We start from the raw sequence: 272,403 nt of genomic DNA on the forward strand, positions 1-272,403 counted from the left end.
GGCTCGGTTCGATGCATGTTTTGCCGTACGGCAAAGCTAGGGTTTTTTGTTTGCACAAGTTTACATGCTGTATCGTGGATTGAAGGATTTGTTTCTTCCTTACTAGGTGATGGGTCAGATGAGTTCACAGTGAAGGTTCACCATGGGGGTTTTTTCGTTGGGCATGGTAATCTCCGTTCTTATTTGAATGGAAAAGTGAGTTGGTTTGATAATGTCGAGATAGACACTTGGTCTCCACTATGGCTGGACCAGTTCGTTGAGGATCTTGGATACCTTAGGACTCCCACCTTGAAGATTTATTGGCTGTTACCTGGTAAGGACATTTCAGATGGGTTAAGAGTGGTGGTTAGTGATACTTATACAAATGTGATGGCATCAATGGTTGAAAAGTTCAGGACCTTAGTTGTATATATTGACCATGATGACAAAGTTGCAGGGATTGACTGGGATGATATCATAGACAATCCAGGTACACCTTTACCAAAGGTAATCAGCCCCAATAAGGTGAATTGTGTAGAGAAGATAATAGGTGAGAGCAGCAAACAGCAAGAGGGTAATCTTAAGGAGCAGAGTAGCAGGCAACAACAAGGAAGCAGGCAGCAACAGAGCAATCTAAAAGAGCATAACAACAGGGAGCAACAAGAAGATGATTGTGATGAAGAAGACAGTGGGACAAAGAGTGATGACAGTGATGAGGAATTCTATGATAGTGACTATGAATTAGATGATGGTGATGATGACTTGTTTGTTGATTATGTTGATGAAAATGTGATAGATGAGGGGGTGGCCAAAGGAAAGAAAATATTGAAGGGAAAGAAAGCCAGAGGAAGCAGGTTGAAGGGAAATCTTGCAATTGTGCCTAGAGGAGATGAAAGTGAAGATACTGATGAGGAAGAGCTTAATGCAGCAGATTCTGATGATGAGGGTGTCAGGCTCAAGTTCAAGTCATTTGCAGAAGAGGACTTGAACAATCCTAATTTCAAGGTTGGTCTTGTTTTCCCATCTGTTAAGAAGTTGAGACAAGCAATTACTGAGTACAGTGTAAGGAATAGGGTTGAGATCAAGATGCCTAGAAATGATAGGAGGAGGATAAGAGCTCATTGTGAAGAAGGTTGCCCATGGAATCTTTATACTTCAGAAGACAGTAGAGCTAAAGCTTTTGTGGTGAAGACTTATGATGAGAGACATACCTGTCAAAAAGAGTGGATTCTCAAAAGGTGCACATCCAAATGGTTGGCTGGAAAGTATATAGAAGCATTTAGGGCTGATGAGAAAATGAGCCTAACTAGTTTTGCAAAGACAGTGCAGCTGCAGTGGAACTTGACACCATCTAGGAGCAAATTAGCTAGAGCTAGAAGGATTGCAATGAAGACCATACATGGAGATGAGGTTGAGCAGTACAAGCTTTTGTGGGATTATGGCAAAGAATTGAGGAGAAGCAATCCTGGGACTTCTTTCTTCCTGAAGCTTGATGGTAGCCTTTTCAGCCAATGTTACATGTCAATGGATGCTTGCAAGAGAGGGTTTCTGAATGGTTGCAGACCATTGATTTGTTTGGATGGTTGCCACATTAAGACAAAGTATGGTGGACAATTGCTAACTGCAGTTGGTATGGATCCAAATGACTGTATATATCCAATTGCCTTTGCTGTAGTGGAGGTTGAATCTCTGGCTACATGGAAATGGTTCTTGGAGACACTGAAAAATGATCTAGGCATCGAAAACACATATCCTTGGACTATAATGACTGATAAGCAGAAGGGGTTAATACCAGCTGTCCAACAGGTCTTCCCAGAGTCTGAACATAGGTTCTGTGTTAGGCATCTGTACTCAAACTTTCAGCTTCAGTTTAAGGGAGAAGTACCGAAGAATCAATTGTGGGCATGTGCTAGGTCATCTTCTGTCCAAGAATGGAACAAAAATATGGATGTGATGAGAAATTTGAACAAGAGTGCTTATGAATGGCTTGAAAAGTTGCCTCCAAACACATGGGTCAGAGCTTTCTTCTCAGAATTCCCTAAGTGTGATATATTACTAAATAATAATTGCGAGGTTTTTAACAAATACATTCTAGAAGCTAGAGAATTACCTATTTTGACTATGCTAGAGAAGATAAAAGGACAACTCATGACTAGGCATTTCAATAAACAAAAAGAGTTGGCTGATCAGTTCCAAGGCTTAATCTGCCCCAAAATTAGGAAGAAGGTGCTGAAAAATGCAGATGCAGCTAATACATGTTATGCATTACCAGCTGGGCAGGGAATATTTCAAGTGCATGAAAGGGAATATCAGTACATAGTGGATATCAATGCTATGCATTGTGATTGCAGGAGGTGGGACTTGACAGGGATTCCATGTAATCATGCCATATCCTGTCTTAGGCATGAGAGGATAAATGCTGAAAGTATTCTCCCTAATTGCTACACTACAGATGCATTCAGTAAAGCCTATGGTTTCAACATTTGGCCCTGCAATGACAAGAGCAAATGGGAAAATATCAATGGTCCTGAGATTAAGCCACCTGTGTATGAGAAGAAGGCTGGCAGGCCCAAAAAGTCTAGGAGAAAGGCACCATATGAAGTAATTGGCAAAAATGGTCCAAAGCTGACAAAACATGGAGTGATGATGCACTGCAAGTATTGTGGAGAAGAAAATCACAACTCAGGGGGTTGTAAACTAAAGAAGCAGGGCATCAGTTCTGAGGAGGCAAAGAGGATGGTTGCCACAGCAAAAGAATCACTTGCAATGGAGATTCAACAAAATATCACTGAACAAGAACCAAATGTTATCAACCAGGTAAAATATCACTGAACATAACTCCTCTGTTGCACATGTTTTTTTTGCATGTCTTATGAACTACATGACCTATGGTATATATAGGATGTCATAGATGAACATATTGCTGCTTCTCAGACTTCATCTCAACTACTATCACAGCTAGGAAGCACTGTTTTTAGTCAGATGGCTGATCAGGTAATGTTGTTTTCAATCATTTCAATCTCACATTGCAAACTACTTGTCATTGCAAACTATTTATCATGTATATATGTTCTGAATTTTGCAGCCAAATCAAAGTTCTGTGCTATCTCAACAACTAGGCCCATTGCCAGATCCTGCCTTTATCATGTCTAACATTCCATCAGCAAGGCCAGCTCCTCTTACAACCAACACCAAATTAGGGAAGTCAGTGGCACTGAAGAAAAGAAAGACCACAACTGGAAACAAGAAGTCTGCAAGTGCCGCATCAAAAAAGAAGCCTGCACCTGGGATTGGAACAAATTAATGCCTATTAGTTAGCTGGGAATATATTTTGTTTAGTGACAATCTGACAAAAAATGGTGTTTTGGTTGTCAACACACTGTGATGTATATAATGGATTAAAAATATGCTATATCAGCTGCATGCTGTAGTGCAAGTGCATGGCTACTTGCTGATTGCCAGAATTATAGTTGCATTTTGTGATACTTAAGTGCTGAAAGTATCTGAAATGGATGTTCTGCCTTTTTACTGAATGTGTGCCTCATTTTGCCTTTGCAATATTGTGCCTCAAATATTCTATGAATTGAACAAGCATTCCTTCAAAATTTGTATAGACCCAACATTCACAAAGATGCAGATTAAAGAAACTGGCTATTTTATTCATCACACACCATGCATTTTTAGTGCATTTCACACATTACACATTTCAACCACTCCTAAAGAAAGCATACATATTTGTCACCGCAACAACCACACAGGCAGCTACTACACATCTCAATAAGGCAACAATATCCCTACCAATGTCTATCAACAAGTTCATCCTCCTAACAAGCACTTTAATCTGCTCAGCAATTTGCTCTGCATCATTTTCAACATATGGTTGTGCACCCTGTTGAACCATTGCATTTGTCTGAACACGCACAGCAGAACATGGACTCTGAATATGCACAGCACGAGATGCAAGATGCCCAGTATTAATCAAGTACTCCTCATATTGTTCCTCCCAGTACCAAAAGCGACATCCAATTCCATCTCGCTGCGCAAAAAATGTACAAAATTAACCTCAGCAAACCGATGCGAATTGAAAATTTTCCACCACAACACAGATTATAGAAGAGAAGAACTAACCTGATGGCAAGGGCAAGTGTAAAATATGCGCCCTTTATTCTCAGGCGTATTAGCCGCACGCCTAATGATTGTCTCACAATCGCAACAAGGGCACTTAATCAGAGGGAAACGCCCCTTTCCCTTCCGCCGATTCGTCGACGATGAACTCGAGCCCCCTTCCATGGCGCCAATCAAATTGAAGGGCTTCACTCTAGATACGCCAAATGGAACCAATTGGATGCCCCGCATCCGAGCTTGAAGAAGAGGGCGACGAACTGAAGATGGAGGCGACGAATCGAGCCTCCCTAGGGTTTCACGGCTTAGCTCGATGGGGAAAAAAAAGCGAAACAGTGGGGGATTTATCGTCTGAGGGCTGGCGAAAAAATAAGGGGCTTAATGCATAATGCACCACCCTGGCTGTCTCCTCCCCTCCACGTTGGCAAGCCATGTCAGCGAGCAGACCGAGTCAAATGGGTTTGGACAGGCAATGTACGGCTAAGCAAGTTTAGGGACCTGTAAATGCGATTTGAGAGTTTGGGGATCTAGATGACACACCCTTATAAGTTTGAGGACCGCTGGTTCACTTTACTCTATTTTGAAACTAAACACGGCGATTGAATCGGAGTAAAAAGTAGGACCGTCACGTCACGTCGGATGTTAGCGCACGGACGGTTGGGGAAGTGATGTACTGTAGGAGTATCTAGCTAGCTGGCATTCATTCTTGCATTCATGGTACAGGCATGATCACCGTCCCCTTTCTCTCTGTGCTACTGTTACTGTGGCTCTGCTGCGTGCAGCTGTCACGGTTTCATTTTTCGGGTGTCTCTGGGTTGGTTAACCCAATACACAAGGCAACGAACATGTTTACCGGCTTGGTTTCATGTGGGAAAAGAAAGCAACGGAATTGTAGCCATCTCAGCTCAGCTCTCAGGTGTACAATGGCCACTCGACCGCTTGCTTGCCTGCCGGTCTCTTTCGTTTGCTCCGTTGAACATGACGGGTACAAAAACTTTGGGATGCCACCAAAATATTCGTTCGTCCAGGACTCCACATAGGCACATCGTAGCCGCCTGGATATATTGCTCCGACCGACACTAGAGATGGTAATGGGACTCCGATTTCCCTGGGTGTGAATATATGTTGCATTGCTTATATAATTTGACACGTATATATTATTTTAAATAGGGACAAAGACCCCATAGGAATTTATTCCCCGTGCGGACTGGGATGGGAGCAAAATTTCCCCTTCGTATTTCACGAGGACGGGAACGGAAAAGTTTTGTTTTGCGGGGATGGGGGTGGGGGTGGGGGTGGGGAATTCACCATCCGACACAAACTTAGATTCTGTTTAAGAGTAGAGAAAAGAAAACGTTTGAAAAGATAGGTAAACGAGATAAGTTATTAGTGTATAATTAATATTTAATTAATTATTAATTAATTATTTTAAATTTAAAAATGAATTAATATTGTATTTTGAAACAGTTTTTATATACTACCTCCATCCCATATTACTTGTCGGTTTGAGTTGTTGTTTGTACTCCCTCCGTTTCAAAATATAAGCATTTTTAGCTATGAATCTAGACAACTGTGTATCCAGATTCATAGCTAAAAGTGGCTATATTTTAGGACGGAGGTAGTAATATTTAATCATTCGTCTTATTCAAATTTTTTTTGAAATTATTATTTATTTTGTCTATGACTTGTTTTATTATCAAATTTATTTTAAGTATGTCTTGTTTTTTTATATTTGCACTAATTTTTTAAATAAAACGAATGATCAAACGTTGGAAGAAAAAGTCAAAGCGACAAGTAATATGGGACGGAGATAGTAGAATTTATTTTTAAAAAAACATACCTTTAATTTGGGAAATGTGCGCGAAAGTATTCGTCCAAATGTTTGTGCTGCCAATCACAGCCTTACGCCTCCTTTGAAATTTGATATGACCAAACGGATTTCATTGAGATCAAAACCCATTCCTGTAAAATTCTTATGTTCCAAGAAACCCTTACAGCCCACAGGAAATGATCGGTTTGCAATTTTCAGGCTGACGTTACAACGCGCTTACTTCAATATAAACATACGGAAAGCTACTGAAAAGGAATGAAGTGCCATCCAAGAAGAAAGGCAGCAGAATGCTGGCCAGGAAGGCAACGGGGGATAAACTGGTAAGGATATTGGGGGTGGCTGCACAGAACAGGATTACGTAACAATACGCTATGCCCAAGACAAGTCAATACTACAACATCTGTGGCGAGTACAGAGGTACAAAAGTCAGGCACCGTAAGCCTTTCGATTAAAAACCAAACTGAAACACGCACGATTTTTTAACACCCCACGAAAAACAATCTGATAGCTAGCTCCTTTGGTGGTGGAACCTAAAGAGCTTTATCTTCCCAAAACATCCACATCATTATCTGTCATGACTATATAGTTTCGATACGTAAAAAGGCAGCGTTCACTCAGGGATATCCGCCATGTCTTCCTTTCATTTAAGCCCGGCCAAGATGCTTCAAGCCTGTTTTTAGGATATAAAAGGCAGGTGGTTAGTTGCCTACAAACATTTTAGGTAAGATATGATAACGCGCGGTTAAAGCGCTACTGTGGATGTTCTATAGCAGCAAATATGCCATTGTCGTACCTTGTTGGCAATGTTGTTGGAAAGCCAGTCAAGCCCCTCATACAACCCCTCACCAGAGGTAGCACATGTGCTCTGGATGTACCTATGAGAACATAAGACGAATAATTCAGATTGCATAGAAAGTTTAACTTTAAAACACTAATATTGGGTATTGTCAACACAGTTGGATAATGCACACTGAATGCTATTACTTGGTTCACAATTTGCTAATGCATGAATGGTTTTACTTGGTTTAGGACAAGGATTTAGTACTTAAGTAGAATACAGGAGCACCATTATGCGAGCAGCACATAGTATGCTGAAAGCATATAAATACACACTATTGCTGATCAATCTAAAAAGCCCTGTGTGAGCAGGCCATAAACTTTTAAGAGGAAAGGAAACCATACCAGTGCCGCTGGCGCAAGGAGTGCAGACCAAGCTTGTCGGTGATCTCAGCAGCGTTCATGGCATTAGGAAGATCTTGTTTGTTTGCAAACACCAGCAGCACAGCATCACGTAGCTCATCCTGTAGCCACAACATGCCAACATTAAAACTATAGCTTCTAGAACATCACATGATAAGCATGATAGCATGTATAAGTTGTTTCATCCATGTTGGGCTCTTTAGAAATTTCAAATAGCTTTGGAACCACATCTTATGCGTATATTACCAATGGCAGATCTTCCTGATGGCTAGAGGAAAAAAGGGAAAGAGGGAATCATGGGCAAAGAATCTTACAAATCACACGTATTTATGAATTATGATTCTCAACAACAGAATATAGCAAACCACATGCAATTTATGAATTGTTTCCCAACAAGAGTCTAAAGGTAGACTAATACTTTGAACTCTGATATTGATAGTACCTCATTCAGCATACGGTGGAGCTCATCCCTGGCCTCAACAACACGCTCTCTGTCATTGCTGTCCACAACAAAAATGAGGCCCTGGGTGTTCTGGAAATAGTGCCTCCACAGGGGCCTGATCTGTATTAATAAAACACACAGAAAATATCAGATCACAAGAACATGCCAAGACAAAATAGATGAGAGAATGAAGCTATAAACAATTGAAATGATAAATTGATATGTTTGACAAAGGAAGTTAACCAAATCTAAATTCTTTTTTTTTTCATAAAATTCAATAAAACAGATCCATCAGAGCTTAGTGTAAGGTAATATATACTGCAGTTTGCATGCGTGGTTTCTGATTATGCAAGCATGTTAATAACAGGTAATTGACAATGTTAAACTATATAATATGCACCAAAAAAATAATTCAGAAATAATAGCTGATCGAAGGCAATTTCTTACCTTGTCCTGACCACCAACATCCCAAACGGTGAAGCTAATGTTCTTGTACTCAACAGTTTCGACATTAAAACCTGCAGTTATAGACAGCAAGTTTGGATCAATGTAAATGCTAGCAGATTGTTTTTCCAGTGTTTTAACTTCCTAAAACCATATAATTCTACCATCCTACAACATTGGCTGAACTCTGAAAGAGAGTATTCAGGTTTTAAATCCAGTAAGATGAAACACATTGAAGGAGACATCTCAGTAATTTATTTAAGTCCACCTAGCATATAGGAGTAAACATTATACGTGAAGTGGAGTGTAAACACACTTGAGCCAAATAATCAATTTGAGATCAGCTAAAACTAATCCCATTGCTAAACAGTTCTTATCATTAAGCCAGCCCAAAAAATTATTGTCTGACTAAAAAGGACCTAATTCTGACCTTTGATCTATTGCTGAGCAACGCAAGCTGGAATGTTAATTATGCGCACACAGCCTAACTTAATGCGATGGGACAAATGGAGACCGTGCATCTACCATACCACTATAAGCTGAATTACTGAACACATCGTAACAATACGTGCACAGCATAGGATGTGGATTGGAAACGCACCGATGGTGGGGATAGTGGTGACGATCTCGCCGAGCTTGAGCTTGTAGAGGATGGTGGTTTTACCGGCCGCATCGAGACCGACCATGAGGATCCTCATCTCCTTCTTGGCGAAGAGGCGGCTGAACAGCTTCGTGAACGTGAGCCCCATCTCCGCTCCCGCTCTGAAAACGAAATGAAGACAAAAAAAGTCAGTCCCGTAGATCCACAGGGTCTCGATAGAAAAACGAGCGGAATCAAAGCAACCGCAGCTAGATCCGCGAGATCTGAAGCCCGCAGCCCGCAGATCTGCGAGCAAGGGCACGCAGAAAGCGCGGCATCGGATCGGATTCGCGGCCAACCGAAGCGATTCCCCGCGCCCACCCAGATTCCTCCCAACACCAAGCGTGGGAACGAAGCTAGATCGAGCGGAGCCGGTCAAACCGGGTCAAACTTCCCCCCGAATCAATTCAAATCCCCCCCCCCCCCCAAACCTATCGAATCTAGCGAGAAAACCTAACCAATCAAATCTCCTTCAGATCACCCCAACCCATACAAACCCACCCCCAAAAATCGCACAAAACAAGCACACACACACACACACCCAAATCTACCGATCAAATCAAAATCAAACCAAACCAGCTGCTGCCGAACCGATCGGATCGGAAGCAGACGCAGAATTCCACTCAAAACCAGCGAGATCGAACACGACCAGCGGGGGAATTTCGCGGGGGCGGTGGTTACCGAGATCGGCGACGGCGACGGCGACGGCGACGGCGATCTCCTCCTCTCCTTCTCTCCCCTGCTCTCCCCGCGGCGGCGTCCGGCTCCCTCCTCCTCGCGGGCGCGGATGGATCGCAGGTGGAGAGGAGAAATGGGCGGAGAGGGAGAGGAGATAGATGGGGAGAGAGAGGTCGTTGAAATCGCGCAAGGGAGGAGGTTATATAGGAGGGGGAGGGGGAGGGGCTGGGTCACCGGCAGGTGGGGCCCACGTGGGTTTGTGGTGAGGGCGTGGAGGGGCAGGTTGGAGGGCCCTGCTGGTAGGTGGGCCCCGGAAATGTGCGGTACGCGTCGGTGGTCACTAGGAATTTTGCGATTATATATACCCTCCCGGAGTGCAGGGTTCGACCTGTGGGTTTACTGATTTGTATGGGGTCACCGAAATTCTAAAATTTCAGAAATTTTAGAAATATTGTGGAAATTTTGGACGAATTTTTTTGAAAAAATTTGAATACAAATTTGAAAATTGCGGGCGAAATTTCTGAAAAATGAAAAAAAAACAGATAGCAACAAAATCCGTTCGGCAAGCATACAAGTTGCAACTACTGCATCACAAATTCACAAAATACAGCCAAACAAAACCCACTCACAGATGATAAAATGTAGGTTCAAAGTCTGAACAGCAGCACATCAACACATCAGGCGAACAATATAGTGAGAACAAACAAATGTGAAAAGAGGGATAATAACGAACCTTGGTCATGCCTGAGTCCGTGCCTACCTTAGTTTGCCATTCTTCTTTGCACTCTAAGCCTGACCTTAAAAATGGACCTTTGAGCTCCACCTCTTCTCTTGTTCCTTGCCTTTCTGGGATTACCTCGAGGGCAACCTCAATAAGGGATTCAAATGGGATGAGACTGTCAATTTTGTTGCTCTATGCGAGCTCCAGAGCCGCCCATATTGCTGCCACCTCCCGCTTCTATCACCGTAGCAGCTCAGCCTCCTCCTCCTTTCGTGCTACAACGATAAGGTAGAGATGACGCATAACTAGGATGATGACAACTAGGTAACGTGGCATAAAGATGATGATGGTGAAGCTTCGAGGACAGCTGATGAGGTTACCGGTAGTGCACCGAGACATGGCGAAGGGGACATAAAAGAGTGGCTCTTCATGTAGCTCGGTGAGACTGAGATAGAGGCATGAAAGAAAACTGCAGTATATAACTCTATTTTATAATGCATGCTAAGCTATGGTATTTTTGTTCCCAACAATAATTTACATAAGGTAAGATTCGGGATCATGCACTATTTTACCACATAAAATTTATATATAGTATTAAATGGATTTCAATTATCAACTTATACTACGGGTAGTTATGAAAACAATTCAAATAACATAATTGCCCTTCATTTACGATGCATTGAAACATACAAACCATTTATCCATGAGAACAGTAGTAGCATTTATTTAGTTTCTTTATATATCTATTTAGTTTTTTTTTGACGCGTAGCATTCGTTCATTAAGGGAAATAGAAAAACAAACAGTTGCAAGAAGTTCTAACAGGAACTACATTTATAATAAGTGAGAGACTATTCAAATAAGAGATTTAATATTTCAAAAATGTACTCCATCCATTCCTAAATATAAGGCACAACTACTCTCAACCCAAAGACCAAGAAATAATTATTATCACCTTATAGATTGGGTTATCCTAATAAATAGAATGCATGCACCCAATAAAATTAGATTGGGCTATCCTAATAAATAGAATGCACGCGCCCAATAAAATTAGAGATCTTGATGGTGTAGGATTTAAATAATACTTCCTTCGTTTCACAATGTAAGTCATTCTAGCATTTTTCACGTTCATATTGATATTAATGAATCTAGATACATCAATATGAATGTGGGAAATGCTAGAATGACTTACATTGTAAAACGGAGGAAGTAATATTCCAGTGAAAAGAGTGCTAGTTAATAACATGCATGCATGTCTGCCTTATATTATGAAATAACTTTAAATAAAAGAACGTTGTGCCTTGTATTATTGAATGGAGTATTGAAGTTCTACGGTGACATGGAATTAAGGAAGAGACTATTCAATTATTGTTTTTCATATCCCAAACAGTTTTTTTCTCTATCATGATTTTGAACAGTGCCAAGATTTTTTTTAATTTCAAACAAAAACAAGCTGGAGTACTAGTAAAATAAATAAAATGGCCCAATGACCAAGTGACATGCCCCATTTCCACCCCTCCTATTTCCTCTCTTTCACGCATCTCGACTCCATCTCACTCTCCCCCCTCCCTCCTCTCTCGCTCGCTGCGATCTGCACTGCTACTCCGGTAGGTCTCCTCCCCCCCCCCCTTCCTCGCGCGGCCGCGGCCACCGCCGGCGAGAAGCCCGCCGCGGCGGCGCTGACCCCCTCCGCCTCTTCCCGCGCGCGGCCCCGCCAGCCGGCCACCGTCTCGGGTCAAATCGAATCGAATCGAATCCAAAGGTATTCTCTTCGCTCTTCTCCTCCGCGGGCCGCTTGGATTGATGGCTCGGGGTCGCGTAGGTAGGGGAATCTGTTCGCGGGTTGGATTGGGTTGGGTTGGATTTTCTTCTCCTTCCCAATTAGCCCCCCGTCCAGTTTGTTCTAGATTTCTGTGATGCGTCTGGTACTGATGGATGTTAGTTTTTGCAGAGGAAAATCTGGGGTTCAGTTGAACCCTAATGCCCCCAGGTTAGGTCAGCCTCGCTGGGTATCGCGGCTGCTGAGGTTACTTGGAGAGGGGTAGGGTGGAATCCTCGGGGGCTGATTTGGTGTAATTGAGAGCGCCGATTCATGATTCAGGCAATGGCTTCGCATGCTGGAGGTAGTGGCGGCGGCGGCGGTGGAAGTGGCCGGGATGCTGGCTCGGCGCAGCGCGGGCCGATGCAGGGGTTGGCGAGGCAAGGGTCGCTGTATGGGCTTACACTCAATGAGGTTCAGAGCCAGTTGGGGGAGCCGTTGCTTAGTATGAACCTTGATGAGCTGCTTAAAAGCGTGTTTCCTGATGGCGCGGACCTTGACGGTGGCGGTGGCGGTGGCGGCATCGCGGGCCAGTCTCAGCCGGCCCTGGGGCTGCAGCGCCAGGGGAGCATCACGATGCCTCCGGAGCTGAGCAAGAAGACGGTGGATGAGGTGTGGAAGGGCATCCAGGATGTGCCGAAGAGGGGTGCTGAGGAGGGTGGCCGGTGGAGGCGGGAGAGGCAGCCGACCCTGGGGGAGATGACGCTTGAGGATTTCCTGGTCAAAGCTGGGGTTGTCACGGATCCGAACGATTTGCCAGGAAACATGGATGTGGTAGGGGGCGCTGCTGCGGCTGCAGCTGGTACGTCTGATTTGAATGCCGGAGCACAGTGGCTACAGCAGTATCACCAGCAGGCTTTGGAGCCCCAGCATCCAAGCATAGGTGCTCCTTACATGGCAACTCACCTGGCACCTCAGCCATTAGCTGTTGCTACAGGTGCTGTTTTGGATCCAATTTACTCCGATGGCCAGATCACTTCGCCAATGCTCGGGGCTCTTTCTGATCCTCAGACACCTGGGCGCAAACGCTGTGCCACAGGGGAGATTGCAGATAAGCTAGTAGAAAGAAGGCAGAAGAGGATGATAAAAAACAGGGAATCAGCTGCCAGGTCAAGAGCGAGGAAGCAGGTATGATTAATCCTTCCTACTTAGAATTTTCTATATATTGTATGCTCTTACTTTGCTTATTATAATTTACTGCTTTCAAACATAAAGGCCTCATGGATTCTTTTTTTTTAATCTCTGGATGTATTAAGTTGGCATTTCTCTTACTCATACAGTATTTAGTCTAATATATCAATATATATGTTATATCTTTCCAAAGCTGTAAGAACATACCAGTTGCAGTAGCATTGGAATGCCATTTTCCCCTTCTTTTATGGATCATGTATATTTATTTCACCGCTGTGTGCATTCTAACTGGCAGGCTTACACTAATGAGCTTGAAAACAAAGTTCTTCGTCTAGAAGAGGAGAATGAGAGGCTAAAGAAGCAGAAGGTACTTTCTCTGCTGTTACCATTGTACTGTTTCTATTTTGTCATTCCTTTAGACAAATGATATTCCACTAAGGACTACTCCCTGTGTTATTATGTTGATATGGCTTTGAAATACTGTTGTTGCACAGTCGACAATTCCTGTTTTATTTTAGCTAGTTATTTTTTTCTCTCGCTATCCACTTGCCACAGTTGTTACACCAACAGGTCCAAAGTGGTAACAGATAACTAGATAAGTGCTATATACTTTTGTAATTGTGTTAGTAATTTCTATTTGATCTGTTTACTTAAGGATTATGCTATGTTCTCCTTATAAATGGCAAATGTACCAGATGTAGTTACTACTATATTTGAACTATGAAACAATCAAATGAGGCTTTGATTTTGACTTGCTATATATGCAAGTGCCTTTGACTTTCTAAGGAGACCTATATGAAGTTCTTGAGGATTTTAATCAACTTATCATGCTACATTATACTCCTATATATCAGCATTAAATATGTGAAACACTAGTATTGTCATCACCAATTTTGCGCATCATTGCAATCTTTTAAAGTGTAAATTTTAAATGTTGCAATGTTGCATACATTAAATCACTGAACACTTAGGTGGGCCTCCTTTTTTTGGTTGCCTTTTATTTATCAATCATGGTAATGATTTATCAACCAAACATGCCTTTTCTAAGATTTTTGCATATGAAACTACTCTGTATATCTGTAGAGCTTTACGGGTTATACATGTGCTGCAATTCCATAGTAATTCACCAAGATGCTTGATTCCCATGCCCTTAACTTTGGGCCTTTTCCCCTTGAACAGAGACTTGATGCTGAACAAAGTCACAAACATCTCTCTGTACTATTAGCATAATAGAATTGATGGCCCGTTGATATTTGACAAACGGTTTTATGACATTCCATTATAGTATTTCTTACAGTTTAGAAACGAAGTGAATCATGCTGCCCTTGTTCTTGAGATTGGGTAAGCAAGACCGGCAATGCCATTTAGCTTATAGCATCTTGTTACTGTTCATTCATGTTGATGTCCCTTATGAGATGATTTTGTCCCCCGCTGTTTCCAGGAGTTGGATGAGATACTGAACTCCGCGCCTCCCCCGGAACCCAAGTATCAACTCAGGCGAACAAGCTCGGCCGCCTTCTGATGGTGACGATGTCCATAGTAAATTTTGTAGATTATATGGGGTCTGCCCACATATTTCGCATCCTTTGGCGGTAGGAACAATCGATATAGCTTGAGATTCCATCTTCCCCCTCCAGCCGGTGGTGGTTTAGAGCTTGTAAACACCAGCACCAGCAGAGCCCTAGCCATGTCGCCCCAGCTGCTGATCTCTTCGGAGGCTTTGTCACTTGTCAGTATGTAAATTCTCCAAGGCACGTGTCGCTGTTAAGTTCTCAGAGCTCCTTGGTTATACATGATTGGGCCCTTTGCCTGTTTCTTGTGGTTGGTTGATACTTAGTACTTGGTTGTGATCAGTGTACTGTGGAGACTTTTGTTATGGCCTGATCAACATCAGTTCCCCTGTTTCGGCTAAGATAACGATGGGTGATAAGTTGACGGCTCACCCATGCAACACATATCGTATGCCTGTCTGGGGGAGCAGAGTTTTAGATTGTGAGAAGTAGCTGATGGGAATCTAGAGCTTTTTGGGTTTAATTTATTTTCTGAATTTTGTAACTACAGTTTCTTAGAATGGAAGTTGGATTGATCGAGAAAGCTGGAGACTTTATGAATAGCTGTAGTTGTTAGAAGCTCCTCCAAACAAACTCTCGCGTGGTAGTCTGTTTCTCGTAATCTGGATGGAAAGTTAGAATGTTTGAGAGTGTTGGAGATTCCAGAAATAGCTGCAGCAGACAGAAGCTCCTCCGATCATTGGAGCTCCAAATCTCGTGGTTTGTGTCGAATTTCGAATGAATTTCACGAGATAATTCCGTGTTTCTGGGGCTCGCATCTCATCATTTCCCCGTGCTTTCCTGCACGTGCAATCATTCGGACAGTTTGGCCCGGAATCATGCATCCATCCATGCGTCATGACTCATGAGTCCTATAGACTACTCGTGCTAGTACAAGGAGGAAGGAGAGCCGAAAGCAGCAGCAGGCTAGGCTGGGTTAGGCTGCTCTGCTTCGCGTCGCATGTGCCGTGCATGGCTCAGGGCACGCTCTGAATCTGATCTGACGAACGGAATGCAATTAGCCATGGCATGGCAAGCGCATGCAGGCTGGCTGTCAAATGGACTAATCCAACTCGCAGCCTCTCACCACATGCCCATCATCACGCCCATCCACTCCTAATCACCTCCACTTCATTACTCACATGGAAGCCGTGTGAGCTTAATTAAGCTCATATAAGCTGAACACTTCACTGCAACAGCCTACATTCATACTGTCCAGCAAAGTGAGCCGCAAGCAGGTCACCAAAGCCATGAGATCTGCCACCATTTGTGTCCTCTGCATTTGCATTCTCATGATCCTGCAATGCTTTGCCAGCATCAGTGCAGTGGATCTTGGCGATGCTGCAGCTTCAGCGTCAGGGGGAGAAGGCCTGATCCGGCCGAGGAAGCTGCTGCAGAATGCGCCGGCGGCGAGGTCACCGCCGTCGCGCTCCGCCGCCGCCGTGGAGGTCGAGGTCAATGCGAGCCTGGGGAAGCAGAAGCCGTCGAGCAAGTCGAATCCCAGGCAGAATTAGAAGCTAAGCTACTATCAGTAGACGACACACGCTCACATGGAGCTCTTCCGAGATGTGGCTGTAGAAATGTACATAGGAATTTTGATGTGGAATTTTAGTTTCTTCCTCGTTTTCCCTTTGCAAGTAGAGTGTTCACCATCAACATCATCAACAGTTCATCACCAGTGATAGTGTAGTTGCTTACAAAATCAGAGGATCTGAATAGGCGAGTTCCCTTCTTTTATGTTGCTGTCTTGATTGCTTCTGCCTCCTTTGGACACCCTTGAATTTTGATGATAGCTTCTAGTTCCTGATGATTAGTTTGGTTTTGCTCATTGTTCCTGTAATTTGGCTTCCGTGTAGATCCTGCCATTTTTTCCATCTTGCCACTTGTTTCCATCTAGATCCAGTAACTTTGTAACATTGTCTGAATAACAAATCATGAGTGCAATATATGGGGTTGGAGGAAATATTTCAAGGTCCTCTGCACTCAACAACTGCCTGTGTTCCTTGAGCACAGGGTTCTTGAAAACAGCTGTTCAAATATCTGATGGAAGAAGCAGGTGAGAGGAACCCATTATTGCAATCAACACAACAATTCCTGGTTCACATTTCACAATCGACTGTTTGATGAAATCCTGAATTCGACCAATCCAAATGGAGCAAAAGGTAAATACTAACATCAACTGAATTAGAATGGGAACGAAGGGTAAGTTGATCCCTATGTGAAGATACATCTACACTACTTTCTAAAATGTTAATCAACGACACATGTTGCTCCTTGTCCATCATGCTGCATGGCTCGCAAACAAATTTTCACCATGGCCTCCGCCCACCGATACGCCTGGCAAGTTGCATGTCCTTTTGCACTGCAGAACAAACGTTTATTTGTTAAACCACACAATGACAACGCTGATAAGCTTTACAGGGAATAGCAAGCAGCATATTTCACACCTCAAAACTCACAAACCAACTAATTCTCCCTATGTTTAATCAATAATCATGATAAATTTAAGAGTATGAAAACTAGATATGACATTAAATATAAACACATGTATTAAGAATCATCCTGCAATTAGAATGTTATTCCTATAAAAAAATAGAATGCTTTTGAAGTGGATGCGTATATGATATCATGTAGGCTGTGGCATATATGATATCCATTTAGCATAATAATATAAAGGGAGAAAAAGAAAGAGAAAAGTTCATTCAGAATGACAACTTACTGATGGTAACACGCTTAGCATGGATGGCGCAGAGATTTGACACTTCAAATATGTCCACTAAGTGGTATTCTGCTGCCTGCAGGAGAGGGAAAACCACTGGAAATTTGCAGGACAGCAAGTAAATAACATAATTTATTTTGTGAGAATTAAGTCAGCTCTTTGTTCCTTTTCCTGGTTATGCAGAAACAGACATGGCTGGAAAGAAGGAACTGAAATTGGTATACTCTATGATAGCAATCTTGAACAGACACAACAAAATAGGGAGGTTGCATATTTGTAGTATATAGGTGTTCTACTGAAAAAGGATAATAATTTAGCAATCTGACTCATAAATCAACACACAGAGATATTCATTTTATTGATCATGGAAGATTTGTACATTTTTCAGTTACACTCTTGAGCCGTGACTTGAGTCTTGAAGCAGAATGGAATTTAAACAGTATAATTCAGTCTGACCCTTCCCTAACTAAGCCATCAGTTGTAAACTTATAATAAACAGGTTTGACCACTGACCTCTTGCAATGCAAGGAGAGCTTCAAGGGTCCACCGTGACACATCCTTTGAATAGAAATCAGTGATCTCCCTGACCTGCAAATTTTATCGGCACAAAAAGCTTCCATCACACAAGTTTGCACTACGAAATATTTGATATAGAGAGAAGGCAGGTTCAGGATGTACCCACCAGCCGAGAAAATGGTGCAAACGGGATCAGCAGTTCGGTGGTTTTCTGAAATTTCCTGATCTCCCGCAGTGCCACTGTGCCTGGACGGAAGCGGTGTGGCTTCCTCTGCTTCGTTTGCTGCCTAGGCGTCCCTGCTTCACACACATGTTAAAGTTATTTAATCACAGGAGAACAAAAGGAGAGCAATTCCAAAGCCAAGACTTCCATATGGATACCTATCATCTAGGTAGAACAGACGCTATTTGAACCATGACACTAAAGAAAGTTTACTAAATCAGTTCCCACGATGCAAAGACTAATAATGGATGAGCATAAAAATCACCTATCAACATCGTGTCTAAAAACCACACATTTCTTGGCTAGCAATGCTTAATACCATGTTTTATGGTCATAATGTTTCAGATAACCCCTCCATGGACCAAACTGGATTTGCTATTATTTCAGAATGAAAACAAGAAAAGCTTTGACTGATGAGCAATTGAAGATCTTTCTGCAACTACTGTTCTTATAATATATTCAGAAAACAACGATGAGGAAAGTACAGCACACGGTAAAACAGAGCAAGAAAAGGGACACATTGAGCCCCTCAGGTCCCCCGGAATCCAAGAGACAGAAAGGAAAAGCTCCAACGAGCCCATGAATAACCCTAGAAACCCCCCCAAGAGAACGCACCTGAAGCCGATGTTCCAGCCGCGCTCCTCTGCATTCCATCAAACAGGTGGTGAGCAAGCCATCCATCCAGCCAAGATACAAAACAAAAACATATCCCCCCACAAAATCAAAAAATCACCAAACGAAAGACCCGCTCCCGCACGCACCGTGGTCGCCGAGGTACCCGTGCCGCCTGCAAAGGGGACAAGCAAGAGGCGGGAAGGGGGGGGGGGGGGCATAAGCTTCACCATCCACCGCCATTGAAAGAAAAAGGAAAAAAAAAAAGAAACGCAGAGGGGGAGAGAGCGCGCGCTCACCACCAGCGCGCTGCGCCTTCGACGGCCGAGGGGAGCGTTCGAACTGGAGCTTCTTCTTGGGCTCCGCCTTCGACTTCCTCACCGCCGGGTGCTTCGTGCGAGCCATCTCGGCGTCGGCGGCGGCGGCGGCGGCGGCGGCGACGTGGCGGTGGGTTTTCAAACTGAAGCGGCGTGGAGGCAAACGGGAGAGGGTTTCTTTTGGTTTTGGGTTGGGGATCCCTTTTTGCGGTTAGGCCCTTGGTTTTGTTGTTATTTATGGGTCAGTCTGTGTCAGTTGCGTTTTTCACATCCCACAAGGCCACAACGCCACGCGCGCGTATGTGTCCAACGGTCGAGTGATCGAGTTATGTTTCTTGTTTTTTTTTCCTTTTTTGCGAAATGGAGTTACGTTTCTTGAATTCTATCCCAGAATAGTCATTTCTTGACATTATTTGACACTGACAGGACTGAAACTAACACTATGCAAAATTTACCAAAAAGAAAAGGATGTCAATGCAACGGTCGAATGAAAGATTGAAGAGGAATGTTTTTTTTTCCTTCAAAACAGGCACTTTCCCCTTTGTTTTGCAGGAATAATTAAACATGAATGCATGGCAAGCTCGGTGTAGGGATGGACATGGCCTGACCCACATTTAATACCTGGACCACTCAAGTTCAATTAAATGAACAAAAATTCACACGACATGGTGGATCAAGGATTATCCACTGGTTAGTTCATGCCATCGAAATAATACTCGACCGACGGAGGAAAGACCGCCCACATGACTTTTTATTAAGAAGCAACCTCAACCAGATCGGCCAACGCGAACCTTGACCTCCACATACGGAACTCACCCCTATGGATCACTAAAGGTGAGTTTGACGATAAGGTGATTGAGGAGATTAGGAAGATACGCAAAAACGAGGTGAGCCATTGGCTCATGATTAATTGAGCATTAACTATTTTAAAGTTCAAAAATGAATTAATATGATTTTTTAAAGTTCACCGTTTAGTAGTTTGGGAAGCATGCATGTGAAAAACGAGATGTTTTTCTCTCTCAATCTCCCAGATCTCCCAGGAACGAACAAAGCCTAACTCCTTAACCGTGCTTCGAGATCCCTACCCCTACACAATTATCCAAAATCCATGCAACATATTTGGCAGTAGCTATCCATTTTTTCTCTTTTTTTGGAAATCAGGTAAATATGTTACCCGGCTTGCTATTCAATTTCACCCAGAATATAGTGAAAATGTGAAATCCGCACCGCTCATAATTTTTTCGGACGAGGTGACAACAGAACAGCTACAGTTTTGCTACCATTTCAGCAGCCGACACAGATGAAAATTTCAGATAAGGCAGCCAGCCATTCGCTGCAGAAGTATTAGCAGTACAGATACTAGTATTTTTCCTGAAGAAATCGATCAATCTGAGAAGCTTCTGCTGCTGCTGCTGCTGCTACTGTGGGCGGAGGGAGGAGAGGAGGACGTCCTGGAGGGCGCTGTCCTTGTTCATGGCGGCCTTGAACTCGTCGAAGGTGACCTTGCCGTCGCTGTCGGCGTCCATCTGGTCGAACACCTCGTCCAGCTTCCCCGGCTCCGTTATGTCGCCTGGCAGGCACTCCTCCGGCAACGCCTTGTGAGGATCACCAAAGTTCAGATGAACAGCAGCTCGTCAGATTTTCAACTCAAAACTTGAAAAGAGACATGAACAAGCCATCTCAAGAAGAGCAAAGATTTGGTTTTCCTTTTTTAGGAGTTCTTACTCGGAGCATTGATGCCAGCTCTTCCTTGCTGATGCAGCCTGACCGATCAGCGTCGTACATCTGAAAAGAAAAATGCAGTTTTTTTTTGTGTGCTCATGATCAGATGCTGAAATACCTCTCTTGTTATGAATTTTAATTGAATTTGAAGTTATGTATGATATGATATCATGCAATGTTTCTGATATTCCTGTACATAAATTGGAAGGGCTGCCACTTCAGTTTGAGTCGAGTGCATTTGGAAATTTTTACCTGGAAGCACAAGCGAAGAGCATCATCGCCTCGTGAGTTCCTGAGGCTGGAGAACCCACACAGGATCTCTCTCATGTCGACGGTTCCATCACGGTTGTTGTCGAACAGATCGAATACGCGGGGAGCTAGGGGAATCAGTGAGTCCATTTTCATTGCTCTCAGCACCTGCTCAAACTCTGACAGAGTGGCGTTTTCTCCATCTGCACATCTGCATAAAGAGCACTTGCTTAGTGTTATACTTTTCGATTGGAACATCATATGTGTCATGTTTAAATCCTAAAACTATGAAGGTTTTACGAGAAATCTGAACTTCTGAAGCTTCTCTGGCAAAGGAAAAAAAGGCTACCGCTTTCTGCTTATAAATCTTTTCGGTGTTAATTTCACAGTTCATCATAGCACATATCTTCTACTCCTAAAATCCTAATAAAATGGGCTGCACATGATATATGATATGTGCAAATATACTCCTGCAAAATTGGGACTTCTTCAGTGTTGGAAAAAAAAACATTTGTTTTCAGAGAAGACAAGGATATATGACTCCCCCTTAAAGCAACTGTAGTGTTCCTCAAATTACTAACTGAGAAATGCTAGTCCCAAAATTCTAGTAATTACACAAGAGGTTTTAGGCTGATCAAGTCATGATACTCACATTCGTCCAAAATGAAGCCGCAGATTATCCAGCTCCTCTGAGGTAAGGTCATGGGTTCCTAAAAGATTTCTCAGCCTTTTAGTCCTCAATGCCACTTTGCAGCTCAAAACGCTGGCTATCGCAGCTGCCCGCAATTTCCTTCTAGCATTGAACTTTTGCAGTTTTGAGACGACCTCTGCATCCATGAGATCTTGCTTGGCGCAGTCTCCAATCACCCAAGGATGCCTCAGAAGCTGGTTTCAAATGACACATGATATTCAAATTAAGAACAGTTATAGTATCTTAGCTAACATGGTAATATGCTGAAAAGGGAGCATATGAGACAGACATCACTTGCTGTTGGCCTTTTGTAAGGTTGAACAGAAAGAAGGCGCGAAATCAAATCTTTCGCGGATGAAGATATTGTTTTCCATGTGTGGTCCTGAAAACTGAATTCACCCTGAAGAAGCACACAAATTATATGCCATTAGAGCAAGTTCCTGATTAATACAGGCATTTTCGAATAATTGGTGCCTAACACAAGGACTACAAATCCTCCTCTTATAGTCATGTTATTCAAAGGCACTATTGATAATGGAACCCATAATTCTTCAGAAACAAACGGCACAGTTTATTTATTTTTTCAGTGGTTTACTGAACAACATTTGACTAGCCCAGTAGCCCCATATCCATACTGACTCAGTTCGTGTTTTTCATTGGAAAATGTACAATCCAATCCATGTGTCTTTTGTGGAAGAGAACATTCTTTTACACCTTTTCAGTAAAATGTAAGGTCTAGTTAGCTACTGGCCAACTGCTATTGATTTGACATCTCAGGGCAACTTTTTCTACTAGAACTGGACAAAATATAGGACAATGCAGGTATAAACTGAAGTGCTAACAACTACCAAAAGACGACATTTCAGCAATGATTGGCAGGCAGATCTCCAAACTATGCAATGTCATTTGCTGCAAACCCACTGATAAAAGGCTAACAACTTCACACTCATGCTGAAATTTTAGAGTGAATCAAATGCCCAACACATAATTTGGGACTGGAAAACCGTATGGCCGACTCACACTCGAGGTCAGCTACATGTAACTCTCACCAAAATTCCATTTTTTGCAAGAAAAACACCCTCACATTCACGGGCCAGAATTATAATAATTCTGCTTCATTAGAAAATGCAAAGATACTTATAAATCATCTTGATCAGAATACTTATAATGATTCTGCTTCCACTAAAATTGCCCGAAGTGTTTAATAGGTATCGTCAAATGCGAACCAGAATATTCCAAACCATTTTGAACACCATTGAAGCAACAATTTGACCAGAGTTAGCTCAGGAAACTTACTTGCAGGATCCTTTGCTGCTTTTCTCGATTGGTTGCAGCATGAAATGGTGGGCATCTGAAATACACAAACTACCAGGCTTAAAACTACGAAAATAATCCTAATCAAGGGAACTATAACAAGAAAATGGCCAACATACCCAGATAAAAGAATGTACAGAATTACCCCAACAGACCACATATCACTAGCAGCTGAAACCTCCTGCCTGGATAGAGCCTCCGGTGAAACATAATCTATTGACCCAAACAGCGCGACGATTGGGTCACTGAAATCTTCGACAGAACTCAAACCAAAATCCATGATCTTCAGTGTGGACTTCTCATCTTTGTCAGAGAACAGACAATTCTCCGGCTTCAGGTCCCTGTGTACAATGCTTGCCTTATGAAGAGCCTCCAGCCCGCTAGCAATCTGACGAATGACGCAGGCCGCATCGAACTCCGAGTACCGGTCACGCCCCACAATCCGATCAAAAAGCTCACCACCCGAGCACAGCTCAAGGACGAGGTGCACACCATGCACATCTTCATACACATCATGCAGGTTGATGACATTAGGATGTGGCGCAACGCTCTCCACTATCCTCCTCATGACGAGTATCTCGTTCGTCAGCAGCGCGTCGGAGATCGATACCTGTTTCCACATCGGCAGGCCGGAGCCGGGCACGGGCTTTGTCCCCTGCTTCATACCCGCCATCGCCGGGCCGAGCCTCCTCAGAGTCTTGATGGCAACCTGGGTCTTCTCTTCAGACTTGCTCACTCCCCTCCTTACTATTGAGAACCCGCCCCGGCCAAGAACATCCACAACTTCATAGTCATCGGACAACTTTCTGCTCTCAGTCTTGGACATTATGGACTTCGACTGCCTGCTCTGAAGAACTTGATAAATTGAGGAACCGAATAACAAGACTCAATTGGCAGTAATCCAGTAGCAAAGCTGTGTCCTGAAAGAAGTAATCAGTAGCGCAGGAAGAACAAATGAATCATATGGGTATCTGCAGGAAGTAGGAGAAAGAGAATTTGGGGAACAGCAGAGCACAAACTGGAAGGAGCAGTTAGGAGTACAAAGCAAGCTCCTTCTCCTGAAGACCTGATCAGTAAACAAAACAATATGAGAGAGCATTATATAGAGTAATGTGAGTACTGAAGGTTGTGACGATGGAAGAAAGGGACATGTGCAACAACCAACACAAGGGAATAAACCCTATCAAGGATTTCTTTTTGTGCAGAGAACAAGGTGACAAGAAGAGAGAAATGAGATGATTGGAAGAAGATGACAGGCCAAAATAGTTTTTGTTGACCTGGTTGCCACTGCTTGGAGCTGCTCTGAATTGGTCTTCACTCGGTGAGGCCTAACTGTAGTTTACTGCTTTGTCTTAGACAGTTGTAAGCACAATTCCACTGTAGCTGACAACATCATAAACATGGAAGGTAAGCTCTCCTCATGCAAATTAACACAAGATGTAAATTGGCCAGGTATGGTCTGGTCAAACGGCTGGAGAGGAACAAATGAATCATTTTGATAGACATTTGTGCCATACAAATTGACAAATCTTCACTCTGGCATGAGTTTCCTCTTTCCAACTTAACCATTCATCATAGAAATCGATAAGGAAACCAAAATTGCAGAGGCAAATGTAAAAACAAAAAGATTATATGGCTCATGAAATTACAATATGTAAGCAAAACTTCCATAGAACCATATGTTACCACTGTGACAATAACGGGTTCACAGCTCCAGATATATCATGAATGCCCTAAACAGATGCTTCCACAAGGACAACGCCCAGACAAAAATGCATCACATAAACAAAAAAATAATAATTTTCTAGATGAACTATGCCGAATCTCCAAAGCTCAATGGCTCTTGTGACGCTTAGGGTTTATCTTTCCATAGGCTGCTTGCCTTTCGGTGGTCATCTTCAACTCCCTCCTCCTACGCTTCCTTCGTTCACTTCTGGTTGATTTTGCCTTGCCATCTGCATCCCCCTGTTCATTCGGCAGCTCCTTCTCTGGTTCTGATGAAGCAGGGCCTTCCTCAGACTTAGACTTCTTCTTTTTGACCTTCTTGCCTTCTTTATCCTGTCCTCCAAGGATCGAATCCTTGATCAGTTTCTTATGATGCGTCACCTTCCATTCTGCCTCCCTGTAAGGAGCTATCTTCTTCATGGATACATACTGGTTCAAATCCTTGTCATCTGATGCCAATATCTCATAGGTGCTCAGGCCGAAACTGTTCGGCTTAACTTGCTTATACTTGAACCTAGTCTTCAGATCTCCAATAGTGTCCTCATAGTCTAACTTGTAGTACTCTTCCATCTCCTTCTCAAGCTCCACCTTGTCCTTCAAAGAAATTTTTCCTTTCATTTTCTGATTTGTCCCCTCACCATTTGCAATATCTTTTCCACCTTTCTTTTTCTGAGAAGCCCCCTCAGCTGCTGCAGACGATCCATCTTGCCCATCAAGAGCCCAGTCCTTGGGTAGCCCAAGCAGTTCATCTTCTTTGTCAAAGTCTGGTTTTTCCAAATCAATTTCCTCACCACTCCCAAATTCAGGATCAACATCATCTGCTTCATAGTAATTGTCATTGAATGTCTCCTTCATTTTCCTGTCATACTCCTCAGGATCAAAATCCTCCTCCAAGTCATCGGCTCCGAGCTTGCAAGCTGCATCGCTATCAATTCCGGCAATCATCCGGATCCTCTCAAGCTTCTCGGCGATCTCTTTCTTCTTCAAGTTCTTCAAATGCTTCAACTCCTCTGCCTGCTCCTGCTTGGCCCGTGCTATCCGCTCCTCCTTGTTCTTGCGCTGCTGCTTCCTGCTGCTCTCCTTCTTCCTCACAGACCCCTCGACAAACCGCGAATGCCCCATCACCCTGTCCATTACATCCGCACCAGTCGCGGCTGCTTCCTCATGCCGGAAGTTATACCTGGTCTCATAATCCTCCTGCTCTATGAGATGCTCCTCTTCGTCCGATACCTCCTGGATATCATCCGGAGAGTATTTCTTCTCGCTGCCCGTCTCGAGATACGGCCTCTCGAGGAAGAATTTCTTCAGGAACTTGCTGTTCTCGTCCAGCTCCTCGTCTTTGCCGAAAATATCAATCAGTATCTGCTCAGTCTCCTTCTTCTCCTCGTCATCATCCTCCTTGTTACCACCATCTCCACCCTTCGGCTTCACTTGGAACAAATCGTCATCATCCTCGCCGCCATCGCCATCGCCATTGCCTAATGCCGCCTTCTCCGCCGCAAGGAAAGCCTCCAGCCCCTTCCTCTGCTGCTCGTCGTAGGCGATCTTGTCGTACTTGCTGCTGCTGTGGCCGCCATGGCTAGCCTGCGCCGCGAACTCGGGGCCCTCCTCGAGCAGGTGGCGAGCGTTCACGTCCTTGAGGTACAGGGGCCGCTCCTTCTTCGTCTTCTTGGGCTTCTCCCCCTCCTCGTCGCCGGGTTCACTCTCCGACGAGGAGGAATACATCTTGGCCTTCGCGTCGAGGATGGCGGCGTCGCCGCGCCGGATGCGGCGGATGACCTCGAACATCTGGCGGTCGACGCGGCGGGACGCGATGGCGGCGTCATCGTCGTCCGACAAGGACTCGTCGTCGTCGTCGTCCTCCTCCTCCTCCTCCTCCGGCGGGACGAGGCCCTTCTTCTTGCGCTCCTCCAGGCGCTGCAGCGCCTCCCGCCGCTTGTTGTGCTCGAAGCGGCGGGCGTACTCCTCGTTGATCTGGATCTTGGAGAGATCCTCCTCGCCGCCGCCTCCATCGGACTCATTGTCGGAGCCCGCGAGGATGTCCTTCTTCTTCTTCTCCTCCTCCCTCCTCTGCTTCATGGCTGCCGCTGCAGTGGCGACGGCGACGACGGCGGCGGCGAAGCTGGGGGTAATTAGGGTTTTCGCGAATCGAGAGGAGCAAACCAATATTAAAGGAGGCAAATGACATATGGGTCCCACCTTTACTGAAGGCCCATCTGTGAATTTTACGGCCCAAGAGGACGGAGGCCCAGGGGCAAACGCGTAATTTCGGCAGCGAGGCGGCACCTATATACACCGCGTCGAGCTAAACCCTAACCAGCCGCCCATTCGCGCCGCCGCCGCAGAAGCCACCGCGCCCCGCAGCTCTCGTCGTCGTCGCCGCGGCCGCTCGATCACGATGGCTCCCACCAAGAAGGCGGTAAGGTTCCTGATCGATTGCGCCTCCCTCCCCCTCCTCGTCGCGCTCTCCCGCTGCGCATCTCACCATTTCGTTGCGATGTTTTTGCTGGTTTCTGATTGGTGGGTTGTGGCGATGATGCAGAAGAAGAGCACGGACAACATCAACAACAAGCTGCAGCTGGTGATGAAGAGCGGCAAGTACACGCTCGGCTACAAGACCGTCCTCAAGACGCTGCGCAACTCCAAGGGTATCGATCCCGACCGATTTTTTGTTGTTTTGTTCGATCTGGTAGTGTTAGTGGATGTTGATTGATTAGTTTGCTCGCTTAATCCGAATTGTAGGGTAGGTGGGAGTGTTATGATTGATTGATGCGTTGCTAGCTAATCATAGTCTGCCTATAGATCTGCGTGTTAGTTTGTGCGATAATTTTCGGGTAGATTGGACTGTCTTATGTTTATTTATGGGTGGAATTGTTGTAAATCCTTTGGAAGTTGATCGGCTGTAAATTTAAGTTTAGATGGATTGTGGTTGCAATTATTTGGGATGCGTTGTGAATTGAGTTGCATTGCGGTTGTCTTGAATGAATGGGACTGAAGTTTACCTCTTTGGCTTGCTTTTGCGGTGTCTTAGAGATGAATACAGTACCCTATAACAATACCAACCTCTTAGTTAATAGTTCTCCATGATCTCCATTAGTCTGGGGACAACTGGAGGTTGAAACATTTGTTGTTTATGGAGCATAGATCATGTTATATAGTGTGATGTCTGAAATGGTTTTATCGATTTTATATGTTCTCAGTTACCTGCTTACACATGACATATTCTTTTTTTCTGTTGTACATATGTGCAAAATACGGTGCATTTAACTCAGGCTGTATTTGTATTTTGATGTGTGGTCCTTGTTATTGTGTTTGTTGCTTGTTGATATTAGTTAAGAAAGTTAAATGCAAACTTCCCTTGAACTTAAATTTCTCGAGTTGAATGAATTTGCAGTTATAACATGTAGGAAATTTCAGATAGGTTGTGTTGTGGTTTCTGATTGTGACATCAATCACATCTTTTTTATGTTTAGGGAAGCTGATTATCCTTGCAAACAACTGCCCTCCACTCAGGAAGTCTGAGATTGAGTATTACGCCATGTTGGGAAAAGTTAGCGTTCACCATTTCCATGGAAGTAAGTTTGTTTCATCCTTCCGAACCATTTATGTTTTGTGTGATAGCATCTGTATTCATCTACATGTCACGGTTTTTCCGTGATATAGTTTGGTACTGTATGTCTTACTGTGCCTTCGCTTTCAGACAATGTTGATCTTGGAACTGCCTGCGGCAAGTACTACCGGGTGTGCTGCCTCAGCATCATCGACCCTGGTTCGTCGCTACCGACATCACTTACATATATTTTCCTCTATGGCACCCTCAGAAGTACTGAATATATTTGCCTCTTTCCCTGTTTCAGGTGACTCGGACATCATCAACACAACCCCTGCCTCCCAGTGAAGAAGTTTTTACCTATTTAGTTGAGATGTAGGGTTCAGACGTGCTTACATGGCCAATGGCTGTTTCTTGGTTATCTTTAGTTGTGTAATTTTGCTATGCTGAGTTGGGATCTGCCATACAGATAATACTCCATATTGTTGTTAAGGCATTTCTATGGTTTTGTTTGATGAGATCTCTATTTATATATTGAGCAAGTTTATTCTCCTGCTGTTCTGTGAGCATCAGCAAAGAGAGCATCATCCAAGATGTTTGCTTCCTTGCTTATGTGGTTCAAAAGCTAGACTATGGTTGTTAACTATCTCGAAGCTTCGAATCACTTGCTTTGTTTTTTATCCATGGTGTGATTCGCTGATTGCCGTTTTGGTTTCTGCTCCTGGAGAATCTGGAAACGTAGTGTGGCTTCCACGTTTGCTTGTCGATTTGATTATCGCCGTTTAGCAGCTGCTGTTTTGTTTATGCTTTTCTATATTCCGTGACGTAATAATGCCTATCTCCCAGATTGTAAGGTTCATCCGTTTGTGATACGAGCGTACTTAATGCTAGGAGTACGTGTGTATTTATTAGGTTAATTTAAGTGAGTTTCTATATATTGTTGTAGTGTTAGAAGTGCATCTAACAAAACTAATTTTGTGAAACATTTTTTGTTTGAACAAGGCACGTGTTTACTGATAAGTTGATGTGAGCAGGTCAACACCATCTAATTGGGCACACAGATTAGCTATCACGGGATTAGTAATTTTGTACTACTAGTGTGCCGTAGTTGGTAGTATCATGGGCTCATAGTGGTCTTCCCTATTAACTAAGGGTCTATTCACTTTGCTACCATTTTCAACCTTACCAAATTATAGTATTGTCAAATTTTAGCAAGGTTGCCAAAATTTTGGCAAGGTTGTCAAATTTTGACAAGATTTTATATGTGCTTAGTAAAATTTAGGAACAAACTAAATGTAGCAACTTTTTTTTTAACTTTGCCAAAACTTGATAAGATTGAAAATGGTAGCAAACTGAACAAGCCATAATCGTGGACCAAAGAAAGGAAACAAATGTTGACCATCACGGAAGGTTCTAGGGGCCAGCAGAATCCACACCTGGCACAGTATTATGCCATTTCATTAACATGGTTTGGTTACCTACAAAATTCACATTCCCAAAACCAAAACATAAATATAGCACAAAAAATTGACAAATTTTATGGAATATATGAAGTAGAGCAACCATTATACGAGTTTAATTGCCATAATAATACGCAATACCCAAATATAGCGGCTCCCTAATCTCCTCTCATAATTGCCGGTGCGTGATGCGGGAGTTGGTTCGACCAGCCCAACCGCTTCCCACCCGAACCCGACCTGCCACGTCGGACCAAGTCCAACGCATTTCCGCCCCCTCCACCCAATCCCGCGCCGCCACGTGTCCCCGAGTGCGCGAGAAATTTGTCCTAAATCCCACCATTACCGCGGCCGCTTTCACATCTCCTCCTCCTCGTAATCATCTTCTCTTCTCTCTTCCCCGGCGGCGACGCGGCGGCGCCGGTCAAACCACTCCTCGCCGGCGAGGGGAGCGCGGATCGGGCTCGGGAGGAGGCTAGGGGTTTGGCTCGCTCGCTCGCTTTCGGCGTGCAGCTGAGGCGGTGGACTTGGCGGCTGTGGCGGAGGTGGGGAGGTGGAGGTGGAGGGGAGATGGAGGGGTTCCTGCAGAAGCTGAAGGGGCTGGACGCGTACCCCAAGGTGAACGAGGACTTCTACAAGCGGACGCTCTCCGGCGGCGTCGTCACGGTCGTCGCCTCCGTCGTCATGCTGCTGCTGTTCGTCTCCGAGACCCGTAAGTGTGTGTGCGCGAAGCAGCCGCCGCCGCGCGGATGTTGTGTGCTGTTCGCGTACTCTCCCATCCGTGGCCGTAATGGCTCGATGTGGTTTGGAATTCGAGGAGTTGGTTCTTGCCAACAAGATCAAAGTCGGATTTCGAGTTGTCGATGGGGATGGGGATTTAGAGTAAGATTTGAATTCAATGATGCGGTGGGCGTGTTCCTGCTGCTGCTGCATGCTTGAATGTTTGGAATATTTCCAGGGGCACCTGACCGCGCTCTTGGTAATTTCTAGAAGAAGGTGCCCTTTTAGGTAGACAGGTTTTGCGGTGTGTCAGGGTAACGAACTAAAGATGGGCATGTTGCGATGGGCATTGACGCTAATGGTGATGTATGCTGCGCGCGATTTTTCTTTTCTTTTTCTTTTTCCTTTTCGGGTGTGAGATTCCTGAAAAGTTCAGGAATGCTTTTGGCTGAGTTCCTGCGTCTCTGAGGAAGATAAATTAGTTTATTTTTTTCTGCTATTACTTGGATTTATGTGCTGCTATCACTGTTGGTTCGTGAAGGGTAAGTTTTTGTGTTGTTGGCTCTGCATGTTGGATCATGCGTGCAAAATTAGGTCGTCACAAGGATTATGCCGTTTTCAAGTTACCTTTTGAGTAAAGTCTGTTGTTGCAAAGGTTCTGTTTTATTTGGCCAGCATGGCCTTACATTACTTTGGAGTTTGGAGAACAAGAGGTTACAAGTTGTCGAATTTTTATGCTCTTTTTGTTTGGTGCAATTTGTTAGTGTTTATTTTTTTAAAAAAATTCTGGTAGTGAGAAGGTTCTTTCATAAAATGTTTTTGCAGGGTCATATTTTTATTCAGCAACAGAGACTAAGCTAGTGGTTGACACATCAAGAGGGGAAAGGCTACGAGTTAATGTTAGTATTTATTTGATTGTTAAACTAGATTCATGTCATATGTTGTACTTCTATTGTTTCTAGTATAAAATGCATACTCTTTTGTATGCTATTCACTTACAATCTGTTGGGAACTAGGTGTGAATATTTCCTGTTAACTTCTAATGCTAAAACTGTTTTGCAGTTTGACGTAACTTTTCCGAGTGTTCCCTGCACCCTTCTCAGTGTTGATACCATGGATATTAGTGGAGAGCAGCATCATGACATTGTACGCACTTATGCTATATCATCTTCTAATTCTTAGTATGTGTTGATTTGTCCATCTTATTATTCCATTGTTTGTTGTAGAGGCATGATATAGAAAAGAGGCGATTAGACGCACATGGTAATGTCATTGAGGCTAGAAAAGAAGGCATTGGTGGAGCAAAGGTTGGTGATCACTGCTTTAGTTACACTTTGAGGTTGAGCTCATTAATAAACTAAGTGATTCCCCGCGCTTTGCTGCGGGAATTACCAAACAATTCTCAATATATATTTTTCGACAATCAAGATAGCAGTAAAAAGGAAAAAAATAATGAAACATCAGGGTTTATCGGTACTTATCATGAAACAAACAAATGATATCCGCGCTTTAATGTGAAACATATAACATATTATAAAAATGATAGATAGATTTGTTAAACTATTGTGCAAATGATGTGAGGGGTGGTGATTAGATATGCTTGCATGTTGATTTGTAGAATTAAATAAATTGCAGATGATGTTGTATGCTTGCATGTCTTAAATATGTAATAATTGCTAGTGGGTGATGATGTGACATTGTTGCATGTTGAGCTTTAGACTTAGTGAGCTATAACTTTATAGAAAGTATAGATTTAAAATATCGAACTAGAGTCGTCTGTACAAATTATTCTTGGTGACCTAGTATATTTCCCTACGATGTACAGCATTGTAGTTGTTGGAAAACAAGTGGAAATTTAAGTACTTAAATATTTTTATTGTCAATACCTTATTTTTTACATGAGGACATAACGTGAGCATAGCATGTATAATATTACAGATTAGAATATAACCGTTTGTGGACTGTCCATATGCTGAAAACATACTCCAGTATCCACTTAAAACATTTCCTTCTTGCTGCCTTGTATAGATAGAGAGTCCATTGCAAAAACATGGAGGAAGACTCAGCAAAGGTGAAGAATACTGTGGCACGTGTTATGGTGCTGAGGAGGTATGCACAATCTTTTCTAATGGGAATGTATTTTGTTTATACCTCTTATTATTTCAGCTTTCTGAACTTACCTTGTTCTTTGTTACATTCTAACTCCGGATGGCTTTCTGGACTTCAGTCGGATGAACAATGCTGTAATTCTTGTGAAGAAGTTAGGGAAGCATATAAGAAGAAAGGATGGGCCCTTACAAATCCTGATCTGATTGACCAGGTATATTAGTTATTTTGGCATGGTTTACCTAGATATATCCATTGTTTAGATTTCCGTTGAGTTCTCTTGGGCTTAGTTTAAGTTTGGAAAATATATGTATGGCAAATAATGTTGAAGATTGCAAGATAATTAATATAGTCTATATAGAGGTAGTATCTCTTAAGAAGCCACTATTACTGGAAGTCCCTGAGAAATGATTTTATTCCTCAGTCCCATATCTGCCTTGTTTCTCTCCACTAACCAATTAGAACAACAAAAATGGCCTACTCCTGACGTAGTGGCATACCGTATAGTTAGATGCCTGTTGCGCGTATACTCTAGCCTTTCTATACTAGTATACTTGTGTCTAGTGACAAGCTAGTGTGGCACACCTCTCTTTCATGCTTTTGCTTTGCAAGGCAGGGCTCATTTATGAGTGAAAAGAGTGAGGCGACGTCATTTCTCCTACTATTTACTGGAACTTCCGCCCTACTGATTTGTTTTCCTTGGGCATGACAGTGCACCAGAGAAGATTTTGTGGAAAGAGTTAAAACTCAACAAGGTGAAGGTTGTAATGTACATGGCTTTTTAGATGTCAGCAAAGTTGCAGGGAACTTACACTTTGCTCCAGGCAAAGGATTTTATGAGTCAAATATAAATGTGCCTGAGCTGTCGGCACTTGAGCATGGTTTCAACGTAAGTAGGTCCAATAAATGTTCCTTTTCCTTAAAAGTGTTTTTATTCAGTGTTTCTGATATGTTTGTGTATAATTTTACCAGATCACACACAAAATAAATAAACTGTCTTTTGGGACAGAATTCCCTGGTGTTGTTAATCCACTTGATGGGTACGTCCATAGCTCTAGCTCATTGAGCATATAATTATAGCCTTGCACTTATTCTCCTAGTTATATATTTCTTTTTTCAATTTTTATCTTTGTACCCTCATGTCCTAACAAATTTCATGAACGTCAGTGCTCAGTGGACACAACCAGCATCAGATGGGACATACCAATACTTCATAAAAGTGAGCTCTTGTTATCCATGTTTACGTGCTTACATTTGTATCAGTTGTTTCTGCTACAAACCATCATTTGAAAAGAAACTTACTGGGTTTTGCTTAACCAGGTTGTTCCTACAATTTACACTGATCTAAGAGGGCGCAAGATTCATTCCAACCAAGTTAGTGAAGTTTATTGAATCATGTTTATACTTTATATTTTTTTTCCAAGCCTAGTGATCTTATTGTTACTTGCATTCACAGTTCTCAGTAACAGAGCATTTTAGAGATGGGAATATTCGCCCCAAACCCCAGCCTGGAGTATTTTTCTTCTATGATTTCTCACCCATAAAGGTAGTAACAATGGAGAGAAATTCGTATGTAGTCATGTTCATTTTTCTCTTTTTATGATTCTATCTTAGCTTGCTCTACTCATCTTCTCAACCTGTGGATATGTGTTGCCAAGCTCATCTGTTGAATGGCTGGCTGTGTTGGTGTGACCATTCTTGCTGCACATGCAGAATGCTCCAAATTCACCATCTGTTATTATTCAGTACTATTTAATTACTTTGGACACAAGAGAAGTCTACAATACCTTTGTTTCACCTTTATCTATTCTGACACTGCAGGACCAAACTGGAATTTGTAGGCTTTAGGTCATGGAGAGTTTCTAAAGTTAGTTATTATACTAGTCAGTAGCTAAAAGAATCAGTTCATTGATGAGATATATCTGTTAGGAGTATCCTAGCATAAAATTTGGTATTATCCTTTTATTATTTTTATTATTTGCTGAATGGCTCCAAAAATGTCTGCATATGCATCGTAACACTTTGAATACAAAATTGACAGTGCATGTCTATACTCATTCAAAAGCCTCTAGTGGTGGTGGCAGGGAATTTGCCACCCCACTATTGCTTTTTGCAGTTTTTACAAATTGTCCCCTGATATTTTTCTAATATTGTGGAATAGTTCAATATTTGGTTCAAACAAGTGAATAGCAGATAATGAAATAAACAAACAATTGATACTAAGATATTTGATAAAATATATATTTTTCTTACATATTATGATATTGTTTTTCTTCTGCCCATAGCAAAGCTTGGGCATTTTGCTAGTACTCAAAAGTCAAAACTTATACATGTGGATAACATACAGTTTCGTATCAATATAACGATTAACTAATTCTCATATTCTCTTATCAGATTGAAAGGTACTCCTTTTAAGTTTTAACTCTTTAGTTCTGTGACCCACTAAAATCTTAGTTCTCCACCTTATGTTTTTGCAGGTAATATTTACAGAAGAAAATAGTTCCCTGCTCCACTATCTGACGAACCTATGTGCTATAGTGGGAGGTATTAGCATTACCTCTATTTTATTCTCAAACTGATTAATCTTTTTTATTCTATTGTAGTGAATGAGTGTTATCTCTTCAGTCTTCACTAACAAATTCTTATAATTCTTATACATTTCACCGAAAACTCCAATGCTTATTTGACAAAGTTTATAATTAGTTTGTTACTATTTGCCTAAGTGATGAACCGTTGAAGGAATTGGCTCTGTTTATCTATGTGCCTGTGTATAAGTAATGTAGCAAACCTAGTATGGATGCAAGTCACTAAACTTTTGTCTGCCTTGTATCCTCAGGGGTTTTCACCGTCTCCGGCATCATTGACTCGTTCATATATCACGGGCAGAAGGCACTCAAGAAAAAAATGGAGCTAGGCAAGTACAGATGATTTACCTGAAACATGGACTGGCCCTCATGTTCCCCAAGTTCCCAAGTTCCGTGGCTTGTAAAGGATCCATTGCTTAAGACCTGAAGACGTTGCTTTGCTGGAAGGTTTTGCTAAGGCCATCAGAATTGACGATATTGCACATTAGTTGATCAAAAACTCGTTTACATGTAAAAAAAGACAATATCATAGCGTTGGGCCTGGGGGAGTGCTTTGATGTCTCAGTGAGACTCTTTTTGAGTGGCCAAAACTGGCGAAATGAGATGGATAGATTAAATCAATTTTACCACTGCGTGTGCCATCTAACACTGTTTGACGTTTTCTGTATTTCTTTTCAGGAAGAACTAGAACTTACATTTTTTTTGTTCTTTTTTTTTGCTTCATCTGAGTGCATTAGTAGAGATATAACCCATTTCTTGTAACTTCAGGGTGTTCAAAGAGACAATTTGATCATTTTCGTGTCACGTCCTTCTGCCATCGTTTGACGCTTGCAATTTATTCAGGAAGAACTAGAAATTGCAGTTTTGCTTCTCTGTGAGCATTAGTAGAGATACAAACCATTTTTAAATAGTATATATATATTGTGGTTATTTGCCAAGTTGTTCGATATACAAAGGATTTGAATCTCTAATCAACGAGTGAGTTGACCTAGTTCCTATTAAACTACATACTTGATCAGATACGTCACGATTAATTAACTATCATGTTCTTAGTTTAAGTAAGAAGATAGAATTAGGGAGTATATTACGATTAAATTATTGTTAATCTGATTCACCTTGTACTTTCATCAGGTCATATGCACAATCCAAATCTCTAGAGTTCAATGGATAAGAAGAACAAATCAGAACTCGCATCGACTGATCTGCACATGAACCCTCATCAGAATGGTCAATGAAGAGATTGCGTGGCCACGAGGTTACAACATAATATTTATCATATAAAGATTTCACTGCAATTGGTGAATCTTTAGTAATTTGATCCATAGGCGAAGTTTCTCCTATAATCTCCAGCTTTCTTCATGGAACTGCAGTTTGCTGCTGATATACAGGAGAGTAAAACCAACTTAATCTACCAAGGCAAGTGCCTGTAAAAGAAAAAAAAAGATGTCTTAAACAAAAAGTACATTGAATGAAGGGTAACAAAGCAATTGTAGAGTGATGTGAGTTTGTCTTTTAGGTTTGTTTTTCAGGAAGCTACGAATTTAGTCCTAAGATAAACTTTTGATCCTTTGGGAGCCCTTTCCTAGGTTGGGTTACCCTACAGAATGGTCTAAATTCTAGGCTGTTTGAACCAACCTTCTGCTGGAAAGCAGCTTTCTGGAAGCTCAAAGATTTGCATAAATAATTTTTTTTTCAGGAAGTTCATGCTTGCTGCTTTCTACATGTACTATTTGGTTCAAAATGATATTTACTTTAAAAACAATGCAATGATTTGCTTTGTTTTATACTCAATTTTAATTTACGGAAAATCACAAAAGAAACAAAGGGGGCAAACGGTAAACTAAACTGCAACCCAAAAGGACACCCACCATTCTATGATTTGACCCAAGAACATTTCAGTTATAGTTAGCTGGGGACTTTTTTTTTTCAGAATTGAAATTTAAGTGCTTCTGCATACGCATCTGGGTAACTGGGTTGTTTTGGCAAGAAATTTAGTGGCAATGTGGTAGCTAATTTGTTAATCCAAAATTATCATGAACTTCATCTCTACTTTGTCTTGTGACTAACCATTGCTGGTCAAAGATGGAAATACATGCAGTTCCAACTTCCAAGTTTCATGTGGTCAGTAGTGAGGACTTACATGGAAGAAACCTCTCAACTTCCAAAGCTCAAGTTGATGTATGGTGGTGTTTGGTTGGAGGAACTAAAGTGGGGCTAAACTTTAGTCCCTCTCACAAAAGCATAAGTCTCTATGGTAGGGACTTATGTTTTTGTGAGAGGGACTAAATTTAGTCCCTAGTTCCCAAACACCCCCTATATTTCACCATTAATCTGCATAAACTAAATCGCACTCTGAGCATACCAGATCAATCATACACCAGCTATTTGTTTTATTTTCGAAGAACCTCTTAATCCATCAGTCCATACATGCAAATCACTATTAGCAAATTTAATAGCCCATGAGAAAAAAAATTTGCAACTTGAAGTGCATTAATTGTATAAGTAGTTAACGCGCAAATGTACAATGTATAAGTAGTTAACATGCTCTAGAGTTGAGACAGCAAACATGGACATTATCCAAAGATTCCCCATACTCCCAATCGTTCTTAGCTTAGTATTCGAAAGTACAAATGCCAGCTAAGTTCAAATGCAAATAATGTAGAAGGAATTACTTTAGAGGCCCACCTTATGAGTGACCCTATGAAAGATCTGAAACTTTAAAATCTCTTAATTATTCATAGCAAGAATGAGCAAATTGTTGCTGTTGTGTCCAATAATGGATGTCCTAAGTTGACGTCTTCTGAAGCCTTCTTGTAAGAACTGCCAGTTCCTTTTTTTTTTTTTGTGTGTGTGTGTGTGTTTCTAGTTTACAAGAACCTATCATGGCCCAAATCTCATGGAGATAGGACTGGATCTATATCTTGCCCTTAACATCAAGGATTAATCCTGAACTGTAATTTTTAACAAGGCGGTAAGATAGATAAAAATATTAGAGAATATCTGCCCATGTAGCCAAAAGAGATAAGATTGGCACTAAGTATAGTGCTAATCCACTGGCAAAGTCAACTTCAGAAAAGAAACCTCACAAATGTAACAGGAATCAGCATATATTAAAGTATTAAACACACCAAAATGAACACGCAAATCAAAAATATAATGGCAGCTGATATCCTGCAGAAATTGTCAGCATCAGATTGGTCGTTTTCATTTCACAATCCCAAAATGAATGTCATGTACATGGAAGAAGAATCTGGCCGTCTCTTTTTCAAGGCTAACAGCAACCTCCGTGTATGGAAACTTCTTCCAACCATTTTCCTGGCAGCGCAAGAATAAGTTGTAAATGAATTAGTTTATTTTATCCATAAAGTGGTAAGAACATATATGCGGAGCATTTTGAGTGCAATGCAACATCTCTGTCTCAACATGCAGATCCAAGAGGATAAACACAAGACTCATTGGCAAGAGGACACTGAGAAAAAATGGATATCTCATATGTATAGTATTTATTGATGTTATAATAGTTAAGAATTGCCATTTCAGGCATCATCCTTCGCAGAAATAAAATAAAGACTAGTGAGTCATAGAGGGACAAAAAGAGCAAACAATCAGCTTGCATGATGTTAGTTGCATAAAATCATGACATGGCATTGGGAGAGCAATGAGAAAGATACACTAACTTGATATGATTTCCATATAACCAACAGAATGTCACCACTGTACAGAGAGCTAATACAACAGAGAGCAAAGCACAACCTATTACATAGACCAGAAGTTAAAAGTAACTAGATGACTGCCTGGACCAACAAGCTAGGTACCCAGTAACAGCACAAGATATCTAGAAGCCATTCATCTCCAGAAGGTAAGTTCGCCTCTTCATCAGCGCCTTCACAGCAAACTTGAATGGTCCATCAAATGCTCCGGAGACAAATGCATCCGTTTCCTTGCGGCTAGTATGACCGCCATTGCTTCCCTCGGGTGAGGGCTTGATAGCGACCAACGTTGCACCTTGCAACGCAATGCCGCCAGGAAGCTCAAGATATGGAGCGTATTTGAGCTTCATGTTGCATGCTGGAACCTGAGTCCTGTTAGAACATGCTGAGGCCGACAACTGGTTCTCCCTAAATTCCTTAAGCTGCTCCGCTCCCATGGACAATGTGCCCTGGCCATCAGCATCGGTCAGTACCAAGCTTGTAAGAGTGGGATGATCCTTGATAATTGACCGAAGAAGATAATGTCTCGTTGATGCCGCAATCAGAGAGCTGATTGTCCACACGACGCGGAGTTTCAACCCTCCATTGGTATAGAAGGATTCCGGCATGCTTCCATTGTCCTCCGAATACAGCTCATGCTCTGCACCAACAGGCTTGCGGTCGACCTGAGTACCCCCAAGAATCACACAATTCTGAAGCGTACTCCCATACTCCGCTCGCCATTTCAGGAGAACTCCCTCCTCAGTCCCCACATCCCCCGAGGGCAGCTCCACCCGCAGATTCCGGATGTGCGTGAAGTTCCGGAGCACCTGCGCCGGCGAGTGCTGCGCGAGCTGCGGGAACAGCGGCCGCCCAGCACCGTTCGGGCCGCGCATGCTGTGGAACGGCTTGATGATCGTGAACAGCATCATCTTGAGGAAATGCGAGAGGATGTTCCTCGGCTTCGGCGAGGACAGGTTAAGCGCGTCCTCAGCTTCGCCGTCGACCGTCACGACGCGGTCGATCTTGACATAGACATCATGGACGAGGGGCACGAGCCCGTAGAACCGCTTCGACACGGCGGAGCACCGGCCGAGCGAGCGCACATCCTCGACATTGTTGAGGATCACCAGCACAAGCGAGTCCGGCAGCCGGTCGAATTGGTCGGCCTCCAGCACCGGGTCGGCATGGATTCGAGCCATTGGAAACCACCCGAAATGGAGAAATGGATCAAACGCCCTCCCCCCCTCCCCCCCGCGCGAGGTTGCAGAGAAATGGAGCACTAATCTTTGCAACAGAAATGCCACGAACAGAAGCTGCTGCTCCTCCTCGACCTTGTCCTCTCCGAATGGCTCACGCAACCATCTGAAACAGAACAAGAATAAGCACACCGGATTAGGCGAAAAAGATGGGAGAGAATTGAATGCCGCGCAGCATGCATAAAAAAAAAGAAAAGAAAAACTCGAAAGAAACTCAAATCAAGAAACCGAGAAGACGACGAATCCAAAGAGAGAACCTACCTCAGACACCGCGCCACCACCAAATCAACCGCGAGGGCCAACCTTTCGCCGCCCACACGCGTCCGGATCCGACGCCGACGAGCAACCGTACGGTACCGAAATCGCGAAATCGGGAGAAGGGTCGCGCCGTTTTCTCACCGGAATCGAGAGTCCCCCCCTCCACGCGCAGCTCCTCTCCGACCAGCCGGAGATGCCGAAAGAGCTTCGATCTTGGAGGCCGGTGGGGGCGAATCGGACGGGATTAGGGTTTAGGGAGAGGGGAATTGGGGATGAGATGTTCTTGTTCTTGCCTCTCCTTTTCTTTCGTTTTCGCGAAGAAGAAGAAGAGAGTTTCCCTGGGCGAAGTGCTTCTCTTTCTTCTCTTTTTTTTTTTTTCTCGTCACACCACTCGACGCGGCTCTCCTTTAATATCGTCTCGCCGCCGTTAAGGTGACGGCCTCCGGCGCCGTCAGTTCCACGTCAGCAGTAGATGCGAACAAGCGTTCAGTAAATTTTTCACTTAACTGCACGTTCACCACCATACATGCAACATCCTACTCTCGGGACCCGAATAAATCACAGAAATAAAAAAACCGAAGAAGCATGAAAAATATAGAATTATGTTAGGAATGCCTCTTTAAAACATATGATTGTAAAACAAAAGAAAACACAAAAAATGACCGTATAAAAGACACATGAATTTTAAGGAGAGACAGAGACTCAAATAAAACTTTTCATGAGGTTTTCCCTCATGTTAAATTTCCTCTAAAAGTTACATGGAATGAGACATATTCTATAAGAATTTTATGGGGTTCATTTATTTGTTTCAAATGGCTATATGGGAAAAAAATCCTATAGAAATACAATTCCTACATATTTCCATTAGGTCTCCGTCTCATACGCTCAGCCCACGAAAAAGCACACCCACATATGAATAATGTTCGTTGATATCAGAATTTGAAATCGAGTCATGTATCCAGGACATCACCGTTACACCACTGATGTTTTATCACTAAATATTTATATATTGTTAGCCTCATCGTTTGTCATATGCTAATCATTTGTCATATGCCGGTTATAACCTGTAATTGCTTATTAAAAAATGTGGGTAAATTTTTTATATATACTATTTAAAAGTTAATGAAAAAAATAAATTATGATAAAATAATATCCAAAATCAACTTAAAACTAAAAATTAAATTTAAAGTTTAAATTTTAATAGCGGTTTATAAGCTAAAAGACGAACTATGGAGTTAGGTATGTTGTTAACAACAAACGAGCAACTAAGATTTCTATTATTTTCCTTAAAAAGTATTATTATTTCACCCTCTTCAGTAACTACTTTTTATTATTTAACCCTGATTTTTCCAGTGTGTGGCTGTGAGCTTTCACCGTTTGAGAGCAGCTTCAGTGCTGGTGTGTTTGGATCCCAGCCATTGAATGCCATAGCTACAGTATTTTCGCCACGCTATAGTGTTTTACGAAACGTCCGCCACACTCCTGTGGCGAGCCACGCCGTGGCGTGGCATTCCAAGCCACCAACCAAGCATCTCTCAACATGATTACTGCGTAATCTGATTTTTGCCAACTAACCGCCACGTCATTGAGATTGAGAACGAAATGTGTACAGATGAGTTAATTTGGATGAAGTGGCAAAAGGAAGGTGACATGGCAGGCAGCATCGGCTTGATTAATCACTATAAAAGGGACATGATGTTCTTAGTTGTTAAGGCAATTAATTTATTCACGTTGGATAAGATAGAACCACCGGTCCATCAATATTGGTCACAAATAGATACGGTATCCTTGATCAGTTTATATCTCAAATAGTTTTTTTTTAACAACTCACACGAAACGGTGCGAAGTTCTATTCATAGAGTAGAAAAAAATACAAGATTACAACCCTAGAAAGTCGTAACCAAAAAAATAAAAAAATTATACCACCACCCACATACTAACTGCGCCAAACACAGACCCAGGAGAAGTCTAGCACCGGACCGGCCACCACTCAGCGTGACCGACCGTCGCTAGGCCAACAATGGAACACATCCGAGATCGCCCAAAAACATGACCCTTACAACCAACGCAAAGCCCGACTCTACCCACATCTTCAGGATTTAGGGAGAGGGGGTGAGAGAGAAGATGGAACACCTCTCCCCCTAGACCCTTCGACATGGCCAACTTGTAGAAACTAGGCCACCTCCACAAGAGAATGAGAATCTAGAGCGTGCTTGCACCAAAAGCTCGGGTGGTTTCGGCAAGGGGATGCCTAGACGACGTCTCCAAGGAGAGGAGCGACGGAACACCGCCGCCGCCGTCCGTCAAGGACTCAAGAGAGCCGATACTAGGCTTTCGCTCAGCAACCGCCCTTGAGGGGTAAGATGGCACTACAACACCCTCAAGAGGGGAAATGACACTCGAGCGTCATCGTTATCGGTCTGGCCAAGGCCGGGCTGGGTTTTCACTGGCCATCCACCACCTACCAATATACCACAGATGCACCATTGCTCCACTGCCAACTAAACCTCCGCCGCCGCGTGGGCACACCGCACCAGTGCCCCCCGCCGGCCAGTCTCCACATGCAGCTACCTCACTGGGCTCCACCTCCATTGGCTTCGCCTCCCGTTGCGCATCCATCGTGCGCCAGCCGTCCTTGACGCCGCCGGCCACACTGCAAGGCTACCGGCCGCAACACTCTACCGGCATTGGCCAGCCACAGCCCCCGGCCCTCGTCGTTGCCCTCTGCCGCAGGCGCGGCCTCCTGCCCCTCCACCGCCGTCACGGCCTCCGCACCTCCATCTCCAGCACCTCCGCGCTGTCGCGCCCGCCGCTGCTAGCCGCACCCTCCGTCACCGACGCCCTGTTAACAGTGAAATTTGGTAAGCCCAAATTTACCATCGGCTTAGAGTCAGTATCGGCTTCAAAGTTTTAGAATCAGCCGATGGGAGTCAAGTCGCCGCGATGTCGTGTTCTTGGTGGAGTCGGATCAATCAAATGAATCTTATCCAGAAGAGACCGAGTTCAAAGAGAATGCACATGGCAAGTTATCTATTAATTATGAATAGTTTGTTAGTTTCCTTTTATCTTTAGAAAAGTGTGTTTAGTGTCCTATAAGGACTTTATCTTTTCCTTCTATCTTTAAGAAAGTTGCTTTCTTGTCTGACAAGGACTTGTATCAACCCATAGGTATAAATATGTACACCCGGGGTCTATGTAATCTATCCTCACGATCAATACAATTCGGTGCATCGCCACCTTTTACCTTTTCTACTTTATTTTATCGACCGGCAGGACTTGGCACCTGACGTGGGGCTACATCGTTGTTCGATCTCCGGCGAAGGGATAAGTCCAATGTTCCGTCGGCCCAGGCAATTGTCTCATCTACATCGGCGTCGTTCAAGGCTGCATCAGTATATTCGACCTCTTGGATTGCTCTGGTTTGGATGATATATTTGCCTACCTATTTATCATATGTCTATGTTAATCTAGTCTTAGCATATCAATTTAGCTCTATCGGCTGCTTCTCGTTTTAGGGTTTCTGCCGGTATCGGCTAAATCGCGTTGCTATATTAGATTAGCTTAGACATCTACCACACTGAAAACTCAATCAACGGCTTGATTGTCTAGATATTATTTTTCTTTTCATACTTAGTGTTGCATCAGTTAAGTTTGATCTACTAAGTCGTGTTTAGAACTATAATCTATAGCCTGCTTCTTGATTGCCAATAAGGGTTTCATCGGGGTTTCAGCCGGTGAGTTATCTGGACGTTGCATCGGCTCATAAGGATTGCATATACATATAAGTTGGATTTAGCCGATGACAACAAAGGTTTCACTGTTTAATCTAATCTTGTGGATTTCATGACATCGGACCTCCAGCCGATGTGTGCTTTAACCTTCAGATCGATGCTTATTTATCATATCATTGCTAGCCGATTGGTTTCTACTGGATTATATTTCTATATTATATCATCATAAGCCAGTTGCCTTTATATCATTATCTACATTGGACATATAGCCGATTGCTTAAACCTTATCGCTATCGGATGGTATCAGCATCGGCTATTATCGGCTATCGGCTGGAACTACTCCGTTGGCTTGTCAGCCGATCTGCTGTTTTGATCTACTATTTGCATATCTTGTTAATTGCAGGATCAAATTGACTGGCACGCCCACATCTCATCAAGATTTTGAACTGCACAGGAGCTAAAAAATCGAACACACTGGCCTGGGAGATCTGCTTAGCTCCTGTGCAGGTCCAAATCTTGATGAGATGCGGACGTGCCAGTCAGTTTGATCCTGCAACTGACAAGATATGCAAATAGTAGATCAAAACATCCGATCGGCTGACATGCCGATGGAGTAGTTCCAGCCGATAGCTACTAATAGCCGATGCCGATACTAGCCGATAGCGATATGGTTTAAGCAATCGGCTATATGTCCAATGTAGATAATGATATAAAGGCAATCGGCTGATGATGATGTAATAAAATAATAATATAATCCAGTATAAACCAATCGGCTAGCATTGATATGATAAAAAAGCACTAATCCGATAGTTAAAGCATACATCGGCTGGAGGTCTGATGTCATGAAATCCACAAGATTAGATTAAACAGTGAAACATTTGTTGTCATCGGCTAAATCCAACTTATATGTATATGCAATCCTTATGAGCCGATGCAACGTCCAGATAACTCACCAGCTGAAACCCTTATTGGCAGTCAAAGAGCAGGCTAGAGATTATGGTTCTAAGCACGACTTGGTATATCAAACTTAACTGATGCAGCACTAAGTATGAAAAGAAACATAATATCTAGACAATCAAGCCATTGACTGAGTTTTCAGGGTGGTAGATGTCTAAGCTAATCTAATCTAGCAACGTGATTTAGCCGATACCGGCAGAAACCCTAAAACGAGAAGCAGCCGATAGAGCTAAATTGATATGCTAAGACTAGATTAACAGAGACATATGATAAATAGGTAGGCAAATATATCATCCAAATCAGAGCAATCCAACAGGTTGAATGCCCTGATGCAGCCTTGAACAACGCCGACGTAGACGATACAATTGCCTGGACCGACGGAACATTGGACTTACCCCTTCGCCGGAGATCGAACACCGATTTAGCCCCGCGTCAGGTGCCAAGTCCCGCCGGTCGATAAAATAAAGTAGAAAAGGTAAAAGGTGGCGATGCGCCGAATTGTATTGATCGTGAGGATAGATTACATAGACCCCGGGTGTACATATTTATACCCATGGGTTGATACAAGTCCTTGTCGGACAAGAAAGAAACTTTCTTAAAGATAGAAGGAAAAGATAAAGTCCTTATAGGACACTAAACACACTTTCCTAAAGATAAAAGAAAACTAACAAACTATTCCTCATTAATAGATAACTTGCCATGCTGCATTCTCTTTGAACTCAGTCTCTTCTGGATAAGATTCCTCTGATTGATCCGACTCCACCAAGAACACGACATCGCGGCAACTTGACTCCCATCGGCTGATTCTAAAACTTTGAAGTCGATACTGACTCTAAGCCGATAGTAATTTTGGGCTTACCAAATTTCACTGTTAATAGAGCGTCGGTGACGGAGGGTGCGGCTAGCAGTCGTCGTTTGGCTCCACCACCACCAGATCCGGCCGCCATGGCATCGGTGCCGCCGTTGCCGTCGCCGTCCCACAACAGACACTGACATCCTTCCCGCCGGCGCCGAGCGTCGCCGGATGCCTCCCCGCCAGATCCGGCGCAGATCTGGTGGCCTCGTCCTCCGCAGCGCCTCTAAACTTCGTCACCACCCTCGCCAAACGCCACTGCTCGAACACACTACCACGCCGCCGGCTACCTCCCCGCCAGATCCGGCCAGTCGGCGCGGATCTGGGCGGTTTCCGCCTCCCGATGCTAGGCAGTCCCCCCTGCCCTTGTGCAGTGAGACGGAGCGAAGCTCCGCCGCCACCATCCTTGTGGCCGCGTGGCTTTGCCCGTGGCCGCTCGGGCAGCGTCGAGATGGAGGAGGAGGGAGGGAGCTGTGGGCGATAACGAGCTGGGCGCCTCCCGTGTCACCCGCAGTTTATATCTCAAATAGTAATGTTTAAGCAACAATAAAACATCTTACAAATGAAACAAATAATCACACTTAATTGTACCAACAATTGGTCTCATTATCTTTTACACACATTTGATTTTGGACACATCGAATTCATTAGAGGGCAAAATAGTAACAAAAGGCAGTTAAATAACTAATCTAAACAACACGAACATTAACACCATCAACGAATAATACCGGAGAGTCCCCGCAAAAAAAAAATACCGGAGAGAAAAAAATTCTCTGGTCTCTGGTCAAAAATGGCGAGAGATGCTTGTATCAGCACGAGAAAATTATTGCACGAGATCAAAGATAAAAGGAGAGGTAGGTGTCCTGTTTTTAATTGTTTTGCTAATGATAATGACGATACAGAAGATGGATTAAGACCTTAATTACCATGTACAGGGCATAATTGTGTGTTCATACTGATTGAGGCCGACATGAACGGCTACGGGCACCAACCAACGTGCCGTCTCAATCGCATCATTTTCCACTGCCGATTTGGGATTTGTTTTTTGCGTGATAACAAATCTAGCAAGGAGATGCCTAACCTTGCAAAAAAGACAGAAAATAATCAGCTCTGAAAGTGTTATCTGATTTACTACATAATAACAATATAAAATTAACGGTCTCGTTGCAAGGACCACTTGTTGATTTCTTTGTCAATATTAGGAATACTAGCATATTGCCCGTTACAAAGGGATTTTAATTAAATAAATTTATTATTAACATGTTATTATCATCTCGTAATCATTGTACATGTGAACCTTATTAAATCTATATTTTTTTCCTTCCCACCAAAGTAAGAGTTGGTGAGAGTAGTTGATATATGAGCACTCTAACCCTACATGTCTTTTTTTTTTTGTTAAAAGATGGGAGTTGGCATTGGGGTGGTGGCACCACTACTCCCTTTTACAAGGACTCAAGGATAGATAGTAATGGGATGATAAAAATACTGGTATGAGATAAATACATGTGAAAAACATAGAAACAATGGAGAAACTTGTTTAAAACGTATAAGAAAAACATAGTATTAGAAATATGTTTTTTTTTCACTAAGATACTTAACCATATCATAATGTAATCTTGTGATACCTACTTGAAAAATAAAAAACTATCCGCTTGTGAAATTACTTATTTTATTATACATAGGTACTATATATATATATATATATATATATATATATATATATATATATATATATATATATATATATATATATATATATATATATATATATATATATATATATATATATATATATATATATATATATATATATATATATATATATATATATATATATATATATATATATATATATATATATATATATATATATAGATAGATAGATGTGTTGTCGGTAGGCACCACCATACACCGATGGATTGGATAGGATATCAACGTTTTTCTTTTTCAAGTTAGATAGGAGTCCTTAACCGGTTCACGTTCTCTATCGTAATGGTATTATCATTACATCTATTATAATGATTTTTCGTTATATAGATATTATATTAGTAGATCCTCACCTGTACTTAACCATATCAGAATGTGAATCTTGTGGTGGTCTACTTGATTTTGTTTTATTTTTAAAAAAATCTAACCCAAGTGGTGCATTACACTGTAGTCCTCAGGATTGAAATGGACATGACGGCATAAGACGGTACGACCTGCTTGCGACAGGATCGTCTTAACTTTCACCTGCAATCTTCAGTTAAAACCGTGACAAAACACATGTCTCACCTACACTCTCATGCCTTCTCAAAAATCACAACCTACTTGTACTACTAACTACTTCTACTTAACCATCAAACTGCAAAACCTGTTGCAGAATTGAGGAAATTTCAGAGCAGAGAGCCCACAGTTTTTTCGTTTTCGCCCTGCAAATGCTCATCAGAATCTGCCAAGAAACGGCCACCTGACGCAGACTTTTCTCTGAACCTCTAGTGTGCCGACAACTGATCACTGTTCCTGCTGCTGATTAGTAGGACCAAACCTAGCTAATGCATCACAGCTAGTATGTGTGTGTTAAGCAGTAGCAGTAATCTACAGTTAGGCTAATCTAATCTTAATGATCAAGACACGCATGAGTGAGTAACAAAAAATGCATTGCCTTGGCGTCACTCACCTTACAAATTTGGGAAGCTTTGTGGGGGCGTGTCAATGTCGGCACAGTTTTGTGAGCTGCGTGAAACAGGCAGTACTGTTATATTCAGAATTCTGAGGAAGAGATTCGGATTTCAGATTTCATGTGGGTACTTTCTTCATCCCAGAATGTAAACTTTCTTCATCCCAGAATGTAAAATTAAATTAAAAGGTATTATAAATAGTCGAGATAAGTTGATAAGTATAGAAGTTGTTATATTATGTGATAAATTTTAAATGGTACAAGTTGCTATATTCTTTCGAAAAAAGTACTCCCTCCGTCCCAAAAAAAGACAAACCCTGATTTCCGTGCCCAACGTTTGACCGTCCGTCTTATTTAAAAAAATTATGAAAAAAATTAAAAAGACAAGTCACGCACAAAGTATTAATTATGTTTTATCATCTAACAACAATAAAAATACGAATTATAAAAAATTTCATATAAGAAGTACAGTCAAAATTGGATACGGAAATCTAGGATTTGCTTTTTTTTTTTTTTTGAACGGAGAGAGTATATTCTACTTACTGTTGGTACTTCACACCTCTTGTTTGTGTCACCATGTGACTTGTGTCACTGAGCTGAGCTCATCTTGTGCATGTTTCCAGGTTTGGTGCCTGCAAATATGCAGTGCAATTATGCAGGTTTCAATTCTTGCCATGCAGAGAGATGAGTAGCAAAGATGGGGCTTTCTGGGTCCTGGATGGATGACTGAAGATTTCACTGTTGCTGTGAAAGTCTGGTGATCAGACATGAGGGATCATATTGATATTTTTACATGGGGATGGCTACCATACCACAGTAGGGCCTGTGTCAGGAGTGGTACATGATGTGTGCAGGCTTTGTTCTGGGGTGTGGGCCCTGTGGTTGGGGTAGATATTTGTGAGCATTTGTGGCTGACAGTGAGGGCCCACCATGGGGATGGTTGTTGTGTGCATTTGCTGTGTCATTGATGTAAGTCATTTGCCTGATATTGCAAGTTAAAAAGAACAGCTGTCTTTTACCATGAGCTTTGAATGTGAAATATCGTACCCCCTATGTAAAAAAGAAAAAAAAACAATCCTACTTACCAACCTAGACATATTTATGTTCAGATTCGTAGCTAGGGTTTATTTTTTTAGAGTAGTACAACTTATATACTCGCATGGATTGTTTAAGTTATTGGGTTTTAGAGGTAAAACGAGGAGATGATTTCTGGATATTTGGTGGAGTTGTGAGTATATGTCTCATCCACTATGTTCGAATTTGAGTGCCCATACTGAATATTTGGTTTCCTAGCCTTAATAAAGAATTGTTTGCATGTCTTAAATGTGAAAGATAAGATGAAGGAACGTATTACACATGAAAGTAACAGAACATATAAAAATTTATTAATCAAATGGGATGTTTGGGACTCGATGTTTTGGATAATTTAATAGAGTCTCTAATATATATGCCTCTTTATTTTCTTTTATAACAATATATTTGTAAAAACTATAGCTAAATGAAAGTGTTCTTCATGATAAATCTTCTAATATTATTTTTCACGTATTTGATCATAATATTATTTTTCTATTAATGACAAGATTTTAAGATTTAACTGCATGGCATTACCTACTCTTTTTATCTAAAAAAATCAAGTATGAATCTAAATATAGTGGACGAAGAGCAAGGGCGGAGCTACATAGGAGAAGGGGTGCCCAGAAATCCGGTCAAGAATTTTTTTTTAAGCTATAGTTCATATATTTTTGTCATATATGTACCTCTCAATCCAAACTCAAACATTCGTATCAGCCTAAATCTATCTAAAGTATAGTAAAGTAAGTGAGTGGTACCTTTCTTTATTTTGTTTTAGCTCCGTCCCTGACGCAGAAAGTATTTGAGATTGTTGGTAAAGTAGGCATTATATACAAGGACACCATGATTCACATGACACACCGATTAGTCATTAGAGAGAGACATGAGCAGACTGCTGCCACGTGCTATCATCATCCTCTCTGCTCTACCCAGTGGGTATGTTTCTTGGACCAAGGTGGCAGCATGTGTGTTTTTTGCTTAAGATTCTCGTTAGCAATGTCCTTAAGCAATTTGTACATTTTGGCCAGAGACATCTCAGAGATGTGATGGTTTATGTGTTTTGTGTCAGTTCCTGAATACTGACATTGAGCCTTGACTGACCCAGTCTTATCTAATTCCTGGCACAGCGATCCCTACTTAACTGGCAATTATACAGATAATTTGATGCCTTTTGGTTTCCCAAAAAACTTTGAAAAAACAGTAGAATATGACGGTTTTCATGGTTCTATTCTTAAAATATAAAATGTATTCTCTTTCACTTGCAATAAAGAAAATTGAACTAGTAGATCAAGGGATACATAAATCCTCTCCAATCCCTGGAGAGCTCACATATTCAAACGACCTTTTACTAATTATAAAGGCGAGATTATGAGGACCATCAACATTCATATGAATTCATAAAATGTATAACTAATCACGCATACATGATGGATCCAATCATCCATTCGTGTTCAGTTTCGTTCGTTTCTTCGTAGGTATGGACAAGCCTTGACGTCGACCCTGTCCTAACACAAGCACACATCTGGACATCCTGATGACTGATCACTCACATGGCATGTGGTTGATGGAAGGAAAAAAAAACAAAACTTTGTTCTTATCGGATACTAGTACGTAGAGAATTAGGTGCAAATTGGCCACAATTTTCTTCAATGAGATAATAATAGGAAAAAAAAACTTGGTTCTATTCTATGGAAGAACTATCCTGAAGACATTGCATTTGAGGTCGAGAAGATAGTAAAGCATTCTCTTACCTACAGGGGAACACACCGTTATCATAGGCTATGTCTTAACCTGTATTTTAGGCAAAACACACAACAAATTATTATTATTGTTTTTTCATCCAAGGCTTAAGCCCTGGTTGATAGCCTCATGGACTTACCATCACTACAAGCACGTTCTCTAATGAGATAATGGAGAATTATTCTTATTCTTTTTATCTGTCACTTTTTATGTTTTCCATATTCTCTGATATGCAAATTCGGCATTTCCATCTTATGATTACATCAAGATATTTCAGTAAAACTAAAATGTAATGAAAGTTTCAGCGACAAATCTAATGAAATAATTTTCATACAACCAACCATGTAGCTTTTAAGCATATTAATATTCAAAGTTTGCCGGCATAAATTGTTGAACAACCACATAACTCTTATCATCCTAATTAAAAGGATTTTTATCTCAAAAAAAGATTAAAGGGATTTTGACAACATATTTGTGGAAATCCAATATTTCTTCCCTTTTTGAGAGGAGAAGCCAATGTCAGTAGCAGGTACCCTCATGTGTCCAATTAAAGTGTATACTTAAGCTCTAATAAATTGGTTGATGCGTATAACTCAATGATTTCGACTGAACATCACATACCTTATGGGCTCTTGTGAAGTCAGATTTGTGGTAGCGATTGGACCAGGAGATGATCAATCTCAAACAGTGATCAGCGTATTATCATAGCAATTATTTTTCTCCATTTTGTTTCATGATCATTCAGTCAGTTAGGTCACTTTTGTACCAAGTTGCTTGTAGAGAAATCAAGGATGTCTTTGGGAAGATGTGGCATCAACGACCTGATAAGACGTGAGAAGACACACATTTTATGGACGGCGAGCTTCTGATCAAAGAAAGTTCAGAAGAATCTGATCATTCAGAAGAATTCTTTTGGACTTAGCACATTTCACAAGCTACAAAATGCAACCATATCTGCAACTCTGCAAGCATGATTGTGGGGGACTTTGTTCTGTTTCTCCTTGAATTGTGTGACCCAAAGAGGGGAAGATTTGATGCCATTGAAGCAAGTGTAGTGTAGTGTACAGAGTACAGTATACTGTAGCAGCTCACATGGAAGGCTAGTGTCTTTGTTGATACCATGCTATGCTTCCAGCTGAGGAGAAGAATCTTGGCACAGGACAATTGATTCTCAAGTCCCAACTTTCTCTTATTGTAGCTGGTCACAGTTCCAGGACTGACTTCAGAGTTCTAGATTGCGACAGAGTTGGAAGAACGATATACTCCCTCCGTTCCTAAATATAAGCGTTTCTGGCTATGCACCTGAAACAATACGGCAGATATGTGCAGGTGTATAGTCAGGAATACTTATATTTGGGAATGGAGAGAGTACAAACAAGGAGAAATCAAGTGCTGGAATTCACATTTGTCACAACTGTTCAATATTCTAACCTCTTGGATGGAAATGGAATATGCCTTTCATACTTACTTACACTGAAGATTTATGTTCAAAAGAATGATATGTGCAGTAATAGTGTAATATATCATCCAGTTACATACACAACAACAATGCATAGCAAAACCTTGTGTTCTGAACTATGCAAATTGATCTGAAGAATGCAAATCTTTCATCACATGAAAACAAGAATAAAGAAAACGTTTACATCACAAGCAAAAGGCTATACAAGCTCGGATGAGGCTCCTCTGTTCTTTCATGACAAACTCTTCGCTGTCCCAAACTGACAAAGGCTTCAGTACGTCTGCTATGCACACTTTAGTGCAGTTCATCTTCGCTAAAACATCAACATTCTTGGCAATGGCATCAGAGAGATTTTCGAATGCTTCGGGGAGGTATCACGGATTCGTCAAAATGGGCATAGAGGTACATGATTCTGTTGTGGCCCCATTAGTGATAGCATTCAGAGTTCCATTGTTCAAGAAATTTATCCCATCTGATCATGTGCCTCCAACACATATAATATCACTTCCCATTGTAGGTATTGTAGGTAGCTCTGGTGATTCATACTCTCTACTAGAGTCATTTTTTATGTTGTTACTTATGTCCTCTTGATCAGCAACTGAAGAAATGATATCAGATTCAGTAACTGTACTCAATGTAGACGCACTTTTGTCACTGAATTGTCTCTGGAAATCACTTGCACTTGGCTCATCAATGTCCATTGCTTCGATGATAAAAGGTGGCTTAAATCTTGAGGGACGTCTCCCCTGGCTGCCAATGCTGAAGCTTTCATGCCTTGTGAAGAACATGTCCTGGTGGGGTATTGCGACATGTTCATGTAGATCACTTTCATCTGATTGCTCAAAAGGATGATCAAACGGATTCCTCCATGTATGCAGAACGGATGGAGCTGAGCCAGGAAATTCTGTCTCATCAGAACAAGAAAGAATATCAGATGGGTTTCTCTTGCAAACCTTATCATTATCGATGTCTAAGTTACTGTCAGGATCAAATACTATGTTCTTCCTTGATCTTCTCTTAACCATCAAGATCTCTAACCTACGATGCCTTTCCACCTCAGAGTACCCAAGATCCATGACATTCTTATCATCATCTACGGTTCCAAGAAATGCAGGATCAGTGCTGACATTCTTGTCATCGTTTTTGTTGGCCTTGCTCTTGTCAGATTCATAATTATTATCTCTCACAGTTCTAGAATCCTGAAGGGACATGTGGTTGTCCGAGTCATCATTTTGGATGGGATCAGGATGGGGGGAATCAGCACTGGAAAGAGGGTCAATCTCGTCCAGGACAGAAGCAATGCGTGTTCTAGGAGTACCAGGAGTGGTACCCTCTGTCTGATCATGATCAAAACCTGGTGAACCATCATGGCAGCCAACTCTACCAAATGGTGAATCCAAAGATGAGTCTAATGGACTGTCCACAGCAGCATTGATAGGCTCTACCTTAATATCAGAAAGCTTCTTCCTGCGACGAACAGAAAAGGCACGGCCCCATTTACAGGTACCAGCCGGTTTATCTTCTGAATCTACTTTCATCTCATCACTCTGTGAATCTGTTGATCCTCTATCATGACTTATCTTGCCCACCATCTCAACAACTTCGATAGCATCTTCTCTGGAAGAATTCAAGCCATCTTTGATTTCACCGTCATTTAAGCTCGCCGTGTTCTCTTTTGCCGAAAATCCCTTGTTTGCTTCCAAATGGATATTCCTGGACAAATCTGCATACTTGGGATCCGAAACCTCGGCGACAGATTTCCGTTCTTCCTTGATCTCAGCAACGTTTGTGCTGCCATGGCTTATCAGCACACCAAGGATAAGAGCGGCACATATGATTACAGGAGAGTGGGACAGAAGGAAAGCGAAGAAACCCGGCGAAGATCTGAATAGCAGGTAGAGCAGCAGGACCGGGAAGAGGAGAACCCAGTTTTCAGAAGCATATCTGTAGCTCATCCTGATTGAACACCTCAAGATCGTCCTTATACATGGCGTACCATGATCTGCCTCGACACCCATGGCCTTGTCCTCTATCAACTTGACAGCACAAATCTAGCAAAGAAACAAACGAAAAAGGCAATAGTTCAGCCAAAATAAGGATCTACTAGCAATGAATGAAGCAAAGAGAGAAAATGTTCCGTCCATAATTCTGAAACTCTCATGCTAAATAATTCCATGCTATATATACTACAGAATTACAAGAGATCAATTCAGGTAGTGCAGTAGTGGTAAGCAATAGCTGAAATCGAAAACTTGAAGAACAAAGATGCAATCCGTATAATCTTAAATCTCCTAGAACCAAAAAGCGAGTTCAGCAGCAGCATCCTGATCATCACCATCTCTGCTACGACATTACAACTGCGACTGATCGATGGCGCACGAAAGAAAGATTGTTTACCTTCAGGCGGCAGCCGGCGATCCGACGGCGAGATCTTGGTCCCTGAGGCTTCTTTCCTTCAGCGCGCCGGGAAGCAATCGGCAATGGCGGCCGTCGTCGTCGTCGGATCGAAGGCAAAGGTCGCAGCAAGGAGAGAGAGAGAGCACGAGGAGACGAGCTCAAGAAAGCGAGACAAGAAAGAGGCAGGCAAGCAGCACGGTGGTGGGGGCAGGTGGTGGGTGGGCCCGGCTGGTCAGCGTCGGCTGGCACTGTACCAACACCGTGACGTCGTCGTCGCCCTCGTCGTCGTCGGTCCGGCTGGACGCCGGTGGCGGTGGCACGTGTGCGCACGCCGGCGGTGGGCCCGCCGCCGGTTCACGCGAGGCCAGGTTTGGCGCGGCGCGGGAGCGTTTTCCCGCGTGTTTTGGTCTCTCGTCGTGTGGGTGGGGTGGGGTGGGTGAGATCTGGATTCCGTTTGCTTTCTTTCTGAATTCTGATCTCTAGCTCTCTCTCTCTCTCTCTCTTTCTTTCTGTGGCCTTTTTTTTTTGGGGGTGAGGATGGATCATGGACGGTGCCGAAAAGGCTCTCTTTTTAGCGGCTATTAATTCTGTGGTTCTCCGTCAATGCAGTGCTGCTCATGATGATGTTAACAGACGAAAGGGATCTGTGTTTAGTAACACCGAAAATTGTGCCTTTTCTTTTCTTAGGAGGGAGGACAATGAGATCATGTTTATTTTGATTGTTCACATTTCACATGATAATCTCTACTATTATTTTTTTACCGGTATTTTGGTGCGTCATCCGTGTTTAGGTCGGTTTTTTAAATCTGTTCGCTTTTAGAAATACATATCCGTATTTAAGTCAGATTTTAAGTTCGTTTACTTTTGAAAATACAAAATGAGTCGTATAAGAAATCTCTTTAAAAAAACTTGCATGCTAACTTGAGATAAAAGTCAGACTCCTAACTACATCTTATGATTTTCTAAACTAAAATATCCAAGCGAATTTCCACGGTGAATTTCACCCTAGCTAAACCGGATAAGAATTACAAGATTAAAATAATCTTCACCCATTGCAACACGCTTTTTTTGGTTTCTTTGGAATAATGGGCATGTGGTGAACCAGTCATGAGTAAATGTGCTTGGGACAAAGTCTCAAAGGGGATAATTCAATCCATTTGTCCCAGACAGCACATTTGGTTGGGGAAAGACGAATCTTTATATAATATGGAGTACTCCAGATCTGATTAGCTAAGGGTGCTACCATGAAGAAACTTAAAAAGTGTGTGCTTCTAGAGGCTCATACCACATATGTAAATATCATTTCATTCATTTTCATCTAGCAAAAAAACACCCAATGCACCTCTTTCCTGTGCATACAAAAACTCGGCACACCGAAAGAAGGCAAGAATCACAATAAAAGAACACAAAGAAACCCTATTTTTACATGTGTATGAACACCATCTCTACATCGCAAAGACTCCAAGAATACAGTTACCGCAGAATAGATCAACTGTATACATACTCATCCGATTGTATGATCCTAATAAGCTCTTGCAGATTATCAAATACGCGCCTTCCAGAGCTCTCAGCTCCAATGTAGTTCAAAAGCTGCTCTGTATCCTAACCACCCAGCAAGGAAATGATCATAATAACGATCTTAGTTTATGGGGAAAATAGATTAAACAAACATTACAACAAATAAGCAGCCAGAATAAAACATTAAGGGGGAAAACATACCTTGTGCAACAAGTAGATTGCATAGGATGCCTTAGTGGGGTCATCTTCTTGACATTCCACGAAAAGGGGGTAAACTGTCAGTTTTGGGTCGGTCATGTTGATACATGTACGCTCTGCTGAAGCAATGGATGCTGTTTCAGCTGAAGGCAAACAATCACTCACATAAGATCGCGATCCTCCAAAGTGCAAAGGGTATCGGAGGGGAACATGAAGATAGGAGGCTATGAGCAAAATTGCCTACAAAAAAATATAAAAAAATTGGCAACTGGTAACTCTATAACCCTTGAGAAAAAAACAAGCAGTGATCCAGTATGTGCATGCAGGAAGATGAATTTGAACATCTGCCATCATTCCTTCCTTACAAATGTTCAACACTGTAATGACCACAAATTTTGAAAAGCATGCATTGGCTTATTAATTTTGTGTTTCAAAAAGAATAGAAGGATGTATCTTAAGGCCATCTACAATGTTAATTGTGTTAATTGCCTAATTTGAGCATGAAAATGAGCATAGCTAGGTTGGAGCATCCATGCTATCAAGTAATCTTTTTAAGGGCAATGCTACATCAAGTAACTGACATTGATGTTTTATAGTACAGGACAGGAGTGCTGTGAAGACTTACATGCGCTGCATATCCCAGAACAGCTGCGGACCGCTGAAGATCCTTCTCACATATATCATTTTGTTTTCTTCTTTGCTTACCAATTTGCCAACCCAAAAATGTCAAAGCATGTATTTGTGGTAGTTTGATAACATTGAGTAGATGTGTTCCATTCTCTTCTGGAAGTGTTCCATTTTCTTCCGAAAGAGACCTATGTGCTCCTGAAAGTGTTTTGTAGTTTAACAGAACGAATTAGGAAAGAAATTTTCTGCCACTGTTCATCAATCCTCGGTAGAAAAATGTGCACTATCTGACAGGTTAACCGGTGTAATTCTTATGTCACTGATATGCTGTATGCAATAATGCAATGTAGTATGCCTATGTTTAAACATTTTTAAGCAGTACACTCCAAACTCTCCTTGTTTGCAGACAACAATATCTCCAAACAGAATAGCATGTGGAACACCTTCGCCAACTTAGACATAGACGATGCACGCCATAACGATGAGGGCAGAGCAATAAGTACAGAGATGGGTAGATTCAACATTAACTCAAGGAGTGATTCAGTGAACACACATGTATATAAACACACCTGGAAAATAACAATAGATACAACATCCAGAAGATATCTTGGTCTCTTGTAGTCTTTACCAATCTACCGGAAAAGAAGCCATTGAATAAAAGGGCATGGCAAACCAACCTATGATATATTCCTAGAGCATAAACCTAAGGCATCACTCTGCTGGTTAGCAATGTTTAAAGCTCCATACTTCTCATCAGAATAAACATACATATGTATTAGAACCATGCATATCCTTGGAGTGTCATTGTTCAAGACATGAGATTATTGGATTCTCACCATTAGTATTGGAATTGAGGTTTCGCCCATGCGGCAGATCATGGAATACCTTCACAGGGTACAATGCAGCAACCTGGCCAATCATACTCTGCTGCCTCATCCTTAACAGCCTCTGCAAATCCCCAAGCCGCGCCTTCTCTCCAGACAACGCTTCTTTCGCATCCTGCAATCAACATCGAAAAATCTCCCTGTAAACGCAGGAACAGGAACACACATAGGTACTCTCAATTCTCAATGCACGCGGCATTTGTGTCGATTACCTGCAGCCGCCGGCTCGCGGCGGCGACGGCGCCGGAGAGGCGCAGCACGCGGTCGATCTGCGCCTGGAGCTGCTCCCTGCGGCGGTCGACGCCCCGGGCCGCGTCCCTCCTGGCGACCAGCAACTCCCCCACCCGCGCCCGCCGGAGCTCCACCCGCGCCCGCATCTCGTCCAGCGCCGCGCCCTGCCGCCGCGACTCCTCCCTCACCTGCACACACACCGAATCAAATGGCCGACCGATCAGCCCCCCACTCACGCCAATCCACACGCCGCCCTAGCAAAGCAATCGGGCGCGGGCACGCAACGCGCGCACGGCGCACCTGGAGCGCGGCGTGGAGGCGGCGGGCGAGGCACGCGCGGGCCTCGTCGGCGGCCACGAGCCTCCCCCCGAGGCTGCCGACGCGGGCGAGCTCCGACGACGGTGGGCCCGCCCCGGCCGCGTCGGGGCTCATCGCGGCCGCGGGCCACCCGCGGCGGCGGCGGCGGCGGCCATGGAATGGTATCGAAATGGAATCGAATCGAATCTGCGTGAAGCGGGATGCGTTGCGGGGGAGCGGAAGCAAAGAGGAGAGCGGGGTGGGTGGGGTGATGACGTGGCGCGGCGCTTACGCAAGGGGAGGGTGCGGGTTTTGGTTTTGGAGTTGGTTCGTCTGGTCGATTCGCTTTCACAGAGTTTCAGCGAGTCCGCGACGACGTCAAGGCTAGTGACGTTTTCAAAGCCACGATGACTCCGGCGAGACAGTGATGCCACTACCTCCTCAAAATAAATCTATTTAGCATCTATTTTATAGATACCAATACAAAGGAAAAAGATCTATAAGTCTATAACAATCTTCCTTTATCAAATCCCAATATAATTATTTCTCATTTTATCTACTCGTAATATAATTATTCTCTAATTTTACAAATTCTGATGCAATGATTGCTTTAAAAATGAACTTATTTTGAGACAAATGGAAAGAGCTACTGGTGAACTTAATGTGGAACGGAGGAAGTAGGTTTCATCAGTTAATTATGTTTCTCAAACAGTTAAACGATATAATTTTTTAATGATAATTTTCTATATATAAAAGTTACTTTAAATATAAATTTATGTTTCAATTTTAAAATAATTAAAACTTAATTAAACATCTGACAATATGTCAAACGAGGCAAGTCGTCAGAGAAACACCAACCATATGCAAATGCAACCAAATCAACATTATACGCAACATGAAACAGAACGGTTTCCGCATTCAATGGCACAACATTGCAACATGTTGCAGCAAAATCTTTTGAATTCGACAGTTTAACACACACAATAGCAGATGAAATTCAACATAGCACGCATGGTAATTTCGACATGAAGAAAAGTAAAGGAGTACGGCAATATCCAAACTGGAAATCCTAATAAGAGAGATAGCAACGACTGGCTCGTTCACGAGCTTCATGGAATAAAATTCTTGGTTTCATGATGAGTTTATCCAAGAGAGCAGCAACTCATGACAATCTGGCGTCAGTTACCTGGAATTGCAAGAACAAATATTTTTAGAAAAAGGATGATTTCAACCATAAGCAAGTTCTATGAAACATAACATGCCATCACAAGTTCACCTTTAGTATCCAACTTGTTTTCCAAAAACAATTCATTTGTGTCTTCGAATATGGATAGATTAGTATCATTCAAATAGAAATATGATGTGAAATCATCTTGAAGAGGTGGAGCATCTCCTTCATATTGTGGCACTACCAGCTCATTAGAGGCAGCCATGGAGTTATGTGCTTCAAAAAGATATCAACAAATCAACAGCTAAATTACTATATAAGTAAAAGATGAAATAAGTAAACTATACGAACCGAAAGAAAGTTCAAAGTTATGAAGCTCTTCCGACGATACTGGACTATTGTGTGTGTAAAAATCAAGATCTTGTTCCCGATATCCCTTGCATAAAGGGAGTTCTGAAGAATCTGCCATACCTTCACATGGCATATTAATAGTAGGACTCAAACTCCCTCCAGAAAGCTCTTCTTTCATCACCACATAGTTCAATACATCAGTATCATTTAGTAATTCTTCTGATTGATCATTTAATAAAGCAAAGTTTGTTAGGTGCATCGCATAAGCCCTTGAGTAAACGAACTGGTTGTTTGGATCAAATTGGATTAAAGGGAGCTCCATCTGCAAAGCATCAGTTGTGGACAAAGCAGAGAGATTGCCATTTGAAATACCATGGTTGGCAAAGATAGAGGCTGCAAAAGATGGCATGGTCTTATCATTAGAGTTAGTCACAAAGTGATACGAAGTCAATACCAAAAGCTTATGTGTAGAGTGGTTTAGGGGATAGCTCACCTGATGGAAATATGTCATTGTTCGTTGTTTTCAACACAGGAAGTGGAATCTCATATTTTGCTACAACTTCTATTTGGTTTCTTTGATCTTCTATGGAGTCATAATCTTTTGATGCAAGTCTCCTATCAAGTATATTACTGATGGAAGCATCTGAAAACTGGGGTGCAGAATACATACTAGTAGTATCTTCTAGATGATTATTGGTCAGCTTCTCCCTAACGTTGGGGTCAGCAGACTCATGTTGATCTTCATTCAAAGCATCGTTGCATACATTAGCAGGATACAAAGGCGAACGATTGTTCTTGCATTTCTTTATTCGAGTGTTCCAGTAGTTCTTTATTTCATTATCAGTACGCCCTGGCAACTGAGAACATGTGGTCAAGTTAATAACAATGATAATAGATAGAACAATGCATATAACAGTAACAATGTTCTAAAACAACAACTAAGATAGTTATATGCATAAAGCTAGACCCCAAGTTTCACTTTAACTTTTAGCTTGTCCCACGGCTCCTTATTTTCAGTAGAACTAAACCAGGCCGATGATTGCAAGTGCAATGAAAAGATACTAGCAGTTTACTTTAAATAGCAACCCCTAAGCCATACAAGCAAAAATAGGCTACATTTCTAAGATAATTTCAAGGATGGGACTTTGACAATATTTATATCTGCTGATTAGGGTTGATCTGATTTGTGATGATAATCATATTTTAGGATAAACTTGTAATGCAAAAACTACCAAATATTAATTGAAATAAATGAAATGGATAACATTTGTTTAGTTGAAGAAAATAACTTCACCAACATTTGAACTACAAATATTAATAATACCCATACCTCCATGTAAAGGTTGCAAAACATATTTGTAATGCAACTGGAAAAAAAAACTACCCAACTTTAAATTAAATAACTTTACCAATGGATGAACTACAAATATTAATATCCCCGTACCTCCCCTCCATGTAAAGGTCACCAAACATACTTGTGATGCAAAAACTATTAAAGAACAACACTTTTATAAATGGTTTCAAGAGATATATATTTTGAGAGCAAAAGAAAAAAAAATGAACTACAAGGTAAACTTACATCAGCAGCCATCCGAGACCACTTATTCCCCATTTTGCGATGAAGATTAATAATTTTATTCTCTTCTTCCTTGCTGAAAGCCCCCTTCTTTAGGTTAGGCCTCAGATGGTTCATCCACCGAAGACGGCAACTCTTGCCACACCTCAAGAGGCCAGTGTTCTTCTGCACAAGCTTCCAGTTCCTTTCACCATGCTTCTTGATGTACTTCTCTAAGATGGAGTCCTCCCAAGATGTCCATGGACCTTTCTTCAACAGCAGGGCTACGGTGCTCCTTCTGCAATCTTTATCTTTATCAACAAATGACTCGTCATCGCTATTGCTCATATACCAGTGTGTCCTGTCAGAATCAGGATCGCTGTCGCTCTCGTGCATCCTGTCACAAACACGAGTTGAACTATCAAAAATAAAACAGAAATATGTGTACATGAAAATGTTAGGTCAGTGGCCACGGCTAGCAGAGATTAACAAATTTATACCCATATAAAACTTTTACAAAAATCGCCAAGGTATAAAAAAAAACGGATACAACACTTAATTTCTAAAATCAAGAAATGGAGTGACGCCTACTTATAAAAAAGAGTAAAATGCATGGAGGGTCATATAACTTGTTCAGATGTGTCGTGTAGGTCACTCTACTTTCAAAATGCACATTAAGTCACTAATACTTCCTCCGTTTCACAATGTAAGTCATTCTAGCATTTCTCACATTCATATTGATGTTAATGAATCTAAACATATATATCTATCTAGATTCATTAACATCAATATAAATGTGGAAAATGCTAGAATGATTTACATTGTGAAACGGAGGAAGTATGAGTTAAGTGAGTCATTAGCTCATTTAACTATCCAAATGATCACACTTTTTTACACATGACATGCCATCTAGGATTGAAAATTTGCTTCTAGATATGTGCAAAAAAAAAAACCCTGTTTTATTTCCCTTCTCCTAACACTACCCCTTGCCAATACACGGAATTCACAATATATATCAACTCACATCGATCAATTCCTGGAAGCTATATGTACTATTTATACAGGTATCGTAGCCATGAAGATTGCTTGTTGCTAACACGTTGTGCGCTAATTCCGGGATTGGCTAATGATGTACGGTAGGACTTAAACAAAATCACAATATAGAGGGTTTTTCTGCATTATGGAGACTATTCGTCAAAACAGCCATAAGTGAAATGATTCGATTAAATTAATTAAGTATGGGGTTATTTATGTGCAGAAGCAAATTTTCAATCATATGTGGCTATGCTCATATTTATAGTTAATTGTGTCAATAACTCACTTAACTCACATTAGTGACCTACATGTGCATTTTGAAAGAAAAGTGACCTATATGATACACCTAAACAAGTTAGATGATCCTCCATGCATTTTACTCTATAAAAAAATAATGAGATGCACTCACAGTTCCAATCTCAACTGAGATTGGTAATTTCAGTGAAGTAGATTGAAACGAGCACAGATTAGTAGATTACACAACATATCGTGCAAGAAACAGATCCACTAAAATCTCTTAGGACTATTCCCAACAATTCACCGATCAAACCACTAAATATGACCCCCCAAGAAAAGAATAAGCAACGCCACCGGTCCATTTTTTACCTGACCAAAAATGCAGGGTGACGGAGCGGTGGGCTGTCGGAGTGTGGAGTGTCGCCGGAGCCGGGACAAAACCTCCGCCCTCCCACCGGAAATGGTCACCGGCCGCCACTCTCTGCGACGGAAGAGACGCGATGTGAAGGGGAGTTCGCTGAGGCGAGATGGGAGATGGAGATGGGAGATCGCCTCCCCCGGCAATGGCGGAGCGGGGAGTTTCGGGGGCGGCGGCGTGAGCGCGAGCACGAGTATATGTGCGGCAACGTCGCGTCGGCTGAGCGGTGGTTCCATTCCAAGTCTATCTCAGTCCAAATGATTTTTCTTTTTTTTTAAGTAAAGAAAGGAACGAATTTTATTTTTAATCCAGGCCGTCCGTTTCTCTCCTCTTGACCTAGCGAATCAGACGGCTTCGGAGCCTCGGATGCCCACCTGAACCGGAAGCCGTACTCTCTGTTCGTATAATCGTACCAACCGAGATTTGACTGGGGAGTACTCCTAATACAACAAATCATTATGTCCAGATTCATTGAGATACGTCACATCTTGACTCTTTTTAGGACTTGCACCTTTTATTTGTTGCATTCGATTTGATGTTTAGCGGATCATACTAGGATGAAGGTATCGTATACATAGTGTATATCACCATAGGATAAATGCACTATTTACATATATAGTTTGTGTAAGAATTTAATTTGTTGCACTTTTAATATATCGTTTATATTATTAGCGGTTTAAAGGCTTGTTTTCATATCAAGGATAAAAGTGTAATACGTAGAACGATTTGCCTTGTTTCTTCACTGCAAAATCCAACATATTTTAAATTCTAGTTGCTGTATTCCTGACGCAAAGTAAATACTCATCGCTTTACCAGAATAGATTTGAATCCATAATCTACCTCTACCAGAGAATGAATCTAAAATCCATCCATCCAAACAAGCCAGCCATAGATCAACGCACACAGCAAAGCTATAGCCAAGGAAGAAATGAAGTAGAGCGAAAATGCAAGGTGATCCCATCCATCCAAACAAGCCAGCCATAGATCAACGCACACAGCAAAGCTACAGCCAAGGAAGAAATGAAGTAGAGCGAAAATGCAAGGTGATCCTAAACCGGCACATTGTACATGACTGCATCTGACAGGTCACAACTAATTGCTAGAGTTCCAGTTAAAACTGACGCTAGCCTACAAAGGATGGGTGCAGATGGATTACAGACGATTTGCAGCAATAATATCAAATACATGCCCCCACAAAATATGGAACAAAAGGTGGTGTACAGAGGCCACCAAGTTACCAAGTGCGGCATCAACACAACAGAGTTTAACCATAATTTAACTGTCTATGCAGTTCAAATCGACGGTAATTTACTGTCTCTTCACAGTTCATGTTGAAACCCATCGTCATTCTCAGGGAATAATACCAGAGCTCGAATCTGGGGGTACAGGCAGGAAGTTCTGCAGATGTAACAACACAAATAATATATCAAGCTGATATCTGAAAAACACAAATAGAAGAGACAAAAGTATGTGATGCTCCGAGGTAGATTCAAATAGCATATGTGCACTACTTTGTATGCAGAAAGTGAAGCCTTTCTGGCATTGTTATCCACTGCATTATTGCGCTAGGAGACGAACATATTTGCCCCTTCTTTCCGCTGCGTCTGAGAGGTGCACAAAGAGAAGAAAAGAGACTCGTTTTTCGCACGCACGCTTCCTGAATTGCTAAATGATGCATTTTTTACAAAAACTTTTTATAGAAAAGTTACTTTAAAGATCATATTAATCATTTTTTCAAGTTTAAAATAATTACTTCCTCCGTTTCACAATGTAAGTCATTCTAGCATTTCCTACATTCATATTGATGTTAATGAATCTAGACATGTATATCTATATAAATTCATTAACATCTATATGAATGTAGGAAATGCTAGAATGACTTACATTGTGAAACGGAGGGAGTAATACTTATTAATTAATTATGTACTAAAAGCTCATCTCGTTTTGCGTATCTTCTCAATCTTCTCTTTCCCTCTTCTCTCAAACACAGAAGTACTGCACTTAACCTTGTCATCCCACAACATTTGCGGTCCAGAAGTGCATTACAAAAGGAGTGTATATTGTAGGAGACGTAGATGCACAATTATATGATATAAAACAATAAAGTGTAGTGCATCACATAAGTAGTAAGTATTCACCATTTCACCTAAGTAAACAGTGCAGTTTGGCAATATAAAGAGAACCAATTTTGTCAAAGGAATTTACCTGGCAAATAGGTTTGTGTGTTGATCCAACACAATGAAGATACATCCATCAATTAAAATACTCCCCGGCAGTTTGATGATCCACAAAAGCAGTTCTTAGTTCTACGAGAACCTGAAGACTCAGATCCAGCAACACCATAGTCAAAAGTCAGTTCTGTCATGGGAGGAATGTGCTTCAGTGCAAAGAACATGATATGTGGGTGGCTGTCATCTCCATGGTCATGCTGAACTGGCTGCCAGAAAACATTCGGGGAACAACTATGGTTCATGAAACGTGAGACATTTCCCATCTTTTTTGCACTAATCTTGATGGGCAGTGGCTCAAATTCATCAGCTGATACATATGTACTCTCCTCACCAATCAATTCAGGACCAAAGTTGAATTTTAATGTCTTCTCACCAGGACATACAGTCTGAAAAATGTAATCATCTTCACTGTCATCCAGATTAACTTTGAGCTCATCAATGACCTCACCAGTATACTCACAGATAAATGCACCAGCACGAATGGGATCCCAGCAGCGAAGACCCCAGCCTCGATTTGCAGTCCGGAAGACCTCAAAGTGAAATCTGACCCCTTTTTGGGTCACTCTGTTCCGGCAATTCGTAGTACAATGGCAAGCATCACCGCATTCATAAATTATTGGCTTGCGGCACGCCAAAAGTCCTGATGAGCTGTAAGGTAAGTCACCTCCGTTATGTTGTCCACAAGCACAGTTGGGATCACCAGGCAGGCAAACACTCTGGCATCCGCAACCCTGTAAGGGTTTCATAGAACTGAGGGGCCTCAAGTATTTGACTTGACTGGCATAGGTGAAATGCCCAGGTCCTTTCTCATGGTCTACCTCATTGACAAGGCAAACTGGGAGAGCTTCAGCCGCAGATGATAGATCAGGTAATATAACCCTGCCTCTGCTTGCTGGATTGTCTATCCATCCTTGAGTCATCTTCCACAATGCAGCTCCATCAGGCTGTCCAGGCTCACGCAGCAGTTTGTACTTGAAGCAATTGATACCAGACTTTGTTCTCTCCTTCCAGGACTCCTGAATCTTATAGAGGCCATCATATATGTAGATTTTTCCAGTCAGGCAAAATGGATCCCTGAAGCCCCGCACAACCCTGATCTCGTTCTTCCTATGCAGGCTCCTCTCCAGAGCAAGGTTACCTCTCTCAAGCTTTTGATCATGCCTCTCCTCACTGTTCCTACTATTGCCACCTGAACCACTGTACACCAGTGTATCTGTGTCATCATCCACATTCTCATAGCCACCTGCTGCAACAATACATATTGCCACAGAATCCTCATCGCTTCCAAATTTAGCACTCATATAATCAATGCCACCCATACTAGGAGCATGCAACCCGATGATACATAGCTCCATCCGGAAATAGAAAATATCCCCTATTTCAACTCCAGGAACAAGTCCTACCCTTTTTCCCACATTAGCCCTGATATTGCTTGCCATCATGATGGCGCCAGCCTTCAGGTCAGCCCGTTTGCTAGTCTCTTGTATTTCATCCAGTTGCAGATGTCTACGCCTAAGTGCTTCAAAGGTCATGTGGACTGCTTCCACAACCTCCCTGGGATCACTGGATGAAGGTGGTAAAAAGGCAAGCTCCTTGCCAGCAACAAAATTCTTGTAAACTGGCTTAGGGCGCTTGAACTTAACTCCATTTGAACCATCAGCAGCTGAACCAGATGATCTCTTGGACTTCCGTCCAGATGCTGAACCTGAGTAAGGTTCATCGCCATCAAGTGATACAATGCCTGGTCTGGTCTTATATGCCGAGATAGGAGTGGCATCAATAGCTCCATTATTGGTGTAGCTTGTATAAGAAACCCCATTTGCTGTGGTAGTGAAGGCAGTAGTTGAACCAAAGGTAGGAAGGATTCCAGAACCAAAACCGACAGGAAATTGGCCAACCGGAGTGACACATACCAAAGGCGGGGTGCTTGACTGGTTGACATTGATTCCCAAGGGTGCAGGGAACATAGGAGCTAACGATCTAATTGGTTTGGCATCCACGAGTTCTTGATAAGGACCAGGTATGAAATTCGACGCCCTATCCATCTCAAATGTATCAAAAATCCTGCACAAGAAAGAAGAATCTTAGTGTGTACTTGATAGAAGAAAACTTGGAGAAAGCAAGGCTTGGTAAAACATTAAGCACAGAGAGGGATCTAATATGAAACTGTTTTTTTTTTACTCTTTTCACAAACAACATAAATCAAAAATAGCATACACCTACCCAAGAGCTAAATTGGACTGTCATTCCCCATTGTCTATGGCACCTGGATTGTATTTAACATAATTAGTACTTGTGTTTTCCTCTTTGTATTGGGGGATTAGGGGTTTTATTGTGTATACACCATATTTATATATACTGCACCATTGGGCTGTAATGAATACAAGCGCAATTCATAGCATGGTATCAAGGCCAAAGGTCTTGATTTCGAATCTAGACATGAGGGGGAGTGTTGAAGTAAAGAGTAAATTGCCTGGTGCCCTACTCCATCAGATTAAGCTTTTAGTTCAACTAGCTAGTGCATGCAACTCAAAAGATCGGACCTTCCCCCATGTTGAGATGAAACATTTCCTCAAGCATTAAAAAAGTTTCACTGGTACCAGATAGAACATATGCATATGGTACCATCTTATTAATTGGCAGTGATGTACATCCAAATCATATAGTCAGACTAAAAAAAAAACTATTTCTCCCACAAAATTACTCCCTCCATCTACTTTTGATAGTCATATTTCCAAATCTGAAAATTTATCCAACAACCTATCATCTTAATAACTTTCTCGGATTTAATGCATGACTCTCCATTCTTCCACACAAGATTGGGCTGCATGGGTATCAAAAAATGTAAATATTAATGAATCGCTTGTTTACGAGGAATGACTAGTAGCATGTTTAAATAGATGATAAGTAGAATTACTTATCCTTGGTCTGTGTGCCAAGATGAAATATGACTATCAAAAGTAGATGGAGGGAGTATTAAATACTCCTTCCATTTCATATTATAAGTCGCTTTGACTTTTTCCTTTGTCAAACTTTTTTAAAGTTTGACCAAGTTTGTAGAAAAATATAGCAACATTTCCAACACAAAAGCAAACATATTATCAAAATATATTCAATGTTACATTTAATAAACTAATTTGGTGTTGTAGATGCTGCTACATTTTCCTATAAACTTGGTCAGATGTAAAGAAGTTTGATTAGGAAAAAAGTCAAAGCGATTTATAATATGGAACGGAGGGAGTATCAAGTTTCTTGGGTGCCAAGCATGAGATGTACCCCCCTCCATCCTTATTTAGATGATGTTTTAGGGTATTGGTTTTGTTTTTGAATAGCTTTTTATGTTTTGTAGGTATTATGTTCCCAAATTACCCCTAATAAAAGTAGTAGGTATATTGCTCCAATGAACTCATTTATTTCTAACCACTAGCATATTTCGTCTAGAGCTTGGCTTGGCTGTAACACGACCACTAGCACAATCCTGTTCAGCCACGCACCATGTCTACTTGTGATGAAATTGAACAAGCTGGACTAGCATAGTAATGTGGACAGCTCAGTAGAAATAAAGTATATTAATTAGGGGTAAGACAGTCTCAAGTAACACAATTGAACATCACCCTAGCCTGTGTGTTTGGCCCAAGATGACAAGTAATTCAATGGAGGGAGTAGCAAACTTGACTTGAATCCACATTTCACGTCAAAGTTGCCTGAATTCGTATAGCGGTTTCAACTATATTTACAACTTACCGTTATCCACTATAAGGTCAGTACTGAGACAATTATGCCAAAACCAGATTGATCAATACATAAGAGGGAAGATAAACCCCTAGTTGTCGTTTGCTCTATCATGCATGCATGCCGCCATCCAAAGTCATCCTGCTCGTTTCACCCATTGCAACAGACAACAAGGAGGGCAGGCAGACCAGGGAAGTTCAGAAACCTACCGGAGTGTCAGAAACGGGCAGGCAGCATTTTGATGCAGCTCTCCACCAGAAATACTCACCTCACAAATGTTCGCGGTAAAGCAACCGATCTAACACGCATCCAGGATCATGCATCAATGGTATTGTAATGTGCTACCTTTTGGTGTTGAAAAAAGGCTACCTTTTCAAGCATTCCCAACTCATAGCAGCCTTATTTTGACATGAAGCCTGATGCTTAAACATCAAGTTGGGATTATAGGCGAGTAACCCCCCCTACCGCGGAACAGATAACCTCGAACAAACCCAAACTACAGCACGATTCGACAACACAATTAACTGAAATACGAAATGAACTGATGGACAAACCCTAGGATTGGAGCCCCCCAACACCAAACTAAACCACCATGATTCGAACCCAACACGCCAAACCCAAAAAAATTACTATTGAAGAAACCCTAGGAATTGGAACCCCCCTCCCTAAATCACACACGAAGGCCGAGATTCTGCGAGGCCGCACTCGCAACGGCACGCGGGCCGTTGACCAACGAAAAGAAAAAAAAATCGCCCGAATCGGGGGGAGAATCACCCACACGCACGCACGCACGTCCAACGGGAGAGCGAGAGGAAACCCTACCTACCTGAGCAAAGGAGCCCCAACGGAGGAACGGACGGAAGCACCCGGCGGGGCGAGTGGAGAGGTGGTGGAAACCCTAGAGCAGCGCCATCGTCCTCCGCCTCCGCGCCCCCCAACGTCCCCGCTTCTACTCTCCCCGACAGACAAGCGCGCGATCTGGGAGGAAGGGGAAGGGGAAGAGGGGAGGGGAGTCGTCGGCGTCGCGGGGTGGGGGTGGGGGTGCGGGTGCGAGTGCGACCGTGCCGAGAGGTGAGAGAGTGACTAGGGTTGGGCTTAGGTGGCGGTGACGAGTGTCTGCCTGTCTGTCCCGCGTGGAGCGGTGGGAGGTGAGCCAGCCACGGGATGGATGCGGGCTCGGGGTTGGGCCGCAAAAGGGGCCGAGAGCCGATGTCTTTGGGGGGAAAAGGACGTGGACCACGCCACACGCGCGCGAGTTACGGCGAAAACATGCATACGGTGTGCGCCTGAGGTGGCCGTGCCAGCGTGCAGCGCACACAGTGACACAGCACACATGACATCCTCAACGTCCCGCAAGATTTGTCGCTAAGATTAAGGAATAAGAGAACCTGGACACGAGCAGGAGCGAAAAGACTTCCCGGAAATGTTATCCTAGATCCCTTAAAACACTTGTATATTTATTTTTATTTTTTTATTCCTTGTAAACACTTTTACTACTACTTTACACAATAAAATTGTCTTATGCCGTTTCGTTAAGAAAAAAAAAGTATTCTCACACTTCGTGTAGTGTTCCATCTATTTTTTTCTGATTACATAACAGGAGTGACAAACATTTTGTCTCACTGAAATCCCATTGATAACACGACCACGCGTGCCTACATCTATTTCCTAAAGTACTTGTCACCTGTGCTATCTATTTCTTAAAGTACTTGTCACCTGTGCTGTGTCCTAAATACTAAGTATAATCATAGGATTTTCGTTTCTCATGATCCAACCATCTAAGAATTATAGTTCACTTTCATTCATCGTAATTTAACCACTAAAATATAAATTGGTTATCAAAGATGAGACGGTAATGATCAACGCTCACAGATTATTTGAGAACGGGGGCAGTATATAACTATCTATATCAAGTATAAAGGTTGAGCAAACAGCAAGGAGTGTGGTTCGTCATAAATCAGGAGCAAACAATATGTGACAGCGATCGAGCTGCATAGTACAACATTCTTTTCTTGAGGTGGTTCTACGTTGAAATGAAACTGACGAGCTGCCTCAAGTCTGTTACACAATGTAGTGATATGGTTATAGATGATCGATCGGTCTAGCATCGAGTAATGGAGATATGATTCTAGAGCATCATGATCGGCGGTTTCTAGTCTGCGTCCATCTCCTCGAGCGCTGCCTGGGCGGCTGCCTTCGCCTGCTCCACGAGGTCGTCTGGAACCTGTATTGACAGCCCGGTAACAGAGTTCATATTTCACATGATAAGGGAGGTTCTATTTATCAAGGGAGAAGGCATGTTTATCCCTTGTATATACCTTCTCATGCTGGCGCTTTGATTCATCGCATACCCAGCTCAGCTCCAGTTCAAAGTCTTTGTCTTTAGCTTCGTCATGCACTCCATAGATTCTGCATTGGTACAAAGAAAGGTCACAGGCGAGAAAAAGAATGCAGATCTTCATTAGCTTGGTCAACATTTCCTTGTAGAAGTTATTTACGTTTTTCTGATTTGTTCACATGGTAGATGGTCTATTATGAGTCATGCATGACTCATGAGTCATGAGTACCAACAGTCCCACTGACAAGACAAATCTATAGCACAACAATTTATGCTCAGAAAAAAATCTCAAAGCTACATATTATTGTCAATCTGTAGTGCAATGCAACCAAAACTGGTGCTCATAGATCATGGTACAGTGATTATTCATGTGAACAAAGTACCTTCTGTACTTAAATCATCCAATAGATTTTTATTTGTTCTAGAGGGGAAAATTGCATTAGCTGCTGGTAGTCGACAAATAAGTGCATAGCAAATTTTAAGGCATCCATGACAGTATGAAACAAACTTTCACTTGTGAGCTCTAAGAGGGAATTTGCAGATTATAGTAAAAGGTTCAGGACATACATCTTTGCAACCTCAACAATGCCTTCTCTGCATGTAAGCTCAGAAAGATTCAGTTTCTCTATCTCCCTGTACAACATTTAATAGATGTATCAGAATTACAAACCATTGTTCATGAGTCATGACAAATAGACAGCCAACATATTCAAAAGCTGAATCATCTTTTCTTGAACCATCATAAACACATCTGATGATTGCCAACCCATTCCTTGATAAGCATTAAAACTACGAAAAAGCTAATATATGGTTCATCAAATTATAATCTAGAGTTTGGGTCAGTTTTCCCTTGGCAGTCATTCAACAACCAACACCAATTCTAGAATATCTGTGATATATTAATGAGGCTATTGTCTAGTTAATATATCAAAAAGGTGACAGAAGTGCAAGAAGTGCCAATGCCAAAATAAGCATATAAGAAACAAAGATTAGATCAACATCTTCCACCATTGAAGATGGAATACTACTTAAGGACTACTATATATGCAAGATGTGAAGAGATAACTTGATGTATATAGTAAAAATACAAAAGAATATGCTAAGTTCTAAAGATAATTATGGATCATCAAATTTAACAAGTGATGAATAAGCCACCACTATTTGCGTCCTAGTAATATGCAACAAAAAAGAAGTTGGGCACTAATGCAGAAATCATACAATAAATAGTACTCCCTCCGTTTCACAATGTAAGTCATTCTAGCATTTCCCACATTCATATTGATGCTAATGAATCTAGACATATATATCTATCTAGATTCATTAGCATTAATATGAATGTGGGAAATGCAAGAATGATTTACATTGTGAAACAGAGGAAGTATCAAAACCCTAATAGCTTACGTTTTTGCAGCCTGTCTTCCTTTCCCCAGGGCAGCACCGAAGTATTTCTGTCAAATTCGATTCAGAAAGTCATTCTTCCACATTAAAGAGTGCTTCCCAAAGAAATAATGCACATGATACTAAGCAAGAAATACGGTATCTATCATAAAAGTGCAAATATGTTCATTACATGAGTGGATGAGCCCAGCCACTACCATAAGATGGTCAAGTTGGTCTTTCAGTTGTAACAAATAAAGGTATGATAGAAGTGCTACAGTGTATTAGGGTAAAAAATTTACATAGGAGAGCCCCGAAGGTTCGATCATGTAGAGTTGTGGCCCATCCCTATCATAACCTCCAAGAATAACTCCACAGCCAAAAGGCCTGACACAAGAGGAGTATAAATTGCATCAAACATCTTAACCAGGGATTGTATTGAAGAAAAATGTTGACCGTCTTACCTGAGCCACCAGTAGAGGGTACATAAATGTACATAGCTAGCTACACGATCAGCCAATTCCTTTACAGGCATGGGTTCTCCATACACCCTGGTGCAGTACAGCGTTAGGCAAAACACCTAAAAGAATGTAGCTATGGGGAAAAATTCAAGAATTCTCACTTTTCATAACTGGCTGCCTCTGACTTTGCCCTAGAGACTATCTGCCTACCATCCGCAGCTAAACCAGCAACAGCCTGAAAATGAGAACGTAAGAAGCCAAAACAATTTGAACAACAATGACAAAACAGAACAAAAGAAAAGAAAAGGAACACTTTACAAAATCCAAGCTTTATCACATATATCCATTATTACAAAGTGACAATGTCAAAAAGAAAGTGACAATACCAAAAAGAAAAAAAAAAGTACTGCCAGAAAAATGAAATTACGCTGGAAGCTGCTGGGAAATTTCAGAGCTAAATAATTTGTTGTGATTGGTTGCTCATCTGAAGAAACAAAGAGGTGGAAAACAAATTACCAAGCCAGAGTGTCGGTGCACAGAGTGGAGTCTCCGATTCGACCCCTTCAAAATCATCTTTGATGTTACCAGCTTCTCCACACCCTACAGAACAATGAAGCCACAAAAGGTTATCTCGCAAACTCGCAAAGTAACACTACTTTTAACCACAAGTAAATCCAGTAATAACCACTTACAAGGACAATCCCATCTTTGCATTTGATGCCAACAACAGTCCTGCAAAAAACATCAGAACTTCAGCATAAAGTTGAACAGCCCAAAAAAGGGTAATAAAACAGAGGGGAGGGTGAAACTAAATCGAACCCGCTGTTGTCGACGGCCTTGCCAGCATACTCAACCTGGAAGACACGGCCATCTGGGGAGAAGGTGGTGACGGAAAGATCATAACCAGTCCCTATGCTACTCATTGTGAAGTTGCTTCAACCCCTTAACTGTATTTATATTATATTTCTCCTGAAAACAAAACGTGGAAGAAACCTTTTTCAGAATAAGTAGTATAAGCTCCATGGAACATTCAGTGACATGAATTCACCCCGCAGATACACTAAATTACTGTTGTTCCATGGAACATTCAGTGACATGAATTCATCCCGCAGATACACTAAGTTATTGTTACGGAAGGGCCTCTGGATCACACGATAAGTGGTGTACTAAACCTCATAACATAAGTACATAACATCCTAAGTGAAGATTTGAGTTATTGATTTACAACTGAAGCTGACTGCCCAAACCTTTTAACAAATCCCTTTGTCCGGTACTTTGTAACGAGGATTAACTGTTAATGGCAGTAAAACAAGGACGAATCCTACAAATTGACAAGAAGGGGCTTTTTTGCTGCCAATTCAGATATCGATTTGCGCCTTAGTCCTGTCATCCCCGAATCGTAAGATTTAAACTAAAACAAGGCCGCTAAGAGCCGAGACACGCGGGAAGCAATGCAAGCAATCCACCCAATATGAGTACGGAACAGCTGCGCAGCAATCCACAAACCAGAAGGCGGCGGCGGCGGCGGCGGCGGCGGAGCGCCTCGATCCCACCCGCAACGCCATGAACCCTCGCGCCTCGGCTAACTAACTAGGAACGAAGATACCGGCAAGTATTCGGGCTCCCCAATCTACGCAACGCCGTGCCGGTGCCGCCCGCGCGCGAGGCGACAATGCGCCCGCCGCCTAGATCCCCCGGCCGCGCCCTCGACGTACGGAAGAGGAAACGCGGGGGGACCTGCAAGCCTAACACGGGGGAGAGGAAGCGGGCGGCGCTTACCGATGCCTGCGGGGGGTGAGGGGGGGCGTCGCCGGCGGCGGCGGCGGCGGCGGGGCGTCTCGTCGAGGATTCCGGCGGCTTCGGCTTGTGGCGCAAGAAGGTGGGGGGAGTGTGTCGTCTTGGCTTGGGGGAGAAGAGAGAGGAGGAGACGAGTCGTGGTGCGGTTTAAGTTGGGAGGAGGGAGGCGGCCCGCGTCTGACTCGAACCGGGACTCGACTCGACGCGATCACGCGACGGAGGCAGGAAGGTGGGCCGGGCCGTGGGCTGGCGTTCAGTTGGGCCGGAGAGGTGAGGCTGGGCTTTTTGTTCCTGGGCTGGATTTGGAATAGAGTGTTGCCTGTACAAACATTTTTTTTTTGAACCAGTTGCCTTGTATACTACCTCCGTTGCAAAATAAGTGTATTCGTGGGTATCCGTAGCCAATGTTTGGCCGTCTGTCTTATTTGAAAAATTTATGAACAAGTTAAAAAGAATTAGCCACACATAAAGTATTATTCATATTTTATTATCTAATAACAATAAAAATACTAATCACAAAAAAAATTAAATAAGACGAACGGTCGAACGTTATACATGAGCAGTGCAAAACTGCATTTATTTTGAGACGGTGGGAGTATAAATTACAAACTTAGTACTAACAGATACTTCCTTCATTTCGCAATATAAGTTATTCTAGCATTTTTCACGTTCATATTGATGTTAATGAATCTAGATAGATGTATATGTCTAGATTCATTAACATCAATACGAATGTGGGAAATGCTAGAATGACTTACATTGTGAAATAGAGAAAGTAGATTAGAATAGCGGGTCTAAGAAAACAGTTTCTCTCAGATGCATATGGACCAAATAATCCGTGGCGATAATTCAGTGTTCAGATAATTCGCTGTAATTATACTCGCTCGAAACACTCAATATTTCTCAACTACAAGGCAGAGTTTACACTTTCACTTCAACAGCTAGCTCCCTTCGGTGATGTACAATTGAACATCGCCATTTCTTCCTTGCTAATTCATCTCCTCATTGCGTCAATACGCAGATCCGTCTCCCCTCTTCAGCGTCACCAACTTAATTAACACCACGAATCACAAGCAGTAATTCACAAACTTTAATTACTCTGCAAATGCGTATGTTCATATGCTGAATCAGTCACGAGAAGCCGTCCCGGCGATCCTGCTCCTCCGCCTCCTTGTTCGCCGTCTGCACGGCCTTGAACCACAAGAATCCCTGCAAAAAAATTTTAAAACAAGCAATCAAAATCCATGGAAAATTTGGATTCATGTCCTCGCAATGGAGATTGGCAATGAGAGGATGCGTACGGAGGTGGGTATCCCGGTGAAGACGAAGAACCCTAGGAGCGGCGCGTACAGGGCGCTGTCGGGGCTCACCACGCCGAACACCGGCCGCTGGTTCGCGTACTCGAAGATGGACCCGATCTGCGCGCCATGGTTAGGGTTTGGGATTCGAGAGGAGGAGGAGGAGGAGAGGAGTTGAAGGGGTGGAGAGGCGTACGGCGGCGATGGCGGTGATGGCGGAGGCGAGAAGGTAGGCGAAGAAGGGGAGCTCGACGGCGCCGGGCTCCTGCTGGCCCCCGCCGCCGCCGCCCTCGCGTGCCCACGGCGGCGGCTCGTCGGAGCCCGGGCGCGCCCACGAGGGGACCTGCTCGTCCGCCTCCCCCGACGACTTCGCCGACCCCTCCGTCGCCGCCACGGCCACCAGTCCGCCCCTCCTCCTCTTCTCGACGACCTCCACAACCGACGCGAGGCGGGCTCGAGGAGGGCGCCCCAGGATCAGGCGGAGGCACCGCGAGCTGCACGCGGACACGGCCGCCGCCATGGCTGGCTGGGTTGGCGAGCTCGCCGTGGCGCGCGCGGTGGAAACGAACCGTGGAATGGATAGGACGCGGGTGGCGTGCGCGCGGCGCGGGGTTCCTCACTTCCCATCACCTCACCTTTTTGGGCTGGGCCGAATTCAACAGTGTCAGTGTGTCACATAACATATGGCCATATGTTTTTGTTTCTTTATTTTCTTTTTTTTTTGGACAAAAACACCCTAGAACATTTTATATCTGACTTGTATTATGTAAAACAAGAGGTAGTACAGAACATACTATGTCTAAAAAGAATATTAAAACCAAATTAAAACCACATCCAATATATTTCCACATCCCTATCGATCTTGTCGCCGGTGGAAGAGAAGAATAGGCAGAGATCTGAACAAAATATGAAGAATCATTGCACCGTGGCTTTTTAAGATCACAGTAATCATCCGACCTGAAGGATGAGTCCGTGGAACCGTTGAAAAGACATCGGTAAGTTCATGCCTCGATCTCGAACTAGATTTGCTCCCACGTAACCACAAGTCCACAACTCTTACAAGCCCTTTACTAATGCTAGATAGACCAGCAGTGAAGTAGAGAGAGGGAGAGAGAGCGTGCGTGCCAAAGAACTGTTATTCTAAAGAATGTTGTCTTCATCTCCATATGTGTAACAATGACACACAAGACACATAGCCAATCACTATTTATATATGGAAGATACAGTCGAGACAAGATATGAACGATGAACAAAACTAAAAAAAACATAACCACATAAATTCTCATTTGCCTTGAACAATGAACACTTTGCGAATTGCAATTTGCAACCCAGAAGGTTCACTATTTCATCCGGATATCGTGTGATTTTCATCAAATTTTGTCATCCATAATTCAGAAATCCCACAAACCACTTAGGTTATTTTCTTTATGGATGACTAGATATATTACAAACTATGGGCACGTTTAGTAAGCCAATTTGTGACTTTTTCGGCTGTACAACACAGCCACAGCCGAATAGCTGAAGTGTTGCGGCAGATGGACATTGTAGCAACAATGTAATAAGCTTGTCCTGCTCTAGACATGTAGTTACTGGTTGGCTGTTGCAGTAGTTGTAGCCACTATTGCAGCGCAGCTGCAGCGGCTAGTTCTGCCGAACAAGCCCTATTTCCGTTAGAGATGAATCAAATATTATTATACTTCCTCCGTTGCAAAATGTTACAATCTAAAATGAGTCAAGACAATGAATCTTAGGATGGATCAAATTCCATACTTTAGCTCCCTTTGAATTGAAGGGAAATTGGAGGGATAACAAAGGAATTGAAACCCTACACTATTCATGCATTTTATTCGTAGAAACTAGAAAAGGAAAAACGTAGGGAACTTTCCTATTTCTACGATTGTAGAGGAAAAACATAGGAAAGTTAACATCCACTCTAACCTCTTGGAAAACTTTCCTTGAGTCTATCTCTCTTATCTGATTCATGCGTTTTTCCTGTGGTCCAATCAAATGGTTATTCTTGTGTTTTGCAATCATCTGTTTTACACTTGTATTCCTATCAGAATCCTGTGTTTTTCTTATTCCCCCGTTTTTTCAATCATGGATTCAAGGGGCCTAAAATTGCAACATTTTGGTACGGAGGCAGTACATTACAAACTTAATAAATATAAGGAATATAGAACAACTATATAAAACATTAAACAATGGTAATGTAGAAGTACTTTTAGGAAAGTCACACTTTTGTGCCACGCGCGCATGATTCATAAGTTGAAAGTGCATCACTAGTTTATGTCAAATTTCAAACAGAGTCCACCAAAATTCGCAAAGTTTCATAAAACTGTCACTCTTCTGGACTCATTTCAAACCCAAAACAAGATTCGCTTGAATCATATCGCATATACTTCTTCACATCCATTACCAAGGTTGATTAACCACATGGATATCTTTCGCAAACAAATTAAGCATAGAAAAACAAAACAAAACAAAACAGCTAGTAGTATTACTGCTACTTGTTGTTCATCAACACCTTGACGAACTCCTTGTACTCGACGCGGCCCTCGCCGGCGGGATCCGCCTTGCGCACCATCTCGTCGGCCTCCTCCTCCGTCAGCCGGTCGCCGTGGGACACCATCGCCTGCCGGAGCTGCTCCGCCGGGATCACCCCGCTCCGCGCGTCGTCGAACACGTCCAAGCACGCCGCGAGCTCCTTCTCCGTCGCCCCGCGCCTCATCTTGCGCGCCGCCACCGACAGGAACGCCGCGAAGTCGATGTCTCCGCCGCCTCCGCCGCCGCCGCCGCTGGCGGTGGCGTCCGCCAGGAACCGCCGCGCCTCGGCCTCGTCGACGTTCTGGCCCAGCGACCGCAGCGCCGTCACGAGCTCGCCGGCGGCGATGCGACCTGCGGATGACGAGGACGATCAGTGGCAGGTTGGATGACGGGGAAACTAATCTTGGTGGCGGCTTACCGTCCTCGTCGCTGTCGAACAGGTCGAAGATTTCTCGGCACTCGTCCACCTGTTCTTGGGTCAGCTTGGCCGCCATGGATGAGAGAGAGAGATCAAGAATTTCGCCTAATTGCTGTGTCAAAGCGTCAGCTGGTAGCAAATTGGAATGGAAGATTTCTGGAGGAATTGAAAAGAAGCAAAGGCGTTTCTTTTTGACAGGTCAAAAGAGAATTAAAAACAAATTCATTTGATTAAATTCCTACCTTTGCAACTCACTTTTTCTTCATATGAAAAATAACAAATCAGTGAGCTAGTATGATTGAAACAAGGGAATTGGACAAGTTGAACGATGGAAAAGAGGAGGACGGGTCATCTACAGTGGTCATGGTCATATCATAGTGCTTCAATGGCATAAAGCGACGTTTCGTCCAACTTTGGTTCGATTCAGTTTAGCTGTAAAGATGGATAGATAGGACTCGATGATTTGTCACACCGTTTATTAGTTGTTGTCCTTTCTTATTTCGATTCCGCATTTGTAATGTTGTTAGGTACACTCATTTCAAAGGTAACGAGGAAAAGATAGGACTCGGTACCTAAAAGATAAAAAATAATACTCTCTTCGTCCCATAATATAAGAGATTTTGAGTTTTTTGTTTGCACTGTTTGAACACTCGTCTTATTAAAAAAAATTAGAATTATTATTTTTTTTTGACTTACTTTATTATTCAAAGTACTTTAAACATAACTTTTCGTTTTTTATATTTGCATAAATTTTTTATATAAGATGAGTGGTCAAACACTATAAGCAAAAACTCAAAATCCCTTATATTATGGGACGGATAGAGTATCTATGAAATAGAATCTAAATAAGAAGAGTCAATTTAAAGGTGTGACAAATCATTGAAACAATGTTGAACACAGACTAGAGCTACCACCTCTGTTCAAAAAGACATAAAAATTTCACTAATTTTATGCTTATCACCTGAAGTGGGAAGTGGTAGCTAGTGACGGATCTAGGCATATTTTGTAGGGTAGGCCGACTCCACGGCTTTTTTTAAAGCATCCTACAAACCTTGATTTTCATGTATAAATTAACAAAATATAGTGAAATAATCACACTTAAATACAAACTAACTAATAATTGATCTTACAGGATTGGATTAAATTTCTGTTTCCGTCACTGGTGGTAGTAAAAGCCAAGAGCCAACAAACCAAACCGGTAGTCCTGAATCCTGATCCAGCTTAGCTCAACAGCCTGGACCCGTACCAGTACACCACTTGTATCCATGAGTGATTGTGCTCGAGCATGTACTGAGATTCCAGCAATGAAAAGCATTCGCTGTCAGGGTCTACTTTTCGTTGCTTCGTTTGGTTCCAGCCTACTACCTCCCTCAAAAAAAACAAAAAAAAAAACTCTAAACAGATTACGTGTAGATTCATAATACTATAATGTTGTCACATAGCATTCCAGATTTGCTTTTATGGGACAAAAGAAGCAGACATGAAGGCTTGACAGTGGCTATCAGTACTTGACTAGTCCTGATCAAAGGAAAGCTAACACTACACATTCAGTTCGTATGCATCATATATGCACCTTGGCATACTAATTTGTGAATGCCTCGAAACATAGGAGCACAAAATATAGTTGCGATAATTTTGCAGACATCAGCTAAAATTCAACCAGGATCACCGATCATCAAAACATGGTCACATGGGTAGCCTCAGGATGCGGGGGATGGCTGCAACCATTCAATTCAGCACGCAACAGGGAAGTAAAGATGATGATAGAAAGGAACCAGGCAATGCATATCTGCACAACGATCCAAGAAAAATGATGAAACCCCAACAAATCCTATGCTCCGGCAGGCGCAAGATAAGCATCACAATCAAAAGAAACCAGGCATCTGATGTTGTTTCGCATGACTAGACCACCTAACCCGATCGCTACTCAACATTACCACCAGCAAAGATAGGTACTTAAAAGGAACATCACAAAGTACAGCTTTGTTGTAGGCCCTGACAGTTTTAGTTCACTTCAGACAGAACTTATTTAATGGGAACCCTCCTCACTTGGCCATCATGACCTTAACGAACTCCTCGTAGTTGATCTGGCCATCGCCATCGACGTCAGCCTCACGGATCATCTCGTCGACTTCCTCGTCGGTCAGCTTCTCACCAAGGTTGGTCATGACGTGGCGGAGCTCAGCAGCCGAGATGAAACCGTTCTGGTCCTTGTCAAACACACGGAAGGCCTCCTTGAGCTCCTCCTCAGAGTCGGTATCCTTCATCTTCTTCGCCATCAGGTTCAGGAACTCTGGGAAGTCAATGGTCCCATTGCCATCAGCATCAACCTCGTTGATCATGTCCTGCAGCTCCGCCTCAGTTGGGTTCTGACCAAGGGACCGCATCACGGTTCCAAGCTCCTTAGTAGTGATGCAACCTGCACAATGTATTCAGAGATCAGCACAAGAGAGTACTAAATGGAACATGCGATTATCTCGTTCAACGCTTATAAAATTAACACAACATGGTCCTTTAGTGCTGCAATATTGTAATATTGTTTTATGTCCACAAAGTACAATTTTAAGACCAAGAAATCAAAGTTGTCCTGAGTCCTGACAACAGAGTACATACACATCACAAAACCACCATCAGTATCGTTATCACTTTCAGCCAATTTATGAACCTATTTCACAGAATGATAGTGCTAGATAGAATCATTGAACATATAATACAAATCACAGACCACTATATGCTACAGTCCAGATGAGAATCATGAAACGATAAGAATGTGATGCCTAGGTTTAACAGCCACTTAGGTAGCTTCCCGCCACCGCACTAGCATACGATCAACTCATAAACCTACATCAATAATTATTGTGTACACTAGATGTGGCACAAATCACAAACCAGCCCAGCTTGCATCTAAGACTTGCTAAAAATGAACTTCTCTTGCGCACGAGCAAGAAATAACTACAGGCCGCCGAAGAATTCAAAACATAGGTTTTAATAAACTATGGCCACAAAAGAGCACTTTACATCTTAAATGTTGGTCTAAGAACTGCATTGATGTCTCTATTTTTCCTTCGTGTAATGATGGTACACCAACATACTATCACTCAACACTTCTTTCAACACTACTGGTGTACAACCCACAGTTCTTTCAACACTGTTGTACAAAGACAAATATCAACTGAAGCACTAGAATTTCCCCTAAACAAACTAGCCATAGGCATCATACTGCTATTGCAAAACCAGATTCACACCTCAATTCTACATAAAGTTTGGTATATTCCACACCCAAATTTCAAAACCACACAGAATCATTGGCCTAACTCCACATAGAGATTCTCAAGCACTCGTGGTAGATCATCATGTAAACCAATGTTCACGCCATGCTAAATAACAAATGGCATGATTCACAAAACTCGATGTACGGATCCTCCTCTCCAAATCAAACAACTCTCTGCCGCTCTTAGCCCCTAGTTCAAAGGGCCTAGTTGCTGATCCCAAATCATCCATTCCTCTAAAGCACGGCAAAAATCCAAAACACACCATACATCGAAACACACAAAATCCGCTAAGATCACGCCCCCCACGAAAACACAGCCGCTGCACAGCAAAAACAGCTAAACGAGGCGAAATCATCCCGAATCACCGCCGAACCACAAATCCACACCCAACCCGTCACAGGATCAACCGGATCTAGCGCCCCTGGACACACGAAACCCTACCGCGACACCGCAATTCGCCCGGATCGAGCTCCGCGTCGCCCGATCCGGCCGCGCCGCCCAGAGACCGCGCGCGTGCCCCAACGTGGGGGGAGGAAGAGGAGGAGAAGAGAGAGAGAGAGAGGGGGGAGTGGTGGGTGGCGCGCGTTACCGTCGCCGTCCTTGTCGAAGAGGCTGAACGCCTCCTTGAACTCGGCGATCTGCTCGTCGGTGAGCTGGTCCGCCATGGGGGGTTGGTGGTGGAGGCGAGGTTGGGGGTGTGGAAGCTTCGAGAAGGTTCCGCGAGAGGAGGAGAGGAAGGAAGGGGAACGAGTGGCGAGGGGGGGGTGGAGAAGAGATGGCTGTGGCTGGGCCTTTATAGGCAGCGACCACGAGAGAGGGTCGCCGAGATGACGGGGTTATGTATCCGGTTCTCTTTTGCCTTTTTTTTTCTTTTTCTTTTTTTTGTACCTTTTGTCTTTTTTTTTCTTTTTTAATTGCTTTGGTTTTTGGTAATCTTTATTCCATGTTCCATTTTTGCTCTTTTGGAACTTTAGGTTGAGTGTAGATGGGTAATAGTTTTTTTTTTGTTGATCAGGGTTTCACATGTATATGTAACTTTTGTTGTTCAATATGTTATAATTGTCGGTATATATAAAGATACTGAAGGATAGATTAATCTTCGTAGGAAGTCAAGGAGAGGATAGCTAAATTCACTAACCAAACTAGCTGCGGAATATTTGATGGGTAGTTGCTAAAGTAGCAAGAAATTAATGTTACATGTGTCAAGTAACATTAGAGATCAAGATGGTGATAACCGATGAAATAGTTAGTGTATCTAACATGGGGAATATCCAGTGAAAACCATCAAATAAGTGAAAACCATAACTAAAAGTTTTGTAAATTCATGAAAAAATTACTAGAGATAAGTATAGGTATGAAGTACATTCATATCAAATCTTAAGTCCAAACTAAAATTCATTTGAGAGAAAAAAAAAGACAAATTTGGGGTGAATAGTGCTTTTCATGAATTTATAAAACTTTTAGATATGGTTTTCACGGGTTTTCACTTATTTGATGGTTTTCACCGGATATGTCCCCATTCAACATTGTGACATAGGGTTGCGACGTGGTTTTCATCACAACATATGATATAAGTAAATTGGCGCGAAGGAAAACATGTAGAAGAATTCAAAAAGAGAAATTTTGGTCGTTAAGAGTGTGATCATTATACAAAACGAAACGATATCTTACTTACTTTTGCCTTTTTATATTTTTTACTATGTCACTCGGTAATGTATTGGAGAACACCATTTTTTCCTCATACATGTTAGAGTTTATTGAACTTATTTCCTGTATATGTTTTGAACGTTACTCTTAGTGTTTACTCCATATTATGATATATTCTTTTTTATCAGCAACCATGTGCAACTATCCCCTTTTTTTATATATCTAATTGTTTGGCATACATTTATCCACCCCAGGGACCGAGGTAGGCCTAGTAATCCTTATGTGAATTTCATAAAAACATCATATAATATCTAAAATTACCATGACTCTGTTAGCCCAACTCCAGGTTACAGCACGTTTAGTTCAATATACTCCGTCTATATCGATCACAACATTATTAATAAATAATAACCACACCTAGCCGCGCTAAACTAGTTGTCCCAAACAACAGTACTTATTCAAGATTGATCCTATGAAATATGGCCCTTTTTGCAAATTGATCTTAAACAATTATTCTTTACCCCAACCTGTCTTACACGGCAGTAACACAACTAGTCTAAGTTTTGTCTCCAACAAAACCCAAAATTCTAATCATGTCTGCTTCGATATTAAGGCTCTCTGTCAATATTTATAGTATCACAACCGTTATTATATTGTTATATTTTATATTACTTTATTTTGTATATTTTAGTTGCAGCGTCGGAAGAAGAGTGGGCCTAAGACAGAGAAACCCCTCTCATCGATCGTTCGCTTGCAACAGCTTATCATTAACCACAACCAAATAGAGAGTGTAAATTTTTAAACTTAATTTAGGGCTAATTTTGAGTTTTTTTTGTCATATTCTGCTTATTTTACATCGGCTTTTAAATCTCAATTGATAAAAAATTAAAAGCTATGCATGTAAATTATTTTACACGTTCAAAGCTCTATGTGTCCTTCGTACGCGGCGGCAAGGAGATTAAGGAGATCTTCGAAAGCTCGAGTCGCCATCCATCCTGCCGTCTCAGTGACTTGTGTCAATTTGGGCATCGGCAAGATATCTGTTCGTTGATCTGCTGGACTGGGCTGGGCTTTAGCAGGCTCTAATCTAGTTGAAACGATGGCTCCGATCTACTCATTGACGCATAATAATTAATTAAGTATTAACTATAGAAAATTTTTACGAGCAATTAACTGTTCGAGAAACGTGTGCTTAACAAAGTAAATAGAAATTGACAACCTGTAGTTCCGAACACACCTTAAGAAGGTGACATGAGAATTTGTCTCCGGCGGCGGCGGCGGCTGAAGTTCTTCGTCGACGTCGTGGTGACGCCTCATAAACCTGGGCTTCAGCGGCGATCCGATCAGGACGCGCGGTCACCACCAGCCAGGGCACCGGGTATTTGTATCTCATTTTTGTACTATCACAAATTTCAATGAAATACTACGTGCGAAATTGCGAATGCAAATCACAACAGAGTTTGTGGTTTGGTTTGGTTTTCAGTTAACTAGCGTCAAAGTCTCACACATGCGACGTGTAATTCCAGCTGATCTTCTGTCTGTACCAAAAGACAAGTAAAAGAAGAGATGTTCATCCGATCAATCTTTTTTTTTTTAGGACCATCCGATCAATCATTCATCGCCATGCTTGCATAGATATAGTCCGACCATTGCTTTCAGTGTCACTGTTGAGCCTTTTGACAAAATGCAGGTAGCTTGTGACAGCAAGAAGTTAAATCTGGTGTTCCTCTGTCAACATCCACATCAGATGTGTGATCATGTGCACTATGCATATCACCCTTTTCTTCTTGTCTTGGTTATCCAATCAACACTTCAACTTTATCCAGATGATATAGACGACTTCTTCAGCAGCTGCTGGTCTCAGCATCTTCTTTCTTCCAGTTTCTCCGCATCACAGGAAAAATGAGAACACATATTTGCATAAATTCACAGGCTTTTTCAAATTTCCATGCACCATTACTCTCAGACCACACAAATTTGCACACTGACATTAGGTAAGCATAGAGGGATATTCTCTTTTTTTTTCATCCCTCTCTTGACTCATTTTCTCATAGAGTTCAGGCTTCTAAAACATCATGCTACAACAACAGCTTATTAAAGAAACAAAGAGAGAAATTAAAAAAAAAGTTGATTGCTTTGATCAGCATCAAACAACAAGACCTCCTGCATTTCACTTATGTACATTGTCAGTTACCATGAGTTTAACCACCATTCTTTGTTCGCTTCGCCGTGGATGACCTTCGCAGCGGCTTGTACAGCACGAAGCTTACATACTTGGATTGAAACCGGTGAGTGACTCCAAGAGCAAGCAGCGACTGCGATCCCCATCCTTTCTCGATATACAGGTGGTTGAGGACAACATGCTTTGGCTTCAGAGTTTGTTCTTCAGAGTTATCAGTATCACCAAGAACAGACATTACAAGCTGAGGTGGCAGTATAGGTGGCTCCTTGGCAAACTCCTCATCACCTGGGAGCTGGAGATCATAGCTGTGTTCAGGCGACGGAGGAGAGTCGAATCCTGCCACGCTGCCCAGGCTTTCTGGGATATAATCCTATTCAAAACAAAGATGTCTTCAGATAAAACCAAGAGGGAAATGCACATTTTTTTTTGCCTTTGCGGTTTTAGGTTCTCTCAATTTTGATTGCTAAAATCAATAATTAGCATATTCTTACTGACATGGACATCGAGGAGGTTGGCAACCTGCCCTCCCTCATCAGCCACATGAGGTAGTTCAGGGACATATTTCGGTTCCCCATCGACGATGATCCTGTAATGGTATACCCCTGATGGCAGAACTAGCAATATGGTATGGTCTTTCCCAGACTTCTCTAACACCCTCCTGACAATAAAATGCCGGATTTGTATTTTAGCATCTTATTTCTGAAATGTGGAAACAATCTGAACATGAAATTTCATTGTTAAATAGCATGTACCTTGATGTCCAGTTATCCCATGATCCTTCCACAAACACCTCATTTCCTCCTTGACTCCATGAGATCAAAGTTGGAATTCCCTTCTCCTGGGGATGGTTATTGGTGGATTCATCCGATTCATTTATCCATGAATTGTTGAAAACAGGAGAAAATTCAGTAGGTATATGCAGTGGGGCTACTGGAACCTGCAATGTGCACTTGCCTGTCAGTTCAAGCAGGACTAGCAATAATACTCAAACATGTGAGTTATTCTCACTCCCAAATAAATACAGATTAGCAACATTCTTAATATGAAAGATGGCAAAAGGTAATAGTTGCCAACTTGTTATGGCACAGTTATAGCAAACTGAAGCATGAGCTCATGACATATCTCTTCCAATATTACAGGAACTGAAACAGTTAATGATGTATTGATGTGTAACATTCCATAGGTCAAAATGAAATTGATGAGAAAGTGTGTGAAGACTGGACGCTGACTTCATTCTACAGGGAAAAGGGAGAGCAGTTTTAACTGGGACTAAAGACTCTAAGAGTAATATATAATAACTGAAGTTGTACAAACATTTGTAATTAGACAGATCAAAATACTAGAATATATTCCTCATATGTAACTGAAGTATTCCCTGTTAAATTACTTGCAACTCATCATCTCACTAACATGTTGGTCCAGGGCTCACGTGAGATATCAGTGGCAAATAAGGGAACATGGAGTCTTTCAAACTTTCAACGCTAAAAATAAAGAAATTGCCCAAATGCAGAACAACACAGTTTTCAGGATTATGAACTAGTATTACTCCAAGAACCAGCCATTTGACCTTTGTGAATTGTAGGCAAGGCCAACCAAGAACCAAGTGATTACAATGACACGTCTTCTAAATTCATGGGCTGTCTCGGAATCAGGAGTAAACAATGCGCTCTACATGGACACATTAAAAACTTGTAGCCTTAGCACACAGTACCACCATATCTTATCAGTACCAAAACCCCTCAAAACTAGATCATGGTCTCCATGCTTTTGTAATTAACGAGGGAAATGAAAGAATCAACAGCACCAAGATTATCTAGAATAGTAGTACTCCACATACAGCCGCCACAGCTCAATTTCTATCATATAATGATTAAAAAAAAGGTATATGTGCCCTCTAGGGGTAAGAGGGCCAACTTGCCCACTACAGTGTGTGGAACTAATCCAAGATTCAGAGCCACCCAATCCGTTTGCAGAGAATCCAGGTGCCACCAAATCTATCAACAGTTCTTGACAGAGCCTTTTATTGCGGTGAAGTTTTTTTATATAGCAACAAGGAGTCAAGAACACACTCTTTGAGAATATCGGAAAGAGATACAAGTTGCGGATTAGTTATAGATCTGTAAGCTTTAGCCCTCAGCTTCAGCTTCTGCTACCCACTAACCCTACAGTTGAAGGCTTGAAGCAAAGTGAGCTGCCATTTCAAGTTTATCAACACTGGATGGATCTTGCTGAATTCTGATGAGTGAAAGAAGTGAAGAGGATTCATAGAAAATTCACCCCCTTTTGTGTGTGTGCGTCACAACCAAGCTCGCAAATCGCAACCAGTGCTAATGCTAAATTGCCAAGCTAATCAAACAATCTCGACAAAAAACAAGAACTCGACATCATCGAGCGAGACTAATTTAGCAAGGCACAATCGAGGAGGAAACACTCTTTTACGGTTTTACCACGCAAAAGCCACCAAGAACATCAAATCAAAAGGAAGTAAAAATTAATAAAAATTAATCACCACATCTCACCTGCGGCGTGAAGACGTAGGGCACCGGGGGAGGCAGCTCCCGCATCACGGCGTCCGGCGGCATAAGCGGCGGCGGAGCCCGGGCCGCTGCCCCCGCCGAGCCAGCCACTCCGGCGGCGGCCCCCGCCGCCACGTGGCCGTTCTCCTCCCCTTCCTTGCCGCTCGCGTTCCCCATACCCCGCCGCCCGGATCCCTCGCCGACCCCAACCCACAGCTACTCGCCTACTCCAGTACTCCTCCCACCTCCACCAATCAAACCAAGCAAGCAAGCAGCCCAACTCCCACCGGCAGCAGCAGCAGCAGCAGCTCAAACCAGACACGACGAGAATGCGGACGGCGGACAGGAGGAGGGCCCCCACTCTCGCGCTCCTCGCCGACGTGGTCGCCGCGAATCTCGCCTCAGCCGCCGGCCGCTTCGCCGGAGGCAGGGGAGGAGGAGGAGGAGGCGATATAAGAGGCAGTTTGGCACGTGGGTCACGTGACTCGCACGCCGCGCCACGCCCGCACGCTCGCGGCGCCGGCTTTAATTTCCGGCGGATTTCCCCCGCCGTTGGATCGGCCAAGTTTATTTTTCACACATATCCCACCCGTTGCAATAAGCGACAAAAGAACTAGAATACTTTCACGTTATTAAATTGTAGTTGTAATTATTTTCTACTTTAAACACTCCCCAGATATTTATATTCCTACCAAAATGCTTGTATTTTAGGATGGGGAGTAGAAATAAAGTTATTTCGAGATTAACATGAGAGGTGAAAAATGGAGCTATCCTTTAATTCGTTGTCCTAGGATTAGCATCTTCTTCTAGATTGAGTGTTTTTACGGATGAAGTAATTAGTAGTCTGGATTAGGATGATGCTTTTAGTTGGTGTGTTTGCGGGGATAGCTATTCAATTTAGTCAAAATTTTTGGCTTTGCGATGAGAATATTATTTTTCAAAGATTTGGATAGAGACAGCGAGAAAACAATACTAGTACTACCTTATAGATGTGGGAATTTCGCATTTCAGCAGTACTACTTCTGGATAGGGCCTGCTTTTCTCTGATTTGTTGCAGTCCTTCCGAGAGAGGTCATGTACTACTACTATTTACCCTATTTATCAGCTCACTCATATAATAATTAACTTTTCCCTATAAATATATGGTACACATGTCTGTCTCACAGATTTTCTTGGTTCCTATATCTAAACCGGCTGTAAACTTACAGCCCGCTTCTCATCTCTCTTCTCTCCTCTCTCATCCACCTCAGCATTCAGGCTTCTTATAGCCCTCTATTATACTTGCTCTAAGCACAGTGAATGATGACATTCATGATTTTTCTTTTTCTCTTTTAAAAAAAAGAACAGCTTTTAATCAACTTAAGTCTTAGTTCGTTCTGATTGTATTTTAAGTCTTAAGATGTAGATTGTATTTTGGTTTTTGTTAGCATGTTTTAAATTATTAAACGATATGTTTCGTACAAAAGTTTTCTATATAGAAGTTTCTCTAAAATATCAAATAAAGGTATCTTTTGAGTTTGTAATAATTGAAACTTAATTAATTATATGTTATTGGTTTTCTTATTTTATATGCTCTTAATTTTGTCCAACTATAGGTTACAAGTGGACATTAAGCCATCACCGTTAATACTTGGAGGTGTAAACTTTAGTAGAGTTGAACTAGTATGCTTAATAAATGACACGACCGAAAATAATATGGATGCTCTAAATATGAAGCCGGGAAAGAATATCGTAATAAATATCATGGAGAGATTTTGTGAAGGACCTACTCGGAAGGCTTATAATTGGTCCAATTTCGGTGTAAATTATTCATGTAATTTTCTTTACTAAACTCAAAAGTCTGCTTGATTGACCGTGCATGCCTAGATCAGTCCAGGATTATACATTTCAGTCATTGTTTCGTTTATTTATATTCTTATCCGAATCACATGTTATCAAATAAAAAGCCTTTTGTAAATAAAATTTTATATACATGTCCTTTGTGACTTAAAGTAAATATTGTAAAATAAATTATGTTGAAATTTTTGAAATTCAAAACTAACTTTTAAAATTTAATTTTTAGCTTATAAGCATAAGTATAAATGAAAAATATGAGACATTTGGATCATAATATTTACTACTCCCTCAGTCCCATAATATAAATGATAATAGGTGGATGTGACAGTTATCCCTTGTATCATGGGGACAGAGGGAGTATAAAGAATAAAGCTTGCGTGCTTAACTGTAGGGAAAAAACCGTGCACCTTGTAACCCACTAGAAACTTAGTTATGACCCGCTTAGCTCAATGAAAATGAGGATTCAAGGGTATACTTTGATTCTATAAAAATAACAGAAAAATCAACACAGTTTGTGTCAATCATCATCATTGTTTCTACTCAATCTACTACTCCCCTATCTACTTTTGATAGAAATATTTTTAAATCTGAAAAATTTACTTTTGATAGGTATATTTCAATCCAACCACATATCTTCTTACTAATGACTTTCTCGGATTTAATGCGTGATCTTCATTCTTCCACACAAGATTGACTACATGGGCATCGATAAATGTAAATATTAATGAATCACTTGTATACGAGGGATAACTAGTAGCTTGTTTAAATGGATGATAAGAGCACCCACAATGGTAAAGTAAAGTGTTCTATATAAAACATGTACATCTCAGCAATAGACTAGATTAATAGTAAACCACCTCAATAGTATGTCTATATGGGTATCTATAGCTCTCTAATCCATTGCCTCGTTTTTCTCTATAGACTATCTCCAGGTTAGTAGATAGCTTTGCTCTCTCTCTTCATTTAATCTCTTCCAGGTAGAAAAATATACTGATATGGATCTCTTGTAAATAGCCTATAGATAACCATTGTGGATGTCCTAAGTAGAATTACTTATCCTTAGTCATTGTGCCAGGATAAAATATGATTATCAAAAATAGATAGAGGGGGTACTAAGGACTATTTTGATTTGAAGCTAAATTGTGCCTTATCAAATTGTTGGCACATTAATTATTAACATTTATAGTATTTGATTTGCTACCAAAATACACCAATAACACACATAAGTTATAAGAAAATTGGCTCTATCAAATTTATCCAAATTTTAATATTGTTAATATTTTAATATGGTGGTAAAACAAACATGCAAAGACCAATAAACCTTGTAAACTTCATGAGCAAGGGAAGTACTACTACCACAAAGGTCCCACAAATTCTTTCAACACAAAGGCAGGCCAGTAAATTCCTTACCCTACTGAGGAAGATATCAATTTGAAAAATCAATACTATGATTTAAGAACGGAAAATAACCTTGTGCTTTGGACAAAATATACACAACTGAGAGAAATAAATGGGGGCAGTTTGGCGACCATTATTTGCAGTAACGAAGGACGATGATGATAATAACCGGAGGGAGGGGGCAGCAGGAGGACGGATTGGATAGGTAGGGCCGTGCTTATCCACTTTACACACACTGACTGATCTCTTTTTGCTTGGGGATACCGTGGATTTTCTGCGCTGTTCGGCGAGTGTGACTTTTGTGTGTTCGGTTCAGAAAACTACACGAGTTACCAGGTTTACAAACTGCGCAGTTATCACGTTTTCAGTTTTTCAGAATCATGATATATTTTATGGTAACCGTGCAGTTTTCATGATAACCACACGGTTACATAGGTAAACCTATCCCAAACTGTTTGGTAAACCCTGGTTACAAGTGCATGATTAACTAAGTATCAAATGTTATAAAATCAAAAAATAAATTTATTTAGATTTTAAAGAAATTTGAAAGTTTTTAATATAAAATGCATCATTTATCAGTCATACAAAATGTGGGAGTGGCCTAACAGGACAGTGCCTAAGACTAATCAAATGTCATATTGAGTGTAGAAAACATTTTATCAGTGCATTAATTATTACAAAGTTGAATAATAAGTTTATTTGATTTTTAAAAGAAGAACTTCTACTTAAAAAGAATTCAGCGTCCCACGATAATTTATTACTACTCCACTAGGTCGTAGGAGGTTCAAAAGAACAAGACACAAATTGTCAAATTTTCTAGTATTATTTTAGGGAATAGGCCGAGTAGAATTTGCTATGTGTGACCATTTATTCCAACATATTTGGCTCGAAAGCCAAAATTACACGTGAAATCAACCCCACAAACAGCTTCTGTATTCAGAATCTGGATGGTCAAATTAGTATTAGCATGGTTTTTTAAATAAAAAATTGGTTGAAAACTAAATATAATGTTAGCCTCAATAATATTGCTCCCTTTATAGCCTTATAGGTACATGCCTAATTGTAAGATAGTTTAGGATCGTGACTTATTTTGTTGTAACCTATTTTGTTTGAAAGCCAAAATTACTTTTGGAAGCAATTCCCAACAACTTGTGACATCAAAATGAAGATGATCAGATTAGCTAGCCTGTTTTTTTAAGGGTGTGTTCAGATGCCCCATTTTCCAACCCCTCTTCCTCGTTTTCCACGCGCATGCTTTTCAAACTGCTAAACGGTGTGTCTTTTGTAAAAAGTTTCTATACAAAAGTTGCTTAAAAAAATTAAATTAATCCATTTTGAAAAAAATAGCTAATACTTAATTAATTACGTGCTAATGGACTGCTCCGTTTTCCGTGAGTACTATTTTCCCGGTTGGGAACAACCAACTGCGAACACACCCTTAATCTGGGTTGAAAATGAAATATGAAGCTAGCTTCAATAATATTGCCTCCTTTACACTTTACACAGGTATGGCCCCATTGGAATATATTTGAGATGTGATGATTTATTTTATTCTAACCAATCTGGTTTGAAAGCCAAAAATACATTTGAAAGCAATCCCTAACAACTTGTGAAATCAAAATCAGGACGATCTCAAATTAGTTGGTCTGTTCTGTTGTGAATTTAGGCTAAATATCAAATAGAAAGCTAACCTCAACATTTCTTCTTATTTACTAGGTAGTCTGATTGGCTGATTGGAAGGTATGTTAGGCTGCTGCTTATTTTATTACAAATAATTTGGTTTGTAAGACAAAAATTGCATGTGATGAAAGCAACCCTCAACAGCTTGTGTCATCAAAATTGGGAGATCAGTTTAGCTAGCCAGCCTCAATATTTTTTTTCTTGTTTTTATTTAGTTGCAACCATCGAACTCAACCTTCTCTTAACGAATGCCACGTAAGATCAGTGGCGAGGAGTACGATGAGGGGCCAAACCATCTATTCTAAAAGCAACAAGTCACTTCATAGCAACCAAGACAAAATAGATGAATGATTTATTCATAAATAGAGGGAATGACTATTGTACAGACATCCCCCTTGTATAATATAAATAGCCCTTTGATAATACTCATTGATGTGTGCTCAAAGTCTTGGATAAAGGAAAAAAGAGGAAAAAAAAACACTAGCAACACCAGTTGAAAGTGTGTGTTTTTAAGGGAAATGTGGTAAATCATTTAATTTGCCAATATCCTAAAAGAGGTTTTTTTTTTTAGTGAAATTCATGAGACAGCTCTAGGGGGGAAGTTTTTTAGACTCTTGAGGAGATGTTCCCTCGTTTGTTCAAACATCATCCAAATAGTTGTTCAAAATTCTTTAAAAAAATTATTGACCACATTTATACAATATACAATATAAAATATTCAAAACCCAACTCACACATTAATAAATATAAAAGGACAAACTCTACATATGAAGAGTATTGGTATTATTCATATATGAATTTATCCTTTTCGTTTCTTACTGTGTAGATTGGATTTTATATGATTTTTTGTGGAGTGGTACATGTTAGTATACTCTACACTGCTAATTTTTTTAAAGAATTTTTCATAACCATTTATGTTGAATTTGAGAGAAAAAGGTATATGAGGGGATATCCTCCTCAAATTCTCTCCACATCTCTAGGTATAACCAGTAAGATGTCTTAGGCTCTTGGAAGAGGGATGAAAAACACAGGAGAAAACGCAGGAAAAAGGTATGTTTCAGAGTGGAAAACTAAGTATGATTCAAAATACAAGAACGACTATACTTGCTTTGTTTCGATCACAGCGAAAACTTTGAGATCGAGAAAGACACAGACAGGAATGGAGCAATGAAAAATTTCTTCGGACATTCCACCTTTTTACTCCAAAGCATACTTATTATAAAATATATAAGAAAGTCTCATCCCTAATAAATAAATGAAAGTAGATTTACATTCTTATTCTATTTCTAGGGAGAATGTTGAGGCAAACTTACGATGCTGACAAGCTGGTTAGGTGCCGAGTTGGATTAGACATCGTTGGTTTTAGTTTAAGAATTGGGAAGAGGTTAAGAACCTAGTGGAATCCACTGCGAGGGGAAGTGCTGAAGTGATAGGGATTAACCCTGCTAAGGAACAGAGCAGAGACCATCACAAATCCTTACAAAAAGAAAAAAAAGAAGAAGAACTTGTTTCGGTAGATCTCGATGAAAAGCTGCAGCTCCTTTACAATTATGTTCCGCACGAAGTCCACAAGAAAAAAGACAGTGATTTTAGTATGATTAGTAGTAACTTGCAACCGAAGCGACATTTTCCCCTGGGGTAAGAGCAAAAGAGCCACGCGATCCACCGTTGCAGAGATCAATGATCATATGGTCTTGTGAGTTTTTTTCTTAAGAACATAGTCTTTCCGTAAAAGAAAACCAATTATTCTACTAAAAAAATCACATTCCTTTTATATTGGTTTTTTTTTGACGGGAAAGTATGGTCTTGTAAGTTGTGAGGCTTTCTCTTGACACGTTGTACTACTGTGCATATCACAACACGTTATCTTACCGCGTCAGCGTCGGACCTTTAAGCAGCGGTTACTTTTTTCCTTTTTTAATATAGTTAATTCCAGTATGGGATGTGACATATCATACGAATCTAAATATGTATATATCTAGATTCGCAGTACTAAGATATGCCACATCTCATGCTAGATTAACTTATTTTTTTATGGAAGATTAACTTATTTTTAAACGGTGGCAGTAGTGAAATTCAAATAGCTTTGATTTAAAAACACTTTTGAATTTGAGCTCAAATTTTAAAACAGTTTTCCCCGTGTAAACCGGCACGAGATAAGAGATAACCGCAAAAACCAAATACTTGTATTCCTACTTGTTATTATCGATTTTCAACGATCGATGATATTTCAAACCATACCATTTTAGGGTAAAGTTGCTAATGATGTGCATATATTTAGTTTCTTGCCAAATTTTAATAAATACATAATAAATCCTGTGAAAATTTTCACAATATTATTAACTTACCAATATTTTGGCAATAGATTTATTTTGACTATAATGTAAACAACCTCTAACTTATTGAGTACTACCTTCAATCTACAAGAGATTTTAGCAATACGATATATAGTAGATGGAGATAGTATAAAGCTGTGTGCATATACCGAAGCCGAGTAACGAAGAACAATGTGATATGCAGTTGCGACGCAAAGGAACACTCTATCTGCGTGGATAAGGTGGACTTGATTCGTCGATGGCGACGATGGCGAGACCTGCGCGGCGACAAGAGACAGAGACGGAGTCAAGCGTGACAGACAGGCACAGACCACCACCTGCTCCTATTCATGGTCCTCGTTTGTGCCGTGCTTATCCTCCATTCTCTCACTGCTCCCTCCACATTTTCGTCGAGGAGACAAAATGTCCACTATTATTAAGCTTATACATATGTTTATGAGTTTAACCGTATCATTTGTTAGCTAAGAAATTGTAAGTAATACTTTTATACAAGTCCTTAACGATTCAAAAGAAAATGTTATAAAATAAACCACGATAAAAAAAACCACAAAACCAATTTTAGAAGTAAGTTTTAAAATTTAAAATTTGATTTACTAGCAAAAATATCTGTGCGTTGCAATAAATGAAGACAATTTTCACGATTGATAAAAACTCCGCCAATTTAAATGACAAACCGAAACAAGAAAAACAAAACAATGGCAAAACAAAGTTAGAAATCATTTATAGCATTGAGCGTGGTTACGCTTGTTTCATGCGTCATCACACGAAGAATCTTTGGTACATCTTTCCATAGCCTCACAAATCGATCGAGTGGCTATTCCATAAGTTAACGCATGTGTATTTTGTTATACATCATGGATCAAAGATTGAAATTTTGATTATTCAATTAGCGAAAGTTATTTTTACCGTAGATAGAGAGCATTTGCAAAGTAACGAACTTGCCACATACACATCTTAAACGATGATAATTTTAAAAAGCAAATATTTATGAGAGAAATTGGAAGAGAAGAAGAAAGAGAATAGAGAAAAGGAGAAGAGATAAGACCAGAAGAGGATGATCTGGAGAAAAGAAAAGGAAAAGAAAAGCAAAAAAGGAAAGGTAAAAAGACGTTGACTGGTGAAGGGGTACGCGCGACGCATAGTGAAAACGCACGGGACGGGGCTGCGAGATTGTGTAGGCCTGTTGGATTGGACTAGGGGAGTATATAATAGTTATTTTAGACTCACGTCGAATTAGATACAAACGAGTTATAATCAATTCAAAGATTCACCAAAATTTCGAGGGTAACATTTTCTATTTTTATAATAGTAGAGATGAGCATAGGTATAAATGAAACAACTAGGCTGAAGGGCGAATTATTCAGTCTCATCTTTTCGCTTATGCTTATGCTTAGGAGCCAAAATTTGAATTTTCAATCTTATAAATTTAAACTTGATTTCGGGATTTTTTTTCATCGATTCAGTTTTTGCTTTTAGATCACTAAGAACACATATGTAAAAGTTTTATTCATAAATTATTTTTCGTTTGAAAATATGCCGTTTAGTGAAACAATGGAGCCGATTATCAGATAGGCATAGGCGATCGATGGTTAATTTAGTTCTCGAATAACATAGATAAGTAACATAGCTAGGGAGGCAAAACACCAAGCAACTGAGCTAAGACGATCGATTTCATATACTATGCCAGTAAACAGAAGTACGTAATGCTGAGATAATAATCATTGTCATTACTCATTAGCATTACCATTACGGCCAAGCTACTCTAATGCTAAGAAGCTCCAGGTCGACAGAGTCTGCACCGATCGACGCCGACGAGGCTTGCTTCCGGTGAAGAACCTGACGCCGCCGCCGTCCTCTTCTTTTTATTCGTTAATTCATGCTGCCATGATCTAGCGGCCGGTGTCATCGTCGTCCATCCCGGGGTACCTCAGCCGCGGGTTGCTGGCAAAGCTTCATATACATAAGACACAAATTAACAAATTAGCGCAACTTAACATTGATCAGTATCAGCATCAGCATTAGCATTAGCGAAAAACCTATCATGCATGTTCTTGCAGTATCCATCAGAGCAAAATTAAACTGCTTATCATGCATGTTCTTGCAGTGTTCATCAGATCAAAAGTAAACTGCAGATTTGATAATGTGCCATGGAGAAGAACAAGGCAAGTAGAATTATTCACGCCTGCTACTATACCTGCTCGGAGGGAAGTGATCGAACGGCCCGGACGTCGGGATTGTCCCACAGAGATCGTTGTTGGATACATTTCTGAATGAAATTAAGAGCAAGGACAGGGGATAATTTTAAGTATCATGAGGGTGAAGGATAATTGTAAATGTAAATTACGGCAACAAAAGTTGGATCGAGCTGAGTTGTGAATTCTTACAGGATCATGAGGTTTGACAGCCCAGCCAGCTCGTTTGGGATTGGCCCAGTTAAAAGGTTGTGATCAATTCTCCTGCCAAGAGTAAAGAAAAAACAAAAACTCAAACATAGATATCAAAGTACATTTTGCATAGCTGAACAGTACTTTCTGATTTCAGATATAAGTTTTTTTTAAGACTTGTGCACATGAACTTACATTAATTACAGATAATCCGGGCATTAATTACTTGAGTGGAAAAGGTCAGGTGAGGGATGATAACAAATGGACAACGAGAACTTACATGAATTTTAAGGACTTGAGTTTCCCAAGCGACGGAGGTATCGGCCCAGAAATGGTGTTGTTGCACAAGTCTAGGCTAATCAAATTCTCCAGATTACCAAACTCTGGCGGAATTGGTCCTTCAATATTGTTCGAAGCGATTTCCCTAACCCAAGATAGCAAAAGACAGAAAGAGTCAATAAAAACTCCATGTAACTGATGGGCTTGGCATTAAAAAAAAAAAAACTGATGGTCTTGCAACTCTCTACAAAGAGAAGCACTAGCAAATTAAACTACATTGACATTAGTCTGCTAAATGTGCCTTTTCATTTCTTTCTTGACAACAATAACAAACAAAAAAAAACACAACTTTAATTTGCATGATTGATTACAAGAGCTTACATAAATTGTAGCTGGTCCAGTCGCGCAAGATCGGCCGACAGATGGCCGGACAGGTTCATCTCCTCAAGATCTCTGTTAAAGCAAAAAATGGAAACCAAAATCAGGCAAAGAATCAGATGAATTTGAAGAGTATCTCACCCTTTGAAAATCATAAAAAATCCCATTGATTATGTTCTTCTTATAGCCGTGAATCAACGTGACAACATTTGGGGCCGAGAAGGCCCAGCCCAAGAGGTTTGGATCGGGCCAACGAATAGGCCCAAACAATCCTGTGTCCCACGATTTTCCGACCGATGGATTTGCTCCGAGATTCACGCCAAAAACCACGCGAGTCAAACAAAAAACTCAAAAAACTCTTTCGTCTTCCTCCTCGCGACTCCTCGCGCTCACCGCCATTGACGGCCACCTTTACCTCGGAAAAGGATTTGATCCCCGCTAAACTCTCTACGAAATCCAACGCGAAACGATGCGAAACCGGCGAGCTTTCTGCAGCAACAGGAGGGAGGAGGATCGAGGGCTCACAGGCGGATGACGCGGTTGTCGGCGTTGCAGGTGACGCGGAACCAGGTGCAGGGGTTCACCAGGTCGGGGTCCCAGCTCGCCAGCGCGCCGTCGGGGTCGCTCATCCCCTTCCTGAACTCCGTCAGCGCGTCGCCGTCCTGGCTCGCCGCCGCCGCCGCCAGGACCACCGCCACCACCACGACGAGGATGGCGGTGGCGGGGGCTAGGTTTCCGGCCGACGTGGGCGCCATGGTTTGCGGCGGCAACTGCTTCGCTGCGGTGGTGGTGGAGACGTGGAGTGGAGTGCGTGCTCTGAAACCGTGAGGTTTTAGGGGTGGTTTTATAGTGGGGGTGACGCTTCAGTTACCACTCTACTTCAAACATTAGTTTTCTCCTTTTTCATTAGCACTCTTTTCAGTTTTTTTATAGAAAGTTTGTATATAGAAATTGTTTAAAAAAATTAAGTTAATCCATTTTCAAAATTTTATAATAAATAATATTTAATTAATTATGTACTAATGAGTTTCTCCGTTTTACGTGCACAACAAACACCTCTCCTAACTTAGGCCGAGTTTAGTTCCAAAATTTTTCTTCAAACTTCCAACTTTCCCATCACATCAAAACTTTCCTACACACATAAACTTCCAACTTTTCTGTCACATCGTTCCAATTTCAACCAAACTTTTAATTTTAGCGTAAACTAAACACACCCTTAGGCTGAAGTATTTCCTTAACTTTCCCAACTCACCTCTCTCATGTTCCGTGCGTATGCTTTTCAAACTGCTAAACGATATGGTTTTAAAAAAAGTTTGTATAAGAAAGTTGCTTAAAAGAATATATTAATCTTTTTCTTAAAAAAAGCTAGTACTACTTAATTAACCATATGCTAATGGACCGCTCCATTCTCCGTGCGCTGGAAATGTGTTCCCAACGCACAGCAACGAACACAACCTTAGACAACTAACGGGGCCCTAAAAGCACAATTGCTACGCGTACTGGAGTAAAGTTATATGGTTCATTTTCTATGTCACTGACAAAGGGCCACGCACTTTTGTATTGCATTTTTTAAGGAAAAGCATATACATAAAATTTTTACCAAATGCTTACAAATTTGACGTGGCAAGCTTTGAGTAAATATAGATTTCTATAATTCCATCTAGTTAAATCAAATGGTTGAGAAATTTGTTAGTAAGAGTTTCATAAGAAAAATTTAGGGCGTGTAGCAGTACTCTTTTTTAAAAACCACAATACAAACGCATCTACTCATAGAGCGTGCACTCACTTACATACACGCACACCATATCCTTATAAGGACATTCGAAAAACGGAATCAATATATCTTAACATTGATGAAGTTACCATGGTTATCCCACTGTCGATGCGTACATCGTCTATTACTGAAAGAATAATTAGCCATAAATACGAGCACATATTAAGGCTCTGTTTAAGGGAGTTTCTAGCAGCTACAACTTCTCTTAAAATCTCCGGCTCCAAAAATTACAGATTCTCACTTGGATTCTGAAAATTATGTAGTTAGAGAATTTAAGAAATGAGCTAGAATACAAAAGCTCAGAAACCCAATCTTTTTAGATTCTTGTAAGCTAGCTACCAATTAGTAGTTTCTCAGCATCTTAAGCTCTTCAAAATATAACCTAAGTGTAGTACTTGAATATGGTGAGTGAGCAAGATCCACCAAAAGAATATTAAACAGTTAAGTTACGTTCACTTCACCACTCAGGTATCGTTTTGTACCCAACCTGTTCCTGAAAAGCTATATTTTAGCCTAAAATTTTATCCCATGAAGACTATATTTTCATAGTGGGATACACTAAATCTCTTTTTAGAACAACTTAATCTTCTATTTCTCATTTTTGTCGTTCAACCAGTAGTACTCACTCTTTCTTCTCCTTCTTTCTGCATTAATGTGTCACAGTAGTTTTTTAACCTTATGCTTAATATGCCTATCACTAGCTAAAACTATAAAACTTTAAGGGGCGGGGGGAGTATACATTTGGTTTGTAAAGTCTAGCACATTTTCTCCACTTAGTCCTAAAACTAAGAGTGCGGGGGCTCTAAGTTGGGCTTGGGACTAAACGGGCTGTAGCAGTAGTCGCTCGTCATGCATGACGACTGATTATGACCAAAAATGTGTTTTGGTTGGATTAGAATTAAAATCGGAGCAAAATAGATTTTTCAACCAAAAATAATGTGTGTGAATTAGAATATGTTAATGTAAGTAGCACATACTGTAAATATTTAAATGCTATGAACATAAATTCTTCTTGTTATTAACACTAAACACTCTTGGGTGCAGAGGTAGCTAGCCAGATAGGGACTCGTCTAATTTCATTATTGAAAAATGGACACATGCTACCTTGTAATTACGCGATTACCTCTTGCCGATTTCATCCCATGGTGTCAACGGAGGGAGCATGGTTTCTTGGGGCTTGCCTGGGTCAATGCATAAATCAACTGCACTAAAATTTTAGTAACACCAATAAACTTGACTACCATTTAATTTGCTGTACTAAATTTTAGTAGTGACAACTCATACATTGCTAAATTTTTGCAGAGCATATGGTTGGGACTTGGAACTTCAGTTGTCTTCAAACCAAACTATAACCAGACAGCCTAGAAAAATGTTGGCAGCAAACCAATAACTGACTTCGCCAAAATTTTGTCAGTACCCCGATTTAGCATACAAATGTTTTGGTAAGGTTTTACATTGATCGTAAACCAAACCAGACCTTACTTTGTCAAACGTCAAAACAAAAGCTAGAACCTAACCCTTCATTTTAATCATTACTCCTTTTTCTTGATTCTGAGCAGCACTTAGCAGTAGAAGAGAGAAGGCCAAATTCTAACTATGAATCTAACACAAATCATTCACATATAACTTCAGGGAGGCACACCCTCTTCACAGCAAATGTATTGCGTGTAAATGTGTACTCTTTCTGGCTACATGATTCAACTCAGGGCAATTTCCCTTCAAAAGAAGGAAAATTGCTTGCTAGGGCTTTTAGGACATCCTGATAATTACAAGAGCTGTATGATGATGATGAATACTACAGTGACGACAACACCTGGCCGTGGTGAAGGAATCAGATGTGGATCCAAAGATCCTTACAAGGCTCGCTCTGTTGTTAAGAGGATATATATTCACATGCGATCGGCCCGCAGTGGAGGTTAACATCTTGGATCAAGAATTTCCGATGAGTGAGGTTTTGCTTTATGATTTGTTCAGACCAGGGTCAGCTTTAAATTCATCCACTCGGAATGCAGCCTCTTGATCCCAAGGACCAATCAAATGGGATTCAAAATCTGACTGTGTCACATCCCGTACCGAATCAGGTGACAGGTTGTCCATCTTGGGTTTCTTTGGAGATGGCTGCATGCTATCTGGGTAGTCATCTAAGCTTGGTGGTGAATGCGGTAGCTTCTGCTCCTCACAAGCTTTGAGTGATCCACCGAGCTTTTGCTGCTCCTCTATGATCATCTGCAAGTACTTCCCTTGTGCTTCAATTCTCAGCTGCAGCTGCCTTTGCACCTAAGGAAATTGCAATGGTTCTCATATTAACTGAAAGAGATTTAAGGCTTAACCTTGACAGGGAAAAAAAGACAAACTGGAAAAATACTCAAGGTGTAACTCCAATTTGCTAGAGGAAATTTTGGTTTGTCGACAAGTTAAATGATGCAAAAAAGATTCCCAAGGTGACACTAGTTAACATCTTATAACAGCAGACCTCAAGTTGTTCATGGAGTCGCTTCTGGACCTCCATTTGCATCTTCAAAGCTTCATTGATTTGCATTCCTCTGCAATGTAAGCAATAATATTTATATCAACTATGTAAATCTAAGAAGTTTGTACCGACCAACACACAAGATTACACAACTATAGGATATGAACTTGTGTACAAGTCACTGAGTAAGATCAAGTTTGTATCAACCAGCATACAAGATAACACTACTACAGGATATGAACTTGTGTACAAGTCACTGAGTAAGATCACTTACGGTGCAGAATCTGTGTTAGAGAGGGAATCGCTAGAATCCTTCTTTTCGTCTTTTGAGCCTACATAAGATGCCAACAGTAACATTCAAAACCAAAAATAGCCATCTAGTTCCAGATGTAGCAAGGTGGAAGGGAAAGGTAAGTTAAGAGATAGTATGTGAAGCATAGAAGATGCGTACCTTCAGCAGGAGATTCTGGTATGTACTTTGCAAGGCGATATTTCTGCATAAGCACAAAGAAAGACAGTATTAGCTACAAGCCTACAATGGAACTCTTAATACCTGTTTCATTAAAGAGAAAATTCACCTGCAAATGGCTCTTCACATGATAAATTGTGATCCCAGGAACACCCATTACAGTGAGAACCCCTTTAGGTGTTGCTCCTGAAGCAATGATAATATGCAGAAAGGCGTGTTAGATACATCGTACTTCTTGTATTTTAAAATAATAAACTGATCAATCGCATAGTAACATGCTAGCTTACCACTAGACAAGTTAGCATGTAATAGAGCCAGACACATGTGCACCACACAATATTCAAAGCAGTTTCCAATTATTGACATAGTTTGCAGTTTCAAGGCATGAACATTTCCCAATGTGATTGAACTTAATAGAATGGACGACCACAGCTATAAGGCGAGATATACATAAAAATAACAAGAATCCTCTGAAGTATGTGCATGCTATCCTCTTATCCTTTTCAATTTTAATCTGACAGATTTCTGTTGTGAATGAGCCCATGTGATGTAAACTGATACTAAATATTCAGATGTCCAGCTTGTTAAATATAACATTAATTTGCAAGATTTTATCTATGTAAATTACTGATAGGGCTTCAAAATTATTGATGATGGAGAGATACATGAGACGTAAAAAAAGGAAATTGACAAGTGAATTGTAGACCGCAGTTTAAACATTGTATTAAGTTCAACCACAACGACTAATACTCGACAGAGAATACCCACTATCAGGTCCACCAAGCTGAGCAATAGCATCCACAAAGCGGTTATGGAGATCTGAGGTCCAACGTAGCCGTTGTTTCCCACTCCCTGCAGGATTAGCAGGGCTGCCCATGTTTGACCCGCCAAAAGCTCCAATATTACTCATATGCTCGTTACTCTGTGTACTCTGCGGTCCAAAGGGTACAGAGAACTTCTTTGCATGGTACATCATGAGAATGCTGCAACAATTGTAAGGAGACATCATAAATATATGTAGTGCCAAGTAAAGATACCAAATTTATCATGAGGAAAATCCAGAGTCAAGTGACTAAAACGTAGCACATCACATGTAGTAAATTGTCAGAACACTCACTGGTTGTTCTATAACTAGCATAATTGTATGGTGGAGTAGTAGAGTTTCTCAACAGGAGCCTCGATTCCTTACTTTACAAAAATGATAAAACAATAAGCACTACGAAATAATGATCAGAATAGCAATCAAAGAAGGGTAAACTAAATTCAAACACCAAAACCAACCTGGAAGAGCATATTTTGCTCTATTACTAGCCTAACAAAATTATGGAAAAAAAAACAATGCTATTCGCATTAAGAAAAACATGAAAGACAATATTAACGCATATAACCGAAGGATCATTATGTGCTATCCAAAACAACACGCTTAATGCCAGCAGTTCAACTCTAAAGGCCATTGCTGCATACCCGTATCAAAACAATAACTCAAAGTCAGCTTAATTCCACATGGCAGGCACACATAGTTTTTGCAAGCAACGACTGCAGAGACACACACACACACACCCAGCTACTCCACCTTCCATGAGCAGAGATAGGGCAAACAAATAAAACTGTTAAGCATCTGCTACTATCAGGAAGCAGAAAACTCTGAATTTACAAAAATAAACAGACGATATCGTCAGAGACTCTCCAGTTAAGCCTACAAATCATTGACCACCCAAGAAGCCAAGAGCAAGCACCATCTACACATCCATCGAAACTACACAACCAATTATCACTGATACGTTCTTCAACAAACATAAGAATGAATTCTGCACACATCACTGGAGACATAAACTGGACCGGACCATGGCCACAAACCCGGCGCAGATACCAGGATCAGGATCAATACAAAACATCAAACCAACCCTTCCAGTAATCAAGTTGACACAGCCATCATCATAAACCCATGGCCATCACACAACTACAGAAACATAAAGAGATCCCAAAATAAACCAAGGCATTTCCGCCACATCCAGAACGCATTTTTTTCACCAGTCCATACCTTATCAACTCACCAAAAAAAAAAAGAAACGCTAGAAAATTCATCCAAGCTCATTAATGATTAAACTCGCATGCTAACCTAAGCACAGACTCCAACCTCGTGCTCCGGCATCCAATCCCACCCCCCACCCCGAATTCCGCCTCCCAGGATCCCCCCCCCCCCCTCCTCTTCCTCCGCCGAACAAACCCACCACCACCGACCAGGGGCGCGCCGAACCAAACCGCCGCAACGGGAGCTCACAGAGGCGAGAGAGGGACTTACCTTACCGGCACGGCGAGGCAGCGATCCGCCGCCGGCCGCCGCCACCACCACCAAAAAGCGGGCAGCGCAGGGGAACCAGATGCTCTCCTCTGCTGCTTCCGCTTCCGCCGCCGTCCGAGGGGGGATTCCCAGTTGGGAATTGGGGGGGTCAAAAAGGGAAGGAAGGAGGCGACGCGAGGAGAGGAGAGGAGGGGAAAGCGGCGGGGGGCGGTGGTGTCCGGCGAAAGCGACGCGCGGGGAGGGGAGAGCGAGAGAGAGAGAGGAGAGGGAGGCCTTGGGATTTGGGGGGATTTTTTTTTTTTCTCTTTCTTTCTTTGCTCGCTTCGCTTCACACTCTCTTTTTCTCGTCGTCTCGTTGTGTTGGTTAGGGTTTTCGCGCCGGCGGGAGGGGAGGGGGAAGGAGGAGTGCACGGTGGGCCGGGTCCACGGGGTGGGGCCCATGTGGAGATGGGTGGGGGGGAGTCAGGTGGTGGGGCCCATGGGCGGCCTGCTCCTGTCAGTGAAGCGTGGTGGGGTGGGGTGGAGTACTGGAGTGGAGTGTGGTGGTGTGAATGCAGCAGAAGTGAAGAGCTGAGCTGACTGAAGGAGCAGGTGAGACAGAGCGCGGCAGAGATGCTCACCAGTCAGAGCAGAGGTTCCCCTGCATTTGTCACAAGGTTGGGTTCTTTCAAAAAAAATTTAAAAAAAATCAGAATGCATCTCTCCTCTATAGTAAAAAAAAACTGCAGATTCCCAACCTATAGTTGTATCCAAATTTTATTTTAAGAAAATAATAATATTCCCTTCATTTCAAAATATAAAACATGATCAACACTAACAAAAAAAACTATAAAAATAATTATTATCATCTTATTGTTTGGACACTTAATAAATATAATTCATGTATCCAATAAAATTAGAGATTAGAGATCTCGAGGATGTAGGATTGAAAAACAAAGGAAGATACTACTAGTTAATTGTGAATACGTGCATATATTACTTGTATCATGAAACATCGTAATAGTTACATCTTATATTTTGGAACGAAGGGAGTACATATATTTTTGGGACATTTATTTAAATGTAGGTGGTTAGAGTCACAGGAACAAAAGCATTTTCAGCTAACGAGTAGTGCCAGTACCTTACAAGGATAATCTAGATAATCCAAAATTTAACCAACGAGATGATTGGAAAAATAAACTTTATCATCATCTTTAATCTTAGCTACCTTGGACAATATGAAAATGTTTATCCTTATGTTAGTACTCCTTTCATTCTTAAATATACACACAACCCTCACTAATGCAAAGACCAATAAAAAAAAATTTATATAGATGCGTGCACGTAATGTATTAGGGGGTTTGATGGTAGAGAATTTAGAAAAAAGTAAATTTAGGCGTGGAAGAGATGTTAATTAATGTATGCATGTATGTACGTATATTATAAGAAATGTTGAAAAAAATTGATTATGTCTTAGCAACGGAGGGAGAATTCAGTCCGGTATCGAGAAAAATTCAGGTATCAATATCATCTCGTCAATCTCTTGTTAGCGTGACTACGGTGACCTTCTGTGCTCATGATCCCTGTGAAAAGTCTAGTAGTAGTAGAATTTAGTATGGAAATTAGGTTATGCGAAGCGATCATACTATCATTAAGTGTGATCAACGCAAGCTATCCCGCGGCAATCATGGACCGGGAGAAGCAAGAACTGAAAGAAAGAAAAAAAAAAGAAAGAAAGAAAGAAAGAAAGAGAGCAGGGCTGCAGCCTGCAGGGCCATGATTCCGTTATCTCACAAAGCCGAAGTGCCATGATCAAAAGGCGCAAGGATTTGGAATTTGCAGGCGGCAGCGAAGCAGAGAGCCCACTCTGCCCAGTGCCCACTCAAACCCACGGGCACATACGACGATCTCTTCTCTGATCTCTCTATCTCTCCCGGTTCAGTTTGTTCTGCCGAAAATTTCCTACGCGTTTGGAGCATATCAATTTTTTTATACTCCCTCCGTCCCAAAATAAAAATAACCATAATTTTCATAATCAACTTTGATTATTTATCTTATTTAATTTTTTAAAAAAAACTAAAAAAATAAGTCACACAAAAAGTGCTATTCATGCTTTATAATCTAATACTCCATCCGTCTCTAAATATTTGACGTCGTTGACTTTTTAAAATATATTTGACTGTTTGTCTTATTTAAAAAAATTTAAGTAATTATTAATTGTTTTTCCTATCATTTGATTCACTGTATACTACTACTACTCAAGTTTTCAAATAATATTCAAAAAAAATTAATAAGACGAACGGTCAAACATATTTTAAAAATTAATAAGCACGGACGATGGACTTTTGGGATGGAATTCGTTGACACTGGTACCGTCTGCAGGACTGCAACTATTACGCGTACCGGTGGTACAACAAGGGAAAAATGCTTAAAGGCATACTCCCTCCGTCCTAAAATATAGCTATTTCTGTCACAGTGTCATGTCCTAAAATAAAGCTATTTTTTCACCTGCCTCCACCTCTCAACCAATCACAACCATTCTTCTTCACATACTTTCTCTTTTCAACCAATCACACACTTCCTCCAATCATTGTCACCTACTTTCTTAATACCCGTGCCAAACTAAAAAATGACTTTATATTTTGGGACAGAGGAAGTGCTACCTTCGTCTCATTTTAAGGCTGTGTGCAGTTCACACGAAAATTAGAAGTTTGGTTGAAATTAGAACGATGTGATGGAAAAGTTGAAAGTTTGTGTGTGTAGAAAAGCTTTGATGTGATGGAAAAGTTGGAAGTTTGAAGAAAAACTTTGAAACTAAACACGGCGTAAACTTAGGGTGTATTTAGTTCACGCTAAAATTGAAAGTTTTGTTGAAATTAGAATGATTTGACCGAAAAGTTGAAAGTTTATGTGTGTACAAAAGATTTGATGTGATGGAAAAGTTAGAAGTTTAAAGAAAAAGTTTAGAACAACTCGGCTTTAATTATTCATGCAATAATGAGCTCATTGTTTTACGTGTCACTAAGTTGTACTCCAAACCAACAGCAACAAAGCCATAACGGGAGAAAAATGATACTTCCTGGAATTGTTACATACAATCGTTTTAACTTTGTACATCAATTAATTTTCTAGAAATACATATAATTAAACAGCATGTGAATTGTGTATTGCGAAAATATTTCTCACGGTGAATCTAGAAACGTAAATATAATTCTGGAATTGAAGGTAAAAGTTACGAATATTTAACTTAGAATAAGCAAAAACAACAAGTAATTTAGAATATAATGGATACCTCTTTTATGGTGGGCCTCAAATGTTATGATAGACAGTAATGGTCTCTTCTTTTTTTTTTCTTGATGAATCATATGATAGTCTTAAAAGAATGGTGATAATATAATTATTTGCTAAAGCCCTTTCTGTTTTAGATTCTTTGGACTGAAGCTTAAGGTATGCAGTATATTGCATTCTTTTAGTAGAACAGGTGGGTGCTGGTGCAGAACAACGCAATCCTTTGGAATTTGTCATACATTCCAATCAAAACTCAAGATATATTTATGTGGCCAAGTAGCCACCCCCACATCATCTTCGTTTGTTTTTTGATCGGAGTTCGGTTGAGCCAAGGCTTGCGCTGGAGACAAAAACGAAATGTCTTCATCCGTCTGATTCCCATTTGCCAATGAGTGAAGGAATGAATTGAAACGAGGCGTGCAAAGAGACGAGGCAGGCGCAATATATGGACAAGGCATGTGGGGGGTGGTGTGCGACAATCTGGGACGGGATACAAAAGTTTACAATCATTTTTTGGAGCTTCCAAGTTCCAAGCCAATTGGACATGGAAGTAGAGACCATCTTGTTCGCTAAGAATAGTAGTACTCCTCAGTTTTTTAATGGATGACACCGTTGACTTTTGAACATATGTTTGACCATTCGTCTTATTTAAAATTTTTTATGTAAATGGATAGATATAAATCATGCTTAAAGTACTTTGAGTGATAAAACAACTCACAAAAAAATATAATTACGTAAATTTTTTGAATAAGACGAATGGTCAAATATGTGATAAAAAGTCAACGACGTCATCTATTAAAAAACGGAGATAGTATAAGCTAGCACAACTGTAGTACAGGGGGTTGGGTTAAAATAGTGTAACACTTGACGATATATAAAAACAAAATGGAAGTGGAACATCTGGTTCACTGCTGGCTTTGCAAGTTTGTTGTCGTTTACGTTGTCTCAAATGGCACAATACAAAAAAAAAAGTACTCCTACAAAGTTCACTCTCCTTTTGTCTCTTGTTCGACGTTAGTCAGAGGCGATATTTGCTCTAGGGCTCTAGGCGACGATGGGGGTTCCATTTTGTTGCTTCTGGCCTGGTTTTAGTTCTCAAATTTTTTTATCAAAAAACATCACATTGAATCCTTGGCACATATATGTAGTATTAAATATAGATTTTAGAATACTAATTACACAGTTAGTAGAAAAATTGCGAGACGAATCTTTTGAGTCTAATTAGTTCAGGATTAACCATAAGTGCTATAGTAACCCACAATTATTAATGACAGATTAATTAGGCTCAAAAGATTCATCTCGCGGTTTTCAGACGACTTATAAAATTAATTTTTTCATTCGTGTCTAAAATCCATTTCTATATCCGATCAAACATGTTATGAGTCACTATAAAAATTTTCTTTTCGCGATCAGATCTGTCTCGGCCTCTCGGATGCCAAGAGGCGAAAAACCTCCCGCGTGCCGTGCCGTGCCTTGTCTGCTTTTGTTGTTGTGTACGACCGGCGATGCATATGCGTCGTCAAGGACAATGGCCCCGGTTGTTGCTGGTGAAATGCGCTCGCTCGCCGGGAGATACGTGTGAGGGATGAGATGAGTTGTGTGACTTGTCCCATCCGTAGCAGTGTGGGCGCTGCGTACGCCCGATGAAGGCCACGAGGCCCGTCCCCTCCTCGAACGGCTAAGTGCATGTTACCAAATTTTAATAAATCTATCAGATATGTATATCCGTAAAGTATTTTATCAAACTATGATAAATATATAAGAAATCCTGCCAAAACTTGATAATATTATTAAATTATTAAAATTTTAGTATTGTCAAAATTTAATCAGAATACGAAAGTTCAGGCTAAAAAACGTCCTAAACGTGGAACTGGAAGTAGATAACTAGAGAGTGTTGACGCCATCGTACGTGCCGCGTGGCCGTCCGCCGAGCGGCAAAAGAGGCCGCCAGGGCCAAGCCCACCGTTTGGTTTCGGCACTGGCAGCAGCGCAGGCCGGGCTGGGCTGGCTCGGCGAGGGAGCGAGCGCTCACGTCCACTTCGCGGCGTGGTCCAGTGGGCGGCCGGGTGGATTCGGGGACACACGGTTCGGTTTTTACCGAGCATCTCGATTGGATTACGGGGTGAGCGTGGTTTGTTACTGTAATTTTATGTTACTACTCTAAAGGGGAAAAATACAATTTTGTTATATATTTGTCAACAATTTTTCTCGTAAAAATTTAACAATATAATTACAGCACAATTGTAGTGTAATTGCACTCTAACTTTGGATGTAATACAATATAGTAACTTATATGTAACTTCCGCGTAATTTTGAACCGTTATAATTGTTTCAAGATCTTTGCAACTGAGGAAGGAAAAAAGTCACAGCACGCACACATGTGAGAGGATTTGTTCCCACGATCTCCGTTTTACCGAAATACCATGTTAAGGAGAGATTTTTAAAAATTACATATAAGTTACTTTCTCCGTTTCATATTATAAGGCTTTCTAGTATTTTCCACATCCATATATATATATATATATATATATATATATATATATATATATATATATATATATATATATATATATATATATATATATATATATATATATATATATATATATATATATATATATATATATATATATATATATATATATATATATATATATATATATATATATATATATATATATGTTAATGAATCTAAATATATATGTGTGTGTCTAAATTTATTAATATATATAAGGATATAGGTAATGCTAGAACGTCTTATAATATGAAACGGAGGGAGTACATTATAGTTATAGTTATATGTAAGTTACAGTGTAATTACATATGATTATACTATAATTATATCTGCCAACTTTTTAAGAAGAAAATATCGATAAATGTATATTCGATCCCTCGCATAGCGACGATGCGAACTCGTAGAGTGACAACACGAAGTAGCAATGAGTTCGTGAGATGAAATCTAGCCGGCGCGATCAATTAAACGGATCTATCCTAATTAAACGGTAGTTAATGGTAATAAAACTTCAGTTAAATCTAGTACTCCCTCAGTCCAAAAATATAACGACTTCTAGCCTTTAAATTTTGTCCAAAAATATAACAACTTCTATACCAACATTCTCTTCTCAACCAATCAGAACCCTCCACCATTCAATTTTTCCATCTAACTCAACTTCTCATTCAATCAGAACCCTCTCATATTTAATTATACCCACTTTCTTAATAATTGTGTTCAACTCTAAAATTGCTTATATTTTGGAACGGAGGGAGTAATTGCTAAGTGAAATCTTACTCTCACATGATTAGTAATTGCCAAGATCGCGTGATGGAAGAGAGTATTATGCAACCCTTGTGTTACATCCGTAGTCCAGAGGGATTGCATAATGTCTATAAGAGTGGAGACATAAGATATGGGGTGTGACTCTCTTCTCATTTCTCCATTCCATCATCCTTAAGCATAAGTGTACAAAATGACCAGCCCCCTCCTCTTTATATAGCCATATTGCATATATCAAATGTTTAGGTGTGGGCACAATTAGTATATATGGGCTGGGTTTTTATGGGCTCGGGCCCATAGGTTTCATAACAGAGAGAACTCGCGCACACCATCCTGAGTCCATATTTTTATCAATTCTTTTTAAATTTGTATATTTCTATAAAACTAGTACTCCCTCCATACTCGTAAAGGAAGTCGTTTAGGACAGCAACACGGTCTCCAAAACACAATTGAAAAGTGATATATGTATACTTTTATGAAAGTATTTTTCAAGACAAATCTATATATATAATTTTTACATTTTTAAACTCAATAACTTGAGAGTTATTCATGATTTATATTCTCAAGGTTTGACTTAAACATTGTCCTAAACGAGTTTTTTTATGAATATGGAGTAGTACAAACAGGGGCGGGCACAGAACAAAAAATGACTGGGGGCATGCATCTATAACTCATAGAACAATTAGAAAGCTAAGTGAAACTCACCTCATTGCAACTTATATAAACTCCGATATTACATTATCTTAAATAGTAATATATAGATATGACTTTCAAAATCCAAATAATGTTATTGCCTGTAAAAACAATATAAGTTATTAGTTAACACAAGCCAACAAAAATAAAACTGAAAGTAATATATATTTATCAAACCAAGACGGATTGAACCGCCTCTTCTTATTCCCAATCAACCTATACGGATATTAGAAATCACCACGTGGCTGATATGGTCCCCAAACTAAATACTTTCTCCTTATATCTTCATATTGATTGGGATGATAATATGCCATTCTCTTCCTTTTACTAGGATCCCATGGAAGCTTGTCCAAATCAATTGGTTGAGGCACTGCAGATTTTTCTCTCGGTATTGGTCTAGATGCATTTGCACTAGAACTTCCTCCAGTGGTGTTCATAGCTGCTGGATTTCTAATAAAAAAACCTGTTCATTATCTTTCCTATTAAATCATGAGAAGGTTGATTAGATAGAGCAGCACATGAGGAGGGAGACCTAGGGCTAGGGCTAGGGATCCATCCACTATAACTATTAACATGGAAGAGGGGTACTTACCAGGGAGGGAGGCAGAGAGGATAGAGCGAGCAGCAGCTGTAGTGCAGCACCGCTGAGACGCTGACGATGAAGAGCGATCGAGGAAGGAAGGAAGCAGCGATGGCGGCAAAGATGAACCGATGCGGGGAAAGTGCGATGGATGGGCGAAGAAGAGGGGCGGACGTTCGATGACACCTCAACTCGCGCGCGTGCGATGGAAGGAACGAAAACTAGGGGGAGCGGGGTCCTTTTTTCTAACTGGAGTGGGGGCCCATAGGTCATACTATTATTAATATACCTAGGAGCGTAAATTTTGACTAGGGTCGGCCCCCATCGTATGTACGGTAAATCCGCCCCTGAGTACAAATTTAGGGGAGCAAAAGATATTCTACAGTTTGCAAGCTGATAAAAACAATGGGCCTGTTAGTCGTTTTCAATTTCCAAACAAGAACAATAATTCCATCGCATTTTAATTCTTGATCTAAATAATAACATCGATAAGAATGTGAAGAAGTTAGATCGAGAAGTAATTCCCTCTGCTCCTGATTCGTAAGAATCTATATATGTCCCAAAAGTAATTCCCTCTGCTCTTGAATATAAGTATTTTCAGCATTTAACATTTTATATACTATAATAATTTAAAGCACATTGATCCCAGCCAATATTTTTTGCCAATCAGCTACTTAATTAGAAGGAGAAAACAAGCAATTGAAAATTCAAAATTTAGCAAGTAAAGGTGATTAAAAAGAAATCTTTTCCATCACCCTTATTCTTTGCAATGTAGAAATACTTATACTACTTCCATCCCAAACTTATTAAAACCTGTCATTGGATGTAACACACTGTACTACTACTAATCTTGACAAGTCTTAACAGAGAATTTGTCTACATTCATAGTATTATAATATATAAGTCCGATACAAAGTTAATATGAGACGGAGAGAGTACTATCTAGCAACAGAGGGGTACAGTGGATCGCATGAGAAATGTGTGCTACGTACACTAGCATTTATACTAGCATTCATCTAAATAATGTTGAATATCGTGTTTTCTTTTGGCAGTTCTGCAGTTGGGCTAGATAAGAGCAGGTACAATAGCAGGCTATTAGCCAGCTGTAAACATATTTTAGTGAGATAAAAGATGAGAGAGGAGTAGCGGGCTACAGATCTGTAGCCAGCTGCAGCGTGGACTTCAAGACACAATGTGTGTATGACAGGTAGGACCATATATTAGTAGTATAGTAAGCAACTATTGTATAAATTAGCTATTAGATTGGCTATAGATAAATTGGAGCTAGCGGTGGGCTATACTATTAAACTTGCTCTAAGGTACTATGGTGGTACTGGAACGGACAGAGAAGGGGTAGCACTAGGGGTCTCAGGAAAACAGGGTAGATATTTCCCAATTCCGTCTGCCCATATTAATTTGGGATAATTTTTGGGTTAAAAATTTAAGTATCTATAAGTTTTTACTGGTAGTTGGTCTAAATACAGGTATTTTCAGCCGGAAATATATGAGATCAGGTTCCGGACGACACTATCCGACATATATAGATTAACTGGTAAAGATATAAATATTATCCGGATTTTACAGGCCACCAAAATCGGAAAGACCATCCACATTCCAAAGCCGGGCACATGGCCCAAAAGGTCCACCAGCCAGCCACCATAGGTAAACCTTAGCCGCACAGCACACAGCCAGGCAGTACAGCAGCAGCCTGCACAGCCTGCACAGCACAGCACAGTAGTGTAGAGTACTGATATGCTTGACAAGACTTTTGTTTGTGACTTGTGAGCACTATTTCTTTCGTCTAAAAAAAGACAAATTCTAGATTTGTGTCCAACGTTTGACTGTCCGTCTTATATAATTTTTTTATAATTAGTATTTTTATTGTTGTTAGATGATAAAACATGATTAATACTTTATGTGTGACTTGTCTTTTTATTTTTTTCAAATAAGACGGACGGTCAAACGTTGGACACGGAAAACCAGGGTTTGTCTTTTTTTTTTTGGGACGGAGGGAGTATTACTGTGATCTCTCATCAATTGTCATACTTCTTCCGTCTCATAATATAAGGGATTTTAACTTTTTGTTTGCGCTGTTTGACCACTTGTCTTAGTAAAAAATTTTGTGCAAATAAAAAAAACAAAAAGTTGTGTCCCATAATATAAGGGATTTTAACTTTTTATTTGCATTGTTTGACCACTTATCTTATTAAAAAATTTTGTGCTAATAAAAAAACAAAAAGTTGTGTTTAAAGTACTTTGGATAATAAAGTAAGTCACAAATAAAATAAATAATAATTCCAAATTTTTTTTGAATAAGATGAATGATCAAACAGTGCAATCAAAAAGTCAAAATCCCTTATATTATGAGACGTGGAGGGAGTATAAATTAATCTTTTCGCTTGATTGTAACTATGCATGTGATTTTGAGGTAATTTTTTTTATTATGAATTGGTACTACTATTACAATGAATTGGTGATATTATGAATTATATCTATTAGTCTATGTGGATGTTGATTTACACTTATAGATTATATGTGGTGATACGGTGAGGTACTGTGCTAGGCTTCTACTCCATGCTCTTTGTAGGTCCTGAACTCCTGATCCCTTAATGGCCTAATTTAATCACATCGTAGATATATGGAACGACTGAATGGTTATTATCTATATGATATATATAGTTGCCACTTTAACTTGATATCCAAATAAGTATTTGTAACAGATAGTGTACGTATTCGTTTTGGTACGTATCTAGCTATTTTGTATTTGTGTCCGATATTATCTGAGTTTGTATCCATATTTAGTACTACTCGTGTCCGACCTGATTTCGATTATAAAATGTGCATGAGTTAGGGATATGGGAAGGGTAAAATCTGACCCAACCCGAGACTTTGGTTTTGCACATCAGGTTCGTCAATCTCTATGTATGACCTTATCTGGCTGTACCTAAAAATGGCCACATTCGCTTTCATGTTGAAGCTGAAGCATTGTCTGGAATTTGAAGATTTGCTCTATAGTGTGAAATCCTATGGTATGATCTTTTGCTGGTTGGATCATGGGTGATACACACGCCGACACGCGTGTCGTTTCCTTTTGGAAATTCTTTCTCGCAGTCTTAAGTGTTGCTACTGTGAAGAATGGAATTTAAGATCGTCTATGTGTAGAGCTAACTAATTAATCAAATTACATAACATTGGTGGAGAAGTGCTTTATAGTCCCGGTTCGTAAAAACCGGGACTAACAATCCGGGACTAAAGATCGCTATCTTTAGTCCCGGGTGAAAAAACCAGGACTAAAGATCGATCTTTAGTCCCGATTGATGATACCAACCGGGATTAAAGATAGAGATCTTACCAACCGGGACTAAAGAGAGGGTAGCGGCAGTCCATCAGCTGGTCCTTTTTTCTTTTTTATTTTCTCCCGAATCAAGTGGTATGCATATCATCAAATCAAACCCCAAATCCACATCACAACTCCACAGCACGATTCACAGATTCACCACAAATTCATTCACAATATCCATTCACATATTCATTCACAACATCACAAATATATTCACAATATTGATTCGCAGGTTCATTGACAACATCGAGTCACATACTCATTCACAACATCACAGATTCATTCACAATATCGATTCATAGATTCATTCACAGATCAAAACATCCAAACCACAAATTAAAAAAAAATCAAAAAAAAATCGACTCACCGGCCGGCCTCCCATCCCGCCGCCGGCCGGCCACCCATCTCGCCGCTTCCCCTCCAGCCGGATCTGGGGGAGGGGAGGGCGAGGCCGCCGGCGACCAGCCTCCATCCCGCCGGCCCGCGCCGGGCCACCGCCGGCCGTCCTCCATCCCGTCGCTTCCCCTCCGGCTAGATCTGGAGGAGGGGAGGGTGAGGCTGCCGGCGACCGGCCTCCATCCCGCTGGCCCGCGCCGGGCCGCCGCCGGCCGTCCTCCATCCCGCTGGCCCGTGCCCGGCCGCCATCCCGCCGCCGCCGGCCGGCCGCCGCCCGCCCCAGCCCGTGCCTGGCCGCCGCCAGCCCGCACCCCGCCGCCTCCATCCCGCCACCGCCGGCCGGCCGCCGCCAGCCCACGCCCGTCCCCCATCCCGCCGCCGCCGGCCGGCCACCGCCAGCCCGTGCCCGGCCTCTATCCCGCCGCCGTCGGCTGCCTCTGCAAGAGGAAGAGGGGGAGGGGAGGAGCAGAGGGGGTGAGAGAAGAGCAAGGGGAGAGGATGGAAGGAGAAGGATGGAGAGGATGGAGATAAGGAAGGAGAAGAAAAAGAGATAAGGATGGGAGATAGAGAGAGAGGGGCTACGCATGCGCTTGTGCGTGGGCTGGTGTGTACGCTTTATTCCAGGTTGATGTTATCAACCGGGATTAAAGATCCCGGGGATCTTTAGTCCCAGTTGGTACCAACCGAGACTAAAGATCCTATCTTAGGATCTTTAGTCCCGGTTGGTGTTATCAACTGGGACTAAAGATCTCGGGGGGCCTGACAAGGCCTGATAGATTTAGAACCGGGACTAAAGATTATTTTTAGTCCCGGTTGGTAACACCAACCGGAACTAAAGATCAAATATGCCCGCTGTAGCCACCAACCGGGACTAAAGATCATCTTTAGTCCCGATTTTTAGTGGAACCGAGACTATTGTGGATTTCGGGCGACCGACCAAAGATGGTTTCTCCACCAGTGTAAGTATACTACAAGTATAGTTTTAAAGTTTTACTATTTATCTTCAAAGTTAACCTACATATCTTTTTATGGACCATATTAATGTACATTTAATAAATTACTAAAAGATATTCCCTCCTTTTCATATTATAAATCGTTTAACTTTTTTCTTAGTCAAGATTCTTTAGGTTCGACCAATTTTACAGAAAAAATTAGCAATATCTATAATACCAAATTAGTTTAAATAAATTTAACTTTAAATATATTTTGATAATATGTTTGCTTTGCATTGAAAATGCTTATATAATTTTCTATAAATTTGGTCAAATTTAAAGGTGTTTGGCTAAGAAAAAAATCAAACAACTTACAATATATTTAATGTTAGATTTAGTGAAACTAATTTGGTATTTTAGATGTTGCTAATTTTTATAAAACTACAGATTTACGTGTTATACATAAAACTAAAGATTTAGCGTCAAATTTATTACAAAACTATAAATTTAAGGCTAAGTATCTCAAAAAACTACAGATTAATATTGAAGTTATCATAAAACTATAGATTTTGAAGTTCACTCAGATCCCTAGTACTACTATTTTGTTGGAGCTATATACGTTATAGTTTTGTGATTAAATTGTCAAATATATAGTTATGGGATAAATTTGCTACCTAATCTATTGTCTTATGATATTCCATCTTAAGTATATAATTTTGTGATAAATGTGATCTATAAATTTATAGTGCAACACTTCAAATATGTAGTTTTACGATAGTTTGGTATATGCGGTTTTATAAAATTCTCTCTTTTGTATGTAAAATTTACAGTGGAAGAGAACCCAATGTCCTTTGACCTCTGCACAAAGCCAAAACACTTTTTAATCTATGCAAATGATGGACTAACAGCTTAATTAACACCCAAGCAGATTAATCATGTGTGGAGCCCACAAACGAACACAAAAAGAGGACGACAAAACATGCATTTGCCACAGTGCTATACACCACTAATTAACTTTTGGGGCAGCATCATACACATGAGTTTCATCTTAGATCAAACATATACTTCTTCGATTTTCCAATCGATCGATGGATCGAGCACATATATACATGCACATACGATACAAATAATCCTCGTACAAGAGCAGCACATACGATGCATCCGCCCACTCGTTAATTACTACTAGTAATTAATCTCCGCGAATTATTTGGGAATTAATTGCTCATCACTACCTACAAACCGTAGTCGTCGCCGTCGTAGGTGTGCGAGCCGCCGCCGTAGAGGAACGTCGGCGGCGAGAAGCAGACGGAGTACCTGTTGTCGATCAGCTCCGGCGCGATGAAGCTGTTCTCGTCGTCGTCCAGCGCCGCCGCCTGCAGGCCGGCGCCCTGCCCGCCGGCGCCGGCGCCGCCGTGGTCCGTCGACGACGAGTCCACGGTGCTGCCCGGGCTGGGCTGCATCATCGCCGCCGCGCCCTGCATCATCTCGCCGCCGCCGCCGCCACCACCGCCGCTGGTCTCGTCGACGGGCGCGCCGCCGCCGCCGCCGCGGTACTTGGACGGGTCGGCGTGCCGGCCGGTGAGCTCCTGCACGAGCGCGCGGAAGCCCTCCTCGCTGGTGGTCACCCGCATCGGGTTGGCGATGTACACCACCTTGATCTCCCTCCTCTTCCCTCCTCCGCCTCCGCCGTCGCCCTGATGCTTCCCCTTCCGATGCATCCTCCCCGCGCCGCCGCCCGTCGCGCTCCGGCGAGCATTGCCGCCGCCTCCGCCCTTGGCGCCGCACTGCTTCTTGTCCATCGATCTAGCTAGCTAAGCTACAGATGAATGGATCGAGGAGCTAGAGTGAGATTTGCAGGTGTGGCTAATTAATGGCGAGATTAATGGGAGGATTAATTGGGGAGCTCAGGGGAGTGTACTGGCGAATGAGAGGTTGGAGGTCACAATTGTGGAAAAGAGGCTATAAGAAGGCCGGCGGATGGCCGTTTCCAGTTTTAGTAGTGTTAGTAGCATAATTTGGCTTTTGGTTAGGTCATTTTAGACAGGCCAAATTATATAGAATAGTTGGTGTAATTATTTTAGTGGTTTGCTTAAGAATTGGTTAGCTTGACAAGGGCAGGAATTTGTGATGCACCGGGAGGTGTACGAGTTGCTGGGGAGCTGCAGAAACTAGAGAAGAAGGTTGGGACTTGGGAGGCTGCAATTATCAGATTTTGTCAGTTCAAGCAGCTAGCATGCAGCGATGGAGCTTTTGCCGATTCAATGGATGTGAGGCTTTAGTGGTTGATTTTATGTGGCTGGGGTTGGATGCAAGGCTATGTTTGATGATATGCCTGTTGAAGTCTAGCCACACAGGATCACATTGTTGCCAGAGCAAGGGGAGACAAATTCTGAAACTTGGGCTGGAGCAGCGTTGCAGGATGGAGGCGACTTTTGGCTGAGGCGTGTATACGTCTGCATGGAAGCTGTTGTTAAAAAAGGACGGTTTTGATTAGATAGAATTAATCACGGATTTACCTAGAGTTTTCTATATATGTAGTACAGCGTATTCCTTTACTATATACTATGGATTTTGCACTTGGTAGGGCTCTGGAACAATTATCATCCTATATTATTTTCTTCTACCGTTTTCATCGTACTTTTGCTCTTGTTTATTTGGCCAAATCCTAGTTATCTAGGGTGCGGTTGATTTTTACTGGTTTGCGCTGAAAATCAGTCGGGTTCTTCCACGAAAGTGAAGATCTTTGCTAGTTTGCTTGAAAACTAGTCGTTCGTCGTCACGAAAGCACGACGGTTATCATTGTTGTTGCGTGAATAAATTTTACGTGTCAACAAGTAGCCAACCAAAGGAAGCCACGGATGGCAAAAGGTTACTATAATACAGCTACGGCGGATGGATTCCTGTGGGATGAGAGGGGATTTGTGTGAGAGAGGCAATGGCAATGCAATGCAAGTGGATTCTGTTACTGTATATCCCCTCTTGATCAATGTAATAATAATATTATTATTAAAAGAAGATGGTGTACATGATGTTGGGGGGGGGGGGAGTGTGTGGCACTGCCATGGATAATGGCTTTTGGAGTTTAGAGAGACATCAGGTGGAGGCAATTTGTTAGGTCTACCCAACAATGTGAATTGGTTCATGCCTATGAGCACATAACATTTCTCTAAGAAGTGGTGAATTAGTCGACCATGGTGTGGTATTTCTAAGAAGCGGCAAAATAATCGAAGATAATATAGTTGTGCGGAAGTTTATTTGCAGTATTGTAGAGTTTGTAGCTAGCTGGTGCAAATTTCTCAATTTACATATGGATGCCATCGTATGAATTAATGGGCTTCCTTTTTTTACTCCGTGTTTGCTAATATATTTATATTGACATTAACACCACGCCTAATTCCCCCCCCCCTTTCAACTAACTATTAGGTATGGTTTCAAGTTGCTTATAGAGTTAGTATTAATTTTCCTAATAACAAATGCTAAGTTATACTACTTCCTCCATTCTTTCTTTATTTTTTTGCTCTGCAGCCTATCTGCCCATATCAACTAAGTATATGTTCAAAGCTACATAGTTTGATAATATTAAAACTACGGAGTATATCATTAGATTCACGCTGACAACACTTTCGATAATGCGGTGTTTTTATTGAATTTCTTTAATGCGCACCTATAAAATATTTTCAAAATTTCGAGTTGAAAAGAAAAAAAAGCTATTATTACTAAAAACTAAAGTTTGCATCAATCCATGGGTCGACAAGGGCAACCACAGTTTGGAATCGGATACGGGCAGCAAGGGGAAACACAGCAGGCAGGGGGGCTCAAAAAGCGGGGCGCATCACACCCCAAGTGCATCAATCTCGTCTCGCAAAAAAAATCGGTGACGTGGCAAGCTCTCATAGGCCTCCTTCCCGTCACCGTGGGGCCCCACGCTGACGCCAAAGTACAACCAATTGGACCACGAAACTTTTCTCACCGCCCACCATCCCTTACCCGCGCCGCGGGTACCCGCCCGCCGCTGCCACTGACAGGGCGTGGCCCCACGTCCCCCACCTGCAAGGAGGAGGGGAAGTGGGCCCCACCTCTCCCGCGCTCGCGGATACCCGCCCCCGCGCGTGGCCGCGGGGGATCGCCAAGGGGGACACGTCGATCTGGACCGTCCGATCGTGGGCGCGGGCGACGGAGGGTCGTCGGATCGTCTCGCGTGGGGGGGGGGACCGCAGCTCGTGGTGTCGTGTTTGCCGCTTTCCTACGCGATTGGACTGTTGCACCCACCTGACGGGTGGCTGACCGGTGGGGCCATTGCTCCTTTTGTTGGTAGAGTACTAGTAGTAGCCTGGAAGCAGATCAGTGAACGGGATCAGATCAATCATCGTGGGCACACGTAAACCTTTTTTATTCCTGGAGTGATATCTAATCAAATCTAATCACTACAGGAATGTCCCCTCATGTACCTTTCTTTTCTAAATTCGATACGAATAGTCGTAAAAAGTTATGAAAAAATTAACAATATTGAATATTGTGATATCTATTTGTCCATTAAAAATTAAGTTAAAATTCGACTTACACAACGAGAAAAAAAAGACAAATTTAGATGTAAACAGTACGCTATTGTGCATATGCTAAATTTATCTTTTATTTATATCTTGACTTGTGAGTTAAAATTGGACCTAAGATTTTATATAGTTGAATATATATGTTGTATGAGTATTTTCATTTTTTTCCGGAACTTTTCATAACCATTTGGATGCTTTTTTAAGCAGATGAGAGGACATCCTCTCGAGGGATAAAAATAGTTTCCCCTTTTACTCTCCTCAATAAGAAAAAAAACCAACTTAGATGGGATGTGACACAACCTCACATTCAGATTTTTTTTATATTAGGTTATGTTATTCTCATCTAAAGGACGAAGAGAGTATGTTATTAGTACAATATTTTTTCTATACATTTTTTTACGTGGAAGACGCACGCAAACTGAAACTATTTTATTTACTGTGTATTGCTACACATGATTTGAGTGGAGAAACGTCTCAGGGTCTTCTGACCAGCTTCACAAGGTGGTGGGCTAGCTAGTCTGGGTTCAAAGTCCCACCCCTTCTATTTATTTGATATTAGATCATTTCTTAATATTCATGTTTTTTTATCTGAGTGATATACTTTTTATTCTTTGATCCTACAAGGGTGGTCAACTGGCAATATCTGCTTTCTCCTATTAATCCATGATTAGGGATTGACTTTTTACAACATGATGTTCTTTGTGTTGTGGCCATCAGCCTTTAAGATGAGAGCTTGCACTCATGTACTCAGTACTGAACTACTGATACTCTGATAGTGAACTGCATTCAGACATGTACTTCTTCAGGATCAAGTGCAATTGGAGCCTTCGCAATTTGCTTCTTACTAATTCACATTCATGGTCAAAATTTGTACAACAATCTCAAATCCTTCAGACTCTGTCTTTTACCCCCAATTTAAACACAGTGTTTAATACAACGCATCTTCAGTTAAAAGAGTATGAACAGTTCTATTATACAGCCGAGCTGAACACAAGAACAGCACCCATCTTCACATGGTTCTTCATCAGGCTCACTTCCCCCCGATCTCGATCCGATCCCCTGCCATGGCTGTGCAGTACAGAAATTCGCCTATGCAACACATGGCGTGTGTTGTGTAAGCATGTTTGTGTGGGGTTCATGTGCTTTGCTCTCTCTCCTCGCCGGCCACCCTGAGGAAATCCAATCCACCTCTCAATCTTGAGCTCCATCGATCCCCTGCCATGGCCGCTCCGATCTACAGCACGACGTCGCGCCGCTTCTTCGGGTTCGCCTCCGGGTCGCCTTTCCTCATCATGGCCACGAACTCCGTGTAGTTGATCCTCCCGTCCTGCACGAACGATCTCACCCAATTCAGTGATGTTCAGAAATTCAGTCATGTTCAGCAATTCAGTGTTCAGTTCAGGGATGAGCAGTGTAGGAAATGTCTGCGGCTTACGTTGTCGGCGTCGACTTCGGATATGATGTCCTTGATCTCCCTGCCGTCCATCAACCCTTTCTCTCTCAGCGCTTGCTCGAGCTCTTCGATCGTGATGTACCTGTCAGCAGAAATGTGCGTTGGTTTTCAGCTCTGAATGTTTGCAACCGCATACTGATACTGTTCTACTGCTGACTGCAAACTGAAATGGCATTGCAGCTGAACAGAATTTTCAGAAAATGCACCCGCTGTTGTCCTTGTCGAAGTACTGGAACGCGGTGTAGAGGTGCTCCTCCCTGTCCATCCTGTTCATGTGCATCGTCGCAGTGATGAACTCCTCGTAATCGATTGTCCCGTTGCCGTCTGCATCAGCCTGTTTTTTTCCCCCCAAATCCACAAACATTTTGTAAGTCTGAAAGTTTTCTGAATGTGAAGTACAATTCCATATGATTCTGGTAAGCGTGGCTATCCTTACAGCTTCCATTAGCTGCTGAACTTCAGCTTCGGTGAGCTTGGTACCCTTCTTGGCCAGCCCTTTCCTCAGCTCGTCGACGGTGATCGTGCCGCTGTTGTCGGAATCCATGCTCTTGAACATCTCCTTGAGCCCCCTGATCTCCTCCTCCGACAAGCATCCGGCGATAACCTGCAAAAGATTCAAGGTAACAAAGCGAATTATTGTTCATCATGAATTTTTCTCTCTCTCACTTTCACCACCTAATTTCAGACTCAATGAGCAGTGAACACTACTCACCCTTAGAGCAGCCTTCTTGAACTGGTTCATAGCTCTGAACTGCTTGAGCCTGCCAAGAACAGCATTGTCGAGCGGCGTATCGGGCGCCTCGCCGTCTTCCTTTATCCATGGATGATCTGGACAGAAAACAAAAACAGCATCATTCACCTGAAAAATTCAGGGTGTTGAAAGATTTGGGATGTTCAGCGTAAAGTGAAGGGTACTCACTGAGCACGTCATATGCAGAAATCCTCTGCTTGGGGTCAGAATGGAGCATCCGCCTGACAAGGTCCTTGGCGCCATGCGAGATGCGCGACCATGGCTCGCTGCTGAAGTCGACATGCCCTCTCAAGATGGAGTTGAAGATGCCGTGCTCCGATTCTGCCACGCCCAAATCTTGATCTCGTCATTAAATTGTTCAGAAAAAAAATTAACGCAAGCAGAATCATGAACCATTCTTTCTGCTTTAGCTTAAAAAACCATGGCGATGAACAGCAGCAGCTTGCCTGCCCAGAAGGGAGGAACTCCGCAGAGAAGGATGTAGAGCATGACGCCGATGCTCCAGATGTCCGCCTCCGGGCCGTAGCTCCGCTTGAGCACCTCCGGCGCGATGTAGTAGGCGCTCCCGACGATGTCCCTGAACACCTCACCTGCAATTGGAACGCCATTGATGACGACGATGATGATGAGCTCAAGGAGAGAGCAGCAATGGAGGAATTGATGGAGACCTTCTTTGAAGAAGACGGAGAGGCCGAAGTCGGTGGCCTTGAGAGGGGCGTGCTCGTCCTTGCTGAGGAGGAGGAAGTTCTCGGGCTTGAGGTCGCGGTGGATGACGCCCATGGAGTGGCAGGTGTGGATGATCTCGACGATGGTGCGGAGGAGCGAGGAGGCGGCGTGCTCGGTGTAGTGGCCCTTGGCGATGATCCGGTCGAACAGCTCGCCGCCGGCACAGAGCTCCATGACGAGGTGGACGGCGTGCTTGTCCTCGTACGCGCCCTTGAGCTCCACCACCCCGGGCTGGCCGGCGAGGTGGTACATGATCTGCACCTCGCGGCGGACGTCCTCGACGTCCTCCTTGGTCGACAGCTTCCGCTTGCTGATCGTCTTGCACGCGAACCGCTGCCCCGTCGCCTTGTGGGTGCACAGCGACGTGACGCCGAACTGCCCGCGCCCGAGCTCCTTGCCCACGGTGTAGATCGACTTGACGTCCTCCATGGGGCGCCCGAGGACGGGGCCGATGGGCGCGGGCGGCTTGGCGGGCGCCGGCGCGGCGGAGGGGGATATTGTCGCCGGCGAGGCCGCGGCGCCGGCGCTGCCGGCGGGGCGGGAGGAGCCGGAGGACGCCGGCGGCGGGTCGGGCTCGGAGGATGACCCCGGCGGGCAGCAGTTGCCCATGGCCGGCGTCGGCGTCGTCGTCGGGAGGAGGAGGAGGAGGAGCCGATTTGTGCGATTGGGGTGGGGGTGGGATGGGCGATAAAGGGGAGGTGGGGAGGAAATGGCGGGAAGGGTAACGGCTCGCGGGTTTGGGTTCGGTTGCCGCGCTTTTGCTCGAGACGGGAAAGATAACTGAAAGGCTTCGGTGTGCCAAATCCGGGGCATGAACTCAGCACGATCGCTTCGCATTTCTGGGCAAACAATCTCGGATTTTAATCAGAAGAGTTTCTCGACACCGAGATATTTTCGTATTAATAATAAGAAAAAAAAAATTCTCGACGCAAATTTTGCCTAAGGCTGCTTTCACGTTAAAATTGAATTCGAAGAAATTAGAACGATGTAATGGAAAAAAATGAAAGTTTGTGTATGTAGAAAAGTTCGATGTGACAAAAAAATTAGAAATTTGAAGAAAAAGTTGAAATCTAATCAGCGCCTAAATTTCTCCTGACGTTCAGTTTTGGGAACAGGGGAGTCATCACCGTCCGTTTCGTTTTCAGGGGTATAAAAATGGAGAACTGGAAGATTATTAATATCCTCGTGATTCGAATCTTCGACCGTTTATCTCGAAACTATCTTTCGCACCGTGCCCACCATTTGTTCGACCAAATGCCGCCGCCGCCGCCCGCCGCCCGCATTGGCCGCCGGGGCCGAAGGCGGTGTCGCGTCGTCCCTACGCAAGCGCCACGGACACCCTCGTAGGCCGCGCAGCGCGGCGTTTTGTGTTACTGTGCCCCGAGGGGAGCGAGCCCCCGCGAGGGAGAGGTAGTACTGCCTCTCGAACAGTGCCCACCATCTGTTCGAGCAAATGCCGCCGCCGGGGCCGAACTACCCACGGCGATGTTTGTCGCGTCGTCCCCGCGCAATTGTCCCCAAGGACCCTGGCAGGCTCGCGCGCACGGCCAACCAGCTGCTTGACGCCGCCGACGCAGCGGCCGCGGCGTTCGTGTAACCGTGCGCCGGTCGAGGGTGGTGGCGACAGTGAAGGGGCGCCCGGATCGAGCGGCAGCCATCCATCGCATCGATTCGATGAGCGGCCGTACAAGTGAGTTCCTTTCTTTTTCTTTCTGCTCTGTTGCACAATTTCAGTAGTGCGTCGGCATTGGCAAGCCTTGGTTGGCATGGTTACGCGCCACGACTTCTCAGTGTAGCAAACTAGGCTTTTTTTCTGAACCTTTTTTCTAGCCATATTTCTCAAGACTTCTAATCTCAGCTCAGGCTCAGGTAAACCATGGTTAGGCGCAAAAATCTAAAATCTTTTCAATTGATGAGGCGGCCTAGTCAGTCACAATGGTCCCCCTCCTGCCGTCCAAATTCTACTCTGATGTTAGACATAAACGCCGAGATACACCACTTGTGCTTTCCTGTGCTCCGAGCACATTCACAATTCAGACATAGTTGATCGCTATCACAGACCACTGAGTGCGTGTTGGGTGTAAGAGACACCAAACTGGTAATCTCAGGATATATCTGATGCAATGTGGCAGTACACGCGTATGTGCCATTTCTGACGATTTGATTACTCCAGAAGATATGGTGCTGATAAAGCTGTGTTAGCATCATGGTTTCTGTCCATTATTTCTGTTAGCGTGTACTATCAACTCTTTTTCAGCTGCACAGAGGTCAATGAATTGTAAGCCTCTTGGGTTTGTGAAGGCAAGAGGGGCTTGAGGAGTATACAGATATTTGACATTGCCAGCAAAATTACAGGTATGCAGATGTTCTCTCTGTTGATTTCTTAAGGAGTAGCTAGATGCTTATGCAATTGATTTTTCAACTTTTGTTGTCCAAATATGTTCAGAATGTCCATATGATGTGCATATTCTTCGTTTTCTCTATGTTTGTTCTCATGATTACCGTACAAAGTACATCACCTAGCTGAATTTGAGTTGACTGAGCAGCTTGGCTGTGTTTTTACCCATTTCAATCTGAAGCCAATTTACCTCCTTCAATTTTCATCTTGGTAAATGATGGATATATTTTCTGTCCACTGCAATCTGTTCCTTCAGTTGTAAAACTGCTGCGGCACCCGTCTCAGGATCCCAGTAAACAGCAAAGCGAAAGGAAGCGCACTAGATCAATAATATTATAAATATTAAGTGCATTTTTAGCTGAGAGGAGTTTAATATGGTTTATGCAAGCCCTGGGACAGATGCATCAACAGATCCAGACATTGACAAGAATATCCGGATGGTAATTACTATGTTCAATTTACATTTTTCATCAAAATTCTGATGCACCATCATGTTAGATATTAACAATATGTTACCTTTCATTTTTTGCAATAGACTGTTGTTATTTGCATATATGTTGACTGACCCGATCTACTTATCAGTTTGAACAAGGGGATCCTCCTACTCCCATAGCTTATTGTCCTAGAGACAAATCAAAAGGCAAACTAGGTCAAAAGGTATCTGATCACTACACCTTCAAAGCATTGGTTCATGATTCACTTGTTAGGTTGTTACTGACATCCTCATTTTGACAGACACTACGTCGTCTTGCCCAAAATCGCGAAGCGGCTAGGAAAAGCCGTTTAAGGAAGAAGGTTTGTTCATGAGCATAACCTGTTGCGCGGGATCCCGTTAACCTTTCCCTTGCTCATATGCTATTTCAAGCATGTTCACAAGATTTGCACTGGAACTCATAAAATATTTATCCTTTTGTCCCACAGGCATATGTCCAACAGCTTGAGGATAGCAGGATGAAACTTACTCAATTGGAGCAGGAGCTTCAACGTGCTCGTCAACAGGTATATTCTTCACCTTTCTATTTTCAGAACATGCTGATATCTGAATATTTGATCTTTGTCTACTTACTGCCCAGGGCATTATCATTTCAACATCGGGAGACCAACAACGTTCAACGAGTGAAAATGGTAATGAGCTATCCTGTAAAATAGTTAGGTTACAGTATGCAGTTTGATCTTTAAGAAGCCCTCTCTATTTCTGAGTACACTAAAACTTTTGCATGAGTGCAGCTATTGTTTGTTGTCCATCACATTTTTTTTCCTTTTTGATTCCATCATCATCCTCGCATCATCTCTTACCACTTCATGTTAAGACTGATAACAATCTCTGAATTCTAGAAGCTCTGGCTTTTAACATGGAGTACATGCGCTGGCTGGAGGAGCATAACAAGCAGATAAATGAGCTGAGGTCTGCAGTCCACACTCATGCCGGTGACGATGATCTTCAGAACATTGTTAGTAGCGTCATGGCGCACCATGAAGAAATCTTCAGGATCAAGGGTTTAGCAGCAAAGGCTGATGCTCTCCATGTGTTATCAGCAACCTGGAGGACCCCTCTTGAGAGGTGTTTTCTTTGGTTAGGTGGATTCCGACCATCGGATCTTCTTAAGGTCTCTTATATATCATCATCATCATTATTATTATTATTATTATTATTATTATTATTATTATTATTATTATTATTATTTTATTATTTATTTATTTATTTATTTTTTGCTGCAGTTGCTTGCAGATCAGCTAGAGCCACTGACTGAGCAGCAGCTTGCCAGCATATACAACCAGCAGCAATCTTCCCAACAGGCAGAAGAAACTCTTTCTCAAGGGATGGAAATTATACAAGATTCTCTTGCGAAAACCGTTGCATCCCAACTTGGCCGTGCAGGTTCTTCTTCTCCTAGCAATGCTGCAGATCACACGGCTGCGGCATTGGGAAAGATCGGCGACATGGAAAGCTTGCTGCAGCAGGTAGTAATTTCAGCAATTCTTGGAGCTGGTTGCCTACTCAATTCACATGAACATGACATGAAGCTTTGTGCTTTATCCTTCCATTTGCTGATCTACAGGCTGATGATCTGCGGATGCAAAGTCTCCAGAAAATGCAGCGGGTGCTGACCACCCGGCAATCTGCAAGGGCGCTGCTCTTAGTCAGTGACTACTTCTCCCGGCTTCGCGCTCTGAATTCTCTCTGGATCGCACGTCCACAGCAATGAGTTAAAATCGATTTGATTTTCACTGATCCGTAGTGCGTTACGTTCTTGATAGCTTTGTGTTTGCTCACAAGAATCGAAGTAAATGTTCATGTGATTCCTCCATAGCTCGTTGTGTTGATGTATACCAAGAGGAATTTAGAAGGGAAAAATCGATCTTGTTCATGTCTTCTTGTCTATAATAAAGATCCAACAATCTATCAAGTATGGAAAAATCTTCACCAAATTCAAAACCATTCAACTCTGGGACAAAGTACAGGTGTGGAAAAACATTCGGGGCCCCCTTTGATTCGAATAATAGGAAAAACACAGGATTTGAAGTGGTAGGATTTTTAAATCCTACGGGAAGAGAAAACAGAGGAAAACGTAAGAAGATCCCTTTGATAGAGGCATAGGTAAGGAATCCGCACATCCCTTTTTGCGCCAGGAATAATTCCAAGAAGTCTGACCTCTTTTTTAGTTTCCTTTGGAATCCACTCATAGGAATGCAATCCTATGGAATTTATATTTGCCTTTCCTATGAATCAAAGAGGCTTGAAGGAAAATAATCCTTTGGAATCCCATTTCTCCAAAAATCCTTTGGCATTCCTTTAAATAAAGAGGCCCTCAATGGAAATGATACAGAATTCGCCGTCGTGGCACGCGGGCAGGCCAGCGTCCAGCACATGGCCCACTAAAACGGACAACCAGCACAACTCACGAGAGGCCCACCAAAAACTGGATCGGTAGCGAACGTTCTGTGCACATGGGCCTACTCCGATGGGCCGTAAATCGTGGCCCAACTACACGCGACGACGAGACAGGGATGCGCGAGACGTACAGCGCGTGGACTTTAGTACCGTATCGGCCACCTACATTTGCGGAGCCAGTTTAAAAGCTGGGCTTTAAGCCCATCGCACTGCCCCTTAAGGAGGCACCTGTTGACTGTTCTTGGTACAAAGTGTGAGCTGTACTTATGTATAAAATATATGCACATAGAACGTACATAAAAAAGTGTATGTAAATAGGTTCCTGAAAAGTGTTGAAAAAACACACAAAATTTTAATCTCTACGGTTTTTTTTCACTTTAGCACTCCATTATAGAGTCATAAACTGTATTTTATATATTTGTAGAAATCATACATAAAAGAAGCGTATACAGATTACAGAACCGAACTTGTATCAGTAACTTACCAACGACCAACGTCGAGCTCAAATGAAGTACCCCTTTTTCCTTTTGTTTTGCAAAGAACATTCCCTTTGCTGCAAAAAAAAAGGAGGAGAAATAATTGATAAATACTACACAGATATGACCAAAGTAGGATTATTCGGCATCCTTCACTGCTGCTAAAGAAGTCAAAACTCTCACGAACAGTAGGTGTGAAACAAGTTAAGCAACCTAGACATTATCAATAAAATAAAATGGTTATCGAGTGTGAAACATGACGCACATCAAGATGAAACCATAAAGAAATCACGCACCTTCATCAATCATACAGTGCTTCTTCTTCTTTTTTTTCAAGGACTGGCACGAAGAGCTCGCACTTTCATCAAATACTATATGCTAACCCACCTAACTGCGACTTGTGCGAACCTGGAAAATTTTAATCAAAGATATCTAGTGGAAAGAGATCTTCTGAACGGTTCTTTTCAAAATTTTCCATTCGATGCCGGGCAGCCATGGTTGACTGAACACAAGAGAAAGGATGCGAGACATATTTGCACATGACTGTAGCAGGCCTGCTGAAGCTGTGCTTCTTTTCGAACAGCATTTGATGTTGCTTTGGCTGGTCTTTCTAGGAAATTGCCAAGCTTGCATCGACAGCACTTGAGTTCATTTGAATATTACACATAACGCTGGGGAATCGACAGCTTGTCTCCTTTGGTAATTTATCTGCACAAGACATTGGAGTAAGATTCAGATGATTGGTCAACACATGAGTGAAGTACCAGATAACTCTACAACTGTAAGTTACAAAAAAACAGACGCCTTGAGAGTATATCATATTTCTCTTTTACATCGGACGGATGTTGTTTTCGCCACCAGGATGTCTCATATGGGCCAAACCCTATCCTGTGACAAAAATAAGAACACATTTTATAATAAATTTATCCTCATTTTTTTATATGGAATAAAGTATACCTCAGATGTCATGATCCTATTAAGCATACAAATCATAGAAGCCACCGATCAGATCGTCGGTAGTCCAGGAGAGATGTTACAGCAGGTCCCTACAATACACAACTTTTCTTTTCTGAAAATGTACAGGCAACAACGACTTTGAGGTCAATGCTGGAGACTCAACTAAGTACCCCCAAAGTCCCAAGCCTCCTCACCTTCCGTTCCAATTAGCATACCCAACCGAAGAACATGGTGATCGGAGAAGCTGTTCTGTCTGCCTTCATGCAAGCACTTTTTGATAAAGTGATTGCTGCTGCTATAGGTGAGCTGAAATTCCCCCAAGACATAGCTGAGGAGCTGCAGAAGTTATCCAGCAGTCTGTCAACGATTCAAGCGCATGTCGAAGATGCTGAGGCTCGGCAACTTAAGGATAGGGCGGCACGAAGCTGGCTTGCCAAGCTTAAGGATGTCGCATATGAGATGGATGACTTGCTCGATGAATATGCAGCTGAGACCCTCCAATCTGAACTAGAAGGCTCGTCCCGCAGTCGCCATCTGAGCAAGGTTAGAAGCAGTTTCTGTTGCCTTTGGTTGAACAACTGTTTTTCCAACCACAAGATTGTGCAACAAATAAGGAAGATCGAGGAGAAGATCGACAGGCTTGTGAAAGAAAGACAGCTTATTGGGCCCGATATGAGCAGTACCATGGACAGAGAAGAGATCAAAGAGAGGCCGAAGACCAGTTCACTAATTGATGGCTCAAGTGTGTTTGGGAGAGAAGAAGATAAAGAGAACATTGTGAAGATGCTGTTGACTCCGAACAACTCCAACCATGCCAACGTTTCTGTTCTTCCCATAGTGGGTATGGGGGGACTAGGGAAGACAACTCTAACACAGCTTGTCTACAATGATCCAAGAGTAAAGGAGTACTTCCAGTTACGGGTGTGGCTGTGCGTTTCTGAAAATTTTGACGAAATGAAGCTTACCAAGGAAACCATTGAATCAGTTGCCAGTGGGTTCTCATCGGTCACGACCAACATGAACTTGCTTCAAGAAGATCTCTCAAAAAAGCTGGAAGGTAAAAGATTTCTTCTAGTACTTGATGATGTTTGGAATGAGGACCCTGAAAAATGGGACAGATATCGTTGTGCTCTTGTTAGTGGAAGCAATGGAAGCAGAATTGTAGTAACTACACGGAACAAAAATGTTGGGAAACTAATGGGTGGAATGACTCCTTACTTTCTAAAGCAGTTATCTGAAAATGATTGCTGGAACTTGTTCAGGAGCTATGCATTTGCTGATGGTGACTCCAGTTTGCACCCACATTTAGAAATTATAGGCAAGGAAATTGTGAAGAAGTTGAAAGGCCTCCCACTTGCTGCAAAAGCAATAGGTAGTTTGTTATGTACCAAGGATACTGAGGATGATTGGAAGAATGTATTAAGGAGTGAAATATGGGAACTACCATCAGATAAGAACAATATATTACCAGCACTGAGGCTGAGTTACAATCATTTGCCTGCCATATTGAAGCGATGTTTTGCGTTTTGCTCAGTCTTCCATAAAGATTATGTGTTCGAAAAAGAAACCTTGGTGCAAATATGGATGGCCCTTGGGTTCATTCAGTCTCCAGGAAGGAGAACAATTGAGGAACTTGGGAGCAGCTATTTTGATGAACTATTAAGCAGATCCTTCTTCCAACATCACAAAGGAGGATATGTGATGCATGACGCCATGCATGACCTTGCACAGTCGGTCTCAATGGATGAATGCTTAAGATTGGATGACCCTCCAAACAGCAGCAGCACTTCAAGAAGTTCCAGGCACCTGTCATTCTCTTGTCACAATAGAAGCCGGACTTCATTTGAAGACTTTCTTGGATTTAAGAGAGCACGCACACTTCTACTATTAAATGGATATAAATCAAGGACAAGCCCTATTCCCAGTGATCTGTTCCTCATGTTAAGGTACCTCCATGTGCTTGAATTGAACCGGCGAGACATTACTGAGTTGCCAGACTCCATCGGGAACCTAAAAATGCTCCGTTATTTGAATCTTTCAGGCACTGGTATAACTGTGTTGCCTTCATCAATTGGTAGGCTCTTCAACTTGCAAACACTTAAGTTGAAAAACTGCCATGTATTAGAGTGCATCCCAGAAAGCATAACCAATCTTGTAAATCTTCGATGGCTAGAAGCACGAATAGATTTGATCACTGGCATTGCAAGAATAGGGAACTTGACTTGCCTCCAACAGTTGGAGGAATTTGTTGTTCATAACGACAAAGGATACAAGATCAGTGAATTGAAAACAATGATGAGTATCGGAGGTCGTATATGTATTAAGAATCTTGAGGCTGTAGATAGTGCAGAAGAGGCAGGTGAAGCTTTACTAAGCAAGAAGACACGCATCAGGATTCTAGACCTGGTATGGTCCGACAGGAGGCACCTAACTTCAGAAGAAGCAAATCAAGAGAAAGAGATACTTGAACAGCTCCAACCACATTGCGAACTCAGGGAGCTGACGGTCAAGGGATTTGTGGGATTCTACTTTCCAAAGTGGTTAAGCAGACTTTGTCACTTGCAAACTATTCACCTGTCTGACTGTACAAATTGTTCGATTCTACCAGCACTAGGGGAGCTACCTCTACTCAAGTTCTTAGACATTGGGGGTTTTCCTGCCATTATTCAAATCAACCAAGAGTTTTCAGGCAGCGATGAGGTTAAGGGGTTTCCGTCACTGAAGGAACTTGTAATTGAAGACATGGTTAATCTCCAAAGATGGGTTTCTTTTCAAGATGGTGAGTTGCTTCCATCCCTCACAGAACTTGAAGTGATTGACTGCCCACAAGTAACAGAATTCCCGCCCTTACCACCGACATTAGTAAAGCTCATAATTTCAGAAACAGGGTTCACTATTCTTCCAGAAGTCCATGTACCAAACTGTCAATTTTCATCATCATTAGCATGTTTACAGATTCATCAGTGCCCAAATCTCATATCCTTACAGAATGGATTGCTTAGCCAGAAATTATTCTCTCTCCAGCAATTAACCATTACTAAGTGCGCAGAGCTAACTCATCTGCCAGCTGAAGGATTCAGATCCCTGACTGCTCTTAAAAGTCTCCACATTTATGATTGCGAGATGCTGGCACCATCAGAGCAGCATAGCTTGCTACCCCCCATGCTTGAAGACCTGCGCATCACTTCATGCTCCAATCTAATCAATCCTCTTCTTCAAGAGCTAAATGAACTATCCTCACTGATACATCTTACCATCACTAATTGTGCCAACTTTTATTCTTTTCCAGTAAAGCTTCCAGTCACTCTGCAAACATTGGAGATCTTCCAGTGCAGTGATATGAGCTACTTGCCAGCTGACCTAAATGAAGTTTCCTGTCTAACAGTTATGACCATCTTGAAATGCCCTCTTATAACATGCTTGTCAGAACATGGCCTTCCAGAATCACTAAAAGAATTATACATCAAAGAATGCCCTTTAATAACAGAGAGGTGCCAGGAAATTGGTGGAGAAGATTGGCCTAAAATTGCTCATGTACCAGTAATAGAGATAGATGATGATTACTTCATACCCAACAGGAGCATAAGAAGAAGGTTGTCCTGAATGCAACAGCGATATAGCTGAAATGGTAAGAACTGAATGCCTTTTCTGTTTTTTCTGTCTAAGTATGTGTTGTCAACTAAGTACTCAACTTATCAGTGTTAAAACTCTTTGATATAAAATGTTTCTTTACAAGTAAAAAAAATTGAGTAAATTTCACAAAACTACAGGTACTTTAAACAAATTATCAAAAAACTACAAATTTAACATGATGTATCCAAAACTACAGATTTAACACTGAAATTATCGCAAAACTACAGATTTAAGGTGGAATATCACAAAACTACACATTTAGTAACAAAGTTATCACAAAACTACAGGATTTAAGGTGGGATATTGCAAAACTACACATTTAGTAACAATGTTATCACAAAACTACAGGTTTAGTATCAATTTAACCACAAAAGTTGGACATTTTTAACTCAAACCTAACATTAGTGTTAAGTATTTAAACCCTAAAATATGTAGTTTTGTAATAATTTTATTATTAAAACTATAGTTTTGCGATACTTAGCCTTAAACCTGTAGTTTTGTGATAAATTTATTGTTAAATCTGTAGTTTTGTGATACATGACCTTAAATCTATAGTTTTCTGATAATTTGACCAAAGTATCTATAGTTTTGTGAATTTTACTCAAAAAAATTCAGACCAGCACCCCAAAACCATGGTCAAGTCATACCTTGTAAGGGAATGAAAACCTAAAACTTTGCAGTGAGACATGCATATTTTCTCATGGAACCATGCATAGTAACAAAAACATTTGGTCCAATTTTAGAGAATGTTGTGGCGTGACTTCCCAAGAAGAAAAGTCCAGGGCAGTACTCTATACAGATGGTAACTGGTTTCTAAAAATATCGATGATAAAGTATTAAAGTTCCATGCATAAGTATTATAAGTTAGCGCAGCTCACTTAGTTTGACCAAATAAAAATAATGGCGTCCATCTTTCTTTAAAAAAATGGTCAAAACACTTATTTGTGCACTATGTTCTCTGTATTTTTCAGATCACATATGAACTCATGATGTTGGTGGATGCTGATACTTCAAGAACATTATGCATTTATGCATTCAACCTGCCATCACAAAGCACTGTGAAGAAAAAAAATCAGGTACTTTAGCGGAAGAGTATGGTCTTAACTAATCAGTTCCTTGCGTTTCTCAAACATTGGGAAGCTTCCATTATGTCATAAATTTATAAACATCATTGTCCTAAGCGCATGTTTCAGATCCAGCTTATTCTATTGTGGCATTGTTTGTACTCATCTAGTTAAATGTGTGACTGTAACTTTCAAGAGTTAACTCTTTGGCTAAACTTTTGCTATGGAGATAAGTTGAACCGCCAACGATCCTTACTTTTTAAGCTATGCATTTCAACACTCAAGACTGATTAGCCCCAGATTTGGGTATCTTAACACCAATTATCTCAAGAAGCAAGCGGTTGTGAATTGTGACCATGCCAAGGCAAACGGTAAATATCCTGGAAAACCTAATTGCGCAGTACGCATAAAGGGTAGGAGAATCAGAGAATTACCATATCACCAATTTCTCGGAAGAAAAAAAATTACGGCATCAAACTCAGATGCATCATTCTGAACTCATTAGAGAATCGCGGCTATTGAACTTACCGCCTGATGAAAAAACGAAGGACGCGTTGCGCGCTCTCTCTCTCTCTCCTCTCCTCTCCTCTCCTCTCCTCTCCTCCCGCGTCTCCGGTTTGGCAGGGTGCAAACCGGCGGTAGAGCGCTCCGAGGCGGCCGCGGCAACGCGCGACGTGTGCGCCGCCGGGCAGCGGGCGCCGCGCGTGCCGCCGTCGGTGGCGGTGGCTTCGGCCATGGCGACCTTTCTCGTCAGGGACTCACGGGCTGCTGGGCTGGGCCTCTTCGGAAGACGATTGGTGCAATTGGGCAGGTGCAACAAGGGCCAAGGCCCATCACGTATGAGGTCGTTTTAATTTGCAATAAGTTCATCTGAGTTCCCTGAACTTGTCAACGAATCCGATTTTCGTCCTTAACCCCAAAACCAGATACCATGGGTCCCTCAACTATCAAAACCGTGCAGACTACGTCCCTCGGCGGTTTTGGCTGACGTGGCGTCTATGTAGCTATTTTGACTTGGTCTTTATCTGACGTGGCATTGACGTGGTGCTTATGTGGTAATTTGATTTGAAAAAAATAATAATATACATGCAACCCACATGTCAGTTCTGCACAAAAGATAATTATAAATGGTGGGGCCACGTGGGCCCCACATGTCATCCTCAATCCCATGCGGCTGCTGCTGCTCTTCTTCCTCCTTCGTTCTTCGCGGCGCTGCTCCTGATGGAGCGGGGTGGGGGGAGCGGCGCCGCGGCGACGCTGTGGCGGTGGACTCGCGGGAGGACGCCTCCTAGCCAGCAGCGGAGGCGGAGGCGAGCGGCGATGTACGAGTTTTGAGGGGACGGCGTGGCCGGTGGCGAAGCGGATCGCGCTGGGGCAGATCATCATCATATACGTGCGAGGTTCAGGGAGGAGAGCATGCGGTCGGAGGCGGTGCTGCTGCATCCGGCAAACGTGGTGGCGTGCACGGCGCTCGGGGTTGTGGCGGCGCTGCTGGGCGTGCTGCTCCCCTGCCCGAGGCTGGCCACGCGCGACGCCACGGACAAGAGGCTCGCCTACTTGGAGGTGGCGGCAGAGAGGGTCATGCTGCTGGCCCACGCCTTCCAGTTGCACTTCTCGAGCGGCGATGCAGGTGATGATGAGAGAGCATCATATTGTCGTTGCAGCAGACGGCGGCGGCAGTGCGTGGCCGCGTGCATCATGTCGCAGGCCGACCGCGCAGCCTCCGCCGGCCGGCGCCGTCCTCCTCCGCCGCATAAGCTCCGCCCAAGTATGTATACTATACGCGTGCAGCAAATCATGCAACAAACCTACACTATAGTATAGATAGTAGATGCATGCATACAGATGGCCCGATCGAAGAAGAGTCGTCGGAATCTAGTAGTGCTAAGTTACATATGAGATATGATGGCCTAACATTAACACTATCAGCAGCATCTGCACGACACCAACATGGCTGCAGCAGCCTACCGACCATGTACGCCTGGCTTTGCTCACAAAACGCATTCCCAGCTGCAGCAACACAGGCATAGGTAGCATGGAGATGGCCAAACTAGCACCGGTCTCTGTTGTTGCTGCTGCAGCTGGCTCCTTTCCTCTTCCTCTTATGCTTGGATCTCCTCCTCCATGGATCTCATCCGGCGGCGCCCCAACGTCCACCTAAGCTGCTGCTCTCTGTTGTCTGCACACTCAGACGCTGCTGCCTGCCTGCCTCCCAAGTCAAGGTGATCTCAGCAACAACAAAACACGACGATGAAAAGCAACCGGAGCAGACGAGGAAGAAGAAACACCAGTGGCACAAGGAAACAACAACAAGATACACCATGAGGAGGCTGGTGGCCGCGCGCGGCCAAGTGCGGCTTCTCGCTGGGCCTCGCCGTCCTACTCGGCCTGCTCTTCAGCAGCGACCACGGCTTCTGGTCGGGGCTCATCGTGGCCACCACCATGGTCGCCATGACCGCCATGGGTGGAGGTGGGGAGGGAGACGAGTGGATTCGCCATGTCTCGACCGCTCCGACCGCCTCCCGTGGCGCTCCCCCCCCCCCACCCCGCCCAGCGCTCCCGCCGCCGACGCTCTCCCCTTCTCTTGCGCTGCCACCGCCGTCGCCGTCACTGCGTCGCCAGCCGCTGCCGCCGTGCCGCCGTGCGCCGAACCTCCCCGTCCCGTGGCGGCTGGAGAGAGGAGAGGGGAGAGAGGGAGAGATGAGGAAGAAGGGTAGGGTGGGAACGACATGTGGGGCCCATGTGGGCCCCACCATTTTTAATTATTTTTTATGTAACTGATATGTGGGTCCCACCAGTTTTATTATTTTTCTGGATGAATTGCCATGTAAGCGCCATGTCACTGCCATGTCATACGAAGACCGAGTCAAAATAGCCACGTAGGCGCCACATCAGCGAAAACCGCTATCTAAACCACCGAGGGACCTTATCTGCACCGGTTTTGATAGTTGAAGGATTCGTTGTATCTGGTTTTAGGGTTCAAGGACGAAAATTGGATTCGTTGACAAGTTTAGAGACCTCAGATGAACTTATTCCTTTTAATTTTGGAAAAATACATCGAAAGTCTCTTGTATTGTCATCGGATTACAAAATCATCCTCCAACCATAAAACTAGATATATGTCATCCTTTAACTTACAAAACCGGGTCACTCTAAGTTCTTAGGAAGTTTTGACCCCGGTTTTATCTGACATGACAAATGAGTCGGCGTGGGCCCCACACGTCAGCTGCTATTTCCCCTCCCTCTCCACCTCTCTTCCTCTGTCATCCCATCCTCCCTTTCTTGGCAACCAAAGTCAGGGGAGAGGAGCTGGGCGCGGACGATGGCTGGTAGGGGAGGAGTTGAGTTGACCCTCTCTCTTTCCATCTTCTATGCCTTCCTCCTCTCTCACTTTTCTCGTCGGTGTGGAGGAGGCCGGCGGGACGATACGGGAGAGGAGGAGGTCTGGCGGCCTCTCGTCGTGGCTGTCGCAGCGATTGTTGCTAAGGAGGAGTAGGCGGTTGCTGCCAAGGCAAGGCTGTGTCGGGCAGGACACGGTAGCATGGACAGGGGCGGCGGAGACCATCCGACAGGCGGTCAATGGGGAGAAGGGCAGCCGACTGCAATGGTGGACGGATGGATTTGTGGTGGGAGGAGCGGGCAAGCTCACCGGCCTCCCTGCTCACCGGCCTCCCCGCTCCCCTCGCTGGACCCGTCTCCTCCCTCTCCATCACTCGTCGTTGGCCTCCCTGCGCCCCTCATTGGCCCCACCTCCCCCCTCGACGGCAGCTTTCCTCGATTGCTGCTAAGGAGGAGTAGGCGGTTGCTGCCAAGGCAAGGCTGGAGGGAGGAGGCTGTGTCAGGCAGGACACGAGCAGCATGGACAAGGGCGGCGAAGGCCATCCGACAGGCAGCCGGTGGGGAGAAGGGCAGCCGACTGCAATGGTGGATGGATGGATTTGTGGTGGGAGGAGCGGGCGAGCTCACCGGCCTCTTCGCCCTCCTCATTGGACCCGTCTCCTCCCTCTCCGTTGCTCGTCACTGGCCTTCCCGCCCCCCTCGTTGCCCCCCTGGACGACGGCTTTCCTTTGTGCCTGCGGCCTCCCCTTCTCCTGTGCCACCCGTCGTTGTGTTGCCGGCCGCCGATGCCCTTCTCCTCTCCCACCTCGACCTGCCGACCTCCTTCCCACTTGCCGGCGAGCCTGCCTAGAGAAGAGTGAGAGAGAGAGAGAGAGAGGAGGATGAAGGGGAGAAGAAGGGAAAGAGAGGGTGATGACATGGTCACCCTGACATGTGGAATCCACGCTGACTCAGTTGCCACATGAGACAAAATCAGGATCAAAACTGTCTAAGGACCTGAGTGATCTGATTTTATTAGTTGAGGGATGACATATATTTGGTTTTACGGTTGGGGATGATTTTGTAATCTGATGACAAGATGAGAGACCTCATATGTACTTTTTCCTTTATTTTTATTTTTTATTTTTGGATATGAGGGCCATCAAGTATATGTATGCACGTAGGAGTACAGTATGTCAGTATACCGTAGTGGTACAGGACTTGCTCTGTAATTAGTACTGTATCGGCTGTATAATTTTGGCAAATGTAATTTTAAAAAACGGGCTTCCGCACGTTGCTTCAACTCCCACGGAGGCACCCAACGTACATAAAAATGTAGATAAATGTTAATATTCTACAATCCTGTATTATACAGAAAAAAATGTATAACGTTGTACAATCCTGTAAATACCAAAAAAAAATCAATGTTTTTTTCACCCTTGCACTCCACTTGATTTTTTTTTCACCCTTGCTTTCTCACCATGCATAAAATTCGTACCAAACGTACATATTTACATACTTCTTTAAAAAAAATAAAGGTAAGTAATAGAATCGAGAACCTAAACATTCCGGTGTCAATCTCAAATTCTGAACTCTGTAAAGCAACGGTGAATAGAAATCTGACTAGGCCGCGTAGTCAACCAAAAAAAAAATCATATTCAGACATAGGCCCTGTTTAGATTTCCACCTCAAAATTTTTCACCTGTCACATCAAAACCTTTGAACACATATATGAAGTATTAAATATAGGCTAAAAAACAACTAATTGCCCAGATTGCGACTAATTTGCGAGACGAATCTTTTAAGTCTAATTGCTCCATGATTTAACAATGTGGTGCTACTATAAACATTTGCTAATGATGGATTAATTAGACTTAATAAATTCATCTCGCGGTTTACTGACGGATTCTGTAATTAGTTTTTTTTTATTAGTGCCCGAACACCCCATGTGACACCCTATATAATATCCGATATGACATGCCAAAACTTTACATCTCTGGATCTAAGCACCCCCATAGTAACTGAACCGAGACTTTGCGCGCACCTGAAAATATTTAATCAGTAATAATATTAAGTGAAAACAGTCTTTCTAGTGGTTCTTTTCAATATTTTCCATCAAATACCAGTAGCTACTAGTAATTTACCCGTGCTAACGCTACCGCGGTAATACATGTAGAAACACAATGCATGTCATGGAAACATTTCTACTACTCCACTATTCATTTAACTGAACTGGTGAGTTGGGTCAGGTAGACTACTTGAGTATGCATAATGTGGTTTCTGAACATTTGTAGGAAAAAAAGAAGAAGCTTGGAGTACAACTGGGGCCACCGCTTCCTCAAAAGGACTTCTGAACAATTTTGAAAATGTGCACTTCAAGTCTTGAAAATACATACTATTATACAAACCAATAGCCATATAATGACAAGGAAGAACTTGTCGGTGAATCCGCTCAATACGACCACCTTCTAACTTCCCAATGTTTACTGGACTAAGCACAAAATCGCATGATTTTAGCCTTTTGAGCAGCAGAGGCGCGCGGTGCGACAGATGCCTCTTTCCTCCTTTGCCTATAGTTAGGGCTCTTCTGTATGTACCACCTAAAGGGCAACAAAACAACTCCACACAAATATTAGCACATGATTTGCATTAAATACATGAAAAAAAATCAATGAAGCATCACCCAAGCTAAAAATGGAATCTGACACATTGTTAAATTGTCAGAATATCTATAGTAATTTGGGAATTAAACACACATAATCATATTGACATGCCATCACCAAAGCATATGGTTTACGAGCAATCAGCTTATGATCACAAACATGTTTCTTTTCTGTTCCTTTAGTAAATACACTTTATTTAAAACCCTTCCTTTGTACCCTCAGAGGAGCAGCTGCCCATTCTTTTGACCACAAACTGAAATATTTGTTGAGTCATCTCATAAATCCAGGCAGCAAATGTGATTCCTTCTAGCAGGTCCTTTTTATGCTTTTTATGAACCAGACAAAATATACGATTGTGTGCACCATCTTAAAGGATAATGATAGAATACATGGGCATGTGCAGCAGGAGCACCAGGGGAACTCAAAAATATTAGCAATGCAGTGTTCATTTGACTATAACATCAGCAGCACCAGTGATAAACTCACACATGTAAAACCTATAAAATTTGGTCACCAATTCAGAATTGCATGGTAAACAGGAATCCCATTAAAAAAAATCTGAAAACTCGACAATCCAAATAGGAACACCATTATGAAAAATCTAAAAACTTCAGATCCCATATGTAGGAGTTAAGGGAATAGTGAAGAAACTGGTTGTACCTTCAATTCAGGGAATGAGATACAGGAAGGGACAGTAGCAGCTGTTTGCAGTGATACGGGAATGGATAATCACCAGCGATTCCTTAAGGAAGAAACAACGGCGAGGCAACGCCCTTGATAGAAGTTGTTCTGCATATGGATATATAATGACATCATATTTTTCTCAACGGAGAGTCAAGAAAAAAAGCATATTTGTTATATTTTAAATGAACAACAATTGACAGGAAATTTTTCAGTAACTAAGTTTGCAAATTTGTTTTGATCCCATCACTACCTGCGTGACAACTCGTACTTATTTTTTTCCTACTCTGCTCAACCTTAGAAGCAAATCGCCCAAGCTTATGTTACACTACATTTTGATTTTTCAAACCAGTGGTGACAAAGAATGTCTTTTTGCTTCTTTAACAATTAAATGATCAACACACATAAGCAGTTTGTTTTAACTTCCATTTTTTTCACAAATTTGTTGCTCTGCAATCAATATAGTAATTCTGGGCAGGGTTCAAATTTGATACTATGGAGATGGACACTTCAAGCACTGAATTAGATTATCAACATTAGCATCAAATGGCACAAAAATATTGGGCCAACGAAATGATTGCAAAGTGAAAAAAGGGATAACAGAACTGAAATATTAGGAAACATATTAGGGATGGGGAGACAGAGAAGGGGGAGGGGTGGGGGAGGAGGGTTTCTTCGTGGAGGAGGGGATATGGGTTGGCACCGGTGGCGCTTGAGGCGGCATCACGTTGATGGAGGAGGCAGCAGCTTATGGGCGGAGCAGTTCGGCGAGGGAGGCGACGGAGTTCTGGCGGTGCAGAGGAGATCGTCTTGGAGGGCGACGGCGTCGACAGAGACGCTGACGGGAGAGATCGGCGCGGGCGGGTGGACGAGCTGACGACGGGAGGTTGAGGGGCGATTTTTTTTTTTTTTTAGAATTGCGAGATAGGGGGACGACGGGAGTTACGCGCTGTGGGGATTGGGGAAGGGGGCAGCGGAAATTACGGGGAGAGAGGGTGAGCGCGTGGATGAGTTTGGACCGTTTGATGAGGACGGAGCGATGAGGGGCGTTGGATTTGTCCAATGATGATGATGAGTAAAATGAGTTGGCGAATTATAAGGTAGATGGTTGACTATCACAGGAGGAAGAATGTGATAAACTTACACATCAGCTGTCTTACACTGAAGTTGTGGCCAAGTTGCAGCCTGCAGCAGTGTCTTTTCCTTCTAAAAGTCCAACATGCTCCTTTCACCGGCCTAACCAGGAAATTGCAGACTTGACTCGTCACTTGGGGTTCATCAAGCTTGACTCTTGACAACTTGTCTCGTACTTTCCTGTGCTAATTTAACTGCATAAACCATGTAGAGTTGAATCAGTTTTTGATAGTATCCACTGGTAGCAACACAAAGTCTTCGGGTCAATACTAGAGATATAACCAAGTTGAGTCCCCCAGCATCCTCACCTGCTGTTCCGATTCACATCCCGGCAGATTGTACACTAATTTTAGAGAAGAGGCATTGCTGCCCAGCTTTATACTGAAAGCATAACAGATTGTACACTAATAGACTATGCCAATCGGAGAAGCTGTGCTGTCCGCGTTCATGCAGGCGCTTTTCGAGAAAGCGGTGGCCGCTGCTTCCAGCGAGCTGAAATTCCCTCAAAACATAGCTGTGGAGCTGCAGAATCTATCAAGCAGTCTGTCGACAATTCTGGCTCACGTTGAAGATGCAGAGGAGCGGCAGCTGAAAGATCAGGCGGCAAGAAGCTGGCTTTCCAGGCTGAAGGACGTCGCCTATGAGATGGATGACCTGCTTGATGAGCATGCTGCTGAAGTCCTCCGATCCAAACTTGCAGGCCCATCCAACTATCACCATCTGAAGGTTAGAATCTGCTTCTGCTGCATTTGGTTGAAAAATGGGTTATTTAACAGAGATTTAGTAAAACAAATAATGCGGATTGAGGGGAAGATCGATAGGCTTATTAAAGACAGACATATTGTCGATCCGATCATGAGGTTTAACAGGGAAGAGATAAGAGAGAGGCCCAAGACCAGTTCGTTAATTGACGACTCGAGTGTGTATGGTAGAGAAGAAGATAAAGAGGTCATTGTAAACATGTTACTCACCACGAATAACTCAAACCATGTCAACCTTTCTATTCTTCCCATAGTGGGTATGGGAGGAGTAGGGAAGACAACTTTAACACAGCTCGTCTACAATGATGTGAGAGTAAAGAAGCATTTCCAGTTAAGAATGTGGCTGTGTGTTTCTGAAAACTTTGATGAGGCCAAACTTACCAAGGAAACGATAGAATCAGTTGCGAGCGGATTATCATCCGCCACAACAAACATGAACTTGCTTCAAGAAGACCTCTCAAACAAGCTGAAAGGCAAAAGGTTTCTTCTAGTATTGGATGATGTATGGAATGAGGATCCTGATAGATGGGATAGATACCGATGTGCTCTAGTTGCTGGTGCAAAAGGAAGTAAAATTATGGTGACTACTCGAAATGAAAATGTTGGGAAATTAGTGGGCGGGTTGACTCCTTACTATCTAAAACAGTTATCATACAATGATTGCTGGCATTTATTCAGAAGCTATGCATTTGCAGATGGTGACTCCAGTGCACACCCAAATTTGGAAATGATCGGCAAGGAAATTGTCCATAAGTTGAAAGGCCTACCATTAGCTGCAAGAGCTTTAGGTAGCTTATTATGTGCTAAGGACAACGAGGATGACTGGAAAAATATCCTAGAAAGTGAAATATGGGAATTGCCATCAGACAAGAATAATATCTTACCAGCTCTGAGACTGAGTTACAATCATCTTCCACCCATATTGAAGCGATGCTTTGCATTCTGCTCGGTCTTTCACAAAGACTATGTGTTTGAGAAAGACATATTGGTCCAGATCTGGATGGCAGTTGGGTACATCCAGCCTCAAGGGCGGAGAAGGATGGAAGAGATTGGGAATAACTATTTTGATGAATTACTGAGCAGATCCTTCTTCCAAAAACACAAGGATGGATACGTGATGCATGATGCCATGCATGACCTAGCGCAGTCTGTCTCCATTGACGAATGCATGAGACTGGATAATCTTCCAAACAATAGCACCACAGAAAGAAATGCCAGGCACCTATCATTCTCTTGTGACAATAAAAGTCAAACTACATTTGAAGCTTTTCGTGGATTTAATAGAGCACGGAGCCTTCTACTGCTGAATGGATATAAATCAAAGACAAGCTCTATCCCCAGTGATCTGTTCCTCAATTTAAGGTACCTCCATGTCCTTGATTTGAACCGACAAGAAATTACAGAATTGCCAGAATCTGTTGGAAAATTAAAGATGCTCCGATACTTGAACCTATCAGGCACTGTTGTAAGAAAGCTGCCTTCATCAATTGGTAAGCTCTATTGCTTGCAAACACTTAAGTTACGAAACTGCCTCGCATAATCTTGTAAATCTCCTATCCCTCGAAGCAAGAACTGAACTGATCACTGGCATAGCCAGAATAGGGAAATTGACTTGCCTTCAAAAGTTGGAGGAATTTGTTGTCCATAAGGACAAAGGATACAAGGTTAGTGAATTGAAGGCTATGAATAAGATCGGAGGACATATCTGCATTAAAAATCTAGAGAGCGTGTCTAGTGCGGAAGAAGCAGATGAAGCATTGCTAAGTGAGAAGGCACACATCAGCATTCTAGACCTTATATGGTCCAGTAGCAGGGATTTTACTTCAGAAGAAGCAAACCAGGACATAGAAACACTCACATCCCTCGAACCACATGATGAACTCAAGGAGCTGACAGTCAAGGCATTTGCAGGATTCGAATTTCCACATTGGATAGGCTCTCACATTTGCAAACTATCCATCTGTCTGACTGTACAAATTGTTCAATTCTGCCAGCACTTGGACAGCTGCCTCTACTCAAGGTTATAATCATTGGGGGTTTTCCTACCATTATTAAAATTGGAGATGAGTTTTCAGGTAGTAGTGAAGTTAAGGGGTTTCCGTCACTGAAAGAACTTGTATTTGAAGACACGCCTAATCTCGAAAGGTGGACTTCCACACAAGATGGTGAGTTTCTTCCATTCCTTAGAGAACTTCAAGTGCTTGACTGTCCCAAAGTAACAGAATTGCCACTTCTCCCATCAACACTAGTGGAACTGAAAATTTCTGAGGCAGGCTTTTCTGTACTTCCTGAAGTTCATGCTCCAAGATTTCTACCATCATTGACACGCCTACAGATTCACAAATGCCCCAATCTCACATCCTTGCAGCAAGGATTGCTTAGTCAGCAATTATCAGCCCTCCAGCAACTAACCATCACTAACTGTCCAGAACTAATTCACCCCCCAACTGAAGGATTACGAACTTTAACTGCTCTTCAGAGTCTTCACATTTATGATTGTCCAAGGCTGGCAACAGCAGAACATCGTGGCTTACTACCTCGCATGATTGAAGATCTACGCATCACCTCATGCTCCAACATAATCAATCCTCTTCTTGATGAACTTAATGAGCTCTTTGCTCTCAAGAATCTTGTCATTGCGGATTGCGTTAGCCTTAATACTTTTCCAGAAAAGTTACCGGCTACCCTCAAAAAATTGGAGATCTTCAATTGCAGTAATCTGGCCTCCTTGCCTGCTTGTTTACAAGAAGCCTCTTGTCTAAAAACTATGACTATCTTAAATTGTGTTAGCATAAAATGCTTGCCAGCACATGGACTTCCACTGTCCTTAGAAGAATTATACATCAAAGAGTGCCCATTTCTGGCAGAGAGGTGTCAAGAAAACAGTGGAGAAGATTGGCCTAAAATATCTCATATAGCCATCATAGAGATTGACGATGATAGTGCCATGCCAGATAGGAGCATAAGGAGAAGATTATGCTAAAAGCTTCTTAGCAACTCAACAAAAAGGGTATGAATTAATTGCCTTCTCTAGTTTCTTTTGTCTAAATATAATAGATAAGGCTGGCTGTGAACATCATACTCAAACCTATTCTCTGCAGGTGCAATTGGTATATATTCAGTTTATTATCTCCAGTGCAAAGTTCTATTTTAACATAATTACTAACATTTATCAGATACAGAAGTAATACACTCGAAATGTAAAAACTATGGTAAACAACTGTAGCGATAGAGTACAGTTAAGATTGAGTGATTTCCACCAAACAGAAAACAACAGAAAAGAATAAAAGAAATAACGGGACAAAGAATTTCAGTACTAACAATGTAACTAAAAGGAACCAGGAAGGAGAGCATGTATATCTCTTTTATGATAGAAGAATTTTGGAGCATGACATATGTAAACAGTTTTTTGTCCACAAGAAATGAAATTCAGATTGTCATGGTCAACACTTATATCTTCATATTACAAACTAAAAATTTGAAGCAGTTTCATCGGTTCTGATAGGAAGAAGTTTGACGAGCATGCAAAAATGAATGCATAATAACAGTTCATTTGGTCAGTTGTGTTATGCAGAACAGTTAATATCATTGCCTTTTAGGTGGAAACATCTACACCCCCCGTCCCCCCCAAAAGAAAACCCTCTTCTGGGCCTATGTCCATATTCAAACCCATGGAGTGGGTGTTTTTTGGGACAGAGGGAGTATAAATTAAAAATGCTATATTACAATCACCATTTGATGAGAAAACTATAGTCAAATGGTATGCGTTACTCATCTGTTCGCCTTTATGTTGGACCATTTTGGTTTGGTGCCAATTCTTGCCCTACCAATTCTTTGGTAGTTTTGAATAGTGCATGTTAGCATTTTGGATTGGAGCCAAATTTTGCCAAATCAATAGAGTGGAGCCAAATCTATACTATAAAAAAAATTTTGCCGGGTCGGCCAAAGGTTGGCCGACCAATTTCATTAAGATTGGGGAGAAAAACAAAGGAATGTTACAGCGACATTACAATGTCGCGCTAGTCCGGGAGAGATCCCAGACACAGCGTGAACAAACGAAGGAGAAAGAGACAATACAACAACGATTACTCGCTGAATTGGGAGAAGATCCCAGCTACCCTCCACACCACGATTTCTTCTTTTATATTCTCGGCTACTTACTATAAAAAATTTGGTAGTGCCAAAATATGCCCAAGGTTTGGTACTACCAATATTTTGGTAGGGTTTCAAACCAAACAAGCCCGTTATTTTCAGAACTGCCATCTAGATTCCTCATGCATGGCAATGTCAGCGTTTCAAGAGAATCTCATATTCTACCTGCATCAGGATGTGCTATGTTAATGTGACAGAGAAGGACGACCAGACAATCAATCAATACTTCAAAGAATCAAGTCAAGTTTGAATTGATTCTTTCTCTTTAGATGGTCTGGGACACTGAGTCTTTTGTTACAGATTTCCCAAAATTGAACTGAAGAAATCAATGAAGACTGAATTCTTGCTTCTATTTATGTCTATCAAGCCATATTCGAAGGTCCAAAATTGACCAGTTACCACTCCAGAAGAATGTATAATAATCTTCTTATCAAAGTTTGGTTATCACCTAATATAGTTCAACTAGGCATATGCTTATCCATTCAAAAGGGAAAGAAAACTAAGCATGGTCCAATGTTCACCTTTACGTTTCCTTTTCCTGACCAACTGTATTACACAGCCTATCCCATAATATTTCTCTAGGTCTGTTATGATTGGGGCATTTCAAAATTAAGTAATTTTCCAAAATAAAACTATGAACATCAGTACAACGATACCATATATGTATAGCACAATATACGGTGATCAAATCTCAGAGGCGCTTTCTCTGACCTAATTAGAAAAACCCGACTAGTAAAAATCCACGAACTTACAGCCAAAAAAAACGAAGGACGCGTTGTAGATTCGCTCCACACACACACTCGCTATATCTCTCCTCCCCCTTCCACGTCTCCGGTTCGCGGAGATACGAACCGGCGGTAGCCCCGCGCCGCGGCGGCGGCGCCGCCGCCGCCGAAGCCGCCGCAAGCCGAGAATTTCCCCCGGAGAAGTAGAATGATGAGGCCCAAATTTAGATTGATACTGTAGATTCGATCTCTATCGGGCCTGGATGCACGGCCCACCAAATCTACCATATGGGCTGGGTATGGGCCTTGAACGAATGCTGCCCGGAACAAATTTTATTTGTTCATTTCAGTGTAAAAATACTTATGGCCCCAGCACAGCCTGACAATTCGAATTTCCGTGTTGGGTTTGGAATTTGGAGAGGGACTTGATTTTTTTTCTGCGAAAACAACATGGACTACTTGAATTACCTTTCATTCTTTGCAATAGACTGTTGTTATTTGCACATATGTTTACTGACCTCATATACTTGATCAGTTTGAACAATGGCATCTTTCTATTTCCATAGCCTCTGATTCTAGTGACAATCAAAGGGCAAACTAGGTCAAAAGGTATCTGATGGCTACACCTTCAATGCATTGGTTCATGATTCATTCACCTGTTACAAATATACTCATTTTGACACACACTACGCCGTCTTGCCCAAAATGGTGAAGCTGCAAGAAAAAGCCGTTTAAAAAAGAAGGTTATGTTCATGAACCTAACCTGTTGCGTGGAGATCCCTTTAACCTTTCCATTTGCTCATATGCTATTCCAAACATGTTCACAAGAATTGCACTGGAACTCAAAAATTATTTATCCTTTTGTCACTCAGGCATTTCCAACAGCTTGAGAATAGCAGGCTGAAAATTACTCAATTGGAGAAGGAACTTCAGCCAAATTGTTCAAAATCAGCCGTTTGGTCAACACAAGAGTGAAGTGTCAGGGTCAGGGAGCTGACGGTAAAGCATTTTCAGGATTCTACTTTCCCAAGTGATTAAGCACACTTTCTCACTTGCAAAATATTCACCTGTCTGACTGTACAAGTTGTTCGATTCTACCAGCACTAGCCACTAAAGTTTTTCGAAGATTGGGGGCTTTTCCTGCCATTACAAAATCAACCAAGAGTTTTCAGACAGCGATGATGTTAAGGGGTGTCCGTCACTGCAGGAACTTATGATAATCTCAAAAGATGGGTCTTCTGTTCAAGATGGCCAGTTGCTTCCATCCATCACAATCCAATTACACCATTGTGTTCGTTGCAATTAAATCTTCACAACAAGATCTTACATGATTATATTACGATAAAAATATTTATATTTGTAAATTACTTTTATTATATACTAAGTTACTTTTATAATATATATAAGTTACTTTTAGATTTGACTAAATTACTTCTATACATTCATAATGCTCTAAGTTGGTTATTTTTATTATTGTTCTTAGTTAATTCTATATTTTGTGGACTTTATAAATCTTCTCTACACTTTACTTGCGAATTCACTCTACATAGTTTCTTATTTCAGCTCACTCACAATATAATTATTTCTACTACAGAGAGTTACTCCTCCGTTTCATAATGTAAGTCATTTTAGTATTGCCCACATTTATATAGATATTAATGAATCTAGATATAGTTCTAAATTAAAGTTACTTTCTTTTTTTATAAGTTACTTCTATAATATATGTAAATTACTTTTAAGCTTTACTGAATTTACTTTTATATATATAAGAAGTAACTTAGTGAAATCTAGAAGTAATTTAGACATATCATAAAAGTAATTTGTGATTTTTCATCAAAATATAATCATGTGAGATCTTGTTGTAAAGATTTAATTGTTACGAACACAACGGTGTAATTGGATTATAAATCGGATGAGTAATTTAAGAGAAACTTCTCTAAGAAGAAAAAAATATATAGATATTGAGTGTACTAGTAGCTTTTTTTTGGATAGAATGGTGTCTCTCTTTAGCACTATCCAGCTAGTACTCTCGGTGTAGTTACGTCCTTTAAAAACATGCTACTCTCTCAACCCAAAATATAACTCTACCTTTAAACTTTTGTACAAAGTTCAAATTTCAGTGAAAGGCAAATTAATTAATTGATGCATGTAAGAACAAATTTATGAGGTTACAAAACTACTTTTTAGAAGCCCATAGTAGTTCACAATACATATTCATACCGGGAATCCTAATGCACGCATGCGCGATGGCGGAGGCGGAGCAAGTAGCACAGACGAGCGCAGCCTACGTCACCCTCACCAAGCCGCTAATCTCTAGCACTTAGCGCTAATCCCTTTTTTATGGGTAAACTATTTTTTAAAAAAATAAATAATTGATATAAAATTTTTAAATATGAATTGAAAGTTGAACTGAAAGTTTTCAATTTTTATTTGAACACTTTCAAATTTTGAGCTAAAAATTTTTAAAACTGAATTTAAATTTTAAAATTTTAGTTGAAAGTTTCAAGATTTAAAATATATATTTCAGTTGAAAGTTTTCAAAAATAAGTTGGAAGTGAGTTGAAAGTTTTCAAATATGAGTTTAAAGCTTTAAATTTTGAACTGAAAGTTTTAAAAGTTGAATTCAAAGTTTTCAAATATAAGTTGAAAGTTTAAATAATTGGTAGAGTAAATTTTAAAGTGGAAGTTTTATATTAGAATTAAAAAGGGGAAAAACACAATAATAGTTTGTTTGAAAAAAGTGTTAACGTTAATAACACGGCCTAATTACGAAAAAAATAGAACTAATAACTTGATGTATGCGAAAGGAAAAAAAAGGCCCTAGCACTGCACTGCATGTGGAGTCCGAAAATAACATGAGTGGCGCCACCTGGCATCACTCTCTGGAACGCCATGTTAGCGTAAATCGGCGTGACGAGCTGTAACTAAATCAAAATTCACAAAACACTATAATCTTAATGGTTTCTGTCGTTATCGATACGTGACCAACAAAATGCCCGTGCAGTGCGGTGGATAATAGCGAGGTGGATGAAGTTTAACCTCAATGATTCATCGAAGCACCTAAGTATGATCATAAGTATCGGTGACATGCACAGTTATCTTAAAGATATATTTGTGTTTGGACAACTAGTCCACTCTAATTGTGCGGGGTGTGGATGATTATGCTAATGAATGGTCTCGATGATCGTAGCATTGGAGAAATGGATGGCCGAACGACGCACCTCTGCCTAGAAGGCGATGATGAAATTTTAGGAGACCATTAATTATTTTGAATTACATTTTTATGAAAATCTTATAATCTCTTTTCACAATTGATGATTGTTACAACAGTTCATTGATATAATCACAATGTAATGCTCTGTACCGACTAAACCAAAATAGTGCCAGCCGGACCTAACCATTCTCTTTTTATTTTCTAGAAAACCTTTACGAGTAAAAGTCATTAGCACATAATTAATTAAGTTTTAATTATTATAAACTTAAAATATACATTTATTTGGTATTTTAAATTAACTTTTATATAGAAAGTTTCACGCCAGTTTCCGCGTTTCTTAAAAAATACCGGTCGATTTATTTCCTAGTAAAACACATATCCGGTTTCCATGTTTTTTTAAAAAAAAATACCGGTCGGTCACTATCCTTCCTGCGTACAGTACAAAATAATCTTATTTTTTGAACGGAAAAATTCGTCAAGTGTTGTTGTTCCTTTGCCTAAACGGGCTTGCAGCTGATAATTATAGTTACATCGCATTACCACTCAAGAACGCACCAGTGGTCTAGTGGTAGAATAGTACCCTGCCACGGTACAGACCCGGGTTCGATTCCCGGCTGGTGCAATTTTTATTTTTTCCCTCATTGTTCTTTGTTTGCTGCAAGTTCTCAGCTCATGATGTTTTTCATTCCAATTTATAGGTGGCTTGTTTAAATTGCAAAGCATTGCAAGCCTGCTCATTTAGTAAGCTGATTATTAATCCTGAATCACGCCAAGTCGATAAATACGCAACAAGAGCAGAGCTTACATTGCTTCAGACTTTTAGCTCCATGTTATGTCGGATTCACGTTTAGTGTATATATTCCCTCCGTTTTAAAATGTTTGACACCGTTGACTTTTTAGCACGTGTTTGACCGTTCGTTGAATAAAATTTAAGTAATTATTTATTCTTTTCATATCATTTAATTTATTGTTAAATATACTTTCATGTACACATATAGTTTTACATATATCACAATTTTTTTTATTCTTTTCATATCATTTGATTTATTGTTAAATATACTTTCATGTACATATATAGTTTTACATATATCAAAAAAAAATTTGAATAAGACTTTTTAGCACGTGTTTGACCGTTCGTTGAATAAAATTTAAGTAATTATTTATTCTTTTCATATCATTTGATTTATTGTTAAATATACTTTCATGTACACATATAGTTTTACATATATCACAAATTTTTTTATTCTTTTCATATCATTTGATTTATTGTTAAATATACTTTCATGTACACATATAGTTTTACATATATCACAAATTTTTTTGAATAAGACGAACGGTCAAACACGTGCTAAAAAGTCAACGGTGTTAAACATTTTGAAACGGAGGGAGTATATCCTTCATGTATCCATTCCTATAATCCCATGGTACATAGCCTCTCCATCCATCGGGATGGTTGTGGCGGTGAACGGGGTTGGCGCGACGGATCTATCGGCAATGGGATGTCCCGTGCTAGGGAGGGTGATGGCGGCGATGGGGGGAGACACAGTGGCGTGGTAGCCTTACTGCCCGTCGGGTTCTCTTAGGTTGAGGGGCGTCGGTGCTACGGTGTTTATGTGTGCCGACAGTGGTTTAGATGGTAGTTATAGAAGTTTGGCTGTGACAAAAGGGGGCATGTGTAGGCACAATCGTGAAATCCTTACTACAACGACATATCGACACTACTTTTGAGCGTTGAGAACCCTATATTGACGTTGTTAAGGCGTTTCCCTCCATCCCTTGCGGGACTCTCTAAGTGAAAACCATATCCAAAATCCCTTGGATACATGGCATAGACGCTTTTTGGCGTTATGTCATCCTGAAGGCGTTTCCTAAGAGATCTTGTTATTGCCTCAATTTGACCAATGCTCTTGTGATGGGTCTCTGACTCTCTGTGCATGACAAGTGGATCTTTTTTTCTTTCTCCTTCATTCTCCCTCTACGACCATTTTGTTCTGGTGATGTCCGGGAGATCACAAGCGATTAGTTGTTTGGAGTTCAGCGTGGGTGGGGGGGGGTCGTCGTGGCTCCTCTGTAGGTCTAGCGATGATCTGTCACACTTAGCAACAATCAAATTGGTGTTAGTTCCTTCTTCAACATTGCATTGACGGTGTTTGGCACAGTTATTGGAGTGCTTGTTTCAAGGTTCATTTAATCTCTTTTACCTAAAAAAAGGGTTACTTTAATCTTCACGTTTCAAATTATCCAAACAATTCTTCAATATTCATCATTTGGCTCAATCTAGTCCTTGGAACTTAAAAAATGGCATGTGGACATGTCACGTCATCCTCACATGATCCCCATTATTGTCATTTTCTTGTTTTCTTTTCTTTAAAAAATCTTTATTTTTCACTATGGTATATATAATGGTATAATGGTCATTTAATTGTTGACCTTGCATGTGAGGATGGTATGACATGCACACTTGATTTTTTTATGGGGACAAGTACTATATTAAGCTAAAAGATAAATTTAATTAGAGATTTGTTTAAATAATTTAAGACTAAAATGATCTTGGAGTCAAACTTTAAGATAAGATTTTATCCCTCATTCTAAAATAAATTAACATATTATAGAAATAGATATATCTTAGTAGTATAAATTTAGATAGATATTTTATTTAAATTTATAATATTAAAATATGTCATATCATATACTAGATTAACTTATTTTAAGATGAAAGAAATACCTCCGAAGGCTAGTCTTATATTAATTTTTCTCCGTATAAGATAGACGATCCTAACTCATACAGTCGTACTACAACCGTATCATACTTTCTGCGTTTTAAAATATCGTTACCTAAATTTCAATTGGACACTTTCTAGAAGCCAAAAAATATTTGTATCCGTGTCACCCTCTAGAGGAGCAGCGGAAGGTTCGCAGCCCGTTCGTGTCGTGTGCACGCTGTTCGTATCCGTATCATATGAGCTCAAGATTTTATTTATTTTTTAAGGAACATTTTATTTATTTATTTAAGGTGCAGATACCAACCGTCGTTTGAGTTCTTCAAAACTCCTGTTGCATTCAGCAGACCAGATAAATTTTTCTTCCTTCTTCAAGAGCTGTGTCATTGGCTTAGCAATTTTAGAGAAGTTCTCAATGAATCGGCGGTAATAGCCCGCAAGTCCTAAGAAACTCCGAATCTGAGAGACTGTCCTCGGTGGGGTCCACTTGGTAACTGACTCCACATTTGCTGGATCCACAGCCACTCCTTGAGCACTTACGACATGACCAAGAAACTGAACTTTCTTAAGCCAGAAGTCACACTTGCTGAACTTGGCATATAGCTGGTGCTCCTTTAACTTTTCAAGTACCAGCCGAAGATGCTGCTCATGTTCTTCCTCGGACTTGGAGTAGATAAGTACGTCATCGGTGAAAACTACGACAAACTTGTCCAGAAATTCAATAAACACCTTGTTCATCAAATTCATGAAGAAGGCAGGTGCATGTCACGCCCTGAAGTTTCCCCCCTTTTGCTTGCTTTAAAAATTGGCTAAATAAATCGTCCGAAGAAATTATCTTAATTAACCTAGAGCTAATTCCCTAATTAATAAATGCAAATAATAATCGGAATCGGCATGTGGAATTTTTCTTGGATTCTACATGTCACAATATATTAACAGGATTTTTAGTGGAATTTTCAGAGCCTTGGAAATAATTTTAACCAATTAAAAATCACCAAAGTGCAATTTTTAAATCCCAGGAAAATCCTTTCTTTTCTTTTTCTTTTTCCTGTTTCCTCCTTTTTCCTCTTCTTGGGCCGTCGGCCCAGTCCACCCGTCGCCCGCGCTCGGCCTCCCCTTGTGGGCCGGCCCGTTCCCCTTTCCCCTCCCCGAAGTCCTCCCTCCCTCCCTCTCTCCTTCGGGCGCCGACAGGTGGGGCCCACCTGTCGGTCGTCTTCCTCCTCTAGCCGGTTGGAGCCGAGCCCCAACCGCCGGCGCCCCACCTCCCCACGCCGCCCGCCTTCTCCGTCCCTCTCCGCGCCCGCACCTCGCGCCCACGTCGCCGCCTCTTCCCCCGCATCTCCCGGCCCGCGCGCGCGCTCGAGAGGGCGGGATTCGATTTCGAATCCACCTCTCTCACTCTCCCTCCACTCCCCACGTCGCCGGCCAAATCGGCCACCTCCCCGGCCACGTCCGCCCCCTCCCGCACCTATAAATCGCTCCCCGCGTCTTCCTCTCTCGTTTTTCGCACTCGCCGCGCTCTCCCGTGCCTCCTATCGCGCTCGCGCCGCTTGTTGCTAGTGCCGCCGCTTGCCGCCGCCTTCGGCCGCGAGCCGCCGCCGCTAGAGTCGCCGCCGCGCCAAACCGCCGCCGCCGTTAGCTTCGCCGCCGCAAGAGCTTTCCCGGCCGCCGCCTCGCGTCGCCGGAATCCCACCGGAGCACCTCTCCCCTCGCGAGCCGGTGAGTTTTTCCCTCCCCTCCATCTCCGGCCGACAATTCAAGCCGCCGTGGTCGTCGTCTCCTCTCCTAACGCCTCTCCATCTTCTCCTAGGGTGTCGCCGCCGCCCGTCCGTGCCTCCGCGTCGCCGGTCATCGCCGCTCGTCTCTTCCCACGCCGGTCGCCGCCATCGCCTCGGTGAGGAATCCCCTTTCCTCCTTCCTTTCCTCTCCCCCCGTGAGCGCCGCCGCCCTCCGCGCGTGCGCCGTCGTCTTCGGCTGCCGCCGCCGCCTTCGCGCCGGCCGCCGCCGTCTCCCCGCGCCGCCGGTCACCGCCGGCGGTCGTGCGCCGTCGTCGCCTCGCCATGGCCGGCCGGCTTGAGCCGTGCCGAGCATGTCGCCGCCCACTCCCTCCCCCTTGAGCCACTGCCCGTGGGGCCCGCTTGCCAGCCGCCCCCTCTCCCCCCCTTAGTGCCGCTGATCAGTGGGGCCCGCCTGTCGGCGCCACCCCCTCCCCTCGCTGACGTCAGCCCTGGGCTTTATTGCGCAATAAATTGATTAAGGACTTTTCTTTATTAGTAAAAACACAGTTTATCTTCTAAAATTCATAAGTAATTCATCCGAGCTCCGTTTAAGTCCATTCAAGTCTCAGTAAATCAAGAAAAATGCAAAGAATCCATTAAAAATGGTTTTGTTCCCTGTTTCAGTAGTCTTATAGCCTGTTTTGCTTGTGTGCTTTGTTTGTCGCGTAGGTTTCGGCCGTTTTGTCGATCCACGGTTTCTCGAAGACGTTGCTGAGGTCTCGTCAGTGCGAGAGCAAGGCAAGTCATGAAATACGTTTGATCATATTGTACCCAATTTACAAATATCCCGCATTTCTATTAAATGTTGCATTCTTTTACAATGTAATGTGGGATGGGTCCTATTCCTCAGCCACATATTGTTTACCATATGCCGTTGATAACTTGGGTATCAAAATGACTAGATGTTGGTTTAGGAAATGCTTAGCCATGCTTAGTTCAACTAGCACACAAATGGGGATCACCTTATTACATAGACTTTGTCTATTGGCATAGCTTTAGATTGGTGCCACCGCAATGGTGTTAGTTAATTAAAATACACTGAATGGTGGGCTGTGGGTGCATGGTTTTGCTGGTCGCACCCATGGCAGTTAAGGACCGGTTCACGGGAAACCCTGGGAGACTTACCGTGCTTTCCACAAGCGGGAGTGGGTAACTGCTTGATCTGAAGTATAGCTCGACCCTTTCCTAGGCACCGGTGGCGAGGGTGGGCGTGATGGAGTTGGGTCGGCCGGGGTGTCCGGTTGTCCAGCTGCCGGATTCACCGCGGCGCAAGAGGGGACCGCCCACTGCCTTTTGAGGGGTGGGGGTGAAACCTTAGCGTGGTGTGGATGATTAGGGGAGGGTTATGTGGAGGGTCTTGTCACGATTTCCCCCTTTGCAGTATCATGGTGATACTTCGGGGCATGGCGACATGTGTGGAATCGTGTCTTGTGGGTACAGTTGTACACCTCTGGCCAGAGTAAAACTATTCGAATAGCCGTGCCCGCGGTTATGGGCGATCAACCAGATTCACCGTGATTAGTCTCATTCCTAGTTTAGCTTAATGAACTGGTGTAGTTCAGGTGGTTGGTTGGGCCTGTTGCAACGTGGGGTAGCGTTGGACAGTGTTTGGTTAATATTGATTAATTACTACAACTGTTTTACTGCCTTCAACTACTGTTTTTAAATGCTAGCTTTATGCAAAAGAACCTCTAGCCTCCTTTGGTTATATCCTGCATCATACCTCCTCTTCCGGTATGACTTGCTGAGTACAGTGGGTAGTACTCAGTCTTGCTCTCTTTTCCCCCACACCAGAGCTGAAGATCTTCCTAGTTGGAGCTGTTTTGTCAAAGTTGGTTTCGTCGCTGCCGTCAAGGATTGCCTGTGGAGTGGAGTCGCCCGCTGCTGAAGTCAAGCTTCCCGGTTTAGCTCGCTTTTATCTTTTCCGCTGCATTTGTAATCTTTTCTATTTTTGTAAGACGTGGATCTGTATGTCAACAATTGTCGTTTGTGTACCCTGGCTGGTCCTGGACAGGGATTTAATGCACATTCAGCTTAGAAATTCTGGTTCGAGAATTTCTGGGCGTGACAAGTTGGTATCAGAGCCGACCTTGACCGTAGGACAAGCCAACTGGAAACCCTAAGAGCCCTCTGAACCCCTTTTTCATCTGCATATGCCTTTTTGCACCTGGAATTGTTTTGGGAAAATTTGGAGTTTTGCCTCTTTGGTTTGCGGGAAAAATCTTGGTCGTTCATTCGGATCGGATTTTTTTTTTAAAAAAAAAATGAGCTCAGCCTAGGGCTTTAGAAAAATTTTAGTTGGAGTTTATTCGATAGTCAGTCGGGAATTTATTGGGGGTTATGCATTAGGTCGTGTCTATATTCGATGGGGGCAATGTTATGCGCATCATTTTCCATGCAACTAGTCTATGCATTAATTTATTGTTTAGTTGCATTAGTGTCTTTATTTGAGTTCATGAAAAATGTTCTATGCATAAAAATCATCCTGCTCGGTTATTGATTTGAGTCTTCTTTTGCTTTGTTTAATTTGGATTTGAGCATGAATTGGTTCCTATCCCTTGTCTACTTTAGATGTCAGTCCTATCCCTCGTTTGCAAGCGCCGCCTCGAGCTTCAGAGTCACCGCCCTTAGCTTTATCGCCTTCTTAGTCTGTTTGCTTGCTAGTTTTCGTGTTTAGGTTTGATGCTTGTGGGCTAGTCGGCGGTCGATATCATGTGTCAGTGGTATGACTGCCTCAATTAGGAGTTGCGTGCCTCTTTTTCAGTGTTTTAATCAAGATTAAGATAATTGCACTTAAATTCATAAGAAAGATTAGTTTCTGAGCCCCCTGTTTTTCTTCCTTTTCTCATATTTCTACCTATCCCCTTCAGATGGAGACAAGGAATGGTTCACGCGACTCGAACAACGCCAGTGGCAGCGAAAAGCCGATCAATGGAGCACGTGCCAACAGTGCATCTGACAACAGTCCGTCCCCACCGCCCGAGAACCCAACAATTGCTCAGGTGTTGGACAATCAGACTCAGATGATGACAATGATGATGCAACAGATGCAGCAACAGTACCATCAGGTGTTGCAACAGGTGCAGCAGCAAGCACAGCTGCAGCAGCAGAACCTGCAGTTTGGTTCTCCACCTCCTCAGTCCAAACTGCTAGAATTTCTTCGTGTCAAGCCGCCCACCTTCTCAAGCACCACCAACCCAATCGAGGCCCACGACTGGCTTCATGCCATTGAGAAGAAGCTGAATCTTTTGCAATGCAACGAGCAAGAGAAGGTTGCTTTTGCTACACACCAGCTGCAAGGTCCCGCTTCTATTTGGTGGGACAACTACATGGTGACCCGTCCAGCTGGGGCAGAGGTTACTTGGACAGAGTTTCGTCATAGTTTCAATAAAGCACAGGTTCCCGAGGGAATTGTGGCACAAAAGAAGAGAGAGTTCCGTTCCCTGCAACAAGGAACCAGAACAGTTATAGAGTATTTGCATGAGTTCAACCTCCTCGCGCGCTACGCCCCTGAGGACGTGCGTACCGATGCCGAGAGGCAGGAGAAGTTTTTGTCTGGTCTTGATGATGAATTGACTAACCAGTTGATCTCTAGAGATTATGAGGACTTTGAGAAGCTGGTGGATAAGGCTATCCGTCAGGAGGAGCACTGTAACAAAATAAACCGTAAGAGGAAGGCAGCTCAGTTCAGGACTCCCCAGGGGAAGAGTCAGAAGCCTCGTTTCACGATGGGACGTCACGGTGGACCTTCCACCATGATTATCCGACAGCACCGTCCCTACCACCCGGGTAGCTTCAACAAGAACCACCATAATGGCAGTCACAACAACAGTGAGCAGCACAGTCTCAACCCTACTCCGAGTTCACTAAAGATTCCAGCTCAATCAGTTCAGCCAGCTCTGCCAGAACAGCCCAAGAGGTTGGGAGAAAAACCCGAACTCTGCTTCAATTGTAACAAACCCGGACACACGGTTGGAAAGTGCCCGAAGCCAAGACGTGCTGGACCCAAGTTCGTTCAGGCCCGTGTTAATCATGCATCTGCAGAGGAGGCGCAGTCAGCACCAGAGGTTATATTGGGCACATTCCCCGTCAACTCGACACCGGCAGTAATATTGTTTGATTCTGGTGCAACCCATTCCTTCATTTCCAAGCGTTTTGCTGGTGCACATGGGTTATCCTTAGTGAAGCTTAAGATACCAATGCGAGTGCATACTCCTGGAGGTGGCATGACCACAACTCACTACTGCCCATCTGTGACAGTTGAAATTCAAGGGTTGATTTTTCCAGCCAACCTCATTCTTCTCGAATCCAAGGACCTAGATGTCATACTTGGAATGGATTGGTTAACAAGGCACAGAGGAGTGATTGATTGCGCCAGCCGCACCATCAAGTTAACCAATGCAAAAGGAGAGGTGGTAACCTTCCAGTCTCTAGTGCCGCGGAAGCCAGGGATCAGTTTAAACCAGGCTGCTGGTGAAGAACAAGAGGTAGCAGTGGAGAAAACCACTAAGAAGCTGGAGGATATTCCCATAGTCAGAGAGTATCCAGAGGTTTTTCCGGACGATCTGACAACAATGCCACCAAAAAGGGATATCGAGTTCCGGATTGACTTGGTACCTGGAACTGCACCGATCCACAAGAGGCCTTACAGAATGGGAGCCAGCGAGTTGGCGGAAGTCAAGAAGCAAGTCGATGAGCAGTTACAGAAGGGATACATCCGCCCGAGCACGTCGCCTTGGGGTGCTCCGGTTATCTTTGTGGAGAAGAAAGACAAAACCAAGAGGATGTGCGTTGACTACCGCGCACTCAATGAGGTCACCATCAAGAACAAGTATCCTTTGCCAAGGATTGATGACCTGTTTGATCAGTTGAAAGGAGTTACTGTGTTCTCTAAGATAGACCTGCGATCAGGCTATCACCAGTTGAGGATCCGCGAAGAGGATATTCCAAAGACAGCATTCATCACTCGGTACGGGTTGTTCGAATGCACAGTTATGTCTTTCGGACTCACTAATGCACCTGCCTTCTTCATGAATTTGATGAACAAGGTGTTTATGGAATTTCTAGACAAGTTTGTCGTGGTTTTCATCGATGACATACTTATCTACTCCAAGTCCGAGGAAGAACATGAGCAGCATCTTCGGCTGGTACTTGAAAAGTTAAAAGAGCACCAGCTATATGCCAAGTTCAGCAAGTGCGACTTCTGGCTTAAGGAAGTTCAGTTTCTCGGTCACATCGTGAATGCTCAAGGAGTAGCTGTGGATCCAGCAAATGTGGAGTCAGTTACCAAATGGACCCCACCAAGGACAGTCACTCAGGTTCGGAGTTTCTTAGGACTTGCGGGCTATTACCGCCGGTTCATTGAGAACTTCTCTAAAATTGCTAAGCCAATGACACAGCTATTGAAGAAGGAAGAAAAGTTTATCTGGTCTGCTGAATGCAATAGGAGTTTTGAAGAACTCAAACGACGGTTGGTGTCTGCACCAGTCTTAATCCTGCCTGATCAGACGAAAGATTTCCAGGTCTATTGTGATGCATCTCGCCAGGGGCTAGGATGTGTGTTGATGCAGGATGGCAAAGTGGTTTCTTATGCTTCACGGCAGTTGCGTCCTCATGAAGGCAACTACCCGACGCATGATCTGGAATTAGCCGCAGTTGTTCATGCTTTAAAGATTTGGCGGCACTATCTCATCGGTAACCGTTGTGAGGTATATACAGATCACAAAAGTCTAAAGTACATCTTCACCCAACCTGATCTGAATCTCCGACAGCGAAGATGGTTGGAGCTAATTAAAGATTATGATATGGGAATACATTATCATCCCGGCAAGGCTAATGTGGTTGCGGATGCCTTGAGCAGGAAGAGCTACTGCAATGTTGCATGGGTAGAGCAACTATGTGGTGAGGTTCAACGCGATTTGGAACATCTGAACCTTGGTATAGTTGAGCACGGATTCGTGGCTGCCCTAGAGGCACAGCCCACGCTGGTGGAGCAGGTTCGCATAGCTCAGGCAAGTGATCCTGAAATAGCAGAGCTCAAAAAGAACATGAGGGTTGGAAAAGCCCGAGGTTTTGTTGAGGATGAACAAGGAACAATCTGGATGGGAGAAAGATTGTGTGTACCCGAAAACAAGGAATTAAAAGACCTGATACTAACCGAGGCTCATCAAACTCAATATTCCATTCATCCCGGTAGTACTAAGATGTACCAAGACCTCAAAGAAAAGTTCTGGTGGGTCAGCATGAGAAGGGAAATAGCTGAGTTCGTAGCACTCTGTGACGTCTGTCAACGAGTAAAGGCAGAACACCAAAGGCCAGCAGGTTTGCTACAGCCACTTCAGATTCCAGAATGGAAGTGGGAAGAAATCGGAATGGATTTCATCACCGGTTTGCCCAGGACGTCATCGGGGCATGATTCTATTTGGGTAGTCGTTGACCGACTCACCAAAGTGGCTCACTTCATTCCGGTGCACACTACCTACTCAGGGAAGAAATTAGCAGAACTCTATCTATCAAGAATCATGTGTTTACATGGTGTACCTAAGAAGATCGTGTCTGATCGAGGAAGCCAATTCACTTCAAAGTTCTGGCAGAAATTACAAGAAGAATTGGGAACCCGGTTGAATTTCAGCACCGCTTACCATCCACAAACAGATGGCCAGACCGAGCGAGTCAATCAAATACTAGAGGATATGTTGAGAGCCTGTGCGCTTGACTTTGGTGGGGCATGGGACAAAAGCTTGCCGTATGCTGAGTTCTCGTACAACAACAGTTACCAAGCTAGTCTGCAGATGGCACCATTTGAAGCACTGTATGGACGGAGGTGTCGTACTCCGCTCTTCTGGGATCAGACAGGGGAACGCCAGTTGTTTGGTACAGAAGTTTTAAATGAGGCAGAAGAGAAAGTCAGAGCTGTTAGGGAAAGATTGAGAATCGCGCAATCTCGGCAGAAAAGCTATGCAGACAACCGCCGAAGGGAGCTCGTTTTCCAAGTAGGGGATTATGTGTATCTCCGTGTCACTCCGCTCAGGGGAGTACACCGCTTCCAAACCAAAGGAAAGTTGGCACCACGCTTTGTGGGACCATATCGGATTTTGGAACGCAGGGGTGAAGTTGCTTACCAGCTTGAGCTTCCCTCCAACATGCTTGGCATCCATAATGTGTTCCACGTCTCTCAGTTGAAGAAATGTTTGAGAGTTCCTGAGGAACAGGCAAGTCCGGATCAAATCGAAATCCAGGAAGACTTGACGTATGTGGAGAAGCCAACTCGTATCCTCGAAACCAGCGAGAGAAAGACCAGAAACAAAGTAATAAGATTCTGCAAGGTTCAGTGGAGCCACCACTCAGAGGAAGAGGCCACTTGGGAAAGAGAAGATGAGTTGAAGGCCACCCACCCGCACCTCTTCGCCAGCTCTTCCGAATCTCGGGGTCGAGATTCCGTTTAAGGGGGGTAGGTTTGTCACGCCCTGAAGTTTCCCCCCTTTTGCTTGCTTTAAAAATTGGCTAAATAAATCGTCCGAAGAAATTATCTTAATTAACCTAGAGCTAATTCCCTAATTAATAAATGCAAATAATAATCGGAATCGGCATGTGGAATTTTTCTTGGATTCTACATGTCACAATATATTAACAGGATTTTTAGTGGAATTTTCAGAGCCTTGGAAATAATTTTAACCAATTAAAAATCACCAAAGTGCAATTTTTAAATCCCAGGAAAATCCTTTCTTTTCTTTTTCTTTTTCCTGTTTCCTCCTTTTTCCTCTTCTTGGGCCGTCGGCCCAGTCCACCCGTCGCCCGCGCTCGGCCTCCCCTTGTGGGCCGGCCCGTTCCCCTTTCCCCTCCCCGAAGTCCTCCCTCCCTCCCTCTCTCCTTCGGGCGCCGACAGGTGGGGCCCACCTGTCGGTCGTCTTCCTCCTCTAGCCGGTTGGAGCCGAGCCCCAACCGCCGGCGCCCCACCTCCCCACGCCGCCCGCCTTCTCCGTCCCTCTCCGCGCCCGCACCTCGCGCCCACGTCGCCGCCTCTTCCCCCGCATCTCCCGGCCCGCGCGCGCGCTCGAGAGGGCGGGATTCGATTTCGAATCCACCTCTCTCACTCTCCCTCCACTCCCCACGTCGCCGGCCAAATCGGCCACCTCCCCGGCCACGTCCGCCCCCTCCCGCACCTATAAATCGCTCCCCGCGTCTTCCTCTCTCGTTTTTCGCACTCGCCGCGCTCTCCCGTGCCTCCTATCGCGCTCGCGCCGCTTGTTGCTAGTGCCGCCGCTTGCCGCCGCCTTCGGCCGCGAGCCGCCGCCGCTAGAGTCGCCGCCGCGCCAAACCGCCGCCGCCGTTAGCTTCGCCGCCGCAAGAGCTTTCCCGGCCGCCGCCTCGCGTCGCCGGAATCCCACCGGAGCACCTCTCCCCTCGCGAGCCGGTGAGTTTTTCCCTCCCCTCCATCTCCGGCCGACAATTCAAGCCGCCGTGGTCGTCGTCTCCTCTCCTAACGCCTCTCCATCTTCTCCTAGGGTGTCGCCGCCGCCCGTCCGTGCCTCCGCGTCGCCGGTCATCGCCGCTCGTCTCTTCCCACGCCGGTCGCCGCCATCGCCTCGGTGAGGAATCCCCTTTCCTCCTTCCTTTCCTCTCCCCCCGTGAGCGCCGCCGCCCTCCGCGCGTGCGCCGTCGTCTTCGGCTGCCGCCGCCGCCTTCGCGCCGGCCGCCGCCGTCTCCCCGCGCCGCCGGTCACCGCCGGCGGTCGTGCGCCGTCGTCGCCTCGCCATGGCCGGCCGGCTTGAGCCGTGCCGAGCATGTCGCCGCCCACTCCCTCCCCCTTGAGCCACTGCCCGTGGGGCCCGCTTGCCAGCCGCCCCCTCTCCCCCCCTTAGTGCCGCTGATCAGTGGGGCCCGCCTGTCGGCGCCACCCCCTCCCCTCGCTGACGTCAGCCCTGGGCTTTATTGCGCAATAAATTGATTAAGGACTTTTCTTTATTAGTAAAAACACAGTTTATCTTCTAAAATTCATAAGTAATTCATCCGAGCTCCGTTTAAGTCCATTCAAGTCTCAGTAAATCAAGAAAAATGCAAAGAATCCATTAAAAATGGTTTTGTTCCCTGTTTCAGTAGTCTTATAGCATGTTTTGCTTGTGTGCTTTGTTTGTCGCGTAGGTTTCGGCCGTTTTGTCGATCCACGGTTTCTCGAAGACGTTGCTGAGGTCTCGTCAGTGCGAGAGCAAGGCAAGTCATGAAATACGTTTGATCATATTGTACCCAATTTACAAATATCCCGCATTTCTATTAAATGTTGCATTCTTTTACAATGTAATGTGGGATGGGTCCTATTCCTCAGCCACATATTGTTTACCATATGCCGTTGATAACTTGGGTATCAAAATGACTAGATGTTGGTTTAGGAAATGCTTAGCCATGCTTAGTTCAACTAGCACACAAATGGGGATCACCTTATTACATAGACTTTGTCTATTGGCATAGCTTTAGATTGGTGCCACCGCAATGGTGTTAGTTAATTAAAATACACTGAATGGTGGGCTGTGGGTGCATGGTTTTGCTGGTCGCACCCATGGCAGTTAAGGACCGGTTCACGGGAAACCCTGGGAGACTTACCGTGCTTTCCACAAGCGGGAGTGGGTAACTGCTTGATCTGAAGTATAGCTCGACCCTTTCCTAGGCACCGGTGGCGAGGGTGGGCGTGATGGAGTTGGGTCGGCCGGGGTGTCCGGTTGTCCAGCTGCCGGATTCACCGCGGCGCAAGAGGGGACCGCCCACTGCCTTTTGAGGGGTGGGGGTGAAACCTTAGCGTGGTGTGGATGATTAGGGGAGGGTTATGTGGAGGGTCTTGTCACGATTTCCCCCTTTGCAGTATCATGGTGATACTTCGGGGCATGGCGACATGTGTGGAATCGTGTCTTGTGGGTACAGTTGTACACCTCTGGCCAGAGTAAAACTATTCGAATAGCCGTGCCCGCGGTTATGGGCGATCAACCAGATTCACCGTGATTAGTCTCATTCCTAGTTTAGCTTAATGAACTGGTGTAGTTCAGGTGGTTGGTTGGGCCTGTTGCAACGTGGGGTAGCGTTGGACAGTGTTTGGTTAATATTGATTAATTACTACAACTGTTTTACTGCCTTCAACTACTGTTTTTAAATGCTAGCTTTATGCAAAAGAACCTCTAGCCTCCTTTGGTTATATCCTGCATCATACCTCCTCTTCCGGTATGACTTGCTGAGTACAGTGGGTAGTACTCAGTCTTGCTCTCTTTTCCCCCACACCAGAGCTGAAGATCTTCCTAGTTGGAGCTGTTTTGTCAAAGTTGGTTTCGTCGCTGCCGTCAAGGATTGCCTGTGGAGTGGAGTCGCCCGCTGCTGAAGTCAAGCTTCCCGGTTTAGCTCGCTTTTATCTTTTCCGCTGCATTTGTAATCTTTTCTATTTTTGTAAGACGTGGATCTGTATGTCAACAATTGTCGTTTGTGTACCCTGGCTGGTCCTGGACAGGGATTTAATGCACATTCAGCTTAGAAATTCTGGTTCGAGAATTTCTGGGCGTGACAGTGCATTAGTGAGTCCGAAAGACATAACTATGCATTTGAACAACCCGTACCAAGTGATGAATGCTGTCTTTGGAATATCCTCTTCACGGATCCTCAACTGGTGATAGCCTGATCGCAGGTCTATCTTAGAGAACACCGTAGCTCCTTTAAACTGATCAAACAGATCATCAATCCTTGGCAAAGGGTACTTGTTCTTAATAGTGACCTCATTGAGTGCGTGGTAGTCAACGCACATCCTCTTGGTTTTGTCTTTATTCTCCACAAAGATAACCGGAGCACCCCAAGGCGACGTGCTCGGGCAGATGCATCCCTTTTGTAACTGTTCATCAACTTGCTTCTTGACATCCGCCAACTCGTTGGCTCCCATTCTATACGGCCTCTTGTAGATCGGTGCAGTTCTAGGTACCAAGTCAATTCGGAACTCAATATCCCTTTTTGGTGGAATGGTTGTCAGGACATCTGGAAAAACCTCTGGATACTCGCTGACGATAGGAATATCCTCCAACTTCTTAGTGGTTTTCTCCACTGCTACTTCTTGTTCTTCACCAGTAGACTGGTTCAGACTGATCCCTTGCTTCTGCGGTACTTGAGGGAAGGTCCACGAGATCACCTTTTCCCTAACAAATTAAGGTTAATAATACATGCGATCGACTAAATCATAAAAAGTATTTGATCTCCTCAACAACTAGATCATCTTCATCCGACATCGACATGCCATACGCCTATTCCACTTGCTCGACGATAGGTATGGTGTCCATTACCTAAAATTGGCAAACAAATACACAGTTTTAGAATCCAATTGATCTCTATCTAGAAACAAACAAAATTAACTCTACACTAGAGAAAAACTGCACATATTTATACTATCAGCACAAGGGCATCAGTGAATCTCACAAAAGAAAAGAGGAGAAGTGTAGACAGGTTCTACAGTTGATTATGAACTATAATCTATCTTGATGTGACCATGGCTACTATGGATATGACCATTGCTCACATCATGAATCAACAAGAAGACATCAAGATCAAGTCCTCCATGTGCTGCAATCTGATTCGGCCACGTGTTACATTGCTGATTTCAAACGGCCGCCAAATCTACATACGTGCTCCGTTTTGGGCCCGTGAGTACTTGATGGAAAGCTCTCGAAGTCCTCCTTCCAACGGATCCAGCCTCATCTCGGAATTCTATCTCGTTTGGCCACAATCACAGAAGCAAGGTGCTGCGTCACCTGTATTGGGCCAATGGGCTTGTAACTTTGTCTGGGACCCTGGCCCATGTGGGGTGCACCCCAATCTGGTGGAGCACGACCCTTGGACCCTCTTGGTCATCCTCCCACCTCTATAAATAGTTAGGTACCCCTTCAGGGTTTCTTGGGTTTTGATAGATTAAAGTTTAGCCATTGCTACTTGCTTGCAGCGCGCGTGTTGGCTAGACCGTCCGTCTGCTTGTTCTTCGGAACCCCAACTTATCATTTGTATTAAATTCCTATTTGCAATATCAGATTGCTTTTATCTTGTTCTTGCTTGTTTCTTCGATTTGCTTGCAGGAATAGGGTTGATCTGCACCGGCAAGATCAACAACCCACGGAGAGGTGTATCGATCGCTAAGGCGCAACACAACGTCTCGTACGGTTGTAGTCGGATCGTCAACGTTTCTCCCAAATCGTAGTTATCACAACTCACCGAAAGATCGGGCCAACAACAGCCTTGAGTGTCAAGAGGAACTCAGGGTTCATCAGGTGGTATCAGAGTTTTCGTTGCTCGGTGAGTTTTATCTACCCATAACCAGAAAATTGCCATACAAAAAAAATTGTATCCTGTACCTAGCCATATTGTGCCATTGCATTGTTTTTATCAGTTTTTGCTTTGTTGAGTTTTGTGTTGCATTGTCGAGTCGTGTTGCTGGTCTTAGCGTTTAGTTCGTTTAGAGTTTCGAGTTCTGGTCACGTTTCGTACCACTGTCATCACCCCCGCCGTGTCTTTGTTGTCGTCGGGACCTAGGAAAACGGAATCATCTTGTTGTCGGGGTTTCGTTTTTCTAGTTTTCAGAAGTTTTTGTCGGTCGGTCTTGGAGTTGCTGAGTTGCATCAAGGGTTTGTCGTCTGTATTCGGCCGTGCTTGTTTCTCTTGCGCGAGGAAGAGGAGAGAAAGAAAAGATAACAGATCTGTTTTTGGAGGAAGTTTTGCAGACTAGATCAATCAGGTTGGTTAGTTTCCATCTAAGGCCAAACTTTCCAAACTCTCCCCACGCGTGAAGACCGGTTGGCGCCATCTCCTTTTGTCGCCCACTTTAGCTGAGTCCGACTCCCTCCCTCTCACGTCGGTTTCGCCTGTTCCGAGTTGTGTCAAACACCTTGGTGAATTTTTGTTTGGTGTCAGTTTCGAGATCCGTTTCGAAAAACGGAATCAGTATAAATTCAGCATTCCATTTTTGTATAATTTTTAATTTTGGTTTGGACTTTTACAGTTGAGTCCTTGTAATTTTCATATTTACATTTGAGTCCCAGTAATCTTGCATTGAGGTCCTTGAGTTGTTTTTGCAGAAAAAAAAATAAAATAAAAAAAAGAAAGTAAGGAAAAGGCAGGAAGGTGCATAAAAAGAAAAAAGAAAAGAAAAGCCGCACCAAAAAAAAGGAGAGAAAAAAAAGAAGAAGAAAGAAGGAAGAAGAAAGAAAGAAAAAAAATCAGTTGTATTTTTGAGCTGAACATGATCTATCAGAGTGTGCCTAAGTTAAAAAAATCAGTTGTATCTTTGAGCTGAACATGATCTATCAGAGTGCGCCTAAGTTGTTTCTAGTGCTATCCTGTGGTATCGCTTGTGTCTAGGCTCACGTCTCTAGTACGTTCTAGCCTAGGACCAGCATGGTACTTGACTTTGAACCATTATTCAACTTTGCATTCTCTGATTTGAGCATTTGCTATCCCTTTGCTACATATTTAAGCCTACCCAGAGCTCCACAGATCTGATTGCAGCCGTACAACAAGTGTTTGCCAAGGCATCGATACATCCAACCTCTATTGGGGTGCTTGGTTAAGTCGGTGTACATCACCATTCCGCTTGCTTTGGTAAGAACTTGTAAGAGCTTGGTTAAAAGCTTGAGTGTGTGTGATATTTGAGCTGCCACTACCTAGTAGTTGATAGGAGCATGCATATTTTTGTGTGTTTCTTGTTTGCTACTAACCATGGCAGGATTGCGTAAGGGAATACGAGAACATCGACTTCTACACCTTCGACGAGATATGACGACTTCTCCAAATGATACATATGAGGTACATGACTATAATTTTGAACAAGTTGCATCTAAGTTACCCTTCTATGATGGGAAGTATGATTCTGTTGCATACATTGATTGGGAGCTAGCAGTAGACAATGAATTTGATATATATGATTTTTCTGATGCTCAAATGATTAAGGCTGCTAGTAATAAATTTACCTCTTCTGCATTATTTTGGTGGACTTATGTTAGTAATAAACCTGAAACTTGGGATGAATTGAAAACCATGATGAGAAAACGCTTTGTGACATCTTATTACAAATGTACTCTTCGGGAGAAATTAGAACATCTGAAACAAGGTGACAGAACTGTTAGGGAGTACATTCATGAATTTAAGGTCTGTATCATCTACAGTGGTCTCAAAGAGTGCAATGAAAATACAACGCGTAGATTTTTCAATGGGCTTAATTCTGAAATTCAGGTTTTGCTTGATAATGTGACATATAATCATATTGGGCACCTATTCATGCTTGCTCGTAGCATTGAGAGTCAGATCATATCAAAGGCGAGGATGCATGACCAATGTGATTTATCTCCTATTTCTGAATCCCCAATATACTTATGTAATGATGATGTGCAAACATTGGAGGAGCAATCTTTTGTCTCCCCTGTTACTAACGTTTTGCAGGAAGATCAGCACATCCAAGAAAAGGAGAATGGTATACTTGAGAAGAAAGAGGATGAAGCACCTGCGATGTCTGAAAAAAGTTCGCAAGGTAAATTAAATGGTGCTGAGAGAAATGAAGGTGAGTATTCTCAAGGTGAGCTACACTTGTCCACTTTTCATGCTATAGTAGAGCAACCATTAGTGGAATCAATTGCTGAGTTGCCTTTGTCACAAGTTGATTTACTTGTTGTTCCTTGTGATAAAGAAGAGTTGTGTGATAATGTTTCACTTATATCCATGCCACAACTGTTCTACTATTTCTTTGTGTGCTGATTATAAGTATGTTGTTCACATTGCTAATGAAGTAGAGGAACGCGAATTGCTATCTTCTTTAAATACTTTGGGCTATGTTCAGTTTGATGATTTTTGTGAGCTCGATAATTTGAAGGAGAAATTATTTGCTAAATCTGATTTGCCATGTCCAACTAATGCTATTTTTCATATCTTTGGCGAATATAATGATAGAGGAATATTTTTGGTGCATAGAGTTTACATTTGTTCGGATTTAGAACATCTTGTAGTTCTGGATAAAATATGCAAGCTAGAGAGACATGTTACTGCTAATCATATTGTCTCGAGTTTGTCTTGTTTTGATTGCAAGAAACAGGTTGTTTTCAGTGGACTGCGCGAAGAGCACCATATGGAAAAACCGAGGACGGTTTTCCGTGAAGAAGGGAGGATGATGTGACCATGGCTACTATGGATACGACCATTGCTCACATCATGAATCAACAAGAAGACATCAAGATCAAGTCCTCCATGTGCTGCAATCTGATTCGGCCACGTGTTACATTGCTGATTTCAAACGGCCGCCAAATCTACATACGTGCTCCGTTTTGGGCCCGTGAGTACTTGATGGAAAGCTCTCGAAGTCCTCCTTCCAACGGATCCAGCCTCATCTTGGAATTCTATCTCGTTTGGCCGCAATCACAGAAGCAAGGTGATGCGTCACCTGTATTGGGCCAATGGGCTTGTAACTTTGTTTGGGACCCTGGCCCATGTGGGGCCCATGTGAGGTGCGCCCCAATCTGGTGGAGCACGACCCTTGGACCCTCTTGGTCGTCCTCCCACCTCTATAAATAGTTAGGTACCCCTTCAGGGTTTCTTGGGTTTTGATAGATTAAAGTTTAGCCATTGCTACTTGCTTGTAGCGCGCGTGTCGGCTAGACCGTCCGTCTGCTTGTTCTTCGGAACCCCAACTTATCATTTGTATTAAATTCCTATTTGCAATATCAGATTGCTTTTATCTTGTTCTTGCTTGTTTCTTCGATTTGCTTGCAGGAATAGGGTTGATCTGCACCGGCAAGATCAACAACCCACGGAGAGGTGTATCGATCGCTAAGGCGCAACACAACGTCTCATACGGTTGTAGTCGGATCGTCAACGTTTCTCCCAAATCGTAGTTATCACAACTCACCGAAAGATCGGGCCAACAACAGCCTTGAGTGTCGAGAGGAACTCAGGGTTCATCATATCTAGATGTTTGTAAGCCTGCACAGACAAGTGATAATGGAAATTACAAGATGCAATTTTCCTTTGGGGGAAAAAAAGGAATCAACGGATTTCTTTGTAAGGTTGGAAATTCAGTATCACCTCTTCTCCGGCTGGTTGTTGGCTGCTCGACGCCTTCTTTCTGCATACTTTGCAGCTAGTTCCTTGTCCTTCTGTTTTCATCCAAGATGCTAAAAGTTACAAAACTTTCCAAACAGATAAATGTATTTGCAGCTAAAATCAGAACGATAACAGGAAATGACCTGGCTTATTTTGTTGAAAAAAGGAACACAATTTGTGATAGAGACATTTGTGATTAGAACACTAATTATTTTGCAAATAATTTCCGAGATAACTAGATACAAATTGCAACGAGCAATGCGTGAGGAAGGACATATTAGCTACTTCATGAATGACCAATACAACAGCTAACCGCTTAGTGGAAACTGAATGATTATTCGGCTACGCATGCTTGAAAATTAGACTGAAGAAACAAGCATATTTGTCCGTGCTAACAGTAACCAGCAGTTCTGCGTTCAGTGCCTCTATAGTGCAGCTGTGAGTACTTTGCTAATGCCGCACAATGACTAGCAGTTCAAGATCAAATTATTAGTTGCTAGCTGTTTCGTGAGTAACCAATCAGCACCTTTCACCAATTGATAACTGAAACAGTAATTAGCCAATTCTAATGTAGAAAAATGGGAATAACAGTATAAACCAATCCGATTGCCAATGTCCAAAACAAAATCAGATTCCCCAGTCACCGATGCTCATTTTAATTCAAGGAAAAACCGACACTTTATGGGAGAAAGTTAGGGATAATATATATATATATATATATATATATATATATATATATATATATATATATATATATATAGGACACTCATATGGGGCACCATGGTGCCCGGGCACCATGGTTTCAAATGCACAAAATCACTCAAATTTTTCAAAATTTTCAAATTATGAGTATATACCTAGTTATAAGAATTCGATTCATACCTATACCTATCAACAAAACAACTCAAATTTAACTTTATTTCACAATCCATGATTACATACCTAACTAATTATATGTATGGATGCTATATACCTAGAATCAAAATCTAACAAAAACAAGTTCAAATTCAGTTCAAACTTACTTTCAACTAGTTAGTAAAGTAGTTAATATTAATACCTAAATAATTAAAAAAGTTTTATGCTCATTTGAATTGGGTATATACTCAATTTCAACAATGGTGCCCAGGCACCATGGAGCACCAAACAAATTTACTATATATATATATATATATATATATATATATATATATATATATATACACCTTCTTTACAGTCTTGATTGCCAATGTATCCCCCATTAGCATTCATAGTGTTCATGTGATCGATGTACCTCTCCCAGTCAAAGCTACCAGGATGGGAATACAGACTATTGCACTCTTCATCAGTCCAGTCTGCGAATCCGTTAGGGGCGAAAGGGACATCCATTGGTCTTACCGCATTAGCCTTGTCTGCCCTTATCGCGGTCTCCTTGAATATTTCATAGCAGCGAGCCTTCTCCTCCTCGGTGCTGTACGAACGGTTGTGCTCCTTCATCCAGTCCTGAAACCTGGCCTTCATGGTTGCCTCATCGACCTTCACATCCTGCTGCTTCACAGCTTCTTCCCAGTCACTCACCTCCTTAGCAGATGCTTCCTCGTCGTAAGGAGGCATTCCCCCATGAGTGTTTGAAAGTTGACATGATCGAGATAACTAGCCCACTGAACTGTGCCATCTTTGTCCACAAACCCTGCCTTGATGGCTGCTTCCTTACTCAGGTAAGGGTAAGGTTCCTTGACAGCCCCCCTGTCACATACATCCTCTATCCCATAATATAAGTCGGTTAAACTTAGTACGGTCTTTAAAACAAATCTTTGGATTCTAATTTCTTATATATAGTATAATGTTTGTAGCAATATAAAAGTAAACTATAACCATATGAAATTAAATTCAAATATCAATCCAATGTATTATTTTCAGCAAATAAAATTCATAATAGTTAATCAAATGTTTTAAAAGTTGAATCTTAAAACGCATGTGTGCCTTATATTATATTATGGGATTTAGGCAGTAACCCCTTCCTGCCTTCCTCCTGCAGCTGGAGATGTACATCAACAGGTAGGTGGTGGTGGGCATGGTTAGGTCACCTGGATCAGAGCTAACTAACGAAGAGAAATCTAAAGGCTTTTGTTTTGTTTTTTTTTCTTTTTTGTCAATTCATACCTCCTGACTTGTCTGTGCTCTCGTTGAAATACAGGATTGTGGCCAATCCAGCCAACGCAATCGTGGCTACAACTCCATAAGCGCCACCATCACCAACGGCGAGATCCCTCTGTATCATACAGAGATGAGAACACATGAGCTGCGAGTGCACACAAGAAATAAAATTTTCGATCTGAGAACCGGGTGAAACGGACGGAGATTTCACCAGGGCGCGGAGAGAGCGTGCTGACCTCCCCGCCGTAGCCTGAGTGAAGATCCCCAGCGAGGACTCCGCCTCCGCCTGCGCCTGCGCGCGTGGCGAGAATCTCCTACAGGTGAGAAGGGAACCGAGGGCACGGAGAGACATGGTCGCCACAGGAGAGCTCCTTCTTCCTCCTCCTCCTCGATTTACTCTTCGCTCTCCGCCGCCGCCGCTCGCCTCGTCGCCTCGATTCGACTGTAGGGTGTGAGACGGACTTCGCTTCCGATGGACGGGGCTTGTATGGCCGAACAGAACTGGAATCCGTTATCTTAATGAGTTTGAATTGCGTCCATGAACCGTGATATATAGGCTGTTTTTATACTGGGATAAAGTTTTGGCGTGTCACATTAAATATACGGACACATATTTAAAGTATTAAACATAGACTAATAACAAAATAAATCACAGAATCTGCTTGTAAACTACGAGACGAATTTTATTAAGCCTAATTAATCCGTCATTAGCAAATGTTTACTGTAGCACCACATTGTCAGATCATGGAGCAATTAGGCTTAAAAGATTCGTCTTGCAATTTACACGCAATCTGTATAATTAGTTATTTTTTTCGTTTATTTAATACTCTATGCATATGTCCAAATATTCGATGTGACATGGTGAAAAATTTTGCCAGATGATCTAAACAAGGCTATAGTATAACACGGACACCCAACTTATAATAAGTTGCCAAGCAGAGCTTCTAGAAAGTATATAGTTCTAGGTTTTAGCTGACATGACAAGTCAATATGAAACTCAACATGAACCACACATATCAGCTTTCTCCTCTAATCTTCTCTCCCATTCCAGCTTTCTTCCTCCTCTTTCCCCCTCGCTCTCTTTCTAGTCTTCAAGGGAGCGGACCAGCGGGATAAGGGGGAGGGGCAGGGGAGCTCGATCCTCTTCTCGCAGACGAAGAAGATAGGGTTCTTGGTGAGACAGGTGTAATATGGAACGAAACCTCTGGTTGAGAGAACGGTACGAGTACCTACGAGTACCGACATACAGCTGATAGCGGAATGTGCAAGCCGCAGCACCTGGGGTTTGCCAACCATGGCCCCCAACACCATGGCCACAGCGTCCGCTCCATCCTCACCTCGCTTTTTCTTTTTTCAAATTTAAGTTAACTCTAGAATCCTAGAAAGTTTTAAATTTTGAGTTAAAAGTTTCAAAATTTGTGTTGGAAGTTTTAAAATTAAATTGAAAGCTTCAAATTAAATATACCTTTTGAAGCTGAATAGATATTTCTCTATTAGAAATACTCATGGTTGGAAGTTTTCAAAATCAAGCTAAACATTTTTAAATTTCCAATAGAAACTAAGTAACAAATTAGAAATTAAATCTACTATATGACTTGATTAAACCCAAAAAAAAAGAAAGGTGACTTCATGCATGCAGGATACGATATCGCTAATTAGCAATCAGGCACGCCCACCACCTCCCGCCTGATCACTATCCGTACGGTAAGAAATACGCGTCCATACGTATAAAATATACTCCCTCCGTCCCAAAAAAAAAAAAGCAAACCCTAAGTTTCCGTGCCAACGTTTGACTGTCCGTCTTATATGAAATTTTTTTATAATTAGTATGTTCATTGTTGTTAGATGATAAAATATGATTAATACTTTATGTGTGACTTATCTTTTTAATTTTTTTCATAATTTTTTCAAATAAGACGGACGGTCAAACGTTAGACACGGAAACCAGGGTTTGTCTTGTTTTTTGGAACGGAGGGAGTATATATAAACATTTTACGTACATGTATAAAGTTTGTACGACTATATATTTAAAAAATTATATGTCAAAAATGTATACTTGTACGAATAAATTTATAATACATAAAAATTGTAAAGATGTGTAAAGTTTATACATAAATGAAAACTTGGTATATAATTTTGTGTACTTATGTATGTATAACTATGTATATGTACATATAAACTTTGCATTTATCCAAGTATAAATACAAAGTATATAAATACGTGTACATGACTGAGGAACCGATCCCGCGGGTGCAGCTCTAGTTGTCCCCCCTCCGGAACTTGCCTCTATAGTAAAAAAACTCGCGCTACTTGCATTGATATTAACGAGTTGTTGCTTCCTCCTCGAGAGAGCTCAACGGCGACGAAGCAGCGCGACGCGACGCGACGCCCTGCGGTGGCGTGGCAACACCGCAACAATGGCGCCGCCGCCGCCGTCGCCGCCGTGCCGGCCGCGAGTCAAGCCCGAGCGCGCCCTTCTGTGCTTCTCCCTCCTCCTCCTCCTGACCGCCACCACGGCGAACGCCAGCATCACCGACTGCCCAACTACAAGCAGCACCAACTCCAGCCATGTCGACGACGGTGCCTTCGGGGCCAACCTCCGCGCTCTCCTCTCCTCCCTTTCCGCAGCCGCGGCGGCATCGTCGTCGGGGTTCGCCGAGAACGCGACCGGCGCGGCGCCGGACACGGCGTACGGCCTCGCGCAGTGCCGCGGCGGCATCGTCGGCGGCGGCAATGGCACCAGCTGCCGCTCCTGCCTCGACGACTCGGTGCGGGACGCGGCCAAGGCGTGCCCCGGCGAGAAATCCGCCGTGATCATCTCCGACTACTGCCTCGTCCGGTACTCCAACGCGAGCTTCGCCGGCGCCGCCGACGAGCGGACGGTGAAGCTCTGGTGGAACACGGACAACGCGACGCAGCCGGAGAGGTTCAAGTCGCTGCTGGGGACGCTGATGGGCAACCTCACCGACGCGGCGGCGCGCGCGTCGTCGCCGCTGATGTTCGCGGCCGGCGAGACCGACCTCCCGCCCTTCACCAAGATCTACGGCATGGCGCAGTGCACCCGCGACCTCGCCGCCGGCGACTGCTACCGCTGCCTCGTCGGCGCCGTCAACAACATCCCGAAATGCTGCGACGGGAAGCAGGGCGGGCAGGTCATCACGAGGAGCTGCTCCATCCGGTTCGAGGTGTACCCGTTCTTCGACGCCCAGGCCGCCAAGGCGGCCATGTCGCCTGCGCCGGCGCCGGCGCCGGTGACGACGCCCACCGGGGTCAATGGTAAGTCAAGTCAAAGGTCTCTCCCGTGCGCGTTTGCACTTGCGTCGCTTTCTCCACGCGTTTGCTTGTATAGGTCGCGAAAAGAAAAAAGTTTAGTTGTCATATTGGATATTTGATCAGATATTGGAAGGAGTTTTCGGACACGAATGAAAAAACTAATTTCACCTGGAAACCGCGAGAGCACACGTGGGTTACTATATTACTTATGACTAATTATGGACTAATTAGGATTAAAAGATTTGTCTCGTGATTTCCCCCCAACTGTGCAATTAATTTTTTTAATCTATATTTAATGCTTCATGTATATATCTAAAGATTCGATGTAATGTTTTTGGAAAAAATTTATGGGAACTAAACCAGGCCTTAACCAGGCCTTAGTAGCTGGTTGCAACTTGCAACTTTCTGACTCTAAATTCCGAACACTTGTTCTCTTCTTCAACCGTGTTTTCTCCTTCAACCTTGTCGAGTGGACAGAACAAAGTGGTTTGCACCCATAGATTCTGATAGTACAATGACTTTTGTGCTCTGAATTTGTGTTTTGACCATGGTAAAACATGTTTATGCAGGAAGTAATCACACAGTCAGTAAGTCTGTGATTGTCCCAGTTACTGTGGGAGTTGCCGTGTTACTAGTGGTAATACTGCTGCTAATTGCCCTTTGTCTGTGCAAGAGGAACAGAAAACCACATAAGCATATGATGATTGGAAGCGTCGGTAAGTCCTCAAGGCTTGAAACAACTGCATTAGCATTATAGCACATCTGAAGAATATTTAAGGGCTTAACTCGTCAGTTTTTCCTATGAACAGATCTTGGAGATGAAGACGAAATGAGAGGCTCAGAATCTCTCTTGTATGATTTGAGTACTCTAAGAGCAGCAACTGCCAACTTCTCAGAAGAAAATAAGCTCGGAGAAGGTGGATTTGGCCCAGTCTACAAAGTAAGTTAAGTCTGCAACCTGACAATCAAGTTCAGTTCTAATTAGCCTGTAAAAGTAGCTCACAGATTCATACTTGCAGTTATGCAAGCAATGTGATCTACATTACTTGAACTTACCGATTCTGATGCTGTTGAGTTCAGGGTACACTGCAAAATGGTCAAGAGATTGCAGTGAAGAGATTGTCAGCAACTTCCCATCAAGGGCAATTGGAGATGAAGAATGAGGTAGTCTTGGTTGCAAAGCTTCAGCACAAGAATCTGGTCAGGCTGCTAGGATGCTGCATCGAAGAACGGGAGAAAATCCTAGTTTATGAGTTCCTCTGTAACAAAAGCCTCGACACTATCCTTTTCGGTACTTCATTCAGATAATCTAAGCCTATTTAATTTTATATATCCTTGTTTAGTAAGCTAATCAACAGAATTTACATGGACAATTCAGACACTTCAAGACAGCAAGACCTTAACTGGGAGCAAAGATTCAAGATCATTGAAGGGATCGGAAGAGGGCTTCTTTATCTTCATGAAGATTCAAGGCTCAAGATCATCCACCGTGATCTCAAAGCTAGCAACATCTTGTTAGATGTAGACATGAACCCCAAGATATCAGACTTCGGCCTTGCCAAGTTATTTAACATGGAAGCGAGCGTAGCAAACACTAGCAGGATTGCTGGAACCTAGTAAGTGCTTCAGATATTAGAGTCCTCTCTTGAAAAAGTATATCTATACTAAATGAGCACTCGAAGGAAACTCCCACGTTAACTTATGAAAGATTTGACCATTAATTAGATAATTGTATTATCATGACCATATATCATATTAAGAGTTTCTGTAAAATAAAACAGGTGGTTTTAAATCAGTGAGCTCATTTTAGTTTTTCTAAAATATAGTAATATTTTAAGAATTCGGAATTGATAAATATGAAATTGTACCCATATTGAATTCTCAATTTAGTATGTCATTGATTTAATTTTAAGATTCGAAAATAATAACTAAGAAGTTGTAAGTTGTTAATGGCATATGGTCTCTTTTTTCAACTTGAATGTCACTCCCTCCGTTTCATATAATAAGTCGTTTGGTTTTTTTTTTCTAGTCAAAGTTTTTAAAATTTGATCAAATTTATAAAAAAATATATATTATTATTTTCAACACAAAGCGATCATATTATTAGATTTAATGAAACTAATTTGATATTTTAGATGTTGCTAAATTTTTCTACAAACTTGATTAAATTTAATAAAATTTAACTATGAAAAAGGTCAAACGACTTGTAATATTGTAATATGTAATATGAAACTGATAGAGTATTACATTACTATCATTTGGAAATTTGAGCTGAGAGCATTAGATATACCTCTTGTTCAGCGGATACATGGCGCCGGAGTACGCGCTGCACGGCATCTTCTCGGCCAAATCCGACGTCTTCAGCTACGGCGTGCTCCTCCTCGAGATCGTCACCGGCCGCCGCAACACCTGCCTCCATGACTCCGAGGATCTCCTGGCATTTGTAATCCCCGCGCAAATCCTATCTAAAGTTTAATCACAAACATTGCAATCTGCAATTCGAAAGACTTTTGCATGGATATACAACCGTCTGAGACTGATTCTGCTCGCCGGCGTGCAGGTCTGGAGGCACTGGAGCCGCGGCGGCGCCGGGGAGCTGCTCGACGGCTGCCCCGCCGCCGGCCGCCGGCCGCAGGAGCTTCTGCGGTGCATCCACGTGGGGCTCCTCTGCGTGCAGGAGGACCCGCAGCTCCGCCCCGGCATGGCGGCAGTCGTCGTCATGCTCAACAGCCGCTCGGTCACGCTGCCGGCGCCCTCGGCGCCGGCGTTCGTCTCCGCGAGCCGTGGGATCGGCGGAAGCCCGCCGCCGGCGGCGGCGGCGGGAGATGCGCCGGCGAGGAGCACGGATCACGAGGTTCCTACGGCTGCTCGATAGCCGTCGATCAACGGCGCTTCTGTCTCTGAACTAGAGCCCCGGTGACATCGGAGATTCGGAGGACTGACGGCTGGGCCCGGCTTATGTTTCTGCTCTGAATTTGAAAATTTGTTGCTCGTTTTGCATTCAAAATTTCTCTCGGATTTAATGCATTTCTGTATGCCGTTCAGTGTTGGAGTAGTTAAGTGGATATGAAAATGTAATGACGGCTTTGTAATTTAAATTTTTCGACGAGCTTAGCAATTCAAGTGGTTTATGTAGTACAAATCAACTCAACTCAGTCAGAAAAAGTAGAAATCAAATCCCTTCCCAAATTCAAAGCACAAATCGGCTGGTATTCGTGGTAGTAGACCTAGTCAAACGGCCCAAACCTCGTCAAATCCAGGCCCAAAAGATTGGCCCATGTGTTTTTTACATTGAAAACAAATGAAAATTGTGCCGGCCAGGTTGGACCAGATGGCCTAAGGTCTAGATAGGGTGGGCCGAAACGGTCTCCCGCATCTTAAAATTTGTGTGAACGGACGATTTGGCATCAAAACTGGGAGTCTTAATTCAGATTGCATCAAAATAATTTATTCCAAAATTTAATAATATTAAAGTTTTCGTAAATTAACAACATTGTAAAGTTTTGATAGGACGAACGATATTACCAGACAATAATATGGTTCAAAATAGTAGGGGTGGGCATTCAGTATGACCGAAAATTTCGGTCTTGATCTTCGGTATTTCGGTGTTTGAAAAGTGAATACTGAATCTCAACGCGAAAATATCAGGACCGATAAATTCGGTCTCGGTCTTGACCGAAATTCAACAACATTTTCATATATGCAAAGAAATAATGAAAATTTTCAACACAAAAATCACAAAAAAAATTTGTAAACACGTATGAGTAAAGACTCTTATTAGGTTGCATGCCTATAAGAAGTAGAGATGTGAAAATTAGAGTTTAATCCTATTGAACTTAGTGGATTGTAGGTTGCATCTAGATTTTTTTTTTTGTTAAATCGGTCTTTTCAGATAACCGAGGAGACTAACCGAATTAACCTAACAAAATTCGATCTTTCACTTCCTAGGACCGAATTAATGACCGATTTTCTCTGTCTCGGTATTTTCGGTTCGGTTTTTTCTGTCCACCCCTACAAAATAGCATCAATCTAATCCCAAAACCTAAACACACCAGCCAATGACACACCTGCCCCACCCAACATATAAGCAGCAGTACCGAACGAAAGCTAAAGAAGTCCACACCGCGTCAATCGCCCCAACAAACTCGTAAAATAACCAATCAATTCAACAGCTTCCTGGAATCTGAAGAACAAAAGTTGTAGAAGAGCACACAGCGATTCTGACGAGGACCAAGGTCGATCTCTAGAAAATCTGTGCTCTTCTGCGCGCTAGCTAGTGTAGTGCTGTGCAATTGCATATGGGCGGGATGGCGCAGGCTACAGATGAGTCGCCACCTGGCAATTTTCCTCTTCTTTCTCTGATTATCTCGTACGTTGGACCGATCGACGAGTGGTTCCAGCCTTCCAGAAATCAAGCACGGCGACAACTAATATAGCTGTCGAGGAATCGGTCCTGTATTATTCACTTCGGTTTTTAATCTAGACGCTCTGATGGATTGATTAACTGCGTACGTGGTTCAAACTCTACTGTTGATTTGCACCATAAGAGACGTGTGCTTTAGAGTACTACTCTTTGGTTTCCTTCAAGTCACGACCAGTTCGTTATCTTTGCCCGATCATTTTGCCTTTCTGCTCGGTTATTCGTAACGCGTCGACATAAGTATATCTGATTCGTAACTGTCTCCATCTTTCGTTACATGTAAACGAAAAGAAAACTGATAGCCTATCATGCGCGCCAAGCTATGGCTTACCTAAGCCAACGCACGCAGCCACCCCCTACCAAACAGAAGCTTCTCTCTCCCTGGCACCACAACTAAAAGCAGGTACAATAGCAGACTATAAACCAGCTATAAACATATTTCGATGAGATAAAAGAGAAGAGAGAGTAGCAACGAGCTATAGATTTGTAGCCAGCTGCAGCACGGACTCCAAGATACATGTGTGTATGACAGGTGAGACCATATATTAATTATGTAGTATATGTTTATAGCTAACTATTGTACAAATTAGCTATTAAGTTGGCTATAGATGATTTGGAGCCGGCAGTTGGCTATACTATTAAACTTGCTCTAAGAGCAGGTACAATAACATGCTATAATTAAGTTAGCTAAAAGCATATGTTAATAAGATAAGAGAAGCGGACTATAGATTTATAGTCAGCTGCAAGCCTATAGCACGGACTTTAAGACGCTGTACGTGTAATTAATAATGATGTAGTTAACGATTGTATAAATTAACTATTAGATTGACTGTAGATGATTTACGGCTAGTAGTTGATTAAACTTGCTCTAAACAACGGGAGAAGCCTTCTAGATCATCGTGTTGAAAAAAAATGGCAACAGCCAACGCCCAACGGAACCGCCCAAGCCCACACGTCGCGTTTACCTCTCCAGCACGGTCACTGGCATGTGGGCCCATGAGAAAGTGGGACCCACATGTCAATCTGTGTCCGCCCCACTACCGCCTCTACAAAAGCAGAGCGCGCGCGGCGGCGGCAGCGGCAGCAGCAGCAGCAAATCGATCGTTGTCGTGTCTCGCGAGATGGAGGCGCTCGCCGGCGGGAGGCCGCTGTCGGGACGGGCGCGGCAGGTCGGCCGGAGCAGGGAGGAGGAGCTGCTCGGCCTCCTCTCCGACTTCTCCGGCGACAGCGGCGAGTTCGGCCGCGAGCTGTCGTTCAGTGACCTCGTCGTAGTCGAGGACACGGCGAACAACCCCAGCCCGAGAGGAGGCGATGGTGGTGGTGACAGGGCAGCTCCGACGGCGGCGGCGGCGGAGAACGGCCAGGCGAGGCCGTCGTCGTCGTCCGAGCAGGAGGAGGCGGCGGAGGCGGCGTCGAGGCGGCAGCAGCAGCAGCAGGCGGCGGCGGCGGCGAGGGAGAGGAGGCTGCGGAGACGGCGGAGCGACAGCAGGGGAAGCTGCGGGGGCAGCGGCGACGGCGTGCTGCTCAACTTCTACGTGCCGGGCCTGCTCACCAGGAGCATGACGACGCCGCGGCCCGCCGCCCGAGGCACGCTTCCCGGCGCCGCCGCGGCCGCGGCCGCGCCGGCGACGGCGGCTGCCGGCAAAGCTAGGTGAGTGGCTGTACACTGTACACGGCGGAATTTCCGGCATGGATGCAGACATGCAGGGATACGTAGCTATACATATACGGTGAAGTATTAATTATCTTGGAAAGCAAATTTTGCATCATTGGTGGTTGGTATCATATAGGAGTATACATGTCAATTAACAGAGTCAATCATGCAGTCTGATGACCCTAGCAACAGGAGTCAAATTAACTCTTAATCATCTTGAAATCTTTCTCCAATTATGAGATTATAATCATCATGTAGTAGCTGTAGATTTTGCTAGTGAGGCCAATTATTCCACATTTACTACAACTGCATTAGATCCAACTCTTTTCTTCTTTCTTTTTGATCTGCATTAGATCCAACTCTACTTATATTGTAAGACGATTACATTCTTTGTGGAAACTACATGTGTCATCTAGTCACCGTGTTCTTTCCAAATTCCAGCACAGATCAGTCATAGCCCCTATAGAAAATCCAGTGCATGGGTTGTACCATTCTTTTTAAGTGAAACAGCACTAAAAGGAGTAATCAGTGCATGCTCCTTTTTTTTTCTTTGTCAGCATCAATTTCTTTTACAATTCCAAGCAACACTACAGTCCTTTTAGACCACATGACCCTAAACATCCTTTTTGACTTAGCCAGCTTACTGAGTCAAAAATATCGATCAATTCGTCACCAGGAAATCAATGAAACATGGGTCAGGGGATGACAATCTGACCAAAGCATCCACAGGATTTATTTGACTAAAATGTGTTAATTTTTTTCTAGCATAAATAAATTACTATCTTAGTATTTCAGATGCTGGACTGACAGGCAATATCACTGTAGTAATTAATGGTTGGCCAGTAGAGTAGCATGCATGATATAACAACCACCTTAAAATTCTGAATTTTTAGACGATGGAAGCAACTTCTGAGCCTGAAATCTGAATTTTATCTGAACTTTCAGGATGGATGCGCCTCTGGCCGTCGGATGCTGGCCGGCGTTGTGGGGCGGCGGCGGCCGCCGCGACCGCCGCAAGCCGGCGAAACCGGCCGCCGGGAGACGGGACACCAGAGTGGTGACAGTATGAGCCAAGCATAATCGATCTACTCCTTCTATTACTACTAGCAGAGCAGCTAGCTTTGCTTAATGGCTTTAGACTTCAGTTGAGATGTTCCTTTCCTCTTTGTAAATATTCCTCTACTCGTTTTTTTGTAGACCGTGACACTGGGTGGGTCGGTTCGTGTGGACAGTGAGTGAAGTTTATTGGAAATTTGGGATGATCGTGACGTGTCAACTGCAGGGGTAGTACGGTTTTGTGCCTGGATTCACGGCTTCTTCTTACCCGTTTTCCATCAGCGTATTGCACAAGTGATGACAGTACATAGTTGAGAGAAAAACGTGGCAAGGCCTCTGCATCTACCTTGAGCATTTCCAAAAATGCTAACATTTAAATCTAAAAATGTTAGTATTAGGGTCATATAAAAATTGGGCAAATAAATTACCCCGCCCTCTAACAACGTCTCTAAATTTGGTTTTTTAAACGGCACATCATTCGTGTGGAGGGCACAACACTAAGAACATGGGATTGAGATTCCGTGACTTAGTCATTCCCTAATATCCGTGTTTTTTTTCTCTGACTTAAGTCGTATAATTTTGAGTCACTGACATATGGATTCTCTTTGTTGTGGACTCACTTGCCAATGACCTTAGAGCATGAGACAGTGTCGGTTTCTCGTGCGTACGCTCACTATTGGGGGCATCCATCCCTACCTCAAATCTGGCTTAATGATTTGGTTAAATTGAAAATACAAATAATTTGGGATATTTTTTCGCCAACACAGAAAATTTGGGACTGGATTTAGGCATTTGTTGGAGAGGTGATTTTGGCCTTAATTCACAACAATTATAAAACTGCGAAAGATGCTTAGACCTCCCTGGGAAATGCTCTCATAGAAAAAAAGAAGAGTTTTAATAAGATCGTTAGAAAACAGAAGCAGCTTTTCTCTCGAGTTCAATGCGTGATGTTGTCGTGTGAAAACCGAAAACCGAATGTGAGTGTGGGAGTGAGTGAGTCACCGAGGAAACGGGTCCCTGCGAGTGGGACTGAGTTAAAGCTGGCACGACACGACACCACACGACACCAGCGATCGCTGTAGCGTGCGCCGCATTCCGCCGGTTTTGCAGGGACAGCCACGTCCAAATTCGAAGCTGAAATCAGGGAAGAATAAAGTTGTATAGGAGAGGCGCACACGGGCCAATTTCGGCGGCACCACGCGCCCTCACAAATTTGGCAGGCAGCCCATCGAATCGGCATGGGCCATGGCCCTCCCGTTCCCGGTGCCCCGCGGCGCGCATTGGGCCGTGACTTCCACCGCGCACGTTTTGGTGGGCTTCACTGGTGAAATGGCCCGCGTTGAACAGCCCCGCGCCCCCGCGCCGTACAATGCAGCATTTCTGAGGAAGAAGTTAACCTTGGCAACGGTATTTTCTCTCTCCCCCAAAATAGGTGAAGTTTTAAACTTTTACATATGTATTAGTAAAATAGATATAATTAAATAGGAAAATGATATGACTGGTCAAGAAAATGAAGTAGAATAAGAATTTGAATGATATAAGATTGTAATTGGTTGAGAAGAAAATGCATACGACGAAAAGCTCAGATTCACATTTGGACATAGCTGGCACTGTGGTAACACATTCACACGGTAATCACAGAGATAGAGCTGGTACACATATGTACTGCTCCTAATTAAGTAATTACTACCAGGCTAACACTGTCTTTCAGTAGCAAACAAAGCTTAAACACAGTACTACAGTACTTGCCATGGATGACCCCGCCGCCGAACACTTGCCCGTAATACCAGTCCCCAACGGCTAGTTTCAACCGTTCACTCCGCCCGCGTCCGATCCCAGCCGTTGAATCCACGCCGCGCCATCCCGGCCGTCGATCCTCTCGACCGTTGGAGGCGTCGCCCTCCGCTCCGGATAAAGCTCGAGCCCCCCACCGCGCCGCTCCTCCCACGCCAACGCATCTCCGCGTCTCTCCTCTCCGATCCAAGCAAATCAAGCAAGAACAAGAAATTTTAGAGAGAGAGTTGGAAGAGCGAAGAGAGAAGAGGAGGAGGAGAGGACGGCCGCCTGCTTCGGTCCGGGAGGGAGTTCGCCGGAGTTCTTGGCGTTCTTGGAGCCCGGAGGAGGAGGAGGAGGAGCAACAGGAGGCCGTACGCATGGCGACGAGGCACCAGCGCGCGGCTGCCGCTCCGCAGCCGGCGAACAGAGGTGAGCGGCGGTGGCTTTGTTCTGTGTTCTTGATTTGGGTTCTTTGGGGGGACTTGCCTGAACTTGGGGTTCTTTGGGGTTCCAAGCTACGGATTTTTCTGTTTGATGTTCCGAATCTGTACGATTCAAGCGGAAAATTTTGAGTTCTTGGTAGTCGAGTCTTGCTTGGTGAGAGTTCCAGGTCTGTTCGAATCCTTTTTCAAGAACGGATTTATGTTGCGAGGGCCAACTGATTCCAGTTTCCATCCTTTCTTGCCCGATTCATGCACCAAGAACGGATTTTTGATGCTGCCCTTCCTGTGTTTGATTAGGTTTTCTTGATCTGCTTGTTTCGATTTATCCCCGTGTAAACGCAACCCCTGTTGCTAATCTTCTTCTCCGGCGAATGGGCAGGTGCTGCAGTCGCAGCGGGGAAGCAGAAGGCCGCCGCCACCGCCGCCGCCGGCCGACCTGGTGCGAGAAACCGGCAAGCCCTCGGCGATATCGGCAACGTCCTGAACGCCCATGTGGTCGACGGGTAAGGAGCAGCACGACATCATCGTCGCCAACCTTCCCCGATTCGTTCTTCCTCTCGTTTCCTTCTCTGAAAACCTCGTGTTCTTCTTGCAACAGCAAGATCCAGCTGCCGGAGGGGATCAATCGCCCAATCACCAGGAGCTTCGGCGCCCAGCTTCTAAAGAAAGCTCAGGAGAACGCCGTTGCGGCGAACAAGGTACGGAGTGAGACACACCCCCCTTCTGTTTCTCGTGTTCTTCTTGCGAATTCAGAGCGGTTGATTTGATCCCTGATTTTTGATTTTGGTCGCAGATTGTCGTGCAGAATCCGGCCAGGAAGGAGCCAGCTCCGAAGCCGGCAAAGAAGGTCGTACCCCGTCCGGAGAACGCCGCCAAGGCCAGCACCGGCGCCGGCGTCAACGAGAACAAGAAGCCGTCGGAGTCGGAGGGCGCCGGCAGCAGCAGCGGCGGTTCAGCCCTCAAGTACTCCAGGAAGAAGGTCGTGAACACGCTTACATCTGTGCTTACTGCTCGTTCCAAGGTGAGTGATCGATCGAACACCTGTGCTTGCCTGCTTATTTCTGCATAATTGCACTGTAGCTGAATCTGAATTCGATGTTGTTAATGGCAGCACGCGTGTGGCATTACTGAGAAGCCAAAAGAAGTCGTCGAGGACATCGACAAGCTCGACGGCGACAACCAGCTCGCCGTGGTGGAGTACATCGAGGACATCTACAACTTCTACAGGACAGCCCAGGTAAACCTCAGATTCTTCCATCTTCGTTTCAGTGAAGCTTTCCTCTTCAGATTTGTTCAGAAACTGACAGTGTTGTTCTTGCACAGCTGGAGCGCCGGCCGACAGACTACATGAGCAGCCAGGTCGAGGTGAACCCCAAGATGAGGGCCATCCTGGCAGACTGGATCATCGATGTGCACTACAAATTCGAGCTGATGCCGGAGACCCTCTACCTCACCATGTACGTCATCGACCGGTACCTCTCGCTGCAGCCCGTGCTGCGCAGGGAGCTGCAGCTCGTCGGCGTCGCGGCCATGCTCATCGCCTCCAAGTACGAGGAGATGTGGGCGCCGGAGGTAACGCAGATTCGATTGATTCAACAAGACGAACAAGAATCCCAATCTCTGCTTCACACTTGTGATGTAACTGAACAAAACTCTGCTTCGCTGCGGTGAACGGATTTTTTCAGGTTCAGGACCTCATCCACGTCTGTGACAACGCCTACTCGCGGCAGCATATCCTCGCCATGGAGAAGAACATCTTGAACAGGCTGCAGTGGAACATCACCGTTCCCACACCTTACGTCTTCTTGCTCCGGTTCATCAAGGCCGCCGGAGGCGACAAGGAGGTAAAAAAAACAAGAAGAAGAAACAAAGAACTTGATTTCATTTCTGGTGTGCCATGGAAATTGTAACTGTATTCTGATCAGAGACATTGTGTCTTTTTTCAGCTGGAGAACATGGTGTTCTTCTTCTCTGAGATGGCGCTGAAGGAGTACGGCATGGCGTCGCTGTGCCCGTCGCTGGTGGCCGCGTCGGCGGTGTACGCGGCTCAATGTACGCTGAAGAGGAGTCCCCTCTGGACGAGCACGCTCAAGCACCACACCGGTTTCACCGAATCACAGCTCAGGTATTTTTTCAACTTTCTGAATTTCCATTTTCCCTGAAACCTGAACTTTCTGAACTTCCGTTTTTCCTGAACCTGAAGTTTCTGAACTTTTCAATGATCTGTAAACTAACATTAGTTCTGATTGTTGGGATGAATTGATTGATTGCAGGGAGTGTGCGAAGGTCCTTGTCAACGCTCATGCTGCCGCTCCTGAGAGCAAGCTGAAGACGGCATACAGGAAGTACGCATCCGAGCAGCTTGGGCGTGTCTCTCTGCGCCCTCCGGCAGTTTGCCTAGCCTAGGATTAGTACTGTTCTGGATTCGGTTTAGACTGTGATGGAATGTCGTTCTTGACAGTATTTAAGATTCTTTCGTGGGTTTAGCTAATTGGATCAAGACAACTTGAGAGCGATTGTTGTTGGGTTTTTTGCGGGGTTACTCTGAACTCTCGAGTATACTCATGTATTCAGTACTGTGATACACCTTGGTGTAACTACTCTTCATAAATTCTTTTCATAAGTATGAATTGAATGAAAAGTATTCTTTTTCCATAATTCTTTTATGTCTGCCAATTTACTTGCAAAAAGATGTGTGCTCAAGTATAATTCTGCAATGAAATCAAACTTTTGAGGCTACTGAAACCAAATGATTTTATAATTCTTAACTCTGCAAATAAGCAAATGTGCTGACTATGGAAGGTAAGTTATATATTGGTTCCTTTTCTGAACTTGCACAGCCATAAAAGTTTCCAAATCACCATTTGAATATCTTTTTTTTTCTCCTGTAAATGAACTAGAAGAAACTTTGCTCTGGAAGAGAAATCTAGTACTACCAGTAGCATTCAGGCTGTGTTTAGATCCAAAGTTTGGATCCAAACTTCAAACTTCAGTTCTTTTCCATCACATCGACTTGTTATACACACAACTTTTCAGTCACATCATCTTCAATTTCAACCAAAATCCAAACTTTGCGCTGAACTAAACACAGCCTCAGTTTCAAATAGAGAACAAACTAAAAGCTTATTTCAAATAAGTGGTTTCAGGCAAACAAGTTTCAGTTCTTGAACTCTGAAATGTAGTTGATCAGAGACGTCACGTCTCTGTAGGAAGAACCACCCTCTTGAACCGCGGCGCGAGAGGCCTCTCGCATCAGCGAAGCTCTCCTCCTCATCTCCTTCGCCTCTTCCGCCGCCGCCGCATCGGAATCCATCACCATCAGCCTCCTCACCGCCGCGGCGATCTCCTCCCTCCCGACGACGCCGCTGCAGCCGCCGCCGTCCCCGTTCTCCCTGAGGCCGTACCCGATCCTCCACTCGTCGGCGACGAGCCGGGCGACGATCGGCTGGTCGAACGCTATGGGGAGCGTCAGCATCGGCACGCCGGCGTGCACCGCCTCCAGCGTCGAGTTCATGCCGGAGTGGGTGAAGAAGCCGCCGACGGAAGGGTGGCACAGCACCTTCAGCTGGTCCGTCCACGGCACCACCATGCCGCCGCCGCCGCGGAGGATGTCTCGCGCGCCGGAGTCGCCGCGGAGCACCCACAAGAACGTGACCTTGCTGTCGGCGAGGCCGGCGGCGATCTCGTCGAGCTGCGGCCGTGACACCGAGAGGAAGCTCCCGAGGGAGACGTACAGCACCGAGCCCACCGGCTGCGCGTCCAGCCACGCCATGTATGGCTCTTCTTCCTCGTCGCCGGCGTGGTGTTCGTCAGCTTGGAGCGCCATGTATGGGATGCAAGGGCCAGCCGAGAACGCCGGGTAAGGGAGGTCTCGCCGGAGAGCGTCCATGGCGTTGCTCTCGAGCTCGTAGAAGGAGGTGAAGATGACGCACTGTGCTTTTCTGGCATGGGAGTAGGCTTCGAGGATGAGGTCTACCATGTTCTTGTTCGTGTGTGTGGGCTCAAGATCGCTAAACCTGATCGATTTCAGCCCAGGAATGTAGTTTCCGACCTCATCGCCATCTGCATCGGATCGAGCAACAAATTTTCATTTGCAACGAAATTTACGATCTTTCATGATGTTCAGAGCTTCGTACCGGCGATGTCGGTGGCCGTGGGCAGGCGGTCGAAGTGATAGTGCACGGAGAACATGGTGGCGCTGAGCGGCGAGAGGACGCACACCGGCAGGCCCCTCCGGTTGCCGACGCCGACCGCCCACGGCAGCACGAACGTGTCGGCCACGATGGCGGCGGGCGGCGGCGGCGCCGCGCCGAGAGCGAGGCGGTCGAGGAGGCGCTCGAACGGCGCCTCCATCCTGGTGTACACGGCCCGCACGAACCCGAGCATGTCGCCGGCGCGGCCGTGCTCGGAGGGCACGACGTTGGGGATGGCCTCGAGGCGGACGCCGCCCTCCGCCGCCGCGGCCGCCGCGCCGCCGAGCAGGCCGAGCCACTCCTCGGTGACGACGACGGTGGCGGTGACGCCGTCGCGCGCGGCGAGGATGCGGCACAGGTTCAGCATCGCGTTGACGTGGCCGCGCCCCGGGTACGGCACCGCCACGACGTGGCACGGCGGCGGCGGCTCGGCCGAAGACCCCATTGCACGCACGGCGCGGCGGCGGCGGCGAACAAGCTCGGAGCTGCACAAGGTTCACGAAGTCAAAGCGAGAAGCGAGGTTCTGAACAGTGAGACATGATCCGCCATGGGAGTCCGTGACCTCGGCACCCGCCGCCGCCTCGAGAATCGTGATGATTCCAACGCTGGAATCACGTGTAGTAGGCCAACAAATTCTGGCCAACCTGGAGCCCAAGGCCTTACTTAGCCTAATGGGCCGGCACTGTGGGCTTTCGACTGGACCATAAGCTTTGCGGGCATTGTGGGCTTTGCTTCCCAAGCTTCAACTTCAGAAGAGCAGTGTTTGAAGGGTTTGTACTTAAAATGTGTGAGTTGAGTTTGGACTTAAAATTTTATGAATTGATATTTATATATATTGTACGAATGTTGTCAATTTATTTTATAATTTTTAATAGCTATTTATATGGTTTTTTAAGACATATGAGAGGACATCCCTAAGGGTTTAAAAGAGTTTCTTGTGTTTGAACGGTCTTCTTTTTTTTTTCTAGTTAAAGAGAGTTTTATTAATGACTGAATAATGGATTATGTTCCTGATTTAAGAAGTATAGGATTCTTGAAGGAGAACAAAGTCTCCACTCCGCATAAAACCTAGTACTCATTGTCAGTTGAGTTAAAACATGTGCTACCCTATTTGTTTCTCTTCTTATCTCGTGCATTTGCATCTGTTAGAATAGGTGTTGAATATACTAGTCCTATTTGGTTACAGTTGGACTTGGAATTGTAATAGGTGTTAGGGGGTGGAGTTAGAGTCGAATTCTGTAACCCGGCATCTCTCTTAAATAGAGAGGGGGGCACCACAATATAACCATAGCGACTACAATGTAGCGTAGACACGCAGGGAGAGGATGTCGGCGTGGCCATGGACTCGTAGCAGCTAGGAGCTATATTGGTTGGGGAGGAGCGCCCATAATCAGAGCCCCGGGGATGTAGGCTTCGGCTGAACCTCGTTAACAAATATCGTGTGTTCCTGTGTCGTCATCTGGCATGTCTTGGGTGATCAATGATTGAAGCGATCGGGAAGGTTAGTCGTTGTTCCGCTATATCGACTAACTTTTATAACAAGTGGTATCAGAGCTGAAGGTTTCAGTATTGGATCAAGAAGACATGTGGAGGAGGAAACACGAGGCAGGGATCGCGCATCGACAGGAGATCGTCAGCCGTGGCGATGAGATCGATGGCGACAATGAGGACATTGCGGAGGCGATGACCTCGCTCGCGATCAGACCGGCGATGGCGGAACGTGACCGGAAGACGGGGCCGGGCGTGGCCGAAGGCGACAGGAGAGATTGGAGGGGTAGCGCCATGTACGGCGTGCCCGACGCCCGCGGCGAATGCGGATCCGCGGCGGCAGGGAGGCCACTGATGGAAGGGCGAAACTGGCGAGCGTGGCGCGGCGCGGCGGACGTGTAGGGCCGATGACGACGGGGTCGTGGACGGTGAACACGAGGGCTGCGACTGCGGTGCGTGCGGAGGCACGGACAGTGCGTATGGAGTATGTACTATACACATGCACAAAATACACGTGTTGGCTTACAGACGAACAGGAAGCCATGGGCTTAATGATGCAGACGATGACGCAGCAAGGAAGACGATAAAATTGAGTTCAATGCAGAAGAAGACGCAGATCAAACTTGACTCGGAGAAGATGTGGATTCGGAGTCGACATCGTAAAGGACTCTGTTTGGTAGGCGTGGATCGGAGTTAGGAGCAAACTCATGTATCGAAATCGGCAGAGCGGATCGTGGACTCGTGGTGCTTTTGGCTTCAGTTCGTGTAAGAAAACAGGGCAATTACTTGGCTGCATGCAATGGGGATTAGTAGTGCAAGTTTGGGCATGGACTATGGTCATGTGGATCATTAATTGCATAAACATATCACTACTATTACAAGGTCACGTGAAAAGCACCAGCAGGCATGCCGTTCTCACGTGGGCTTGGTGGCGCACGAGAGGAGGTTGTGCAGTGGAGTTGCAAGCTACATCAAGCAGGGCACGGAGATCAAAACAACTAAACGGACTTGATCAGGAAAATTGATGGATCAATGCGGTGGACGAGATGGCAGGAGTCAACTTGTTGCGTACGGCATGGACAGATCAAATTGACCTGGAGTTTGGGACTTGGTGATTGGTGCAAGGCTGTGATTCAGCGGAGCGGTTCATGGGCACAAGACAACAAACATGGTGTAGATATATGGTGATCAAGGCAATGCAATGAGTATACTTGTCGAGACAAGGTGCGTAAGATGTGCATGTATGACGGTTAAACTGGGCCGGCAGGGTGGTCAGACCGATGGACTGGTTAGACTGCGAAGCTTGGACGGTTAGATCGAGTACAACGGATAGTGATTCGTTGTAGAAACTTGTGAATGGATTCAGAATAAGGGCAAGAAGTTTCTACAGTCTGGATAGTTTGCAAGTGCAAAAGGCGAGTAGACTGGTGGCAACAGGCTAGTCAGGTCGCATATCGAATTATCTGGCGGGAACATGATATATCTGGGATTCGACGAGGAGTTGAGATATATGGAGTTAAGCCAGGACTGAAGAAAAGGACCCGGGCAACAGCGGGTCAAATATCGTTGATGGGATCAGCGATACTGTTTGGCAGTACAGGCTATATCTAGGATATGCGGGTCGGTATGATGGGGATATATGGAAATCTGCGTCACTGAAGAGGAAGAGCGAAGGCTATCGTGGTAATTCTTCGGGTGATTTAAAGCAACAGTGATTTTCTCAAATTATCAGGAATTCAGTCTACGGATGCGGGAAAGCGTGAATGATGGATTTATTAGTTCAGTTCATAAGACGACAAGGAAGAAAGGGTTCAGTTCTTCATGTCTGGTGAGTTTGGTTTATCTATTTGGTGATGACAAGGGTTATTTATCCATGGATTAGATCAAATCAAATTTAAGACGAAGATGGAAGTGAATAGCTAAGAAGGAATTCAATTTCGCTTCGCAAGACGACTGAGATGATAGGTGAGAAGGTGGAGCACTGTTGCAGGTGGATTCAAGAGGAAGAAATTACAGGGATATCGGAGTCTCTTGAAGACGGTGGGTCTGGCGTAGACTCGTCGGGCGGCTTTGCGGTGAAGCTGCAAAGAAGACAACCCAAGTCTGGAGGACAGGTGGATCGGCATGGTGATTCTACTACTTCTAGGTGGCGTATATTTGTCAAGGTGGAGTTTGTTAGGATAGGTGTCGAATATACTAGTCCTATTTGGTTACAGTTAGACTTGGAATTGTAATAGGTGTTAGGGGGTGGAGTTAGAGTCGAACTCTGTAAACCGGCATCTCTCTTAAATAGAGGGGGGCACCACAATGTAACCATGGCGACTACAATATAGCGTAGACACGCAGGGAGAGGATGGCGGCGTGGCCATGGACGGCTAGGAGCTATATTGGTTGGGGAGGAGCGCCCATAATCAGAGCCCCGGGGATGTAGGCTTCGGCTGAACCTCGTTAACAAATATCGTGTGTTCCTGTGTCTTCATCTGGCATGTCTTGGGTGATCAATGATTGAAGCGATCGGGAAGGTTAGTCGTCGTTCCGCTATATCGACTAACTTTTATAACAGCATCTTTTTAAGACATTGTATGACACCTTTGATTTTTGCAATCGTCATCGACCAAGACATCTCAATGAAACTTTATGGTTTAAGATTCTCCAACAATATTAGCATATGAATCTATTCAATACCTACCCAAAGACCGAAGTCCTTCTAAACATGCTAGTGCTTCAGCTTGAGCAGTGAAACCACAAAGGTGCAGGGTTTTATGCGCAGCCAACAGCACCAGTCCCCTACAATCTTTGATTCTACTAAATTCACTACATAAATTATTAACGTTCGCCTTAATTTGACAATATGCCCTAAATTCTAAAACACTGTCGCTTCTCTATTTTTCTATATTATTTTCTTATTGTAAATAATTTGCTATTGAGATGTCAATGTGTCATCGGTGTATTGTACATTGCGCCTATAGATTCATGTTATGTGACTATCCCCTCAAATGGAGGTCCAGTTCAGCCTCATATACCTTTGAAGTAATATCTATATGGTAAAAATCCGCCGAAAGGTTATGTACCTTACGAGTATACCCATATTCATGGTAAAAAAATCCGCCGAAAGGCCGCTGCCTTCAAAGGATCGATGGTGAAGGTTGCGTGCATTGAGATTTGAGAATACCTGAATCTCTCTGGTGAATGTCCACGAGGCACCGGTTATAATGGGACACATAAGTATACTTTCTTACCTGTAATATAAAAAAAGAACTAGCATATCATGAGCATCATTTTGAAGTCTTTTTGAAGACAATGAAACAATGTTTACAGTTTTGCTCTCTACTCTACAAATAGTGAGCATCTTTTCTCCCCATTTCCCTTGCTTCAGGACCAATATGATAAATCCAACCATCACGGAATATGTGCTCATGTAACAAACCGCAAGATCGATCGCAGAGACCTGATTGACGTGCTGGAGCGATTTCCGACCATGCACTGCACGATTAAACAAAACGTAATTAGGCCTGAAAAGTGGCAATTAACTCGCCTGTCAACGCATCATTCTCCATTTCTCCCCACCAAAAACCGGAATCAGAGAGTGAGAGAGCCAGTCACTCGCCACTGCCGTTTGTGCGCTCCCATCTGCATCCGGATGCCACTGCTCGCTGGTCTGTCTGTCCATAAATATAAATATTTTAACGGTTTAATTTTGTTTAGAAACACAGTGCAAATGTATGCACATTCACCCCTATGAATGTATGCACACGTCCTACCTTATGAGCACCTCCGAAACATTGGATCGGCATATCTATGAGCATCTCCGAAAGATTGGGTTGGTATATTTTGAGATTGACGAAGTCAGCTGTCAATGAGTATGTCGCCTACCACTGAAAAAAATAATTATCTATAAATACGAGTACACGGTCAAATATAGAATTTAAACCGAGTGAACTGGTTCCATCATAATGAACCTAACCAGTTAAGCTGCGCTCACTTAGCTAAACAGTTTAAAATTTGTTTACAAATATAAGTGCTTAGAGAGTGTTATGTATCTCGTCGATTGTCTCCTATTCAAAGTTTTTTATACTCTCTTCAGGCTGATAATACTTATCATTTTAGACAAAACTAAGGTCAAACTTTAGAATCTTTGATTATAAATCATTTTTAAATATTTGTCTTTCAAATATGGTGAGTACATGTATAGTTTAGTCTTAAAAGTACTTTAATTAAATCATATATTTGTTACCACTTTTATATATATTATAATAGAAAATAATGGTCAAAATTGTTTTTTTAGAGACCGTGCTCTTTTTCAAAACGATAAATATTATCAACCCGGAGAGAGGATTTTACTTCCAATCACCTCCTACCCTAACCATTCTTCTTTTTGTAATGAGCGTCGACATCAGAGTTTTTCTAATTACTTGTTAAAAGATTTAAAATATTTATATTTATGAACTGAAAGAGTCGACGAGTAGTCTAGTCTGATCACTATGTTACCTCCTCCTTTAGACTTTTTACCCCATTCTTCAGGTAGTTAAATCGAAAGGTCCGATTTTCTCTTGATTCGACTAACGTAGACCAGCATGGAAATGCCTGTTCTGAAAGGAATCTCTCCCCCCTTTTGCGTCACCTGATGATCTGTGCTTGCGTGCATTCATGATGCATGTCAACCAGTGATTTGCTGCTTATACTTCCTCCGTCCCAGTAAACGTGTCGTTCCACGGTTCCAGTAAAGTCCCAAAAAACTTGCGTGCATTCAAAAGTACTCCCTCCGTCCTAAAATAAGTGCAGTTTTACACTATTCACGTTCAACGTTTGATCGTTCGTCTTATTTAAAAAAATTTTATGATTAGTATTTTTATTGCTATTAGATGATAAAACATGAGTAATACTTTATGTGTGACTAAATATTTTTAAATTTTTCATAAATTTTTCAAATAAGACGGACGGTCAAACGTTGGACACGGATATCCACAGCTACACTTATTTTGGGACAGAGGTAGTATTTGCTGTCCAACGTGTTGTGTGTTGTGACATGACATGACATGACATGACATGATCAACCCTCTCGTTGAGGTGAATCTGTCAGTATTACTTATCCTACCTGAATGCTATCAGAGAGAAGCTAATTGCCCTAAGCTTTGTTTGCTGATACTTGTTCTGTTTCTGACGAACAATAGAGAACATTCACTTTTTGAACTTTGATAATTCATCTTCTTTTATATATACTGAATCTAGAAACACTAAATAACATTATGTTATTAAAAATTATTGTGCTCTAAATATAAGCATCAAACTATTTTCACGTTAGTCTAATAATTTAAAAACGATCGGGATCAAAGTGGTCGCTATTTAGAAACGGATGGAGTAGTAATTAAGTTTGAAAAAAATGCTGTACTATCATGTACTACTACACTAGTAGGATTTTGCAGGTTATTTGCTCCTTGGCTAGCTACTGTTTGTATGTCGTGGTGTTTGTACTATGAGCTTAAGAGTGCTAAAAAATAAAAAAAAACTCTTTTTTTTGAAACCTAAAAATAAAAAAACTTCAGTTACCAAGTGATACTGACATACTGTAAGCATGGATGAGGACAAGTACAGCTTCAGTTCAGGCTATGTCCAGATTACAGAAGATACGAACGACGTGAGTGCGTGGATGACACAGACAGCAAAAGCCAAAAAGAGATGCTTAACTCCATACCAATTATGTCGTATTTATTAATAGAAGCACCTTTCACATGATTTGTATAAGAGTATTTACTCCTATATGAGGTGATCATTTATTCCGTTTCAAGAACTAGTTGAATGTTTATGTTCTGATACAAATAAATAAAATGTGCTTACAACTAATTAATGTGATTGTGTCAAAGATTAGCATATACAAATATAGGTGCACCAACTTTAACATTCCTTAATGCGTACACCCAATTTTTGGGCTTTTCAGGAGAAAATAAGCTTCTAAAACAGTCAAGTGCACTAAAAAGAAGTAAAAAAATATCTTTTGTTTGTTTGAGTTAAGAAGCTGAATTGGGCTTTGGTTTGAATATATATGCATAGAACTATCAGATCATCCATATGTTCTCTGTCTAGTCTCATCGAAGGAGTGAATAATCCGTTTGAACTTTGGGGTAGTATAGCTTTCCGCCATGGACTCCACACAAAAGAAATTCCTTTCTTCTGCTGTGTTTGGAGATGTAGCTGTCCGAAGCCGCTGAAGAATATTGCATTATTCTTTTGGAAAGTGATGTAGTGACCACTTGCTGGTTCTCATCTCAAAGAAACAATACTTGCATAAAACAGAGGAGACCATGACTCAAAAGTTTGCCTCATATATTGGCTTGTCTAGTCTAGGCCATGAACACCATGCCTGCCTAACAATTCAACTTTGTTGTTTAAATAGCAGTTATATTGGGAAAAAAAACACATGTTATAACACGCGAGAGGAGGGATATATTAGCTCACCACCATATAAATAACCTATAAGTGGTTTGCAAGTCATCATAAAACTTTGAACTTTAGAGCTTGCTTATTTGAGACACGGTTATACAATTTTAAATTTTAGAGAATAATTTTAGCATTAATATAAGGTTTTTTTTGTCCTTTTTAATTGTCATTTGGCATTGGCTTTAGACCGCCAAAAAAAGGCACAAAAGTTTTACACTAAAATTGCTTCATCCGTCAACCGAGAGAGATGTGAGAGTTGAAGGGATAGCAGGGAGAACTCACCAATGACTACGACAATGACTTCCTATGTGAGCCTCTAGATGTCGTTGGCATATGAACTCTGGCAAAGCATGTATCACCAGGTTAGGTTTTCAGGGTTGGTCGATAGAGGGGCAACAAGGGTGGCTTTTGAGTAAACTCTGAGGTGGCTGAGGACCAACGTTAGATGGTGGAGATACGAGGACGAGCGATGGCACTGAAATTGTAGAGATGGAAGAGAGCAGTGAATGAGGTTGGAAGGAGGGGCAAAGAATGCAATGTGGTTAGGAGGAATGCGGCAATAGTTGCTAAGCAGCGAGGAGAGAATCGAAGTGTTGCGATGGATGGTTACAGAGAGTGAGAAGAGTTGACTAGTGTTAGGGTTATATGGGATGTATGAATAGAGTAAATCTTGGCATTTAAAAAAGTGACTTGCATCTAAAATATCTTTAGGGTAAGTGATCAATGTTTTTCTTTACCGCAGCTTGTTTTTAGTTGGCTTAATCATGTATCTTTGATTTATAAACTGCACCCAAAAAATACCTTCCAAAACAACTTTTATGGTGTGTTTGAAACTAATATATGTTATCAACTTCTACTCACTTGTTTTTCACGCGTACACTTTAGGAATTGTTTAACAGTGTGTTTTTTAAAAGAAATTCATAGGATAGTTGATTTAAAAAATAGCTAATATTTAATTAATATGTTAATGAGCTAATCCGTTTTCGGGACCGAGCGCACCCTAATCTCCACAGAGTGACAGAGGTGCACCGCAACCAGTAAGTATGAGAGCATCAGCATGCAATTTCAAGCTCCAGCAAAGCTGCCGTCACGGCGTGATTCTCCGTGTCTGCTGCTCTGCTCCACGTATTAACGCATTGCAAGGCACAGAGAACCCTCTACCTCATTTAAAAATCTGAATTGTGCTTCTCCTTTTCCCCTTTTTTTTTTTTAGAAAAAGATAGGTCCGGATTTCTACTCGGAATCCACTAAAATGGCCATTGAGCAGGAGCGCAAACATTTTCGGAATATACGAATCCAGCGTTGCACTGGCCCACCCAAAGTGGGGACCACCTTACTCACACAAATTTCTTTCACAGAGAATCACCGAAATGCCCCTGCCCATAAACCCTATAAATTGACTGATAAGCAACGGCCATTTCAGCTCAGATCAGCTCAATTCAGAGTGTGTGCCTCTCGATCTAGATCTCTGAGTTCTTGCCATCTTTAATTTGAAACCGAAATCATCAGCTGCAATCTTCGAGATTAATTAGGAAGCTAAGATCGCCATGGCTTCCTGCTGCGGCGGTTTCATGGAGAAGGCCAAGCCCTACTTCGCCATGATCTGCCTTCAGTTCGGCTACGCCGGCATGAACGTGATCACCAAGGTCTCACTCAACCATGGCATGAGCCACTACGTACTCGTCGTGTACCGCCACGCCTTCGCCACCATCTCCATTGCTCCCTTCGCGCTGATCCTCGAGAGGTATACAATCCGTTGTTTTAACGTGTACTCGTATGTACCCTTATTGTCGGTTTAAGCTTCTGGATGAACTGGTCGGTGCACGGACTTGATTGTTATTGTACATTGATCATATGATGTGTAACGGAAGCTGACGTGTCGCTACAAATTAATGGCATTATGACAGGAAGGTGAGGCCCAAGATGACGTGGTCGATCTTCTTCCAAATCTTCATCCTGGCGCTACTCGGGTTAGTGAGACTTGTCTACTTACAGCGTAATTACACTATAATTATACTATAATTATATTTTAAAGATTTTTAATAAAAGAAATCTTATACGCAAACTCCATTGCGTATGATCTTGCAGCGCTTTTAATAAAAAAAATCTAATGAAGGATTGATTATGTTTAGTGAGACTTAGTCTAGTTATAATGTAGTTACACTACAATTTGTAATAAGAAAATCTTGCAGCTTATGTTTTAAAAGATAGTCTCATATGCAAACTCTAATGGAGGATTGATTATGTTTCTGCCAAAGAAAAGGAAATATTTGCCAATGAAAATTTGCAAAGGAAAAAAGGAAGCATAGCTTGTCTCTGGAATGACACATTGGATTCACCTGTTCTTGGTTTGTTGGTGCAGACCGGTGATCGACCAGAACTTCTACTACGCCGGCCTGAAGTTCACCGGCCCGACCTTCGCCTGCGCCATGAGCAACATCCTGCCGGCCATGACCTTCGTCATGGCTGTCATCTTCAGGTTCGTTCTCCACCACGTACGATCTCTCTCAATGCATCCATGGCGATCGAGAGCTAGATGTGAGCTGGTTTGACGTTAATGCATGGTGTTCGACAGGATGGAGAAGCTGGAGCTGAAGAAGGTGAGGTGCCAGGCCAAGATCGCCGGGACGCTGGTGACGGTGGCCGGCGCGATGCTGATGACGCTGTACAAGGGCCCGCTCATGGAGATGGCGTGGAGCCGGCACGCCGGCGCCGGCGTGGCGGAGGCCCCCGCCGCCGCCGCCGCCGCCATCTCCGGCAGGGACTGGTTCCTCGGCTCGATGTTCGTCATCGTCGCGACGCTCGCGTGGGCGTCCCTCTTCATCCTCCAGACGCACACCATCAAGCAGTACTCGGCGCAGCTGTCGCTCACCACCCTCATCTGCCTCGTCGGCACGCTCCAGGCCGTCGTCGTCACCTTCGCCATGGAGCGGCGCCGCCCCTCCGTCTGGGCCATCGGCTTCGACATGAACCTCCTCGCCGCCGCCTACGCCGTCAGTACCATCCTCTCCCATCTCCGGCGCCGGCGATCGCTAGCACGCACTCTGACGTTCTTGGTTTCTTGGACACATGCAGGGCATCGTGACGTCGAGCATCGCGTACTACGTGCAGGGCTTGGTGATCCAGAGGACGGGGCCGGTGTTCGCGTCGGCGTTCAGCCCGCTGATGATGATCATCGTCGCCGTCATGGGCTCCTTCATCCTCTCCGAGCAGATCTACCTCGGCGGCGTCGTCGGCGCCGCGCTCATCGTCGTCGGCCTCTACTCCGTGCTCTGGGGCAAGCACAAGGAGACCCAGGAGAAGCAGGCTGACACCAAGCTATCACTGCCCACTTCCAAAGGCGCCGCCGCCGCTGCGGAGGCGGAGGAGATCACCGGCGCCGGAGAAGACGACGGCGACGGCGACGATGACGCGGAGCGCAGCAAGAACCACCGCTCGAGTGGTGGCGTGAGGTCATCATCGGACTCCAATGGACATGGAGCTAGTGCGGTTTGATGGACACCTAACTCCCCAATAATTTGGTTGCGGCCGTCGACGCGTCGACGCGACGGCGACCGTCGCCATCGCCATGCGTGCGTCGACGTCGATCTCTCCGCTTTAAGATATCCGAACTGTTCGTCTACGGCGCGTGCACTACGACGACGATGGCACTAAGGGCTCGTTAAATTTGGAAATGGAGGTTTTTGTTTGGTAGGAAATTTTTGATGAACTTTTACTGTGTTAATTTCCCTGCAAAATGTAAGCGTTTGTCACCTCGTCAGATGTTCAGAATGGTGGCATGCATATCTCTGCTTTTTTTTTTATCATGTTTGATCAAAGCTGCTACGCTATTTTGTACTGGTTTCATCCTCTGTCCATCAGAGAGAGTGTATTGTGTTTTGTAAATTTTAAACTCTTCTTTTCTCGTTACTCCACGTTTACAAATAGTACATATCGTTTTGAACATCAACACAGTCATACTAACTTCAACTTTTTACCAATGTTTAACAATTTGTCTTATTCAAATTTTTTTGCAAATACAAAAGTATTTATTTCATACTTAAAGAATATTTGATGATAAATCAAATCATAATAAAATAAATGATAATTATATTAAATTTTTAATAAGACGAATGGTTAAACACATCTAAAAAGTCAATGCGTCATATATTGAAAAACCAAGGGAGTATTTAACTTTGGCGCTATAGCTCCAACTATTGTGTCTACATCAGTTTGGTGGTTTTGCTGTAGACAACTGGATAAGACTGAATTCCTAAATGCTAATCATTATCAAACAAAATAAGGCAGAGTTGAGTACATCAGTTAAATATATAAGTGCACTGCAAAGCATCCATACTTGCCAGTTGCCACAAAAGATTCACCAATTGAAAGATCCTTTGAGCATCTCCACATCACTGTTAATTACCATACTGTTTGCAAAATTGCATGTGTGGCGTCAGCCAGGAATATGTCTGATGGACTTAGATTCAGATTCCACTGAGAATTATAGTGCCAAATTTGTTGCTTTCTGGTAACTGGAGCGATCACTTTACAGCTTGAATGCTAGAGCAATTAACCAGAGAACCATGACAGTACTAGTTGTGAGGTGAGATGAAGGGTAGTAAAAAGGACAGAACATGCTTACCACAATTCTTGATTATCTTATTGTCAGATAATTTGACAGATATATAGCATGAATTTGATATTATCTAAAAAGATGTAGCATGAATTGACTTGTCCATCAATGGACTAGAACAAACTGATTGAGTGATTGAAGTGAACTACTCCCTCCGTTTCACAATGTAAAACTTTCTAGCATTATATGTCTAGATTTATTAACATCTAAATGAACGTGGACAATGCTAGAAAGTCTTACATTGTGAAACGGAGAAAGTACTGAAGAAAGACCATATATATAATGTTGTTCATGGATAACTCATAACTTGACTATTTGCCTCTAAAAGTCTCAAAGCTAAGCATGTATAAAATTGTGGTTTAGAATATTGGCCTTATCTTGAAGCAAGAAGAAAGTACATATAACTTCATTCCGTTATCCTATTGCTAACAACACTAGTGTGTATATATACTGTTTTTAGCTACAGATGCATTATTAGTTCTCTTTCTGGTGAGCCATGCCACATTGCCACTAGCTCTTTGCTGCTGACATCCTGATATGAATGTATAATAAAGTGATACGGTGCACTAAATTTACAGGCCTTCCGCCCTTCCGTATTGGATGACACTGAGCAAATAGCAAAACCTTGTACTAGTCATACTACTTTCAGTGCAAAACCAAGAATGGATATCAAACTCTATCATGAGAGGGAGTTGCATAGCAACTCTTATCATGAGAAGGAGATCATAACTCATAAGCACTATTAGGAATTGCATTTTTTTTCCTTCCAAATTTCAGGTCTCTGACGGTGGGTATGGCCGAAATTTTTTAATATGTTTCAAGTTAGCAAAAGATTGTTCAGATTCAGTGAAAATCACTTTAAAACTCGCAATTTTTTTCATTTTAAATTTCCTAATTTTTTATCCTTCTTTTTTCAATTCCAAAATGTAGACCCCTGCTTGCCACATGACCGATCAAAGCACCTGCAGGGAAACCACTAACCAACTTTTCAGAATCATGAGTTTTTTTTTTTCATACGCAATTAGTGGTTTCCTTGCAGGCGCACATAGCAAAGCTACGCAATATGCACTACTAGTTTGTCAATGACGAAAGCTTCTTTTCACCAAAGTCCTGAGAAAAATTCCTTTTGCACGATGGATCTACACGGTTACATCTGCTACAACCTGCTGCAGCAACAGGTAGACGCATTCCTTCACAGATTATCACTGCATTGAGCTGCAAGCTTATCAGAAAAACGATGAGAAGAACATCGCTTTCGCAACGAGGCACGCATGCGTGTGACATCTGAATAACAATGATCTCTCCCATTATAGAATTATACCAATCAAATGAAAATCTTTTTCTTGAAAAGAATTAGCCTGAAAATTCTTTATGCAGTGTATCACAATTTGGTGAGAATTGCTAGCTCAACGACGGCAAGTTGCTGCTTATTCAGGTATCCCTACTCAGATAGCACCGAGACAATGCACATTTAGCTTGGCACAAGTAAGCCCAGCTTTGCCTCTCTTTTTTTCTGCCTAAAAAATATAAAAATTGTGACTGTGAGAGTTGGGGTTTGCAACTTTAAATTGGCAATTGACGTCTTGCAGATTCAGTTGAAATGGGAGAGAAAACTTAGGCCAATGGCAGTGAGAGTTCATGCAGGTGAGTTAGATCCATGGATGGAGCATAACAGTTAGCACGGAATCTTCAAAGGGGTTGTGATGTCACTCAGGGGTTTGATTTGGGTTTGGCAGATAAGATGAGGTGTCGATTCTGGGATGTAGTAAAAGCCAGAGTTCGATCTGTTTATTGTTCTGCATGAGATGAGCATCTCTAAACTCTGGGAGGAAGAACAAGTGTTAGGTATTGTGATACATATTTTATCTTGGTTTCCATTAGCAGATTTTTCAAACTACTAAATGGTGTGGTTTGTGTAAAAGCTTTCTATATGAAAATTATTTTAAAATAGCAAATAAATTTATTTTTTAAGTTTATAATAATCAAAAATTAATTAATTATTCTCTAATTGTTTTTTCATTTCATGTGTGTTAACTTAATATTCATTTTTGTCAACTTCAAACGGGATAACCGTTGTGGAACTGGATTGGTTCTCTTTACATAACAAAATATCGTTTCTTCCGTTTCCATATATCCCACTTCGAATCAGGATTAATTTTTTCTCCATTGCTGGGCCGACATGGGCCTGCTTCGTTTGAGAGATGGGCCGTGCGACGATAGAAGCAAAGGACCTCTCGTCCTCTCCGAGCCGTGTGTAATAAGTTCATCTCAAGTCCCTTAATTTTACACCGAGTCCGATTTTCGTTCTTAGAACCCCAAAACCAGATACAACCGGCCCTCGAACTGTCAAAACCGGTGAAAACGAGGTCCCTAGCGGTTTTGAAGACGGTTTTGGCTGATGTGGCGTCTACGTGGCTGGTTTGACTAGGTCTCCGTCCCATGTGGTATTGATGTGGCGATGACGTGGCAATTATATCTTGGAAAAATAATAAAAATCATGGGCCCACATGTCAGCCACAAAAAAAATCTAAAAATGGTGGGGCCCACATGTCATCTGGTTGTCGCCGTCGAGCTTGTCGATGTCCTCGACGACTTCTTTTGGCTTCTCAGTAATGCCACACGAGTGCTGCCATTAATAACATCAAATTCAGATTCAGCTACAATGCGATTATGCTGAAATAAGCAGGCAAGCATAGGTGTTCGATCGATCACTCACCTTGGAACGAGCAGTAAGCCCAGATGTAAGCGTGTTCACGACCTTCTTCCTGGAGTACTTGTGGGCTGAACCGCCGCCGCTGCCGCTGCTGCCGGTGCCCTCCGACTTCGAAGGCTTCTTGTTCTCGTTGACGCCGGCGCCGGTGCTGGCCTTGGCGGTATTATCGGGACGAGGTACGACCTGGCCGACTTCGGAGCTGGTTCCTTCCTGACCGGGTTCTGCACGACAATCTGCGAGCAAAATCAAAATTGGGGATCAAACCAAACGCTCTGAATTCGCAAGAAGAATGAGGAACAGAAGGGGTGTCTCACCCGTACCTTGTTCACCCCAACGGCGTTCTCCTGAGCTTTCTTTAGAAGCTGGGCGCCGAAGCTCCTGGTGATGGGGCGATTGATCCCCTCCGGCAGCTACATCTTGCTGTTGCAAGAAGAATACGAGGTTTCAGAGAGGGAAACGGGAGGAAGAACGAATCGGGAAAGGTTGGCTATGATGATGTCATCTACTATATGATTGTGTGCGTGAGATCGTTGTCTTCTACTCCGGATCAGCGAATAGGCCACTAGTTATTCAATACGTTATCAGCACGAGATTGCTCATACGCTAATCCCGGTAAGTGTTCTAGTAGATCAATTGATTTCAGTACTAATCAGATTGATATGTTATCTGTGTACTGCTCGTCGCCGGCCAACACGACCGCCCGCTCATGCGCACCTGCACGCCGCGCTCGACGCGTGGCTGATGGTCGCCGGTTACGACGCCGCACTGGAGCATGCACGGCAGCAGGACGCATCCAGCCGCGCGTGCCCGAGGCAACCAGCCAGGCGGCTCTACCACACGCAGTACGCAACCCTGCGGCTAGGATCCAGGAGCAAAGGATCAAGCAGACAAGCATACATGCACATGAATGTACAGATTGGTTTATGAACCAATCTAGTACGTGCACGTATTGATCTTCACCAAGCCTATAACAACATGGGTGTGCAACGACGTGTCGACAGTGCTGGGCTATACACAGCTACACCAGCACGCAACTCGTCGACGCCGCGTCGCCGATACGCTATGCGGACGTGCATAAGCGGATCGGCTACCTTTACATCGGATAAACGAGATAAGTATCGGTTTCATCTATTCTAATACTTTGCAGTAGCGAGAGTAATATGCTAGATCATGCCTCTAGTCGTTTTATTTTCTCGCATGAATAGATGTATTTGTCTGGCCTTAGCGGCGACTCTTCTCTTGTTATATCGCTGACCACGAAGTTTGGCACCACGCGCCCGAACGCGCTTACCGTGCACACCAGAAGGTGCACATACATAATCCGTTGAATTGAATGATGGAGTGCTGTCCCGAACGACGACACCTCACACTCGGTAACACACGACACCACCTAGAAGTTGTCGTCTATCTGGCTAACATAGTCGTCGATCTATGAATATATTAACACACTCGTCATCACCGATCTTATGGATCAGCGTGCTTGGGACAATGTTGGTTGTGACTTGTATGTTAATAATCCGTTATATTGCTATCTATATGAAGTAGATGGTAACAAATCTGAGTCATCAGCACCTGCATGCGCCGCCACCTGCACGTAGCGACACCCAGACGCCACCACATGACGTCTTCCCCTTTGTCAATGGTTGCCGAATCAATCCAGAGACCTTCCCTCGTCGATCCGCCATCTGAAACACCGACTCGACGGCCTTTCGAGGCCATCCGCAACGCAATTGACGGCCGTCGCCCGTAGCGATGCCGAGGAGCTTACGCCCGCCTCCCCTTGCCGCCGATACGCACGGCATGCCTCCCACGCTACCGCACGCGGCCGGGACGAGGGTCGAAGCCGCCGTGAGTGCCCGCCGCCGATAGCCGTCCGCCATGCCGGCATGTATGCCGAGCCGAGTTTCGTCGACACGTAACATGGAGCTATGATTGTCGGACGCTGGTCACGGCCTGATGCCAAAGAATGCCGGTGTCGGTGCTACTAGATGTTGCACCGCCGCTCCGCCTCTGACCATGGCAACTTGCCATAGTCGTCCATCTCTACCGAGGGCTCACTAGCACGTTTGCAATTGGTTCCATCCGTCGTCTCCATTGAAGAATATCAATTAGATCATACCTCACCCACTTCTTGTAGGAGAAGGTCGTAGTAGCTCATTGGGCAACATATGAGATGGGCTGGCCAGATTTTCAAGCTAGCCAGTATAAGGAGGTGGGCCAAGTAGAAATTGGCCTATTAAAAGGAGTCGGGCACGAACCGTGATTTTGGTCCGAAAACGGCATTTTATTTCAAAAGTCCTTGGTTTCCAAGGCATTATGCAGAACTCGGAAATTATACGGATAAGTCCTATGGGACATTAGAAACTACGGGGAATATACATTCGCCATTTATACTTTGAACCTTCATGAATTGGGTTTACGCCAAATAGAGAAGAACTAAGGATTTATACCTTAGTCCCGTATTTCTAAGTATTTGCTTTAACTATTTAGTTAGTTTCTTGAATAACATAATCAATCCTAGAAACATTGTTTTTAGGCAAAAGAGCTTCCATGAACTTGTGAAACCCTTGTTTTAGCACCCCTTTTGGAAGCATCATATTTTATGGTTTATTTCCTGGCAATTGTTTGTTTTGGGGTAATTGATTGTTCTGTGGGTTAGTAGTTCTGTAAATTACACATACCTTTGAATAGCAAAAAATCATGTTAATTGCTAGGATTGTAATAAAAGGTGTGTATAGAAAACCATTCTTTACTATTTTGTACTCGTTTTGTGCACTTTATTTACTAGAAGTAAACCGGTAGAAAGTTGCATAAAAGGACATCATGTAAGTAGTTGCATGTAGCAAATACATTTATTGGGCAAATGAGTAATAGAATTATTCATATATCTTCTCTTTGTGTAATTGTCGCCACATTTGTAGAAGGCACAATTATATATTCTCCGTATAGAATAAATGTATACACTCATCATGAAGAAAGTATATTATTGACTTAGAGATATTTCTTAGTGTATGACTATCATAGAAGATAAGTTACAACTAATTTATATTAATTGTGTCCAAGTAGATACAATGTCATCGAATTTGTGAATATATAGACGAGAAGTCTATATGCCAATATGCCCTACACAAAATTATCTATCAAAAGACTATGTACCTATGCAGTGTCTATAGTTAATTTGATTGATAATGTTATGTCCATTTTCCACGTATAAATGAATTTACAAATGAAGTATTGTTTTTATGAATGTATGCACATCAATTTTGGCCTATATGCAACATGTTTAGTTGTTAGAATTAATACACAAGAAGTTGTATTACTGTCAACATGTGCATTTGCACGCACATATATGACTTATACTATTAATATATTCATGAAGAACATGCATACTCAAAATTTGTGGAAGGAAAGGAATTTGGTGTATTTGAATTTGATGTTCAACTCAGGGGGAGATGAATAGTAATGACAGTAATCTTGCATTCGTTCTTTTGAGATCGTATTTTACAATACATGAGTTACATTACAGATTAGATTAAGTTCAATATGAAGAACATGGTTAAGCTCATGTAGAGCTTCTTTATCTTTTGCTTTAGGCATAGAAGCTTCTGCATTAGATTACTGAATATTTTTTTATATAGGTCATCTCACCTTACCTATATTGCCTTTTTTTTACCTGTAGTAATTCTTTAACCTTTTGTAGAATAAAATTGTAAATTATATGTCTAACATTGAATGTAAATATTTGTCTTGCCTATTATTTGAAGTATTTTTGGCGAATGTATTCTTATTATCCACTAAGCCTCAATCAACCATGTAGGTTGGTAGTTCTAAGTGCATTGACGCCATATTGGCATACATGTAGAGCTGTTCACTTATGCACATGAACAATTAGAATATTTATGTTTAAGCATTGAAGCTTAAATATATCCACCTGCAACCACATTATTTCTTTTTAGAAAAGTTGTACCATGAAGTCACAACAAATATGTGGGTTTCACGACAACTTTTTAGTAAATTTTCTTATGATTGGCGTGAAAAGGGGGAGGAATATGTGTATTTTGCAAATTAATTTCAGAATATTTATAATAAAGAAGCATAAGAAATTGTGGATATGTGGCAGGCAAATTGGTGTGTTATAGGTCAAATGCTAGAAGCAAAAGATAGCCCAAACTATTAGCGAATCATATTTGGGATAATTATGAATTATTGTCACACAACGAAGTGTGTTATTTATTGGCCATTGAAAATTGCATATTCATCAAGGAAGTATGAAATTGCATATAGCTATTTAAAAGCTATTGGTTTACTTGTAGTAAACAATATCCTAAAAATAATTAATGACCTTTTGGATTCGAATGATTCTGAATGATCAAATGACACCACATTTACTTTGGCGTAATGAATAAAAGTTAGACATGTCACCCAATTTATTTATTGGCATATTCAAGAAGAATAAATATTCTCGTAGAATAATGTTTGGGTGATTTGAAAAGTTCCATGATGGTTAAACTATGTTCATAGATTAATGTTTTAGTGCTATAGTTATGTTCTTGAAGACATCATGAAGTTATATAATACTAACACATCCATCTTATGATCATATCTATGTTGCATAAATATAAACATGAAGTTTATTGATCCAACTTAATTCAAGAATTGAATATAGTATGAGTAATTGGATCAAGTCTTGGGCAAATAAAAAAAAGTTAGAAAATAGAGTAATTTTGTCGACTAGTGGATATTTGTTTGGGATTCATTGTCGCAGAATAATAACCCTCTATGAATTGGATAACCTACAGTATTAGGGATGTGCAATTTTTCATGCCATTGCATTAATTTTTATGTTAGCTCACTGCATATAATATCTTTACCCCCTTTATTTTGTATAAGTGTGTGTTCAATGAATGAACATTTTCCTCATATATCACCACCATAACATACATATATGGGCCTCCACATGAAGTTGGGGATACAAATGGACCGAATTCCATTAATCCAGTGCCTATGATAGGGGATTTTTGTGATATGCTATTAGATAAAGATCGAATATCGGCATCAGGGGGAGAAAAGCCCATGTGTTAAAGATGCCTTATATTTTCAAGAAGAAAAAGATCTTTATAAGTAAGAATAACGCACAAGCCAAACTAAACTAGAAGGTTTAGTTTATTCTCCTGTAAGCCAGAAGCGGGAGCTTGCCAGATAATTATGAATTAAAGGAGTAATCAGAAGTTATGTTTACTTGTAGTAAACTTTCTGCTAACAGCGGTATACCCCGGGTTTTGAATAGTATATCCACAAATGCAGAGTGACATGTTAGTCAATGTTCTAAAATCTACGGGGACGCCTGCGGATTCTAAGATCTAACGACTATTGTCAATGTACCCATTAATAACTCCTTACAACTATTGTAGAGTAATCACCATGAAGGTGAATTGCCTCATGAAGAGGTTCATCATGAAGATGAAAACCCAGAATTAAAGTGCGCACATCTATCTAATTCTGGGATGCGGAACAACCATATATCTTATGTTTGGGAAATGACTAAGATATGGTTTATAATGAATTAACCTCACGGAATGAGTATGTGGAGAAAAGAATAGTTATCGACAACATCGCCTCTATGATTGCTAATATTTCTCTAATGAGAATCCGGATCCGGAACCAAAGTCCATGGCAGAGTTGCATAGTAGCACTCATATTGGTTCTATTGAAGAAAGCAATGAGGTTGAACCATAGTCGCTAAATAAGTCTATGTGAACATGGAAGTTCATACTTAATAGGAAATGAAGTGGTGAAAAGCGACGGTTCATATGGTCATGGAAAAGACTGATATTCTCCTACTATGAATGTATTAAATTCCGCTATATATATCGCTGGCAAAAGGTATGAATTAATAAATGATATGCAGTTTATGGGTTATGAAAATCCATATGAAGTTTTCACTAGAAAGAAAACAATTTCGCAACATATATGTAAATCTCATACTAATTAGTGTCATGAAGCACACTATATTCTCAAGAAGAGAATTGCAAGACTCGTAGAAGAGTTTATGATGACTCATGAAGAGTTTTTCTCCTAGAAGTGAGAATATTTCTCATAGCAGAGAAAATGACTTCCGGAAGAATAAGTTGATCTCTGTAGGACTATGCTAATGTATGAATTGCCGGTTAATCTCCATATAACACCAATAACTCGTACTCCCATGAAGTGGACAGACCCGTTTAAACGAATGAATTGGTCCACTAGCATGCAAGTGGATCGGTAGTTTTCTACATACTATGAAGGTGTAAGAATTTATATATCATGAAGATATACTTTTTGATGGTATTTGGCAATCTTATTAATTCCCCTAATGCCAAAATATAGACCAGTTTATGTCACTCTAAGTGGTTTAAGCTAATTGTTGAAGATTAGTGAAACAATCAAACTGGTAATGATTGATAAATCCACTAAGAGAAAGTTGCATAATATTTAACCTCTTGTATTGAGCTAATTATTTTATACATACCGCATATGTGTAACGTTGCAACTTATTTTCCCATAGTCCTCCGTAAGGATAAAACTTTGTTTGTATTGCACATTTGACTAAGTGGTTATACATATTGCTCCTATACGTTGATTTATTTCTCATGTTCATAGTAAAACTTATGAAATAAGTAAATGAAAGATTAAACATTGTGGTAATTTTATTATCATTGTTTTACACATTAATAAAAATATGGTTATGACATTGGAACATGAAAGTTTCAACGGATGTCTTATTGAGGGGGAGCATATATGCTAAACATTTATTATCATACTTAAGACTTGGAAGTCTTATATTTGATTTACCAAGAATTAATCAAATTAATCTTTGTTTTGATAATTTACCTTGAAGGTTACTACCGCTATATTGTTGTGTTAATCCAAGTTGATTAATACAATAAAGCATATAGATCATTGGCTATTTATGAAGAATGTATATCTTAAAGATTATGCGATCAAGAAGATCGTGTGTTGTACTCTTTTTCCCTTAGTGAGTTTTTACTTGAATATTTCTCACGCAAGGTTTTTAACGCGGCAACAAGTGCGATATAACTAGCGTGTACGATGTACTCTTTTCTCCTATCCTTTTCTCCCACTGGGTTTTTGGATGGAGTTTTTAATGAGACATGTGTATAGCGCGGTATTCGCCCAAGGTGGAGTGTTATAAAACTATTATCTCCTGCCAGAGATAAATATGGACTCATACCAAATATATGGAAACGTATCCTAATAGGACTCTTCCTATTATAGGTATATATATTGAGAGAGATGGCTTGAGAGGTTGGTTGATGTATCCACATATGAGAAAGCAATAAAGCTGTGATGCCTCTCCCTATATCCGTGTTCATTATTCATCTACTATATGATTGTGTGTGTGAGATCGTCGTCTTCTACTCCGGATCAGCGAATAAGCCACTAGTTATTCAATAATTGCAACCCTCCAGATAAGCAGCGGAGTTCAGACAGTGTGGCAACGACTAACCGTACATTCCATCTATTTTTCTAGAACATTCATCTTATAATTACTAGAAAAATACCTGTACGTTGCAACGGATGAAGTTATTTTAAATTTTTTATTGTTATTGTTTGGTTAAGATGAAATTCACTGTGTTAAATTCACTTGGATATATATTTTGTTAGAAAATCATGAGTTGTAATTGGGAGTCCAATCAAATTAACATGTGAATTTTTAAAGATATTTCTTTACGATTCTTCTGTATTTGCAAAAGCGAACGAACTTAAAAATCGATTTAAATATAAATTTGTATTTTCAAAAACGAACGAACTTAAAAAATGACTCATATACAGATGACATACCAAAGTATTAGTAAAAACATCTTCAATTTTTATAATAAGTAAAGATACAGATATAGATATAAGGTATAAGCTATCCTTAGAACACCTTTATAATAATAAAATTAAATCACAAAAAAAGTAATAATTACTTTTTTTTCTGAATAAGCCACGGAGCATTTCGAACTTTCAGTACAGACTTGACACCATGCGCCGAGCCACCACCTACCGTAGCGTGTACAGTGTATATACAAAACCCAGGCCGTAGAGCCGGTCGTCCCATAGAAATCAGGCCCACAGGAACCCAGAACGCATCTCTCGCCAAACACACTATTCCAATGAAAAGTTTGAGTATGATTCACTCGTGCCAGATTTGTGCAGAATCTGCAGCATGTTCCAACTGCAGAGCTGAAATTAGTTTGTTTGTACTACTCTGAATGGGTTTTTTTTTCTTTTTTTCTCTAGACATTGTTTCTTTGCACGGTGATTGCAAACGCAGTCCTGTAGCCAGTCATCTGTCCTCCTTGGGATCTTCTGTGAGTGTTAGCAATGGCCCATGATTAGACCACTTAAGTAGGCCCGTAGTATTTTCAGACAAAGAAGCAGGCCCGTAATTAAGGTACCACAGCCCGCATTTGATTTGAAAGCAGAGTCCTAGTTTCAAATTTGGAATTCTGAAAGTTTCAATGGATCTACCGTAAAATTCAGGTAGGATTCCAGCGATTTTCAATGTTTTTCGTGAACGCGCAAGAGATTTTCAATGTATCTTCTGGAATTCCTTTCTTCGTAGTAAATTCGATCAGCTCACCTTCTCTTGTTCTGTGTAGTGCACACAGAGTATTTGTCGCTCTCGTACGAGTCAAATGAGACGCAGGTGTCGTTGCAATGCAACCCTCCAGATAAGCCACGGAGCGGAGTTCAGATAATGTGCCAACGACTAACCGTGCATTCTATCTGTTTTTTTATATCATTCGCCTTATTTCAAATATAAACATATATGAATAAAAAAGTGTAAGCTATGCTTAGAACACCTTTAATGGCAAAATTAAATCACAATAAAGTAAGTGTTAATTAAGTCATTTTTCTGAATAAGCCACGGAGCATTTCGGAAATAGGACTTTCCAGTTCAAGCATGGTTTAGTTTTCAACTTTTTCTCAAACTTTTAACTTTTCCATCACATCAAAATCTTCCTACACACATAAACTTCCAACTTTTTAATCACATCGTTCCAATTTCAATTAATTTTCAATTTTAGCGTGAACCAAACACACCCTCAGACTTCACACCTCACTAACACAATGCGCCGAGCCACTACCTACCGTAGCGTGTACAGTGTATATACGAAACACAGGCCGTAGATCCCGTCGTCCCACAGGAATCAGGCCCACAGAAACCGAGCACGATCCATCTCTCGCCAAACATAAAAAACCAACACACTATGAAAAGTTTGAGTATGATTCACTCGTGCCAGATTCGTGCAGAATCTGCAGCATGTTCCAACTGCAGAGCTGAAATTAGTTTGTTAGGAGTAGTACTTTGTTTCATGTAAACCACTAACTCATAGTAGTACAAAACGTTCTCAAGGACCCCTGAACTCGAAATTTTCGTCTATCGTATTTCACAACTTTTTTTTTTGAACGAGTCGTATTTCACAATTTGCGCTTCTTGAATTTTGCTGGTTTGGAACTTTTTTGAGAGAAAGTAGGAGTAGTAGTTTTGGTCAACAGTGTTTGTGATCCAAGTCCACTGCAAGCTTGGAAACCAGCAGCAGCACCTGGTATCATCGGTGGTTGGTGAAACTCGGTCTTCTTAGAACTAAGCAAGAACAGCTCACTGGAACAAGCTCGCCCACTTCAACCAAGCACTTAGCAGTTAACACTAGTAAGTCACTAACACACGACCAGCCCATGTTTTATCACAGAAAAAAACATAATTAACATTAAATTAACCTCAAACACACTGTTTGCTCTGACACCACTAATAGTCCACCAAATTTATAATCCTCAAGAACCAAGAGGAAAGAAAAATAGCAAAATGAGCTTATGTCAAATGGTTAGTTTTTCTGTGCTGAAACTAGTTCACATTTTAGACTTGATATATGTACGGTTAATTATTTTCTTAGTGGTAAGCGATGTATTTGTAAATATCGACAGCAAGACATCTGTGTTCACTTCATCATATCCTGACTCAATCTTTCGGGGTGCCCATAAGAATAGGGTTTATGCATGTATTCATAGGAATTGGTGTGCGCTCATTGTGAGCATCTGCTTTAGGGCAGGTATAATAGCACATACTACAAGATGTAATATGCGTGTGACATGTAAAACCAGATATTACTAGTGTACTATTCCCTCCGAATTAATAATACTTCGTTTTGGACAAAGGCATGATCTCCAAAAACAACTTTGACCATTATTTTCCATTACAATATATATTAAAGTGTTAACAAATATATGATTTTATTAAAATACTTTGTAAAACTAATATATACATGTATTCTAAAGTTTGATATCACCCTTGTCTAAAACGACAAGTGTTATTAGTCCGGAGAGAATACATGTTTACAGGTAATTATTGTATAAATTGGCTATTAAGATGATTGTAGATAATTTGAAACGGGTAATTGGCTTTACTATTAAACTTGTTCTTATATGTTTATATATAATAAAACAAGAAAAAAAATTGTAGTGGAAACAAGAGGGGAAAGAGGGGGAAAAAATCAGTGTGGTGTGGCCCACTCACCTACCGCCAACCTCCCCCCAAATCCGTAGCTTTCCGGCGAGTATAAATTGGCCGAGCTCGCCACCGCCGCTTCCACCAACCCCCCCCCCCCCCCCCCCCCCCCCCAAAACCAAACGGAGGCGAGCTCGCCGCCGTTCACCGCCGCCGCCGCTGCCATGGACGTCGCGTCGCTGCTCCCGTTCGCGCTGGCGCTGGTGGCGATCCCGATCTCGCTGGCGCTGCTGGACCGGCTGCGGCTGGGGCGGATCCCGCCGGGGCCGCGGCCGTGGCCGATGGTGGGGAACCTGTGGCAGATCAAGCCGGTGCGGTGCCGCGGCTTCCTGGAGTGGGCGGAGAGGTACGGCCCGATCGTGTCGGTGTGGTTCGGCTCGTCGCTGAACGTGGTGGTGTCGACGTCGGAGCTCGCCAAGGAGGTGCTCAAGGAGAACGACCAGCTGCTCGCCGACCGGCCGCGCAACCGCTCCACGCAGCGCTTCAGCCGCAACGGGATGGACCTGATCTGGGCGGACTACGGCCCGCACTACATCAAGGTGCGCAAGCTCTGCAACCTCGAGCTCTTCACCCCCAAGCGCCTCGAGGCCCTCCGCCCCATCCGCGAGGACGAGGTCACCGCCATGGTCGAGTCCGTCCACCGCGCCGTCACCCAGCCAGGTAAAGCTTCAAGAATTTTAGTGTTCTTTGTGTAATTTTGAGCAAGGAGAGGGTGCTTGGTGCAAACGTGGTTGGTATGAGTTTGGTGGTTGTGGCGTCCTTGTGTTTGGTGACGAATTGTTATGTCGTGTTGACTCTCATGTGTCAGCTAAATTGTGCTGCCTTAGATCAGCGATTGCCGATTGGTACTACTAGTTGTTTTGCAGGCTTATTGGTGCTCAATTTGCATCGCTCCTTGAGGGAAATGGCCAAGGCGTGGTCTGCCATTTCGTAGGCTTCGCTACGATATGCTGTGCGGATTTGGTAGTGGATCCTAGAGGAAATGCTAGCTATTGGTTTGATCTGGTGGGATAATAAACTAATAAGAGGAGTTGAACTGCCTCGAGTGAGTGGGTGCATTTCTCTGAGATGGATCACATGGTGAGCACGTTGTTAGAGAGCCAAGCTAAGATTTTACTTGCTGAATTGAAAATGTAGGTACCATGAAACTAGGTAGTGATCATACTCTGCCCAGCTGTACTGCTGTAGTGTGCTGACTGCTGAGAGACCTTGGCCCTGGGGATTATTGGTTATGAGCTATGGTTCATGTCAAGCAGATATCGTAATTGGTATAGTTATAGTAAAGTGGGCTTCGTATGACTTCCAGTATACACGGGGTTGGTAATCACATGCTATTTTAAGCTTAAGTGAAGACAGTTTGGTGCTTTCTGCATTATTGTTCATTAAGGCACTTCACACCTCTCTAGTGGACAAGAATTACGCTATTCCCTTTTTGGTATATAAGTTTGCTCTGTTGTTGGCATGCTATTTTAGCTCCTCACATGATAAGTACTCTACTTGCTGTAATGTGACACCTTGCTAGTTGAAACAATACTATGCTGTTTAAGCTTCTTACTGGTATGCCAAGCATTCTCTTGTGATGTTATGTTGTACCAGTTTGACAGTCAAAAAAAACATGTTTGGCAACAACCTTGTTTGAACTGGTTGGAAGTCTTTTTTTTTTCTTCTAAGATGTTTGTACATTTTGATAGCATTGGAGTTTTTACAGACTAAAATTAATGAGCTGCTATTATGTACTTTGCCCATCTGTCTCAACTGTGCTGACAGTTGATACAGCTTATCAGCGACTCTTTTCAACTTATTTCTGACTTTGCAACCAATTTTATGTTCCATTTGTGTTGCTGTTTCAATGTAGTCCTCAACATTGACCTAGCCTTCTCTCTATTTTCCAATTTAGTTTACAAGAATTAAGCCAGGCTGTTTAGAAAAATGAATGAATTTAGCTTTATTTATACTCTGTTGGAAAAAAATTTTGGCCTACAAATGCATCCTATGAATACCTGGTGTCAAACTGTCAATTGCAAATCGATCCACTAGCTGATTTGTTTACATGTGTACATAAGTTAGCAAAGCTTTTTTTTTTGTTGGCCTAAAGCCATGATGGGTTACCTCAAGAAAAAAGAAAAAGAAGTATATTGTGCACGACATACAATAATGGAACAATTACCTAGCACGGTAAGAGTCTATTTGCATTGGAATGAAGTTTTTAACTAACAGTCATTTTATCGATGTGCTGTTTTCAGGTAGTGAACATAAACCAATCGTAGTGAGGAATCACCTTGCTATGGTGGCCTTCAACAATATAACAAGGCTAGCTTTCGGCAAGAGGTTCATGAATGCAAATGGTGACATTGATGAACAAGGGCGTGAGTTTAAGACTATTGTCAACAATGGAATCAAGATCGGTGCATCTCTTTCTGTTGCTGAGTACATTTGGTATTTGAGGTGGTTGTGTCCACTTAACGAGGAGCTTTACAAGACCCACAACGAGAGAAGGGATCGGCTGACCAAGAAGATCATAGATGAGCATGCGAAGGCCCTCAAGGAGAGTGGTGCCAAGCAGCACTTTGTGGATGCTCTGTTCACTCTCAGAGAACAGTATGACCTTAGTGACGACACAGTTATTGGGCTTCTATGGGTATGTTGGATGTTCCTTTCATACTTATCAGTATCTATCCTTTTTGTCATCCAATTTCAGATATGATACCCTACTGGACTATTAATATCAATGCTCTCCCAATTACTTTTACATTATTTGCACACATGTTAAATATCATCTCTCAAAGTCATGGAGAATTTTTTCCACTCTAGTCAGATTTGGTACATAGTTTGTGTGGCATGTCACTATCTTAGGGTTGGTGAAGTATGGTGGTATTTGGAAAAGTTTCTGTTTACTTTCTAGTTGGAAGTTAGGTTGTGTTTTATGGTTTCAATCATCTACCTACTAAAAATGCGAGAAAGTTGGAAAGGTTAGACCACTTAGCTAGTGGCAACTACCAAAAGCTTTCAATGGATGCCTCTGCATGCATTTCCCTATCTTGCATCGCACATGGATAATTTGCATATCAAGTTTGTTCAGACTAGGAAATGAATACCATAATAATGGAAGATAAAAAACAAAATCCCGATAATTGTCATGTGCCTGAATTTTCTGTCCTGCTAACTCCATTACATTTGTGAGTTCTTACCATCCCTGTTATGTTCCTTGTGTTCAGGACATGATCACTGCTGGAATGGACACCACAGTGATATCAGTCGAGTGGGCAATGGCAGAGCTGGTCAGGAACCCCAGGGTGCAGAAGAAGCTGCAGGAGGAGCTGGACCGCGTCGTCGGCCGCGACCGCGTCATGTCGGAGACCGACTTCCAGAGCCTCCCTTACCTGAACGCCGTCGTCAAGGAGTCGCTCCGGCTGCACCCGCCGACGCCGCTGATGCTCCCGCACAAGGCCAGCACGAACGTCAAGATCGGCGGGTACAACATCCCCAAGGGCGCCAACGTGATGGTGAACGTGTGGGCGATCGCCAGGGACCCCAAGGTGTGGAGCAACCCGCTGGAGTACAGGCCGGAGCGGTTCATCGAGGAGAACATCGACATCAAGGGCAGCGACTTCAGGGTGCTCCCCTTCGGCGCCGGCCGCCGCGTGTGCCCCGGCGCCCAGCTCGGCATCAACCTCGTCGCCTCCATGATCGGGCACCTCCTCCACCAGTTCGAGTGGTCTCTCCCCGAGGGCACCAGGCCGGAGGACGTCAACATGATGGAGTCCAACGGCGTCGTCACGTTCATGAGCACGTCGCTGCAGGTCATCGCCAAGCCCAGGCTCGACAACCCGGACCTGTACAAGAGGTTCCCTGTCGAGATGTGATCGAACAGTTTGCTTTGCTGCCTGCTGCTGCTGGTTATACAGACAGACTGGAGTTCTGCTTTCAAAGTTTCAGCTATTGCTCATGATGTTGTTGTTGTAAAATTTGAGGTGTTAATTGCCTTGTGAATGAACGAATCAATCAATCTCGTAAAGTTATCGAGAGCAGATCGACTTTTGTAATTTGTACAATATGACTATGTACTTAAGGTGTTTTGTTCAGATAGAATTTTGTAATATGATTAACACGACAAGCGATGTATTTTGAGGTGTCATTAATGAATAATAATAATGTAATGTAATCTGCAATTTTTCTTTTTTTTTCTTTCTGTTCTGTTTCTGTTGAGAAACAAAGAATTAAGATAATTATGATGATGATAACATGACGTGGGGGCGACCTTATCTTGAGGCACGTCCAAAAACGTCTGCGGTTGTTACACCTAAACCCAGATAAAGCAAAGAGCCCAAAACGAGCGAAGGACACGAGACGCGCTCCCAGCCGTCGGATCCATCCGGAGCCCCCGAAAACGGACGGTGGATGGAGACGCCAGCCCCCTCACGTCACGCCACCCCCCCCCCCCCCCCACCAAACTAACGTGGGGCCCACACCATCTCCGCTTCGGGGGTGTGATGGTGTGGATGGATAGAACCAACGGCTGACGTGTACCCGAACGCGCAACGCGGGGGAGTCCAAGCTAACGTGGGCCCCACACCCCCCTTTCCCCTCCTCCTCTCTCTTCAGATCCGCGCGCTGAGGTCACTGTAGAACACGGCGGTGGACCCGGTCCACGGGATTAAGCCGGTGTAGTGTAGACCCGTCTGGGTGGGGCCCACAACATTGGTGGATCGGTCTATGCACCGGGTCCACGGAACGGGTCTCGTGTAGAGGCTCTCTCTCTCTCTCTCTCTGGGTGGGGGTTGGGTTTGCTTCGCTCGCCTCGCTTTGCCCGATTCGGCCGGGGTCAGGGTCACTGGCCGAGCAAATTAGGGTGGAAAATTTTTTATTTATTTATTTCCGCAAAGAAAAAAAAGTTAAATATCCAGTAACGGAAACCCTAATCCCCAAATCACAAATCGATTCGATTCGCTATTTAATGTGGTGTGGTTTTCTTCTCCGATTCGATGTCCTCCTCCGCTCCGGCCCCCTCATCGATCGAGCTCGCAGCCGCCGTGTTCCCCGCCGGGGAAGGTCGTCCTTGCCGTTGGGTGGTGTTCCCGGCGCTGGATTGACGCCATGAGGAAGAAGCTGGACACCCGCTTCCCCGCGGTATGGTTCATATATGCGCGGATTTTTTTTTTCAGATTAGAAATTGTTGTTCAGGTGTAGATCCTGCATGCGTGTATATAGATTCTGCGATCGTGATTGGTATGTTTATTTTTTTCACTTTTGCCTGAGATGTGTTTGTTGCATGCACGCTTGTTTTCGGTGGTTAGGTTTTGCTAACAATTTGATGCAATGAAATTATGGTGCATGTCTTGCATTTTATCTCCCTTGTTAGGCTTCGCCCATCCACATATTAGGAATTATTTTTTGTTGTAATTTGCCGGTTATTTTCTATGTTTGTTTGCGAGCATGATATATATTTTTATTTTGTTTTAACGGTATCTTTAGTGAGATAAGTAATGAAATTGCGGTTTTGTGTGGGTGTGATTCTGTATGAAACTGGCTTATTCGATACACATATCCAGAATTCTGGAGCCTGATTGGTAATTATGATGTGAGGTAGCCAGTGAGTATTTGGGGATTCCTAAATCCAGTACTCGTACATTTGTCATGTATGAGGATGCCTGATGTGAGAAATTTTGGTTTAATTTGCTGCTTATTTGCATAATTTGTAATAATAGACTCTGTTCCATGTGGTCCCACCTCCAACTGTGATCATTAAATAAGGTTATGCTCCTGAGCTTCATGGGAAAAATTAGTTGCCCATATGCATTAACATTTTACTAAATAATACATTATCATGATTTGTTCAATAATACGTCAGTCTAATCATCACTATTAATAGTAAAGAAACGTCAATGTGTGTTTTACAGTTCTAATGCTAGTACGGACCACCAATCATGTACCTCTTGATCCGAATTAGATGCTTAGATCCATATATTTGATGTAATGTGCATTTTTCCTTGCATGGATGTTCCCTCATTTTGTTAAAGACACATGGAGTCCTTAAATAGAATAAAAGTGCACTATTTATCCTTTTGGCCTCTGCACTGTAGCAAAATGGTATCATGTAGAATTCTACTACTTGCTGCGGGTCTGCTGTACAACAAGTTGTAGCTAAATCCTTATATGCTTAAAGCCATGCATTCTGAGGAGATGCTTTCTTAATTAACCTTTGCTCTTACAAGGACATGCAGAATCATTTCTTTATATATGTTAGGGCTAATGCTTATAATCTCATTTAACATGCCCTTAAGGTTGACATGGTCGGAGCTCTTTAGTATATGTTAGTTGTAATTATAAAAATTGCATGAATCAGATTCTTTTATTGTTACCAGTGCTCTTTCAGACAATATTCTTATTTTGTTTGATGTCTGTCATGTGTTGCAGCCTCGGATTAAGAAAATCATGCAAGCAGATGAAGATGTTGGCAAGATTGCTTTAGCTGTACCTGTTCTAGTGTGTGAGTTTTCCACTCTGTTTAATCTTCCTTTTATTTTATTATATAGCTATTTAACTCTCAGTAACTTATTAGTATTCGGTTTAGAGGCTCATAATTATTTTCGCTACAAACTGCACTCCTTTCTGCCACTAAGAGTTAAGTAGCTTATATTTTAGAGGCCAAAACATATGAGCCTTGGAGTCTATGTAACAGGAAATCATGTTCTGAATGATAATCGATCTTTTCGGTTTCTAGATTACAAATCATACTGCCTGCAAAGCATTATTGATTGTATTAGGGAAGACATAGATCAAAGCTGGCAATTATTGTTGATTAAGGGGGAGGGGGGCAGGCTTACTACCAAAGTATGTTAGGTCTTACTTTGGGCTGTTGTAATATTGAAATCAAGTGCATTTGTACATGTACTGTAGACTTACTCCCTGTGTCATTCACACCATCCTTAATCATGTAAGCCCATTCTCCTTCAAATTTCACATTGCATGTCAGGTGCACTATCACCACCACATCTTTATTTTGGATTCATCTCTAGCGACCTAGTCTACATCTCTGCCATATTAGAATCAACCGATCCTGTATGAGCCTGCATGGCCATGTTTTCTTTATTCCCCTGATATCCACCTCGCTTTTTTTTTTTTGCGTGAGTCATGGTGGCAGAAGTTGGGGAGCAATGGGGTTGGCATTGTTGGTTGGATAGGAAGAGCAGTCAGATATGATGGGGGTTGAATTTGGTGAGGGTGAGGGGAACTAGAGAAGGGAGATTTTGGAGAAGAGTGTAGGAGCGGGAGAACCGGTGTCCACATGGTGCAGCACTAAAGAACATTGAATCAAGTGGATATATTACAGACAATTTGGCTTTATGGCACGGTATGGATTAAGTAAAAACATTTGGATGTGAGCCCATATTTAGCTTTCCTGGAGGAAGATAAAAAGGTAAATGAGTGAATGTAAAAAAGGATAAAATAGCTCCATGCAAAATAATATCATTGCAAGGTATAGATTTAATTTATTTGTTTGCACTTGGGTGCTTTCTTTTCTCTTCTGCTAGCATGCTTCTTTGTTTTCTTCGATTGATATATCTCTAACGTTGGCATAAGATTGGCACCATCCATAGCTAAGCATATTCTGCACTTTGACACGTTGGCAAGCATATTTTCCGTTTCCATCTGATTTGATTTAACTTATTATGATTTGTTTTATTAATGTATGATGTGATCTTTCAGGCTTTCACTTTACATATATTTCATTATTGTCCATTGTTGCAGCAAAAGCATTGGAATTATTTCTGCAAGACTTGTGTAATAGGACATATGACATTACAGTGCAAAGAGGGGTCAAGACTCTGAGTTCTTCCCATTTGTAAGTTTTGTTGACCTTTCCATGTTTTTTTTTTCTGAGTCAATGGAGCTATAGGTGGAATCTAACGACTCTTTATTAGGATGCCTGAGAACCTTTTTTTCCTTGTCATTAGGTTTTTGTTAATCATAGGTTGTTCTTTCAAGCTATCTACTCGTCATGCTCTTTTGCAAGTTTCTGAGTTGTGTGCTGTTGTCATAATCTGTTCCTGTACCTTGATCCTAGAATGCATTTTTAAGCATGTGTTGTTGTCAGATCATGAAATCCAGTATTTTGCCTCCTTTTTTTCAGGAAACAGTGCATACATAGTTATAATGTTTACGATTTCTTGAGGGATGTCGTCAGTAAAGTTCCAGACATGGGTACATCTGATGCTGGTGTTGATGATAAACTTGGCAAAAGGAGGTAAAAACCTTTTCATTTAATAGTGTCTGATGTTCAAATCAATTTTTATTCAGCAAGCTTTAATGAGTGCTGAAATTCATCAGGAAAACTGCTGAAGATGACAGTGAAGAGGAATCAAAGCGGACAAGAAATGTTAGTTTCTCCATTATCTTTACCTTTATGTGGATGTTGCACATTTCACAATTTCTGTCCCTTTTGCATTCTTAGTATTAGTATTTGTATCAGCACTTGAAAGAATTCTTTACTCCAGTCATTCCGTTCATACATAATTAAAACGTTCACCTTTGATTTTCATCTCATTTGCTAATAAGGTTGTATGCATGCAGGAGGCAGCAAGCCAGACAAGCACTGGTAGAGGGCGTGGGAGGGGTCGGGGAAGAGGCCGACGTGGTGGGCGTGTGTCTGAGAGGGAGATTATTTCCGCTTACGAAAAATTTGAGGAGAACCATGAGTTTCCTCCAGGTCAATTTAGCAAGCCTTCTCAGCTGAAGGTAGATGTTTCAGTTGATGGTACAGATGCAATTGAAACAAAGGAGGCTACCCCATTAAGCAACGCAAGAGCTTCTCTAAGGAACATTGACTTAAACATAGAGCTTACTGACTATGATGATGAGGGTTCAGCTCCACTGGAGGTCCAGCCTCCAGCTCCGGCAGCAGGTGTGGTTACAACCTCTTCAGGACCACTTGTTTCGGAGGTGAACGAAGAGGCGAAGACCAAAGACTTTCTAGGATGGCAATTGCCTGAGCTGACCAAGATGGCCATGGACCCTGTTCAGTTTGCCTTGTCTTCAAACCATAGGTTAGAGGAGGATGAGGATTATGACAACGAAGAATGATAACTTGCCCCTTTTAGGTTAAGAAGCTGATAGATAGACATGACTTTTGTCTATTGTACATCCTTGTAGCCCAGCTTAACTCTGTAGCTGATCTTGTATAATATGTGTACCTGCTGAAGCTGCAGTAGTTTAGGATGTTACAGAGGTTTATCGATCGATAGCTAGCAACTATGTTGACAGACAGATTCATCAGTTGTACATCCTATCTGATCTCCAGTTTATGATAGTTTGCAATGTTCCTGTCTGTTTGTCCATTGCTGTATTCCCTGTGCCTACTTTCTCAGGGTGCTGAATTTTACTGAAACAGTGAGCTGCAGGGCTGTTGCAGCCAAGACTGTTTCCTTCTCCCAAAGGAGAGTGATACAGGTATGATGAAATTGTGAAAAGTGAAAGTGAAAACTTATTACAATTTACAAGCAAAGCTTGGCCATGGCCAAGAACACAAGGAGACTGCGAAAATGTTGTGTATTGCACTAGGAAATACAGAAGTGATATGTCTATTATGACCCGGCAAAGCAGCAGGTTTTATTCATCATATTACACCTTCCAGCAAGACCAGTAACATGTTCTAGTAGCAGATAATTGGATCACTGGATGGCTCTGCTTTAAGCCGATGATTCAGCAGCCGGACGATGATCTATGTACCTGAAATTATCAGCACCTAAATTATCAGCCTCCTGCCAATGATGACGAACCATTTGCAATTCGCAAAGCACAAAGCGCGGCGATTCATTCAAGAAACGATCAACGAAAGAGAGGTTTGAATTTGATGTTTTACGTTTAGGCGGTGGCGTCGTCGAGGGGCTTGAAATCCTGGAGCTGCTTGAAGTTCTCCCACGCCCTCTCCCACACCTTGGCCTCGTACAGCTTATTGGCGCCGCCGGGTTCCTTCACCTCGACGGTGAGGTAGTGCATGAACCCGCCCACCACCTGCTGCCTCACCTTCACCACCCTCTCCAACTCCAACATCGCGTTCTGCAATTAGCTTAGGGGGTGCTTAGGTTAAGGGTGTAAAATTTTAGCATATCACATCAAGTATTATGTAAGGTATCGCATGAGGTGTTCGGGCACTAAAAAAAACTAATTATAAAATACGTCAGTAAACCAGAATTTATTAAGCCTAATTAATCAGTCATTAGTAGATATTTACGGTCACATGGACGAATCATGAAGCAATTAGACTTAAAAGATTCGTCTCATAAATTAATCGCAATCTATATAATTAATTATTCTTTTAGCCTATATTTAATACTTTATATTTAATACTTTATTGTAAAATTTTTACGTGGAAACTAAACATGCCCTTATTGTATTTTATATTTTTACCACAATCCACACGGCGATCCACGCAATTAACAAGGGGAAAAAAGAAAGGGGGGCGGGTGTTCTTAAATCTTACGGCCTTGCTGTTGTGCTCGGCGACGGCGAACCGGGCGAGCTCGACGGTGGTGAGGTCGTTCTCGCGCCCGGCCGGCGCGTCGTGGATGCCGCCCACCTTCACGCCGCGTGGCTGCTGCGCCTCCTCGGCCATCGCCGGCGAGCCGCGACCGGTGGAGAAGAAGAGGGTAACGGGAACGGCGGCGAGACGAGGACAACGACGACGACCAGCAGCAGCAGATGTAGTGAACACCGATTCCGCGAAGAGAGATGATGCCCGCATAGATTGAAGCGGACGACGGGGGAAGCGGGCGATTTTTATAGCGAAGCGGGAGGATTTCTTTTCTTTTCTTCTTCGCGTTGATTTGCTCGTGTCGTTTCGGCGACGATGCGATTGCGATCAGCGATCGCGACAGCCACGGGAGGCAAGTGTGATGCGTTTCTATGCTTAGCATGGAAGGCAGCGATGAAGACGAAGTAATGACGCGGGGCGCTATCGGTACGTGGAAGACGGGAAGGAGAGTCCCGCTTCCTCTATGGGCCTGCGGCCCTGCGCCAATACGCCCATAAACCATTATTGCTAAAAAAAAAGTCTACTTGCCTCCCTCAAATCTGATTCATATCCTTTGATCACAAATGGGTATAACAACCCATCCAACGGTTAAAATGGGTATAAAATGACGACTAGGCAAAGGTGATATTGGCTGACATGGCAGTCCAGTCATCACATTTTTCCTCCTCCCTCCCCCCTCCTCTCTCCTCCATATTTCCTCTCGGTTATGACATCTCAGTAGGGCAGTGGCAGGGAAGCAGCAGGGTGACGACTGGACAGCGAGCTTCGGCGGTGAACATGGCCAAGTTAGCATGTCAAAATGCATTCCAAGAGGAGGGGAACTTGTTGATAGAGGTAGAGTAGGAGTGGCTGGTAGTGTTGGCCATGACGGCTAATCATAGCGGCGTGGAGGAAGAACAAGATGGGGGGAAAACCTTCTGGAGCGTGGCAGTGCATGGCGACAGTTCAAACGACATCAACGGTCGCCCTATCCCCTCCTTCACAAATGTGGGGTGGCCGCCGGCGAGCTGCAGTTCCATCGACCCGTCATCGTCGTCGCTTCTAGATCTCGCCTTTATTAGTTGTGGAGGAGGGATCATGGAGTATACATGGGTCGGTGTGGTACGCCCCTCTCCTCTATGTGCTCGTACCCCCTGGCCGTCGAGCCACTTCCTCGCAACAGTGGCGGCCTTGGCGACAGGCACCCCAATGCCTCCATGCCGAGAGCTTGGGGGTGAGGCCCTGCAGGCTGGTTCACATGACAGCGGTGAAGATTCGTCCATCGCCAGCGACCGGAGGGCCTTAAGGAGGCAATAGTAGGGGCGTGTCGTTGCTGCTCTGCCTCAAGGCCACGCTAGTTGCCCACTCGTTGAGCTCTCGGCATCTACCACATGGCCACCACCGATGGAGGCTACTATCCCTTGCCTCCACCGGCGGAGGTCTGCTCGTCGTCATGCGTGCTCATGTGGGGAAAGGAGAGGGGCAAAAATGAAGAGTAAGGTAATAGGATAGAAGAAGGAAGAGAGCATGCTGACATGTGGGTTCTACGTGCTGATTCAGCTGGTTGAACTAAGTCAATGAGTCACGTTAGCGAAAACCACCTTTAAAACAAACTAGTGAGTTATTTTGTATCTTTTTTAATAGTTCGGAGGTTAAAGATTTCTCTGGCATTGTGGTTGAGGGATATAAATAAGATATACCTATATTTAGGGAGTCAAAGTGGACTTATTCTTTACCGCTATAATCTATATGCGGGACATTCAGCCCACTAAGAATCTATTAGGCCACGCCCTACGGCTTCGAGCCCGCGAGCGAGCGCTTAGGCCAAATTCCAACGCCGATTCGTGGACCCAAACACGGGCCCCAGTGACCACCAACAACAAACCCACAAGAAGCAACGCACGCATGGCGTCATCTCTCGTGCTGCGGTTGGACTTTCACCCATCCATCAAGCGAGTCAAGGAGCCAAGTGGATGCCCACGACGACGTCGTCACGTCGGTGTCTCCTCCTCCTCCTCCTCCATCCGGCGCGCGCGACGCTGTCCCTACTTGGCTAGGAGAGTATACAACCCAACAACTCGCCCGGCGGCCACTCACCCCCACTCACCAACCACTCCCGGCGTCGCGTTGAGAGGCGGACGACGACGACGACGACTGCGTGCGTACTTCGTAGCCATCGCCCATCGCGCGGGGAAGTCGCGATCACGCGCGCCCGGCCACTGCACCACTACTGCTACTACCGGGTCTCGACCTGGCCATCCCACCGAACCATTGTCTTCTACTAGTATTCAATTCTTTTTTCTCTCTCACGCGGTCACGCGCTCGTGAGCCGTCACAGCTTGCTTGGTTTTGTGCAGGTGCAGCCTCTTCAGCTTTGGGTTGCAGAGTTGGGCACGGTAGTGTACGTGGTGTAGCTGGATGGATGGGAGAAGGGAATCGTTTTGAGTCGGTATTATAGCGTGACACGCACTTCCGTGGACTGGACTTTGTTTCCGTTTCACCTTTGGGGGAGAAACTCTCTTCCTTGTAGCCATTGGATTCTGAAGAGCTACGGATTACGGAAGGATAAGATTTGGAAGCTAGGCTGTGTTCTCCAGTACACTGTACTTTTCTAACTCCCACAGTCTCTTTTTCCAAGTACGCGTTTTTCAAACTGTCGTGTATTTTTTGCAGAAACAAAGTTGGTTTCAAAAATCATATTAATTTTGTTAAAGATTTTTCATTGTTCATGCAGTGACCAAGCGGTGCTGTAACCCTTAAAACCAGTAAGGTAATCCTAAACGGTTCCATGTTAGCTCAAAATCATAGGTCACACCATTGGTTCACCGCTTTTCATTTTAAAAAAGAAAACTCAACATAACCGGTATGGCAAACCTTGAATGGTTACATTGGGGATGGAAAAACAGAACATTTATGGCATCATGTAATACAAATAACGGACCGACACAAGCCACGCAAAACGAAATAGGCTGTGTTTAGTTCAGCGCAAAGTTTGGATTTTTGTTGAAATTGAAGATGATGTGACTGAAAAGTTGTGTGTGCATGACAGGTTGATGTGATGAAAAATGACTGAAGTTTGGATCTAAACTTTAGATCTAAGCACAGCTATAGAGAGAGAATATCAGCATCATATGAAAGAATCGGAACGATCATCATATAGCTCTTAAAAAAATTCACAGGAGAGGTAGCTAGTCCCTCTCTAGACACTGTAGAAATCTTAACATTTGCTGGATGGGCAGGTGCAGGTGTGGCAATGGCAATACCGCTCTGCCCCGGAAACCATCATGTCAGTGTCAAAAGTGTCAGCTAGGCTGGCTCTCCCGGAAACGCGTCAAAGTGCAGCACTTTTGCCCCGGATGGCCCGGGAGAAACCCCACAAAAACCGCCCCGACTCCAAGCAAGGGATCGATCATCCGCCGAACCGCTACCAAAACGAGTCGGTGCCTGCATCCCCCCCCCCCCCCCCCCGGGGGGATAATTTGTCTTTTCTCTCGGCGGCTATCTTAGCAATAGCTTGGCAATTATCAACGGGGTTAGTACAAAATTAAGCTGCATTATAGAAGCTAACAATTAATTTTGTTTATCGATCAGAGTGTTGTTGATCATTGATGCAGGTCTCATTTCGGTCGTTCTCCTGACAAAGAAAGAGTTGTCCTTGCTGCTTATACTTGCTTAGTGCTTGATCGCATGAAAGAGAGTTTTATTAGAGAGGTAGATGAAACCAAGCTGTAGACCAGAAAGTTGGTTGGCACTTCATTGGTTTGACACTTGACAGAGTTAGGCCTAACAGTGCAGTAGAGTACATGGGAATATTTTTCTTTTTTTGCTCCAATTATTGATAGAGCAGTGTGTCAATAACATTGAAGTAATCAAGTGGCCTAATACAACCAAGGCTTTGCGTTTCTGAACCTTTGACATGTTCTACAGTTAATCACAGCAGAATTGACACTTAAATATATAACTATAGATCCACCGACTGACTGACCGATTCGTTGTGCATCGACTGCTGCTTCCTGAGAGTTCTCAAAACTGATGTTATTTTGACTTCGTCACGAATTACTATGCATAAGTAAGTATTTGTAAGATTGACCTTGCAGTTGCAGGTGGTGAAAGAATCGTAGATTCGTAGTGTTGAAATCTTCAGACATGGTAGCAGTACTTGTTCAGTCTTCCTCAACGTCGAACTTTTTGGAACTCTACAACATAAGATTCTCCTGAAAAATACGAATAAAACCATACCAAAAGCGCTTTATTTATCGACCCATAATGGTTTTCACATTACTTGATGTTCATATGAATGTAAAAATATTAGTACTCCTATGCGTTACTCAACTCAGTTTTAGCCCTGCGTAATTAACCTACATGTCTTTTTTTTAAGAACAAACCTAACATGTCAGTTCCTCTTATCTCTCCCGTTACATAGAAATGGAAAAACGATTACTTGCCTACCACTCTACTTTTCTTCCTTAAGACTGTCCCATTTATTTTCGAAGGGCTTCTGATTTCACAGCATAATGCTATGATATATATAGCTTAACAGAAATTGGCATATGCGGAAAATGCCGTAATGTTAAGAGAGAGGAGTCATTTTTAAGCTGAAGTGATGCTTGCAAACGTTCTTATATTAAGTTCTTAACCAAAACACGAAACTGCGTGGTTTTACAAAGTGCATGTTTAATTATCAGCATTGACTACATTGGCAAATTAACTGTATCTAATTAATACTACTATCTAATATTATGGTTGAAGCACAAAAATAACAATGTTTTTAACAAACTCAGGGATGAGGCAAAACGAACTGCTTTTTTAAGAAGCATTTTTCTTTGGAAATAGGCATGTGCATATATAACACAGTATGCCATCAAACAAAAATGGTAAGATATATTCAAATTGACTATGTGGTATTTTTCTTGAGGGCTTGACCAACAACCGAATTCTGCTGGTTTAACCAAAGTAGGAAATTATTTTGTACCACTTGGATTGTTGCCAATTTTTCTGATGATCTGTTGGGAACAATTTGGCACCACCAACCCAGCTTGTCTGCATGCTGCGGCCTAAGCATGCTTATTGGTTAGTACTTAGCACATATTTATTTATAACCTATTATGAGCTGTTCATGTGCAACAGTACATGCAAAAGTCATCCTGCATGTACAATGCCAAGTTTACAACGCAGATAAATATTGCTATTCCTGTGAGAATTAAAGTGCTTCATGTAAATTTACTACAACAATCATATACAAAATCCTATTATTAAAACGAAGTTCTTAATTAAGATCCATTCAGCCTTCTCAAAGACTTGCATACAAATCTTTCCCAAAAAAAAAACTACCATATGCAGGCAATACCTTTTGCAATTAATATTCTTTCTTCAAATGATAAGAGCACCCGCAATGGTAAAGTAAGGTGCTATCTGTTTTATACATCTCAGCAATAGACTAGATTAATAGTAAATCACTTCAATGGTATGTCTACATGGGTATCTATAGCTCTCTAATTCATTGCATCGTTTTTCTCTATAGACTATCTCCAGGTTAGTAGATAGTTTTGCTCCATCTCTTCATTTAATCTCTTCCAAGTAGAAAAATATGTTGACATGGATCTCTTGTAGAGAACCTATAGATAACCATTGTGGGTGCCCTAATATACACGCCATATTGCACAAAAATATAGTATGGCTTTACCCTTAAAAAAAGTATAACTTCTTTACTCCTTACTCCTTTTAACGTTTCTGGTGATGGTGATGATGAGTCTGCCTGATATTTGGACCTCACAAAGTGGATCGATCCCACATAGCTAGTAAAATCAAAATCCTTCATATAAATCACTGCAAATAACAGTTCGTATCTCGATATACTCCTAGATAACAGCTCAATTTGCTAGCACAACAAGAAGTTAAAAGAGATTCATAAAAAAAAATACAAAAAAGAAAGAACAAAAGACAAGTCAAAGCGTCCCGTCAAGCCCAAATTAAATAAAAAAAATCCCCAACCAAAGCCAGTCGATTTTCCACGTGGCCAACGCGACCAGTCCAAGCTCCCCCTCCTTCACCTAAACCCCCCCACCCCTTCCCCACCTCCTCCTCCCCCCCCAAAATCATCAGATCCGCCTCCGCCTCCTCCTCCTCCACCTCCTCCCACCCCCTCGCCGATCCAGATCCATCGCCGGGGAGGCGCCAGCCATGGCCGGCGGCGGGGGCGCCGGCGGCATGTCGGAGTCGGTGCTCCGCAAGGTGCTCCTCTCCTACTGCTACGTCGGCGTCTGGATCTTCCTCTCCTTCGCCGTCATCGTCTACAACAAGTACATCCTCGACCCCAAGATGTACAACTGGCCCTTCCCGATCTCCCTCACCATGGTCCACATGGCCTTCTGCTCCTCCCTCGCCGTCGCCCTCGTCCGCCTCCTCCGCGTCGTCGAGCCGCCCTCGTCGCCCGCCATGACCCCGCAGCTCTACACCTCCTCCGTTGTTCCCATCGGCGCGCTCTACGCCATGTCGCTGTGGTTCTCCAACTCGGCCTACATCTACCTCTCCGTGTCCTTCATCCAGATGCTCAAGGCGCTCATGCCCGTCGCCGTGTACTCCATCGGGGTGCTCTTCAAGAAGGAGACCTTCAGGTCGTCCTCCATGCTCAACATGCTCTCCATCTCGTTCGGCGTCGCCATCGCCGCATACGGCGAGGCGCGCTTCGATGTTCGGGGTGTCGCGCTGCAGCTCGCCGCGGTGGCGTTCGAGGCCACGCGGCTCGTGCTCATCCAGATCCTGCTCACCTCCAAGGGCATCTCGCTCAACCCAATCACCTCTCTGTACTACGTCGCGCCGTGCTGCCTCGGCTTCCTGCTCGTGCCGTGGGTGTTCGTCGAGCTGCCCAGGCTGCGCGCCGTCGGCACGTTCCGCCCGGACTTCTTCGTGTTCGGGACCAACTCGCTCTGCGCCTTCGCGCTGAATCTGGCGGTGTTCTTGCTCGTCGGCAAGACCTCCGCGCTCACCATGAACGTCGCCGGGGTGGTCAAGGACTGGCTGCTGATCGCCTTCTCGTGGTCCGTGATCCGGGACACGGTCACGCCGATCAACCTGTTCGGCTACGGGATCGCCTTCTTGGGGGTGGCATACTACAACCACGTCAAGCTGCAGGCGCTCAAGGCGAAGGAGGCGCAGAAGAAGATCAGCCAGGCTGATGAGGAGGCTGGCTCGCTGTTGCAGGAGCGCGATGGGCACAGTGATCGCAAGAGCGATAACCAGGCATAGAGCCACCACCAGATCTGATCCTGGCACACACAAATTGGTTGGTTCTAAATCCGGCTGTGTTATCTCTTTTGGTTGCACTCTCAATGTGTTTGTTCTTTACCTTGATCCGTTGTAGGAGAGCAATAAATTATGGAGTAAAATGTGATCTTTTACATTTAATAGATGGAAAAATGTGCGATCTTTTATAGTTTACACACCTGTATTTTTTTATTTATTACTGAGATGCTACATATGTTTACTGGAGTACTAGAGAAGTGTAAACATATACTATCTGAAATGCTTTGTTGCAACAGCCTTTGTAGTCTATATAATCACTATATCCACTTAGTTGCAACTAAGAAAGCTTGGGCCCTATGTAATGTTGCGTGAGGCATTGCTAAAGTACTCTTGAATGTTGTTCACTTCCTTGGTATGTATCCCTTTGTTCTAATTATGTTGGATGTTGTGCAGGGTATCTGGTGCAAAGTGCAAAAGACTGTAGTTTGGTTGGTCTACGGTTGCTTTCAAGGAGGTGGACACCAGTTTGTTCTTTCACTTATTTAACTTTAGTTGGATCTGGAGGGCAAATCAAGGGAATTTATTGGTTTAGGAAAATACTTGCACTTGCACCTACTTTCTGGAGGACTAGAGTAAACTTTCATGTTACCCTGTTATTTATTCAGCTATTTTTGTTCCAGAGAAAGACAGCCTCGTTGCCTCTCTCGCTCATTGCCTAAAATTTATTTGTTCTACTAGTAGCCTAGGTACTAAAAATGTACTTCTACATATTGGTATTTTGGTGGTTATCTTCTATATATAATGAGCTTACTGTAATATTATAATCTACTGCTGTGTATTTCTACCTTTTCAATTTGAATGGTTTATCAACTTGATGCATCCATCCGTCAACTGTTTCTTGGTCATTTCATAGATGGCGCTTTTTGTTAGTAACTTGTATGCTGTTAGTGCTTTCATAGTGCACTGTACTGAGTAGTGAACACACACATAATTCTGTTTTTCACTAGATGATTGGTGGTCTTATTGATTAGTCTTCAGCATCACTTGCGTTGTACTGAAATTCAGAACCATAGCATTGGAAAAATAGGGTTGCATTGGCATATGCCTGTTCAATTGAGCGCTGAATCAGCTGTATAAGCTGTTTTGCTCTTTATATATGAATAATTTCACTGATTAATTGTCATTCAGAACCACCTCAATAGCTTTGGAATAATGATAGTAGTACATTTTTGTACCTTTTAGTAGATTTGATCCACCAACATAGCTAGGTTGGTGGACATATTAAGCTTAGTTGCATTGATTGTGTGCTGTGCAATGGTTTCAATCACTTCTTAGCTATCAATCATAGCAGCAATTAGGTGTGATGATGGGTTCTCTTGTCTTCATAAATGAAGTCGTAGTATGAAATTTCAGTTGTTTGATCTTGTTCGTACTGGAGGGAAGCTCACTGAAGTCGACATATTGATAAATTTTGGTTTGGTTTAGAATAGCAATCAAATGTGTTAAGGCTGAGACTTTCAAGAATGCTGGGATCCTGGCACGTGTTCGTCCTGGACATTGACCTTGATTTGGTGCATCAACTACGCAAGAATGTTTGGGTGTTGTTGCTCACTCAATGCTTGTATATACAGCCATGGGGATCTGTATGTCGTTTACTTGGTTGTTAATTCCTTAGTTTAGGAGTTGTATCTTGTTAAACATGGTTACCTGATGCAACACGACCATTGATAATTGGGTTGCTTCAGACAGCGAGAAGGAACGGTGAATTGCTGGCCTCTTGTTTGATCCTTGTTTGTTGTTTCCGAAGCACACGAGATTGTTTAGCAGCAAATCTCTTGTATTCTTGTTTGGACGCTACGCAAGTGCCGCGATTTTTGTCATGCTTGTGAACGGGACCATATGGAATGGCATGTGCAGTGAGGCTAGTTTGGGCTAGTCTATGCTCTATCCCTTCGAACACAAGGCAAATCCTGTGAAGTATAGTACTACTATGTTTTTTTACTGTTAAATTGTTACAGGAGTGAAATCCTTGTTACATGCTGATGAGATGAGCGAGACTTGACCCTAGAGCATTGTTCAGTGTAGTAGTAATGCTAATCATTTACAGTCAAGTAGTCAAACTAATCCCTTCAAACATAAGGCAAACGACCGATGTGTATTCACTCAGTGTCAGTGAACTACTTGTACTGTTGAAATTGCTGTGCGACTCAAATTCTTCTCATGCTAATGAGACCGATGTGTTTATTCACTCAGTGTCAGTGAACTACTTGTACTGTAGAAATTGTTGTGCGACTCAAATTCTTGTCTCATGCTAACGAGTGAGCCAATTCTTGTCTCATGCTAACGAGTGAGATAGCCTTGACCCATCTTTTCTGCATGCCTTGGTGTAGTAGCAGCACATATCATTTCCAGTCAGCCATAATTGGCAGTGGTGTTCGTTGTTAAGAGACATGTTAGATGGTCGGGCGCCTATGCAACCTCTTGTCTGTTGTCTGTACAGCATTGTACTGTACAAATCAACAACTACTTTAGTACTGTATCATCATCATGTACTACTGCAATGGAGTAGTACTTCTACCTCTGTTACAGGATTCAAGTCGTTTTACCCCTCTGCGACTTACAGGGAGCAGTATCTAACATACAAATGACTCTCCCTGTTTATAACTCCCTAGTAATCCATTACCGTGATCTAACAGACAAATCTCGAGCTAAATTGCTGTGCAGTGCTGACTCGAGCAATGTTAACACAACTGTACACAATACATCAGAGAAAAATACATCTATGCTATGCAGCTGCCAGTCAGAAACCGCTCGATCGAGAAGGATCTCATCCCGAATTGCAAGTATTGTGCAGGCACCTCGTCATCTGAAATGCGCCGTGCCAAACATCACGCGGGAATCAGATCGTCCCGAGCAAAAGTGGAGCGATGCCATATGCTCTCGCACGCCGCGCCCACTACGCGATTAGGAACTAATCAACGTACAACTACATGTGAAGTGAAAGGCACAATTCACAAAAGGCGCAAAGCACAGTGCAATCCTCCTGATCTGCTTCTGATCCGGTAAAAACAGCTGACCTGAGCTGCGTAAACAGTGAAAAAATGGAGGTAAAAAAAAAAACTACCGGTATTGCTTCACATGGCGGGCCTGCCTCGGAGGCGCCGGGCTGGCACGCGGCCGGCTGGAGGAAGTGGGAGGCTCACGTCGGCGGCGGCGAATGTCTCGTCGTCGCTGTGGTTGGAGTCGGAGTCGGCGCTGCGCTCGCCGTCGCTGGAGGAGGAGGAGGAGGAGAGGCGGGCGAGCCAGCAGCTGCCGTGGAGGTGGCCGCTGACGCAGACGAAGTACTCGAGACGGCCCTCGTTGGCGCCGAGCCAGCGGCACGCGCTGCGCGGCGCGAGCCCCGCGGCGGTCATGCTCCACACGCGGGCGCCGCAGTAGGGGCAGCGGACGCGCGGCTCCAGCGGGGCGCGGTGGCCGACGAGGAAGGCGCGCGTCCGCGACCGCATGAACCCGCGGTACACGCCGCGGTACGCGCCCACGACGTCGTCGTCGGACGCGGCGCCGGCGGCGTGCTCGCACGGGTCCGACACGAACAGCAGGTCCCCCGCGCACCGCCGCGACAGGAAGCTCCGGCCCGACGTCTTGGAGAACCGCGACACGGGCGCGAAGTGGCCCGGCACGGCGGCGCCCGCCGCGCCGCAGCAGAAGAAGAGCAGCTTCGCCATCGCCGGCCAGCCTCCCCCGATGCGCCCCGCCGCCGCCGCCACCGCCGCGGTCGGGCCCGACAGCGCCGACACCATCCGCGGCGCCCTCGACACGCAGAGCTCCCGCCACAGCACCCGCTCCGCCACCGCCCGCAGCCGCCGGCTCACCCTCGCCACCACGCACAGCTCCCTCGGGTCCCAGTTCAGCGCCCGGAACACCAGCTCCAGCACCTTCTCGTCCATGATCCCCGCGTTCACCCCCCTCATCCTCCCCGCAATGCCACCACCATCCCACTCTCCGGCCACTGCCGCGCCGCCGCCGGCATTGCCGCTGCCCAACCGCCTCATACTCATACGCGTGCGCCGCCGCCGTGACACGCTCTCTCGCTCTCGTCGGCGACTGCCTCGCCACGACACGGTCGCCTTACTCCTATCCAAAGACGAACCGGTTATATCCTCGTGCGGTGTCAGGTCGGCCCGGACCGGACGCACCCGATCCCGACCGCGCCCTCCACCACGCGACAAATGGACCACTCCTCGTTAACCCCCAATAATTAGCGGCTCGCCGAAGCGACTAAACCCGCGATTACACGCTAAACACCTCGCTAATCACTCGCTTAATCCTGCCTGCCTAGGAGGAATCACACGCTCGCCGCCGCCGCTGTTGCAGAGGCGAGTACACTGGACAAAAATATCTTCTCATTTTTGCGAAGTCCAATCCGTGTTGCGTCACGCGGGGCTTTGCTTGACGCTTCTGTAAAACCGAAACCGCCTTCGACGACGGAGCGGGAGGACACGTGTCCCCCGCGCGGTGCGGTAGCGCGCCACGTGGCTCGTTTCTTGGGGACACGTGTCGGGCATCGGGGTGATTTCCGTCGTCTCGGATTTAAATCCGTTCCGGATTTCTTTGATCCCTTCTTCCGGTGGTGGTCCGGTGCCGGCGAGGCCGACACGTGGACTCCGGCGAGAAGCGGTGGGGCCCACCCCGGTGGAAATATCTCGGGGGAACGTGGCGGGGCAAGTGTTTGGTTTGTGGGACACGTGGCGCGCTGAAAGGGTGGAGAGAGATTTGGGGGCCCCTGATGGGCCGTGGTGACGGGACATGGGGAGATCCGGGCCGAACACGTGGTGCGGTTGTTAGCATTAGCTTATTGTGCGTTTTGCTTTTCTTTTCAGCTAATCACATCCTGCGCTTTGGAGCAGCCGTCACTTTGATGGGCGTGTTTCAAGAAAAAAAAAGAGTTTCAATGCTTATTTTAAGAAAAATAATTTCTTCGATATTTTGACATAACCATTTCTGAAAAATTGAAGAAAACTTTGGTCAAACGTCATGGTTAGCATTCCTCTGTCCCATAATAAATTTACTTTTAGCTTCTTCTTTATTTAAAAAATAAGTTTGTTTTTAAAGTAATTATTGAATTAGAGTTTTGTAAAAGTCATAAGTAATTGTATTAGAATAGATAAAATAAAAAAAATTGTATTGAGGTTTGATAAAATAGTTGTATTTTAGTTTTTTTATTGGATATATATGGGAAAATTTTATTTTAAGACGGAGGTAACAGCAACCTCTAGCCCGTGCTTGTTCCAGCTGATAATCTGAAACTTTCTTTTTTGTTAATTTCGTGTCATAATCCCTTCGTTTTTGGTGAAGGCCGAGAGCTGGGGAGGGGTAATCATTTGCTCGTGGTTTTACTCTCCCGAAGAAGACAAATTTGGCTGTGTTTGGAGGTGAGTGTTGGGAACCCATCTCTCATACACAGAAAACGGAGCGGTTCATTAACACGTGATTAATTAAGTATTAGCTAAAGTTTTTTTAAAAATAGATCAATATGATTTTTTTAAACAATTTTTGTATAGAAACTTTTTTAAAAAAACGTACCATTTAGCAGTTTGAAAAGTGTGTACGCAGAAAACGAGAGGGGGTGTTGGGAACTTGGTCTTGCAAAAACACCCTACACGTTGCTTTGGTCGATTGGCAAGTTGGGAAAGGAACCTGAAAGTGTCGCTGGTGTCCGGACAGGCACAACGACGCGCACGCTTCCTGAAATGGTAATGCCATGTGGTGGACTGGTGGTGCCGGAAGCTACAGCGTGCAGGAAGCATCTAGCGGTGCGCTGTACAGGTTGCCGTTGCCGTTGCCGTCAGGTGGTGCACACAGAACTCGGGATTGGGTACCGAGGTAGTAAAAATAAATTTTTTAGATGTCATATCGAATGTTTGACCATATATTAGAAGGGTTTTTCAGACACGGATAAAAGAAAATAATTTTATAACTCGCCTAAAAACCGCGAGACGAATCTTTAAAGAAAATAATTAATCCGTCATTAGCATATGTGGATTACTGTAGCACTTATGGCTAATCATGGATAATTAGACTCAAAAGATTCGTCTCGCGATTACCCCCAACCGTGCAATTAGTTTTTTTATTTATCTATATATTAATACTTTATGTATGTATCCAAAGATTCGATGTGATGTTTTTGGGAAAAAAATTTGAGAACTAAACGGGGCCTAAGTGATGCCCGGCATGGTTGCTGGGTGAGTTTAATATGATAATAATATATAAAGTAGATAAATGATATAAGCTTACATACGTTTGATTATTTAGATGTATATACAATAATGATCAAATGTCAAACTAAGGTGATGCGTTTTTATGAGAAATAAAAGAAATTTGGATAATAATTAATTATTTAAGAGCTATAAACAATTCATTATGGTATGACTTAATGAGAGAAGATAGAAATAATATTATAAAAAGTGATGGAGAGATGTAATTAAATATTATATGAATTATGTAGGATTACAATTTAACATGTTTGCATTTTAAAGCTCGAAATTTTAATAATCTATATAACTATAGATGATATATTATGCTTGCATGATGTTTAAGATATAATAGTCGTTTGTGGATGATGATGTGTCATATTTGCATGCATAGCTGTAGAATTTAGTAGGTTACAACTTTATAGCAAGATAGCATAGAGCTTGTTCAAATTGATATCATTTCAATGGTAATAAAATTAAATATGTTGATGCGTTTAGTTTGTTATTAAACTTTGATAGTGCGTAAGGAATTTTGGTAACATCACATTTAGTTTATGTTATCAAAACTTGATAATCCTGCTAAGTTTTCAAAATTTTGGTATTGCCAAATTTTGGAAAGATTCATTTTGACAGTAATCCGAACAAGCTCCTAGTTGTTTTGATTTGAAGTCAAATTATGGCATTGTTAATGAACAATTTGGTATTTTTAGGTTCCAGTGAAAGTTTTTGCTTTTTCATTGGTATCGAGTCAAATACATCTTTATCTTGCCATAATTAATGGTGTGAAATTTTATTTTAGATTTTAGCACTATCGATATTTTTCGATATTTTGGTATGGCACTAAACAAAATAGATCGAGAATTTGATGAGATGGTATAGTTGTGCTGCCACTTTTGCAGGGAAGTGCAGGCGTAGCTTTCAAGCACAAACCAACAGTGGTGGTAGACTGAGTGATCGTCGGCTCGTCGCTTGGTTATGACGTGCACTAGTACTTTTCTTTTTGGTTTTTGCTGTGCTGAATTGGTCTCGTATCTCGCGTGCTTCGCAGTATCGCATATTCGCATAGAATAAAGATGGAAATTTTCAAGTTCTCAAGATGCTACGAACGAAAGTAGTTAAGTAGAACCTGTGATGGATCCAACACCTCAAGGCATACTTGCCGTGCACAGCTTCATTGTTCCGGCCCGGAAGTAGTGACAAACCCCACGGTCCAGTCCATTCTGGCTAAGCCGGTACATCCAAAAGTTGGCCCAAGAATACCCACTAGACCACTAGATTCTGAAGAATTGCACTAAATACGGCCCAGCAAAAGGTGGAGAAAAAAAACTTGTTCAGCGAGCTTGGTAGGTTAGCTCCGCTCTTAAATAAAGTAAAAATAGTCTTTCGAATGGTAGAGGAAAATATAACATACGATAGAAAATTGATTTCGAAGAAAACTTGATAAAAACTTTTCTAGCCGCCAAACCAATGCGTCAAACTTGGCCGGTGAGGTAACCATCGAATGTTTTTCACAAAATACACCGTTTAGTACATTCTCTATCTTAGAATAAATAAATATGAACCTGCCTCAATCTTTATTAGGTAAATCTGGATCTGTCTCTCGCATTTCATATTAGGTTTATTTATTTTGGAATGGAGCGAGTAGATTGAAAAAACATATTAATAAAGGCTAAGATAAAATATGTATCTTACCTAAAATAAGAGTGGAATTGAATAAGGCCCTGTTTAGATCCCATCATAAAAATTTTCATCCTGTCACATCGAACGTTAGAACATATGTGTCGTTCGAACATATGTGTCTAGGTTATGGATACCACATACCTAATAGTAATCAACTAAGCTCGGCAGGGCCCACCACATATCATGTCTTATACGAAAACAAATCTCGTATATATAAGGAGTTCCGGATAAGGAAGAATGAGTAGAGTTCTATATGGAAACGACAAGGACTACTCGGATTGTATCCATATTTATCTCTCTAGTTCTACTTAAATAAGGGGTTATCTATGGGTAGAAATACAAACCCCCTAGGAGGAGAGAGGGGACACCCACCATAGACGCCACAAAGCCACAAGCCAACACACGTTGCCAGATCTTGACATCAGAGATTAGCCTAGCCATACCCCATCCGATGTCTACGGAAGCCGGCAAGAGGGATCTAGTGCCATCTCTGATCTCGACGGGTTCATACTCGAGGAGGAAGGCTACCCTGTCGTCGATTATGAGTTGGTTATCTAGCCGCTAAGTCGACGACGATTAGATAAGTTATCCCAATTGTTGTACTTCGTGGTTTTCTATATAAATCCCATATAAACAGGATGTAGGACTATTATCTGTAAGATAAGGGGCCCAAACCTGTATAAAAATCACTGTCTCCATCTTTTTTACCTCAATCTCACATATACCCTGGTACCAACGATCCCCATACTATCCACCAACGATCTTCATACCATTCAAATACCATAGTCGCGATATCAAACGTCGACAACATGCATGAAGTATTATTAAATATAGGCTTAAAAAATAACTAATTGTACATATTGCGACTAATTTGCGAGACAAATCTTTCAAGCCTAATTGCTCCATTATTTAACATCGTGGTGCTACAGTAAATATTTGCTAATAATGGATTAATTAGACTTAATAAATTCGTTTTGTGGTTTACTGACGGATTCTGTAATTTATTTTATTATTAATTGTTTTTATTATTAGACTGCGTTTAATACTTTAAATATGTGTCCGTATATCCGATATGACACGGTAAACACAGACTAAAGTGCTCTTCCGGAAAATATTAACCAGGCTGTGTTTAGATCCAAAGTTTAGATCTAAACTTCAGTCCTTTTCCATCACATCAACCTGTCATACACACAACTAGTCACATCATGTCCAATTTCAACCAAAATCCAAAATTTGGATCCAACTAAACACAGCCCAAGAGGCAGGGGCACCAGTGCGCGCGGCACCATCCTTCATTCCTTCTTGCGGCGCGGCCGTGCGGGTGTTGACGGCAACGCGACGCAACCAACACCCCCACCCCGGTAGCGCGCGGCTGCGCACGCACGGCGACTACTACTACTACTCGGCGAGCTCGTGACGTGACGTCGTGAGCCACGACCACGAGGGACGAAGAGACGGCCATGTGAGCTTGTGTTGTGTGTTGGCCCCCACTAGGAGCAAGCAAAGCGAGGCACAGATCGGAGGGAAAGAGGGGGAAAAAAATCTCCGAGCTCTCTTGGAAGCTATAGCCCCCCCGATCCGCGGGGGAGAGGGCCCGATCGGATCCTTGGGAATGGCGACGTCGGCGGCGGAGGAGGAGGCGGTGCCTGTGGCGGAGGCGCGGGCGCAGGCCGAGAAGCGCGCTGCGGCGGAGGATGGCGAGGGGGCGGAGGCGGAGGAGGAGGGGAACGAGATGCCCGAGCCGAAGCGGCGGCGCGCGTGCGTGGCGGCGCTCGAGGGCGTGCGACGCGCCGCGGCGGACGCGGCCGAAGAGAACGGCGACGGCGGCGGCGGCGGCGCGGGCGGGCCTGCGGCGGACGGGGGGTCGTCGTTCTCGTTCCACGCGCGCAGCTTCTCCGGGGTGGAGACGACGCCCAAATTCGGGTCCTTCAACCCCGCCGACGACCTCCTCGTCGCCTTCCAGCTCAAGCCTCCGCCTCCCCCGATGGATGCGCCGGCGAAGGAGGAGCCCCCCGCCGCCGCCGCCGGCGACGACGACGACGAGGAGGAGCACGAAGCAACAGCTGAGGAGGGCAATGACGGGATTTCACAACAGCTTGGGGTAGTAGACCAGTGAAGTGCTCAAGTGAGCGACGGTTTTGACTTGGTGCGACTTCGCTTCTCCGTTAGGCACTGTACTCCTACTTTGATAACGGTAGCTTTTGATTTGTGTAGTAGTAATCTTGTACTACTATCTCATCGTGTCAATGCCTCAGTGGTTCTGTGTTGTGTTGTACAATCCGATTCCTAATGATAAGATTAGCGAATAATAAAAATGATTTTTGCTGGTGTAATCAAGGTGTTTAACTGCCGCCAAATGATTCTTATATCTGCTTAACAAGTACTGTACTGTACTAACAACCCTGCTGCCCCACTGTGCAGTTGCTCCATACCATCACCAATTCAGCTCATAGTTTTGAACCAAATGTTCATCTTCTCACTCTCTCACAGTACTCTCTTCTCACGGTACTCCCCCGGAAGGTCTCTTGAAGACAGATTATAACAGGGCTGATATGTTCCTCGAAAAATACTGGATGATGTTGTCCTAAACCAACTAATGTGTGATGGCATCAATCACGTACTGAGAGCATCCGCAATGTCTAAGATGCATAGAGACTACAAGGTGGAAGTAACTGACATTTTTCTAATAGTAAAGCTACAATGGTTATGGTCTCCTCTTGACTTTAAGGTAGGATCCACATGAAAAAAAAAACTATTCACCCTTTGATGTACAAGATTTAAAGACCCACATGCATACTACAAAGGTACAAAATGATTTTCTTTTCTTATGGTTTAGTTTTAAGCTTAAGGTGAATCATAGCAACATTATTCATTTTCTCATCTTCTAATGCATAAAGCAACAACACAAATACTACTTTATTTTTTAAGGTCATCTTTACATGCACACTGTTGTTATCCTGGCGCAAGATACTCCCTCCGCAACAACTAAATCGTTTTCTGGCTACAACTTACACATAACCTATGTTTGTGAGCGAATGACAATCATTATCACTAAGTTTATAATCACTAAGTTTCTGACTTTTTTATAATGGTTTTTGTTCTGACCTTTGTTTAAATAAACTAAAATCAATCATAACAACAATTGCAGATCGAAAGACTTAATACATCTCCATTCGTCCCATAATATAGCAATTTAGTACCGGACGAGACACTTCATAGAAGTGTACTGTGAAGTATCTTATCCGGTCATAGGTAGCTATATTATGAGACGGAGGGAGTATTAGTTGTTTTGCCAATCCATGAAGGGTCGAACTACTAGCTGAAACCGAATGATCGGGACAATAATTAGGCCTTATTTGTTTAGGCTTATAAGCTAACTTATAAGCCAAAAAATCTAAGTCTAAACAAACAAGCAACTTATTTGTTTGATTTTTTTGAAGCCATAAGCCACTCTAATACTATTAAGCCAAAAGCTAGGTTGGAGAAACTTTTTTGGCTTATGTGAGGTTGATGTATGACTTCACTACTAAACTTAGGACATTAAATCCACCGGTTTATACATCATATAAGCTAACAAGTTGACTTAAAAGTCTAAGCCAGTAAGCTTAAAGCCTAAACAAAGAGGGCCTTAGAGCAGGTACAATAACATGCTATAAGCCAGCTGCAAACATATTTTAAGGAGATAAATCAGGAGAGAGAAGAGCAGCGGGCTACAGATTTATAGCTAGCTGTAGTACGGACTCCAAGACGCAGTGTGTCTATGACAGGTGGGACTAGGTATTAATAGTGTAGCATATAACTATTGTATGAATAAGCTATTAGATTGGCTATAAATGAATTGGAGCCAGTAGTTGGCTATACTATTGAACTTACTCTTAGAAGATAAGAGGAGGAAAAGAGGAATAACTAGTGATTTTTTTTCATGGATGCGTGCTGTACCTTCTTCACGGTTGTGTGAGGAATTACTAGCTGGCAACGGTGTTGTGTTTATTTTTTTATAATATCCATGATTGTAATCCTGTATTTTTCTCTGTCTATTGATATAAAAATTCACACTGTATGGTGCGGTCGTTATGAAAAAAAAACATTTGTTGATTTGTACGATTGAATATTTATCGCAATTCATTTATCTAGTCATCATTCCATTAAATTCTGCAGGCACACTTCACCTGATGTTTGTGCGGTCACAATCAGTGTCTAAACCCTAAAAAAATAAATTACTACTCCCTCCGTCCCATAATATAAGGGATTTTGAGTTTTTGCTTGTAACGTTTGACCACTCGTCTTATTCAAAGTTTTTTGAAATTATTATTTATTTTATTGGTGACTTACTTTATTATCTACAGTATTTTAAATACAACTTTTCGTTTTTTAAGTACTTTAAGTTCAACTTTATTATCTACAGTGTGATCATCTTTGTTTAGGCTAAAACTTACTGGCTTAAGCCCACAGTTAAATGCTCTAATATCATTTTTCTTAGAAATCGGCATACAATTTTCAAAAACTATATATTCCTCCTTGGTGGAACGCGAAATGTTATACTGACCCTTGATTGCATACCATTTAAAAGGGAAACTTCTTCTAACACTAAAATATGCAACAATTGCAGGGGCCTAAACGAAAGAAACCACCAAAATCTCTCCTTACTTAACAAATCCCCTTCCCGTTCCCACTGCACACTCCTCGCCGCCATCCCCAAACCTCCCGACGATCCCACCGCCTCGAACGTGCCGCCGTTCCAGCCTAGGGTTCGCGGGCTCTCCGGCTGCCGGATTCGCCTCCTCGCCGGCGGGTAGAGGCGGCTGAGGGGGAGTGCCGGGGCGCTCCGCATCGCTCCCTCCCTCCCTCCCGTCGTCGTCGCCGGCGGCGTCGGGTCGGGCCCGGCGGTATCGTCCCGCGGAAACCCTAGATTTCGCCGCCGCACGCGTGGAGCAATCGTGCGGCTCCTGGTGTCCCTCTATGGCTATGTAAGGAGGGGATTCCACCTCCCCCCTTGTGAGGCTCTCTCGGCATAACCGCTCTCGCGTTCTAGGGTTTGCGCCGCCTCGACTGCAATGGGTGGTCGCACGGTGCTCTCCGACGAGGAAGGTACGCGGTTTCTTCGCCTGTTTTGTGCGGTTTCGTGCTGATTGGTTATTCCAGCGGAGGGGTTTCGTGCGCGTTTGCTGATGGAGAGATTGTTCGTCTGTTCGAACTCTGTCAGATGAAATCGAGGAGGAAGAGGAGGAGGAGAATCCGCGGCCTTCGCGGAGAGGAAGGGACAATATGGATCGGGACGATGATGATGACGAGGAGGACGAAGAAGGTTAGAGATTTTTTCTACGTTTCTTTTCCAAATTGCGCTAGTTTCCTCCCCCCATCTGTGAACACCACCGATTCGGATGTTTATATCGTGCTATGCTTAGTTGTTTTTTTTTCTGTCTGATTTGGATAACTCCTTTTCGTGTATTGAATGTTATGACACGTTCTACCAATTTCATTGAGTTTATAGAAATGGCCCTATTTCAATATATTATTTGTATGCCCGAGTAGTGGGTTATAATTGTTCATGTGCATTCATGTGACAACTGACAAGGCAATTTAGTTTTTTAAAATTCTTTTATATGTTTGAATCCCCTGTGATACTCGAGTTAGCTTTGGTAATGGGATGTAACTGCTTTGGTACAGACGAGGGTCAGGACGAATATGAGAAGGATGGCTTCATAGTAGATGATGCAGATGAGGAAGAGGAGGAGGAGGATGAGAGGGAAAGTGATGATGAGAGGCGGAAGAAGAAGAGGAAAAAGAAGAAGAAAAGGTTGCTTTTGATCCCTCAACGAGATAGAAATATCAAATACCGTATTCTCTTCTTTAGAAGTTACTGAAACACATATTTGTGCACAGGGAATCAGAAGGGTTCATGCTGGATGAGGATGACTATGAGTTGCTTCAGGATAATAACATCACTGGCATTCAACGTCCTAAGCCTGTATGCTTAAAGATACTTTGGTGCTGTCATTAACTTTTTTAGCATGTTTTTGAATTATGGCTCTTCTAATTTACTGCAGGGAAACAAATTTAAGCGCTTGAAGAAGGCCGGAAGGGAATCTGAAATGGATGAGCGCTCTGGCTTTTCAGATGATGATGGGTCAGGAAAAAGGCGTACTGCTGAGGAAAGAGTCCAGTACTCCTTATTTGGCGACCATCAAGGTAGCTGCATCCAAAAATACTTCTCTTTAGCTTGTGTGATACAGCAGGAAGTAGTTTATCTAATTTTCTTATTTGCTGCAATGCAATTTCCTCAGATGCGTCTATTGAGGAGGACATTGTTGAGGAGGATCAGCAGGCAGATGAAGATGAGGATGGTGATCCTGAAGATGAAATGGCAGGTTTCATTGTCGATGAAGATGAAATTGATGCAAATGGTCAAGTTGTAAAGTATGGCCTTATTTTTCACATTTGTGCCAACTTCTTTTATACAACTTTACTGGATCTTGTTTGCTAGAGTTACATACAAGTACTGTTTGCAATTGCAGAAGGAAGAAGGGTAAAGCAAGACCACGCCGACCGGCTGCAGGGGTATCATCATCTGCCTTGCAAGAGGCCCACGATATATTTGGTGATGTTGATGAACTATTAGCACTGAGAAAGCAAGAGCTTGAGAGGGATGCTGCTAATTCTGGTGAGTTGAGAGGAAACAGACTTGAAGATGAGTTTGAGCCATTTATTCTGGCTGAGAAGTATATGACACCGAAAGATGAACAAATAAGAGAGAATGATGTACCTGAGAGGATACAGGTAAAAGTTTGACACTCTTCTTAGGCATTTTTGTTTTAGTTATCGTGCATGTCTGATTTGTAGCTCCTTTTGCCAGCTGTCTGAAGAACTAACTGGGTATCCTCCAACGGACACCACAATGATAGAGGAAGAAAGTGTATGGATACATAGCCAACTGACGGGTGATGGGTTTCTGTCATTCTTTAACAATGAGCATGTGAACAAGGACATTGACCAGAAGGACATTGCAAGTGTATTGACCATGTTACATGTCAACAAATTTGAAGTAAGTAAATGCAGACAAGCTCTGTGCATGTTTCTTTTATGCTTATTTTTCTTACATAACTTCTATTACCTGCCAGATTCCCTTCATTGCTATGTATAGGAAGGAGAATTGCCCGAGTCTGTTAAAAGATCTTGATGCCAATGAACAGACCAATGAAGAACATAGTGATGAAGAAGATCAACGCAAGATGATGTGGCACAAGGTGACCTATCACTATGCATATGTTGTTCCTCAGAGCCAATTTATCAATGTTATTCAGTTATTGACTCCATTGATGTCTTCCTTTTAGATGCTTTGGGCTGTTCAGACATTGGACAAAAAGTGGCTGCTTCTTCAGAAGCGCAAGGTTGCTTTGGAGATGTACTATGATAAAAGATTTGATGATGAGAATCGAAGAATAGATGATGTCACACGCCAGGCATTAAACCGTCAGCTTTATAGCTCCATTATTGAAGCACTGAAGGATGCAAAATCTGAGAAAGAGGTGGAGGATGTTGATGCAAAGTTCAATCTGCATTTCCCTCCTGGAGAAGTTGAAGAAGAAGGACAATTTAAGCGGCCAAAAAGGAAATCATTGTACAGTATTTGTCACAAGGCAGGGTTATGGCAGGTTGCAAACCAATTTGGTCGGAGTGCTGAGCAGTTAGGTCACCATCTCACATTGACGAAGATACCCGTACGTGCACTAAGCCGACACCTTGTGTTACCTTTCTTTAAACAATATTACTAGGACATTGCAAGCAATCCATTTACATTTGTATATTTCAGGAAGCAGGAGAACTTGATAGTGGGAAAGATTCTCCTGAAGAGGTTGCTGCAAATTTCACATGTGCAATGTTTGAAACACCACAAGATGTTCTTCGGGGCGCCAGACACATGGTACTACTTAGTATATTTCACAATGCTACTCTACCCCTAATAAATTATCAGGCCTTGTTCGGTTAATCCCCAGGAGGGAGGGATTTGAGGGGATTGAGGGGGTGGAATAAATCCCCTCAATCCCCTTGTGGGAGGGATTAACCGAACAAGGCCTCAGGGTAGAAACCACACTTAGTTAGGTTCATCTCATCTCACTGATATGAACCGTTCTACCTTTATCATCTTACCAGGCGGCAGTTGAGATTGGGTGTGAGCCTATTGTAAGAAAGCATATCCGTAGCATCTTCATGAATAAAGCTGTGGTCTCAACATGCCCGACTGCTGAAGGAAATTTAATCATAGATCCCTATCATCAACTATCAGGTGTTAAGTGGCTGCGTGACAAACCATTAAACAAGTTTGTTGATGCACAATGGCTGCTTATTCAGAAAGCAGAAGAAGAAAAGCTCCTCAAGGTTACTATAAAACTGCCAGAAGATGCAAAGAAAGAGCTCATGTCTGAGGCTCGTGAAAATTACTTAAGTGACTGTGTCAGCAAATCTGCACAACTGTGGGATGAGCAACGGAAGATGATTCTGGATGATGCCTTCTTCAATTTCCTTCTTCCATCAATGGAAAAGGAAGCTCGATCTCTGTTGACAGCGAAAGCCAAAAATTGGCTTAATATGGAATACGGGAAGCAATTGTGGAACAAGGTATCTGTGGCTCCTTGGAAGAAGAAGGATGCAGACAAGAAGGATTCTGATATTGATCTCGATGATGAATCCGAGTTGAGGGTTATGGCCTGTTGCTGGGGACCTGGGAAGCCAGCAACCACTTTTGTAATGCTTGACTCATCTGGAGAATTGGTTGATGTTCTATATGCGGGTTCTATCAGTATTAGATCTCAAGGTGTTGCTGAGCAGCAGCGGAAGAAGAATGACCAGCAGCGAGTTTTGAAGTTTATGACTGACCATCAGCCTCATGTTGTATGTGTAGGAGCATCAAACTATAATTGCAGACAACTCAAGGATGACATTTATGAGGTATTTTTCGATTCTATTCATTTGCAACTTCTTTCTTCACATAAGGTTACATGTTCAGTTAACCTGTACAAAGTTATATCCTCCAGCAGCATGGCTTGTTTAGTTGCTAGTAGTATGTCACCAGAAGCAGCATTCATGAGGGACCATCTGCAGAGAATTTCTTGCAGCCTGTGCTATAATGAACACCAATTAAGCTCACCTTGCTGTTGGATGCTTGTGATTGGTTGAGTCTTTTCTTTATACCTGCTGGTCATTTGTGAAGGCAATTGTACTTTGTTTAAGGCCCGGTTTAGTTGGCAAAAATTTTTATTTTAGGGTGTCGCATCGGATATACGGACACACATTTGAAGTATTAAACGTTGTCTAATAACAAAACAAATTATAGATTCCGCCATGGAAACTGCGAGACGAATTTATTAAGCCTAATTAATCCATCATTAGCAAATGTTTACTGTAGCACCACACTGTCAAATCATGGTGCAATTAGGCTTAAAATATTCGTCTCGCAATTTACACACAATCTGTGTAATTGGTTTTTTTTTGTCTACATTTAATACTTCATGCATGTATCCAAAAATTCGATGTGACAGGGTGAAAATTTTTGTTTTGGAAACTAAACAGGGCCTAAGTTGATGATGTAAAGCTATAACTTGATTGCTTTATTTTAAACTAACATCCATCATTGCATAGGTTATTTTTAAAATTGTGGAAGATCATCCAAGAGATGTGAACCCACAAATGGAGAACTTTAGCATTGTTTATGGCGATGAGTCTGTGCCTCGCTTGTATGAGAACTCACGGATATCTTCAGATCAACTGCCTGGCCAGTCAGGTACAGCAGCAATATGTTGATTTACTGTTAGCATTTCCTGGTTAGGTACCTTCTGAATAACTCAACACTCTTGGTTTGTATTAAATATGTATAGGTATTGTGAAGCGGGCTGTGGCTCTTGGTCGGTACCTGCAGAATCCATTGGCTATGGCTGCAACACTCTGCGGACCTGGAAAAGAGATACTTTCATGGAAACTGCACCCCCTTGAGCAGTTCCTTACTCCTGATGAGAAATATGAAGTTGTTGAGCAAATTATGGTTGATGCAACAAATCAAATAGGTTTCGACGTTAATCTTGCTGCTAGCCATGAGTGGCATTTTTCAACTCTACAATTCGTTGCTGGTTTGGGGCCACGTAAAGCTTCAGCTCTACAGAAAGAATTGTTACGAGAGGGATCCATTTTTAGTCGCAAAGATCTTGTAAAACCTCTAGGCAGGAAAGTATTCATGAATGCATCTGGCTTTTTACGTGTTCGCCGTAGTGGTGGAGCTGCCGCGAGTGCTCAAATCATTGATTTACTTGAGGATACAAGGATACATCCTGAGTCATATGCATTAGCAAAAACTTTGGCAAAGGATGTATTTGCTGAGGAAGCACCACATGAAGCAAATGAAATGGACGATGATGAGCAAGAGATGGCAATTGAGCATGTCAGAGAAAAGCCACGTTATCTGAAATCGCTCGACATTCGTGAGTACATGAAGAGTATGCCAGAAGAGTTCCATAATAAAGAGCAAACACTGAAAGATATAAAATGGGAACTGTTGTGCGGTTTCCCTGATTGGAGGACCCCCTATGCTGAGCCAACTCCAGATGAGGAATTCTGGATGCTTTCTGGGGAAACTGAGGACACCATATCAGATGGAAGGATTGTTCAAGTTACTGTTCGTAGTATACAAGATAACCGAATCATTTGCACCTTCGATTCTGGTCTGAAAGCCATAGTTATGGCTGATAACTATTCTGATGAGGGCTTTGATCTAGAAACTCTGCAGTTACATGAAGGTGATGTATTAACGGGCAAAATTAAGAATGTGAATAAAAACAGGTTCATGGTTTACTTAACATGCAAGGCAAGTGAATTGAGGAGAAGACCATTGTCCAGAGGTAATCATGATCCGTACAATCATGAACAAGACATGACTTCTCAGAATGAACAAGATAAGCTTCGGAAACAGAAAGAACTGGCAAAGAAACATTTCAAACCCCGGATGATTGTCCATCCTCACTTTCAGAACTTGACAGCTGAAGAAGCTATGCAGGTTAGTCAAGCTCTTATCGATCAGATATTCCCCACTCTGTTTATTTAGTTTCTCCTGTCGTAAAATCTAATATGAACCCTCCTGAAACAGTTCTTATCTGACAAAGAACCTGGTGAGAAGGTCATTCGGCCTAGTTCTAGGGGACCATCATTTCTGACACTTACTCTGAAAATTTTTGATGGTGTCCTTGCACACAAGGAGATAACTGAAGGTGGAAAGGATCATAAAGATATTACAAGCTTGCTTCGCCTTGGAAAAACATTGACAATTGATAATGAAACTTTTGAAGATCTTGATGAGGTTGGTACACATGATCTCTTTTTGTTACCATTGTTACTCTAGTTCAGTATCAGTAAGTGGTGACTCTTTTCTGTGTTTGTTTTGCACGCCAGCATGGTTCTGTGTTTCTTTTTGCTTGCTGTTATCACTTAGCAGTAGATTGTCATTCTGTTATTTTTGGCTAACTACTGGTGCTTTATTTTGGCAAATAGGTTATAGACAGGTACGTGGATCCATTGGTAGGCCACCTGAAGAGCATGCTTTTGTACCGCAAATTCAAGAAAGGATCAAAAAGTGAGGTTGATGAGATGTTAAGGGCTGAGAAATCAGAGAATCCTATGAGAATAGTGTATTGTTTCGGCATATCTCATGAGCATCCAGGCACATTTATTTTATCTTACATTAGGAGTACAAATCCACATCACGAGTATATTGGGTTATACCCAAAGGGCTTTAGATTTCGTAAGAGGGACTTTGACAATATTGATCGCCTAGTGTCCTATTTCCAGAAGCATATTGACAAACCACCACCTGATGCTGGTCCATCAATGCGAAATGTTGCTGCAATGGTGCCTATGAAAAGTTCAGGTTGGGGTAATGGTGGTGGCACTGGTGGTGGAAATGATGGATGGAGAGGAGATGGTAACAACGACAGGGATAGACCTTTCTCTGGAAGATCAGGTTAGTTTTTAACGCACTTGCACAATGTTATCATCCAGTTTATTTGCATGGTATTGGCAGGCCAGCTTTATTATGACTCAAAGATGTTTGCATACTTAATATTTGCATGGAGGACTTTAAATTCTATGGGCCTTTAGTTCTTCAGTTAGCAGAACTATAGATATGCTTGTGTCAGTTTCAGTTGGCTGTAGCATTCTTTAGGGTGATTCACGCTCTGTTTGCAGGCGCCAGTATCATGAGAACCATTTACTTCAAAAAAAAATTAAAAAATATTGCCCTCTGTATTTGGGATTCCTGATTGTTTATGTGGTTCAGGTCAATTTATTTCATATTTCAATTTTCTACTTCCCATTGCACTTTCTTTATCTTGTGCTTCTCCAATCATTGATATCACCGATGAGGTTCCCACTAAACATGTGAAAAGCTAATCTTGAGGCAACTATAAAACCGGCCAAGCTACTATTTTTGGATAGTAATATGATTTGTTACATTTATTGAATTGTTGATGGATCCTTAAGTAGTCACGAACTCCCTTTTGGTATCTTTTGTCTAAAGCAGGAGGCAGGTTTGATTCAAGGAACAGCTCTGGTGGTCGTGGACGTGGGCGCGGGCGTGGTAGAGGTAACTTTGGCAGTGATGATGGTGGCGGCGGAGGTTGGAGTGGTGGCGGTGGCGGTGGCGGCAACAGTGGGGGATGGACTGACAATATTGGAAGTGGCGGAGGTGGATGGGGCACAGGTGGTGGTTCCTCGTGGGCTGGTGGTGGCGACGGAGGTTCTGGAGGTGGTGATAGTAACCGTGGTGGTGGTGGAGGCTGGGGAACACCCGCTGGTGGTTCTGATGGCGGCGGCGGTGGCTGGGGAGCAGCACCCGGTGGATCCAACGATGCCCCAGGATGGGGCAGCGGCAAAAAGGCGGTCCCAGCACAGGATGGTGGTAGCGGGTGGGGAGCTTCCGCCGGCGGCGGCAGCGGTGGCTGGAACTAGTCAAAGAACTGCTAGATGAAATATTTTTTTTTTTGTTTTCTGGACCCTCTTCTATATCTGGTAATTGCGCTCCACGGGAGAAAAATTGTCACTGTTCGGGGACCCTAGTAATCTGCTACTGAATGCCGCTGGTTTTATACATTTTGGACGGCCTTATTTTGAATGCATGTACAGCTTAAGCACCACATTTTGTTTTTTAGTTTTCATTACAAATGCACGAACCCATAGCCCACTCAGATTGGAATTGTCTCAATGGTTGTAATGCCATCGAATATATCTAACTTTACCAGGATCTTCGTAAACCGTCGTGTCGCTCGAGCCATCCTCACACTCGTGAGAGTGAGATGTGGAGCTAGTCGGCCCAAACGGCCAGAGGAACGAGCGCGAGCCTCGCCTGACTTGCCTCTCGCCGCCGCTAGCTCCTCCACCGGAAGCGGTGGTCGCCGGCGGCGGCAGCGAGTGGCGGCAGACGGGACAGGAGTTGTGATGGACCAGCCACGGCACGATGCAGTCGGCGTGGTACAGGTGGGCGCACGGCATCTCCCGCGCCTCGGCGCCGAGCTGGAACTCGTCCTGGCAAACCGGGCACCGCGGCTCGGCGCGGAGGTGCCGGCGGCTGATCGTCACCACGGGCATCGCGTCGATCGCCGACGGCGGCGCCGGTGGAGGGCCCTGCCTGCTGCTCCCCAGCTGGTTCTGCAGCTGCTCGAAGAGCGCCTCCAGACCGGCACGGTAGTATCCGCCGCGGCGCTCGACGCCGACACGGGGCCCTCCCCTGAAGAGGACGCCGAGTCTCGCGTGCGCAGGCACGCCATCGCCGCCGCCATGCTCGTCGTGGACGTCGACCTCGCGCTCGTCGCCGCCCACCGTTGCCGCGTGCCGCATGAGGGTGGACATCGCCTCCATCACCGGGGATCGCCGGAGCAGGAACTCGTCGCCGGCGTCTGGCCCGACGAAACCGAGCGTGCTGCTCGCCGTCCTCCGTCCCATCTCGCTCATCTCCTGGACGAAGCCGTCGTCGCAGCTTGGGCAGGTGACGTCTTGGCTGCCGCCGCGGATGCGAACCGGCCGCCGGCACACGTAGCACCAGTGCGTGGCTCTGTTTGACATCTTTTGCTTGATTCCTGTGACAATCTGAGAATTCAGTAGTAGCAGGCAGCAGCACAAATTTCACGATTCACCATCGAACTGTCACGACAAATATTACATGAGCAAACTTGAATTGGACATCCAAGACATGATAACAGCCCCAAAAAAATATTGAAAGAAAGTAAAAAGAAGAGAAATTGATCCGAACCAGAGATAATTCCCACCCAAGAATTCAGTTGACAGGAAGCAGTCAAGCAGTTGTGTGCATATGCCACAACAAATCAAGCTAAACAAACACTAAAAGAAACAGAATTAATCCAAGCATACCTTGGGATAAGCTGATGGTTTGGGAGGAGGAGAATGAATTGGCGGAATGAATTGAATGATGGGGAGCGGACTGATGATAGATAGGCGGTCGCGAGCTGGAAGAGTACTGAAAGCGGCTGCTGTCGGAGTATCTGCTACGATTTGTCCGTTCTTTTTTCTTTTGGAGGTCTTTGTCCGATGAGAGCATTCTAGGCCTCGCGTTGCTGCTTGTGCAGTTAACTTGTCACCGGCGGGCAGCGCTCGCTGTCGCTGGCCATGCTTGTTAAAGCGACGTGTTGGCTCCCGGTCCAAAATACACGAGAAATGGAAGTTTGTTAGTTTAACGTCTCAACCTTTGATCGTGAAACTTTACTTGATAATCAAAGTTGATCGAGTATGTATTATCATAATAGCGTTTGTTACGATTTACGACAGTCTTGATTGTAACAGTAGAACAGAATGCGACAAGCTAAGCCACAAGCCCACAACTGTAGCAGTAAGCGGAACATCCGTCTAAAGCCGTGTTCGACTGTTCGTCACAGCTTACTTAACTAGCACTATTTATAAACTACTAAACGACAAGCAATGTATTTTGTGCAAAAGTTTTATACGTATAAATTTATTAAGAATCAAATAAATATATATTTTTATTTATAATATTTAATATTTAGTTAATCCTACCTGCACCTTTTTTAAATTTTTTTTGCACCAATAATCTCAGCCAAACAGTTGAATCGAACGCAACGAGGAACCATGGTATGCCCAGTGTTTGGTAACCAACAAAACACGTCTAGCTTAAGAAAACTTAAACAATAGGATAATATAATTTTTGAAATAACCTTTATATAGAAAATTTTGGCGAAAAATATAACGTTTAGCAACTCGTGAAGCATGCGCATGAGTAATGAGAAAGAAAATTGAAAAGGTGCAGAAAAAAACATGCCTTCTTTTACACAAGAATATACCCTTAGAGCATTATTTGGAGTGAAGATTTTGGAGAAACATCTATACTACGGTAAATATTGGCAATGATGATAGTAGTCAATCTGCCACCATAACCCCTTATCACTTACGTGTGGGCCTCTCAACGTTGGTAAAAAAATTATACTTCCTATTTCAAATGCTCCTTATCCCTAATCCCTGAATTGTGCTTTCATTCGATAGTAACATGTGAAAATATGTTGCGTAAACTAAATACAGTGAAAACCTAAAAACTATAATGTAAAAATGGATGTACGAGATTAGTTCACGTCATCTAAAATACTAAAAGCTTTACTCATAGATTCAATCATGACTAAAATTTTTACTCTTGGCGGCGTGAAAAATCTCAGACATCCTTTTTTTAAATCAACGGGACTCCAGTTTTTATATTTTCAGTATACGTAACTTCCAGCGACATATTTTTAATTGCAACGCACGACTAGGGTGCAAGCGGGCCAACCCGCAAACCCGCTTATAGGCAAAATGAGTGGATAACCCGCGGTTTGACTCGCGGGTTACCAACTAATTTGATATATAAATGAGTTTTGGGGTTGATCCACTTGCTTCTCTATGACACGGCAAGCCGAGCCATGACGCGAAAACCCGTGGATTACCTTCTATTTACATCCCTAGTCCTATAAAAAAAAAAATCTCCGCAGCCGACTTTCCATTCAGCCCACCCTGAGGTCTCGGCGACATTGCCTGGGCCGTGGCGCTCTCGGGCTGGGCTTTTTCTCCCCACGGAGAACACGCTCGCGGCCATCACGTTAGCAGCCCACTCGCTCGCTCGCTCGCGGCCGCGTCTCCCGTCGTAGCTCGGAGGAAGGTTCTAGACGAGGAGGAGAAGACGCCGCCGCCATCTTCGCGGCCGCCGGAGAGCAGCCAGCAGCGGGGTGCGGGCGGGCGCGGGCGCGACGCGCGTGGCGCGGGTGGAGCTCGGAAGCAGGCGCAGCCTCCACGGGCGCAGGCGGGGTTGCCGGGACGCGCCTGGGCGGGCGGGCGGGCTCGAGGTTGTGGTGGGGCGTGTGGCAGGATCCTCCTCGCGCCGCCATGGATCAGAGGAAGGCGTTGTTCCGGGCGAAGCTCCGGGAGCGCGAGGCCAAGGAGAAGCAGGAGAGGCGCATCGACCCCTCCCTCGTCAGGTATATATCTCCTCTACTCTCCCTCTTCCCCCATGTATCTGTGTGCCTCTGCTCTTCTTCTCTCGCGGATTCGTATGCTACTAGTAGTTTTGTCTCCGGATCCTACCGATAAGCTCGTGCTGTGGCTGCTCGCGCGTTTGCTTGATGTAACCCTAGGCAATTTTGAATGTTTTGTTACAACCAGGCTGGGATTTTAAGGGCTTGAACCGGTTTGCGTACCCTCCAGTAGATTGGAAGAATATTACAAGTATAACATAGCTAATGGGTTCCAGTTTCCTGTCAATTTGGTGTAATTTGCAGCGAGCCATGAAAAACCTACAACATTGATCACAATTTATATAATACCTTTGCATCTTGTTCAGCCGGAATGGTTGCTGACAGAATTGTTGCTATGTTTTATCCAGTTTTGAATATCATGAGCGTTGATGACCAAGGGTAGTATTAGATGGCAACATACTGGACGTGGATTGTTTTTAAGCAATACACCATTCTAACAGATAGGTGCATCATTCCTTCAGGTACAATGAATTTGATCAGCCCATCTGCAGAATCTGCAATGTTACTCTGAAATCTGAAGCACTTTGGCCTGCACATCAAGTTTCACGAAAACATCATGAGGTACACAGAGAAAATGAATCATAGTCATTCTGGATGATCTATGCTTGGATTGACATTCGAAGGATGTACACATAACACATCATTTTACTATCTCATGTGGTATGAATATGTTGATGGAAACACAAATACATATAGAAATTCAACAGTGTAACTGCAAATACATTTCTGCTGAGCATGCTAGCTTATCAATTTGGATAAAATTTTGTATTAGCATCGAAGATGGTTGAAATTTCATACATGCTGTGGTCTGTGGGTTGTTTTGGCAGTATGGTACCATTCTGGTTATGTTCACTTCCACTAATTATCTTTTTTTTTGTTAGTATCTAAAAGGAAAAAATATTATGCGGTTCATATTGCTGATAACCATGGTGTTTCTATTCTTTTCCCTTTAGAAGTTAGTTGCTGCCTTAAATAGCATGCATTACATCCCATAGAATTTGTTTGTTCAAATTGCAGAGATGTGAGTCTAGTTTAACTGCTCCAAGGATAATTGATTGTTCTATAACTTCACATACATATATTCAGATCTATGGCTGTTACTAGGATTTGAAGTATATTTGTTATTTAAAGTGCTCATGTACATTACTGACCCATCTTGTCATTTTTATGATACAGGCAAAAGCCGCTGCAGCTGCATCTGCTAAAGCTCCATCAGGTGCAGGGTCTCGTGGCAATAAGGCCAATCATGAACAACCTGCAGAGTCTCAGAAACCAAAATCTTCCACATTGCCTGCCAACTTTTTTGAAAACCAGGGAATGAAGAGGCATAGTGATGGTGAGAGTAACAAACACGCCCTCCCATCTGTCTGCGCTAAATTTAAAGATAGAGTGAGAAAGCAACTGGAACAGCCTTGGTTATACTTTGTAGTCATTTGCTTATATCCTTTTATTTGTGAGATCTCTGTAAATATTGATTTTTCGTTGAGTTCTCAGTTGATAGGCTCTAGAATTGTATTAATCATGCATCTAATTTCACATTTTGGTCCACACATGGTACAATGCTCATATGCCATGTGTCTGTATAGATCTTCAATGAAATTGATTATCTTATTCTTAAAATAAGCAGGATAGCATTATCATGTAGTGCTTTGATTTTTATAGGCTAATTGTAAACAGATTTAACTTTACCATAAAATCGCCATAAACTACTGAAATTTCAGTCAGCTAAGATTGCATCTTAGACTTTACATTCCTTAGTACATCTGATAATAGCTAAACCTGCGAAATGTTACTATTTGTGTGAGAAATGGTGTTAGGATTTGAAATTTTCTTTGAACATTTTTGTTTGAGACAACATTTTGTATTTTCTGAAGAAGAAAGAAACAAATATCCATGTTATGCTATCCTCTGTAGAGTGATCACCTGCATGTACAGAACATATATTAATTCCTATTTTATCAAGCTTCCTGCTAGTAGTATTATTTATATATGCTATAGAAAGAACTGAAGTGTCCATTTAGCAGTCCAAAAAATATGTTTCATGCTCATGAACCCTAATATAACAACTTATATGACTAGGCGCTGGTTCTGAAGGAAGGTCTGTGCGTCGGGAGGTAGCTGATGTTCAGCAAAAAACCAAAGAAGCAAGCAAAACTAAGCCATCTGTCAATTTTGAGAAAATACCAAAGAAAGAAAGTCAAGCCAATACCAATGTCAAAGGTGTTCTTCCAGGGAACTTTTTTGACTATAATGATGAAGATGAAGATCCAGCTCCTACTGAGGCGAATAGTGCACCTGGAAATCCTCCAATTTCAAATCGCATGCAGGTGAAAGGTGTACCTGATGGCTTCTTTGATGGCAACAAAAACAGCAATGGCATGCAACCCAGTGAACCAAGTCAATCGTCTAAAGCCGTAAAGAGTTCAGAAACTTCTGAAGTAAAAGGATCGCTACCAGAAGGTTTCTTTGATAACAAAGATGCAGATCTCCGTGCTCGTGGTATCCAACCTCCGAAAATCGATATCAAGTAAGGTTTTCATCGACTTGCATATGCATTGCATTTATTAAGTATATGCTTGGACCTCTTGCAGCTACACTTGTTATTCTCACATAATATACCCTTGTGGAAGAATGAATATACCTTTTGAAATGGCAAGTTTGAACATCATTCATGATAAAAATTTCAGGCTTTTCCTTTTCATGGAAGATGTCAGCAGAATTTAACAATATAATTAAGGCTGATTATTAACCTTACTACTGTTACTTCCACACCCTTTTTGCACTTGTGCACTTGTCAAGTTCATACCTGCATGAGGGTCAGAGGGTTAATAATCGTGTTTATGTTTTTTCTGTGAACTATGACATTTGTTCTCTTCTTTTTAGATCATATTCTTCCTGCAAAAAAAGAACTGTATTCAGTTTGTATTGATTGATAGTTGAAGTTTTAACATGAAATATATTATTAAAAAATATTTTTCAGTGATGCTTACAAAGAATTTGAGAAGGAAATTCAGGAGGACTTGCAGGAAGTTGATGATCGCCTTGAAGAAGAGGAGGTTAGGCTTCTCTATTACCTAGTTACACAATATAAAGAATACCTTCGCTTGTCTGGTGCAAATGCTAGTTTGAACTGCTATATTAGCTTTTTTTTATGTGAACTGTAGATTGATGCTGCTGCTGAGAGAGAAGAGTACTTGACATTAGAGCAAGAGTATGTTCCTTAGCCACAACTTGCTATTTTTGAGCCTTCATGCTTAGCGAAGCGAAGGTTTTTTATTTTCATCGTCCATTTATTTTGTACACAGGGAGTATAGGCAGCGGGTGGATATGCTGAAGAAACAGCTTACCGAGTCAAAAGCCGCCCGTACCACTAAAGCAAACAGCAAACCTGTTGGTATGGACATGTTGTCAAGCAGCGACTCATCTAGTGACGAGGAAGATGACAGCACGGATTTTGCTGTTGATTGGAGAGCACAACATTTGAAATGATGTGGAGATTTTTGTGATTGGCTACCCACCGACGATGACAACATAGATCTGTTAGCATCCACCATTGTGCATCCGTGACAATCAGATCCCAGCACCTCTAGGTTTCTGCTTGAGGAGAAGATGATCTCTTTTTTTTTTCTGTTGCATCTTGTCTTTTATCGGAAAAATGTTCGAGCTAATCATGAATTAACACGATGAGAATAGTTTTGGAGAACTGGTGAATGTGTATAATCCTTGCTCCTAAACCTATGCCACAATCTTATCTGAAGGTGTATGCCTATGATGGGCAACATCTTTGTCGGATTGCAACTTCAAGATGAAAGTTGGAAGGGACGCCTTTACCTGTGCAGATTGACTGCCTTTCATCCTGCTTCAACTCCAACGCTTATCTACAGGGTTTCTTACCTTTTTTTTCTCCTCTGCTTATCCGGCACCGGCAACTCCGACGGTGTATCTTTCTGTGATGGTGAAGGACGAGGCCGACGTTGCTACGCGCTGGCCTGCCGGGTACCTAACTTTCCAAAAGTTTGAAACCTCTCATCTTTTGCTTGTTGGCTGACAATGCTTGTTTGTTTATCGGATATAGCCAAAAATTGTATTTTGAAGCTTGATTTTAGAGTTGATTTAGAGCTTCTTCATCGCGGTTTATTTTTTTCTAAGGTTTTTAAAACATTAAGAACAGAAATATAGAAGTTCTATCCATATATTTTTTCCTCGTTCATTTTTTCATGTGTTATTGAGGCCTGGTCACTGATCTGGACTAGTGTGCCGACGTTCAATGGATCGTCTGGTGCTTTGCCTTACAGAAACTCAAAACTAGAATTGTTCGTAGACATCTTCTGTCTTGTGTGCTGCAGTATCCAACTTTCGCAGCTCTACTGTCTAAAAATGAAATAAACTTGTACCTCTGCCATATTGGATAGTGTGGTACTATTGTAGTGTAAGCAATGTTTTGCATTCGCTAGAAATACTGTGTTTCGATGGTGCCGCTTCCAACCTTGTAGATCAACACTGAAAACAACTAGATGAACAAGAACAATATTAACATAGCTTTCTGTCTCTGCTTTATTGATAATGAGATATGAGAATGATGCGCACAGTTTCACTGCCATAGGTCAACCAGACTCGTAGATCATCACAGTTTTGGTTCAGGCATCTGCCTCTATACCCAACTGTTCGCATTTCACAAGAAGAACACTGTGTAACCCACTCAGCGGAACTCCCAAGCTGAACTCACTCAGCAAAGCGTATGACATGGTGAGCTCTGCAACCACTCATTGTGAGGTTGATCATTATGATTTCATCTTCCATTATAATGCTGCTCACAGCCACACGCCAGCCAAAATAAACAGTTGGGGATGTCTGGACATGATCTTTTAGAATTTTACTCCCTCGGCCCATAAATTTAAGCATTTCAAGCATTTAGAATTTATCTGCAAATATAAGGATTCCATCAACTACCACTCATTTGATTTTTTTTCATGTTATTTATGGCCACCCTCCCACCCCAACTATCCCTCATTTTGTTGAGGGTTATTTATTTTTTTCTTTTGTCCAATTAAAAAAAATCAGTTGTTCTTATAGAAGGATTTATAGGTTATTTAGCAAATAATAAGATTAAGTCGAAAGATTACTTTTTACTCATTTCAGTTGTCAATTTTTAAATTTTGAATTGATTATATTCTATTTCAAGCATATGGTTGGCTTTGGAATAAATGATGGAAATCACATGAATCTATGCAGGGATGTTATATTATGGTAAAAAAATTAAATATTAGAAATTCTTATATTTTATAATTGATAGATTAACAAACAGTTTAATTACTGTAGGAACAGAGATCCCAATAGGGACCAGGATGACGCTCCTGACGCCTCATGCTCACCTCTAGGCGATAGAAACGTGGCCAAATGGTAAGATGCCAAGCTCATTTCCGAAACATAATCATTGGAATTTTCAAGTCAATGACGTAGGCGATGTTCACGTTTCTTGTTAGATTTGGTACATGATTATTTCATTTGAACTCCTGTTAATTGGTCAGTAACTTAGTACATATGCAATCTTGTACGGACACATAGAGATGTTGATTTACCTTTCTTTTTTTCACCTTGAGATAAAATGCATCATTGATTCATTGCATCATAACTTGCTCAATTGCTGTTGGTTCCCCCTGATCTTGCTTGGAGTAAAGGGACACATTTCAACTTGGATTTTATTTGGACTGTTTATTGGAGACACCTTGCTTGGATATGGTGTAAAGAAACACATCTCAATTTGGAATTTATTTGGACCGTTTATTGGAGACGTGCATTCATGCATAATTACGTCAGGAGATGCCCAATTGCCCGAATAACCCATAGATTTCTTTTCTCAGGTATAAAAAAATAAATCATGATTGGAGCTGAAAATGGTATATGCAATTTTTTCAATCAGCAAAATAATAGTCGCAAGTGAAAATGAAAGGACTTCTGCAATGATAAAATAAAAAATCAAGGGTAAAACCGGAGCACGTTTCTTCTTCTCCTTTTTTTTTTTGGTGTCTCTGTGTACGTGGTCAAGGAGAGTGGGTAACCAACAAATCAACCTACAATTTCTGGAACCGTCAATGACGGAGATGACAATTAACATAATATTTGAGGCAATCACGATACAATGCTAAAACAACTAAACAAGTGTCCAATTCAGACTTTGCTTTCACGGAAACGATTCCTTTATTAAATTGTGTTTTGATGGTGATCTGAAATAAAAATTCATACAACAGAAATACGCTACTGCTGAAAAAAGAATATTTCTGATGTAATGACAACTGACAACAGCAAAACATATAGATGTTTTTTTCTGTTTTTTGAAACGAACATATAGATGTTTTTGCGACGTAAGAGTACTTCATATGAAATAGTAGCATTTACTGAAAGCATATTATGCATATAAGGGAATAATTAGTGTCAATAATTTTAGATGATGAGATCATTATCTTATACTACTAGCAATTGTTGGTATAATCATTATTATCTTGCACTAGCAACTATTGATATAACATCATTCAATAAAGTACTACAGTGCCAATTCTCAGGTCAAATCATTCACTCTTGCTTTTGATATTGGCTTCTGCTAGGGAAAGAATGAAAGATGACCAATCAAAATGCATTCCCTGTCCTAACTTAGAATAGTGCCCCTCCCAGATGATCCATTGCACCACAATTCACAATCAGAATAGCATGTAAAGCTATAAAGCTTCAGATGCTAGCTTCCCAGTCTCTTTCCTGTTTCTAGAAAAAAAGAAGTTTTATTCTTCCAAATTTTAATATCAGAATTGATCTCTTTCCAAAAATTCCTGAACAATATCTACCATTCCTACATGGCATGATTCATCTGTGCTGAATATTACATGAACTACCAATGCAATTAATTTTTGAGTATTTTTTTACTCGAGAATATATATAATTTATTTAATTGCCTTGGTTATTCTCTTGAGGGAGCACCTATGCAAATGTTTAAACTAGGTTTGTTGTTGCAAACAACAATCCAGCATTCTAAGTCCAGAATTGCATAGCTAAAAATAACTGTGCATCTTAGACTAGTCAGATTACAGTTTGGAGAGACAGATAGTAGCAGTCTAAGTAAAGTGTTGCAGTATTAGGAACAGTCTAATATGTAAATCTAAAAGCAGATGAGTGCACAGAATATTGAAGCCTTTTGCTCGAGACTGATATCTTATCTGGTTACTTGCAGCAGAATTTTGTTAGATGCGAAATTAAAGTTGACTTCGAAATAAGTATTGAATAAATGAATAGCGAACACTTTGTACAGATGTACAAACCACAACCGTGGCAAATATTCTCACATCATTAGAAGGCTTACACTCAGTCCTAAGTCCTCAGCATTTCAGCACCGTTGGGTGGCATCCTTTATATTCTTCTGCAGGATAAACAGCATGATTAATTATATTTCCATAGTTGTAAAGCAATTGCTGAATAAAGAAAGGTCTTGCAGATGCGAACACTAGTTTAGCCAGAATCATCTCTGCATTGAACTATTGCACTAAACAGCATCTGCAACTAGCTGAGGCAGAACAGTTTATCAGTAATAGAGTCAGCATCTGAGTAGTGCCGATTCCGAATCAGAAGCCAAACACACTTCATTTACATGTGGCGTTACAACTAAATATTAGCTTCTTCAAGTTCTATTATACAAGTATCATGACTACAATGAAAAAAAAATATAGAAGCAACAGGATAAACGGAGTTGATTCTACAGTAAAATTATTACAGTAACAGTGAGTGAAACTAACAGGAAGCAACACATTGAATACTAACAGATATCAGAACTGAAGTATACTTCATTTACATACTGGCATTACAATTTTCAAAAACATGATTAAGCACATATTCTTGCAGTGCTATATATATATATACACGAGTACTCCGTAGTCTATACACAGTGAACACTTACACGAGGAGTCATTAACTAAAAAAGAAAAACTTACACAAGGAGTATCATTAGAACATAAAAGGCACCAGATCAGTTCCTACTCGTTGTTACCCTTTTATTCCATGAGAGTATAACTGACAAAAATTGTTTACCCCTCAAGTAAGAAGAACCTGGCATGGCATGGATTGAAAATCTGCCAAACAACTGAAACATCCTTTAAAAGCATTCACTCAGATAGAGAAGCAGAAGTCACCAAGCTTCCGACAACATCCATGGAAATGGAATGCACCGGTCCTGGGATATCAATTTCCTGTGACATGCTACCATCTTTGTCGATCATGCGATCTGCACCCACTGGTCTAGAGCACTCCTCCCAGACCCCTCCAATCTCAGAATTGCCATTGAAGCACATACCTGGATCAGTGCATGCCACAGAGCCAACACTGCACGGCTTCTGGTAAGGGAATGTGCCGATCTCCATATCAATCTTGCCCCGGACATCGAGTAGGATGCTCCTTAACCTGATCACCTCAGCCTCGAGCGCAGCATGGCCCTGCAATCGCTTCAGCAGCTGCTGATTGGCGGCGCGGAGCTTCTTGACCTCCTCCTCCAAGAAAGCCGCATGCGCCTTCTTCTTCTCCCGATACTTGCGCACGGCTTCCCTGTTCCCCAGCGGCCTCCGGGTCTTCGTCAGGTCCTCCTTGATGTCATCTTCGCCACTGCCGGAGGCGAAGACCTGGGTGTGCGTGTGCAAGCATGTGTGGGTGTGCATGGTTGCCGACGGACCAGGAGGATTGCAGGTGTGGGTGTGGGTGCAGGTTGTGATGTTGTTCAAGAAATCATCGAAGCTATCAGGCACCTCCGGATGGGAGAAGAGCAATTGACTTGGGACATCGTCCATTGCCGCAGAATGCGCCAAGAACAATCTCCTTTGTATGGGTCAATGGACAATTTGCACAACAAAGTTGCAATTGCAATTGCAACAAAAGGAATCAAGAACCTCTGAACTTGTTTATTCAATGAGGTTTCTAGATTAACTGACCAGGGATTGAGCAGGCAGACTACATGATCTGCCAAAACCCCTGCAAAAACTGGTGAGCTACCAACTAATAATCAAGAAAGGAGTGAGCAACAAACATGGCACAAGTGAGGAAGCCCTGATTGGGGAGCTCTACGACAGAGGGCATCACAAGAGCCAAAAAAAATCGATGAGGTGCTGAAATAGACAGAGAAAAGGCCGGATTCGGGCATCAAAACCTCATCCTGAGGACGGCGAGCGACATGGATGGAATTCGCAGCAACGCCGAGCTGCCTCTTGCAGGGAGAAAAGAAAAACAAAAGAAAATTGAAAAGACTCTCTCTCTCTCTCCTTTTGCTCCCCTCGCTTTCCTTCGCTTTCCGCCTTCTCTCGCCACCGATCTTTTTCCTGGCGATGTTCCCCCTTCTTTGCTCTGGCGATTGGGGGTTTGGGGATCGGAGAATCTTGGAAAGGAGCCGCGCCGCGAGAGGAGGAGGGGAGCGACGTTGATTTGATGGATGAGTAGTAGTGGTGGGAGAGATCAAAGTTGGGGGAGGATCCTAGTTCTTGCCACTGTGGGTGGGGATGGTTTTGTTTTGTTTGGGTTTCTTTCTTTTAGAGCTTCCTTTTTGCATATTTAAGTACTGCACTAGTTGTTTGTCCGAACTGCCACTTGGACATTTTTGCCCCTTTTAATATTGTTGCCTAGTTGACCATGACACATACGGATGTGCACTGTTTTAGTAAAATTGCTGCTTATTTTTATGCTGATATATCCCACTACATCCATTCTAAATCCCTATATTTTTTTGTAGATGGGGATAGTATTAACGCGAAGGGCCTTGAACGCAGGATGTAAAAATATACACAGAAATCGAAAGATTATAGGAACACAAGACGAAGTATGGTGTTTCCGTGTTTGGAACACTAAGAATAGAGTAAATCAATGGATTCTTGATATATAAAATATAGTTTCTATTTGCTTGTTGATTGTCTCAATTGTGATCACTCGAAGTCACATGAATTGATTTGTTTTGGTCGTCTCAAAGGCAAATAAAATTGATTTGCTTTGGTCGT

At 42.8% G+C, this 272,403-nt stretch overlaps 41 protein-coding genes, 2 long non-coding RNA genes, 1 other non-coding gene and 1 pseudogene across 72 annotated transcripts; 18 read left to right on the forward strand and 27 right to left on the reverse strand.

Annotated features, from left to right (window-relative positions):
• Positions 1-3,617: 3,617 nt before the first annotated feature.
• On the reverse strand, positions 3,618-4,416 carry LOC107277267 (uncharacterized). The gene is made up of 2 exons (XM_015783245.3): positions 4,108-4,416; positions 3,618-4,015 (listed from the first exon to the last, which is right to left on the reverse strand). Exons 1-2 carry the CDS (start codon positions 4,333-4,335, stop codon positions 3,686-3,688), a joined length of 558 nt encoding a protein of 185 aa, XP_015638731.1. The 5' UTR covers positions 4,336-4,416; the 3' UTR covers positions 3,618-3,685.
• A 1,630-nt stretch (positions 4,417-6,046) lies between these two features.
• Positions 6,047-9,511, reverse strand: LOC4339157 (ADP-ribosylation factor 2-like). Its single transcript, NM_001402578.1, has 7 exons — positions 9,340-9,511; positions 8,620-8,780; positions 8,022-8,092; positions 7,575-7,694; positions 7,115-7,233; positions 6,726-6,807; positions 6,047-6,602 (listed from the first exon to the last, which is right to left on the reverse strand). Exons 2-7 carry the CDS (start codon positions 8,765-8,767, stop codon positions 6,597-6,599), a joined length of 546 nt encoding a protein of 181 aa, NP_001389507.1. The 5' UTR covers positions 8,768-8,780; positions 9,340-9,511; the 3' UTR covers positions 6,047-6,596.
• Positions 9,512-11,552: 2,041 nt separating this feature from the next.
• Positions 11,553-14,820, forward strand: LOC4339158 (ABSCISIC ACID-INSENSITIVE 5-like protein 2). 3 transcript variants are annotated; one of them, XM_015783249.3, is made up of 5 exons: positions 11,574-11,817; positions 12,007-13,002; positions 13,301-13,372; positions 14,291-14,346; positions 14,447-14,820. In XM_015783249.3, exons 2-5 carry the CDS (start codon positions 12,148-12,150, stop codon positions 14,463-14,465), a joined length of 1,002 nt encoding a protein of 333 aa, XP_015638735.1. In that variant the 5' UTR covers positions 11,574-11,817; positions 12,007-12,147; the 3' UTR covers positions 14,466-14,820. The 3 variants fall into 3 exon arrangements, 2 of the variants coding, with proteins under 2 accessions (XP_015638733.1, XP_015638735.1); XR_010741568.1 differs by having other exon boundaries at positions 11,578-11,817; positions 14,185-14,346; XM_015783247.3 differs by lacking the exon at positions 14,291-14,346 and having other exon boundaries at positions 11,553-11,817.
• Positions 14,821-16,601: 1,781 nt separating this feature from the next.
• On the reverse strand, positions 16,602-19,151 carry LOC4339159 (histone H3-1). Of its 4 annotated transcripts, none has more exons than NM_001420626.1 (7): positions 18,925-19,097; positions 18,775-18,800; positions 18,629-18,656; positions 17,957-18,087; positions 17,788-17,862; positions 17,275-17,350; positions 16,602-16,917 (listed from the first exon to the last, which is right to left on the reverse strand). In NM_001420626.1, exons 1-7 carry the CDS (start codon positions 19,028-19,030, stop codon positions 16,865-16,867), a joined length of 495 nt encoding a protein of 164 aa, NP_001407555.1. In that variant the 5' UTR covers positions 19,031-19,097; the 3' UTR covers positions 16,602-16,864. The 4 variants fall into 4 exon arrangements, 2 of the variants coding, with proteins under 2 accessions (NP_001407555.1, NP_001407556.1); NM_001420627.1 differs by having other exon boundaries at positions 17,957-18,090; XR_010741212.1 differs by having other exon boundaries at positions 16,613-16,917; positions 17,275-17,370; positions 18,925-19,151.
• A 943-nt stretch (positions 19,152-20,094) lies between these two features.
• Positions 20,095-23,993, reverse strand: LOC4339160 (Calcium and calcium/calmodulin-dependent serine/threonine-protein kinase). Its single transcript, NM_001420628.1, has 8 exons — positions 23,938-23,993; positions 23,038-23,838; positions 22,901-22,955; positions 21,894-22,004; positions 21,566-21,798; positions 20,917-21,124; positions 20,668-20,727; positions 20,095-20,537 (listed from the first exon to the last, which is right to left on the reverse strand). The coding sequence occupies exons 2-8, from the start codon at positions 23,742-23,744 to the stop codon at positions 20,361-20,363; spliced, it is 1,551 nt and encodes a 516-aa protein (NP_001407557.1). The 5' UTR covers positions 23,745-23,838; positions 23,938-23,993; the 3' UTR covers positions 20,095-20,360.
• Positions 23,994-24,519: 526 nt separating this feature from the next.
• LOC129785819 (KRI1-like family) lies at positions 24,520-26,785 on the reverse strand. The gene has a single exon (NM_001420629.1). It carries the CDS (start codon positions 26,720-26,722, stop codon positions 24,752-24,754), a length of 1,971 nt encoding a protein of 656 aa, NP_001407558.1. The 5' UTR covers positions 26,723-26,785; the 3' UTR covers positions 24,520-24,751.
• A 193-nt stretch (positions 26,786-26,978) lies between these two features.
• LOC4339162 (large ribosomal subunit protein eL30) lies at positions 26,979-28,744 on the forward strand. The gene is made up of 5 exons (XM_015783253.3): positions 26,979-27,062; positions 27,186-27,291; positions 28,117-28,218; positions 28,344-28,412; positions 28,501-28,744. Exons 1-5 carry the CDS (start codon positions 27,042-27,044, stop codon positions 28,539-28,541), a joined length of 339 nt encoding a protein of 112 aa, XP_015638739.1. The 5' UTR covers positions 26,979-27,041; the 3' UTR covers positions 28,542-28,744.
• A 1,281-nt stretch (positions 28,745-30,025) lies between these two features.
• On the forward strand, positions 30,026-35,854 carry LOC4339163 (uncharacterized). The gene is made up of 13 exons (XM_015783255.3): positions 30,026-30,362; positions 31,196-31,269; positions 31,433-31,516; positions 31,597-31,677; positions 32,399-32,479; positions 32,598-32,690; positions 33,189-33,365; positions 33,449-33,516; positions 33,644-33,695; positions 33,797-33,850; positions 33,933-34,022; positions 34,954-35,020; positions 35,313-35,854. Exons 1-13 carry the CDS (start codon positions 30,221-30,223, stop codon positions 35,402-35,404), a joined length of 1,155 nt encoding a protein of 384 aa, XP_015638741.1. The 5' UTR covers positions 30,026-30,220; the 3' UTR covers positions 35,405-35,854.
• A 2,875-nt stretch (positions 35,855-38,729) lies between these two features.
• Positions 38,730-40,607, reverse strand: LOC4339164 (F-box protein At4g18380). The gene is made up of 2 exons (XM_015783256.3): positions 40,271-40,607; positions 38,730-40,115 (listed from the first exon to the last, which is right to left on the reverse strand). The coding sequence occupies exon 2, from the start codon at positions 39,950-39,952 to the stop codon at positions 38,897-38,899; it is 1,056 nt and encodes a 351-aa protein (XP_015638742.1). The 5' UTR covers positions 39,953-40,115; positions 40,271-40,607; the 3' UTR covers positions 38,730-38,896.
• Positions 40,608-52,682: 12,075 nt separating this feature from the next.
• Positions 52,683-55,722, reverse strand: LOC4339165 (uncharacterized). The gene is made up of 2 exons (XM_015782354.3): positions 55,135-55,722; positions 52,683-54,788 (listed from the first exon to the last, which is right to left on the reverse strand). Exon 2 carries the CDS (start codon positions 54,753-54,755, stop codon positions 53,214-53,216), a length of 1,542 nt encoding a protein of 513 aa, XP_015637840.1. The 5' UTR covers positions 54,756-54,788; positions 55,135-55,722; the 3' UTR covers positions 52,683-53,213.
• A 701-nt stretch (positions 55,723-56,423) lies between these two features.
• Positions 56,424-59,107, reverse strand: LOC4339166 (vacuolar protein sorting 38). 8 transcript variants are annotated; one of them, XM_015782551.3, is made up of 7 exons: positions 58,893-59,107; positions 58,574-58,780; positions 58,314-58,476; positions 57,476-57,675; positions 57,016-57,090; positions 56,854-56,897; positions 56,424-56,729 (listed from the first exon to the last, which is right to left on the reverse strand). In XM_015782551.3, exons 1-7 carry the CDS (start codon positions 59,022-59,024, stop codon positions 56,702-56,704), a joined length of 849 nt encoding a protein of 282 aa, XP_015638037.1. In that variant the 5' UTR covers positions 59,025-59,107; the 3' UTR covers positions 56,424-56,701. The 8 variants fall into 8 exon arrangements, with proteins under 8 accessions (XP_015638037.1, XP_066166874.1, XP_015638036.1 ...); XM_066310777.1 differs by having other exon boundaries at positions 56,424-56,736; XM_015782550.3 differs by having other exon boundaries at positions 56,854-56,900.
• A 722-nt stretch (positions 59,108-59,829) lies between these two features.
• On the reverse strand, positions 59,830-63,862 carry LOC4339167 (transcription factor GAMYB). 2 transcript variants are annotated; one of them, XM_066310779.1, is made up of 6 exons: positions 63,605-63,862; positions 61,988-62,360; positions 60,902-61,265; positions 60,529-60,801; positions 60,166-60,333; positions 59,830-60,075 (listed from the first exon to the last, which is right to left on the reverse strand). In XM_066310779.1, the coding sequence occupies exons 2-6, from the start codon at positions 62,357-62,359 to the stop codon at positions 60,068-60,070; spliced, it is 1,185 nt and encodes a 394-aa protein (XP_066166876.1). In that variant the 5' UTR covers position 62,360; positions 63,605-63,862; the 3' UTR covers positions 59,830-60,067. The 2 variants fall into 2 exon arrangements, with proteins under 2 accessions (XP_066166876.1, XP_066166875.1); XM_066310778.1 differs by having other exon boundaries at positions 60,409-60,801; positions 63,605-63,848.
• Positions 63,863-64,679: 817 nt separating this feature from the next.
• On the reverse strand, positions 64,680-70,631 carry LOC4339168 (histone-lysine N-methyltransferase, H3 lysine-9 specific SUVH1). 2 transcript variants are annotated; one of them, XM_015784352.3, is made up of 3 exons: positions 70,443-70,631; positions 65,859-67,948; positions 64,680-65,051 (listed from the first exon to the last, which is right to left on the reverse strand). In XM_015784352.3, the coding sequence occupies exon 2, from the start codon at positions 67,927-67,929 to the stop codon at positions 65,911-65,913; it is 2,019 nt and encodes a 672-aa protein (XP_015639838.1). In that variant the 5' UTR covers positions 67,930-67,948; positions 70,443-70,631; the 3' UTR covers positions 64,680-65,051; positions 65,859-65,910. The 2 variants fall into 2 exon arrangements, with proteins under 2 accessions (XP_015639838.1, XP_015639839.1); XM_015784353.3 differs by having other exon boundaries at positions 70,439-70,631.
• Positions 70,632-71,538: 907 nt separating this feature from the next.
• Positions 71,539-75,697, reverse strand: LOC4339169 (proteasome subunit alpha type-3-like). Its single transcript, XM_015782167.2, has 11 exons — positions 75,572-75,697; positions 74,612-74,761; positions 74,485-74,524; positions 74,309-74,392; positions 73,954-74,027; positions 73,796-73,882; positions 73,634-73,718; positions 73,356-73,402; positions 72,522-72,587; positions 71,935-72,025; positions 71,539-71,840 (listed from the first exon to the last, which is right to left on the reverse strand). The coding sequence occupies exons 2-11, from the start codon at positions 74,713-74,715 to the stop codon at positions 71,769-71,771; spliced, it is 750 nt and encodes a 249-aa protein (XP_015637653.1). The 5' UTR covers positions 74,716-74,761; positions 75,572-75,697; the 3' UTR covers positions 71,539-71,768.
• A 635-nt stretch (positions 75,698-76,332) lies between these two features.
• LOC4339170 (uncharacterized) lies at positions 76,333-77,486 on the reverse strand. Its single transcript, NM_001420667.1, has 3 exons — positions 77,084-77,486; positions 76,891-77,007; positions 76,333-76,798 (listed from the first exon to the last, which is right to left on the reverse strand). The coding sequence occupies exons 1-3, from the start codon at positions 77,405-77,407 to the stop codon at positions 76,721-76,723; spliced, it is 519 nt and encodes a 172-aa protein (NP_001407596.1). The 5' UTR covers positions 77,408-77,486; the 3' UTR covers positions 76,333-76,720.
• A 1,667-nt stretch (positions 77,487-79,153) lies between these two features.
• Positions 79,154-80,305, reverse strand: LOC4339171 (probable calcium-binding protein CML9). Of its 4 annotated transcripts, none has more exons than NM_001420658.1 (3): positions 80,092-80,299; positions 79,850-80,005; positions 79,154-79,782 (listed from the first exon to the last, which is right to left on the reverse strand). In NM_001420658.1, the coding sequence occupies exons 2-3, from the start codon at positions 79,923-79,925 to the stop codon at positions 79,391-79,393; spliced, it is 468 nt and encodes a 155-aa protein (NP_001407587.1). In that variant the 5' UTR covers positions 79,926-80,005; positions 80,092-80,299; the 3' UTR covers positions 79,154-79,390. The 4 variants fall into 4 exon arrangements, with proteins under 4 accessions (NP_001407587.1, XP_015639158.1, XP_066166369.1 ...); XM_015783672.3 differs by having other exon boundaries at positions 79,262-79,782; positions 79,850-79,961; positions 80,092-80,305; XM_066310272.1 differs by having other exon boundaries at positions 79,262-79,782; positions 79,850-79,954; positions 80,092-80,215.
• Positions 80,306-81,483: 1,178 nt separating this feature from the next.
• On the reverse strand, positions 81,484-83,931 carry LOC4339172 (calmodulin-2-like). The gene is made up of 2 exons (NM_001402579.1): positions 83,711-83,931; positions 81,484-82,268 (listed from the first exon to the last, which is right to left on the reverse strand). Exons 1-2 carry the CDS (start codon positions 83,784-83,786, stop codon positions 81,895-81,897), a joined length of 450 nt encoding a protein of 149 aa, NP_001389508.1. The 5' UTR covers positions 83,787-83,931; the 3' UTR covers positions 81,484-81,894.
• A 2,827-nt stretch (positions 83,932-86,758) lies between these two features.
• Positions 86,759-89,894, reverse strand: LOC4339173 (SNF1-related protein kinase regulatory subunit beta-1). Of its 2 annotated transcripts, none has more exons than XM_015783665.3 (4): positions 89,470-89,894; positions 87,703-87,788; positions 87,446-87,608; positions 86,759-87,320 (listed from the first exon to the last, which is right to left on the reverse strand). In XM_015783665.3, exons 1-4 carry the CDS (start codon positions 89,641-89,643, stop codon positions 86,970-86,972), a joined length of 774 nt encoding a protein of 257 aa, XP_015639151.1. In that variant the 5' UTR covers positions 89,644-89,894; the 3' UTR covers positions 86,759-86,969. The 2 variants fall into 2 exon arrangements, with proteins under 2 accessions (XP_015639151.1, XP_015639150.1); XM_015783664.3 differs by having other exon boundaries at positions 87,703-87,887.
• Positions 89,895-98,368: 8,474 nt separating this feature from the next.
• LOC4339174 (leucine-rich repeat protein 1) lies at positions 98,369-100,598 on the reverse strand. Its single transcript, XM_015783670.3, has 6 exons — positions 100,283-100,598; positions 99,761-99,832; positions 99,381-99,524; positions 99,101-99,172; positions 98,911-98,982; positions 98,369-98,666 (listed from the first exon to the last, which is right to left on the reverse strand). Exons 1-6 carry the CDS (start codon positions 100,510-100,512, stop codon positions 98,606-98,608), a joined length of 651 nt encoding a protein of 216 aa, XP_015639156.1. The 5' UTR covers positions 100,513-100,598; the 3' UTR covers positions 98,369-98,605.
• A 2,579-nt stretch (positions 100,599-103,177) lies between these two features.
• Positions 103,178-106,902, reverse strand: LOC4339175 (myb family transcription factor PHL7). 6 transcript variants are annotated; one of them, XM_066310781.1, is made up of 8 exons: positions 106,778-106,902; positions 105,588-105,654; positions 105,239-105,453; positions 104,580-104,656; positions 104,453-104,495; positions 104,276-104,333; positions 104,005-104,074; positions 103,178-103,808 (listed from the first exon to the last, which is right to left on the reverse strand). In XM_066310781.1, exons 3-8 carry the CDS (start codon positions 105,444-105,446, stop codon positions 103,491-103,493), a joined length of 774 nt encoding a protein of 257 aa, XP_066166878.1. In that variant the 5' UTR covers positions 105,447-105,453; positions 105,588-105,654; positions 106,778-106,902; the 3' UTR covers positions 103,178-103,490. The 6 variants fall into 6 exon arrangements, with proteins under 6 accessions (XP_066166878.1, XP_066166877.1, XP_015639154.1 ...); XM_066310780.1 differs by having other exon boundaries at positions 105,588-105,658; XM_015783668.3 differs by having other exon boundaries at positions 106,773-106,902.
• A 13,584-nt stretch (positions 106,903-120,486) lies between these two features.
• Positions 120,487-121,053, reverse strand: LOC136356687 (putative glycine-rich cell wall structural protein 1). Its single transcript, XM_066310934.1, has one exon. It carries the CDS (start codon positions 121,051-121,053, stop codon positions 120,487-120,489), a length of 567 nt encoding a protein of 188 aa, XP_066167031.1.
• A 3,571-nt stretch (positions 121,054-124,624) lies between these two features.
• Positions 124,625-127,374, reverse strand: LOC4339177 (calcium-dependent protein kinase 14-like). The gene is made up of 8 exons (NM_001420680.1): positions 126,677-127,374; positions 126,455-126,598; positions 126,177-126,329; positions 125,970-126,085; positions 125,694-125,861; positions 125,464-125,591; positions 125,240-125,339; positions 124,625-125,131 (listed from the first exon to the last, which is right to left on the reverse strand). Exons 1-8 carry the CDS (start codon positions 127,341-127,343, stop codon positions 125,039-125,041), a joined length of 1,569 nt encoding a protein of 522 aa, NP_001407609.1. The 5' UTR covers positions 127,344-127,374; the 3' UTR covers positions 124,625-125,038.
• Positions 127,375-127,927: 553 nt separating this feature from the next.
• On the forward strand, positions 127,928-131,543 carry LOC107276263 (transcription factor TGAL1-like). Its single transcript, XM_026025664.2, has 9 exons — positions 127,928-129,089; positions 129,389-129,572; positions 129,715-129,789; positions 129,868-129,927; positions 130,054-130,131; positions 130,206-130,257; positions 130,468-130,739; positions 130,852-131,094; positions 131,193-131,543. The coding sequence occupies exons 2-9, from the start codon at positions 129,507-129,509 to the stop codon at positions 131,337-131,339; spliced, it is 993 nt and encodes a 330-aa protein (XP_025881449.1). The 5' UTR covers positions 127,928-129,089; positions 129,389-129,506; the 3' UTR covers positions 131,340-131,543.
• Positions 131,544-132,343: 800 nt separating this feature from the next.
• Positions 132,344-138,915, reverse strand: LOC136356555 (uncharacterized). The gene is made up of 9 exons (XR_010741434.1): positions 138,684-138,915; positions 136,997-137,057; positions 134,903-136,905; positions 134,677-134,815; positions 133,653-134,560; positions 133,459-133,547; positions 133,335-133,389; positions 132,798-133,209; positions 132,344-132,578 (listed from the first exon to the last, which is right to left on the reverse strand). It is a non-coding gene; the product is annotated as an uncharacterized lncRNA (long non-coding RNA).
• Positions 133,687-138,401, forward strand: LOC4339179 (putative disease resistance protein RGA3). The gene is made up of 2 exons (XM_015785220.3): positions 133,687-137,086; positions 138,063-138,401. Exon 1 carries the CDS (start codon positions 133,687-133,689, stop codon positions 137,059-137,061), a length of 3,375 nt encoding a protein of 1,124 aa, XP_015640706.1. The 3' UTR covers positions 137,062-137,086; positions 138,063-138,401.
• Positions 138,916-143,663: 4,748 nt separating the features above from the next.
• On the reverse strand, positions 143,664-151,809 carry LOC4339180 (uncharacterized). 2 transcript variants are annotated; one of them, XR_001546186.3, is made up of 3 exons: positions 151,617-151,809; positions 144,797-144,925; positions 143,664-144,073 (listed from the first exon to the last, which is right to left on the reverse strand). It is a non-coding gene; the product is annotated as an uncharacterized lncRNA (long non-coding RNA). The 2 variants fall into 2 exon arrangements; XR_010741436.1 differs by lacking the exon at positions 151,617-151,809 and adding an exon at positions 145,521-145,713.
• Positions 146,218-149,841, forward strand: LOC4339181 (putative disease resistance protein RGA3). The gene has a single exon (XM_015784720.2). It carries the CDS (start codon positions 146,366-146,368, stop codon positions 148,250-148,252), a length of 1,887 nt encoding a protein of 628 aa, XP_015640206.1. The 5' UTR covers positions 146,218-146,365; the 3' UTR covers positions 148,253-149,841.
• On the forward strand, positions 148,186-150,159 carry LOC136356556 (putative disease resistance protein RGA4; annotated as a pseudogene). Its single transcript, XR_010741435.1, has one exon. The product of XR_010741435.1 is annotated as a putative disease resistance protein RGA4 (transcript).
• Positions 151,810-155,354: 3,545 nt separating the features above from the next.
• Positions 155,355-155,425, forward strand: TRNAG-GCC (transfer RNA glycine (anticodon GCC)). Its single transcript has one exon. It is a non-coding gene; the product is annotated as a tRNA-Gly (tRNA).
• Positions 155,426-179,772: 24,347 nt separating this feature from the next.
• Positions 179,773-183,941, forward strand: LOC4339183 (cysteine-rich receptor-like protein kinase 15). The gene is made up of 7 exons (XM_015782904.3): positions 179,773-180,802; positions 181,369-181,515; positions 181,609-181,739; positions 181,880-182,090; positions 182,178-182,415; positions 183,101-183,242; positions 183,360-183,941. The coding sequence occupies exons 1-7, from the start codon at positions 179,944-179,946 to the stop codon at positions 183,672-183,674; spliced, it is 2,043 nt and encodes a 680-aa protein (XP_015638390.1). The 5' UTR covers positions 179,773-179,943; the 3' UTR covers positions 183,675-183,941.
• Positions 183,942-186,295: 2,354 nt separating this feature from the next.
• LOC107276634 (uncharacterized) lies at positions 186,296-188,194 on the forward strand. Its single transcript, XM_015783218.3, has 3 exons — positions 186,296-186,870; positions 187,819-187,936; positions 188,071-188,194. The coding sequence occupies exons 1-3, from the start codon at positions 186,341-186,343 to the stop codon at positions 188,110-188,112; spliced, it is 690 nt and encodes a 229-aa protein (XP_015638704.3). The 5' UTR covers positions 186,296-186,340; the 3' UTR covers positions 188,113-188,194.
• A 1,358-nt stretch (positions 188,195-189,552) lies between these two features.
• LOC4339185 (cyclin-B1-5) lies at positions 189,553-192,789 on the forward strand. The gene is made up of 9 exons (NM_001420686.1): positions 189,553-190,134; positions 190,528-190,651; positions 190,747-190,846; positions 190,942-191,169; positions 191,260-191,385; positions 191,472-191,720; positions 191,834-191,992; positions 192,095-192,273; positions 192,422-192,789. The coding sequence occupies exons 1-9, from the start codon at positions 190,083-190,085 to the stop codon at positions 192,552-192,554; spliced, it is 1,350 nt and encodes a 449-aa protein (NP_001407615.1). The 5' UTR covers positions 189,553-190,082; the 3' UTR covers positions 192,555-192,789.
• A 388-nt stretch (positions 192,790-193,177) lies between these two features.
• Positions 193,178-194,913, reverse strand: LOC4339186 (UDP-glycosyltransferase 87A1). The gene is made up of 2 exons (XM_015783454.3): positions 194,285-194,913; positions 193,178-194,210 (listed from the first exon to the last, which is right to left on the reverse strand). Exons 1-2 carry the CDS (start codon positions 194,784-194,786, stop codon positions 193,306-193,308), a joined length of 1,407 nt encoding a protein of 468 aa, XP_015638940.1. The 5' UTR covers positions 194,787-194,913; the 3' UTR covers positions 193,178-193,305.
• An 8,779-nt stretch (positions 194,914-203,692) lies between these two features.
• On the forward strand, positions 203,693-206,174 carry LOC4339187 (WAT1-related protein At5g07050). Its single transcript, XM_015782539.3, has 5 exons — positions 203,693-204,009; positions 204,173-204,235; positions 204,628-204,744; positions 204,841-205,258; positions 205,341-206,174. Exons 1-5 carry the CDS (start codon positions 203,813-203,815, stop codon positions 205,758-205,760), a joined length of 1,215 nt encoding a protein of 404 aa, XP_015638025.1. The 5' UTR covers positions 203,693-203,812; the 3' UTR covers positions 205,761-206,174.
• A 3,233-nt stretch (positions 206,175-209,407) lies between these two features.
• Positions 209,408-210,367, reverse strand: LOC112939105 (cyclin-B1-5-like). The gene is made up of 4 exons (XM_066310935.1): positions 210,308-210,367; positions 209,914-210,003; positions 209,597-209,803; positions 209,408-209,506 (listed from the first exon to the last, which is right to left on the reverse strand). Exons 1-4 carry the CDS (start codon positions 210,365-210,367, stop codon positions 209,408-209,410), a joined length of 456 nt encoding a protein of 151 aa, XP_066167032.1.
• A 9,842-nt stretch (positions 210,368-220,209) lies between these two features.
• LOC4339188 (cytochrome P450 98A1) lies at positions 220,210-224,314 on the forward strand. The gene is made up of 3 exons (XM_015784465.3): positions 220,210-220,805; positions 222,389-222,783; positions 223,361-224,314. Exons 1-3 carry the CDS (start codon positions 220,310-220,312, stop codon positions 224,006-224,008), a joined length of 1,539 nt encoding a protein of 512 aa, XP_015639951.1. The 5' UTR covers positions 220,210-220,309; the 3' UTR covers positions 224,009-224,314.
• Positions 224,315-224,936: 622 nt separating this feature from the next.
• On the forward strand, positions 224,937-229,470 carry LOC4339189 (uncharacterized). The gene is made up of 6 exons (XM_015783826.3): positions 224,937-225,272; positions 226,560-226,632; positions 227,895-227,988; positions 228,277-228,390; positions 228,474-228,522; positions 228,717-229,470. Exons 1-6 carry the CDS (start codon positions 225,240-225,242, stop codon positions 229,224-229,226), a joined length of 873 nt encoding a protein of 290 aa, XP_015639312.1. The 5' UTR covers positions 224,937-225,239; the 3' UTR covers positions 229,227-229,470.
• A 2-nt stretch (positions 229,471-229,472) lies between these two features.
• LOC4339190 (cysteine proteinase inhibitor 2-like) lies at positions 229,473-231,017 on the reverse strand. Its single transcript, NM_001402581.1, has 3 exons — positions 230,626-231,017; positions 230,005-230,201; positions 229,473-229,871 (listed from the first exon to the last, which is right to left on the reverse strand). Exons 1-2 carry the CDS (start codon positions 230,884-230,886, stop codon positions 230,007-230,009), a joined length of 456 nt encoding a protein of 151 aa, NP_001389510.1. The 5' UTR covers positions 230,887-231,017; the 3' UTR covers positions 229,473-229,871; positions 230,005-230,006.
• Positions 231,018-236,741: 5,724 nt separating this feature from the next.
• On the forward strand, positions 236,742-238,725 carry LOC4339191 (probable sugar phosphate/phosphate translocator At4g32390). The gene is made up of 2 exons (XM_015783824.3): positions 236,742-237,937; positions 238,351-238,725. Exon 1 carries the CDS (start codon positions 236,836-236,838, stop codon positions 237,898-237,900), a length of 1,065 nt encoding a protein of 354 aa, XP_015639310.1. The 5' UTR covers positions 236,742-236,835; the 3' UTR covers positions 237,901-237,937; positions 238,351-238,725.
• Positions 238,726-240,600: 1,875 nt separating this feature from the next.
• Positions 240,601-242,027, reverse strand: LOC9268106 (EID1-like F-box protein 3). The gene has a single exon (XM_015783825.3). The coding sequence runs from the start codon at positions 241,953-241,955 to the stop codon at positions 241,032-241,034; it is 924 nt and encodes a 307-aa protein (XP_015639311.1). The 5' UTR covers positions 241,956-242,027; the 3' UTR covers positions 240,601-241,031.
• Positions 242,028-247,103: 5,076 nt separating this feature from the next.
• On the forward strand, positions 247,104-248,161 carry LOC107278338 (uncharacterized). Its single transcript, XM_015782774.3, has one exon. It carries the CDS (start codon positions 247,441-247,443, stop codon positions 247,942-247,944), a length of 504 nt encoding a protein of 167 aa, XP_015638260.1. The 5' UTR covers positions 247,104-247,440; the 3' UTR covers positions 247,945-248,161.
• Positions 248,162-250,504: 2,343 nt separating this feature from the next.
• LOC9270554 (transcription elongation factor SPT6 homolog) lies at positions 250,505-259,000 on the forward strand. Of its 2 annotated transcripts, none has more exons than XM_066310360.1 (17): positions 250,505-250,916; positions 251,032-251,133; positions 251,496-251,625; positions 251,712-251,796; positions 251,876-252,017; positions 252,113-252,245; positions 252,344-252,605; positions 252,682-252,870; positions 252,947-253,072; positions 253,160-253,546; positions 253,639-253,749; positions 253,980-254,774; positions 255,465-255,606; positions 255,701-256,869; positions 256,960-257,169; positions 257,361-257,829; positions 258,385-259,000. In XM_066310360.1, exons 1-17 carry the CDS (start codon positions 250,883-250,885, stop codon positions 258,813-258,815), a joined length of 4,917 nt encoding a protein of 1,638 aa, XP_066166457.1. In that variant the 5' UTR covers positions 250,505-250,882; the 3' UTR covers positions 258,816-259,000. The 2 variants fall into 2 exon arrangements, with proteins under 2 accessions (XP_066166457.1, XP_015638707.1); XM_015783221.3 differs by having other exon boundaries at positions 258,388-259,000.
• LOC107277686 (probable E3 ubiquitin-protein ligase RHC1A) lies at positions 258,929-260,421 on the reverse strand. 3 transcript variants are annotated; one of them, XM_015783223.3, is made up of 2 exons: positions 260,232-260,421; positions 258,929-259,939 (listed from the first exon to the last, which is right to left on the reverse strand). In XM_015783223.3, the coding sequence occupies exons 1-2, from the start codon at positions 260,416-260,418 to the stop codon at positions 259,065-259,067; spliced, it is 1,062 nt and encodes a 353-aa protein (XP_015638709.1). In that variant the 5' UTR covers positions 260,419-260,421; the 3' UTR covers positions 258,929-259,064. The 3 variants fall into 3 exon arrangements, with proteins under 3 accessions (XP_015638709.1, XP_015638713.1, XP_015638711.1); XM_015783227.3 differs by having other exon boundaries at positions 260,113-260,242; XM_015783225.3 differs by lacking the exon at positions 260,232-260,421 and adding an exon at positions 260,113-260,189 and having other exon boundaries at positions 258,929-260,003.
• A 1,531-nt stretch (positions 260,422-261,952) lies between these two features.
• On the forward strand, positions 261,953-266,228 carry LOC4339195 (protein ABA AND ROS SENSITIVE 1). The gene is made up of 7 exons (XM_015783222.3): positions 261,953-262,333; positions 262,852-262,951; positions 263,567-263,726; positions 264,470-264,917; positions 265,371-265,446; positions 265,555-265,601; positions 265,696-266,228. The coding sequence occupies exons 1-7, from the start codon at positions 262,242-262,244 to the stop codon at positions 265,877-265,879; spliced, it is 1,107 nt and encodes a 368-aa protein (XP_015638708.1). The 5' UTR covers positions 261,953-262,241; the 3' UTR covers positions 265,880-266,228.
• Positions 266,229-270,196: 3,968 nt separating this feature from the next.
• On the reverse strand, positions 270,197-271,939 carry LOC136351142 (basic leucine zipper 23-like). Its single transcript, XM_066310361.1, has one exon. The coding sequence runs from the start codon at positions 271,207-271,209 to the stop codon at positions 270,535-270,537; it is 675 nt and encodes a 224-aa protein (XP_066166458.1). The 5' UTR covers positions 271,210-271,939; the 3' UTR covers positions 270,197-270,534.
• Positions 271,940-272,403: the final 464 nt, after the last annotated feature.

This window comes from Oryza sativa, chromosome 5 (genome assembly GCF_034140825.1).
Source record: "Oryza sativa Japonica Group chromosome 5, ASM3414082v1".
NCBI lineage: Eukaryota > Viridiplantae > Streptophyta > Magnoliopsida > Poales > Poaceae > Oryza > Oryza sativa.

What these genes read in the sequence shown, in the direction of transcription:
- LOC107277267 (XM_015783245.3), bottom strand. Translation starts at nt 4,335, where the DNA reads ATGCGGGGCATCCAATTGGTTCCATTTGGCGTATCTAGAGTGAAGCCC. An exon ending in ACACTTGCCCTTGCCATCAG is followed by an intron (nt 4,016 to 4,107) that starts GTTAGTTCTTCT and finishes TTTTTTGCGCAG; the next exon opens with CGAGATGGAATTGGATGTCG.
- LOC4339157 (NM_001402578.1), bottom strand. Translation starts at nt 8,767, where the DNA reads ATGGGGCTCACGTTCACGAAGCTGTTCAGCCGCCTCTTCGCCAAGAAG. An exon ending in ATGTTGGTGGTCAGGACAAG is followed by an intron (nt 7,695 to 8,021) that starts GTAAGAAATTGC and finishes TTATTAATACAG; the next exon opens with ATCAGGCCCCTGTGGAGGCA. An exon ending in TCCACCGTATGCTGAATGAG is followed by an intron (nt 7,234 to 7,574) that starts GTACTATCAATA and finishes TTGTGGCTACAG; the next exon opens with GATGAGCTACGTGATGCTGT.
- LOC4339158 (XM_015783247.3), top strand. Translation starts at nt 12,148, where the DNA reads ATGATTCAGGCAATGGCTTCGCATGCTGGAGGTAGTGGCGGCGGCGGC. An exon ending in GGTCAAGAGCGAGGAAGCAG is followed by an intron (nt 13,003 to 13,300) that starts GTATGATTAATC and finishes TCTAACTGGCAG; the next exon opens with GCTTACACTAATGAGCTTGA. An exon ending in AGAGGCTAAAGAAGCAGAAG is followed by an intron (nt 13,373 to 14,446) that starts GTACTTTCTCTG and finishes CGCTGTTTCCAG; the next exon opens with GAGTTGGATGAGATACTGAA.
- LOC4339159 (NM_001420627.1), bottom strand. Translation starts at nt 19,030, where the DNA reads ATGGCTCGCACGAAGCACCCGGCGGTGAGGAAGTCGAAGGCGGAGCCC. An exon ending in CGGGTACCTCGGCGACCACG is followed by an intron (nt 18,657 to 18,774) that starts GTGCGTGCGGGA and finishes GATGGAATGCAG; the next exon opens with AGGAGCGCGGCTGGAACATC. An exon ending in GGCTGGAACATCGGCTTCAG is followed by an intron (nt 18,091 to 18,628) that starts GTGCGTTCTCTT and finishes ATGTGTGTGAAG; the next exon opens with CAGGGACGCCTAGGCAGCAA.
- LOC4339160 (NM_001420628.1), bottom strand. Translation starts at nt 23,744, where the DNA reads ATGTCCAAGACTGAGAGCAGAAAGTTGTCCGATGACTATGAAGTTGTG. An exon ending in CGGCTTCATTTTGGACGAAT is followed by an intron (nt 21,125 to 21,565) that starts GTGAGTATCATG and finishes CTCTTTATGCAG; the next exon opens with ATGTGCAGATGGAGAAAACG. An exon ending in AGCTGGCATCAATGCTCCGA is followed by an intron (nt 20,538 to 20,667) that starts GTAAGAACTCCT and finishes GATCCTCACAAG; the next exon opens with GCGTTGCCGGAGGAGTGCCT.
- LOC129785819 (NM_001420629.1), bottom strand. Translation starts at nt 26,722, where the DNA reads ATGAAGCAGAGGAGGGAGGAGGAGAAGAAGAAGAAGGACATCCTCGCG.
- LOC4339162 (XM_015783253.3), top strand. Translation starts at nt 27,042, where the DNA reads ATGGCTCCCACCAAGAAGGCG. An exon ending in TGGCTCCCACCAAGAAGGCG is followed by an intron (nt 27,063 to 27,185) that starts GTAAGGTTCCTG and finishes GCGATGATGCAG; the next exon opens with AAGAAGAGCACGGACAACAT. An exon ending in CCTCAGCATCATCGACCCTG is followed by an intron (nt 28,413 to 28,500) that starts GTTCGTCGCTAC and finishes TCCCTGTTTCAG; the next exon opens with GTGACTCGGACATCATCAAC.
- LOC4339163 (XM_015783255.3), top strand. Translation starts at nt 30,221, where the DNA reads ATGGAGGGGTTCCTGCAGAAGCTGAAGGGGCTGGACGCGTACCCCAAG. An exon ending in GGGAAAGGCTACGAGTTAAT is followed by an intron (nt 31,270 to 31,432) that starts GTTAGTATTTAT and finishes ACTGTTTTGCAG; the next exon opens with TTTGACGTAACTTTTCCGAG. An exon ending in CATACCAATACTTCATAAAA is followed by an intron (nt 33,696 to 33,796) that starts GTGAGCTCTTGT and finishes TTGCTTAACCAG; the next exon opens with GTTGTTCCTACAATTTACAC.
- LOC4339164 (XM_015783256.3), bottom strand. Translation starts at nt 39,952, where the DNA reads ATGGCTCGAATCCATGCCGACCCGGTGCTGGAGGCCGACCAATTCGAC.
- LOC4339165 (XM_015782354.3), bottom strand. Translation starts at nt 54,755, where the DNA reads ATGGGTGTCGAGGCAGATCATGGTACGCCATGTATAAGGACGATCTTG.
- LOC4339166 (XM_015782548.3), bottom strand. Translation starts at nt 59,024, where the DNA reads ATGAGCCCCGACGCGGCCGGGGCGGGCCCACCGTCGTCGGAGCTCGCC. An exon ending in GCCTCCACGCCGCGCTCCAG is followed by an intron (nt 58,781 to 58,892) that starts GTGCGCCGTGCG and finishes GTGTGTGTGCAG; the next exon opens with GTGAGGGAGGAGTCGCGGCG. An exon ending in CCTCAATTCCAATACTAATG is followed by an intron (nt 57,676 to 58,313) that starts GTGAGAATCCAA and finishes AAACACTTTCAG; the next exon opens with GAGCACATAGGTCTCTTTCG.
- LOC4339167 (XM_066310778.1), bottom strand. Translation starts at nt 62,359, where the DNA reads ATGCACGAGAGCGACAGCGATCCTGATTCTGACAGGACACACTGGTAT. An exon ending in CAATGACATATTTCCATCAG is followed by an intron (nt 60,802 to 60,901) that starts GTGAGCTATCCC and finishes CATCTTTTGCAG; the next exon opens with CCTCTATCTTTGCCAACCAT. An exon ending in TAACTTTGAACTTTCTTTCG is followed by an intron (nt 60,334 to 60,408) that starts GTTCGTATAGTT and finishes ATCTTTTTGAAG; the next exon opens with CACATAACTCCATGGCTGCC.
- LOC4339168 (XM_015784352.3), bottom strand. Translation starts at nt 67,929, where the DNA reads ATGGATAGGGCGTCGAATTTCATACCTGGTCCTTATCAAGAACTCGTG.
- LOC4339169 (XM_015782167.2), bottom strand. Translation starts at nt 74,715, where the DNA reads ATGAGTAGCATAGGGACTGGTTATGATCTTTCCGTCACCACCTTCTCC. An exon ending in ACCCTCTACTGGTGGCTCAG is followed by an intron (nt 73,719 to 73,795) that starts GTAAGACGGTCA and finishes CTCTTGTGTCAG; the next exon opens with GCCTTTTGGCTGTGGAGTTA. An exon ending in CAAAGCGCCAGCATGAGAAG is followed by an intron (nt 71,841 to 71,934) that starts GTATATACAAGG and finishes CTGTCAATACAG; the next exon opens with GTTCCAGACGACCTCGTGGA.
- LOC4339170 (NM_001420667.1), bottom strand. Translation starts at nt 77,407, where the DNA reads ATGGCGGCGGCCGTGTCCGCGTGCAGCTCGCGGTGCCTCCGCCTGATC. An exon ending in CCATCACCGCCATCGCCGCC is followed by an intron (nt 77,008 to 77,083) that starts GTACGCCTCTCC and finishes CATGGCGCGCAG; the next exon opens with ATCGGGTCCATCTTCGAGTA. An exon ending in TCACCGGGATACCCACCTCC is followed by an intron (nt 76,799 to 76,890) that starts GTACGCATCCTC and finishes ATTTTTTTGCAG; the next exon opens with GGATTCTTGTGGTTCAAGGC.
- LOC4339171 (NM_001420658.1), bottom strand. Translation starts at nt 79,925, where the DNA reads ATGGCGGCCAAGCTGACCCAAGAACAGGTGGACGAGTGCCGAGAAATC. An exon ending in GTTCGACAGCGACGAGGACG is followed by an intron (nt 79,783 to 79,849) that starts GTAAGCCGCCAC and finishes CGTCATCCGCAG; the next exon opens with GTCGCATCGCCGCCGGCGAG.
- LOC4339172 (NM_001402579.1), bottom strand. Translation starts at nt 83,786, where the DNA reads ATGGCGGACCAGCTCACCGACGAGCAGATCGCCGAGTTCAAGGAGGCG. An exon ending in CTTCGACAAGGACGGCGACG is followed by an intron (nt 82,269 to 83,710) that starts GTAACGCGCGCC and finishes TACATTGTGCAG; the next exon opens with GTTGCATCACTACTAAGGAG.
- LOC4339173 (XM_015783664.3), bottom strand. Translation starts at nt 89,643, where the DNA reads ATGGGGAACGCGAGCGGCAAGGAAGGGGAGGAGAACGGCCACGTGGCG. An exon ending in TGGGATAACTGGACATCAAG is followed by an intron (nt 87,609 to 87,702) that starts GTACATGCTATT and finishes TTTTATTGTCAG; the next exon opens with GAGGGTGTTAGAGAAGTCTG. An exon ending in CCAACCTCCTCGATGTCCAT is followed by an intron (nt 87,321 to 87,445) that starts GTCAGTAAGAAT and finishes TGTTTTGAATAG; the next exon opens with GATTATATCCCAGAAAGCCT.
- LOC4339174 (XM_015783670.3), bottom strand. Translation starts at nt 100,512, where the DNA reads ATGGCGCCCACGTCGGCCGGAAACCTAGCCCCCGCCACCGCCATCCTC. An exon ending in GACAACCGCGTCATCCGCCT is followed by an intron (nt 99,833 to 100,282) that starts GTGAGCCCTCGA and finishes TTGCTTTAACAG; the next exon opens with AGATCTTGAGGAGATGAACC. An exon ending in CTGGACCAGCTACAATTTAT is followed by an intron (nt 99,525 to 99,760) that starts GTAAGCTCTTGT and finishes ATCTTGGGTTAG; the next exon opens with GGAAATCGCTTCGAACAATA.
- LOC4339175 (XM_015783669.3), bottom strand. Translation starts at nt 105,446, where the DNA reads ATGATGTACCATGCAAAGAAGTTCTCTGTACCCTTTGGACCGCAGAGT. An exon ending in ATGTGAAGAGCCATTTGCAG is followed by an intron (nt 104,496 to 104,579) that starts GTGAATTTTCTC and finishes GTGCTTATGCAG; the next exon opens with AAATATCGCCTTGCAAAGTA. An exon ending in ACCAGAATCTCCTGCTGAAG is followed by an intron (nt 104,334 to 104,452) that starts GTACGCATCTTC and finishes CATCTTATGTAG; the next exon opens with GCTCAAAAGACGAAAAGAAG.
- LOC136356687 (XM_066310934.1), bottom strand. Translation starts at nt 121,053, where the DNA reads ATGGACAAGAAGCAGTGCGGCGCCAAGGGCGGAGGCGGCGGCAATGCT.
- LOC4339177 (NM_001420680.1), bottom strand. Translation starts at nt 127,343, where the DNA reads ATGGGCAACTGCTGCCCGCCGGGGTCATCCTCCGAGCCCGACCCGCCG. An exon ending in AGTTCCTCCCTTCTGGGCAG is followed by an intron (nt 126,330 to 126,454) that starts GCAAGCTGCTGC and finishes TGGGCGTGGCAG; the next exon opens with AATCGGAGCACGGCATCTTC. An exon ending in TCAAGAAGGCTGCTCTAAGG is followed by an intron (nt 125,862 to 125,969) that starts GTGAGTAGTGTT and finishes AATCTTTTGCAG; the next exon opens with GTTATCGCCGGATGCTTGTC.
- LOC107276263 (XM_026025664.2), top strand. Translation starts at nt 129,507, where the DNA reads ATGGTTTATGCAAGCCCTGGGACAGATGCATCAACAGATCCAGACATT. An exon ending in AAGGCAAACTAGGTCAAAAG is followed by an intron (nt 129,790 to 129,867) that starts GTATCTGATCAC and finishes TCATTTTGACAG; the next exon opens with ACACTACGTCGTCTTGCCCA. An exon ending in AAAGCCGTTTAAGGAAGAAG is followed by an intron (nt 129,928 to 130,053) that starts GTTTGTTCATGA and finishes TTTGTCCCACAG; the next exon opens with GCATATGTCCAACAGCTTGA.
- LOC4339179 (XM_015785220.3), top strand. Translation starts at nt 133,687, where the DNA reads ATGGTGATCGGAGAAGCTGTTCTGTCTGCCTTCATGCAAGCACTTTTT.
- LOC4339181 (XM_015784720.2), top strand. Translation starts at nt 146,366, where the DNA reads ATGCCAATCGGAGAAGCTGTGCTGTCCGCGTTCATGCAGGCGCTTTTC.
- LOC4339183 (XM_015782904.3), top strand. Translation starts at nt 179,944, where the DNA reads ATGGCGCCGCCGCCGCCGTCGCCGCCGTGCCGGCCGCGAGTCAAGCCC. An exon ending in TATGATGATTGGAAGCGTCG is followed by an intron (nt 181,516 to 181,608) that starts GTAAGTCCTCAA and finishes TCCTATGAACAG; the next exon opens with ATCTTGGAGATGAAGACGAA. An exon ending in CCTCGACACTATCCTTTTCG is followed by an intron (nt 182,091 to 182,177) that starts GTACTTCATTCA and finishes TGGACAATTCAG; the next exon opens with ACACTTCAAGACAGCAAGAC.
- LOC107276634 (XM_015783218.3), top strand. Translation starts at nt 186,341, where the DNA reads ATGGAGGCGCTCGCCGGCGGGAGGCCGCTGTCGGGACGGGCGCGGCAG. An exon ending in GCGGCTGCCGGCAAAGCTAG is followed by an intron (nt 186,871 to 187,818) that starts GTGAGTGGCTGT and finishes CTGAACTTTCAG; the next exon opens with GATGGATGCGCCTCTGGCCG. An exon ending in GGGACACCAGAGTGGTGACA is followed by an intron (nt 187,937 to 188,070) that starts GTATGAGCCAAG and finishes GTTTTTTTGTAG; the next exon opens with ACCGTGACACTGGGTGGGTC.
- LOC4339185 (NM_001420686.1), top strand. Translation starts at nt 190,083, where the DNA reads ATGGCGACGAGGCACCAGCGCGCGGCTGCCGCTCCGCAGCCGGCGAAC. An exon ending in TCCGCAGCCGGCGAACAGAG is followed by an intron (nt 190,135 to 190,527) that starts GTGAGCGGCGGT and finishes GCGAATGGGCAG; the next exon opens with GTGCTGCAGTCGCAGCGGGG. An exon ending in TTCACCGAATCACAGCTCAG is followed by an intron (nt 192,274 to 192,421) that starts GTATTTTTTCAA and finishes GATTGATTGCAG; the next exon opens with GGAGTGTGCGAAGGTCCTTG.
- LOC4339186 (XM_015783454.3), bottom strand. Translation starts at nt 194,786, where the DNA reads ATGGGGTCTTCGGCCGAGCCGCCGCCGCCGTGCCACGTCGTGGCGGTG. An exon ending in CACGGCCACCGACATCGCCG is followed by an intron (nt 194,211 to 194,284) that starts GTACGAAGCTCT and finishes GATCCGATGCAG; the next exon opens with ATGGCGATGAGGTCGGAAAC.
- LOC4339187 (XM_015782539.3), top strand. Translation starts at nt 203,813, where the DNA reads ATGGCTTCCTGCTGCGGCGGTTTCATGGAGAAGGCCAAGCCCTACTTC. An exon ending in TTCGCGCTGATCCTCGAGAG is followed by an intron (nt 204,010 to 204,172) that starts GTATACAATCCG and finishes GCATTATGACAG; the next exon opens with GAAGGTGAGGCCCAAGATGA. An exon ending in TTCATCCTGGCGCTACTCGG is followed by an intron (nt 204,236 to 204,627) that starts GTTAGTGAGACT and finishes TTGTTGGTGCAG; the next exon opens with ACCGGTGATCGACCAGAACT.
- LOC112939105 (XM_066310935.1), bottom strand. Translation starts at nt 210,367, where the DNA reads ATGCTCCAGTGCGGCGTCGTAACCGGCGACCATCAGCCACGCGTCGAG. An exon ending in GCGTCGAGCGCGGCGTGCAG is followed by an intron (nt 210,004 to 210,307) that starts GTGCGCATGAGC and finishes AGCAAGATGTAG; the next exon opens with CTGCCGGAGGGGATCAATCG. An exon ending in ACGCCGTTGGGGTGAACAAG is followed by an intron (nt 209,804 to 209,913) that starts GTACGGGTGAGA and finishes GAACCCGGTCAG; the next exon opens with GAAGGAACCAGCTCCGAAGT.
- LOC4339188 (XM_015784465.3), top strand. Translation starts at nt 220,310, where the DNA reads ATGGACGTCGCGTCGCTGCTCCCGTTCGCGCTGGCGCTGGTGGCGATC. An exon ending in CCGCGCCGTCACCCAGCCAG is followed by an intron (nt 220,806 to 222,388) that starts GTAAAGCTTCAA and finishes TGCTGTTTTCAG; the next exon opens with GTAGTGAACATAAACCAATC. An exon ending in CAGTTATTGGGCTTCTATGG is followed by an intron (nt 222,784 to 223,360) that starts GTATGTTGGATG and finishes CCTTGTGTTCAG; the next exon opens with GACATGATCACTGCTGGAAT.
- LOC4339189 (XM_015783826.3), top strand. Translation starts at nt 225,240, where the DNA reads ATGAGGAAGAAGCTGGACACCCGCTTCCCCGCG. An exon ending in ACTCTGAGTTCTTCCCATTT is followed by an intron (nt 227,989 to 228,276) that starts GTAAGTTTTGTT and finishes CCTTTTTTTCAG; the next exon opens with GAAACAGTGCATACATAGTT. An exon ending in GATAAACTTGGCAAAAGGAG is followed by an intron (nt 228,391 to 228,473) that starts GTAAAAACCTTT and finishes GAAATTCATCAG; the next exon opens with GAAAACTGCTGAAGATGACA.
- LOC4339190 (NM_001402581.1), bottom strand. Translation starts at nt 230,886, where the DNA reads ATGCGGGCATCATCTCTCTTCGCGGAATCGGTGTTCACTACATCTGCT. An exon ending in CCGAGCACAACAGCAAGGCC is followed by an intron (nt 230,202 to 230,625) that starts GTAAGATTTAAG and finishes AGCTAATTGCAG; the next exon opens with AACGCGATGTTGGAGTTGGA.
- LOC4339191 (XM_015783824.3), top strand. Translation starts at nt 236,836, where the DNA reads ATGGCCGGCGGCGGGGGCGCCGGCGGCATGTCGGAGTCGGTGCTCCGC.
- LOC9268106 (XM_015783825.3), bottom strand. Translation starts at nt 241,955, where the DNA reads ATGAGTATGAGGCGGTTGGGCAGCGGCAATGCCGGCGGCGGCGCGGCA.
- LOC107278338 (XM_015782774.3), top strand. Translation starts at nt 247,441, where the DNA reads ATGGCGACGTCGGCGGCGGAGGAGGAGGCGGTGCCTGTGGCGGAGGCG.
- LOC9270554 (XM_066310360.1), top strand. Translation starts at nt 250,883, where the DNA reads ATGGGTGGTCGCACGGTGCTCTCCGACGAGGAAG. An exon ending in TCAACTGCCTGGCCAGTCAG is followed by an intron (nt 255,607 to 255,700) that starts GTACAGCAGCAA and finishes AAATATGTATAG; the next exon opens with GTATTGTGAAGCGGGCTGTG. An exon ending in CAGCTGAAGAAGCTATGCAG is followed by an intron (nt 256,870 to 256,959) that starts GTTAGTCAAGCT and finishes CTCCTGAAACAG; the next exon opens with TTCTTATCTGACAAAGAACC.
- LOC107277686 (XM_015783223.3), bottom strand. Translation starts at nt 260,418, where the DNA reads ATGCTCTCATCGGACAAAGACCTCCAAAAGAAAAAAGAACGGACAAAT. An exon ending in AACCATCAGCTTATCCCAAG is followed by an intron (nt 259,940 to 260,231) that starts GTATGCTTGGAT and finishes AGATTGTCACAG; the next exon opens with GAATCAAGCAAAAGATGTCA.
- LOC4339195 (XM_015783222.3), top strand. Translation starts at nt 262,242, where the DNA reads ATGGATCAGAGGAAGGCGTTGTTCCGGGCGAAGCTCCGGGAGCGCGAG. An exon ending in TTTCACGAAAACATCATGAG is followed by an intron (nt 262,952 to 263,566) that starts GTACACAGAGAA and finishes TTTATGATACAG; the next exon opens with GCAAAAGCCGCTGCAGCTGC. An exon ending in CCTCCGAAAATCGATATCAA is followed by an intron (nt 264,918 to 265,370) that starts GTAAGGTTTTCA and finishes AATATTTTTCAG; the next exon opens with TGATGCTTACAAAGAATTTG.
- LOC136351142 (XM_066310361.1), bottom strand. Translation starts at nt 271,209, where the DNA reads ATGGACGATGTCCCAAGTCAATTGCTCTTCTCCCATCCGGAGGTGCCT.